The 250,531-nt window shown below is 43.6% G+C and overlaps 1 protein-coding gene and 1 long non-coding RNA gene across 4 annotated transcripts; one reads left to right on the forward strand and one right to left on the reverse strand.

Moving 5' to 3' along the window:
- Window positions 1-29,114: 29,114 nt before the first annotated feature.
- On the forward strand, window positions 29,115-212,548 carry MBP (myelin basic protein). 3 transcript variants are annotated; one of them, XM_066579476.1, is made up of 9 exons: window positions 29,115-29,295; window positions 59,616-59,691; window positions 92,653-92,740; window positions 166,007-166,425; window positions 193,628-193,789; window positions 194,001-194,036; window positions 194,567-194,596; window positions 201,064-201,195; window positions 211,142-212,548. In XM_066579476.1, exons 2-9 carry the CDS (start codon window positions 59,641-59,643, stop codon window positions 211,184-211,186), a joined length of 963 nt encoding a protein of 320 aa, XP_066435573.1. In that variant the 5' UTR covers window positions 29,115-29,295; window positions 59,616-59,640; the 3' UTR covers window positions 211,187-212,548. The 3 variants fall into 3 exon arrangements, with proteins under 3 accessions (XP_066435573.1, XP_066435572.1, XP_066435571.1); XM_066579475.1 differs by having other exon boundaries at window positions 29,116-29,286; window positions 166,004-166,425; XM_066579474.1 differs by having other exon boundaries at window positions 29,117-29,295; window positions 166,004-166,425.
- LOC136579137 (uncharacterized) lies at window positions 210,369-235,270 on the reverse strand. Its single transcript, XR_010786709.1, has 4 exons — window positions 235,201-235,270; window positions 235,101-235,130; window positions 213,752-213,805; window positions 210,369-210,594 (listed from the first exon to the last, which is right to left on the reverse strand). It is a non-coding gene; the product is annotated as an uncharacterized lncRNA (long non-coding RNA).
- Between the last annotated feature and the right edge of the window lie 15,261 nt (window positions 235,271-250,531).

The raw sequence follows: 250,531 nt of genomic DNA on the forward strand, positions 1-250,531 counted from the left end.
AAAATGCACCTCTTCAGGAAGCCTACCAAATCTCCTGACCTAGTCCCCTGCTCCTCCCTATGGCTCCCCACACCTTGCACCTTGCTTATCTCATATGACCTCTACCCCTGCACCTCTTTACCGCCTCCATCCCGTTTGCTTCGTAATAACTGATTTCCACATGTAACTCCTATACTGCCTGTGTTCCCTCATGCCTCATCTCCCTCCTACCCTTGTACCTCCTGTATCACCCCCACCCCGTTGGCTTCAAACTGATTGTATATCACATGTAATTGTTGTATTGTCTGTTCTCCCATGCCTGAAATCGCTACAGAATAAGTTGGCGCTATACAAATAAAGATTATTATTTGAACTGCTCTGCTCTACTACATTTATTCACATGTACGGCAATGACAGGAACTGATCATGATGACATACAGTATGTCCACATGGAAGTCAAAGCAGTATGTTTAAACACAGTAGCATAATGACCAATGCAGAGCGTAATCAATATAATGAGCAGGAAAAGTGCAGAAAGACAAACACTGCAGATAATACAGACCCAAGGGAATGCACCCGATACACGTTTCACTCCTATGATTTGTGTGGCCATGACAGAGCTCTAACATCCACCTCCCTTTTCATACTGCTACATAATTAATTAAATTCCTGCTGCTGTATTAACCATCTTTTCCTGAACATTCATTTTAATTGCTGCAAATTTTAATTTGTGGTACATAAATCTGTTTCCTAGATGAGCTGATTGCAAGAAAAGTAATACACAGCACACCATAGGGTAGTATATACTCAACAAGTCAAATGAATGCTCAACTCTAGAGGTTGTGCAAATGTAGGCACAAGTCTCGTGATGACATAAACCCAATTCCAAGGCCGCTGTGTTCCCCTAGGACCCAACCTGTGCTGCTGAGGGGGTGAAAGTATAAAAAGGTAAAGATTACAACTCACCCTAGACATCCACAATTGAAATGGATAGTATGGCAGTATGTACTCTATTGGACAACATACTTTATGCGGTCCAGCCATAGAACACACGTTCATATTTATACATCAAACCTTCACCCAAAAGGGGTCCAAGCAAGGTTCATATAAAATACCACATTTATGGTACCCATTTATATAGCACATTTGCATTCTGTACTATTATTCATAGATTGTTGTGACCTGCATTGGGTGATGTCCCTATTCGGGGTTCACAATCTAAGGCCCCTTTCACATGCCCATAGGCATTTTTACGTGCACCGGCTGGCGCCGTAAAATGCGTGAATGGGTGCACAAATCTAACGTTTGTGCGCCCGATCAGATGGCACAAGCCTCAGCGCATATACGCCAAGGCCACAATGCCGTTAGGCATGGTGTCTCCTTCTTTCCTCCCCCTCGCCGGCTAACCTCCTCTCTCCTTTCTCTGGCTGTTTGCAATGGGAGTGGGCGTAGCTAAGCACCCGCCCCTTGTTCGCAATGGAAGGGGATCGAGCGGGGTTAAGCTTAGCTCCGCCCATGTCCCACCCCCTTTCATTGCAAACACCCGAAGGGTAGGAGCGGAGAGGGAGGGAATTTAGCAGTCACGCTGCTAAATTTCCTCCCCCTCCTTTCTCCGGCCACTATGGCTCCCATAGGAGTCCATGCAGCGGCCAACCTATTCCGTCTGGAAAGATAGTTCCGGGACTATCTTTTCAGCTCGGCATGAAAGCACCCGGGGCTATATTGGCCCGCGGGAATACGGCCATGTGATCCGATGCATTGGAATCCAATGCATCAGAACGTAGCGTATATCGTCCGGCAGTGAAAACGACGGCCGATATACGCTCATGTGAAAGAGCCCTTAATGTACCTATTAGTATGTTTTTTGATTGTGGAAGGAAATTCACACAAACATGAGGAGAACATACAAACTCCATGCAGATATTGGTCAGTGCTAACTATTGAGCCACTGTGCTGCCCATTTGCAGAAGTACATGCAAAACAGTATAGTAGTTCCTCAACATCACCTTCTATGTAGACAGGAGCGTATTCAGGGTCTGTATAGTACACCGTGTGCCAGGAAATAACATGGAGCCAGCCTCACTGGTGTCCAAGGCAGCTCATGCTGACACAGGTAATGAGTTTACAGAACATGTAGTACTGCACTGTACTTTAGAGAGGTGTTACTAGTACAGAGTGTACCTCAGTACATACCAGGGAAGTGCCCATGCTGATTGGTTGGATTTTCCAGCAAAGTGCATGTGCTGCAGACCCAGCCTGTGTAATTGCATGTTCAAGTCTAAGTTCAAGTTACAGTGGCCTGGGAAGATAGTGGGTCGGCCGATATACGCTACGATTCAAATTCAAATACATCAGATCACATGGCCGTATTCCTGTGACGTAATAGCGCCCGGCCGGGCCAATATACCGCCGGGTACTTTTACGTCGGGCCCAAAAGTGCTGGAACTATCTTACAGGCTGGAATATGACGGCCGCTGCATCGGCTCCTATGGGAGCCAATGACAGTGGCCAAAGAAGGGAAGGTAAGAGGGAATTTAGCAGAGTGACTGCTAAACTCCCTCCCTATTCTCTCTTCCCCTCCGGCTGATTGCAATGGGAGGGGGTGGGATTGGGACGGAGCTAAGCGTCGCCCTGTCCCGCTTCCTCCCATTGCTGGCTAAGGACAAGGGGACAAGGGGTGGGGAGGAGGCAGGAGCTTAGCTCCGCCCCCGAACCTGTCACCTCCTATTGCAAACAGCCAGAGGGGAGGCGAGAGGAGGTGAGCCCTGGTTGCCCCTTCCCTCCCCCTCGGCACTATGACGGCCCTTCAGATGACCGTATATCGGTTCGGTTTTCACGCCGAGCCGATATACGGTGTCCTTGTCTGAAGGGGGGGGGATGGAAGAGCCAGGAGCAGGAACTGAGCTTCCGCCCCCTCTCCGCCCCTTGCCACTATTTGCAATAGGAGGGGGCGAGATGGGGGCAGAGCTAAATCCCACCGCTTAGCTCCACCCCTGCCCCTCCCATTGCAAATAGTGGCAAGGGGCGGGGAAGGGGTCGTCTGAATCCACCTTAAGGGCATATTCACACGTCCGTATATCAGCCGGGTTTTCACGTCTGTCCGATATACAGTGTCCCTATCTGCATGGGGAGGAGACGGGTTTGGCCGGGAGCAGTGCACTGAGCTCCCGCCTCTCTACGCCCCTCGCCACTATTTGCAATGGGAGGTGGTGGGACGAACTTAGCTCCGCCCCCTCCCATTGCAAACAGTGGCAAGGGGCAGAGAGGGGGCAGGAGCTCAGTGCACTGCTCCCGGCCAAACCTGCCTCCTCCCCTTGCAGAAAGGGACACCGTATATTGTCCGGGAGTGAAAACCTGGCTGATATACGGAGGTGTGAATAAGCCCTTAGTGTACAGCATGGAGTGTTTTACTATGTGTATGATTGCTGCAATTGTTTTAGAAATCCTAATTGCAAAAACCCCACCATTCTCACGGTATATGGAATTCTACAACCTCTCATTACAGGTTGAAGGATTTCTGCGGACAGATGGATTTAGTAATTATTATAACTCTTGATTTGGTTTGTAAATTTACTATTTACTATTTAAAATGAGCGCAGATCGCAGGTCCTGCAGTTCGCAAAAATGAAAATCGTTCGTCTTCTTAGGAAGTGTCACTTTGTCTTTAATCTTCCTAGAAGATATACTTCACCTGTGGGGTAACTTCTCCTTGTTGCTGGATAAGACCATTGTGGAAGATTTAAGGCTCTACAGCTGATGTAATACCGGAGCAATAAATCACCGATATCCTGATATTGCTGGCTATTTCTCCAAACTCTGAGATGATACATCAAAGAGAGAGCAGATGTTGACAAAACATTAGTCTTGTGTCTGCTTAGGTTCTATAAGATCTACACTTTTTAGTTCTTTTTTTTTAACAACTGAACATTTCTTGCTAGACAACGATTGCATCCTCGATAGGATACCACATACGGCTTTATTCACAGTAGCGTTTTATTGCGGCAATTTTCCCACGATAAAACGCTGGGCGAAAATCGCGACCATATGATGCATTAGATTTCAATGCATCTGTTCAGATGGGCTATTTTCCGGCGCGTAAAAACAGATGGCCAGAAAAGATAGCGCATGCAGTGCGCATACCGGCCAGCCGATTTTACGCCTATCTTCCGGCCAGAATATGCCGTCCCGTCCCATAGACTCCTATTGGAGACTACGAGAGCTGCCAGAAAAGAGAGGTGGGGGGGGGGGGGGAGTTTAGCAGCGGCTCTGCTAAACTCTCTCCCCCTCTCCGTCCCTCTGCCCCGTGCCAGCTGCCTGCAAAGGAAGGGGGCAGAAGATTAGCACACTAGCTCCCACCCCCTCCCATTCCCGTCAACCGGCAAGGAGCAGTTGACGGGAATGGGAGGGGGTAACTGTGTGTAACTGCCATGGTTGGCAATGTACATTACATGAAAATTCATAAAGATCTCTGAATGTGTATACATTATTATTAGCTAATTAGGCATTTAGCTTTTCATCTTGCTACTGTCTAGAAAAATGTAATGATATATGTTACCCCCTTAAGGATGCGGCTATTTTGGCCCAAGGACGCGACAATTTTCGGGGGATTTTCATTTCTTTAAATGCAACCCATAACTTTTTTTATTTTTTTTATACACAAAACTTTGTAAGGACTTGTTTTTTGCGTGACGAGCTGTAGTTTTTATTGATACCATTTTGGGATTCATATGGCTTTTTTGATCACTCTTATTGTGCTTTCTTGGGAGGAAAAATAAACAAAATAATAGTTTTGCCTCATTTTTTATTTATTTTGTTCAATCATGCAGGATAAATAGTGTTTTAATTTTATTGTAGAGGTCATTATGGATATAGTGATAGCAAATATGTGGGAGTTTTAAATTAAAAATAAAACTGAAAGTGCACAAAAAAGGGTTTGGGGTTTTCTTACATTTTTTATTTCCTGAGGGGGATTTGAACTATAAAAGCTATGATTGCTATGATAATGCATTGTGGAGTGCCGATTACATCACAGAGGAAGCATGCTCCCTCTGTGAACCCTTTACATGCCACAATGTACATTGATCACAGTAAGTAAGGGGTTAAGAGCTATTAATCTTAGTCAACTCTCTTGTTTAGGCAGCAAGAGTTAAATAAAAGGGAAATTTATTAATAAAGATTCTTGGACGTATGAAGGTCCCAGCCCGATATGAATTATATTTTCAGAATTGCAGAATAAAACGTACCCACACACATTTCAGTACAGGCCCCGGAGCCCCCCCCCCCCCCCCCCCCCAAATGCATATCCCCAGGCCTGGTTATAATCACGCTTGATTTTAATGAATGGATAAAATCATGACCAACTGGATACTCCCAGTCGGAGGATCTCGTGCGGAGATATGACTGAAATGGGGAATTATGATTTTTTAGAGCTCCTACAAATCCTACCCAACTCTCTACAAAGGACCTCAGAGGGGGTGGGAAGAAGGTGTGTTCGAGAGAACCCTTTAAAACTGGGGGCTCACAGAAGCTGGGTGCCAGACCACAGCAGTATGCTGCTGCATATGGTCTGTCCCTTTGTTTCAAAGAACAGAACCTTTGTTCATGTCTCCAAATTTTCCTTTATTTTCTTCTGCTTATTTTAAAATACTGTTTGTTGTGCATACCTGTATTCCTTTATACTCCCATGTAATAATATATATATATATATATATATATATATATATATATATATATATATATATATATATATATATATATATGCATTGCTAGTCTTTTTCTAGAACAAAATCCACAATTTATTAGTCCATTTTAAAACAAACTGTAATTCCGAAGATTGTGTTCATAATTCATAAGTGTGGGTTCCAGGTTACATGTAACAAGCCGGTGGTGGTAGCATGTAGGTACACAGCATTGTAGAGCACTGGAGTGCGTTAGAATGAATCAAGTGGTGATTTGAGCTTTTGCTTTGCATGCGTGCAGAAGCCTATGAAAGTTGGATACAAATTAGCCTGTATTCTACCGACTCCAATCTTGCAATCCCACTAGAGTGATTGAACAAGGCTTGGCCATGACAAATTGGTAGACTCTCACAATAGTCGATCTGTGAGGAATCTGGGACAGAGACGGGATCGATCGGTATTGTCCCCTCACTCTCTGAGACACTTGTGTCCTTTGGCGTTAAGGTGTTAAAAACTAGAGGGAGTGCTATGAAAAATAGCTCTACCTGAGATAAAGAGAGTGTAAAGAAACTTAACAAAACTATGTTGGGAAGTGTGGAACATAGCACTCACTTTACTTATTTGGGGTACATCTGTGGAATAAAACTGAGAACAACAGAACATGAAAAACACTTGAGAATTCTTGTAACAAGTAAACTAAGCAGCAATACTCAATGCCAAAGAGCAGCTGCAAAAGCAAATAAGATTTAGGGGTATTTATAAAAAGAGAGGTTAAACCCTGTGACTGCAATATAATATTAACTCTCTATAAATCCCTTGTAAGAACACATCTTGAGTTTAGGGATTCAGTTGTGGACTCCACAATCTAAAAGGGATATAGCAGAATGGGAGAAGGTTTAAAGGTGGATGACTAGATTATTAAATGGGATAGAAGGTCTATCTTCTAATAAAAAGCTAGAAAAAACAGACTTATTCAGCCTGGAAAAGAGAGCCCTTAGAAGTGATCTCATTTACATGTATAAGTGTAGGTGTGGGTGATAAGAATTGGTTCATAATTTACTTTTTCCAAGAACCAGGAGACATTCATTATGTGGGGAGGAAAGGTGATGTAGACATGTGTATAGGAAAAAGTTCTTTACAGCTAGAATAGTCAATTATAGAATGCCTTATACCCATTCAATACCCAACAGGCAGTGGTGGCAGGGACAATGACAGCAAAAAGGACTAGATTAACTAATGGTATTGAGGATTCTAATTAATCTAGCAAATAATGATTTAGAATGGATAAAAAGGTTGAACTTGATGGACCTGTGTTTTTTTCAATCTATGGACAGTATAGAAAGGAGGTGGAGCAACTTAAAACAAGGAAAAAGGGCTGCAGGGAGTGTACCCTTCGTTGGGATGTGTAGGTTTAACTCTTGAAAGGAAAGAATTTTCCATTTACCAGGTGCAGCCAACCCCATGTGACCATCACAACCTTAAGGTTGAACAACAAATACCAAATGTTAAAAAGTTGGGTATAAGGCGCCACCTGGGAACATATAATAGTACACAAGTGTATTTGCTTAAACTCCTCTACAGGCATGACGTCAGAGCACTACTATCTACCATTGACGAATGCCCTCAGCATATACTGTGGAAGAGGCATAGCAACCTCGAAACGCATATATATGCAGGTCCCCGTGTGAAAGAGGTCTAGATAGCCATTTAATTACTACTTTCTAATGGTTGTAAAATATTTTGGAAAATCGAATAAAAAAAGATTAAACATAAATAGCCATTTAAATTAGAATGGGTTTGTCTGCTGTGCAAAAATGAACATGCTCTGAGGCCAGTTTCACACAGGTGATAAAGTTGCGCGATGCGAGAGTGAGTGAAAACACAGAATTATGAAACCAATAATTTTCAATGGTTTCCTCCACATTTGCTATGCTTTCACTCACTCAATGTTGTGTGTAAAAAAATTGCAACATGTGCTATCTTTTTGCAATATCGCCCATTGCTTTCAATGGGGCCGGAGGCAGCAGCGCTGATCCCATTGAAAGCAATAAGAACTCCGCAATCCTCTGCCACACCTGTGACAGCCGCAGCTTGAGAGATCCGTTCGGCCGCAGCTTGAGAGATCCCTTCGGCCGCAGCTTGAGAGATCCCTTCGGCCGCAGCTTGAGAGATCCCTTCGGCCGCAGCTTGAGAGATCCCTTCGGCCGCAGCTTGAGAGATCCCTTCGGCCGCAGCTTGAGAGATCCCTTCGGCCGCAGCTTGAGAGATCCCTTCGGCCGCAGCTTGGCAGATCCCTTCGGCCGCAGCTTGGCAGATCCCTTCGGCCGCAGCTTGGCAGATCCCTTCGGCCGCAGCTTGGCAGATCCCTTCGGCCGCAGCTTGGCAGATCCCTTCGGCCGCAGCTTGGCAGATCCCTTCGGCCGCAGCTTGGCAGATCCCTTCGGCCGCAGCTTGGCAGATCCCTTCGGCCGCAGCTTGGCAGATCCCTTCGGCCGCAGCTTGGCAGATCCCTTCGGCCGCAGCTTGGCAGATCCCTTCGGCCGCAGCTTGGCAGATCCCTTCGGCCGCAGCTTGGCAGATCCCTTCGGCCGCAGCTTGGCAGATCCCTTCGGCCGCAGCTTGGCAGATCCCTTCGGCCGCAGCTTGGCAGATCCCTTCGGCCGCAGCTTGGGAAATCCCTTCGGCCGCAGCTTGGGAAATCCCTTCGGCCGCAGCTTGGGAAATCCCTTCGGCCGCAGCTTGGGAAATCCCTTCGGCCGCAGCTTGGGAAATCCCTTCGGCCGCAGCTTGGGAAATCCCTTCGGCCGCAGCTTGGGAAATCCCTTCGGCCGCAGCTTGGGAAATCCCTTCGGCCGCAGCTTGGGAAATCCCTTCGGCCGCAGCTTGGGAAATCCCTTCGGCCGCAGCTTGGGAAATCCCTTCGGCCGCAGCTTGGGAAATCCCTTCGGCCGCAGCTTGGGAAATCCCTTCGGCCGCAGCTTGGGAAATCCCTTCGGCCGCAGCTTGGGAAATCCCTGTAGCCACGGCCTAATATCACCCTCTGCTCTTCCCCATGTGAAACTAGCCTGACTGTGCTAAAAGTATATTACAATACACCAATACGCATTGTTCATAGCAGAAATACATTGCACTGAAGCGTGCGCATTCGCTTGTATGAAGCTGCATTAAGAAAAACATGGGTGTTCTCTTCATAAAACAGTGCCACGCCTGTCAACTGGTTGTATGCATCATTGCAGCTCATATCCAGATATAGTGACAGCAGCTCAAATCCAGGTGCAATAAAATAATTTAATTGGACCAGTCCAATGACCAGTTTAGCATGACCCATGTTTTTAGTATATGAGGGGGGTTAGTTGATAAGAATGTATGCTTGAGAAAGGCCATTGCAATGGCCGAAACGTTGCAGATTTTACTGATGGAATAAAGAAAATTCTTTTATTGCACCTGGATTTGAGCTGCTGTCACTATATCTGGATATCACGTTGCATCTAGGAAGATATTGGTCCATCTTCTGTTTGTGACTGTGCAGCCCCAAAGCCTCCCCTTGAGAGGGTATTTTTCCCATTTTAGTGCTGTTGGTTATCTACTATGTCATTGCAGCTCAGCCCCATTTACTTAAGTGAATCAGAGCTGCAATATCAGACACAATCAATGGCACCACTTATAAAAGAAAGCAGCCATGTTTTTCTAATACAGGAATCCCCTAGCAGCCATTGACTTTACTTCAGGTTGTTGGATAAGAACAGTAATTAGAGGTTCATCAATTTTAAGCCAATGAGGCATCCAATTGGTGCCAGCACTACTTGGCTGAGATACAAAGTGTAATCATTTGCTATTGATGTGATTTGCTTCTATTTTACTATAATACATTTTGTACAATTAGCATCTAAAAGTCCATTCTCTGTAAACAAATAAAAGTATCTTTGCTGCTCCCTGAATTAAGTAATATAACCTCAAAGATAATAGAAACATTAACCGGGGGCATCTAAATCATGATCCGCTTTAAGTTCCTGATAGTCACAGAAGATAAGCGGAATTCTGCCCAATTACAGCACAAGTATTTCCAGCGAGGGCAGAACTGTTGGCTTGTAAAATAACCCTTTTACATAAATCTTGTACAATTAATACCCGAGGTCTTACTCTTAGGAAAAGTAGTGCTAAATCATTCTGGAGGATCATTTATTTAAGACTTAAACAGAAGGAAAGGTTTTACTTTTAGAATGAAAATGTCCTCAAGTGTCTATAAAAGTAAGCAAAAACTATAGCTAAGTTTCAATTTACTGGTCTGCAAAAAGAAACTGCAAAATAGCAGCAAAATACGGCTCTCCAAACTTAATTAAATTTCACTATTAAAAGCATCACTTACACCAGAGATCAAATATACGATAATATAGAACTTCTACACTGGGATTTATTAAATAAAAACAAAAAGCAATAAAAGTAATAGGCACAATATTAGTGCAAAAAAAGCTGCCACCCACCATGGGGCCCTCATGGTAGATGCACTATACACAATCTATGGGTGGCTGCACACGAGCGTGTTTTTGTGCGTGCATACGCACGCACAAAAACACGCTTCTATTAGAACCAATGCAGTCCCTATAAGTGTGTGCATATGTCCGTGCTTTACAGGTATGTACCTGCAAAGATAGGACATGCGTGCACCACAGGAAATGCACGCATTGTTTTCGATGGAGCCGCGGCTTAGAATTGAATAATTGAGTTGCAACCCCTATGCTTTTCCTATTTAGGACCTAAAGAATGGTCGTGCCAAATTTCACGTTTGTGCAGTACATATGTGTGTTATTAGTTACATTATATAGGGGGTCACTTATTTTCATGCTTATAATTGAATAATCAAGTTGTGACCCCTTTAGTTTTCTTATTTAGGACCTAAAGAATGGTTGTGCCAAATTTCAAGTGTGTACGACATTGGGAAGTTAGAGAATTAGATTAGGCACATAACATAGGGGGTCACTTACTTTTGCACTTAGAATTGAATAATCAAGTTGTTCTCAAATCAGATCCGAACTGTGGATTTGTATACGACACAAACAAACAGATTTTGTGTTTTATATATATGATTGCAGTCTCCAACTTACCACTCCTTGCAGCTTCAGCTGGTGCTCTGCTCCATTCTGCAGCAGTTGCCTGCTCCCAACATCTGCTTGCTCGCTGTCTGCGGCCCAGATGGCATGCATATGCTCCCAGCCACTCTCATAAAGAGCCAATGTGCCTTCATCAAAGTCTTTCCCTACCAATAGTCTATGATCCTTGGTTATATCAGGCAGGCTTCCCCTGTGGATGGTGCCTGAGTAATGTTGTCATTTTGGTCTTGCTTAAGTTGCAATCCAATTCGCTTTGATTCTCTGGTTTCCCGACATTATCAATCCCCGACTATTGTCCTGTCTCCGCTCCTAATGTTGAAAACAGCAAAGTAGTCCAGGAGCAAGCCAAAGGTCAAGCACTAAAAGTCAGTCCGGAAAACGCAGTATCGGCAGGGGGAGACGGAGTCAGGTCAGGGGAAAAGCCCAGGTGAAATACACTATCAAACAGGAATGCAGAGTAACGCTGGTGACTGACAGGAAGCCCATTCAAACACTGGCAGTGTCAGGAAGCAACTGAGGGGTTTAAATGCTGTTAGAGCTCCCGCCCTAGCATCTGATTGGGGCGGAGCGCCTGACTGCAGCAGAATAATCACAAAGTGCTGGGAGAACCGCCCCCAGCACTAGCAGGACAGACTAAGCCAGAGGGATTGCAGCTGGCTGCCATAGGAACAGGAATGCGGCGCCGGGCAGCAGCCACCGCGTCCCTAGCACCTCTGCGGCGTATAGGAGCCGCGCAGCCAGGAGTGGTAACCAGCACCGGAGTTCCCCTGCGCCGCACACCAGCAGCAGGAGTGACCTTGATAGCCGCCAACCCTGACACCCATATTGACGCACACGTTACAATTGGTAGGGTTAAATGGTGAGGACCAGGGTGTCGTCTCAGGATGTGGCCCAAAGCCATACCAGCCTGCTATTTGGTGGATCTAAGTCCACTGATCCTAACATTATTAATTTAAATTTCTACTCATTATGAGATTAGGAGACCAATGGATAGTTCTATTCACAAACTTCCTTTATCAGTGTGCATACAGGTATAGCTGTCAGTAACTGATAGGAGGCTGTATCTATAACAAAGCACTTGAGGACACATGCCTAGGGTGTCCAGAAGGAGGGGGATGAAACTTTAATGCTAAAATTAAGTTTATTATGTCTGTGTAATCTTAGTGCTATTGACCTGTAATACCAGAAAAAAGTGGTCCTGATCTGAAAGCAGTTTAGCAGCAAAACAAATCAGCATACAGACAATGCTGATAATATCCAAAGCTGCTGTAAAGAGATCCCATCACAGAAGAGTTCATGTACAAATCTGCTCACTCTCTGGCTTTTCATGTCCCCATGAGTTAAAGGCCACACGAGACTACCAGGGATTACAGGAATTCAACCTTCAAGAAACAGACATGCATGTTGTCTAAAAGCAATATATTGTGCTGTAGTATATGTTCAGTATGTGAGGGTATGGGTGTACTATGTGTATATATGTATTTGTTCCCGTGAGTAAATCTGCATCAACATATACATTTGTGTGTATAAATACATATGTGTGCATTGCAGGTGACATTTATTAATGCAAATCTCCCAGATGTCCTGTCCTTTTTAAAATCTATGCAAGTTTCCCTTCTCCTGCATCCCTCTTCACTCCTGAATGCTGTTTTTTCACCAAGATGTTGTCTGTAGTCAACCACACCTCCCAGAAAAAAAAATCCTCCTGGGTCCTTAAGGGGTCGATCTTTTAATTTCCCTCTAGTGGAGGCTGCATACGGGTAGCATATTGTTTGTAAAGAGATTGTACAGTTGTAAGCTAGGTCACCAATAACAGATCTGAAGGGTTCACAGGGTGGGATCCCTGCTGAGTAGCAGTTTGCTGTGCAAGTGTGCTAATGTACTGAGCTGATTTCTTTAGGAAGCAGATTGCAATGGCCAGGCCTGATATTAGAGAAAAACACATGGGCATATGCACAATTACACTTGCTGCTACAGAGCAGAGTTGTACATGAAGCAGGGTCTTTTTTGAAGGGAAGGGGCATTTGGGCCATTCTACCTCTGTGCCATAGCGTGAGTTTGAAAAAAAAGAGTGGGAAGATAGGTCCTACCCTATCTTTCCCGCATGTTGTATTAACAAGTCCTAATTTTTCTCACCCGTACTATTAACGGGTTGGAATACCGCTAATGAAAACAAAACCATTGAAATCAACAGTTTTGTTTTGTTCCATTATGCGGCCATGATTATCTTGGTCACATAACAGGAGTAAATCAAGCCGAGCTGAAGAAGCCCTTACAGACAAACCTCCCATTCACTTCAATGGATGCTTTGCGTGTAATACCAAGCCTGGATACTGCGGCGGGAACAGAGCTGTCTGCTTAATGCAGAAAACCGCTCGGTGCACAAGCGCACTGGCCCAGTGAATAGATGATTACTGGGGAGACCGGGTGGTGGAATTAATGACCTAGGCCGAGAATACAACCCATTGATTTCAATGGTTTCATTTACATTTCCATATTTTGCACGCACATTTTGGTTGCGTAAGGAAAAAATAGAATGCGTTCTATTTTTTTTATACTTTACGCACCAAAGGTAAATAATCAAAAAAAGTCAATGGAAGGAGCACAGATGCGCGGGGATGCGGGAAAAAACTGTGCGATGGTGCAGGAAAAAGAGCACATCTGGACTTCAGCCATTTCAAACGGTGCATCTTTGTTTGCCACATGCAAATGAACATGCCTAGCAGGCACAAAAAGTCCAGTAAAATACACCAATGTGCGCACAAAAAAGCCTTGTTCAATCCGCAAAAACGTTACACTCATGCGCAAACAAATACGCCTGCTTTAGCATCTGTTTACACCTGTCGATTTGTCATTTGCATGAGTGAATTTTTTTTAGAGCTTGCTCAGCCTGCCTATATATACCGGCAGATACCGTATATACCTGCGTATAAGACGACTTTTGAACCCCGAAAAATCTGCTCTGAAGTCGGGGGTCGTCTTATACGCCGGTAATACAAAAAAAAGAAAGTGTCAAAAAAAAAAATCATTACTCACTTCCCCCGGCGTTCTGCGGCGCTGCTGCAGGCTGTCGCTCCCTCCTGGTCCCCGGCAGAGCATTGCTTTCTGGACGCAGGGCTTGAAATCCCCGCCTCCAGAAAGCTAATACTTTGATTGGCTAACACACGCTGTCAGCCAATCACAGCCATTCAATGACATCATTGAATGGCTGTGATTGACTGAAGGCACGTGTGTTTTAGCCAATCACAGCCATTCAATGATGTCATTGAATGGCTGTGATTGGCTGATGGCCCTGCGTACAGAAAGCAATGCTCTGCCAGGGACCAGGAGGGAGCGACAGCCTGCCGCAGCGCCACAGAACGCCGGGGGAGGTGAGTAATGATTTTTTTTTTGCTCCACTGTATTCCCGGCGTATAAGGTGACAGTTGGGGGGTTGTCTTATACGCCCCGTCGACTTATACGCCGGAATATACGGTAAATTGTTGGCTCGTTGAAACGGGAAATAGTTCAGTCGTTCACCTTAGCTGTAGAAGTGACTGATAACGACTGAACGATCAGTATTTAATAGAGATGAGCGAGTATACTCACTAAGGCACATTACTCGAGCGAGTAGTGCCTTAGCCGAGTATCTCCCAGCTCATCTCTAAAGATTTGGGGGCCGGCGGGGAGCGGGAAGCAGCGGGGGAGAGCGGGGGGAGGAACGGAGGGGAGATCTCTCTCTCCCTCTCTCCCCCCCCCCCCCCCCCCCCCGCTCACCCCTGCTCACCGCCGCAACTCACCTGTCACCCGCGGCGGCCCCCGAATCTTTAGAGACGAGCGGGGAGATGCTCGGATAAGGCACTACTCGCTCGAGTAGTGTGCCTTAGCGAGTATACTCGCTCATCTCTAGTATTTAAACCAAACGAGCTAACGATTATTTTTAGGTCTGCGAAAAATGAATGAAAAGCGAACGATTTATCAGTTGTCTTTGATCGTTGCTGCGTTTACACTGAATTGTTCGTTTTTAAAGATGAGCGAGCATACTCGTCCAAGCTTGATGCTCGTTCGAGTAGTAGCATACTCGATGGTGCTTGTTACTTAAGCGAGCACCATACGGTGCTCGAGAAGCTTTAATGTCCCCTTCCTGCATGTTTAGCACCATTGTTTAGCCACTAAACATGCAGGAAAGGCATTACTACTTCCTGCTGTGACGTGCCAACCATCTGCATGTCTACAGCAGTGAGTGGCTGGCCAGATCACGTGACTGTCAAGTACTTAAACTGGTTCCGCCCGCGGCTCGCCTCAGACGCATGCTGCATGAGATTAGGGATAGAGCTGCTGCTAGCAGTGCTAGGCAGGGAAAGCGTTAGTGTAGGGATCCTGACTGCCAGAACCTAACAGTCCTTTCTAGGACTACTACTCTCTTATTGTGTGCATCAGCATTTTGGCTGGCTGGGACCAGTAGTGCGCACAGATTTTTTTTCAAGAACACTATATACCAGTCTCTGGGGGTCTGTGAATTGGCGCTATTCAACAGCAGTATACACGTTTACATTTTTCTGCGCCTGCTGAGAGCGTACAGTATACAACAGTCTCTGGGGGTTTCTGAATTGGCGCTATTCAACAGCAGTATACAGGTTTAAATGTTTCTGTGCCTGTTCAGAGCGTACAGCATACACCAGTTTCTGGGGGTCTCTGAATTGGCGCTATTCAACAGCCAAATTCACTTGAACTTGGTGGAGGCTGGGACCGAGGATTGTGGGTCCTACCTTGGTGATATTTTCTCCGGCATATTATGCCACCTCCTCCAAACACCACCCCTTCTCCTCCTCCACCACCTCCACCTCTCAATTACCACAGGTGAGCACATTGCCTGCAGTCATGGCCAGGCTTTACGAGCAGCATAGAGCCATTGTAGAATACCAGCTGCTACATGGTCGTCAGAGTGGTAGTCAGCCTCTGCAGTTCTTCACAGAGGAGTGGGCATGGATGGCAGACATCTGTCAGGTCTTAGGAAACTTTGAGGAGTCTATACAAATGGTGAGCGGCGATGCGGCCATGATCAGCGTAACGATCCCGCTGCTTTGCTTGCTGAGAAGTTCGCTGCTAAGCATAAAGGCCAAAGCTTTGCGGTTAGAACAGGAGATGGGGGGATGATAATATGTCGCTTGATAGCCAGACCACCCTCATGCCTGTTTCTCAGCGTGTTTTGGAGGAGGAGGGGGAGGAGGAGGAGGGGAAGAGACTGCTGCCAACACTGCTGAGGGTACCCATGCTACTTCCATCACATCTGTTGAGCATGTATGGGCTGAAGAGGAGGAGGATCATGAAAGTCATCCTCCTAGTGAGGACAGCGATGTGTTGTGTACTGGGACCCTGGCACACATGGCTGACTTCATGTTAAGCTGCCTTTCCCGTGACCCTCGCATTAGACGCATTCTGGCCAACACGGATCACTGGGTGTTCACCCTTCTCGACCCACGGTATAAGAATAACCTTTCCACTCTCCTTCCCAAAGAGGAAAGGAGTACGAGAGTGATGCAATATCACAAGGCCCTGGTGGAAAAGCTAATGCTAAAGTTCCCATCTGACAACGCTAGCGGTAGAGGATGTAGTTCAGTGGGCCAATTAGCAGGGGAGGCACAGGGATCAGGCAGCATGTCCAGGGTAGGCAGGGGAACACTCTCCAAGACCTTTGCCAGTTTAATGGCTCCCCAGCCAGACTGTGTCACCACTCCCCAGTCTAGGCTGATTTGGGGGGAACACTGTAAAAAGATGGTCAGGGAGTACATAGCCCACTGTACCAACATCCTCCGTAATTCCTCTGCTCCATACAACTATTGGGTGTCAAAGCTGGACACGAACTTGCGCTGTACGCCTTGGAGGCGCTGGCCTGCCCTGTTGCTAGCGTCTTATCAGAGAGGGTGTTTAGTGCTGCTGGGGGGAATCATCATGGATAAGCGTACCCGCCTGTCAACTGACAGCGCCAACAGGCTTACACTCATTAAGATGAACAAAGGCTGGATTTCCCCAGATTTCTCTTCTCCACCGATGCAAGCAGCGGAACATAAAGATTCTTTAAGCTGGAACTGGAGAACCATGCACCCTCTATCACCCTAAAAAAGAGGAGAAGTAGCTTGGTCTATTCCTCTCTGATCCTCCTCCTCCTAAACCAGCATGCTATCACGCTGAACAGCCAATTTTTTAGAGGGCCAAAAGGCTCTGTTAAAACTAATCTTTTCGGAGGGCTGCCTCCAGGCTCTGTTAGCAAATTAAGCAACTATGAGCTCTAACTTGTTTCTGGGTCACATCTGCACTTTGGGTAAACAAATTTTTCTGGGGTACACCTGTACTCTTGGTACACAAATGTTTCAGGGGTTTACCTATACTCTTGGTACACAAATTTTTCCCGGAGTCGGCTATAATCTTGGTGCACAAATGTTTCAGCGGTTCACCTATACTCTTGGTACACAAATGTTTCAGGGGGTCGCCTATACTCTTGGTGCAGAAATGTTTCAGGGGGTCGCCTATACTCTTGGTACACAAATGTTTCACGGGTTCGCCTATACTCTTGGTACAGAAATGTTTCAGGGGGTCGCATATACTCTTGGTGCAGAAATGTTTCAGGGGGCCGCCTATACTCTTGGTACACAAATGTTTCAGGGGGTCGCCTATACTCTTAGTACACAAATGTTTCAGGGGGTCGCCTATACTCTTGGTACACAAATGTTTCAGGGGGTTGCCTATACTTTTGGTACAAAATGTTTCAGGGGGTCGCCTATACTCTTGGTAAACAAATGTTTGAGGGGTTCGCCTATACTCCGGGTACACAAATGTTTCAGGGGTTCGCCTATACTTTTGGTACAGAAATGTTTCATGGGTTCGCCTATACTCTTGGTACAGAAATATTTCAGGGGGTCGCCTATACTCTTGGTGCAGAAATGTTTCAGGGGTTCGACTATACTCTTCGTAAAGAAATGTTTCAGGGGTTCGCCTATACTCTTGGTACACAAATGTTTCAGGGGGTCGCCTATACTTTTGGTACACAAATGTTTCAGGGGGTCGTCTATACTCTTAGTACACAAATGTTTCAGGGGGTCACCTATACTCTTGGTACACAAATGTTTCAGGGGGTCGCCTATACTTTTGAGACAAAATGTTTCAGGGGGTCGCCTATACTCTTGGTACACAAATGTTTCAGGGGGTCGCCTATACTCTGGGTACACAAATGTTTCAGGGGTTCGACTATACTTTTGGTACAGAAATGTTTCAGGGGGTCGCCTATACTCTTGGTGCAGAAATGTTTTAGGGGGTCGCCTATACTCTTGGTACACAAATGTTTCAGGGGGTCGTCTATACTCTTAGTACACAAATATTTCAGGGGGTCGCCTATACTCTTGGTACACAAATGTTTCAGGGGGTCGCCTATACTCTGGGTACACAAATGTTTCAGGGGTTCGACTATACTTTTGGTACAGAAATGTTTCAGGGGGTCGCCTATACTCTTGGTGCAGAAATGTTTTAGGGGGTCGCCTATACTCTTGGTACACAAATGTTTCAGGGGGTCGTCTATACTCTTAGTACACAAATGTTTCAGGGGGTCGCCTATACTCTTGGTACACAAATGTTTCAGGGGGTCGTCTATACTTTTGAGACAAAATGTTTCAGGGGGTCACCTATACTCTGGGTACACAAATGTTTCAGGGGTTCGACTATACTCTTGGTACACAAATGTTTCAGGGGGTCGCCTATACTCTGGGTACACAAATGTTTCAGGGGTTCGACTATACTCTTGGTACAGAAATGTTTCACGGGTTCGCCTATACTCTTGGTAAAGAAATGTTTCAGGGGGTCGCCTATATTCTTGGTGCAGAAATGTTTCAGGGGTTCGCCTATACTCTTGGTACACAAATGTTTCAGGGGGTCACCTATACTCTTGGTACACAAATGTTTCAGGGGTTTGACTATACTCTGGGTACACAAATATTTTAGGGGGTCGCCTATACTCTTGCTACACAAATGTTTCAGGGGTTCGCCTATACGCTGGGTGCAGAAATATTTCAGGGGTTCGCCTATACTCTTGGTACAGAAATGTTTCAGGGGTTTCCCAGCGCAGTGTTCAGCTATCTGGCACATACACAGAATAAATTGTCCTGCTTTGCCCACTCCAATTTCTTCACAGTTCATGCTGTCCTTGTAGCAATCAAAGGAACCGTACCTGATTTAATGAGACTTTCACAGGTTCACTGTATACCTGCGGTGGCAATTTTTGCGACACCTCCAGCTTCAAGGCAATCTTTTGTTTAAGAATGGGTTGTTGAATTGTGCTGTTGGTTAGAAGTACTAGAATGCACATTATGCCCATGTTTGTGGCCCCTGACAAATTTGTGACGGAGATGGAACGGGATTGGAATAATTGTAACCCGTGGATGTGGGCGCCCGAATGAGGGTGTGGGCAGAGGCCAAGTTCCTGGGCGGGGTGCAACTCTGCCATGTTTGGCCACTCAAATTTCTTCATAGTTCATGCTGTCCTTGAAGCGGTCAAAGGAACCGTAACTGATTTAATGAGATTGGAATAATTGTACCCCAACAGTCCTTTCTAGGACTACTACTCCTCTCATTGTGTGCATCAGCGTTTTGGCTGCCGGGGACCAGTAGTGCGCACAAGGCATTCGCAAGCATCCCAGCTGTATAACAGGACAACTTATTGTACACTGCCTGCTTCTGGATGTTCGCGGATGTATAATGCCCTGAGTGGTAAACAGCCGGATTGGTTTAGGCCTGATAAACGCATGCATCCTTGGGGGTCAGCGCTGCTCGCCATGTATTATCTCTCATGTTACCACAGTTATCCAAGATACTGGATTGGAGCATTCACAGGAAGCGTGACTGATTTCATGAGACTTTCACAGGGTCACTGTATACCTGTGGTGGCTACTTTGGTGACACCTCCTGCTTCAAACAAATCTTTGGTTTAAGAATGTGTTGCTGTAGTGTGGAGATGTGTAGAAGTACTGGCATCTGAGTCCGCTTTATGCCCACGTTTGTGGCTCCTGACAATTTTGTGACGGAGGTGGCATGGGATTGGAATTATGATCATACGTTAATTTATCAGCAACTCTCATCAGCATTGTGGGCTATCGCCCACAATTTTTAAAGAGGGTCGCGGCCTCAGATGCCCCCATGCATGCTTTCCCCTGATGTTCTCTATCCGTTTTTGTGGTGTTTCCATCACTTTCTGATGTTTTCAGGTGAATCACACAACCTCACCTATGCGGAGCAGGGGTCACCTTGAAAAATGCTCGAGTCTCCCATTGACTTCAATGAGTTTCGTTACTCGAAACGAGCTCTCGAGCATTACGAAAAGTTTGACTCGAGTAACGAGCACCCGAGCATTTTGGTGCTCGCTCATCTCTATTCGTTTTCCCTCGTTTACTTTTTTTTTTTTTAAAGAATAATCTTTTTGTGTAAAAGGGCATTAAATCTATGCAAAGAAAAGGGAATTTGGGGGTTATTACAATAATGTGTTTGAATAAGCTTTTAAAAATCCATAGTTTCATGTTACAAAGTAAGACAATGTGGTTTCATAGGAGAACTTTGTATCCACTTTAAGACAAACTCTGCTAAACACAACAATTAGGAGCTATTGATGCTCTTTTCAACAGCCTTCAGTTCGGAGAAGATCACATAACAGATGAAAAATCATTCTGTTCCATTTTGAGCAGAGATATCAACAGGAGTTCTCCGGCTGGTGATGCTGAGAGGAGTAAATTAAGGGCAATTTATATAGAGGAAAGTAAGAGTATCTGTCTGATTAACGTGTAATTCTTTTACCCCACAGCCAGACATTCTCATTTCAAAACAAGTGTCTGGCACAATAACGTTACATAAATGTACCGTTTCAGTTCAGGACATTTTCCTTATTCTTCTTGGAAATTTTGCACATACATTTATGTATTTGTGTAGTAATGGGGTTCGTAAACTCCCCCTAGTGGCAGCTGCAGGAAGAGATAATTTTGTTATTTTGCTCTAAGGGCTCCTTCCCTTGGACATATATATGCAGAGAATAGAATGCACTGATTTAATTGGGCTCATTCCCATTTCCCTTTTTATGCGTTTCCTTTTTATCCATTTCTCACACGCGCAAAAAAAGGAAGGTGGTCTATTTTGTGCACATTTACACACCAAATGGCTCCAAAGAAGTCTATGGGGGGTGGTGTCAATGCATATGCAATACACAAAGGGATGCCTGAAATACAGTGTAAAATCATGGGGGAAATAACACATTTGGACCTCCTTAGCTTGTACTGTATTTGTCAGTTGCAAGGCTATTCAGATAACTCTCTTCTAACGATAGGCATGCCAGCATGCCAGCACTGAAACAGGAGGGGGAGGGCCCTTGGGAATGGGGGCTCTGTGCAGCTAACCAGTTTACCCCCACTCCCCAATGCCAACTCTGCCAGTTTGATACATTTGTTGCATTTTAAACTGGAGAAAGGGAGAACAGCAGGGCATAATTACTCAGACCGCTGTTTTACATGCCAGTCTCAGTAAACTGTCAGCTGGTGGCAGTGCAACAAATGTATTAAGAGCCGCGAGCCTCTTAATAGTTGTGGCATCTGGCGGCACCTCTGTGTGCCAGACTGAAACCTGTGCCAGCTACTAGCTGGAGTAAGATTTTGTTACAATGTATGCCAGTTTCTAGTGTACATTAAAATAGTAAAACTGAGAGGCAGCACATGGCCACACCCTCTAATGCAAGCCCCACCAATTTTTTTAAAATATCAAAATCCACAAAAAGTTGCAAATTTGATGCGTGCACCAAAATTTTTAAAAGAAGTAATGAGCTACCACTTCTCCAGGTTCTCCTAGTCCTGGCATCCCATGCCTTCCGCTACCACCAGCCCATTAGGTCCAAATCCCCCAGCCACGAGAGTGATGTTCTACCCAGCTTGACTGATGAAGGGGTTTACTCCAAAGCACAGATCTGCTGGTTTTAAATTAATTTAATAAAAGAGAAGCTGGATAAATTATTCCACTGTCTTATGCCATTTATCGCAGAGCAGTGCCTAAATACGCATTTTTTTCTTTCACTCACTCCACTTGACCACCACTGGTTCATCCATTCAAACTTATTCAATTATTTTCTTGAGCTCTTCACTGTGTTTGCTCCCCCCATTCTCTCCCTCCCTTCATACTGATTACAGTGACATGTCTGTTGTGTGCATCTGTGCAGTAGTTTTGGAGAAACTTGCATCTTATTAGTAGCAGCCGAACACAGGACATGAGCTTCAGCCTAGCCACACCCACCCCGATCTCCAACCAATGATCAACAGCTCTCTCACTATGTACGGTAATAAGCAGACAGTTGCCAGTCATTGGTTGGAGGGCAGGGTGGGTGGAGCTAGTCTGCAGCACATGAATATCCAGGACTACTTTAAGTAGTCCTGTATGCATTTACTGTAATAATAAAAGGCAAGTTTCTCAAAAACTACTGCACAGATCCACACATTAGACATATCACGGTAATCTGTGTGACTGTCGCTGCCTTGTGCTGCCCTCAGAAAGGAGTGCAAAAAGATGGTGTTAGAGTCTCTTTAAATATGTTTAGAGATGAATCATCACTTTTTACCTATGAGGCTTCTTTCACACAAGTGCATATCAGCTGGCCGTTTTCACATCAGGCTGATATACACTATGATCTGATGTATTAGATTCCAATACATCAGATCACATGGCTGTATTCCTGAGACATTAAAGTGCCCAGCCAGCCCAATATAGCGCTAGGCGTTTTTAGGTTGGCCGCTGCATGGGCCCCTATGGGAGCCCATAGCAGCGGCCGTAGGTGGGAGGGAGTTTAGCAGTGTGGCTTCCAAACTCCCTCCCTCTGCTCTCCTCCTCCCGTGCAGTCTCACCATTCTTCTCCTCCCCGCTGGATCTCTGCAATGGGAGGGGGCAGGATAGGGGCGGAGCTAAGCACTGGCCAGGCCCACCTCCTCCCATTGCTGGCTGTTGACAAGGGGTGGGGCATGGGTGGAGCTAAACTCCCGCCCTCTCCCCACCCCTTCTCCATAGCCATCAATGGGAGGAGGCGGGATGGGAAAGCGCTTAGCTCCGCCCCTTCCCATTGCAAAGAACGAGCAGGGAGGAGAGGACAGGTGAGCGCTGGGGAGCGAGGGGGAAATTTGCGACGGCAAGGTGAGTTCAGTGTATATGCACCGGGCCCCATGCCGTGTGAACGGGCGCACAAACGTTAGGTTTGTGCGCCTGTTCACAAGCTTCAACGCCCCAGATGGAAGTGTATATTGAACGGGCCGTGAAAACGCCGGCCCATATGAGCTCGTGTGAAAGAAGCCTTAGAGTAAGTTTGCAACAAATGTTGCAGCTCTAAAGTCACGAATCTTAAATTTGTCTAAAATCCTCACACCATGCAAACCATGCCACTTCTCCCCCCTTTGGAAAAGTGGAGTGAGAAGCATAAAACAGCAAAAAGTCTGAAATTTTTAGCAAAATCTCTTGTGCAAACTTCTGCAAAAACGTGGGCCTTTTTGACAACAAAAAACGTCATAAATTCCTCCCATTCAGTTGCTTTTAAATCAGACATGTTCTCATATGGAAATGCTCTACTGCCGAGCGGAGTGTCTCTACAAAGGAATACATATTGTAGACTTTAGTCCTTCCAAAACTGCTCTTAGGAGTATCAATAGAATAACAATGAACAATATGCTGAAATGTTCCTCTTACAAGCACAGCTGAGCGACCTTGAAAACAGGAGCAGCTTTCACATTTTAGAAGTTTTGCTAAATACTTGCCAAACTCAGGCTCAGTGCAAATTGCATCTGAGTGCTAGGTTTATCATATATGCCAGGAAAAGCTGCCAGGGTATATGTTAACCCTTTGCAATCCAATTTCCCTGCCGCCCGCACACTCCACAGCTCTTATTTATTTTGGGTGGGAAAGCGCGTTGTGGATTTCTTGGCATTACTCAGTAAAAACACATAAAAATTATGTTATGATGATTTTATTAGCAATTTTTTGAAAAGATCATTGATGACCTATCATCAGGATAGGTCATCAATAGTTGATCGGCCAGGGTCTGCCGCTCGGGACCACAACCGATCAGCTGTGTGAGTACATAGTCAGCGCCGCAATAACACAGAGGTCAGAGCGGAAGCCTCCGCACCGACCTACGTGTTGTGGCCGGCGTTTGTAACTGCAGGCATGGCTCTCATTAAAATCAACGGGAGCCATGCCTGCAGCTACAAGCGCCGGACACTACATGGGAGGTTGGCGCTATAACTGCAGGGTATTATTGTATCTTGACGCCACCGGAAGCTAGTGGTTCGACAGGAGGAACGCCCCTGCCACAGCCCTAGCTCCCGATAGGATCAAGGCTGGAAGGTTCTAGCAGCACAGTGTGGATTGATTTGTGCCTGCACTGTAGGGCTAGGCTGAGGTTTACTGTTTTTCTTAGCCTTAGATTAATACCTGTAACAGAACAGCATTAACATCTAATAATGTAACCCCAAGAAAAACCCCAAGAAGACACATTAAGGCCCCCTGTCCACAGGCGTTGCAGTATCCCACGGCGGATCTCTACCGCGGGAGCCGCAGCCCGAGAGCAGGAGCCGCAGATGAATCTCTGCTGGTCAGCCTAATCTAATAGATAGGCTGACCGCGGAGAATCAAGGGACAGGGGTCGGTGCTTTCCATAGCAATGCGAAATCCCACTTGTGGACAGGGGGCCTTAGAATTTCCTGTGGTTTTTCTGCTAAGTACTCTAAGGCTGCATTCACACTGGCGTGAAAATCGCACAAGATTTGTGCGTTGTGAGATGCTCAAATCTCTCACAAATATGGTTCATTCACATTAGCGATTTTATCATGCATGGCAATGCGATGCTATGCAGGAAAGATATTGCAGCATGTCCTATTTCTCTGCGAGATCAACCATTGTTTTCAATGGGGCTATTGGCAGCAGCGCTGGTTCCACTGAAAGCAATGGGGAAACTCTGCAATCTTCTGCCGCGGCGGGCATTCCCTTCATCCTTGAAGTGATGCGAAGCTGTTTTCACAGGAAAACTCCTCTCATCCATGGGGCTTTCACATGGTGGGAAGTGCGATATCGGGCCGTGAATCATGTCCTCATATAACCCTCGCCAGTGTGAAGCAGCCCTAAGTGCATGTACACAGGGCAGCACATTCCACAGCATTTCCATATCCAAAACAGAGTCCAAATCTGCTGTGTATCCGCAGCTAATTTCAGCAGATACAGCAACCCCCTCACCTTGCAATGCTTGCGCTGTCAGTGAGCCCCAAGTTGTTGGTCAGGTGATGCCACTTCCGTATTACCTGACCATCAGATCAATGCTCTATAAGTCTCTGAGCGCCAATGCGCACTGACAGTGCAAAGTGAGGGAGTTGTATCTGCTGAAATCAGCTGCAGATACATAGCGGATTTTGACTCTGTAGTGCATGCAAAAGTACTGCGGAATTCTAGCATTGTGAACATTCCACAGCATTTCTGCCCCGTGTGAACAGACCTCAGGGTGCTATCAGATGAGTCTTCATGGTCACCGCTAATGCTCACAATTTACCAGGAATCTCTAGACTGCGAGCATTAGCAGCAGTCTCTGACACTTGTAAAACAACACCTGAAGGTCTTATTCACACAGCGTATTTTTCATCAGTATTTTGGATAAGCATTTTGTGAGCCAAAACCAGAAGCGGGTCCAAAATACGGAAGAAATGCAATTCTTTCTCTCTGTGTGTTCCACTACTGGTTTTGGCTCACAAAATACGGATGAAAAATACGCCGTGTGAATAAGCCCTAACCATGTTAGCCAAATTGTGCCTAATCCGCAGTGGAAATGCGTTCGAGTTAATAAGCCCTTAGAGTTGTGGGTATTAAAAATATCACTAAGTGGCATTGAATATGTTAATGCTGCCAATGTGGTGGTCATTTTTATGCCTGCTACATCAATGAAGACAGTTATCATTCTTTTTGCACATTGACCTATTACCTATTGATGAAAGACAAATGATAATGGTGATTATCTGTAAACTGCCCTTCCAATATGACAAAGAGGTACAACGGCAAGCTCCGAGGACTGGACAGTCTAGGTGCAAACAGGCAAAACAAGTGGCTCAGGACACAAAAGGGTTAAATTATTGTCAAAAATCCAAAAACTTCTGCCAAATGCACTGATAACACTATATTGGGTGCCCTAAAATATGACTTTTATTGGAAATTAATAGAGATGAGCGGGTGTACTTGGTAAGGACAGATACTGAAGCGAGTATCGTCCTTACCGAGTACTTGCCTGCTCGTACACAAAGATTCGGGTGCCGGCAGGGGGGTGAGCGCTGTGTTGCGGGTGTGAGCAGGAGGGAGCGGGGGGAGAGAGATCTCCCCCCCCCCCCCCCGTTCTCCCCCGCCGGCACCTGAATCCAGCAGGCAGGTGCTCGGTAGGCACGATACTCGCTCGAGTATCTGTCTTTACCGCTACACCCTCTGACACCATAGGGTTAAAGGTGGTTTTAGGCGGAACGATTATCATTCAAAAAATCGTTCAAACAAGCGAAAATGAATCATTTGGTCTAAACAAGAGTCAATGACAGAACGACGAACAAGAATGTTCACTTTTCGTTTGTCGTTTATTCTCTGCAGGCATAAAACATCATGGTTGGCGCGTTCACTTATCATTCGGTTTAACCAGCGCTCGTTCATTCACTCTCAGTCACTTATACAGCGAATGTGAAAGACTGAATGATTCTTGTTTGAATGAGCCAACGATGTATCCGCCTATATAAACCGGCTGCACAAGACAAACGAGCCGGCGGTGACATCACTCACCCGATCAAACGAGAATCGGTCTAAAAGGACCCTGAGGCCTCTTTCACGCGACCGTATACGTTTTTAAGCTTAGCTGTACGTGGTTAAAAATCGCTTGAAAGAAGTAGATCTGCAATCAAGTCCCGTTCTTAATTAGCGTGTTGTTGGCCAATAACATGGGCGGCTGCCGCGTGCTGACAAGAAAATACGCTGCTGCATGGAAAACCTCGGAATGATTGCTAATGCTTAAATAGCGGCAGCTGTCTTCTTTTCCCAGCATTGTACGCAGGGTAACTCCCTCCCCAACCCTTTTTTTTTAGCTTCCATTGAAGTCTATGGGAGCTTCCAGCATATTTCAGCAAAAGATAGGGCAAGACCTATCTTTTCATGCGCCGTATAAAAAATTGGTCACCGATGTCCTATTTTTCCCAATGCAATTTTTTTACGCACCCAAAAATGGCTCATCTGAATGAATAGATTGGCATCCAATGCTGCAGATGGTCGCCATATTTGGACACAGCTACGATAGCTGCTACATACAGTTGTGTGAATAAGGTCTAAAGCATGAGCAGTCAGATAGCGCTATCTCCCTTACAGTAATGCATACTTGCGGGCATTTATATCTACTAGCCACCTTTTGCCTGACTATATGGTGCTACATACTGCGACAGTAGGTGTTATGGGCTTTTAACCCCTAATGCTATATGACAAACGTTTACGTCCTGGCAGGCTGGTATTAGCGCACCAGGACATAACACGTCATGACGATGGCGCAGGATCAGAAGCAAAGTACGTGCCATTCCACAGCGGTAGTCAGCTGTGACTGATAGTCAAGCAGGGAATACATAAGAACAGCGATCACTACTGTTAACTCCCTACATGCCCCAATCTATGCAGATGGTGACATGTAAAAGGTTCACAGAAGGAGCCGGCTCCCTCTGTGACGTCATCGGCCCTCCCCGATAACATTGTGGAGGGCCAATGGGTCGCCATGGCAACAGGACACCAGATACAGATGTACGGGCTTGCCATTTCCTATAATCGCTATTGTAAGTGATAAGGCATTGCAGTACAGAAGTCCTGCAATGCATCATCACAGCGATCTTAGCTGTTATGGTTCAAGTCTCCTATAGAGATATACAAAAATAATTAAAATTAGTATAAAAAGAAAAAAGTAAAAAAAAAATAACAGAAAACATTTTTGCGCACTTTTCCCTATTTATATTAAAAAATACAAACTTTTAAAAAATCCCACCCAACCTGTATAATAACTTAACTCACTATTAAAAAAAAGTTTGTCCTTATATGGCCATGTCGATAGAAACATAAAAAAGTTACGGTTTTTAAAAAGTGCAAATAAAAAGCCTCTAAAAAAATCGTCGCATCTTTATGGCCAGAATAGACCATGTCCTTAAGGCTTCTTTCACAGGGTGACAGCAATATCGCCACGAGAAAATCGTAGCAATATCACATCTGTGTTCTATGATATTGAGATTTTGTGGCACTACAAAGTCATGCGACTTTGAAGCGCTCTTTTGCCGAGATTTTTTGGGGGGACTTGAAATATAAGCCCCTCCCCAAAAATAAGCCCTGCCTTTAAAAACAAAAAAATCACAATACATCACCTATCAGGTGCTGTCTTCTCCACACTTCTCCTCCGCAGCTCCAGCACTTGCTTGTAGTTTTCAGCCAGCGCTTCCTAGTAAGAGGTTCAAAAACCCCGCCTCCAGGAAGCGCTGGCTCTGATTGGTTCTCGAGCACCACAGCTCAGCCAATCACCCTATTGTATTGAATGGCTGTGATTGGTTCATCAAGCGCTGCAATGATTGGCTGAGCCGTGGCGCTTGAGAATCAATCGGAGCCAGTGTTTCCTTGGGGGCGGGTTTTTTGAAGACTACAGAAAAGTGTGCTGGAGCTGCAGAGGAGACGTGAGGTGGAGCGGGCAGCGCCTGATAGGGTATTGTATTGCAGCTAGGGGTTATTTTAGGGGAAACAGTAGGATTTCCTACTGTAAAAGTTGCACCGCACAAAACCACGTTTCCGTGTGATGTGATGCGACACAATGGAAGGCTCCATAGCGACACATGGGCTGCAAAACATCGCAAATCGCGGCAATATTTAGCAGCCCGCAATTTTTTCTTCTTGCAATTTAGCAGCCTACAAAACATTGCTAATATGAAGGAACCCATTGGAAAGCATGGGCTTCACATACATGCGATTTGTAGCACTGTCGCATCACCAGAAAACTGTGCAATTTTGTCACGCGTGTGAAAGCGGCCTAAGGGGTTAATTGCTCATATGGAAAGTGTGAGATTGTATTCGTTTCCAATAAAACTTACAGTTTTAACCCCAATATAAGGTTATTATTACCTTTGGCATATGTTTTCAGATTTTAGATACAAACAGGACACCTCTGGCGGAAGGAAGTAACTTCTGTCCGCTGTTAACAAGTAACAAATGACTGCACGACGCCTGCAGTTCCGAGCAGCTCCAGCAGGTGGCGCTTCTAATCCCCCAGAAGACAGACGGAAGGAGCGCGGCGCCTCGGCCGTGCAGGAAGAGCCCGGACTAACCTGAGCACATCTGGAGGAGGAGCGGCCGGGGGCGGAGGCGGCTCCCGACGGAGGACTGTCACCTGGCGGGGGTAGAACCTGCCACCTGCACCCCTCATATAGTGCTGGCCATTCCCAAGCAGCGGAGCCCTGGAGGTACACACGGTGGGTGCATGTGCTGTGGGGACAGGGGGCTGCGGGCACTGGGTGGCATGTAGTCAGTGGCGTGCCCTATGTGTTATGGAAGGCTGTGGGTGACACATCCTGGAGCTGGGTGACATTCTGCATGTGCTGCTGCAGCAGCAGCGTTAACCCCTGGTACAGCAGCAGCGTTAACCCCTGGTACAGCAGCAGCGTTAACCCCTGGTACAGCAGCAGCGTTAACCCCTGGTACAGCAGCAGCGTTAACCCCTGGTACAGCAGCAGCGTTAACCCCTGGTACAGCAGCAGCTGCTCCCCAGCCTGCGTTGTGCGTGGCTGCTGCTCTGCTTCCGCCTTGACAGTCTGGCATGACAAGTAGTGGTGAAGAAGGGCAGAGATAACAAGCTGTCTCCCCCCGCCCGGCTGCCCGCCCTCTATACAGGAAGCAGCGCTGCTGCGTGTTGTGCTTCCATATCTGGGGGCTCCGCAATGGGATGTCAAGCGGTAACGAATGCGCCGTGGAGGGTTCTAAGAGGTGCTAGGAACCTGCGAGCATTTGGGATCGCTGATACGACATAAGCGTGTCCTTAGGCGGGACACGACGTACGGCTGATTAATGCCACACAGTGATTTTGGCGCAGATTTTAGATAAAAAGTGTAATACATTTTCAAAAATGATAATTGGCCGCTCCATTTTATTCATCAAAATAGTAAAAAAAAGGGCAAAGATGTCGGAAAAATGTGACCGTTTAATGAAGAAGGTATTACGGATTGTTCACAGAAGCCCGCCGCACACTGAACGGATCCCGCTATAGTTAGGCTACGGTCACACAAGCGCCGTTTTACAGCGTATTACGGGGATGTGTAATACGCAGCGCTGAGGCTCCATGCAGTTCCGTGGGGCCTCTCACGGTAGCGTTTTTGCGCCGCGTATTCTACGCATACAAAATCGCACACAGCAGGTCCTATTTTCAGTGTTTCAGTACGTATTTCTACGCAGTAAATACACAATTGCACGCGTAATAATGCGTTTTTGCGTAGATCACTGCAGATTTGCAGAGTGAACTATGCTTTTTTGTACGCTCACCGTGTATTTTACGGTACTTTTTGCGCTTGCAAGGTATGTTCATTTAGGTGGTGCAAATAACGACACTCCGATTGACGTGGTTACCGTATATACTCGAGTATAAGCCCCATTGAGAGCAGTGGACTGCCGACACTCCTGCAGTGATTTTCAGGGAAGGCCTTTAAATGTAAGCTGAAAATCATCCCAAGCATGTGTAAAAATTAAAAAAATATATATACTCACCGGTCCACCGCTGCCAGGTCTCAGGCGCGTCTAGCCGCTTGGGTCCCGTCACGGTAATGAAGTTCTTTCAGAAAGGGCTGTGTCTGATTGGCTGAGCGCTCAGCCAATCACAGGCAGTGCTCAGCCATTTATTGAATGACAGCTGAGCGCTGCCTGTGATTGGTCACAGCGCTCAGCCAATCACAGGCAGCGCTTGGCCATTCAATGAATTAGCATTTACAGCTAATAATTAGAGATGAGCGAGTATACTCAGTAAAGGCAATTGCTCGAGCGAGCATTGCCTTTAGCGAGTACCTGCCCGCTCGAGATGAAAGGTTCGGGTGCCGGTGGCAGGCAGGGAGCTGCGGGGGAGAGCGGAGCAGAACAGAGGGGAGATCTCTCTCTCCCCCTCTCCCCCCTCGCTCCCTCCTGCTGACAGCCGCTACTCACCGCTCCCCCGTGCCGGCACCCGAACGTTTCATCTCGAGCGGGCAGGTACTCGATAAAGGCAATGCTCGCTCGAGCAATTGCCTTTACCGAGTATACTCGCTCATCTCTACTAATAATGTAAGCCTAACACTGAAACTAACCCTAACCCTCCATCCCAGCCAAAACTCATTTCACGCTGCTAGGGCCTTGCTCCAGCCAGCCAATCAGCAGCTTGTGGGCGTACAGTGGTCGGATATAGCCCATCACTAGGTCTCCACCTATACTTGTGGTGGAGACAAGATACAGCAGTGCCAACCCAATGACCCTGGAGGTCCCTTCCAACTCTACTATTTTATGACTTCTCCAAGTCCTAATTGGTAAAAAGGGTTTCATTCAGGGGTGTAACTAAAGGGTCAGGGGTGCAAAAATTTAGCTCAGCCCCCCCCCCCCCCCCACTATACCCGTACCCATACATAAACTGCTCTGCATACAGCTGCAAAACAAGTTTACATACAATATTTAGCCTCATGGCATCAGCTTTCCAAACATGACTCATTTCCTGGACTACGTGAAGATTTGCTTGTAGCCCCTGAGGCTGTCTTCATGTTTTTTGTTGCATTTTTGAACCACAATTAAAATCACAACAAATAACCACATAGACCATTAAAAACCAGACGTGGATTTATACATTACGTCTGTTTGTTTAAAAACTGCATGTGATGTGTTTTTGTAATTGTGTGTAAAGTATGCAATCATATACAGGAAAAACCTAGGTTATACCAGCATGGTCCATATCACTATATACAGGGAGGTGTGTGTGTGCGGAGTATCACAGGGGAGTCCACCCACAGCGCCCCCCAAAACCCTTATACTTACCACTCCGGATCCACTGTACACGTCCCGCGCAGTACAATGCATGACGCACCGACAGTGTCAGATGACGCGGTGGGCGGGGACGCGTATTCCCGCGATGCTTATGCTATGCTACAGTGGAAGTATAGTGTGATGGCTGGCTTCTATTGACTACATTGGAAGCCAGCCATGCGTATTCCTGCGGCATTTAGAACATGCCACGGTTTATTTCACATTGCGGAATTCTGCGGTTTGAACATTGAGCTATTAGGCTCAATAGAACCTAATAGCTGCGGGGCACCGCCGCGGATTGCGGTGGAAATCCGACCGTTAGCATTAGTCCTAACTATGTATATGTTTATATACAACTCCTGTATACAGTGATATTGACCATACTGCTGTAAGACCCGATTTCACGTCTGTGTTGTTTCCACCTGCCGGAGATTCATCACAAATCCGGCTTAAAATCGAAAAGTGGGCGGACCCCACTGTAGTCAATGGGGTCTGCCCAGCGCTCTTCGGTTCCATCCACAAACAGAGGTGTTTGGCTGTGGGGATTTCCCTCTCCTGTTCCCGGAGCGGAGAAAAAAAACAGAATCCCGCAGTGCAGGTGTGAAAACACCCTTACCTGGGTATCTACTGTATCTATATATATATAAAGCTGAAAGCCCTCACTGACTGACTGACTCACTGACTCACTGACTGACTGACTCGCCAAAAGTTCTCCAACTTCCCGATGTCGTAGAAACATGAAATTTGGCGCAAGCATAGATTATCTCCAAAATAGGAAAAGAAATTGGGTCCCAACTCGATTGTTCAATTCTATGCGCAAAAGAATTGGCGTCAAAATTTTACGTACATAATCTAAATCTCTCACTTCCCAATGTCATAGAAACGTGAAATTTGGCACGGGCATTGATTATGTCATAAAAAGGAAAAGCTAATGGGTCCCAACTCGATTATTCAATTCTATGCGCAAAAGAATTAGCGTCCAAATTTTACGTACGGAATCTAATTTTCTCACTTTCTGGTGTCATAGAAACATGAAATTTGGCACGAGCATTGATTATGTCATAAATAGGAAAACCTAATGGGTCCTAACTCGATTATTCAATTCTAGCTCAAAAGAATTGGCGTCGAAATTTTACGTGCGGAATGTAATTTCTTTACTTTCCAGTGTCTTAGAAACAGGAAATTTGGCACAAGCATTGATTATGTCATAAATAGTAAAAGCTAATGGGTCCCAACTCCATTATTCAATTCTATGCGCAAAAGAATTAGCGTCCAAATTTTACGTACGGAATCTAATTTTCTCACATTCCGGTGTCATAGAAATGGGAAATTTGGCACGAGCATTGATTATGTCATAAATAGTAAAAGCTAATGGGTCCCAACTCGATTTTTCAATTCTAGCGCAAAAGAATTGGCGTCAAAATTGTACGTGCGGAATGTAATTTTCTCACTTTATGGTGTCATAGAAACGGGAAAATTGGCACGAGCATTGAATATGTCATAAATAGGAAACGCTAATGGGTCCCAACTCCATTATTCAATTCTATGCGCAAAAGAATTAGCGTCCACATTTTACGTGCGGAATGTAATTTTCTCACTTTCCGGTGTCATAGAAACGGGAAATTTGGCACGAGCATTGATTATGTCATAAATAGGAAAATCTAATGGGTCCCAACTCGATTATTCAATTCTAGTGCAAAAGAATTGGTGTGGAAATTTTACGTGCGGAATGTAATTTCTTTACTTTCCAGTGTCTTAGAAACAGGAAATTTGGCACGAGCATTGATTATGTCATAAATAGGAAAAGCTAATGGGTCCCAACTCGATTATTCAATTCTATGCGCAAAAGAATTAGCATCCAAATTTTACGTGCGGAATGTAATTTTATCACTTTCCGGTGTCATAGAAACGGGAAATTTGGCACGAGCATTGATTATGTCATAAATAGGAAAAGCTAATTGGTCCCAACCCGATTATTCAATTCTATGCGCAAAAGAATTAGCGTCCAAATTTTACGTGCGGAATGTAATTTTCTCACTTTCCGGTGTCATAGAAACGGGAAATTTGGCACGAGCATTGATTATGTCATAAATAGGAAAAGCGAATGGGTCCCAACTCCATTATTCAATTCTATGCGCAAAAGAATTAGCGTCCAAATTTTACGTGCGGAATGTAATTTTCTCACTTTCCGGTGTCATAGAAACGGGAAATTTGGCACGAGCATTGATTATGTCATAAATAGGAAAACCTAATGGGTCCCAACTCGATTATTCAATTCTAGTGCAAAAGAATTGGTGTGGAAATTTTACGTGCGGAATGTAATTTCTTTACTTTCCAGTGTCTTAGAAACAGGAAATTTGGCACGAGCATTGATTATGTCATAAATAGGAAAAGCTAATGGGTCCCAACTCGATTATTCAATTCTATGCGCAAAAGAATTAGCATCCAAATTTTACGTGCGGAATGTAATTTTCTCACTTTCCGGTGTCATAGAAACGGGAAATTTGGCATGAGCATTGATTATGTCATAAATAGTAAAATCTAATGGGTCCCAACTCAATTATTCAATTCTAGCGCAAAAGAATTGGCGTCGAAATTTTACGTGCGGAATGTAATTTTCTCACTTTCCGGTGTCATAGAAACGGGAAATTTGGCACGAGCATTGATTATGTCATAAATAGGAAAACCTAATGGGTCCCAACTCCATTATTCAATTCTAGCGCAAAAGAATTAGCGTCCAAATTTTACGTACGGAATCTAATTTTCTCACATTCCGGTGTCATAGAAACGGGAAATTTGGCACAAGCATTGATTATGTCATAAATAGGAAAAGCTAATGGGTCCCAACTCGATTATTCAATTCTATGCGCAAAAGAATTAGCGTCCAAATTTTACGTGCGGAATGTAATTTTCTCACTTGCTGGTGTCATAGAAACGGGAAATTTGGCATGAGCATTGATTATGTCATAAATAGTAAAATCTAATGGGTCCCAACTCAATTATTCAATTCTAGCGCAAAAGAATTGGCGTCGAAATTTCACGTGCGGAATGTAATTTTCTCACTTTCCGGTGTCATAGAAACGGGAAAATTGGCACGAGCATTGAATATGTCATAAATAGGAAACGCTAATGGGTCCCAACTCCATTATTCAATTCTATGCGCAAAAGAATTAGCGTCCAAATTTTACGTGCGGAATGTAATTTTCTCACTTTCCGGTGTCATAGAAACGGGAAATTTGGCACGAGCATTGATTATGTCATAAATAGGAAAAGCTAATTGGTCCCAACCCGATTATTCAATTCTATGCGCAAAAGAATTAGCGTCCAAATTTTACGTGCGGAATGTAATTTTATCACTTTCCGGTGTCATAGAAACGGGAAATTTGGCACGAGCATTGATTATGTCATAAATAGGAAAAGCTAATTGGTCCCAACCCGATTATTCAATTCTATGCGCAAAAGAATTAGCGTCCAAATTTTACGTGCGGAATGTAATTTTCTCACTTTCCGGTGTCATAGAAACGGGAAATTTGGCACGAGCATTGATTATGTCATAAATAGGAAAAGCGAATGGGTCCCAACTCCATTATTCAATTCTATGCGCAAAAGAATTAGCGTCCAAATTTTACGTGCGGTATGTAATTTTCTCACTTTCCAGTGTCATAGAAACGGGAAATTTGGCATGAACATTGATTATGTCATAAATAGGAAAAGCTAATGGGTCCCAACTCCATTATTCAATTCTATGCGCAAAAGAATTAGCGTCCAAATTTTACGTACATAATCCAAATGTCTCACTTCCCAATGTCATAGAAACATGAAATTTGGCACAAGCATTGATTGTGTCATAAATATGAAAAGTTAATAGGTCCCAACTCGATTATTCAATTCTAAGCGCAAAAGAATTAGTGTCCAAATTTTATGTACGTAATCTAATTCTCTCACTTCCTGATGTCATTTTATATGAAGGAAACATCGCATGGTTACCTCTACGTGGTGTTTTCTGGGTAACGCAGAGAACTATGCAAAATGGTGAACATATGTTTTTCCTCTGTATCTCTAAAGTAACCACGACTTCATAAGATTTTCCGTGTGAACACCAGATAAACACCAGTACCAAATTAACTCGGGCGAAGCCGGGTATATCAGCTAGTATAATATATATGTACAGCTGGTATAAGTTATACATCTCCTGTATATAGTGATATAGACCATGATGGTATAACCTGGGTATCTACTGTATATAATATTATATATGTACACCTGGTATAAGTTATACTTCTCCCTGTATATAGTGATATGGACCATGCTGGTATAGCCTGGGTATCTCCTGTGTGTATATATACAGCTGGTGTAAGTTATACTTCTCCCGTTATATAGTGATATGAACCATGCTGGTATAACCTGGGTGTCACCTTTATATAATTACATATGTACAGCTGGTATAAGTTATACATCTCCCATTATATAGGGATATGGACCATGCTGGTATAACTTGGGTGTCACCTTTATATAATTACATATGTACAGCTGGTATAAGTTATACATCTCCCGTTATATAGGGATATGGACCATGCTGGTATAATCTGGGTGTCACCTTTATATAATTACATATGTACAGCTGGTATAAGTTATACATCTCCCGTTATATAGGGATATGGAGCATGCTGGTATAACCTGGGTAACTCCTGTATATAATTGTATATGTACCGCTGGTATAAGTTTTGCCAGATATACATATGTGAGTACATACAGTACATACCACTGCATGTACTCCTCCTCCGCTCCCCGACACTGTCAGTGCACCGCCAGCCGGACCACGCACCCAGGGAGGCTGCAACCTGTAATTGGCTGCCAGCTCCTCTGGTAACGGCCCTCCCCTCCATGAGTGTCACCTACAGCTGGCCAGGGCAGTGAGACTGTATATAGAGGGGGCCTGCACCCCCCCCCCCCTTCCCGTTTGCTAGGGGGCCGGGTCGCAATTGGTGGTTTCATTTAAGGAGATAAGATTACAAGTGTGAGTATTTTGTCCATAAGGCCACTTTCAGGCGAGCCCGTTTTACTCCATATTTGGTCCATATTTTGAGAACCGTAATACGGAGCCGATGTAAATCAATAGGACTATTTACATGGACGGATTTTTTCACTTTAATGACCCATACATTTGCCTCTGTATTTCCATTCTATTCTATTGAGCAAGTACTGATCAGTATTTGCCCAGTGGAAAGTAAAATATACAGAGGCAAAAGCAGATCAAAATGTCGCTAAATGCTGATGACCTACGGCTGCAGCATCATCTGAAATGCGTCTCGTCTGAAACTAGCCTTAGGCCGCCTGCACACGGGCGGAAATCCCGTGGCGGGATTTTCCGCGGGATTTCCGCCACTGAAAGCCTGCATAGGAGTGCATTACAATACGCACTCCTATGCAGACGGCCGCGGTTTGGCCGTGCGAAATGTCGCGCGGCATGTCCTATTTCTGTGCGGGGCTCGCAGAGCCTCGCACAGAAACGTCACTCACCCGGCCGCCGGCTCCGGTCTGTGCATGCGCACATGAAAGAGCCGGGGCCGCCAAGCGCGGGTGAGTACGCGCTCGTTCCTGCAGGCGCAGGGGTCGGGTCCCGCCGCCGAATCCGACCTGCCCGTCTGCAGGCGGCCTTACCCTACATGCACACAAGCGAGAATCTCATGCGTTGCAAGCCGCACAAAACTCATGCAAATATGAACACCATTCTTTTGAATCACCCATTGTTTTCAATAGGACAGGAAAACACATCTCACGGCGTACGATACAAAGTTTCCCATGGGAAAAACTTGCTGTTAGGCTGTGCTGCTGGGATCTGTTGTTCTACAGGTTTCCAGCAGCTCACCTTCACAGGGGTGGTATAATTGAACTGGCTGGTGGTGGAGTTTCTCCAGCCAGCCAATCACCACAGGTCTGTTACATATAAATAACGGCCTCTCTGGCCGGAGGGAGTTGCTTTTCTCATACCCCCTGGTGTTTGAATTCATGCATGTAGTTCTATTGGTGTGAACAGTGATGTATGGTGTGGGTCGGTGCAGGGTGCCAGACATGGGACGTCATCAATCCTGTTCCATTTTGTATGCATTCTAGGATGTGTTGGTGTGAACTGTGTCCTGTATGGCTGGATCGTTTACTATCTTTGGGCTAGCTAGGTTCCAGCGTTGGCCGTCCTTATTGGGACGATCGCCCTGCTTGCAGGCAGGTGTCATGTGAAAGTTGTCTCGTTAGAGTAGGGACCTTCTAGACAACGAGGACCTGTTATGTGGGCTCGCGGGCTTAAAGGGGTGGTCTCGCGAAACAAAGTGGGGTTATACACTTCTGTATGGCCATATTAATGCACTTTGTAATATACATCGTGCATTAAATATGAGCCATACAGAAGTTATTCCACTTACCTGCTCCGTTGCTAGCGTCCTCGTCTCCATGGTTCCGTCTAAATTCGCCGGCAGCTTGCTTTTTTAGACGCGCTTGCGCAGTCCGGTCTTCTCCATTCAGCACGAGCCGCTTCAGTGTGCTCCCCGCTACAGCTCTTCTGCGCATGCGCAGACGAGCTGTCACTGCTCGGGAGCGCGCTGGAGCGGCCATTCTGTACCTTCCTCTGTTAGAGGAAGGTGCAGAGCTGCCGAGCTGTCCGGAGAAGCCGCCCAGCTGTCCCGCCGTCCAGCTGTCCCGGTAAGTGATGGGCCGGGGGGGCTGTCGCTGCGCCGGGCTGCGCCGGGGGGGGGGGCTGTCGCTGCGCCGGGGGGGGGCTGTCGGTGCGCCGGGGGGGGGGGCTGTCGGTGCGCCGGGGGGGGGGCTGTCGCTGCGCCAGGGGAACTAGCGCTGGGCCGGGGGGGGCTGCCGCTGTGATGGGGGAACTAGCGCTAGGCCGGGGGGGGCTGCCGCTGTGATGGGGGGGCTGTCGCTGCGCCGGGGGGGCTGCCGCTGTGATGGGGGAACTAGCGCTAGGCCGGGGGGGCTGCGCCGGTTACCTTCTGCCTGGCGGTGGGTGACAGGTCGGCCGTGTTCACTCCAGGGGTCCGGTCGGCGGCTGCGGGGCGTCCTGTTGTCAGGGAGACACAGCTGGTAGCGTCTCAGGAGCGCGCACGTCGGGCTACAGCAAGCGATGCGAAAAGAGCTGGCGGCCATCTTGGGAAAAAGTTTTATAAGTTGCTGAAACGCTGGAACGGTAAGTAGAAACCAGCTAGGAAAGTAATTTACAGGGGTAATTGGTAATGTATGTTTAATTAGGGGGACTGGGCAAAAAAAAAAATTCACTGCTTCCTCGAGACATCTCCTTTAAGTGACTTGGCGAATTCACAAAGTAATACCTCGTACATTTGAAAGCGTTTCCATCTGGTTTTATGTGCGGGTATGAAACGTGCGTGTTTTGTATGTTTGTCAGTCTTTGGTTATGTCTTCCCGCATGGAGGGAGTCCATTTCGCAGTTTTTGCAATTCATGTAGGAAGTGGACGTAACAGAATGCACACATCTCAGGTAGAAGGAATGCGTGGCAAATTGGACGGCCGTGTCATTTGCACCCAATGTCTGTGTGTGTGTGTGTTGTGCCTTGGTTCTGTTCCCTCTCCTTATCTGTTATACATGTGTTCTGTATTAGGCCCTTATGGATAAGTCCTGTACATCATTTGGTCAGTCGTTAGTTTATGTCTGTCCCCGAGTCCCGTTGGTAGTTCTACAGTTCGCTGTCCCTTGGTATTCCATGTGCGCTTTTCCTTGAGATCTGCGGGTGATTGATTCAACGCGTCCGTGCTGGGCCGTGGTGTGCCTGGCGGACGTAACACTTGTCGATCTTCTGCACCGAGTTCGGTCTCATGCACTCTGTACATACAGGCAGATACATCGTTGACTCATCTAAATGTCAGGTCGTTCAGAATCGATCAGTCATTCGCTGTATAAATTAACGAGAACTGAACAATTGCCATTTACACCAAACAATAAGTTAACGAACCAACAATGATTTTTATGTCTGCGTAACATTAACGAATAGTGACCAATTATTGTTCAACAATTGCTCGCTGGCTGCGTTTAGACTGAACGATTATTGTTCACTCTCACTTGCTTGAATGATTTTTGTAACAGATAAGCAGATAGGCGGCTCATAGTAACTTTAGTGCGCTGAACTCAAATATATCTGTTTTTTTTCTGCCACGTAAGGTTTTCCTGTTATGGGAAATAATGTAATCCATTTGCCATTGTACTTTATTTTTTTGGAAATCTGCCGATACAATTAACCCAGCAGGCTCGCCATTAACCACGTTTAATAAAAATAATAACAAAAGTGATTGCGCAACTATTTCAAAATCAATTACACACTGGGTGCTGACTGAACACTATAAGGGTAGGTTTATGTAACATATAGGGTATGTTTCCATAAGGCGGAAACACTGTGGATCATCCGCCAGTAAGTTGTAATTAATGAACTGTGTTTTTACAGGTCATTGGTTGGACTGGGACTATTTTTCAAAATTTAGTACGCTCAGTACGGCTGAGCGGCGTGGATGTCTGAAAAACCCAGACAATTTCTGCTATGTCTTCGGACAGTTCACAACAAAGTGAGTGGTAAAGTCGGCCTATTACAAGTATTTGGGAATAAAGCTTGGTGACCAAGATAAGAAGTGGCAGCACACATAATCTGTGTGTCATGTAAAGGCCCATTTACACTGGACGATTATCGCTAAAACTTCGCTCATTAGCGATCGTTTTAGCGATAATTCGTGCGCGTAAATGGGCGCATTTCGAGCTCTTTTTGCTGATCATTAAAATCAGGATTTCTTCATCTCTGCGGGGAGTCCCATTGTCACTGGACACTGTGACAGCACTTCATAGCAGTTCAAGAGAAGACCTGGCTAGACGCGCCTGAGCCCCGGCAGCTGCAGAGAGGTGAGTATGTATATATGTATAAGGCCGCCGGCACACGGGCGGAAATCCCGCGGCAGGATTTCCCGCGGGATTTTCGCGACTGAAAGCCTGCATAGGAGTGCATTACAATACGTACTCCTACGCAGACGGCTGCGGTTTGGCCGTGCGAAATCTCGCACGGCAAACAAACCGCGGCATGTCCTATTTCTGTGCGGGGCTCGCAGAGCCTCGCACAGAAACGTCACTCACCCGGCCGACGGCCCCGGTCTGCGCATGCGCCGGCAGCCAGCACATGAAAGAGTCGGGGGCCGCCGGGCGCGGGTGAGTACGCGCTCGTCCCTGCAGGCGCTCGGGTCGGGTCCCGCGGCGAGAATCCTTGCCGCCAGATCCGACCCGCTCGTCTGCAGGCGGCCTAATATATATATATTTATTTATATTTATTTATTTTTTTACACTTTTTAGGGATGATTTTCAGGGAAGGGCTTATATTTAAAGCCGTTCCCTTAGAATCACTGCCGAACTTGCCGGGAGCTCATTGCTGGCTATAGCACTAGCTCCTGTGAATTCATTGGGGCAACATTGCGATCCTCTGCTACAGCTGTGCCAGAGGATTGCGATCTTCACTGTATGTACTCAACGGGGTTGGTGCTGCTGCCGTAGGCCCCATTGAGAGCAGGGTGAAAACCCTGGATGCGACAGCATTTCACACGTCTCACATTTCACGTTTCACATCCAAAGAAGGCGGATGCCGCAGTTAGCTGCGTTTTAAAATCCGCTAGCCTATATTTACCGCTACGCAGGTAAATATCGGGCATGTGACCACTGCCATTGAAAATCATCGGTTCTATATAGATGCGGATCGAAATGCAGGTAACATACGGACATAAAAACGCCCGTCTGACTGAGGCCTTGGAGTGCATCCGCAGCAGAAATCTGCAGCAGAAATCCGCGCGGGCCTGAATTTCCCCATGGACAAGAGGCCTTAGGGCTTCTTTAGAAGTAGCACAACATAAAAAAAAACTACCGAAGGGTGGATTCACACGAACGTATATCGGCTGGGTTTTCACGCCGAGCTGATATACGGCATCTCTCTCTGCAGGGGGAGGAGGCTGGAAGATCCAGGAGCAGTGCTCTAAACTCCCGCCCCCTCTCTGCCTCCTCTCCACCCTCCTGCACTATTTTTAATGAGGAGAGGCGGGACGGGGCGGAGCTAATTCCCAGAACTTAGCCCCGCCCTGTTCCACCTCCTTAATTGCAAATAGTGCAGAGGGGCGGAGAGGAGGCAGAGAGGGGGCGGGAGCTCAGAGCACTGCTCCAGTCTCTTCCAGCCTCCCCCCATGCAGAGAGAGACGCCGTATATCGGCTGGGTGTGAAAACCCAGCCGATATACGGTCGTCTGAATGCACCTTAAATTTGACACTGACCCACAAAATTAAGATTACCTGTCACTGCTGCCGTGAACGCTGTAAAAAAGAAAAACTCCAGAGTAGTGAAATTGCTTGTTTTCCATTTTACCCCCACTAAAAAAGTTTTATTGAAGTTTTCCAATGCATTATATGGTACATTAAATGGTACCACTGAAACATACAACTCTTCCCGCAAGGATAGTCCCTTATGTCGCTGGAAAGCTAGAAAATAGTTCCGATTTTTTGAGAGTACGGATAGAAAAATGGAAACGAAAAAAATCCAAAAGGGCTGCAGTGGAAAGAGATTAATTTCACAATTCCAGATACTTGATTCTGAGCAGTAAATTCTGAGATATGGCGACATGATACGGATTATTAAACTACTCATTATTGGTTGTACTTGTTAACGGGCGTTGATGGAGTGTTGCTAAGCAGCCTGCTGTTCTAAGGTAATGAAGAGTTATGTAGTCATGCTGTAAGATTCACAAGAGATTGATGTTAGCGCGTGCCTGTCTTTAGTCTTCCTGAATTTACAAGCTAGCTGGCGAGCGGGCGGGCGGCACGTTTCAGAGTCTTATTCCTAAAACTTCATAGACTACCAGCAAAATGGTGAATGAAGTTTGTAAGGGTGTTTTCACACCTGTGGTGGGGAATCCGGTTTCCTGCTACATTCGGGGAGCAGGAAAGGGGAATCCCCGCAGGAAAGGGGAATCTCAGCTCCGTCTCTGGATGGAACCAAACAGTGCTGAACGAAGCTCATTGACTATAATGGGGTCCACCCGCATTCTGGCCGGCTTTTGGATGGAAGAAAAAGCTCTGCATGCAAAAGGTTCCATCACCGAAAGCCGGTTCGGTGATGGAACCTCCAGCCGGATGTTCCAACGCTGACGTAAACCCAGCCTACGAATTCCTTCTCAGTTGACTTCTACAGTACTGTATATAGTTGGCATGTTTAAGTAGTTGTGTCCTGAGATGACTTTGTCCTACGGTTTATTGACCTTGGAAAGGATTCCTATGTGAAAAGGTACTTTCCATACAGATGTGTCCACCCAACTAGCCTCATGTATAAATCACTCATAGGGTGGGTAACATTGTGGAGACCTTGGTTTGTCAGGATTGTAATAAAAGACAAATATAAAATATAGATGTTTAGCAAACAGGAAACATAGTGGCTGAGCAGGTTTTTTGGTATTTGTGCATTTGGTTTTTTGCATTTCTCACAAGTTTCATACAAGCTTGTTAACTGTGTACGGTCGCTCTGACAAGGACGTATTGTCAATATGAGTTGTGCACGCCAATAGCCCATTGATTTGTATTGGGCCACTCATAGCAGTGTGTATTACTCACAGCATGCTCTATCTTGCCAAGATACTGCATGGGGATTGGCGGGGTGCAGCAAGTACACTTGTTATTGTGGACTTGCTGGTGCATGAGATTCGTGCGCAGCTTGCCGGCGATCATGGTCGTGTGACCCCGCATACTTTAAGTATAGTGTAGACATGTAGGCATTTTCATTGATGGATAGCTGTATATCGAAATCAAGATAACCAGTGTACTGATGCAGACTGTTTTGGCCTTCTTGACCAAGCACCATTTGCCTTCTGCAGCTTCTACATATCACTGAATATAGACACTGCAGTCTGCGGACCTATTCACATCTGTGTCAGAGCCGGCAGCACAGATCTGGCAGCACAGATGTAATTATTATCAGTGCCTCAGCGTAGCGACAGCGTGGGAAATACAAAGAACAACAAAAAAAAATCCTGTACTGCGCATGACTGCCTGCGAGCCACTGCGGTCATCCGCAATACAGGTAAGTCCCGTACACAGGGTCACCGTCTGGCTTCTCACTTGTGGAATCCGACCTGCTTGTGAGAGTGTATGCGTATTAGCATGCGCACTTGTGATGCATTTTTGCGCACCGAGCATTGTGTATTTGATTACACAACCGCGTTTTTTACTGTACTTCTTGCACGCATAAATTGTGTGCATTTGTGCGCGCAAAAAAAATGCAATGATGCTCTCAGCAATGAAATGGCCAATTAGTTTCATGACTTCAAAATGTTCTTTTTCGCTGCGCAAATGTGCTGGAAAATAGAACATGTTGAGTTGGGGTTTTTTTGCGCACGCCTTTTAACAAAGTCCTATTCATTATGTATTGCCTGCGCCACTAGGGTCGTGTGAGTCCAGCCTAAAACAGTGTTTTGTACCTGGATTCTTGTTTTAAACCTCAATCTAAGAGTGGCTCCACACACTCATATTTTTGCGTGTAGTTGCGCACGCAATACGCAGGAAATAGAACTCATTGATATCAATGGGTCTGTACAGATTTTCCATTTTTGAGCTCACAATAAAATAGGACCTGCTGTATTTTTGTACACATTTGCACACCAAGGGTGCCCCTAGAAGTCTATGGGGGTTGCGTAAATGCACGCTTAATGAGCGCAGAAGCTAAATACGCCACGCAATTCCATGAAAGAAAGAACACATCTGGACCTTATGGAACTTAATAGCTATTAAAATCTGCATGTTCTTCTGCTGCGCGCAAATAAACATCCCCTGCGTGCGCAAAAGTTACAATAAAAAAATCAGCCTTGTTGATAATGCAAATATAATACGCTGAAGCTGCGCATTTTTGTGTATACGCTCATGGGAAGTTGCCATAAGGCTCTGTCATCAGTCTTGGCAAATTTGACCTTCTTCAGACGGCAGTGATTTTGTCCCGTTTTGCGGTCGTGAAAATCACGGCTACAAGACTGGACAAAACGAAGCCATTCATATTCAGTATTGGGATTCTCGTGCGTTAATCCTACGCGCGAGAAAAGATAGGACTTGCCCTATCTTTCTTGCATGTAGTTTTTCTATGTGTGAGAAGGATAGGGTAGAACCTATCATCCTGCTTTTTTTTTTTGAAACCCGCTCGCACTAGCATGGAGTTTGAATAGTCAAAAAAACCACTGGTTCATACGCTATATGCTTTGTAGCGGCTCGTGTATTTGCAAATGCGCCAGTCTGTTTTAGCCCTCAAAATGATGGAAACCACGGTGGAAGCTACCAAACCCACTGCAAGTCGGTGAGGCCTTTCCGGCGTCCATCGCGTGATGTGGTAGTGGGAACTTCGCCGGAACATTTACATTCTAAAATAAAACATTTGTAAAAAAAAAAATGGCGCTCCGAATAATTTGTAAAAAAATACGATCATTTTTCAGATGTCCTTATATAAAAACTTAGGCCGTTTGCGTGCATGATCACATTTTGTGCAGGTGGGAGGATTTATAAGAGTCTGCACAGCAGGGAAATGCCCTATAGATTTCTACTTTGAGTCATATATGGAGCGGACAGCGCGCCGTGTGGGTGGTCTTTGATGTCTTCTGGTTTCACTACTCATTTTTGTACATGCGAAAGCAGCAAAGAAAGAAAGTAAAGTTATAATGTATTTCTATTAAACGTGATCAAACTAAGTATTCACTTCCATTTGTATCTCTGTAGTAAATCAGCTTCTCCAATACTGTGAACATGGCTTGTATCCATACTTTAGTTGGCTCTGAATCTACTAAACCTTGCCCCACAAGTGACAGATGGCCAGAATCACTTGATAAAGTACTTGATAGGTTTCCTTGAACTTAGGCATTATTTATACGAGCGTATATACGCAGCTATTGTGGCTGCAACCAAAAATAGCGGGGCCCTTCTGAAGCATTGGACGCCAATGTATTCATTCAGACGAGCGATTTTTGGGCACATGGTGCCGGCAAAAATGGCACATCAGCAACAGATTTTATACGAAGCGTGAAAAGATAGGTCTTGCCCCATCTTTTGGCGAGATGCACTGGAAACTCCCATAGACTTCTATGGGAATTAAAAAAATGGGAGAGGGAGTGAGTTTAGCAGCGTCCAATGCTGGGAGAAAAAGACAGCTGGCTCTATCTAAGCATTACCAGTCATTCCAAGGATTTCTTCTGATCGAGGGTTTTCCGCGCTACAGTGTATTTTTTCACTGATACACCGCAACCGCCCGCATGAATGGACGAGAAAACGCTCCTTAGGATCGGGCCTACATCACGGCTATTCTTCATGTTTTGTTTTTTTTTTTAGCCGTGATCGGTCAAACGTAACAACGCATGCGGCCGTGTGAAAGAGGCCGTAAGGTGCTTTCAGACGGAACGTTCCAAAAATTGTTCTAACGAGCGAAATTGAACAGTAATTGTTCAGTCTAAACGCAGCCAACGATAACCTTTTGCTTTTTGCTCATCGTTCATTTTATGCAGCATGAAAATCATCGTTGGCTCGTTCACTTATCGTTCAGTCGAAACGGCGCTTGTACAGTCCTTCTTCGTCACTTATACAGCCAGTGTGAAAGACTGACCGATTCTCGTTTGAATGAGCCAACGATGAACCTGCCTGTCTATAAAGGCCGCACGAGAGCGAACAAGCCGGCGGTGACGTCACTTGCCCGTTCAAACAATAAATCAGCTTGACTAAAAGGAATCTTATGGGCAATGAAAAGAAGAGCAGAGGTAGCGAGAAACACGGCCCCGGTATCAGAGTACTCTGTTAGTTTATAGTCTATCGCCATGGAGACAGAATAGGTTTCATCGGAGCTGTATACACAATACTGTAGGGTATTTTAAGAGATTTTTTATAAAGCTTCTCTCCAGGATTCCACTTTCTAAAACTCATTTATCTACAGCATGGAACAGTTACTTTACATCCGCTTCTCACTAGTGGTGGGTTATTTGTGTGTGTTCTTAGAATCAAACCCCCATGTTGTAGTGTAAGACTGGTCTGATGTTGGACCTCTCACATCTTTTTTTTTTTTTCCATGCACATATTACTCGTGCAAAGAAAAATTGCAGCATGCAGTATCTTGGCGCATATTACACGTGCATACCCACCAAGATAGTGTATTGATATTGGTGGCAAGAGAGATATACATGCGGCACACATGAGCCCGGCCGAAGTCGGCTGGCTATGCGTTTACTTCCTTGTGACCCAGTGATAGACTTGTGTTCTATACAACAGCCAATCAGAGGAGGCAGAAGTGCAGGGAAAAGGGGAGAGAACCAATAATAAGACAGAGAGTGTGTCTCCTGGGAGACAATTGGGAGAAAAGTGGAACTAGACATAAACTGATTACCCTGAGCTCTGTTTCTGAAAAACACTGTACAATTTTGGAGGCTCGCCCTACTTCATACAGCCGTAGCTCCAGTTCTATTAGACCAAAAGTGTGTCCATAGCCCCGATAGAACGGTTGCTAGAGCCGTGTGAAGTGGGGTTGGGAATGCTGAATATACAGCTGCTACATCAGTGTGTAGAGCAGGGGGATGAGCAGGCAACAGAGAATGATCCGTAATTCTCCTGCCTTTCCCAGGGGAAGGACTTTTTCTTATGTTATTACATACACCCCACCCTTATCAATTGGATGGCATATTTGAGCTTTTTTTTTCAAGACAAGGAATGAGAAGATGAGAACTTGCTCGTCTAATCATTCATCTAAGCCTTTTAACCCCACAGATCCCGCAGTCATTGCTGACCCTGGCATCAAAGTGATTTTACAGAAAAAAAATGTAAAGGGTTTTTTTCCCTTTACACTATACTTTAAGGAAGTTATACCAAGATTGTAAGTTATCCCCTAATTGTTGGGGGTCACTACTGAGACTGTGTCACTACTCTTGTGTCCTGTTCTACCTGGCACTGAGGAGGTCGCTTCTTTACTGGCATGTGACGTTGGCATGGAGGTAGCCCTGCCCAGGCATGCGCTTCAGCGCTCTATTCATTTCAGTAGGCCGACAGAATTACTTGGGTATCTCTTCAGCCCCATTAAAAGTAAATGGAGCGCCGGTGCACTTGTGCGTCCAGCGCTGCAGTCAGTCTCCTAGTATTGTGTTGACTTTATTCTTTAGTGCGTTAGGATTATGACTGCTAGTTTGGCATTGTTTTATTAGTTTTTTTTATAGAATTCACTGGCAAAATTATGAAATATGTATTCTACAAGTTGTTACTGATGTGAAGATAACAATTAGGCCGGCTGCACACCAGCGGGTCAGATTCTGCATGCGGAATCACGCAGCGAAATCCGACCCTGTGCCCAGTTGGACTTTTTGCTGTACGGACTTTTTGCTGGAAGTCTTTTTGCTGTACTGCAGATTTTTTAAAATCGATGCTTTTCCCGCGTTATCGCCTAGCGATGACGCGGAATCCGCAACCTTTCTGCAATGTCATTGTGGAAGGGCCGTGGATTGGTCAGCTTCCATTGTCTTCAATGGAAGCCGTCCGTGCAGAGTCCGCACAGAATCGCAGCATGCCACGATTTGCTCTTCACAAGCTTAAAATCGCAATCTATTTCCGCACATGGAGTTGAAATCACAATTCGCCATAGCATGCTGTGGCCGTAGTTGCTGTGGAATCTGGAGGTGGACGCCCGCTCCGAATTCTGCATTGAAAATCCGCCCGTGTGCATGCGGCCATATGTGTAGTTTTTTGTTCTGCAATTTTCAATATTCAAAGGGGTTGTACCGTCTGAGTCTCGCTGCTGAGACCCCCATTGATCTTGAGATAGGGGGTCCCATGTCTCCCGTCTTCTTTACTGCGGGGACATGGGTTCTCTAATCTCATAGAGCTACATTGACAAAAAATAAAAAAGTTATGACTGCTGGGACACAAAAGTGGAAATGATTTAATGATTGAGGCCCCATTCACATAGGCGTATTCGCACGCATAAAATTTAAATGCACAATACGCAGAGAATAGAACCCACTGATTTTAATGTGTTTGTTCACATTTCCATACTTTTACGCGTACATTTCAGTCACACTAAAAAAGACAAAACAGCAAACTCTACTTTTCTGCGCATTCGCGCACCAAAGATCCCTATTGAAGTCAATGGGGGCGTGCGAATGCGCGTGAAATACGCAAGGAGATGCGTAATTTTCAGTGTAATTCTGCTAGAAAAATAAGACATCTGGAACTCATTAGACTAAATTAGCCGTTAAAGCGTTGTGTCTTGTATACCGTGCACAAATATACATGCCCTGCGGGTGGAAAAAGTACCTTAAGATGAGCAGATAAACGCGCAGAAAAGTTTCACTGAGGCGCACACAAATGCGTAGACGCTTATGTGAAAAAGCCGTAAGGGTCAAATTAGTTGTCACTAACAGGCTGAAAATGAACTTAATGGGTTATGCGCTAAATACATTTACGTGAGACATGAATTTAAAATGGACAGTAAGACCGGCTCACACCACCCTACTTGGATTACACGTTACACGCATGATGTACGCTTGTATAGTACGCAGGCAATTCAAGTACATTGATGTTTGCTATTACACTCACACTTGTGTATGTTCATTGCGTATCATGCGCATGTAAAAAAGAGCACAGCGTATTCCATTTTACCGCATATTTTCCACAACGGAGCCCTATTGTTTTTTATGGCTGCGTCTGAAAACGCTGTACATACACAATTCCGCATGAGGGATCACACAGTAGAATCCGACCCTGTGCCTGGCCTGCGACCCCCAGCGTACCCGTTCGCCGTCTTCAAACATGTGCCTTGGATGTGCCGGCCAGCGCACATGCGTAGTACAAATTGTGCTGCGCCATTGTTAGGCGATGATGCGGATCCCGCGACTTTTCCACAATAATGATTGCAGAAGGGTCGCGGGGCAGACGGCTTTCATTGACTTCAATGGAAGCCAACCTCACGGAAGCCGCACAGGATGCTGCGATTTCTTCTCCGCAAGCGGAAAATCGCACTCGATTTCCGCTCGTGTAGAGTGAATGGCGTTTTCCATAGTATGCTATGGGCTGCATTTGCTGCAGAATCCGGAAGCGGATGCCTGTTTTGGATTCTGCAATGCAAATCCACCCGTGTGCAGGCTTCCTAAGTCTGTAGGGGGGCACATAAGAGCCCCATAGAATGGAGCTGCAGGGTCTCAGTGTGGCGCCATATGGCCAGAATAGAAGCATTGCTCCATACTATGGCATGTGATGGAGCATTCTGCTTTTTTACACGAAATTTGAAAGAAGAACACGATTTCACCTACCTCCTTATGATGCAGACATACAGAGGTGCAGTAAGTCCTCAGGCTCCTGGTATAGTTGCCCTCTTGTCACTAAAAGAAGTAATACAGCTCTGTGCATTATACCTGAAATGTCCTTTTTTCCCCTCATTTTAAAGGCGGCATATGTTTTCTGTTAATGTCGGAAGAGAGTTTCTTTGAAAATGAAATCTATTATTATTTCTGTGATGCCTGTTTGGATACAAACCCAAGGAAGCCTTCGAGCTAGTGAAACGTTACAAACTCATCGGAACCTTCTTAAATGTTTTTCTGTTGTGACCTTACAGCATCTGTTCTCCAAAACATGCATTATAGAAGTGTACTTTGAATCAAAGCATTCTGAAATGAATGACCTAGAAAATAGAATTCTTGCTTAGATCACAGAAATGCTGGGCCGTAAGGGGAGCATGATAATCAAGCAACCAGTCGAGACTAAACTGTTCACATGGTGCAATCGAAGACCCCCGTAGCTAATTCATAACGGAAATACAGAGAAACACTGAAAAGAAGTCAAAGATCTACAACTATAAATTCCCAGAATCCTAAACTGACATCTAAACCATCTATGATATGAAGTTATCGGGCAAGAATGATCAAAGTCCACTTTTTGTGTTTTAACCCCTTACGAACCTGTAAAACCACCACATAGGGATTTTACCCATGTGATGGTTTTACAGCCCCACTTTTTTTTTCCCTCCAGCCACCAAAACTATTTTTGCTGGGTTTTTTTTTTCTGTGACATATAGGGCTATTTTTTTTATCTTTTTTTTTTTAGGGGTAAAAACCTAAAAAAAATTCTTACATTCATAGTTGTAGTTTTTTAAATTAACATATTTACGTTAAAATAAAATATGGGAATGGGTTCCTCATTGTGTTAAGGACATTTTGATATATAAATACGGTGACAATTTCGGTTGGCGATGGGTCATGTTCTTTTTTTAATGTATATATTCTTATTTTATTCTGTAATTTTTTAAAATTTATTTTGTAACAATTTTTTTACCATCTATGTCCCCCAATGACGTCATGACCTCTGAGGGTCATTCACATTGTCTTTTGTTTTTTATTTTACACTTTTTCACTGCAGCTGGGGCATCCAAAGGAGCCCAATTACAGGGGAAAGATCCCCTGTAGTGACATCAGTCACTAACGGACCTGATCAGAGTCTGCCAGGACCCTGCAGCTCAACTGTGAATGAGCAACCCGGCGATCACGTGATCGAAGGGTCGCATAGTGGAAGTAATACTTCCACTTTTTAGTACATAGCAGTCATTGAGCGCTATGTAGCCAGGCAAGAAGAAGGCGCTAGCAGTTAAAAATCGCTTCTGCCTTCTCCACCAGGTCCTCTGCTGTGTCTGACTGTATATTTATAGCGCTTGGTGCTTAAGGGGTTAAACATAATCTCCCATTTTGTAGATTAATGTAGAGCACGTTGGTAGATAGATCAAAAAATGATCATCGTTAGAGATGAGCGAGTATACTCGCTAAGGCACATTACTCGAGCGAGTAGTGCCTTAGCCGAGTATCTCCCTGCTCGTCTCTAAAGATTCAAAGGCCGGCGCCGGTGACATGTGAGTTGCGGCAGGGAGCGGGGGGGAGAGAGGGAGAGAGAGATCTCCCCTCCGTTCCTCCTCACGCTCCCCCGCCACTCCCCGCCCCACGATGGCCCCCGAATCTTTAGAGATGAGCAGAGAGATACTCGGCTAAGGCACTACTCGCTCGAGTAATGTGCCTTAGCGAGTATACTTGCTCATCTCTAATCATAGTCCATTCCGGACCCGTGCAAAGAAAATTGTTTGTGCCAGCGGGGTGCCGTGATTACTATGACAATTTGCCAGTCTGGTAGTTTTCCAGATGATGATTACGGGAAAGTTAAAAATACTTTTCTATTCTCTAACTTTTAGCCAAGTGTTCAGCTTCAGAAATGTTCCTTGCGTGTATTACAGACTTCAAAATTCCATTCACCGTGTTCTGTAGACTTGACAAGCTGTAAAATTTTTAAATTAAAATGATCAATTTTTAGTAAAAATAGACTTTGATTATTCCTCCGCCTTCATACGTGGTTTGAAACATGCAGGAAAATCACTCCGATTAAATGCTGCCGGTGCAATAAACGCAACGCATTCATGCTGATCGCAAACGGCCTTTTTAGGGCTTAAACCAATCAACGGCTTTTTGTCCCGTTTTGCGGCCATGATGATCACAATTCATCTCGACAAAAACCAACCACTGATTTCAATGAATTTAGGGATTAAAAAGTATGACTTGCCCTATCTCTCCCTAATGTAGTAATAACTTCCTGCTATTTTTTTCAAGCTCCTGCGCTGCGGCATGGAGTTGGAACGGCTGGCAAGGTTAAAAAAAAAAGGCTTTCATGCGCAACTACGCCACGTACCGGCGAGCACGGTTGCGCCTGCAGCTGTCTGAAACCATCCTAATGTTCTTTTTTTTGCCTATTGAAGCCAGAAATCCTGTCATGACTGCAGATGACCTGAATCTAAGGCTCATTCAGATATGGTCAGGTATGTCCGCGTGTAAAAAAGTTGCACATTAAAGCATGTGAAACACTGGGTTTCAGTGGCTTTGTTCCGTCGAACGTGTTTTTTCCGAGAAAAAAATAGGACCTACTCAATCTTTTTCAGATATATATTTTAGACGGTGCGTGAAGCAATAGGTATTGCCCTAGGATAGGTCATCAATAGTTGATCATCTGGAGTCCGCCGCTCAGGACCTCGACCGATCTGCTAAGCGGGTGCATGCTGTCAGCGCTGCAAATACACAGAGATTGAAGCAAAAGCCTCCACGCCGGCTTCCGTGAAGTGTCTGGCGCTTGTAACTGCAGGCACGGCTCCCATTGATTTCAATTAGAGCCATGCCTGCAGTTGAAAGCACCTGGCACTACATGGGAGGTCGGCGTGGAAACTTTCACTCTAAATACACAGAGGTCGGAGCGGAGGCTTCCACGCTGACCTCCGTATAATGGCGGGGTCATCTCTCTTCATGCAACGCAGGTGCCGGACGTTACTTACTGCCGACACCAAAGTGGCAACAGCTCCGATAAACCACGCGGGTCTTCGGAGCTGTTAACCCTTTAAATGCCGCTATCAATTCTCACAGTGGCATTTAAATCGGATGAGATAACGGGGAGCTGTGCTGGTGTCATGGCAGCTGGGGGCTTTCTGCAATAAAAAGCGATAGAAAAGTTGTATGTATTCCAAAATGCTACCAGTGCAAACTACAGGACGTCTCTCAATAAATGAGCCCTCGCACAACTATGTCTACGGAAAAAATAAAAAAGTTATTGGGGGCAGAAGACAGCAATAGAAAAAAAAAATTAAAAAAGAATTAAATAATTGGAAAAAAAAATACAAGTAGTACAGCAAAGAAATATATATATATGTTTGGTATCTTAGTAACGTACTGACTCATAGAATAAAGTCATCATGTCATTTTTGTTGCAGTTTGTGTGCCGTAGAAATTAGACGCTCCGACAGATGGCGGAAGTTATTTTTTTTCCATTTCTCTCCATCTAGAATTTTTTTAGTACATTACATGGTACATTAAATAGTACAATGGAAAAATACAACTCACCCCGCAAAAAACAAGCCCTCATACAGCAGCGGCCATGGATAAATAAAGGAGTTATGATTTTTTTAAAGGGGGGAGGAAAAAACAAAAATGTAAAAACGAAAAAAAAACTTTGTGCACTAGGGGGTTAATAAAGCTTTTTGTCCATGCATTATATTTGGAGCTTTTTTGTCTATTCTGTGCTTTTATCTGTTCACCTTCGAAGCTCTTTGGCTCCGAGCTCCTTCTATCGGCCTTGCAGCCAAGATAACTCTCCACATGTTCCCACTGTAGGATCCGGCTGCTGTTATTGGAGCGTGAGCAAATCAGGACTGACAAACCATTTGTGGTGCAAAGTGGTTTGTGCTACTTGCCCACTGGGGATGTAACCTTAATGCAGTGTCCATAGCAACAGTCAATATAGATTGATCTGACCAGGCTACTATGGCAACAGTCTGCTTTGTCCTAAGCCCCCAGAGACATGTCACTTGTGCCTTGTGAACTAGCCTTTGTACTTTCCACGTATTGTCATAGAGCCAGTGTTCCACCCGCTTGTTTATTGACTATGTCCCTTTTTTTTCCCAGTTGTGCTTTTTACACTTCGTTAGTACAAAGGATGCATCTACTAAGCTGTCATATTGCATGCTTTGCATAGCTTATTGACAGCCGTCTGGAATGTGATAGATGCCATAACGGGCTGCTTTGATGCGCAGCGTTACAGTTATTTCATGCTTATAGGCGCTGCTCCTTTATACTGCTTTCAGCCGAGTGGGCAGGAAGACCTGCCGTTCTGTTGTCGGTGACCTTAAAAAGGTGGTTGATCAAAAATGCTTTACTTAATTAACATCGTTACCCAAAATACTGTCATTTGCCAAGAAATTCCTCAGAATTCGCAGGGAACTTCAGAAGCCAGAAATCGTTTAATCCTCGGAAACGTTTTATTTTTTTTTGACAGTTTTTAAGATGGACTGTAAACTTCATTAGATCCCTGTGTAGCCGTGCATCACTGCAAAGTCAGATCTGTGCTGTTTATGGTAATTTGTACCTTTTCTTCTTGCTTTAAAATATCGTTTTGTTTGAAAAAGCCAGCATCGCTGCGCGGCGGCACGTGGTGTTTCTACACACTCTGTTTGCCGCCATAAAGCACTATATTCTCCGCTAGAAATAACTCTATAATTCTAATACTACTTTTTCATGAAATCTATGAGCAGTAATGTGTGATTGTGTGTAGTAAAAGCAGATCCTCCGAGGTACAGTATACATTCCTATGGATGATCTATTCAAAATGTGTCACATGAATCCCAGATATGGCCACGTGTATGAGGCCTTCAGAACTCCTTACTGAAATTCCATGACAATGTACAATACGTTGGGTTGGGATCTGTCCAAATATTCCAATTCTATCGGGTACGACTCTTTGATACTCTGTAGGACAGTCCTCTCAATGCTTATCTATCCTCTATAGCTGCTTTCAACTGCCCATTCAACTTCCATTGCTATGTCCTTCTTGATGGTGTCCAGCCAACGTGTCTTTTGTCTTTCCTGTTTCCTTCTACCACTGTCCATTCCAGTAGCATCTCTCTTTCCAGTGAATTCGCCTTCATCATGTGTCCAAAGTGCGTCAGTCTCTGTCTAGTGATCTTACCTCCCAGGGACACCTCTGGATTGATACGGTCCAGGGCAGCTTTGTTGGTCACCCCATCAGTCTAGTAGATTCGTAGAAGTTTTCTCCAACACCACAGCGTCATTTCTTCTTCTGCCTGCTATCCTCAATGTCCGCGTCTCACAGCCATATGTTGAAATCGGCAAGATGATGGCTGTGATTACCCTTTGTTTGACGGTGGCTGAGACAACCATGAACTTCCAAATTGGATCCATGCGCACCACGGCCTTACGCCCTAGTGCTATTCAACACCTTATCTTACCTGTTGAGCTGCCATTATGAATGATGAGTGACCCAAGGAATACGAAACTTAACCAATTTGATTTCCTTTGTAGTTGAGCAACTATATCAGAAAAAAAAATTCAGAGCAGACCATGGATTTTCAAATCCAAACTCTCCTCATTATATTGGGGGAATGCTGCAGATATTCACGGCAAATTTTAATCTTTTTTGTAATGTAAAGAGTGAAATTTGCATGTAAAATTTGCAGATTTTGCTGTGGATTTGCAGCAGAAGATATCCGTCATATATGGTCTCTGTATTTCCTTCGCCATTGCTAGGCGATGATGCGGTTACCCGTGGCCTATCATTGTGGGTTAAACAGCTTCCATTACCTTTAATGGAAGCCTTTCAAGCAGAATTCGCACAAAAATAGAACACGCTAGGATGTGAAAGCGAACATCTCCCTCCATCATTGCACTTTACCCGTGGCCACTGCTCATGCTATAGCAGATTACTGTGCAGCTACTCTATCGCTCCCGGTAGGTCCATCTTGATGTTAAAGTAATGCCCAGATACATCCTGCTTTTTAATTTAAAGCAAAGAATTTTGTAGAAATTATTTGCGAAATGTCTTTGCTTTTTTCAGCCTAAGTGCTGGTGGCAGAACAGAAGATTGGCAGTAGTAAATTGCCGGAGTCGATGTATATACAATCTGCAGAGATTACGGGGCATTCATACAGCGTCTCTGTATACACTGTGGGCTTCCCTCTTGGGGTTCTGCCTTAAATGCTGAAAACATTGAGAAAGAACCATAGGCTTTTGTATGTGAAACACAGACCACTTCGCTCTGCTCACAAGGTTTCCGCTCAACTACCATATTTTAAAGGAATAGAAGAATGTAGTTGGCTCCTTTTTTTCTATACTCCTAAAGTACAAAATCCTAATCATTTCTACTGCAATAGGAGCCTTTCAGAATGAAGTAGCTTTATCTAGAATTTCCATTAACTTAGGACTTTTCCTTATTCAATAAGCAAAATAGAACTATTATAACATAGTACCGTATGTAGGGCTGAAAAAAGACATATGTCCATCCAGTTCAGCCTTTTACCCCCTAAATGCTGACCTCATAAACCCCAATGAGGTAAAAGCCAATTTTCATGATTTAAGGGAAAAACATTTTTTGCATGCAGACTACGAGTCTGACAATCAGAATAATCCCTGGATCACGACCCTTCTGAAGTAATCAGTGACTATAACGTGTAATATTGTCACACTCAAGAAAGGCGTCCGGGCCCCTCTTAAACTTTTTTAGTAAGTTTGCCATCACCGAGTCCACAGACAAGTAGTGCTATACTCTTATTACTCTTACAGTAAAGAACTCCCTTCTAAGTTGGTGCAGAAACCTTCTTTCCTATAGACGTAGAGGGCGCCCCCTTGTTACAGTCACAGTCCTGGGTATAACTAGATGATGGGAGAGATCTCTGTATTGCCCCCTGATATATTTATACAAGGTTTACATTAGGTCGCCCCTCAACCATCTGTTTTTCTAAAATATATAACCCAAATTTTGATAACCTCTCTGGGTATTGTAGTCCATCCATTCTATTTATTAACTTAGTTGTACCCGCTCAAGCTCTAATATTTCCTTCTTGAGAACTGGTGCCCACAACTGTCCATAATATTCCATGTGTGGTCTGACCAATGACTTGTAAAGAGGAAGGATATATTGTAGTAGTGTCTGCGCTCCAATGGAAATGGAGAATACAAAATAAGAGAGATACAGGGATATATATAACCTGTAGGAGGACTCGCCCGGCGTGGGGTCTAGTGACAGGACTCCACATCTATGGTCCGGGTTGGCCTTCAGTGGGTACCATGAGCATGTATCCCATCAGATGTAAATGGCTGGGAGAGCGTCAATGGAAGTATCTGGCGTTATGCAACCTGAGTCATAGAGGATATAATAATCGTAAAGTGAAAAAAAGATTCCAGCGCTACTGAGTGCTATAAATGTGGTAAACGGAAGGACTTGCTTCACAGGGGGGACTTCGAGTCCACCAGGTTCCCCTAGTCTAGAAGATCGCTTCAATCGATGCAGGTAGTTTTCAGTCATTTATTCCAAATAGACATCAATAAAGGATATATACAGACAAATAACACAAATTTATATATATATATATATATATATATATATATATATATATATATATATATGTAGCCTGGCAACTAGTGTTTGAAAACGTTGCTAAGTATCGCGGCTTATAATTGCGGCGTTTTGCTGATGTCATGTGTGCGAGTGGCCGTAGGGTATATTCGGGTCATACATATTGCTGATCTTCCTTACAGCAGCCCCACAATGGATGGGGTTTAAACAACGCTCATCGACACGCTGTGGAGAACAGCCGTACGAAACCCACACGGAACTTGACATGTAGTGCAGATTTTAAATGTGCAGCACGTCCTTTGTTCGCTGTGGATTGTCACTTCTGCATTTCCACACTGAAATCCATAACAAAAAACGCAACGCTTGGTGCAGTTATCCTGTGGATTCCTGTACTTTATTGGGTCACTCGCACTGTATCTGGTCCAATACAACATGTTTGATCTTGAGCTGAATGTCTACAGTGTAGCGGTCAACATGTGATGCAGTAAAAGCAACACTTTATTACTGCGGACATGGGAAAACTGCTGATATCAAGAGAAATTCATACAGAGAGCTTATGAAACAAAATCCAAAGTAGAGTCATGTGAAGAATTACTGGAGCCAGCAAGCTTTTGTCCTTGAACAAGTTATCATTGAACGTCCCCAGCATCTAGAGTATAACCCGCACGCTCCTGACGGCAACGGCTCGCTTTCAGTATCTCGCATAGGTATACTGCAGTGAATATTAGTGATGACTTTAACTAAATCCATGTTTTAAAAGCAGGATCTCCAAAATTTACATGGGGTCTTAATTTATGTCTTGACTACAAATTAGGCCACCTGCACACGGGTGGATCGGACCCCGCATGCAGGATTCCCGCGGGGGGAGTTCGACCCGGTGCTCGGCTGGTGACCCCAGCTTAATTCTCTGCTGTCTTCTCTACTCTGCTGCAGATGTGCAGTTGGCGTGCCGGTGCACATGCGCAGTACAGAGGACACCACGCCGTTGTTATGGAGATGGACGCGGGAGCCGTATCATTCTGCAATAATATTGAAGAATGGCCGCGGGACGGATGGCTTCCATTGACTACAATGGAAGCTGGTCGTACTTAGCCTGCACAAAATCGCAGCATGCTGCGATTTCTCCCCTGCGAGTGGAAAATCGCAATCAATTTCCACTCGTTGGCAGGAAATCGCGTTTTGCCATTTCATGAATCAGAGTAACTTTTCTCGACTAGATTACCCTTCTTTGCTCATTAGCCTATGACAAGACATACATTTGGTTCCTAGTTGCAGAGGTACATGGGCTTATTAGGAAACGAGAGGGCGTTACAAGTGACCATTTAGTTTTTTTTATATCCCTTGCCACCCAGTGAAATTAGGGATGAGAGAATAGTAACCCGTTCCCTTTCCAGGCAGCAGCTAAAGCCTGTGGATCTGTGCTGGCCATGATGCATAATTCTGTGCTGGCCATGATCCATGATCCTGCACTTATACTTGCTCTTGGACCCTTGCGTTAGTGAGTATGACTGCTTTCAGTAATTTTTGTGCTGGTCATAAAAAATAGGTTCGTAATAGTGCTGATAAGATGAGTACTTCTTCAGCTTGTGGGAGGAAAACGGGGAGTTTCTATGGAACCGTGAAATTCCGGTAAATGAAGCTTTGGGGATGCCAAGAGCTTCATAAATCTGACCAAATCTGGATTGTCAGGAGTTAACTGAGTAAGTGTGCATAACTGGAGATGGGAAAGATAGAAAGCGGTAATACATTTATACATTTGTATACTATTCTAATATCACAATACTTCTTCCCAATTTAGGATTTGAAGCACTTGGTATTGCACCATGGGGAACCATGTTGGGAGAAGAGAGCAGACTGATGATCTTTCAGCAAAGGTAATCTAAGATGAAGTTCTTCTTCAAGATCTCTTTTCTTAATATCAGTGAACAGTTTATAGTATTTGCTTAGCTATTGTCTAAACATGTAAGAAGTTATGACCAAAACATAAACAATTCTGACTATTCTTCTCGCTGTCAGTCACAATATTTCATCAGACAATAGCTACTAACCCATAACCTTTTGAAAGCAATTAATTAAAACAATTAATTTTTGCATTTGGTTTTCTGACAGGTAATTGGTCATTGAAATTTTTAAAAGGATTGCCATATGAAAACCGCCTCTGTCCATATGCCCTATTATATATGTGGAGATCATAGAGAGGAATCCATGCTTGGGGCTCCTCTCCATGATCCAGAATGAGGAACTGCTCACCATTCTTTTAGTAAGAGGTCTCTCCTTCTGCGAAAAGCAGTCTTGAAGACTCAATGCAACAAAAGTATAATTCGCTAAGATGTAATACTACATTTACAGTGAATGGCCAATGGCTACAGGCAATCCCTTTTGTAATTTCAGTTTATTGCCAAGGCTGAAGGAGGTAAACCCACTACTTATTTTAATGGCTGCTTCATTCTAGGTTGGAGTTCTCCAGTTGGGATAGTCTCTGCAATATGCATTTTGTCTCCATAACTAAGGGCATGTTCAGACGAGCGCTGTTTTCGCGCACTATAGAAAAGATTGCGGCTATAGTGTTGTAAAGATCGTATGAATGGGCTACGTCAAGCTACTTGAAGTAGGCCATTCACACGATCCGAGGTGCGTGCTGCGTGCTTTCAAGGCTCCCATAGGAGCCTATGGAAAGCACGCAGCAAAGATAGGACATGTCCTATCTTTGTGTGTACCTCGGAGTCGACATGTGAGTTTGCACTCGCATGTCCTATCTTTGTTAGACGCGCTGATTCAGTGCGCCCAACATTTTCTCATGTGAACGCTTCCATAGGAACCTATTGGTTCCTATTAGAAGCGTGTTCTGTGCACTGCTAACAGCGCGAAAACAGCGCTCGTCTGAATGAGGCCTAATTCTTAGTCAGAAACCCTGCAGTTGGGAAGTGATGTTGAGGGTTTTGTGAAATGGCCAACTGTACACAGGTAATGTAGGGCTTGAAGGGGTTGTCCTATAATGTTTCAAGTTACATTAAGACATAATTCTAAAACAGAATTTTGTATTTACACTTATTAAAAAAATGTTTATAGCTTCAGCTATTCCAGGACTGTTATGATAGCGCCACCTGCTGTTTCTGTTGAAGAACCTTTATGTGTCCAGTCCATCTCAAGAAAAGTACCAAGGTGGTCACATCTACTTAGTGCTCTGCAGTAATGCTGCCTCACTCTCATCACTTGCTCAGCATCACTTCTGACGTCAGAGAAGGCGCAGCAACTTCAGAAGCAGCCGCTGAACACACCAGGGATCCCTCCATATACCCAGTGGAGCAGAGACAGAAGAAAGACTGAGCATGTGTGACCACTGTAGAACAATTACTGAGGTGGCGCTATTCTAACATTAGTCCTGGAATATCTGGGGGTAGAAAAATTTTTTGTAGATACATAGATGTTTGTAATTACAGGATGCATTTAGCTATAAACAATGCTTTTGTGGGACGACCCCTTTAATATAAATGTCCATTTTTTTAACAAAATGTTATTGTCAGGTTCAGCAGCCCGTGAGGCTGAATTTCAATATCTTTGCAGCAGATGAAGCTTCAGTTTCCAATTACAGAGCTCCAAATCTCCAGAATAAAGAGATTATACAATTCTGGCTTCTTGCAGCTGCTTCTATGGTGGGAGTACTGTGTTCCTTTTCATTATTTAATTCATTGTATAAAATGGTCGTAGTGGTGATTGCAGTAAGTACAGCATGTGACTACTGAGGCCAGTAATTGGCTGTGGCAGACATGTGCCTGTATTGCATATCATTGTTACTAGAATGTAAATTGGTGGGGAGTAGAGATGAGCGAGTATACTCGCTAAAGGCAATTGCTCGAGCGAGCATTGCCTTTAGCGAGTATCTCCCCGCTCGAGACAGAAGGTTCGGGTGTCGGCGCGGGGGAGCGGTGAGTAGCGGCAGTCAGCAGGAGGGAGCGGGGGGGAGAGAGGGAGAGAGAGATCTCCCCTCCGTTCTGCCCCACTCTCCCCCGCAGCTCCCTGCCCGCTGCCGGCACCCGAACCTTCCGTCTCGAGCGGGGAGATACTCGCTAAAGGCAATGCTCGCTCGAGCAATTGCCTTTAGCGAGTATACTCGCTCATCTCTAGTGGGGAGCCATTGGAACTTGGGTGCATGTTCATTACCTGATCTTTTTTTTATACAGAACATACCTAGGTGACTGACTTTTACTGGACTGGAGTTTTATGTTGTAGCCTTTAGGTTAGGGTTTTAAAGGGTTTATCCAGGCTGCGCCTGCCAGGATGCATCGGGGTTGGAGTAGAAGCACTGCTCCGAAACTTATGTAGCGTCTGGCACTCAGAATTGCAGGTGCAGCTCGCTTTAAAATCAATGGGAACTGAACTTATAATTGCAGGCTGGGATCCCATTGATTTCAATGAGACTATGCTTGCAATTACGAGCCCCGTCCACTACACAGGGTCGGAGCAGCTCTTCCACACTGACCCCCGGTGACCTTTTACATGTTCCTTTTTTTTCTAAGGATTGCTTACATATTGAACAACTCATCTAGCGAGTCGTACGTAATGTACAGCCTTTCCGTTACAGAAATATTTGTCAAATAACAAGTCATGTAATGGAATTTGGTTGCACAAAATGGAAAGACTCACAGCTTCCCTATAATCCCCCGGCCTCCACACAAGTTTCCTATCACTATGTAATTCCAGTGCTGTTGGAGAGACATTGATGTTCTAGAAAAGTTTAATTTTTTTTAATGCTTTTGAACTATTTTTATATTTTCCTTCATATCCATAGTTTATCTTTTCATGTTGAGGTGCAGAATTAAGTCTGTTACAAAGTCCAGCCCACATTCTGTACATGTCGGATGTGCTCTGGTCTTGTTCTTTACTCCAACCACAGTACGCTCTTTATTTGCTTGCACTTAAATGGGCTTAGAAGTACAATGTATGAGCCGGCTGCAGGCTGCCTGTGGCTCACTTCTGCTTTTCGTGCGGTGACACTTCTCTCTCGTTACACCTTTGTTTGCCGAGCATGTGACATTTACACTTCCTGCGTTACTCGTTGTTGACTTAATCTTAGCGTATGCACATTGTCAGACATGATTAATACTCACATCCAGTCTGTGATAAGCTGTGAGCACCGGATGAGACGCACAGTAAGAGGATGGCACCTGCTGCACGGTGCCTACATGTAACTCACGGCTTTTCTTTTTAGTTGTTATTTCAATTTACGATTTTGTGCTTCCATGGGTGCTTTATATGCTAACATGTGTCCCCAGTGGATAGGCGCTCAATGCTTTCAGCTGGAATTCCCTGCATTCAGTAAGGTAGCTTGCCACGGACACGAAGGGTAATTTCTTTTTAATTACCAGACTTTTGTTTATTCACATATGCGTATTTTCCTGCGCATTCCCATCATGCAAAAAAAATGCAGCCTATTCTATTTTCGCATATGCGCACCCAAAGTCTACATAGAAGTCAATGGGAATGCACACGCAATACGCTAGGAGATGCGTGAAACACTGCGTAATTGCGCAGGAGAAAAAAGCAACTGGAACTCACTAGAATAATTAGCTATTGTACAAAAAATACAATAAAGTACGGTAATGCACGCAGAAAAAAGCTCCGTAAATATGGAATGAACGATGCTCAGATACGCGCAAATACGCATATGCTTGTGTGAAGTGGGGCTAAAACATGCATATGCGCGTGCAAATATGCATCGCCCAATGCGCAGATGTGTGGGTGGTTTTTTTTTTCCAGTCCATTCAAACTCTGCCTGGGTTTGAAAACTAAAAAGTGGTAAGATAGGTCATGCCCTATCTTTCTCGTACGTAGTATTAACGCACGAGAATCCCAATAGTGGAAACATAACCATTGCAATCAATGGCTTCATTTCGTCCCGTTATGCAGCCTTGATTTTCACACTCATCTGTTTAAGCCTGTAGTGTTTGTTTTTTTTATTGGTGCTATTTTTTGTTCATTTCAAATCCTCATTAAACATCAAATCGAACGTAAGAAAAAACACGAATAAGTAGGGTTTTATTTGCCATCCAATGAGCAGATTTCCACAGCGGACACCCATCTATGTGCTGTCTGATCTCCGGACTCTGCACATTGCAAGCTCTATTCTCATCCGGGAGAACACCCAAAAGAGGACGGACAGCAATTGGTGTTCGCACAGAAATCTCCTGGTAGACTATGGGGCCATATGCTGTCCATCCAATATACAGACAGGACATGGCCTGATGGTACAGCCACATGCATGGGCCCTTCGAAGTAATGTCGGACAACCCAGATCCATATTATATCTATGGTAAGTTTAAAGGGGTTGTGTAACTAAACAAACTATATATTTATCTTCAGTGCTCTAGAAATCTCATGGTGCTCGTATGCATTAGACTAAAGTTGATGAAAATGGACAATTTCAGCCAAAATGATAGTAGATTGGGTGAAATACTACAATGAACTATTGTTTTAGGTGACTCATGAGACAGTCATCATCTGGAAAGAAGTCCGCGGCATTTGGAATTTTTGTCAGACTGTCGGAAAAGAAGATCTTTTGTTCTCACAAATTTCACAGAAGATCTTTCATTTCTGAGCAATCTTTCTTTGCCCGTCGCCTGGTATTATTATATTATACTGTGTATCGCCAGTTTGAACAACTGTGAAGGCCAATATGGACTAAAATGTGTGCGGCTACATCTGCAAAACAAATCTTCAACAAATGATTGTTCAACCATCTGCCCATTCTATGTAATGTGTATGCTTATTCTGATTGTCTCCAATGTTCTTCTGCTTTTTGTGAGGCTTCAACCATGAACCATGGAATGTTGTGTCGTAGCATTTCCATAAGGGCTCTCTTACACGGGTGTCTTCTCCTGCGTGCCCCAGGGAGCATGCAGCAGGGTCCTTAAGGAGAGCACCTAGAAGGTGTGCGAGGTTTTCAATTCCCAAACATTGTTATGAAGACCTGTATAAAGGGTCAGACATTGATTTGCAGAAATGCTGCCATCCAATAGGTGTCGCTGCTGAGGTATTGTTCCATCATCCATATTTGCATATATTTCCCAGAGGAGCATGGATGGCCTTATAAGTCTCCTCAGTCATCTTCTAGGTGTTAAGTCGGCTACCCGTGTCTGCTGCCCTCTTGCTGTTCCGGGCGAACTTGGGCGTCACTCTGCTCCTTCTTTATCAATGCACCTGTTTCTACTACTTTCAATCAGCACCGCACTAGTTAACCCTGCTCAGTGCTCACAGCACAGCTGCAGCCTAAACAGCAATAATCTTCCTATTTAAGGCAGCTTGGAATCCTCTCTCATTGCCTCAGTATCGATGTGTGTTTGTCTCAGACACTCAGCATATGTAGGTCGCCTGTCTGTTTAATCCTGTTCTTGTATCTGTTTATTCTGTATGTTCTTTGCCTTGTACTTTTGCCTGTGTGCATTTGTCAATTTCCTTCCAGTGTGTGGATCATTCACATCTCTGTTGTAAGTCAGTCCTGTTCTGTGTGCCCTACGTTCAGTTCTTCGATCCTGTGTTTTGACAGGGATAGTTAGCTCAGAGGTGAAGACAGTAGGGCCGTTCTTATCAGGACGCCTACCCTGCTTTTAGGCAGGGGTCTTGCCATCTTCCTTATTAGCTGAGGGCAAGATTCCCCATCTGAGTTTCCCTTGCAACTGGGGTCAGCTGCCAGCCACACCAGGTCTGGTCCAAAAGCCAGACTGGTTGGTTAGCACAGTGGGTCAACACTCAGAGTCCCTAACATTACGCACTCTCCTTAAGGAAAGATGATACCTCTCCAGACCTATGTCATAGGCCTCTCACTAGCCAAACCAGGATCTTACTGCAAACTGATGAGAGACTAAAACCTCAAAACATCTGTAAGTGTATGGATTCTGGCTTGGTTTTCAATTCCCAATCAATGTTATAAAGACCTGCCTAAAGGGTTGAACACTGATTTGCAGGAATGCTGCCATCCAATAGGGACAATAAACAGCTACAGTAGCATATTTTGTTTGACTCGATCAGCCTCCTGCAGCTCCCACCTGACCCTTTTCCTCTCTGTAGACATCTATATTCAGCATAAGACAACAGCAAGCAAAGCCCCCCTCCCAATACCTCCTGAGATCTGTTTTGGTGTCTCTGTTATGAAGGACAGGCTTCACATGATACCATATAAAAGTTGAAAGAACTGGTGTGTTGGCGCAACTCTGCAGTAAAAAGTTGTAAGGCAATGGGATAAAGCATCCAACTTCTCTTTTATTTAGCCAATTAAACCAGCAGTAGTACGCGTTTCAGGGTGACCCCCTTCATCAGTAATGCTGGGGGGTACTAACATACAAGAAAATGGGTAGAGCAATTACAAAATAAAAAGTGTGTAGTAAAACGTTAAAGGAGGGGGGGATATAAAATTAAAAAAAATACTAAAATAAAAGTGAGTATCCAGTTCAATAACAAAATAATAAATCAAAACAATAAAATCAAATTCAGCAAAAATAAGGCTGGTTTCACACCTGCGCCCAGGGTTCCGCTTTCCTGCTCCACTCAGGACGGAACATAATGAACCCCATTACCTATAATGGGGTTTGTTTGGACTTTTGTTTGGACTCTACACGGAACCTCCAACCAGGGGTTCCAACATGGATGTCAAACCGGCCTAAGTGAAACATTGTGGTGGCCTTAAATAATACAAAAGCCATTAGGAATACGTAATAAAACTAATGTGACCTGAATTGATTACAATAAATATGAGAAATAATGCAGCAGATCAAAAGGTAAAAAGCGCATAGAAGCAAAATAGCAAGTACATCAAACATTAAATATTAGGATAATACAATAAAACGGGTAATAAAATGTATAGCTCACAAAGATCTCAGAGTGGAAGGCAATGGGAAATGGAAATACAATTGAAACCGACACACACATGTCCAAAACATTAAAATAAATGGCAGTGGGGGAGATGATGGACATAGGTCTACAGGGGTGGTAGGACGTAAGACCAAGACGTAGAGCTCCAACGTGTTCACAAGATAAATCAGCTCATCTAAGAGGACGCTAAGGCTTGGTTCACACGGGGCGGAATTACCGTAAAATTTCCGTACAGACTTTCTGCACAGAAATCTTAAGTCTGAGACTAACCAGCAAAGTGGATGAGATTTGCAAAAATCTCGTCCACACACTGTGGAGAAGCTGTTGCATCCAAGCTGCCCTGAAATTTATATGATGTGCAGAATTCAAAGCCACAGCGTGTCAATTGTATCGCCATTTCCTTGGCGGCCTCTCTATAGGGAGAGATGGCCGCAACAGAATACAGGCGGCAAAGCGGAAATCTCGCTGTATTTCGTGCGGACATGATGCGGTCCTTCCACAGGATTTACGCCCCATGTGACCGCAGCCTGAGGATGTCTTTCCTACAACAAGATGTAAATTATCTTGTGGGTAAGATCTCCGTATGAAGTTTTATTTTAGGTGAAATAACTTTAAGCCGTGCTGTTTTAAATGTCATAGTGTGAAATGTGCACATTTTATCCGTATGTGATATTTCTTGTACAAAGGCTGTAATAACCTTCATGTGCAGAATTTGTATCTTGATTGTGTTATTTGCTTCAATGGATTTTTGCTTAGAAGTGTCACGTTTGTTCACAGTTTGCTAAGGAGCAGCCCTTCTTCCTTACTTGTTTTGATCTTAACATATCACAATACTAAGGCCTCCCTCACACAGGCGTTTGCAGAAACGCAGCGTTTTTCAACAGTTTCAGCAGCGCTAAAAATGCAGCCAAGGATGCTAAAAAAATAAAATCAATACTCACCTAGCTGTCCCGGTCCATGCCGCTGTGCTCCGGAGCTACGAGCACTTGTCAGCGCTGACAGAGGATCTTTTGCCAGTGACAGGCTTTGAAGAACCCGCCTCCAGCAAACTGCTCTGATTGGCTGAGCTTGCTAAGTGTCAGCGGGGTGAGCCAATCGCAGCCAGCGCCGGATGCACCAATCAGAGCCATTCATTGATTGAATGGCTTGACAAGTGCCCAACAGCCTGCATGGAGCTCCGGAGAGCAGCGGCGGGGATCCAGACAGTACCAGCTAGGTGAATATAGATATATATTTCTTTGGTAGTGCAGCTAGCGCTAGTGTTTGGCACTGCCAAAAACATGGTACCAATTTGCGCCGCGCTTTCAGCATTCATTTCAATGGGCGATGCACGGCTAAAAAAGGCCAAAGATAGAACCTGCATCGCTGTCATAGCGCAGCATTTTGACGCTAGTGTGAACAGCCCCATTGAAATGAATGAAAGAGTTGTACAGCGTTTAGTGCAGCACTAAAAAGGGGTGTAGCTGTACCAGTGCATCTGTGGGAAGGAGGCCTTAACCCCTTAGTGACGGCCCCATTGCCTTTTTACGCCCTGCCTAAGTGGGCTTTAATCCTCAGGGACGTAAAAACATGTATTCCCTGAGGATTAAAGCCACGTGGGCTCTGGATATGACAGCTACATGCTGTCAGTTACCAGAGGTAGCCGACAACATGGAGCTGTCATGGGGGGCCGCAGGGAGCCCCTCGGCAATCCAATGGATAGCGCCAATCGCAATGAACTCAATAAAAAGTTAAAGATTCAGCTGCCCTGATGGATCGGACCTATCAGGGCAGCTGAGATTACTAAACCTGGTCCTCCGTCATGTCCCGTGGTGACCGGTCCTCATGACATCTCCTGTCTGTGATTGCCGGTATCCATTATTACTTTTAGGGGACTTAGGGGACACCAAAAAGGGCGTGGAAGGGGGGGGTCAATTTTTGTTCCGCAGAAGTGAGTCATGGGGCCTGGAATTTATTCAGTTGTGCCCTAAAATCCAACGGGTGTTCCCTCCATTATAGGCTTAGCCATGTGTCTTGTAAGTAGATTAGGACCACAATGGGTATGTTTCTGAACACGGAACAAACAGTGGGATCCATTTCGATGTGAAAGTCTTCATTCATATGTGTGTTGTACAAAAAAACACTGTTTTTAAATTGACGCAATTGCCCAAAAAATAAAAATCGTAATTTTTTCCTACTGCTGTGCTTAGATTTATTCAAAAACTGTGGGAAAAAATACACAGTACACCCTTACATTATTTTGTTAAGGGGTCTAGTTTTCAAAATGGGGTCATTTGTGGGAGTTCTCTATTGTTTTGGGGCTCTACAAGTGTGCTATGGGCCCTAAAATGCCTTCAAGCAAAATTTCTGTTCTGAAAGCCACTGGCTGCTCTTTTCATTTTGGGCCCCGTTTTGCATACAGACATAATATTATGGCCACAGTGGGACAAACAGGGGTATCTATTTTGGTTGTAAATCCTCAATTTCATGCCTTTAAAATGACATGTGCAAAAATATGGCATTTTATTTTTTCTCCTCTAAATTGCATTAATTCCTGAAAAAAAAACTGTGGCGTCAAAATACTCATGAGCCCCCTCAGTGATTACATGAAGGGGTGTAGTTTTTAAAATGGGGTCATTTGAGGGGGTATCTATCATTTTGACACCTATGAGCCTTCGTAATCTTGGCTTGGTGCAGGAAAACAAAGTGTTCCTCAAAATGTTAATCAATGTTAAATTTGTACGGCTCCTAAATGGTTAAAAAAAGTTTATTAAATGTGCATCCAGAATAAAGTAAACAGATGGAAGTATATATCGTATCAAAAATGTGTACAGTATGTTTGCACATATTTCAGATATTGTAATTGAAAATGTGAAAAAATAATTTTTTTCAAAATTTCCCCATTTTGGCGCTTTAAATAAATATGCATAAATTCTATCGCTCTAGTTTTACCATCTAAATGAAGTACAATATGTGGTGAAAAAACAATGTCAGAATCACTTGGGTATGTAAAAGCTTTACGAAGTTATTCTATGTCAGATTGACACGTCAGATTTCCAAAATTTAGCTCCGTCACTAAGGCGCAAACAGGCTTTGGCACTAAGGGGTTAAAGTTAATGATTTCATCTTTGCAAAACATTAATGGGACATTGCATTTGCCTTGGTTATTTCCACTTAGTAAGGTTGTGTTGTTCATTCCAAATCTACTTGGTATTTTGTATAAATATTTATAATAGCGGACTCTATTTGCAAGGACACCTTCCATAGTTTTGCAATGTTGCAAAATCTATTTATATATTCAGATGGCATTTTCGCAAAAAGCAATGTGTTTTGTATTGCTGGAGGTCACATGAGCAATCCCATCTTTGTATGCTTAGATTTCCATATCCATCATATTTTAATCAATTGCATAAGTGAAATCTCACAAACCAGTTTTTGATGATTAGAGGCCGTCCACACCGTCTTCTGAACCATCCGTTTAGTGTATGGAGTTCGGAAGCAAGTCACGGCCTGACCGTAGGTCTTTGGACCCGAGCTCAGAGTATCATACGCACGGATGATGCTCCGATTTCTGGCCCAGAGACCTGCAGCCAGGCCGGGACATACTTCCGAACTCCATACACTAAATGGATGGTTCAGAAGACAATTTGGATGGGTCTTACATGACTTCCATGATTCATCTGGATTCGCCTGGCCAAGTGATGTTTTTCTTTAATGCACCGAGCACGGTGCTTTTCTATTTAGTGTAAAAGCCTGACAGGGATGGAAACTATGTCAGTTGGAGACCATAGAGGTCTGCATCTCACCTATTCTTCCCTATGATTCTGGCCTGGTTTCTATTCTCATGCAGTGTTGTGCATTGAGGATGGAACCAGTTTTGGATCCTAAAAATGGTATGTGAAAAGAGCCCTACGTGAGGCCTACTTAATGGACAGAGTCTAGGACACCAGGTAATCTGTACCTAAATGCTTAGATTTACAAAACTATATTTAGTCAACTCAGGAAGGGCAAACCTGGGTAAGGTGAATGGGTTTACAAAGTTCTAACATTAAATATTGTAGCCAGGATAAGCATAAATTCAGCATAATGAGTCAGTGAGATAATCAACCGCAGATATGAAGGCATACAAAGTCGTAGTGAGATGCATTAACGAACACCATTGCTTTTTTTGGAGGGGTAGGACAGAAAAATTTGGGAAGCAGAACTACAGGTGATCAATAGTTCATGGAAGAAACAATGGGGGTGTTCTATGCGGACTGAAGAAAAGAAAGTTGTAAAAAGGAGAAAGTGATCACAATAAGACAAAAGGAATGTTAGGGGCCAAGACAGAATACGAGAAAAAAAGTTTTCGATTGGAACACATAAACACCTAGTGATGGCATCATGCTGCAGATTATGTGGAAAATAGTGATAATGATATTCTCACCACTGGAATTCTTGCCAGGGCAGTCCGGTAATAGAGAATTGGTCCCAGGAGTCTTTCAGGAGGCGATGGCTTCCATGTGCATAATGTTATTGATCCTAGAGAACCAGAGGGAAGGGGTGAAGGAGTCTTTGTGCTTCCAAACGATAGGAGTGCAGGCGAGCTGCTATTATCATGTAACTTGAGAGGGATTTAGGATAAATCCTGAAGGAGAACTTGCAGTGACAGACAGGGGTCAGCGCTGGGTCTAGCTGCATTGTCAGTCCTGTATGACTGTTTTAACTAAAGACCAGAAGGGTGTACAAAGAAGACTGGACCAAAAGTGTGAGTTTCTTTTACCTACTTGCATAGCCAACAAGTCGATGATAACTTGAGCATCCAACAGCGAAATCTACTTGATACCACCAGGATAAGAGTTTATAACTAGCTTCGTGGTATCAAAAATGTCTTGTGGGACAAACAAACAATATTTTGTGGGTAAGTAGAGATCTAGTTCGTTCTTCAATTGAAATTAGTTACACGGAATAGGTTGAACTGGAGGTTGAATCAGTAGAGTTTAGATTAAAGAAAGTATGTTTTGGATAAAGCTTGTACCGACTCAAAACTGTTGGTAGAGAGACTAAAAGAGAGTGAGAACTGCTCAAATAGTGTGGTAAGGAAGTGACTCCATTGTAAAACTTGTCATTGACTGAGGGCCAAGGGTCATGTTGGTTAGAGAGGGATTCAGGGGAGAGCCATGTGTCCTCAGAACTGAAGTGTGAGTCTCTATAGAGACTAGCAGCCATCCATGAGCAGAATGAAGGTTTTTCAATCCTGGGATGAAATCTCCCAAGGTATTATAGAGAGTGTAGAGCCCTCTAAACACTAATGCCCCTTTTACATGGGCAAATAAATAGTTTGAACGGTGAACAAGAATTAATTTGCTTTCTGTTCGCCATTCGATTTATGCATGTATAAAACTGAGTGACAGATTGGCCGGTGTAAACAGGCAGTTGTTAATTTATGCAAAACTGCCTGTTTACTGTGAATGGAAATGGGCAGACTAGAGCGATTCCCAGCCCGCTCCACCTCCATTTACTAGCAATGATTGTTAACAGCATAGGAACAATTATCACTGAGATGGGATTATTGCCCGATAGGTCGTCCCATGTAAAAGGGCCATATGCCTGTGACCAAATGGACAGTGGCTGTGGAGAGTGACAATTTCGAATTTAGAGAAGTTAATTTTAAGGTTAGAGATTGATGAGCAAATGCAAAATCTTTTCATAAGGTTTGGCAGGGATGTGGAGGGACATGGGTGGCCTTCAATATTTAAGTTAAAACAGACTAATTGGAAAGTTCCAAAGTTAAGATAAAGATTAGAGAAGATAACATTTAGAGTCAGAATGCACACCATTGACCTTTACTTAGCGGTGGGTGTGGAGTGTAGGAAGGCTATCGTGATCATGTTTCATCTCCCTGTCCAGTCCTCAGAATAGTTTCCACGTGGAAAAAAAAAAAAGTTTACCCAGTTGAACACACTTTCAGCGTCTGTGGAAAAGAGAATAGTGGGATGCGTTCAAGGCAAGAATGATGTATCAGGTTGATAGCACGAGTCGTGTTATCCTGAGCTTCTCACCCTGGCATGTGCCTACATGTAAATCTGGTGCTGATGATGCCAATGCAAATGTATGGGCAACCATGTAACATTGACTGTGCTCAAGTACACGTTCATGCCGTGGCCAAACGTGGCCTTTATGGTCAGCGCAGAGCTCTCATTCAAGTTATAGCCCCCTCTAAGCTGGACTGTACAATGTAGATAGCACAGCAGTGGCCACTATATATGTAATACTCTTGACTATGCTGGAGTGGAGAAGCATTAGAGACTTTTTAAGGGAATATGTCACCAAAAATTACCTATTGTATCAAGTTTTTATATTAAACAGATTTTTTTTAAAGAATTTTGGGTGATTTTTTTTTAGTCTGAAATCTTGCCGTTTTCACACTGACCACAAAGCCTAATAATAGACTGACACTTCCTGTTCTGCAGAGAGATTTTTCAGCAATCATATCATTATCATCACAGTATTACAGTGAAAGGTCACCCCATGTAGGCAATGCATTCAGAAAGTCACCTTTCTAAATTTTTGCTATGTTGTGGCTTTGTGCAAATGAAAAAAAAATCAAATTTTTCCCCCTCATTCTACACTCTTTCCCCTATAATGACATCTTTGCCCTTCAGCCAGCAAAACCATGTAATATAAGTGACATACTTCACAGGGGTGCCTCTACAGAGTGCACCCCTAATCCAGAAAGAGAATACAATCACCCTGTTCATCAGATATATCCAACATCTCCGTATGTCAGTTTTATTAATACACGTAGCAACGCGTTTCGGCTTGTAAACAAGCTTTTTTTTTACGCATTAAAATAACAGGAATAGCGCGGATATATATAGAAATTGAAATTAAAACATACATTACCTAATGTGTTCACCATCTGATCCCGCGGCATCATGGAGTCATCTGATGGCGCAAATTGCCCGTCGTGTGTCACATGACTCCGGCGTGTATGTGCTCCACTTTAAAAACGGGATGATATAATCGTGCTGATCGTCACTAGATTATTCAAATAGAGGCCTCAATTGAATCCAAATGAACATCTTTCTGGAGAAATCTGAAAATGGCTGTCCGCAGACGGCTCCCATTCAACCTGACAGAGCTTGAGAGGATCTGCAGAAAAGACAGGAAATGCCCAAATAAAGGTGTGTGAGCCTTGTGGCATCATACCCAAGAAGACTGGAGGCTGTAATCGCTGCCAAAGATGCTTCGACTAAGTACCGAATGCAGGACCTGAACACTTATGTCAATGCAAAATGTTAGTTTTTAATTTTTGAACAATTTACAAAGATTTCTAAAATTCAGTTTTTCACTTTATCACTATGGGGTATTGAGTGCAGAATAATGGGGAGAAACCTGAAACTTTGTAAAAAATTTGTACAAAACCACAACATAATAAAATGGACAAAAAAGTGAAAAGTTCTGAAGAACTTCCGAATGCATTGCAAGTATGACCTTCTGCCATAGGTGATCATCACAGTTTGTATACTCCCCCTCCCTACACGAAGACCTCTGAACATCTCATACAGCATTCTCCCATAGACGTCTCCTGTCCATTTTGTGACTGGCCCATGAGTTCTGGTGCAATCTCTAAATGTTATTCGAGGGGTAGTCCCAAGATATGATGAGTGATATTTGTTTGATTGGTCCAGGTGTCACCCTGAGAACAAGGATCCTGCGCCCCTCTCTTTTCCTCACTGAGGAGAAACATGCATGGATCAGCGGGCAAACACGCCACTCTATTCAGAGATGGCACTCCGCTACTTCCAGATGACAACTCTCCTAGTCTCCAAATCCACAATCCAAAAATAAGAAATGAATTAGAAACTAAAAAAGTTTTTCTTAACTAACTGAATCATACTCAGTGATGCATTCCCTATAAACCTAATTACAGTAGTGAGTATATTCTTAATTACTGAACAGAAAAAGAATAAGAAATAGAATAAATAAGGAAGTCGGTCAAATAGAAGATGTAACCTTATGAAGCAACGCAGCCGTATGTAATACATGAACGCTCTTGACATCTCCAGGTGCTTGTTCAATCACCTCTTTAATGTAGTTGCATGGCTCTTGCTTTATATAGCAGCCCTGCAGCTGCTCCGCTCCCGGAACATTATATTAACCGTTTAGGCAAGAGTACTGAGTGTAACCTCTACCTACGGAAATTAGGGAGTCGTTTCTTCTGTACTTCAGCTACTGCTGTATTCGGCTTCTCTCTCACAATTGCCTGAGGAAAGAAGATGCTTTTACGGTGATGAAGTCTCTGTCCCTGCTGGAGTACTGGCACACTATAAAGCAAAACTTTCATCTTCTGTCAACCCGGGGAAAAAACGAAATGATAATTACACTAAAGATGACGCTCTATTGAACTCAAGATATAGCATCGCCGTTATAGATCTTCATTCTACACCTAGGAGAACATTTATCCTGGCACTTTAGTGGACGTAAGGCTCACAATGGAAGTGACAGAACTTTTCATTGCAAGTTGGCATGTTAGGCCTTTTCCTTCTAAAGGGCTTAAACAGATGGGCGTGTTTTAGCCCCTTTATGCGGCTGTAAAAATCATGGTCGCATAACAGGATGAAATGAAACCACTGATTTCAATGGTTTCGTCTCCACTATCAGGATTCTTGTGTGTAAAGATAGGACTTACCCTATCCTTCTCACACGTAGTTGCCCTGTTTCCCCCGAAAATAAGACCTACCCTGACTTTTCAGGTTTTGCTGAGAGGCTTGAAATATAAGGTCTAGCTGCGTTATATAGAAAATAAGAATACATAGCAGGCTCGGTCCAGTTCCCTCCTGCTGCTCTCAAGAGCTCTGACGCGCTTCTTGCAGTCCTCTGCCACCCACAGAAGATGACTTCCTGGTTACGGGATTGATAAAGTGATTGGTTCTTGAGCGCTGCTCAGCCAAGCACTACAGATCGATGAACCAATGTGATAGCTGTGATTGGTTCATCGAGCGCTGCATTGATTGGCTGAGTAGCGGTCGAAGAACCAATCACAGCCGTCGCGTTGTGGAGGCCGGGTTTATTAATTCGCTAATCAATGCCCCGGCTCAACCAATTCATAAATCCCACCTCCACAATGCGATGCCTGTGATTTAGTTCCTCAACCGCTGCTCAGTAAATCAATGCAGTGCTCGAAAGGAATCAATCACAACCATCACTTTGGTTCATCGAGCGCTGCATTGATTGGTTCTCAAACGCTGCTCAACCAATCAGAGCCATCGCTTCCAAGAGGCGAGATTTATGAATCCCGTAACCAGAAAGTGATCTTCTGTGGGCGGCTGAGGACTGCATGAAGTGCGTTGGAGCTCTGGAGAGCAGCGGGAGGGTCCTGAACTGAGCCTGCTAGGTAAGTATAATAAGACCCCCACCGAAAATAAGACCTAGCTCCTCTTTCGGGACAAAAAGAGATTTAATAGTGGAAAAAAGAAATTTGGTTAATGAACTAACACGTTCCATAGCAGCGAAGGTATTAGCACGTGCGCCCATATGTCTTTGCCCTAATACTTGATCCTCCAAAGGCTTGCATGCATAATTTACTGAGCTCATTCTGATTAGGGCCACTGTTACATGCACAATTTTCCCGCACGTGAAACGCAATGCTAATAATGCATTGATCTGTATTGGCCACTAATACCAGCACTTTTGTTTTCGCACATATTACACGGACAAAAAAAATTTGCGGCATGCTCTATATTGGCATATATATTATATTACACACCAAGTGCATTGGGATTGGTAGACCACAGCACATATGCATGTCATTGTGTGCTTGCCGTGTGCTGCCATGCGAGGGATTCGTGCACGGCACGCCAGCGTTCACCGTCATGTGAGCTCGCTAAGTGATATTTTTTTTAGTACAAATGGACCACTGCAGCACTCTGGCAGGACTATAGTAATTCTTGCCAGGTGGAAGGCACTGACCATATAGGGATTTTTTTACCCCAAAAAGCACTATTCAATTTTTTTGTAAACTGAATTTTCATTTTAAAAATCAATTTTTATTCAAAGGAAATGTGTAACCACCAGTGACAAGCGTGCTGATGGCTGTTTTATGTATCTGAGAAGTAGTCAGAAACTTCCATTTTATTAGCAGCAGTAACACATACAGTACTAAAGGAAGTAGTCTTTGATATTCATGAGCTGCAGGCTAGCCCTGCCCACCCCACCCCACCCTCCAACTACTGATTGACAGCTCTCTCCCTATGCACATAATGGCAAGACAGCTGTCAATCAGTGGCCATAGGGCAGAGTAGGCAGGGCTACTGAAAGTTCTATGAATATTGAGGACTACTTCTTCTAGCCCTTTATGTGTGGGCTGCTACTGATAAAATGTAACTTTCTGACAATCTACTTTGCAGATATGTAAAACAGACATATCATTGTAATTGGCGTGTCCATCACTACCTTAACGTGTCCTCAGAGTCGTACTGTACTATAAAGATGGTGACAGATTCTCTGTTTAAATGCGTTAGTGAATAAACTGATAATGAATATTCTAAAATATTGTATTGACACATTACGCTCCATATTTTCAACACCGCAGCTGAATGTTAGGATGCCTCCATAAGAGGAAGTAGAGGGTTACAGAGGAGCATAATGTAACTAAGCTGATTAAATTAGAGTATCTATTACATGTCCTACTTAAACAAGGCCCAACAGAGATATTGCACCCACCAATCGGCTCCCTCTTCCTTAAAGCAACCCTCCGTTTTCAGGACAAAATTCTGTCCCAAGAAAGGAGGAGGAGGAGGAGGAGGAGAGGGGTATATTACCTGCCGTTGTACTTCTCTGCTCTTCCTCTTATCCATCAGTACCAGGTCCCATTTTCAGCCAGCTAAGCTGGCCAACGCAATCTCCAAATTACCTAGTCCCCACTGTTATGCGGAAACTCAAATCTGGTATCTTGGCGCAACTTTGCAATGAAAGTCGTGAGGCAATAGGATGAAATATCCAACTACTCTTTTATTTAGTGAATTAAAAGCCAGCAAAAGATACACATTCTGAGGTGAACCCCTTCACCAGTCAAGCAAGGAAACACTTCACTCTTGGGTTTACAGAAATATGGATCAAAAAGGGCGGGTAAGACCAGGAACAAAGAGGGCTAGGGTCATAGCACCAGGAGAAGGGGAAGTAGAGAGGGATCCCAGGTAAGGGATTTAAATGGGAGCTGAGTTGGTGGGATTTTTCTCAGCATGACCGATGATGGAGTTCACCCATAGCATGTATCTTTTTGCTGGCTTTCAATTCCCTAAATAAAAGAAAAGTTGGATATTTCATCCTGTTGTCTCACGACTTCCATTGGAGAGTTGTGCCAAGATACCAGATTTTTCTTCCTGCATACTAAGTCCCTCAACTATTGGTTCGTCTACCTGGATGGCAGCACCTCCACCACATATTTTCTATAACCCTCCCCAAGGCTGTTTGAATCCTGGTCATACTCGTAGAACTCAAGCCTCTGAAACCTTTTAGGTTTACTCCACCCCCTTCCTTTTTCTAAATCCCTACAGGGTATTGATGGTCTTAGACTACCAATGCACTGTACCGACTCTCTGATCACATGATCAACAACAGTGGCCAATCGGAGAATAGTGCACAGCGTACATTAATTAGCCAGTTAGAAAATTGCTGCAACCATATTGGAATGCCGAAAAAGGGGGCCCGGAACTGGTAGATCGGAGGAGCAGTAGAGAAGAACTACAGGTAATACATCTCCTCCTTCTTCTGTCCATAATTTTGTTCAGAAACCAGTGGGTTGCTTAAGGCCTCATGTCTACGGGCTGGGCGGATTCCGTGCGGGAAACCCCCAATGGAAATCCAGCCTGCAGCCAGTGACTCATGCTTACCTGTATTTCCCCAGCAGCGGCATCTGCGCAGATCTCTCCACTTCTGGGTTCGTTGTACTGCGCATGGTCACCACGGCTTGCTGTTGGACATGCGCATTACAGTTTGTTTTTTTTTTAAACCTCCTGCTTACCCACAGGATCTGTGGCACTTCCGCAGTGTCAGCTGCAGACGGGCCGCGGATCGGACAACTTCCATTGACTTCAATGGAAGCCGTCCGTGCAAGAATCGCACTGAAATAGAGCGTGCTGCGATTTGTTTTCAGGACCAAAAGGTCCGCAAAACAAATCCACATGCTTAAATTAATTTGCGGACGCCCATGCTTCCCTATTGGCGACTTGAATTGCAGATCTCCCGCGTGGGTTCCGCAAATGAAACCCTCCTGTGAACATAAGCCCTAAAACTGCCTTTTGGTTGTCACCTAGAGGCACCTACTGAACCGCTCCTGACCTCTGGCTTGCAAGCTTTTAACAATGTGCGCGCTGCATCAGCATGTTACTATCAGCTGGTTGGCCAGAGGGACCGTGGATTTAGCATTCGCGCACTCTTCACAGGTAAGTGTTAGAATGCTAACGATGTGATGACAACCAACCAGGGGGGACATAGTGATTAGCATGCACTGCACACAATTTTAACAGATGTCAAACCGCGGTTCAGAGGCGGCTGATCAGTGAGCGTAGTAACACCTACGGCGATATTTACACAAAGCCATTTATTAAATGTATAACTTAATTAGGACTGTCCTGCGATAGATATTCTTTACTAAGAGAGTGACAGGTCTGTGATTCTGCCTGCAGCAAGATTAGCAGTACTTACCGAGTGAAAAGAGAAGAGCAAAACGAAGTTGACAGCGACCACAGTGCGGATACAAGGTTGTTTATGGATGCAGGTGATGTCACAACGACCTACCGGCTACTGGACTGCCATAAACCAAAAGCTGGTGAAAATGTTGCATACCTTAAAATCACTTAAAAGGCTTGTCCAGGGCTAGAATACTGATTACCTATGCTTAGGATAGTCATCAATATGTGATTGTTAGGGATCTCCCTTCCAACACCCATGCCGATCAGTTGTTTGAAGAGGCTGCAGTTCTTGGGCAGCCTCTTTCTTGTATACTAATCACAGCGCCGTACATTTTGTAGTGACTGTGCCTGGTATTGCACAGAAATTGGGCAGATATCTGGACAGATAAAACATGCTGCTTATAAATGAGCCTGAACATTTCTGACATTGAAGAGACTTTGTCAGCCACTCTAGTAATGATCCTGCTGCTAGATCATCCGCTCAGCAGGAACGACTAATAGCCGGGAGAAGGCGGTTGGGAATCGGCATTGGCGGATCATTCTCCATATGCTGATCATTACTCGATGGCTCGGGTGCATTCAGACAGTTGTTGCCATGTGTTTTACCGCCCATAAAAAAATAATCTGACCTTGTTCCTACTGTGTGTCCCTAAAAGATGCAAAAGCCACACATAATGAATTTCAGGCTGAGAATAGAAAGTCATTTAACCCCTATTGTAAAGTCAGCGTTTGCCTTGCAGTCATGTCTTTTCAGAGTTAGGAACGGTTTTCTTCTTCCGGACATCTTAGGTTTTGAAATGGAGTAGAAAACAAAATTCAGACATGGGGACAAAGCAAAAAACAAATTGTGCTTACTGGGCTCTCGGAAAAAAAAGGTCCTGCCCTATCTGGCACTACATGCGGGAAAGATGGGGCAAGTCCTATCTTTTCTTGGGGGTAGTATTCACGCCCAAGAAAAGAGCTGCTAAAAACGGAATCGCTGAAATTGGTGGTTTCATTTTGTTTCGTTATGCAACCGCGATTACCACGACCGCATAACGAGACTAAAACACGTTTGTCTGTTTAAGCCCTGATCTTGACTCATTCTTTGCCCAGCTGCTCTCATGTACCCGTAGGTCTATATGCTTCTTAGGCACTCGATGTGTCTATATTGTCTGTGCTCTTTGATCACTCAGTTCATTTTATAGATCCTCCGTTGCAATATGTACACAAATGAGCCATTCATCGATAGCAGACAGATGGAACAGCACCTCCTTGTGGTGGTTACACAGCTTTTACCCAGATTTTCTATAAATTGCTTATTTAATATCAGCGTAACACATTAAAATACTCTACTTCATAGATCAGTGTAACTCTTTATATTACCGTATTTTTCTGACTATAAGGCCAGTCTCACATGGCCGAAATCCACTGCGGGCTGCTAACGCGTATGCAATGACATTGTGTATTTGCTGCGTGTCGCAAATCTCCATGCACTATCTTGGCGTGTATGTGTGCGTAATATGTGTCAAGATGGAAAAGGTGCGATCTTTCTGGCATGCGTATTATGCGCAATATATGTGATCGGCAACATAGGAGCCTATGGCAGATTGGTACAGCATACTACATGTGCAAAACCCGCGTGCTTAATACGATGTCACCGCACACCTGTGTGAAGGAGTCGTAAGTGCATTACTACACCTGTATGTGGAGATTTAGTGTATTGACCCTTTCCAATCCAATTTTGGATTCAGGGTTTCTTAAAAGGCTTTCTCTTTTTGCTGTTATACAACGGTGCCATCTGCTGGCTAAAGCCAGTGTGTGTGCGCCAGAGAGGCTCCGACAGCGGAGTGGTTGGCAATAGATGTTAAGAATACCCTGTCGGACGTCTTCTGACATTGGAGCTGTACAAGCTCCAATCAGAATGTAGGAAGACGTCAGACAGTGGATTGGAAAGGGTTAAAATTACTGATAAAGGGGCTCTGTCATTAGAAAAAAAAATCTATATTTACCTATTCCTCCCCTTCTTACCACATCTTCTCCCCGACTATCTTCTCCTGGCTCCTCCAGTCCCTTGGGTCACATCCAGCCGGTCAGATCCTCTACTTCCTGTGACGTAGCATCCGATCTCTGCATTCCCCTTCCTGCAGGTCAGTGTACTTGGCCACTAGTGATCCTTGGCAGTTTAGCACGCAAACGCAGCGTCTCGCCGCTAGTGTTCATATAGTATATGAACACTCGTGGCGAAACAATGCACGTGCACAGTCGCGGCAATAGCCTACGCGCTAAGCAAGGCTGCCAAGATTCGGCATTCCCTGCTAGGCAGTGAACGCTATGTCACTAGTGACCGAGTACACTGACCTGCAGGAAGGGGAATGCCGAGAATGTACACTGCATCACAGGAAGCAGACGAATCGGGCGACTAGAGATGATGTGACCCGGCGAGCTGGAGGAGCCACGAGAAGAGCGGGAGGAGAAGATGCGGTAAGAAGGCTGCCTGGGGAGGAATAAGTAAGTATTGAATTTTTTTTTTCTAATGACAAAACCCCTTTAATAAAAATGTTAGGGATCTGCGAATTCGCCAATGGAAGAAAATGCTTTTTTTTTTAATAAAAAAGGGTGAAGTTGCAGAAAAAAAACTATATAAATTTGGTATTGACAACATTGTACTGACCTGCAGAATTAATCACACAAAAAAATCCTGTTAGAATTGCAGATTTTATTTACCTTCCTAGACTGGAGGTCATCCCACAAAAACAAGCACTTGTAGAGCTTTGTTAATGAAAAAATATCATGGTTCTTGGAATGTAGAGACACAAAAGCAAATGTTTAAAAAAGTTAGTGTGCAAAAATAGAAAAACATAAAAAACTGTACAAATTCAACATCACTGGAATCGTGCCGGCCCAGAGGTTATCATTATCACATTATTTATTCTGCATGCCGAATGCCATAAAAAAGAAATCCAAAAAAAATTTTTTATATGTAAAAGTAATACAATATATTACATGCACCCCAAAATGATGCCATAAAAATACAACTTGTTCCGCAAATAACAAGCTCTCATATCCTAAGTCGATAAAAAAATTAAATAGTTATGGCTTTAGGAATGTAATGATAGGAAAAAAAATGAAAGATTGATTGGTCATTAGGGCATAAAATGGCCCGTCACTAAGGGGTTAAGATGTCAGCTGCGATGTGTGTGTGCTTGCAGCAGAGCTGTGTGTGTGCTTGCAGAAAAGCTGTGTGTGTGTGTGTGTGTGTATATGTATGTATGTAGCAGAGCTGTGTGTGTGCACATGTAGCAAAGCTCTGTGTATATGTGAATGCTGTATAGCTGTGTGTGTATGTAGCAGAGTTCTGTATGCTGCAGAGCTATGTGTGTGTACATGTACAGCATGTGTGCAGCAGTGCTGTGTATTATGTGAACTTATACATTTGCCCCACTATTTGAATGGACACACTTGCTTTAATAGTGGTTGACCATTCACCGTTAACCCCTTTTTTATACTAGACCACCAAAGTTAATAACGGTAGCCCCTCTACTCTGTTAGGCCTCATGTACTCCGCTTGCCAAATATCGCAGAGAAGTCCACCACGGCGCCCCCTAAATCCCCCATACTCACCTCCCGGATCCGCCGCGATATTCCTGTCCCTCAAGCCGACGCATATGCACAGTAAAGCGCGTGACGCGCCAGCAATGTGGGATGATGCGGTGGGCGGGGACGCGTATTCACGCGATATTTCCGCTGTGCTACAGCGGAAGTATAGCGTGATGGCCGGCTTCCATTGACTACAATGGAAGCCGGCTGTGCGTATTCCCGCGGCAATTAGAGCATGCCGCATTTTTTTTTTTCACACTGCGGAATTCCACCGTGGAATTTGGCAGTGTGAACATTGCGCTATTACGTTCAATAGTAGTTAATAGCTGCGGCATAACGCCGCGGATTTCCGCTGCATCATACGCGGCAGAAATCCGGCCATGGGCATTAGCTCTTAGACCTCCAGAGATGTTTATGTTAGTATGAAATATTTTTTGCTGGTGTCTAAACCTGGGGTGCGTCTGATAAGCAGGTGTATCTTATAATCCGAAAAACACAGTATTTGGATGAACAGCTGCCCCCTGTGACATCTCTACAAATCCTGCCCTAAGGCTACCTTTGCACTGGCGAAATCGAGCCAAGAAACCCAGTACGATAACTTGCTTTTCAACGTGCATTTTACTTATGGATGTGAGGCGTTTTTCATGCAAGAAGGCCCTGCGTGACTTCTGTGAAATTCCAATACTCCGGCGCTTGTTTCATGTGCGTCGGAGTATCGTCAAGTGTTTCCCATTGATTTCAACGGGAAACATCGCATTCTCGTGCACATCATAAGCATGCAATGTGTTGGACTGTCTCATTGAAATCAGTGGGCGATGCGTCCCAAGGGAACGTGAAAAAATAGGACATGCAGCGATTTCTTTTTTTTTTACCTCGCAGCAATGCTGCGTATGACTCTTTTCAAAAGAATGAAGCTCATATTCTCGCAAGATTCACGCTTGTGTGAATGCGCCCTTAGGGTGCCTACCCACTACAGTTTTTTTCACTGCGAAATTCGCAGCGTTTTTTTTTCCTGCAGAGACTGTAGTGGGTAGTCACCCTAAGGGCGCATTCAGACGACCGTATATCGGCTGGGTTTTCAGCCCGGCCGATATACAGCATCCCTCTCTGCAGGGGGGAGGAGGCTGGAAGAGCCAGGAGCAGTGCACTGAGCTCCCACCCCTCACCACTATTTGCAATGGGAGGGGTGGGAGAGGGCGGAGCTATGGGGTTTGGCGTGGCTCCGCCCCCATCCCGCCCCTCCCATTGTAAATAGGGGCGAGAGAGGGGGCAGGAGCTCAGTGCACTGCTCCCAGCTCTTCCAGCCTCCTCCCCCTGCAGAGAGGGACGCCGTATATCGGCCGGGCTGAAAACCCAGCCCATATACGGTCATCTGAATGCACCCTAAGGCTGTTTGTGTTTTACTGTTCTGTTTGCAATCTCAAATCATGCACATGCACGTGCTCAAAAAAAACACGCAACCGTGCTGCTATTCATTGAAATGGACAATTAAGTTAATGATGTCAATACGTGCTATTTTCATGTGCAAATGCATAGGAAAATGGAGCATGCTGGGTATTTCTTTGCAGAAACGAAATGCGCACGCAAAATACACACATGTGAACGAGCCCATTGAAATCAGTGGGTTCTGTTCACTGCTTATTGCAAAACGCTGCGCAAATACCTTCGTGTGACACGGGCCTAACTTGTATAAGAACATGTTAAATAAACAACCTCCATTGGATGTGAGTTGTAAGAATCTCACCCGTGTGTTACAGCCCCGCGCCATGCTGCATCTTGTGATCACTCACTTATTTAGCTGTTGAAGTACACTTATTTGTTCGGCCTTTTTGGCATCCATTTACTTCTTCCGATTCTCTGAGTGCAAGATCTCTGGGGCCTCATAAAGAGTGTTAGTAGAGAAACCGCCTAGGTCAATCAGTTCATCTCATCTTAAGAGCCAGCAGAATACAAAAAAGGCATCTGCTGCTCCAAAAAGTAACAATTGCTGGCAAGTACGTTTCAGAACTGTTCTACAAAGCCACTCGAGAAGCAGATGGTTACTCTCTGTAGTATTGTCCAGGCATCTGTAGGAGGAACATTCAGAGAACTCTACAAGGCGCAGCACTCAAAAAATGCATTTCCTGTGATAGATATTAGATAGAGAGATATGAGATACGGTAGATATGAGAGAGAGATATGAGATGCATAGATAATAATATAATAATATAATAATCTTTATTTGTATAGCGCCAACATATTCCGCAGCGCTTACATAGACAGGGGAAATACAGAGACAAAAGTACAAAAAATTACAGAACCACGGTTACAATCGTAATCAGCTGATGGAAACAATAGGGGTGAGGGTCCTGCTCCAACGAGCTTACATACTACAAGTAAGGGGGTGATACAGAAGGTAAAATGGCTGGAGGTGTGCACAGTATCGCGTGCTGGAGAGTGAGGGATGCTATATACAGACAACAGTCAGACATTTAGCTATGCGACGGCAGGATCAATATGACTACAGGAGCGGTTTATGATGGCTAGCAGGGATTGCAGTCAGTAGGTCAGGAAACATGTTATCAGGCGGAGTACAGAAGGGTTTGTTTAGGGAATGCGGTATGCATCCCTGAAGAGGTGCGTCTTTAGAGCACGCCTGAAGTTTTTCGAGTCCTGGATTGCCCGGATGTTCTTTGGTAGTGCGTTCCAGAGGACCGGTGCTGCTCTGGAGAAGTCTTGGAGGCGGGAGTGAGAAGTTCGAATTAGAGGGGTGTGCAGTCTAGTTTCGTTTGCCGAGCGGAGAGCCCGGGCTGGGTGATGGATTGAGATGAGGGAGGCGATATAGGGGGGCGCTGCACTGTGGAGGGCTTTGTGGATGAAGGTAATAAGTTTAAATTGAATTCTGTATTTAACTGGCAGCCAGTGCAGTGACTGGCACAGGGCAGAGGCATCTGAGTAGCGGCTGGACAGTAATATGAGCCTGGCTGCCGCATTCAGGATGGATTGTAGAGGGTAGAGTCTGGTGCAGGGGAGGCCGACCAGCAAGGAGTTGCAATAGTCGAGCCGTGAGTGGATGAGGGCAACAACAAGCGTTTTCAGCGTGTCTATGGTGAGAAAGGAGCGGATTCTTGAGATGTTCTTTAGGTGCAGCCGACATGTTCGGGCCACTGACTGGATGTAGGGAGTAAATGAGAGATCTGAGTCGAATATGACCCCAAGGCAGCGGGCATGTTGTCTAGGAGTTATGGTGACGCCACACACTGAGATGGAGATGTCAGGAGGAGGTCGGTTTGTGGAAGGAGGAAACACCAGTAAGTCAGTTTTAGAGAGGTTTAGTTTTAGGTAGAGAGAGGACATGGTGTTAGAGACAGCAGACAGACAGTTGGTGATGTTTTGGAGGAAAGGTGCAGAGATGTCACGGGAAGAGGTGTATAACTGGGTGTCATCAGCATAGAGGTGGTAATGGAGGCCAAAGCTCCTGATGGTTTGTCCAACAGGGGCTGTGTAGATAGAGAAAAGGAGGGGGCCAAGGACCGAGCCTTGGGGGACCCCAACAGCAAGGGGAAGAGAAGGAGAGGTAGAGCCAGCAAAGGAGACATTGAAAAAGCGGTCAGATAGGTAGGAGGAGAACCAGGAGAGAGCAGTGTCCTTTAGGCCGATGGAGCGAAGCATACTGAGGAGGAGTTTGTGGTCAACTGTGTCAAATGCTGCAGAGAGATCGAGGAGGATCAGTAGGGAGTAGTCACCCCTCGATTTGGCTGACAGTAGGTCGTTTGATACCCTTGTAAGGGCAGTTTCTGTGGAGTGTTGGGGTCGGAAGCCAGACTGTAGGGGGTCGAGGAGAGAGTTCTCTGATAGATAGCTTACAAGGCGGGAGTAAACCAGCCGTTCTAGTAATTTGGAGATGAAGGGGAGGTTTGAGATGGGTCGGTAATTGGCAACGTCAGTTGCGTCAAGAGTCGGCTTCTTTAGCAATGGGGATATGATGGCATGTTTGAAAGAAGAGGGAAAGATGCCAGAGGCCAGAGAGAGGTTGAATATAGTGGTGAGATGCGAGATGACCACTGGGGAGAGGGATCGGAGGAGGTGTGAGGGGAGAGGGTCGCTAGCGCAGGTGGTGGGGCGAGCAGAGAAGAGCAGTTTGGAGACTTCTTCCTCTGTTGCTGGTCTGAGTACAGACAGTGAGCAGGAGCTAGCTGCAGTGCTGACAAGACTAAGGTCAGGGCTAGTCTGGGGTTGGGAGGTTATTTCTTGACGGATGTCATCAATTTTCTTTTTGAAGTAGGCAGCCAGTTCAACAGCACTGAGATCCGTCACCGGGGGCTGCGGTTTAGGGCTGAGAAGGGAGTGAAAAGTATAGATAAATAGAGATGTGAGTTAGGCCTTATGTCCACTGGAACACACGAATTCCCAATGCGGAATCCCGTACGGAATCCACCCATGCCCACTGCCGGTGACCCTGCGTACCTGTTTTTTTTTTTTTTTCTTCTGTACTACAGAGCATGCTACGATTTTTAATCCACTAGTGGAAACTGCAATTGGTTTCCGCTTGTGGACATGAAAAATCAGTTTTCCATAGCATGCTATGGAGGGTTATTACTGCGGAATCTGCCCGTGGACATGGGGCCTAGATAGATAGATAGATATGAGATAGATAGATATGAGATAGATAGATATGGGATAGATATGAGATAGATAGATGGATGGATAGATAGATAGATAGATAGATAGATATGGGATAGATAGATAGATAGATAGATAGATAGATAGATATGGGATAGATAGATAGATAGATAGATAGATATGGGATAGATAGATAGATAGATAGATAGATAGATAGATATGGGATAGATAGATAGATAGATAGATAGATAGATATGGGATAGATAGATAGATAGATATGAGATAGATAGATAGATAGATATGGGATAGATAGATATGGGATAGATAGATATGAGATAGATAGATATGTGATAGATAGATAGATAGATATGGGATAGATAGCAGATGGATAGATAGATAGATAGATAGAGAGATAGATAGATAGATAGATGTGTGAGGGAGAGATAGATGTGCGTGTGTGAGAGAGAGAGGGATATGAGATGCAGTCTGTCATACACCTATCTACAGATGGCATGCCATAGAAAATGGGAGGCCATAACGATAGTTTATATAGTAGGGTACACCAACTCTGGTTCACCTGACTGAACAGGTATCATATACCCCCATATAACGTTAAATTCATTACTGACTGTTAAAGCAAAGTTTGGGGAGCTGAGATTGTGAATATACATTTTTAAATGATTATAAAGGAGACAGCCTGGGAGTTCTGCTTCTCCCACAGTGATTGACACCGTTACACATTCATAGAGGTAAAGCTGTCAATCATTTTGTGTGGGTGGAAGAATCCCAGGTTTCCTCTGAGTCTTGGTAGCATTTATACAACTTTTTATATAAAAATATTGAATCCTACTGTACCTTAGAAAACTACCGTATATGTCTCCAAACTTGTTGTCTCCCGCTTACTCCTCTGTTTCACTCCGATAGGTTTTAAATATAAATATTTACCTGGCCAAGTGCCTAACTTGCATATCCGTGTAACGTGTCACATCCTCTGATCAGCAGGACAGGAGTCACACCTTTACAGCCACAGCAATGCTGACTCCACTTTTTTTTCCTCTAATCCCCCTCCCCATATACCCATACCAGCTCCCACTAGGTACAGGGCCTGGCGCTAGTCTTCTGTCAAATGGGAATCTCCACCAATCAAACGCGATGTCAGCCATTAATACTGAATGGTGGAGATTACTAACTTGACAAGAGTATTGCCAGGCTTCGTGTATAACTGGAACCAGTGTGGTCAAATGGGAAGTGGGGGTGGGAGTAAAACATAAAAGAAAAACAGCATTGAAGTCAGCAGGGATGCAGCATAAAGGTCCTGTTCCATAGAGGGCGTGATAGGTTCTGTTTAAAGATGTGATTTGACCTATATAGGTGTTCTCCTATATAATGTGGGTGTTTTTTGGATTCTTTCTGTGTTTCCGCCTGATGATGGAAGCAGCCATTTAAAAATGTATTTTGCCCAAGGATGCATGTCACTACATGGAATAGAATTGGAAGTGTCCTTCAATGATAGATAACCGCTGAGAAGTATATTAGTATCTATATACGTGTTACATATATATTTATTTTCTGTATAAAACTGTGCACTTTCATGCCATTTGTAGAAAATGTCCCTTCAGAAAGCCTTGAGCCCAAAACTGAATGCTATAAAGAAGAAGAACGTCAACTATAATCCTAGATCTAGTGAGCTACTGAGGGGACATAGTCTGGCTATGGGGGACTGAAAATGCTAGCCTGTCTAGCTCCCATTCCTGCCTGGAGAGTTTAGCCATTCTATTCCCATTCTAGGCATTACAAAACTGTCAAATGGGCAACAGAAAAAAGAGGATCACCAATCTCACATCTCCACCAGCACAGACCACAGCTTCACGTGGTATTTAGTGCTACTTAACTGGCCAGATATCCACAGACACTTTACAGGCTGCATCCAATATGACCTCTACCACCACGCCAAACCCAGTGTCAACCTCCTCAAAAGGTCACCCCACTACTCTGAATCTCTCTAACCCCATCGTGGATTCAGACTCCAGGCACCATGCACATTTAATTCTGCGTCGCCCGCTGTCCTGCCAGTACTCTCCCAACCCTCTGGCATCCATGCCGGCAGCAGCAGGTGGGATAACACTGCCTCCTTGAGGCTCTGCAATATGAGAGCCATCCACACCTGCAGCAAGTGAGCCTCTGCCTTCGCCTCTGGACACCACCCACACTGGGGATTAGGTCTCTGAAGCACAGATACTTGATACCCTCTGCCTGCTTTGTCCACCTTCCCCATTCAGTTCCTCTGCCTCCTCTCCACTCCTACAAAGATACCCTGCATCTAAAGAGGGATCTCTCCATGACAGCCCACAGCTGGTATCTCCAACAACCACTTTTGGGGTCTCCATCCCTGCTGAACCACTCAACCAAGCAGGAGCTCTTAGCTCTCACGTCCAAGCTATACCTACTAGGAAGGACATCGAGGCATACATTTCAAGACTAGGGACCTCGTACAGTTCGGAACTTCAAGGTAGTTCTAATTCTGCCCCCTTTTCCTTCTTCCACATGTTACAGATGGCCATTACTAAATTGTTTGGGGTCACAGTCACCCTTGAAAAGGGCTTAACACACTTGCTTGACCTAAAGCCAAGGGGGGGGGGCTAGTTTACCAAATTACAGGCTGTATCATACGGCTGCATTACTCGCACGTCTCCTAGATTGGCAGTACCATCATGAATCCAAGCAATGGATTGCTTTGGAGTAGGAGGACTACCCAGTTCCTCTGAAACTCCTCCATTGGATTAAGCACAGTGGAAAACCCAGACTCCCCCTTCCAACCCTCTCCTCTGGGGAATTCTTACACTTTGGAACTTAAAGGGTATTCTGTCCAGAGAAGAGTGCCCCCTTACCATGCTGTTCCTGAACCCACAGTTTTCTTCCAGCATGAATCGGAAGTGTTTCCTGAGATGACGGGTGCATGAGGACTCACATTTCCATCAGATACTCACAGGCGCTACCTAACCGCCACTTGAGAAGCTGCAGAAAGGGGATGGGAGAATCAATCTTTCCTAGTTGGAATATAATCAATTTAAATATTTCATTTCCACCCGCGGGGAACGGGGCTGTGTCCTGTCTGTCCCCACTCCCTTCAAGAATCTTTTCACTTTGACCTCACCGGACAATCTCACTTTTCTATAATCTGTTGTTTCAGAAGTCTTGATCCTCTGATCCCAGCTTCTTTCGACTTGGGAAGAGGTATTAAGGGCCACGATCTTGCCAATGGATTGTCAAAAAGCCTTTATTTTCACTCTATTTTTTCACAAACTATTTGTGACCTGTGCCGCCCAAGGAAAAAATTACAAGATCCTTGTGAGGTGATATAGGTCCCTGATTTGGCTTCACACCATGTCCCCCTCCATTTCTGAGACGTGATGGTGCTGTGGAACAGCTACAGGTATCATATTGCGTTTTTGGTGGGGATGTGACAAGATTAAACCCTTCTGGGATGGGGGTGTTCTCCACATATCACTTGATCACTCGGAAGTGCATAGCTAATTTCCCTCAGGTGGCCATGCTTCTTCATCAATCTTTCTTAGCTCCATTGGAGTATAGAAAAAGGACTTGCGCCGATTCTGCTTGACTGCTGCCAGGTCAGTCATCTTGTGGCACTAGTGCTCCACTCAGATCCCTACTATGAGAGAGTGGCGATAGGAGATGACCAACCTGTGTAATATGAAGGAACTTTGTGCAGAGCATTCCCGGGACGTCAACAAATTTCCTTGGTATGGCAGTCTTGGGTAGAGCTTACAAGCACTTGCTCAAGTTGAGAGATCTGTTCTCTTTGTGACTCCTTCCCCTACCCCCACCCCCTACGGGTGACACCCAGCTCCTCTTGATGATAAGTACAAGTCTAATGTCCTATCAAACCATCCAGTTCGGGTTGGGAAACACCATTAACTCCCCTGTTCCCTTTCCCCTCCCTTCACCCCCCATTTTGTTTCTTCCCTTTTCCAACCTCCCTCTCTTCTCTCTGCCTTTCTGCCTCATCTTTCTCTCTGTTCTTTCCTCCTCTTTAATGCTCAGGATCCCTTTTCGCCCCCTCATAACTTTGTTTTTACACCAGAAGGTCTCTGTGCCGCTTCAAGTATATCCTGGGTTCGTTTCATCTTTTACTTCTTTGTTGCTTGTCTATGTTTGGTCCCGCACTATTCTTTCAAAATTTTCAATAAACAATGAAGCATAATGAGCATCTGAGAGAAGAGACATCGGCAGTATTTTCCTAGATGATTCATCCATTTTATATTATAAGTTACTGAATGGGGAAAAGTAGCACCCAATATTTTTCCCACCGCTACAATAGACTTTCAGAAGGGTTGCATGATGGGCAGTATCATGTTAAGCAAGAAATGGCATGCAATTTACAAATTCTGATCATTGCAGGTCCTTAGTTTTATGTCATAAAGGACCAATTGGTGGCTCATACATTTTAAGCAGAATTTCTAAACATTCCATAGCCATATAGACAATATAGCCAAGTCCAGAAGCTCCTTGCATGTAACCAGAATAGGGACCAGCTACACACAAGGGTGCCGTCTTCTGAGCTGAGAGGGGTATCATTCTGCCGTGGTCATCTCTGCCCAAAGAGAGGAGAGATGGCTGCAGTGGAGACAGCGATAAAACTGACTTGCCGCGGCTTTGAATTCCGCGCAGCATGTCAGTTTCATTGCGGATGGCCCTAACGGCTTCTCCACAGTGTGTGGATGAGATTTTTGCAATTCTCGTCCACTTTGCTTCTTTATCCCAGGATAAAAATTGCTCACAGAATTTCCGTGCAGAAAGTCCGTATGGAAATTCCGCCCCGTGGGAACGCAGCCCAAGATGTTCATAAGCTTCAGTCATCGGGTGAGAATCTACTGGAGCTGGGTTGATCTTTCAAGGCCACTGTGTCCCACAGAGAGTTTTTGAGAAGTTTTGGATTCCTGTGTGTGCCATTGTATTGTTAGACTTATGTTCTTCTAATATTGTATTGACAGTTGATACAGTACATGTCTTCACTGATAACTGGAAGTCTTTTTATTAAATCCAGCTAAGCCTGTATAGAAAATTATATTATTGTTTTGGACTAAAGTGTATTCCTATGTGTTTCCATTTCAGAATACAGAAAACCGAGTAGTAGAAGAAGAAAAACCTGTAAGTGAGGTGTTGAGTCCAGCTCAGGAATGCGAGGACAATGACGTTTTTGGTATGTATCTTCCCAGACAAGAGGAAACTTGTAGACTTGGTAGAAGTGTGTCAGAGATGTATACTAATGTGACGTAAGCTATGCAAGAGGCATTTCTATGTAATTGCTGACAGATTTCCTTATGACTAAAGTAAATGAAATGTATTACCTACGAATGTATACAGTATGTGATATACAACAAGTATACAGTATATGTATTTTTATCTGTGGATTTTATAGAATAATATATTGCATTATCTTTTATCACTAAGTAACACTAGAAAAAGGAACCCGAGTACACACAATACTGATGGGTTCTCCAGCACTTTTGCTCTAGCTTCTGTACTGAATTTAAAGTGATTGAATACCTTTATACTTTTTTTCTTAAGGCCACATTCAGACAGCCGTGTAGGAGTTGGACGGTTAACGGACACCCACGCTTGTGCGCTCCGATATTCATGGACCCTACACATTACATGTGCTGGTCTTGTCCGTGAAAACCAGTGGTCCATGTGAAAAAGGTTCATGTGAATAGCCTACTTGGCTATATTGGGTCCCTGTTCTGAGTGGAATACACAGACAGCACACAGCCCGAGTATACAGCTGTCAGCATACATACTTCAAACACTCAGCTATCTCTGGCTGTTCCATTGAAATGAATGGAGCAGAGGTGTGCATGTGTCACAATCTTTGCCCACACTATAGGACGTGCCAGGGCTCAATTATTGGGAACAGATCCCCACAGATCAGCAAGCTATCTCCAGTTAGTGACCCCACATAGCAATGGTGACCACTTCTGTGGCCCCAGTAAGTAATGGCAACCATGCTAAGCAATGGTGACTCCTTCTGTGGCCCCAGTAAGTAATGGCGACCCTGCTAAGTAATGGTGACCCTCTCCGTGGTCCTACATAGTAATGGTGACTTCCCCACTGCAGAAGTTAGAACCATCACTGCATACACACAGACCTGCATGACCTTATTCCTCCCTTCTGCTCCAGCACTCAAACTATAGTGATTCAAGTTGATCAATAAATTATATGGACCCCAAAATGGGCCACAACAACAGAAAAAACAAGCCCCAACACAGCTACAGTATGTGGACAGGGAGAAAAAAAAAAAAAATATATATATATATATATATATATATATATATATATATATATATATTCACCTCATTTTATTATCATAGTTTCTATCTGCATTTTTGCTCTCTGCTTTAAAGCAATCACTATAACTATCAATGTGAACTTTCGGTGCATTCTAACCACATCAGCCCCTCCCTCTCCCATGTACAGATAACATGTAGTATTCACTTTCTTATATCACCTCAAACCATCTCATTCCACTTTGCAGCGCACAAGTCAAGCCCATGAATCACTGACCCATCGCTCACCCTCTACTAGCTGCAGGGAACTTGTCTCCTAATCCTTAATCTGTTTCTGTTAACTTCTTACCCGCCCCACGAAGAAACCCATGAAATCTGGTTAAGATTCTCCTGCCTCCTTTTATAGTCAGGTGGCCAGGATACTTACCCGATTTAGCCTGATCCAGTACTGGCACCGCCCAGCCCTGGCATTGGGTCGCGTGATTGAAAGTCTTTCTCTAACTCCCGATTATCGGTTGTGTCTTCGTAGGGAGTTGACTGTTCTTATAATTTCAATACATAAGCCAACCCCTTCCACTGTCTCTGGCAATGGGTTGCCAACCTGTTTGGGTTTTTTTTCAGGACAATTTATGTAAAATTCACAGACAGTTGACTTTTTACTGACACATTGAAAACCCATAATAAATCCTAGAGCTTATAAGTGATACATGTCTGCGGGCCAGAATACTCATATGAACACATGAATAGCATGCTGAAAATTACAATCACAAGTGCCCTAATTTTATGGACTATCCAGGAATTTAGGGCTGGTTAGTAACCCTGACTCCAACAGGACTATACACATAAGAATACATTTGCTAGAATTGACCAGCTGTCTTGACCCCTTAGTGACAGCCAATGCACCTTTTTAATGACATCACTAGGAGCTTTATACCTGCATGTATGGCTTTTTAAGGCGGTGGCTTGGCTGACTACTAATAGCCAGACTTTTGCTAACTGTCAGAAGCAGAGAAATCTCAGATCCTGGCAGTTCAACCCCTTACCTGCCACACTCAATAGCATCTGCGGTATGTAAGCAGATGACAGGGAGGGGGGGCTCCTACTGTTACCCATTGGCACTCTGCAATGTGATCGCAAGGTACCAATGGGCTCTCATGGCAGATGGGGACCTTACAGAAGCCTCCATGTCTGCCAAGTAAATAAACCTTCAGCAGAGTCTAATAGGCTGATGTCATAGGCCCCCTGCACACAGGCGGAAATTCTGCGGCGGGTTTTTCTGCAGAATTTCTGCCCTTGCCCACCTGCATAGTATTGCATTACAAAACGCAGTCCTATGCAGGCGGCCGCGATTTGTCCATGTGAAAATACACGCAGAAAACAAATCACGGCATGTTCTATTTCTGTGCAGGTCTCGCAGAGGCCCGCACAGAAATGTCACTCCCGGCTCCGGACTGCACACGCGCCAACTGGGAGGCAGCCGGCACATCACAAAACCGGAGCCACGGGAGCATGTGAGACCCGCACTGGTCACTGCAGGGGCGCAGGTCGGATCCCGCTGTGAGAATTCTCGCAGGGGATCCGACCCGGCCGTGTGCGGGTGGCCATAAGCAGATGTCATAAGCAGATCCTAGTGATGAAATAATCACATCTCCAAGTCCCCTTGAGGGGCTAAAAATGATTTTTTTAAAAGTTCAATAATTTTAAAAAAAAATCCCTTTTAAAGAAAATATATATTTTTCCCCACAAAAATGGATAAAATGAAAAAAATAAGAATAAAAAAACAACACATAATATGTATTACTAAGTTCATACTAACCCAAACAATGAAATATTTTATTTAGCTTGTGTGGTGAACACCTAAATGCCAGAACTGCTATTTTTCTTTTCTTCACCTCCCTCTTCACCCTTTTTTTTTTGCTGGAAAAATAAAAATGCTATGGGTATTAGATTTAATTTTTTTTATTGTTTTTTATTATGCTAACATAGCAAAAAGTAAATAAATAAAAAAACTATTTATTTATATAGATATTTGATAATGTATTAATCTTGCTGATCCAGATCATGTGAAAAAAAAGAAAAATATCATGTGAACGCCGTATAAATAAAACATTGATGGCATTTCTGGGAGATTAGTCCATCTCATACTCTCCCAATCCCAACCATCCCAATAACAATAAATAAAAGTTATACAAAATATTACCCTGTTTCCCTGAAAATAAGACATAGCATGATTTTCCAGAATTTTTGAGGATGCAAAATGACTTTTCAGGCTTTTTGAGGATGCTTTAAATATAAGCCCTACTCCAAAATTAGGCCCTGCTAACAGTTAATTAAAAAAGTCAATTTAAATAGTGTCCAGGCAGCGATACATGTAAAATAGTTAAACCTTTTTGAACAAAAATTAATAAAAGACACTGTCTTATTTTTGGGGAAACACGGTATTTGTACCCGAGAGCGGTGCCTTTAAAAAGTACAACCAGTCCCGCAAACAAACAAAAAAAAAACACAAGGCTATGTCATCGAGTTACTGTTCTTATAATGCGATGATGAAAATCGCTTGGTCCTTAAAGGGGTTGTTCCATTTCCAGCTGGAAGCAGACAGCTCCATACATTGCGCAGTGGCCCAGGTTGGTACTGCAGTTCCCATTTATGTGAATGAGACTCAGCCTGCAGTACCAACCCGGGCCACTGTGCATTATACAGTGCTGTGTTTTTTTTTTCCTGCAGCCGAACAGATAGAAGTGGTAAAAGCCCTTTTAAGGCACAAAATAGGCCCATCACTAAGCATACAGTCAAGTTTTTCTGAATGTCTTCTGGGCAGATTTAGTTGATCCACGGTAAAATTGTGATGAAACACGTTGTTTATGAATACAACATATTTACTGTGCCTTAATTTGTTTCTCCCAGATGAGTCATTTACCTTCATAAAAGCATTCTTCGTTTTTTGGCTACCTTCACCGTAAAAGTTTTAACATTTTGTTTGCAGGAATGAGTCATCGGATGTGTATTATTGTCAACTTTCCCTCAAGTGAATTTCCTCCGGTTGCTTTTTAGCTGGTAACCTTGAGGTTTGAGCTCAACTCGGCCGGTCGGTAATTGCTATTGTGACGCATTCTGCTCCTGTGCCACATCGAGAAAAGCTTGGCGTTTTATGTTCATGAATCTCGCTAGCAGATGTTTCCACTAGCCTCTATTTGCAGTAATCATTTGCTAGTGTGTCATTAAGCCGTATTCAGGAGAAGCAAGAATTAGAGCAACAAATGGTTCCCAACAGGAGTGTGGACGAGGTCTGTTTGGAGCAAATCAGGCAGATTTATTACGCAGACTTTTTATTTTTAGCTATATTGCAGCAGCTGTGCGAGTCCTGTTATAAGCACCGGCTACACGTGATATAAGGATTTTATAGCCCCTCCCGAGCTCTCTTTATTTATAATGTGTGTTGCTGAGGGGGAGAAGATAATTCAGGCCGTGATTAGGTGATGTCATTCATCCTAGATACAACTCCAGCGCGCTGCCTGTTCTTGTTCGCATTTCTTCTTCTTACTTCATCGCACTTCTTCTAGCACTCCGCACACCATATTAACCTACTGACATAAAAGGATTGCCTCCAGATTAATTGCGCAGAAACCTTTTTCTAATATGCACACACCCCACCTCCCTTGAAACGTGAGTTATAATTAAGAACCGTCATTTGGATGTCTACATAGATAATATAGTGGTTGATCGCGTTATTCCAAAATGACCCCCAGATAAAACACAGGGGTCAGTAGTGGCATTTTCTTCTCCTGGACTTTCGTAATGTCACAGATTGATTAATGTCTGGTAGTTTTTATAACATTCAGTAGGGGGAGTGCAAGACTAAAGCTAAGCCCATGAACTTGGGTGCATGTTATTAGGAATCCAATTGAAGGCCATTAACTTGTAAATGCTAAAACTGTGATCACAATACTTTTGTTTTACAGCAAATCGCAACAGGCAAAAAAGTTAACATTACTTATCATTTGAAAAAACGAAAGTTTGGTACGGTGTTGGCCAGTAGAGCAAAATGTGATGCTTCTCGGCAAGAGAAACATGTAATCTTGTAGATATAATACCTTTAATGGCTAACAGAAATACATGATGTTATAGCGAATAGAGTTGAGCGAACGTACTCTGCCGAGCTTGATGCTCGTTCGAGTATTAGCGTATTCGATGGTGCTTGTTACTCGAACGAGCATCACGCCGTGTTCGACCCCGCCCCAGCTTTTTGGCTCCTCCCTGCTGTGACATGCCTGTTGTGGCCCCTCCCTGCCGCGACGTATGTCAACGGCAAATTTTTGGGGGGAGAGAGAGACAGAGACCAAAAAAAAAAAGCTTGGGACCCGGCGGCCCACATACAAAAATGCTCAAGTCTCCCATTGTAGTCAATGGGGTTCGTTACTCAAGTAGAGCTCTCGAATTTTACGAAAAGCTCAACTCAAATAACGAGGACCCGAGCATTTGGGTGCTAACTCATCTCTAATAACGAACTTTCGAACCTAATCAAGGTTCTTCCTCAAGCAAGGGCAAGACCTATCTTCTCTGGCCGCGTCTAAACATCGGCTGCCGCCAATGTCCTATCTTCGCCGGCCAGACATTTTTACATGGCTAATAAACGCCTATGTGAATGAATGCATTGGAATCTAATGCTTCACATGGCCACGATTTTTTGCTAATGTTTTATTCAAACGCTCATGTGAATAAGGCTTAAGTGATTGTCAAGGACTATGCATGTAGAGCTCTTCCCTCTTGGCACTGTGGCTCTGACTACCTTGGAGATTTACCCTAGACGTTCATTTTGGGGGAAACATAGCAACAGCTGCTTTGTACATCCAAAATACAATACTGAATGATACAGCAATAAAGTTTTTTAATGTAATATTTCTAACAGCACTGTTATTAGCTGAATAGCTATATGAAGCCAGCCAGACCCTTTACCTCTATTATCATACTAGTGGCTAAAATCCATCAGTACCAGCTATTAGACTACTATTTCCTTCCAGTGGCTTCCACTGTCTCAAACTACCATATTGATTTCTGTATCCAAAATGGTATACATACAGACTGAAGAAGAAAGGCCAGTATTCCAAATTGCTGGTGAGTTTCTTAAAAAGAACCTGTCATGGGATTAGGTCAGTGAAGGTGGCTGCAGAGCTCTGCATGCAAATCCAACTTTATTCAGATCAAGAGGGGTATCGTCTCTACTTAAGGAGAGCACCCTAAAAGTGTGTGGAGATACCTAGTAAGGGGTGAGTTAATCGGGGAGCATCATCTCTCCCCAAGTAGAGCACCCAGAAGGGGTGTGAGAAGACACCTGAGAGGGGAGTGAGGAGACTTATAAGGCCATGCATGCTCCTCTGGGTAATTTGTGCAAATAAGGAAGATGGAACAATCTTTGGGAGTGAGAGGTTGGGATCACCCACTTGACACATTGAGTGATTCGGGAGCCAGACCTAAGAAGAGCCTATCCAAGCAAATGGAGATGAGTATGGTTAAAAAAAAACAGTCAGAGGGGGCCACAGCTGCAATGTATGTAGCCAGCCTTGTTGACTTTATCCCATGAGAGATTCTGTAAGATAACCAGCAAAAATTGTGTCCTACACAGTGGCGAAAACATACAGTTACTCCTGGTTGTTGACAAGCCTGACGAAGGGCATGCCCAAAATGTTGTTAGTTACTCAACACTAAATAGTTACTCACACTGATATTGTATGTGATATTGAACACATATGTCTTAAGAAGCTAACCTGCAATTTATCCTGCTTGCAGTTTCTTTTTAAGCCTCGTGTATAACTTTTGATGGATTGGAGGTTTACCACCTGGCTACTGGCACCCATAAAGCCTGACCAATCCAGTAGGGGAGTGCTGCCTGAACCTCTCTTGGAACTGTTACCAGTGCGTTCACACAGCTGGCGACGTCCCTTACCAGTGTCTGCTTACCCACTCCATTGGTGCGGGGAGAGGATAAGTAGTACATTAAGAAAAACCCAGATGAGTAATTAAGTAAATTGTAGATTTTCAACAGTGCATTGGCCTAAAATACAATGTCCCTTTTTTCCCACCGTTTCTTAAGAAAGCAGCAGGAATATAAAATTTTAAAAATCTCCAACAGATTGAACCATTCTATATAACAATGGGAAAATAAAGATGTAATTTATCCATAGTCCCACTAGAAAGCTAGCCTTACACAGGAGAACGCTGACCCCATTGTCAGTTTGAAGTTCTCCATTGACGGTGTCACGGGGCTCTGATCTTTCTGTTTCCTAAGCAACAGGAAAATCTTATAGAATGGTATTCAGTGTTGTCAGAAATATATGCGGGTTCTTCATCCATCCTCTAATCTTGGTTCACGCTTCATTGTGGGCTACAATAAGAGACTGACTTTAACATCTTTTAAGATGAATACCTTACTTTTTTTTCTGAAGTAGACCGGTTCAAAATTGGAAATGGTAGGTTTTCTTATATAAGTATGTTTCAACCATTAGAGTGGGATTACTATTAATACACTGCAGTATTAATGCAAAAATTGCCTTTCTTCCCCAAAAAGTCTTGGATATTCGATACATTTGTGTCCTTGTATAGATACTTTGTATCCAATAGAGATTTATATTTGACTAATGCAGTCAGTATTCCAAAGGCCGATCCTGTATATGCACCAGACCTTCCCACTGTTACCTAGATCTGTCCCCCCCCCCCCCTCCGTGGGCAAACTTTGTTCTCTTTTCCCTTGTTTCCACGAATGCAAATGGAACTCAATGCCATTGCTCATCAAATAAAGTTTTACAACTGTCATCTGTGTCCCATCATACTGTGTTCTGTCATCGGCTAAAGAGAAGGTTCAGCTTTTATTACTAATTCTAGGCAGCAAGAGGCCGATAGCAGTCAGTTTGCTGAATTCATAAGTGATTTCACATCTCCGTACAAGTTGTTATCTCGGCAATTAGATTGTGGTTGTAAAAGCAGTAATTAAGGGAGATAACTGCTCCTGTCTACTAATACCTTAGATGTTCTGCCACCTCGGACGTACAGCTGGAGAGTGAAATTCCAGCCACAAATATTCCTTGGCTTTGTATAATCTACATAGAACCCTCAGACATCATTGTTTTGAGCGCCTGACTTTTTTGATTCTTTTGACACCTCTGAAAATAAATCACTAATAAGAGTATGCATTAGGTAGAGTTCACCGAATGCTTCATTTCATAGGATGTGACATTTTTAAAAGTTTTTTTTTTAGTTTTTTTGCTAACAGTTATATAATGCTTATTCTGGATTGTTTCTCTCGCAATTGCATTACTTGCATACAGGAAACTATAGAATTATGTAGAAATCAATACCGTTCCATTACATATAAATATATGTTTCCTTTTCTCCTGGAATTGCAGCAGACTCCACATCTGCGCTGCAAAATTCATGGAACGAAAGGGACCAGGAATGCTTGTGAGATTTCTTATTATTCTCCTTGAATGAGGATAGTAATGATGGATGGTAAGCTCTTTAGACCCCATTTACACTGACAGTTGATCGCTCCAAAGTCGCTCAAACAATAGTTTGAGTGACAGTTTTGAGCGATCATCTTTGCATACTTTATAGTAGCTAATTAGCTATTATAGAGCTATGCAGGCAAAGAACGGGACACAGCCATGGCAGCTAATAGAACAATACAGCTGTTTTGCATAAACAAACAGCAGTATTCTTCTCCGCTCTAACTGCCAGTGTCCCTGCTGTGAATTCACAGCAGGACACAGGTACAGAGAATCTTATTAGCAAAGCCACTGATAACAGTCTGCTCCACTGATAACAGCTGATCCTCAATTCTAGCAAGCTAGAATTCAGCGATCAATGACTCGTGCACGAAAACTGCACGATGTCCCTGCATTTAGACAGAACGAGAATCGCTCAAAAGATTCTTTTGAGCGATTCTCGTTGTGTCTAAATCAGCTTTTAATAGGGCCCATAGTGCTTTGGGTCTTCTTCCTATAATCTTTTTTTGTTTATGTTGTTTTTTAATTGGGTTCTTTATGTAAACGTTATACCTTTTTGCAACTAATTTCAAACTGTCTGTTCCATTGTGTGGAAAGCAAAATTAACTTAATTCAACATTATAGAGGTTCTGTCATTAAAATTAAAAAAATGCTATACTTACCTATTCCTCCCCATGCAGTCTTCTTACCAGATCTTTACCTCACCAATCTTCTCCTGGCTCCTCCAGTCCCCTAGGTCACGTTACCTTCAGCTGGCCGGATCCTCTGCTTCCTGTGACGAAGTGTACATTGCCAGTATTCTGCTTCCTACAGGTCAGTGATGTAGCGTTCAGTGCCTAGCAGGAAATGCCGATCCTTGGCAGCCTGCTTTAGTGCACAGGCGCGGGGTCTCACCACTATACATACTATATGAACGCTAGCGGCGAGACATCGTGCATGTGCACTAAAGTGACATAGCCTACATTGACCTGCAGGAAGGAGAATGCCAGCAATGTACGCTTTATAACAGGAAGAAGAGGATCTGGGCGCCTTGGGGTGAGGTGACCTGGAGGACTGGAGGAGCCAGGTAAGAAGACTGCCTGGGGAGGAATATGTAAAGACAGAATATTTTTTTTCAATGACAGAACTCCTTTAAGTATGAGTTCTGTGGCAGTATACTTGTTCTGTCACAGACTTTCACATAAAAAACTATGAGTTTCAAAATGCAGCATTCTAAATACATTTAATATGCAGACACCTAAACCTGCATGTACGGAAATGAAGTGTTTGCAGATAATTTAATCTGCTCTTAGTTATATCTATTTGTTGTATATACTACTGGTCAAAAGTTTTAGAACTCAATTTTTCTAGTTTTTATTGATTTACACAGTTTAAAGTCTCAGATGCACTTTGAAATGAAAGCATAGAACAAATAAACAAGTTAACAGGAATAAAAATAGTAGATTAACTTTATTTCACCAAATTAATTCTAGATTTTTGACTCTTCATATTAGCCACCTCTAGCTGATATAACAGCTTTACACAATCCAGGCATTCTTTCTATAATTGCATTCAGATACTGTTCAGACGTTTCTTTACAATATTGTTACAAAAGTTCTAAAAAATGTCCTGTACTTGTAGACTGTTTTGCTTTCACTGTTCTCCCCAGTCCACCCAAAACAACCTCTATGGGGATTAAGTCTGGGAACTGTGCAGGCCATTTCATTCTTTGAAGCCTGACTGCCTCTTTTTGTCTTTTTAAATAGTTCTGACATATGTCAGAAGTATGTATTCGATCATTGTCTAGCTGTAAAATGAACCGCTGACCAACTAGGCGTACACCAGAGAGTATTGCATGGCATATCAAAATGCTGTGGTGGCCCTTTTTATCCAGTGTGACAGTCACGCTGTGTGTGTTTCTAAGCCTGGATCCAGGAAAAGAGCCTCAGACAATCATGCTTCCTCCTCCGTGTTTGACAGTTGGTGGCACACACTCAGGAACCATCCTTTCACCTACTCTATGATGCCTAAAAACCCTACATGATGTACCAAAGATATCAAATTAGGCATTCTTTCACTCTTCAGTAGTCTACTGGAAGTAACTGCTCGGCCCAGGCAAGTCTTTTTTCTATTTTGTAACCTTAGCAGTGGCTTTCTTACTGATTCTCTACCTGTCAAACCTGCAGATAGAAGTCTTCTCTTCACAATTGTAACTCCTTTATTTCTTGCTATATTAAGCTGTGCTTGAAGATTTTATTCTGTGAGGTGCCAATCACACAAAACATTCTCAAAAATATAATTTTGTAGTGGCCTTTAGTCTGCCAGACCTCTTCCTGTCAGTTTCCTCCAGTTTCCAAGTGCCTTTTGATGGTATGGGAAACTGTACTGACTGCCACCTTGGCTTTCTTGGCAGTTACTCTGTAAGACAGACCTACACTTCTAAGGGTTAGAATTGTTTGTCTGTGTTCTTTGGTTAATTGCCCTTTTCTTGCCATTATGATAGCAATGTGCTCTGCCCTGAAGAGCAAAACTCTCCAAATCCTATACGGTACTGTTGTGCCTTGTGAACACGGGAAGCTAGGGGTGTGACAGCACTTAGCAGGAGGGAACACACCTGTCACGCCCCTAGCTTCTGATTGCGTAGTACTGCGGCAGGGAGGACACTGCTCCCGTGCAGACGCTGCTGAAGCTGGGACCGCTGTCACTGAGCTCCCTGCTGTTCTCCTCAGCAGACTCCCATCTCCACTCCCGTCCCCTCGGTCGGCCGCTGTCGGCAGGGACTGCTGTCAATGTGCTCCAGGCTTTTCTCCACGCCGCACTGCCAATGTGGGCTCCCATTCCCCCTGCGCCCACTGCAGCTGGGAGCACTGTCACCAGGGTCCCCGCTGCTCTCCCCACCATACTCCTCTCCGCCACTGGTATCCCCTGCGCACGGGACTGCTGTGAGTATGCTCCTGATTTTCTCCCCGCTGAACAGACATGGACAAGAGCTGTCGCCCAACATGATGGTAGACTGCCGGGGACAGATCACCTTGTATGGAGGCTTAGGATTAGTTTCAGTGTTAGGCTTACATTATTATGTGAAAACCGCTAATAATGTAAGCCTAACACTTAAACTAACTAACCCTCCATCCAAGGCAAACCTCAGTCCCCACGCTGCTAGTACCTTGCTCCAGTCAGCCAATCACTAACCTCTGGGCGCACAGTGGGCATATACAGCCCATCACTAGGTCTCCATCCATACTTGTGGTGGAGACAAGATACACCAATACCATCGTATACTAGAAGGTGTTTTAATCCAGTCTGTTCCAACACTGGTTATATAGAATCAGAGGGTTTGAAAGTAATCTACAAAAGTTGAGACTCCTGTAGGAATAGTTTCCATCCAATTTCAAACCATAGTTTTCTTTCTGTGCTGCAGAGCAGTTGTCCAAAAGGCCCTTTTGGTTAAAATCATAAATTTAGGCTATTGTTGCATTTCAGGTTAAAATTTCATAAAATTTTTATGTTTTAAACATTTGAACCATTTCACATTATTTCCTGGACTTGAACTATGTTACTGTCAAAAATGGGGGAGTATAAAATATTTTTTGCCTATTTTCCTCTACTAAAGCCTAGGTGCTTTTTATCAAAAGGGGTGTCTTATAAAGTGAAAAATACGATAACTAAAAGCATCTGCAAAATTTAGTTTTACCAGAACACATAGCTCATGGCTTATATTTACTGTTTTCAATGGAAATTGTAGGTTGAAATTAAATTTTCGAAATATATAGAAAAACTGAATTATTTCTAAATTGGATTGTAAATGGACTTGTAGAACGCCAGCTTGTTTATAGTCAAATTGAGAGTTGCCCCTTTGGAGCACTCGGAACCTCTGTTTTGGCTCAATTGCATTCATGTTTTATACTCCTTACTGATTGCCCTGGAAAGGGTCAGAAAGCCTAGTTTTAAGCAGAAGATTTTTTAGGCACCATGACAACAAATCCACAAACTTGCTGCAATGTTCTATCCCCTTCTGCCTGCCATTTACTGCTAATAATCCTTCTGAGTCTGAATATTTTCTCCTTACTTATGATGGACATTTTCTCGGTGAGAGGAAGACAGGAGGTTGCTTCTACGCTTGAGGAAAGCTTTCAAAATGACACTTAATAAGGTTATGTTCTTTGGATAGCAAGGCATGCAAAAGGCTTCAAGACAGAACAGAAGACCTCATTTATCTATAATACATGGATGGATGCCATGTCACCTCCTAATACACCTATTCATATATAGATGGACATAGACATAAGGCTGAAGTAATCCCCCCTGTAACCCAATAAAATGCATTTCCAGCGCTTTTGGTTAAGTCGTTTGCATTTTCTTATGCTGCATTAATGATTTAAAGGGAGTTATCGTCATTTTTAAAATGTTAAACTCTTTCCTTAGGATAGACCAACAGTATTGGATCAGTGAAGTTCTGGCATTTGGCATCCCTGCCGATGATATCTCAGGAAGGGGCTGCGGTTCTCGATGAGTGTTGCAGCCTATTTATTTTTTATATTGGTTTGCAGATCAGATTGTACTGCCAAATGTTGTTCTCCCAAGCACCTTTGCCCCGGTGGTTAACACTGCTGGCCTATCCTGAAGATAGCCTGTCAATTATAAAAGCCCAGGTATCCTCTGTAAAGCCGATCTCCAGTTATTTGCCTTTTTCCACTATTAAGGCTATATATATTTTTATGTTGCTCCTTAATGCACTGTGACTTGTACATCGGTCATGAGCAAGGTTTATTTTCCTCTCTATGATGTACATATCTTGCAGATGCTGTTGCTCATTGATCAACAACTTGAATGCACCACAAAATACCAGTGTAAAAAACAGCTTGTCCCACAAAAAGAACAAGCCCTCGCACAGTTTCATTAATGCAAAAAATAAAAAAAGTTATGACTATCAGCATGCTCTGACATAGGATTAAAAGAAAAGAGTTATGCAAAAGTAGTCAAATATAAAAAATCCTACTGTGTATAAATATCTTGCTATTGCTTTAATCATAACGAACCATAAAATAAAGTTCATATGTCATTTCATGAAATCCCATTATAATGTAACTCAATAAGGCCAGGCTCACACGAACGTTTCAGATTCTGCATGCGGAGGGCCCACAGTGGATTTGAGCTGTGTGCCGGGCTGGTGACCCTGCATATGGCACTATCCTCTATTGCAGATGACTGCAGAGGCACACAGGCAGTCATGTGCAGGGGGGTACTGGTGCATCTTGTCTCCACAGGAAGAATGGTTGGAGACATGGGTTGGCCTTGTTGAGTTATAGGGGAGGGACAGGTGACACCCACAACAGCAAATTGGCTGATACCAGGCATTCTGCATTTGTGTTCCCCTGCTGGGCTGGCATCTCTGTTCATCTGCGCTTCTGGCCACCATTGTGAGTCTCCCCCCAATGGCCTGCAATGTCCACTCCCGACCCTGCTGTCACTTGGCATGCCGCTCAACCATCATCTCCCCTCAAGGCCCGTGCCACTGTCTCAGCCGTACTTCCATCATTTTCCCTCCCGCCCGCTGTCACTCACCCCGCCGCTCAACCATCATCTCCCCTCAAGGCTCGTGCCACTGTCTCAGCCGTACTTGCATCATTTTCCCTCCCGCCCGCTGTCACTCACCCTGCCTCTCTGCCTCCTCACATCCTGACTCCTCCTGCGCTGCTGAAGCCTGCCCTGCTCTGGCCTGAACCCCACACCACTGTCAAGTGCAGATCACCTCCGCTCTGGTCCCCTGCTGTCACTCTTGCCGCTGGCCTACATTCTCCGCTGTAATGTCTCCCCACTCTCTGTCTCAGCGCTGTGTAGAGCTGGCATGAGGGTAGCCAATCATCAGCTGTGGGCATACCCTATAACTCCACCAGCACATACCCATGTCTCCACCTATAGTTCCGGTGGAGACAAGATGCACCAGTACCAGGTTTTTTTTACCCTTGTTTGCATTTCGCTTAGCGATGACGCAGATATCCACAGGCTATACACAATGTTGATTGTGTACGGGCTGCGGGTTGGATGCATCCATTGACTTTAATGGAGGCCATCCGCACGGATTCCACTGTAAAATAGAGCATACTGCTATTTTTTCTTCCGCTTGTGGAATATGCAATTCATATCCGCGAATGTGAAGGAAAAATCGAAAGTACATGCCTTTCAATGCCCACGTTTTACCACGGATCGTCCATGTGGATGGAGAGTGCGGAATCTGTAATTCAAATCCGGTTGCTTGAGACCGGCAAAAATTGCATAATTTTGTTTTGTTTTTTTCATTCCTTCCAAAAAAATATTGTTGTTCGATACCTTATATGTGCCACAAAATGGCACCACTAGGAAAAGAACTCTTTATGCAAAAAATATATATATATGGCAATGTCAACAGAAGAAAACAAAAATTATGTCTCTCGGAGCTTAGTAGTGAAGCAACAAAAAGCGCTATGTCCTCAAGGCTCAAAATAGCTGTGTCCTGAATTACACTTTGTACAATATATTCTATCCCTTTCATCTTAACATTTCCTGTGATTTCCTAACAGAGAATAGCCTAAGAGAAGGTGTATGCATTAGTGCCTAGGATGCATGTGGGCATATGTAGCCTGTAATACAGACCAACACCACTAGAAGAGAAGCAATGCAAACTAAAATCTAGATGATTTCTATAAATAAAGACTGGAATATTGTTGTCCCCTGGTAAACTCGCCTTGGAAACTAATATATTTTTTTCCACAAGTGGCAGATTTACTTAGGTCAGTGCACCCAGGCCTTGACACAAAATGTGCCATAATTTGACACATAATGCTGCATCACATTTTAGACTTATCTATAAAGCAAATGAACCAATAGGATAATCTACTGCCCCTCGCTCGACGAGATGTGTGGTTTTGTAGGCAAGGATGTGGAAAACAGGGCATGCTTTAAATGTGCCAAATTGCGCAAAACACTCAGCAAACCAATAGGTGGTATAAAGTTTAACAAAGTCGGGCAAAAGTATATAAAATGTGTCAGATTAATCATCCAGCACTTGCTATTGTGGTAAATTTGGTTTCCTTTTAGACTGTATGGTCCAAGTGTTTGACAGGATTACTAAATCTGCCCCAATGAGTATATAACATAGTATGTTAGGCTGAAGGGAGACAATGTCCATCTAGTTCATTCTGTTTCCACCCCCCCCCCCCTTCTTGATCCAGAGCCCCAATGAGGCAGAAGCCAATTTAGCCTATTTGGGGGGAAAAGTTCCTTCCCGACTCCTTAATGGCAGTCAGAATAATCCCTGGAACAATGTTTGAAAGTTCCTACCTGCCTCCGAGACCCGGATCGACAACCCCACTAGTTATTTAATGTCTATATCCTGTAATATCATAGCGCTCTAGAAAGGCATCCAGTCCCCTCTTAAAGTCTTCTATTGATTTTGCCATCACCACGTTCTCAGGCAGACAGTTCAACAGTCTCACTGCTCTTACAGTAAAGAACCTCCTTCTATGTTGGTGATAAAACCTGCTTTCTTCTAACTGTAGAGGATGTCCTCTTGTTACCATCGCAGTTCTGGGTAAAAACAGATCCTGGGAGAGATCCTTGTATTGTCCCCTCATGTACTTATACATAGTTATTTGATCGCCCCTTGGTAGTCTTTTTTCCAGGGTAAATAATCCCAATTTTTATAGCCTCTCTGGGTATTCCAGTCCTCTCATTCTGTTTATTAATTTAGTTGCCCTTCTTTGAACCCCCTCAAGCATTGCAACATCCTTCCTGAGCATCGGTGTCCAGAACTGTACACAGTATTCTATGTCAGGCCTGACAAGTGCCTTATATAGTGGAAGAATAATGTTCTCGGCCCTCGCCCCTATACTTCTTTTAATGCACCCCAAGACTTTATTTGCCTTTGCAGCAGCTGACTGGCATTGACTGCTCCAGTAATGTGTAATGAGTATATGTTAGGTACATTGAACGTAGTTAGGAATATCTGTTTTTTATCACAAAAGACATGTTTTTTGCAGCTCTGAAAAGTGATTGCTAGAGCAGAGTAAATTGCTTTGCCGTATATCCCTTCTCACTAGTCTTTTGCTATGGCACGTCACATGAAATAATCTGAATGTTCTAAAACATTTTTTATTGGAGCAACAACTTTACATCATGTAAATTGGCGGGTGCATTTAGGACCTAAAAGCAGCTGTGCGTCTTCATGTAACACAAGCAGCTCTATTTGTTGTTAAGAATCTATTTCTTTCATGTAGTGTAGCTAGGGCTTATTTTTGGGGTAGAGCTTATATTTCAAGACCCCCTTCCAAAAATGAGGGTAGGGCTTATTATGGAGGTAGCTCTTATTTTTGGGGAAACACGGTAGCTCCACATCAGATATCCTGAAAATATTTTGTCAGAATGTATTTTCAAGACTTAAGATCCAAATGGCTGTTTAGTAGGACATTTCCGCTAACTAATTTTCTCTACTATGTAGGTAACGGGGACAGTTGTTCTGGTTTTCCAAAACTGGTAGCGAAGCACAGACTAAACATGGTTAAGTTCTGAGGTTCCCAATGTGAAGAGGGCTACTATTTTCTGCTTTATACTAGTGTCCTGGTAGTGACAAGACTGCTATTCTTGCAATCCTTTGAGCAGAGGCTTAAACAATGCAGCCCATTATATGAGGGGGCTGTTAAAGCAGGATGAATCCAGCGCTCTTTCTTGATTACATGCCCACCTACATCTCATCAGACTCAAGTACATGGCACTACTGTGTCACAATCTTGGGCACAAAACCATACTTTAATAATTCATGAACATTGTGCTTTCAGTCTAACTTCTCCCATTTAGTGTTTCACAAAGTGTATCATTTAAGAATGTGTTCCCTTTGTAAATCTGCAGCCAGTAGGATTTCTGTAGTCTTTATTTTAGTCGTTTGCTAAGGAAAATCAATTTTAATTTGGGCCTAAGTTTTCTTGGTTTAAAAGCATTAACCTTGATGCAATCAGTATGTCATCTGTTCGGCTTCGGATCTACTGTTCTGCGCTGATAATGGAACTCAACTTTTATTATATCAGATGGCTACTTAACGCCTATTACAAATGGTTAGCGTTACAAGTTGGATCAGACGAATACTAATAGGGCTACTGGATTATTTAATTTTCTGCCTAAAACAGTCGGTCACCCCTAGTGGTAGTATGAGGGACACTATGTTCAGCACATCCAGCAGCCACGTGTTCGTCTCATGGCAGCTTCAAAGAGGCATGTTCCAGCATACAGTAGGGCAGCGTTTTTGGCAGCTCTAAAACCGCTGCCTATTCATTTCAATGGGCGACGCAGGGCCGAAAAACGCTTGTGTGAAAAGCCCCATTGAAATGAGTGGGAGCGCTGTAGAGCGCTTAGTGCTGTGCTGAAAAAGCAGCACTAAATGCTGTACAAAAATATGGTTTGGTGTGTTTTTTTGTTTTTTGTTTTGGAATATCTAGAACAAATTAATTGGATTTACATTGATTCCTATGGAAACAATTGCCTCTAGTTTCATTGGTTTCAAGTTTAGCCGATTGCTTTCGGACAGATTACCATCCAAACTAGAGGTTTGACTGTACAGCATTACTGATAGAGACTGATGGATATTAGAAAGTTAAAGGACTTTGTTGTGAGGGATGCAATACTGAGCTACATGGTATCTGGTATTTGGTTATGGATTTTAAAAAATTATCCTTAATCTCCAAAATCTGTTTCTTCCTATTCTTTATAAACCTCTGCGTGGATAGAGGAATCTACCAAGTGGGCTTCACTTTTTCAGCAGTTTTAAATTGTTAGTGCTGAAATTACTAATTGACTTAATAAGAGCTTTTTAAAAATGATAATAGGTTAGCAAGAATCGGCACTTACATGTTGTCACCTGATAATTATTACTGCTTTGTTTAAAATAAACAATTACTCTTGGAATTCTATGAAATATATATTTTCTAGAGTCGGCATGCATTTAATGTAATTAGGTCTGTATACCAGTTGAAAAATTATATTTAATATTTTTTGTAGTTTCTCTAGTACATTCTGCGGGTTTTTCTTGTCTTTGTGACCGCTACTTGAATGTATCTAGTTTCATGTACAGAAGTTATATTTGTTAAAACCGTATACTGTACCTTTAAAAGGAATCTGTTGCCATGCTTTTGCAGGTCTCACTGAGAGTACCATAAGGCAGTGTCTATCACACTGATTACAGTGATATGTCTTCTGTGTGTATCTGTGCAATAGTTTAGGAGAAACTTTTATTAGTAGCTACCAGACACAGAACTGATCCTGCATATTCATGGACTGCAGCCTAGCCACACCCACCCTGTCCTCCAGCCAATGATTGGCTGCTCTCTCTCTCATTATAAACAGTAATAGTCAGACAGCAGTCAATCAGTGGGTGTAGCTAGTCTGCAGTTATCCAGGACTACTTTAAGAAGTTCACTGTGCATGTGCTTTTTTTTATATAATGTAATTTTCTTCAAAACTACTCCACAGATCCACACAGCAGACATATCCTTGTAATCAGTGTGACTCTCACTACCTTGTGCTGCCCTCAGAGTGGGGTGCAAAAAAGATGGTGACAGTCTTTTTAAAGTGCCTTTTTTAATAGTCCTTGTCAATGCTCTACATATGTCTTCCCTTAACTTGGGCCATAACTCAAAATATCCTGCAATATGTGGGACATATTGGGAAAAAAGTGTACATTTTGCACATGCCACCAATGGATGCCATCAATTGGCCTTCCACCATCATAGACACCTATGTTAACAAAATGTATTCATTTGAGGCCATCCATAGCACTCCAGGGTGAGAGTTTTGGGTCTCACCACCCTGTCTCCCTTTCAGACTCGAGGCCTCCACTGCTCCACACTGGACCTGGACACTGGACCTCGGGCTTGCAGCCCTTTCAGCTCTGCTGTGCTGCCAACTTCCACCTCACTGTGGTAGGAACTATACTTTTATGTTACTTCCTGCCACACCCACAGGTGTTCTCTATCATCTCTACAGCCTGAATGCCTTCCTACAGCCCTCTGCAGGCCATTCTGTGTACTTCAGCACCACATACCCTCCCCGTCTGATAAAGGCGGTAGGGCTTATCACTGCTTTTGCCCCCCAACCCCACGGTTTCAAACTCCATGCTTGTGGGTCTCACTGTTCAACTGCCACTCTCTTTTTTGCCACCTGATCTTTCTCAGGCTTAATTTCTTCATGTTCTATAACACTAAGAACCTTTTCACTTTTTTGCACATTCTCAGCTACCCTCACAACCTTTTCTTAAGTCAGTTCCTTAACTGCCCCTTTCCCTTTAACTAGCATTTCTTCAGGCCCTTGTGAGGAGTCTACCTCTACTACAGGTAACTTGGTTTTGATACTCTTTGCATCATCTTTTACATGATTTTCTTCACCTGTAACTTCTGAGGCCTCTTTTCCAGTCTCTGCTACTTTAGTGGCCTTCTCAGCTTCAGCAGCCCCAACTTCTGCCTTCTGCATGTTGTGAGAACGATCGCTTTTGTAACAAAGAAATTAGAGTCCTTAACAAGATTCAAGCCAGGGTAGGGGTGCTCATGTCTGTACATCTATCTGTTTAACCACTTGTAGTACTTTCATAGTAAAATACCAGAAGAACCAAAGACATGCTATATAGTCTAGGTTCCCAGCCCAGGCGGTGTATGACACGTCTATAAAGATGAGCGAGCATACTCGGTAAGGCGATATACTCGAGAGAGCATCGGCTTTTTCAAGAACCTTCTGGCTCGTCCCTGAAGATTTGCAGGGGTGAGCCGGGGTTGCAGAGGGGATCGGGAGGGAGAGAGAGGAATCTCTCTCACTCTCCCCCGCGCTGCCCCCGACTCCCCCGCCCCCCCCCCCCCCCCGAATCTTCAGGGACGGGCCAGTAGGTACTCGAAAAGGCGATGCTCTCTCGAGTATATCGCCTTACCGAGTATGCTCGCTCATCTCTACACGTCTACAGTAACTCTCACTGTTCTTATGCTATGCTTTTATTCAGTAGTATGGAGTATTAACAGAGTCTTGAGACTACTATGTAATTTGTTTGAGCAAAACTTCACTTAGGGCCCTTTTACACAACCTAATTGTCAGGCACAATCAAGCATTACTCCAAATTTTCAGGACCCCAATTATCAGGTCATGTAAGGCTTTATTCACATGGGCGTTGCGAAAATCGCATGAACGAGAGAAAACTGCAACCAAGTCGCAGCTAAATCTCACGTTTTCTCGCCCATTCACACGACCAGATGCAACATATATATGCCGCAGCCCAGAATTCCGTCGGCTGGGGGGAGAGAGTTAGCGATGCTGAACTCTCTTCCCCTAATTCACCTTCCCTTTGCTGGCTGATCGTGGCAATAGAAGCTCCCATAGAAGCCTATGGAGGCTGCTGGCAAACTGAGAGGGAGGGTGTTTAACAGTGTTAGTTGTGCTACAGTCCCTCTCCCTCCGTTTGCTGGCAGCTCCTGTAGGCTTCTATCGCTGCCAAAAGATAGGGCAAAACCTACCATGTTTCTACGAAAATAAGACCCTGTCTTATATTAATTTTGCCCCAAAAGAGGCACTAGATTTTATTTTACTTACCTAGCAGGCTCGGTCCACGTCTATCGCGCTGCTCTCCCGTGGTCCGCGCTGTTTTAGTTCTAGCTGCTCATACAACATCACTTCCTGGTTGTGGGATTCATAAATCCCGCCTCCAGGAAATGATGGCTCTGATTGGTTCTTGAATGCTGCTCTGCATTCATTGGCTGAGCCGTGGCGCTTGAAGAACCAATCAATAGCCATCACGATTTATGAATTAGCTAGCTGTGGCTCAGCCAATCAATGCAGCGCTGGATGAACCTATGCGATGGCCGTGATTGGTTCATTAAGCGCTACATTGATTGGCTGATTACGGAGCTCGAGAACCAATCACAGCCATCGTTTCCTGGAGGCGGGATTTATGAATCCTTTCACCAGGAAGTGAGGATATACGAGCGGCTAGGACTGCGGGAACAGCGTGTACTACCAGAGAGCGGAGTGAGAGACACAGACTGCGCCTCTTAAGCAATGTTTTTCTTTTTTTTAATGTAGTGTACTTAGAGCTTATTTTTGGGGTAGGGCTTATATTTCAAGCACCACCACTCCCCGAGGATCCCGAAAAATCAGGGTAGTTCTTATTTTCAGGGAAACACAATATCTTTTCCAGCTGTGTGCAAAAGCAGCCTGCCAGAATCGGCAGTGTATGTGCTATCTTTTCCAGGTGGCCAGTTTTACGTGCCGGAAAATCGCTGATCTGAACGAATGCATTGGAATCTAATGCTTCAGATGGCCACAATTTTCGGGCGACGCTTTATCGCAGCAAAATAGCCGCGATAAAACATTTGTGTGAATAAGACCTAAAAGAGACAGATCAGCTGCTCAAATGATCGCTCGTTCGTTGGCTGATCTGACTTCCAACAAGTGGGAAAGTGCTCACTAATCAGCTCTGTGAATGGGGAGATGTACAGCCGGCCTACAGGGAAGAACAATCGTAATGACAATAGTTTATCCCCATATGTCAATTCTCAGCCCCCGTAAAAGAAAATTAAACGAGTGCCGATTGACGTACTTATTGATTGGCGCTCGTTGCCGGTGTAAAAGTTTCAGAAGTTACTTCTATACATATACATCTCTATACTGAAATACAAGAAGAGTCATAAATAATATGTAATATGAAGAACCAGTTTCTTAGCTAGGAGTGACACGCCAGACATTGTTCACATCGCTGTTTGACAGCTCCATTGTACTGCTACATTATAGGAGAGGAATAATGGAAGAGATGGCAGTGCTAGATCCTTCATACGCTGGACATGAGCGGTGCCTGACAGACTCATTAACTAGAATACGATCCATTGGTTTTTTCTGTCATTATGCCAGCACATGCACGCTACACTGTTTTTTCCAGTAAGTTTAGCGGAATCTGTGCCAAAAAGTTTAGCGGAATCTGTGCCGAAAAGTTTAGCGGAATCTGTGACTGAGGCCCCTAAAGGAACTTTTGATGCAGATGTGAATCGGGCCTCCATACATTTTTAAAAATATTCTTAGAAATTGCCGTCATTGTTCCGCTAGTAGTAAATCAAGCCCCATTCCCCTGGTGTGACTGCACTGTAGCTTTTCTGGCTGAGATAAACTTTGTAATGTTACCGTAGTGTGATCATTTCTTGTCTGCTGCTGTAGCAAACACTGGCTGGTACAACGACTGGTGCCGCTCAGAAGAATAGCTTTTTCTGAAAAGCAGATATTGTGTGGCAAGCCATCGATCACTGCTGCTTTTATATACAGTTTGTCACCATTGTTCTTCGTGTAGGATTGGACCACATTCACAGCTAAACATTGCAAGTATTCATGGAAAAGACAACAGCGTAAAATAAGGCATTGTTCCATAGGAATGTACTTATATACTATGCTGATATCACTTTGCGTTGAGTTTTGTTCTCCGCAGTATAGCACAATGCACGAGCTGAAGGTCTACAGTGTTGCACAGTTTAGGTTCGGAGTTAAAATCTGCTATTACAGGGTTTCTTTATGACAGATAATGTCAAAATTTCATTGTGTTTGAATGGGATCATATACAATATGACTAGATGAAAAGGAAACGCTGTGCTCCCACTGATTACATGAATGGGACTTTTTCTAGAGTAAATCAGCAGCAGCTAAAATGTTCCAACGTGTTTTGTAAAAGCATACCCACACTTTCAGGTTAATCTTTCAGTATAAGCTGTTATGTGTTTTTACCTGAGGAATACGACTACTTTTGTACATTTTATGACTACTTGTATCTTGCTTTTTCACCAGTCTGCAGGCTGTTATCTGTAGTTAGTGAGTGGCCACTATGATGTCTCCCATACACTACGTACATAGCAAGATACCTTCTTCCCTATTTATCTGTTGCAAATCCTCATAAGTGACAACATCCTGGAGAACATTGCAGAGCAGTGTAGATGTAATTTCAGTAGCTGTGAAACAGTAAACAATTACTATTAACTACAGCAGCACCTGTGTCTGTCTCTGCTGTTTGCTCCCCCCTCCTCCATCTGCATAGACTTTTATGGACAGTCTGAGACAGCAGCAAGTAAAGGCACCCACCTTGAAAATGCTTGAAAGGGGCTCCACTGATAAGAGCCAAAACGCGTTGCATGTTTGGGGCCTCACCAGGAGGCCTCATTATATAGTTGTTTACTCTTGTCAGTAAAAATTGTGATATCTATCCTTTGAAGAAGACGTGGATTCCATGCATCACTACTGCTGATAGGTGATCCTGGATGTCTAGAAGGGAGTGCATATTCAACTATGCTGTCTATTCTCCCCTCTCCTGAGTGCGTTACTTCTGATCCCCTTGACTGTTAGTTTGAGCGCATTGTGGTTTTTCTGCTTTCTTATTGTTTTACCCCCACCTCTGAATGGGGGGGGGTTCTTTTTCCTATGTGTGGCTCTCTACCTTGGTGGATTAACCCTTTCCAATCCAATTTGTATCCTGGTTTTCCTAGGGGGCTTACTCTTTTTCTGCCATTATACAGCAGGGCTATATGCTGGCTAAAGCCAGTACTGCATGAGTTGACACTTTGGATAGGCTCCGGCAGCAGAGAGGCTGGCAATATACAGTAAGAGAACCCCGATGGATGTATTCCAACAATGGAGCTGTATAGCTTTAAATCATAATGTCTTCAGACGTCAGACAGTGGATTGGAAAGGGTTAAGGGAGGATTTGGAGACACCACTCTCAAGTTTTCTCGCAATCCTAAAGCGCTGTCCTCACCATTTCTCAGAGCAGTGTAGATGTAATTTCAGTAGCTGTGAAACAGTAAACAATTACTATTAACTACAGCAGCACCTGTGCGTGTCTGTGCTGTTTGCTCCCTCCTCCTCCATCTCCATAGACTTCTATGGACAGTCTGAGACAGCAGCAAGTAAAGGCACCCACCTATCTAAATACACTTCCTGTCATTTGTTTATGTGTCCCTGTTACTAGAGGCATCTATCACATGACAACAAGCTCTGGACAGCGCATTACCCATAAACATTTCTGATACATAATGCACTAAGGCCGTATTTACACAGACATTTTTTCAAGAGATGCGAGATGGCAAAATCGTAGTCTATTGTGTTTATAACCGGTTCAGCAGGAAGCTTGCTCATTATTTCGCATTGCGCTTGCATCTCACATTGTACATGCGAGTGCAATTTAATTTTTAAATTTCCTATTAAAACAACATGCGATTTTCATGCGCATTAAAAAACTTGAGTGAAAATCGTACTTACTGCAATGCACTTTTTCTCACATTTTACATCGCACTCACAGGCAAAATCACGGGTTTAAGAGTGCGATATCAGTTCCACGTTTCTCAGACACGTATCGCACTCGCCTGTGTAATTATAGCCTTAAACAAAGTATCAGTTTGATATATCTTCCAGCATTGACCTGTCGTCTTCTCCAGCTCCTGTAGTTGATCTGCTAGTGCAGAAGTTTTTAGTTATGTCATTGTTTAGTTGGATGAATTAGCTGTAAGAGTCCTTAAGTTGTCACTGTATGCCATTTGTAAGAAGTTTTCACAACTTATCAGCCATGCCTTACATAAGTCACATCAGTTCCTATTCCTTATATTACTCTGATTTATAGAAGCGGCTGTTGCAGAGACCAGCTCCGCTTGATATCTAAGAGCGCAGCCTTGAGAATAAAATAGATTGTCTCTTCCCAGCATAGAATTTACACCATGCTCCACTTGCCAGATGTATATGCCATTTAAGAAGTTTTTCAGAGTGGAGATACAACTTTTTTTTTTCTCTATTGCAAACTATGTACAACTTGGAAAATCCTTTTTTTTGCTAGAAGCATAGCGCCAAAAATAACCGATCGCAGCTTGTCATTTGGCTAGTACCCTCAACAATCGGCTAGAATCTCTATGGGAACCCAACAGCAGTGTTCGGTTCCATCTATAGCACCATCAATGGGAAAATAAAGCATTCCATGGTCCTCTTTCATACTAAGTGGCCTGACTGTAGTGCCTGGACTGCACTCTTGGCTAAGGCGCACTTTGCACAGCGTTAGTGTGCACCCAGCTTTTCCATCACACGGTTCTGTCTTGAATTGCCAAAAACAAGTCAGTCAGATGCTTTCCACCCAAAAAAAAGTCCCAGACGAGCACTTCAAGCATTTCAAAGAGTTTGCAGTCAATAGTTTTATTACATCTTTAAGCGTTGGTTCTGACAGATGGTAATCAGCTTCATCAGCGGGAACATTGATCATTTGTACATTAACCCCTTAAGGGCCAGGCTGTTTGGTACCTTAAGGACCAGTCACTTTTTAGGGATTTTACCCATGTGGTGGTTTAACGGCCCTATTTTTTTTCCTTCGGCTTCCAAAATTATTTTTGCTTCGTTTTTTTTTCCTGTGACATATAGGGCTATTTTTTAATATCCTTTTCACTGACTTTTTTTCTGTTTTTTAGTTTTATTGGGGGGTAAAAAGCTTTTAAAAAAATGATTATTTTTTTTTAACATTTATAGTTTTTTTTCAGTTTTTTTATTTGGTAAATGTAGGCTAAAATAAAGTATGAGAATGGGTCCCTCATTTTGTTTCAGACGTTTAGATATATAATATGTATGGTTTCGGATTACAGGGCGCATATAGCGACTGTTTTGGTCAGTGTCCGCTTTGGGTTATTTTCTTTTTTATGTATATATTTTTATTTTATTCTGTAATTTTGTTTTATTTATCTATGTCCTCAATTATGTCATATAACATCTCTGGGGGTCATTTACATGTTGTTTTTTTTTCATTACACACTTTTACACTGTAGCTGGGGCATCCATAGGAGCCCCAGTTACAGGGAAAACATCCCCTGTAGTAATATTAGTCACTAGCAGAGCTGATCAGGGTCTTCTAGGACCCCACAGCTCTGCTGTAGCAGGGGATCCCGGCAGTTACATGACCGCCGGCTTACGTAGTGAAAGAAACACTTTCACTTTTTAGTACATAGCACTCATTCAGCACTGTGTACTAGGAAAAGGAGGGTATTAGTGTATCTTGACGCCACCAGAAATTCCTGGTGGAGTTAAGATTGACAGGGGGTGACACCCCCTCTATTTGATTGGCTGCAGAGAGTCTTCAGCTTCAGGTCCTGCAAGCTCAGTAAAGTTCCTTAGGAAAAAATGCAACGGCCACTGACCAGCATCTGCAGCAATTAACCCCCCCGGCGGCTGCAGCGGCCATCTTCGGTCCAGCAACGGAGAAAAAGACGATACAAAAGGCATGCATCAGTGGCCGCCGATGCGCAGGCCCAGGAGCAAGTGGCTTTCTTGCCGGCAGCGGCGCCCGCGGCTGCCGGGCAGAAGGCGGAACACCCCTCTCTGTGCAGGCGCTGGCCGCTGTCATGAGCAGGGAGCGCAAACTCAAGTGTAACTGTTTTTCCGGGAGCAGCCGTCACGGAGCAGCTCACTGCCGCGGCCCACAACAGATGCGTGAGAGGAGGGCTGCGGCGGGGATCAAGGTGTCAGGCGGTGGCCGGGACGAGAGGTAAGCGGCCGGCCGCTTACCACGCCTGTGCTACATAAAAGCCGGCACAAACGTGACATGCTGCAGCCTGTACATTGCTTGTTCCCAGGGCTGCAGCTTTCGGTTCTTAGACTTGCATTATGACATGTAATAATGACAACTTTTTTACGTGTAGTAACCCTGAAGCGCTGGGAGCAATGTATGCACACTGTGCTTTTAGGACCTTTGTTGCTTGGCCCAATCGGGGGCTGGGAGTGTGACAGGGGCGTTCCTCCTGTCAAACCCCTAGCTTCCGGTGGCATCAAGGTACACTAATACCGGAAAGGAGACGGCAGGTGTTAAAAACCACTTCTCCCTTTTCCTTCGGGTTATACGCTGTAACTAACAGATGACAACCCGACCTGCTTCTGATTGATTGCAGTAGGGGCTTTAATCCTGCGCCATATTTTTTACTATCGGCTGGGATTAAAGCCCAGGACAAAGTACCGTAAATTTACAGCGCTTGGTCCTTAATGGGTTAAAGAAGAACGCCGACATGGATACATACATTATTTGATTCTGGCGGCCCACCTATCTTGTAAGAAAGTCTCACTCTGCACAGTTTAAAAAATAAATAGGCAAAATTGACGCTTCAGCTTTATGGATCAGCACTAAGTTCTGTTAAGCTGTTGAGCGCAGAAAAAAATCACAGATTTATGGGTCACCTTTGCTGATTGCTAGGCAGCTGTCTAATAATAATAATAATCATTATTTATATAGTAGCAGCATTTTCAGCAGTACTTTACAAATCATGGGGACATACGCAAATTTAGACATTACATGCGATATTAAACCAATGGACAGTTTGCACATTTGGATTGAGGGCCCTGCTCACAGGAGCTTATAAGACTACAGAGAAATAGGGGTGAACCAAGTGGTAACAAAGCTTGTTCTGTACAATGGTCCAGCAAGAAAAAACTGAACTTAAATGGACACTGCCTAGTGAGCACTGCAGTGCTTATTCATTAGGCTGCATGTAGTGGTTGTGGTTGTGTCATGGTTTAGAAGAAACCATTGCATTTTTTACGCAATTTAGCGAAAATTACTGAAAAAATTCAGTTCAATCACTATGAATGTAATATTCAAAGTTCATAGGATAGGGGATAATTTGTAGATCGGTGGGAGTCTGACTGTTGGTACCCTCTCCAATTTCAAGAACACGGCCCAGGCACATCATGAGTTGTGGACCACAGGAGATAGCGGAGAACTTGATGGTACTTGATTAACTTGATGAGAACTTGATGAAGAAGATGTAAAATCAGACAGACAAGCTATGACTTCATTTTAATAAAGAAAGCCCAGTCATACGAAAACTGTACAGAAAGTGATTAGATATAGACGGTAAGGTTTAACATGTTTTTGTGACGTTTTAATGGGTTTTATTAACTTGTAAGTTTGGTAGAAGGCTGGATGACAGAGGAGACATATGAATCATATAGAGGGATCAAATAAAAATCTACCCTTAAAGGGGTTGTCCCGCGCCGAAACGGGTTTTTTTTTTTTTTTTCAATAGCCCCCCCGTTCGGCGCAAGACAAACCCGATGTAGGGGTTTAAAAAAACAAACGGATAGTACTTACCCGAATCCCCGCGCTCCGGTGACTTCTTACTTACCTTGCGAAGATGGCCGCCGGGATCTTCACCCACGGTGGACCGCAGGTCTTCTCCCATGGTGCACCGTGGGCTCTGTGCGTTCCATTGCCGATTCCAGCCTCCTGATTGGCTGGAATCGGCACACGTGACGGGGCGGAGCTACGAGGAGCAGCTCTCCGGCACGAGCGGCCCCATTCACCAGGGAGAAGACCGAACTGCGCAAGCGCGTCTAATCGGGAGATTAGACGCTGAAATTAGACGGCACCATGGAGACGGGGACGCTAGCAATGGAACAGGTAAGTGAATAACTTCTGTATGGCTCATAATTAATGCACAATGTACATTACAAAGTGCATTAATATGGCCATACAGAAGTGTATAACCCCACTTGCTTTCGCGGGACAACCCCTTTAAGGCCCTTCCTAGTGCAAAGCAAAGAAATATGTGTAATGCTCTTTAAAAGCTACATAGATTTACTAAATATAGGGCGGATAGTGTGAATTGGCTAATGGTGTTTTTTAGGTAGACATAACACAAGGTAAAAGTTGTGTAGTCATCCTAACATGAATAGGATCTCTTTTTTTTTTTCCTGTTTCTTTTTGTCAGTTTGCATATTCAAAAAATGTGGAACTGATTTCTAGAACATTTTCATGTAAGAAATAGAACAAAAAAGAGCTTTTCAAAAGCTTTGAGATGTAAAATGTGCATCTGCTTTACAATATTACTGTTGCTTTTTGTGATTACTTTGCAAAATCCGTAAACGGTAAATGAAAGTTGTAATCTGAGAATGTCAGCAGTTTTATAGATAGAAGACAATTTTTGCCTATGTTTGTGCAAAATTCCCGCTACTTCCTTCTGTGGAAGAGTCCTTTATCTTTCTCATAGGACTGGTATTGTATACATTATTGCATGATTATAAAACTGGACAGACATAATATAGCTGAGTGTTTTACCCAAAGCTATCAGTGCTGAGTTACCACCCCCTTCCCTCATCAGGCCTGTCCCGAACTTTAGCCTGTCTGTTACAAAAGTATTCCACCTGTCCTGATCTTAGCTCTGTTCTACATCCGCATGTCTGTCTACACCCTTTGGTAGCACATTACCATAACTTTAACTAGTTTGCATCAGCAGCCTCATAGCCAAGATTACTTCTAGGGTATAGGGTAACAGTGGGATCCCCTGCAGCGAAGACCAGATCCCAATTGGTAGGGTTAAAGGGTGAGAACAGGGAAAGCCCAGCCCCAAGATCTAGCCCTAAGCCAATAGGGCAAAACCCAGGCAGTTGCTCAACATGTCTGCTGCTGCTGCTACGTTTTGTGCTATGCCTTTTGAAATTGTTTTCCCTTTTCCCTTTTAACCCTCTACAGTGTTACACTATGTTTGGTTCTGTTCTTACATATACAGTTAGTACTTTCTGAAGCTTGATATCCATTCTCTTTGGGAAACAATTTTCTTTGAAAACTGACTCTCCCCCCACCTTCCTTGCCGCTCTTTTTTACTCCCCCACTAACCCCCCCCCCCCCTTCTTCTACCCAGAGTTCTCTTCTTCTTTTAACCCTTTCACTCCCCGTTAACCCAGTCATGTCTGCCTCCCGCCTACAACTTTCAGTTTTCCAGCTCCGGCGAATCTAATATTCTAGAGACACAATATTCCTAGGAACTAAGATGACATGTTTCGGTATCACTGCTTTATTGCATGCGGTTTAAAAGTGTTTTCTAGAGATGGAGAGGAGCATCATCCTTGTATGGCATGTCTTGTATATTGGCCCCTCTAGCCTGATGTAGAGCGCTGTGGGGTTTATATTTGTTTATTCTTAGACAGGTTGGCTCTGTCTTTTTGCCTTTGCCTACTGTTCTGGCTTACTTTGGAACAGCATTGAATCAATTATTGATTACAAATTTTGGACCTTAATATCACCAATAAACTGGACAGGATATCAAAATTCTAGGTTAGGAGTCACCGAGGTACTAGTAACCACAAGATAGAATGTTTTTATTTATCCTTTAATAAAATGTTTAGAAAAGGAGCTACAAAAACTCATAACTTCAGGCTGGCCAATTTTCACCTTCCCTTAATAGCATAAACTGGGACAGTGTCCTCAAAAATAAAAGTGCAGAAATGAAACGGGACATTGTTACTAGCATCCTAAGTGGGTCCTGTGAAAGATACGTACCTTTTGGGAATAAATGTGTTAGAAAAAAGCGGTATGGTTAAATAAAACCGTAAAGAGTGGAATGAATGATAAACACAAACTGTCTCCTGGGCATCTTAACACAGCAGGACATATACACATAGGGATTTATTCCCATACCACGTCCTTTGGCCAAGGGACACAAAGACTTAATTCAAATTTTGAACAAACCCTACAAAAAGGGCCGTAGCGTGGTTTTACATTTCGGTTCAGGGAGAAAGAAACTAGAACCTCCACAGCCAAGCAGCTCTAATCTCGTGAAGGAACCAAACAGCGCAGAATAGACACCATTGACTATAATGGGGTCCTTTCCATTTCCACTCAGCTACCGGCTATTGGATAGAAGAAAAAGTGCTGCAGGCATAATTTTTGCAGGCAGAACCTCTGACCGGGGGTTCCAACACAGATGTGAATCCACCCTAAGCTCCTACCCCTATTTTTATTGTCCTCTTTCTAGTGTAGATGGTGGCTGATCCACTACTTGGGGGTTATTTTTTTTCATTCTAGTTTTGGATTTTAGTACAATTTTTTTATTGCCCTTGTATTTATGCAGGTGATATGCTCTTAAACTCTTGTGCAGCACTTGTACACACTGCACAGACACCTCAGCTGTGTGGTGTTCAGTTCTATCTCCTTGGAAGTCCCCCTGCCTTATAGACTGCAGTGTTCTTGGGTTTGATGCTACAGGTAGCGATTGTCTGGAGTATGTACTATTCGTGCAGTTACTGTAGCTTGCGGCAACTCAGAAGTAACTACTAATCAGTAAAAGAGGGTCTCAGACGAACAAATTCCTAATTGCGGAATCTGCGTTCGCCATCCGCACAGAGGCCCCACAGCAAAACGCAGGAATTCAATGGCATGAACTTTCAATTTTTCCTTTACACTCACGGATACAAACTGCATATTCTGCGAATAGAAGAAAAATCACAGCATGCTCTATTTCGCCATGGACTCCGTGAAGGCAGCCTCCATTGAAGTCAATGGAGGTGTCCAACCCACAGCCTGTACACAATTAACAGGCGCGGTAAATACAAACAATGGAAAAAAACGGTACCGTGCATGACCGACAGCGAGCCACCGTGGTCATTCGCAATACAGTTAATCAGGTACGCAGGGTGACTGGCCAGGCTCACAACCAGAATCCGCTGTGGAGGGGCGGAGCCAAGCAGGGAATGTGAGCGGCCGTGTGATACCGGAGCTCCGCTGAAATTCACCGCCAGACTATCCTGTAACCAGGCTTATCTGGATATAATAGCAGCCCTAGGACTCTTTGTGCGGCTGGACGGCGGTGAGAAGTCCTGAAACGGCTGACTGCAGGGATGACCCGCAGAAAAGACAAAAGAGGCAGCAGGGAGACGGGCGTCCGGCACCTTCAGGATGGCACCTCCACGTGTGTGGAGCGGACGCCGCAAGGAGACCGGACCCCCCCCCCCCGCGCTGAAGTGCACAGAGATACAGCGAGCAAGCTAGCCCGCTATATCAGAGGAGGCACGCTGCATGAAGAAGAACTAGGTAGCTACCGGAGGCCAGATGGGAACCCTAAACTACAGGTGAGTCCCTCTAAACATGGCACAGCATGGGAGCGGGAAGGAGAGGGCGAGGAGAGGCAAGCAAGTGGAGTAGGAATCAGCAAGAAGTGCATAGAGGGGACACTGACAGCTTATATTAATATAGCAGAGCCCACAATACAGCATACCTCTGGAGCTGCAGCCACAACACCTGGTGCAGCAGAGGTCATAATGCAAAGCTCCTCTGGAGCTGCTGATAAAACTCCCTATGTAGCAGAACCAACAATGCGCAACACCTTTTGGAGCTGCTTCTAAAGCCCATGATATGACAGGACCAGCGATACAGTACACTCCTAGAGCGGCCACCAGCACCACTGAAGTAGCAGAGCCTACGCTGCATGAAATTCTCTGAGCTGTTACAAAATGTTCCAATACAGTACAGGCACTAAATCAGCAATTTGGCACTTTACAGGAACATATGGGGCTGCTTAGACAAGATGTGCAGAAAATCTCAGAAAAGATGACGGCGACAGAGGGTAGAATAAGTGACATAGAGGATAAAGTGCTACGTATGCAACGTGAAGTGAATGGTAACACGCAAAATATGGCCTTTCTCCTCGCTAAAATTGACGATTTAGAGAACTAATAAACAGAACTAATGTACGTATTGTCGGGCTGCCAGAAAAGATGGAAGGCCATAATCCGTCTGAATATTTTGAGAATTGGCTTTTGGACTTGTTCGGTAGAGACTGCCTCTCGCCAATGTTTGCGATAGAAAGAGCCCATCGAGTCCCTACACAGCCTCCTCCCCAGGGACCCCTCCAAGACCAGTCCTCATGAAACTCTTACACTTCAAAGACCGGGACGCCATACTATGCGGTGCCAGAGAGAAGGGCGATATAAGAATTAATGGCGCCAGAATCTCCTTTTTTCCTGACTTTTTGGCAGAGATCCAGAAGAAAAGCGGAACTTTTATGGATGTGAAGAGGAGATTGCGTGACCTCCGTATACCATATGCCATGTTATATCCTGCTAGATTGCGTGTAGTAGCAGTGGGAGAGACGCAACTCTTTGACAACCCAAGATCTGCGTCAATTTGGCTAGAAAGAAACGAAGCTGCATTACGAGATGCCTCGCGCTCGCCACGACGCTCTGCAGAGTTCAAAAAAAGAGCTTGACAGAGGGGAAGCTGCCTTACAGATGCCGCTTATTACCTGAGAAAATGATCTGAGCGAAACGTCGATAACACAGGGAATAAAGAATGAAGAAGAGGATATCGGGGGAAGCAAGATTTATCTACTGCTTCTGTTGTTGGTTCTACAGCTTTATTTTTTTCAAGCTCAAAATGTTCTACATTCACAACTGTGAACAAACCGCCATTTTTCGTTGCTTGGTGGACTGATACCCCGATCTGTGCAGGTGAAAACAGATCTATAAATTTTATATGGGGAATGTTTTTGTGGGAAATGTCTAAATTTGTTGTGTTTTGACTCTCTTGTGCCACCGATAGCTGCTGTGTGGACGCACTGCCCTGCTGGGGGAAGACGCTGAACTCTGGGGTGCCGCTGGATTCTTGATTAGATTGGAGCCTTCTGCTCATGCCTACCAGATGAGAAATGGCTGATACATTTACGGGTATATCTTGGAACATCCGAGGTATGGGGGACCCTGTCAAGCATCTAGCGGTGCTTCAGACAATTAAGGAGGATCACCCTGTTATTCTTTGTCTGCAGGAGACACACCTTTCTCGAGACACGCTGTCCTCCTTTATGGTGGAGTGGGTGAGGCATGACTTCCACTCGGTATATGCCACCTGTTCTAGCGGAGTTAGTATTCTCGTCCATCAGTCCATACCATTTGTGATTTTCACACAGAGGAAGGCGCAGAGGGACGATTTGTTTGCCTTCATTGTAAAATATTTAATTACGTGTGTTTACTAATTTCCGTGTACCTTCCACCTCCCTATAGCAGTGTGGTGATGTGGCGGATCTTGGGCTTTGTAGCGGAAACACCAGATGTCCCCATCCTGATGGTAGAAGACTTCAACTCGGTAATTGACCCCTATTGGGATAGACAAAGATCGCAGGGACCACTGGATGGGGGGCTGACCCTGCTAGGTCGCCTATTGGAAGAAACACTCCTGCTGGACATATGGTGCACCAAGAATCCAAAAGTTAGATATAACTCATGCCACTCCAGTACGTACCAGACTTTGTCGCATATTGATTTGGCATTTGGCAACACATTGCTGTACAGGAGAATACAATTGATCTGATATCTCCCTAGAGTGCTGTCTGACCAATCCCTATTGCGAGTTGTGGTGCAACACTCTGGAGGTGGTGCGCTCATGTGTCCCTTGTGAAGGTTTAATGCATACTACCTAAATATAATAGGACATCGGGACCTGGGAGAAACTCTGAGAGAATACTTTAAATTAACTGCGGGCTCTGAAACCATTGGTGTACAATGGGAAGCGATGGAGGCATATTTTAGAGGTATCCTCCTCCAACGGGTGATGCAAATGAAGAGAAGACATAGAGAACGAGGGCAAAAATTGAGAGAACAGCTGACAAATAGTGAAGCTAGATTTGTAGAAACAGGTACAGTGGAGGCGATAGAACAGTGGAAGACAGCCCAGGAGAACTTGACTTTGTACACGCTAGAGACTGCGGCACATAAGTGTAGGTTTAAAAAACAGGCCTACTATGAAGAGAGCGAGAAAGCTGGACATATGCTTGCCAGACTCTTATAGACTCATTTCATTGCTTAATGTGGATGTGAAACTTTTAGCGAAAGTCCTGGCTAATAGGCTCTCACAGGTGCTCGCGACTCTTATCCATCCTGATCAGAGTGGATTTATTCCAGCCCGATCCACTGCGATCAACATACGGAGATTGTTCCTTAATCTCCAGCTACCAGCAGATAATATGGGGCGGAGGATAATATGTTCCTTAGATGCTGCTAAAGCGTTTGACAGTGTGGAATGGCCCTTTATTTGGGAAGTACTGAGCAGGATGGGATTTGGTCAGACATATGTGAGACTCATACAACTTTTGTATACTAATGTGAGGGCATGTGTCACAGTGTATGGCGGTTGTTCCGAGACTTTTATGCTGAACAGAGGAACAAGACAGGGCTGTGCGCCGCTCCTGTTTGCGCTAGTAATTGGGCCCCTGGCTAGCGTTTTAAGAGCTTGTCCAGAGGTAGTAGGGTTTAAAAGAGAACAGGTAGAAGAGAAAGTGGCATTATACGCCGATGATCTGTTGCTGTTTCTGAGAGACACTGGCGAATCCCTAGACGCGGCAATGTCACTGATCAAACGGTACAGTGTATTCTCGGGCCTCGCTATAAATTGGAGCAAATCTGATATACTGCCAATAGATGACCCTGGTCTCGCTGCAAGAGAAAATACAACTCCTATGCAGTGCAAGCCAGTAATTACATACCTGGGAGTCAGGGTCTCCAGGGATGTTTTGGAATACGGGAAGTTGAACCTAGACCCCCTATTGGTGAAATTTAAGAAAAAACATGATATCTGGTGTAAGCTTCCCCTGACGATTGGAGGAAGGGTGAACCTTATTAAAATTATCTGCATGCCGCAATTACTGTACCTACTCCATAATTCATCCCATTGGATTGCACGGGGCCTCTTTTACAGGATTAAACGACTGTTTAGAAACTTGATTTGGAGGGATAAAGGACCTAGAATTAGGTTGGAGATGCTGTGTAATTCTAAGGGGGATGGAGGACTTGCGCTGCCTAATCCCATCTCATTTTTTCTGGCATCACGAATACAAAATTTTATGAGAATCGGAGGACAAGCGAGATGGGAGTTTTCATCTTCTGATAATTCACTTTCATGGTGCGCACCTGTTTGAGGCTCTGGAGAGCTCTAGCTTCTCCTGCAACCCCCAGAGTTTCCCAACTTTAGCCCTCATGCGTAGGGTTTGGTGGAAGGTCAGAGAAATAATGGAGATTAGGAGTCTTACACGCTATACCCCTATCTGGGACAACCCAAGGCTGCGAGAGTTGGAGAAGCTGGAGGGCTTTCAAGGATGGAAGAATAGGGAGATCAGGCGTCTGTCTCAGATAGTGTCAGGAACCCATATTAAATCCTTTGAGCAATTGAGAGATGAATATGGCCTGCCACATACTCAATTCTTCAAATATTTACAACTCCGACATGCCTTTCAAGCAAAGAGAGGCCTTGAAACTATAGAGGTCGAAAGGCTTCTGCCGGCAGAGATTATAGGGGGTACAACTAAGACTATGGGGAAGATATCCTGTGTATATTCCAGTATACAGGGCCAGATAAATCTGAGCTATCCTCTGGTGGCGAGGAGTAAATGGGAGGAAGATATTGGTTTTATTGAAGAATCCTTGTGGGCAGAAGTGTTACAGATGACCACCAAACTGTCCTTGAGTGAGTCTCATAGACTACCAAAAATATATCTATTGCATAGAGTGTACCACACGCCATCGTTTCTATACAATATAGGCGTGAGGGATACCCCTTGTGTAACAGATGCAAGATCCACACAGCAGACTTTATACACATGATGCGGCGTTGTCCTAGGCTGTTGAGATATTGGACCGACGTATGCAGTTTGATCCACGCTGTATATGAAATTCGATTTGAATTTACACCACTGGTATGTGTTTTAGGGTATGTGAATGACATGCCCCTGGAAGAAAATAAGAAGCTAGCAGTAGCTAGGATACTGTACCTAGCCAGGAAACTGATAGCACAACATTGGCTGGACGAAGCCCCCCTGATCTGGTTGAGCTACAAAAAAACGCTACTCAAATCCTAATGTGGGAAAAAAGCATTTATTATAAAAGGAAAACACCACAAAAATACTACGGTATTTGGTTGAAAGGGCTGCATGCCTTCGGTCTTTTGACCTGACTAGAGGATAATGTCCAATGTGATAACCATGTTGTGGAAATGCTAACCCTTGCATTCTAATGCTGAGCTGTGTGGACTGCGATGTGCCCCTCGGTGATTGCGAAAAATTCAAGGAACCTTAATACAATGAGCTGAGCCTATTGGGTCTTGTTCACTGGGGATACTTGTTATTGTTTATGTGTTTGTGTTGTTTGTGTATCAAAAATGTCTTGAGACGCAAAAAAATGTATTCAGTAAAAAAGATCTGAAAAAAGAATCCGCTGCGGACCTCCCTCATGCAGAATCCGACCCGTTTGAGTATCTATTTATGTTCTAAGCCTGTTATAGCCCATTGCTATATATTTGTTTTGTATATGTAACAAAGGTGGTGACTTTGATATTATGATTGGGTGTGCATTGCAAACTTAAAGGGGTTGTCTCGCGGCAGCAAGTGGGGTTATACACTTCTGTATGGCCATATTAATGCACTTTGTAATATACATCGTGCATTAAATATTGGCCATACAGAAGTTATTCACTTACCTGCTCCGTTGCTAGCGTCCCCTTCGCCATGGATCCGTCTAATTCTGATGTCTTCTTGCTTTTTTAGACGCGCTTGCGCTGTGCGATCTTCTCCCCTTCTGCTCGGCCCAGGCACGAGCGTCGTTCTGGCTCCGCCCCCTTCTACGCGTCATCGTGTAGCTCCGCCCCGTCACGTGTGCCAATTCCAGCCAATCAGGAGGCTGGAATCGGCAATGGAACGCAGAGAGCCAATGGTGCACCATGGGAGAAGACCCGCGGTGCACCATGGGAGAAAACCGCAGTGCATCCCTGGGAAAGGACCGGCGGCCATCTTGGGAGAAGATTTTTTAAAGTCCTTATTTCGTCGGATCGGTAAGTAGCAAGCGGTTTAAAAACCGCTTTACTTTGCTATTTTATGCCAGGGGGGTGACGGGGAATGGGGTAAGGTAAAATTTTGAGGTTTGCTGCGAGACAACCCCTTTAATCATCACTCAGATGAATACACACTGAAGCCTTTTGGCAGCTGTGCCATCTTTCTGCACCTCTCATAATGGTCTGTCATATTTACCAAACTGCATATTATTTATGTTCTAATCTTGTTATAGCTCATTGCTGCATCTTCGCAGTTGATGTGTAACAGCTGGTGATTTTGATAATACAGGCAGCTTTGCCATCTTATAGCGGTCTCGCATGCACAGTGCTCCGTTTTCGAAAGATAGCGCTTGATACCTCCATCTCAACTGAAGAGGCCCTTGTTAGCTTTTATCAAAATAAGCTGGTATTTAGGCTCTTAGATAAGCATAGCCCTCTAACGTATGGGTTTAAGGCTTGTGGCTATCTGAAATTGTGCTCTATGGTATGTATTGAGCTCAGGACCTGACAATATTAATGTACCTTTTTTGCTTCCCACTCTTATTAGAGGGAATATTTAACCTCTGCTAAATAGGGTTTAATGTCCTGGGCAGCTTCTTCTGTATGTGGGACTAGTGGTCAGCCATTCTATTATATACTGCATTTACACTGCCTTCACTAGGATGATCTCTAGTGAGAACTCGGGTAGCTCTTAGACCAGGGGTGTCAAACTCATTTTCACCGAGGGCCACATCAGGCTTATGGGGACCTTCAAAGGGCCGATTGTAAGACAGTACAGTAAGGGTCCGTTCACACCAGCGTATTTGCGTACATAATATGCAGTGAATAGAAACCATTGATCTCAGTAATTTCATTCATATGATGCATATTTTCACACAGCAGGACCTACTACGCACCCCAATAGGCCATTGAAGTGAATACGTGGCGAATGCACAGGAAACCGATGTATTCACTGCATATTTTCGCACCATTTCAGTGGGCCATCTGCGTTCTTTTCTGCATGCCCAAATACGTAAGCATAAGCGGTTTTTGATTGCGCAAATACATAGCGTATTTGTGCGACCAAAATGCAATTACACCCGTGTGAACGAGCCCTAATAGTGACCCCTATAGTGGTCGCAGTAGTCATAGTGACCCCTATAGTGGTCGCAGTAGTCATAGTGACCCCTATAGTGGTCGCAGTAGTCATAGTGACCCCTATAGTGGTCGCAGTAGTCATAGTGACCCCTATAGTGGTCGCAGTAGTCATAGTGACCCCTATAGTGGTCGCAGTAGTCATAGTGACCCCTATAGTGGTCACAGTAGTCATAGTGACCCCTATAGTGGTCGCAGTAATAATAGTGACTCTCATAGTGGCCCCAGTAAAAATATTGCCCCCCACAGTGGTCCAATTAGTAATAGCGATCCCCACAGTGGCCCCAGTAGTAACAGGGTACCCCACAGTAATATTAACCTCCTCCCAGCAGCAATATAACCCCCCCCATCCAGCAGCAATATTAACCCCTTCCCCCCGCACCAATATTAACCCCCTCCCAGCAACAGTATTAACCCCCACCCACCCAGCAGCAATATTAACCCCCTCCCAGCAATATTAACCCCCACCAGCAATATTACCACCCCACCCCCGCAGCAATATTAACCCTCTCCCAGCAGCAATATTAACCCCCCCATCCCCTTCCCAACCCGGCAGCAATATTAACCCCCTGCCAGCAGCAATATTAACCCCCCACCGAGCAACAATATTATTCCCCCACACCCAGCAACAATATTAACCCTCCCAGCAATATTAACCCCTCCCCCCCCCCCCCGCAGAAATATTAACCCCCTCCCGGCAACAGTATTAACCCCCTGCCAGCAGCAATATTAACCCCCCCCCAACACATCAGCTATATTTACCCCCTCACTCCCCCAACACACCAGCAATATTAACCCCCTCACCCCCGGCAGCAATCAGCAATATTAACCTCATCCCAGCAACAACAATATTAACTCCCCACCCCCCAGCAGCAATATTAACTTCCCCCTTCCCCAGCCATATGCTTACCTCCTCCTTGCTGTCAGCGCTGCTCCTCCTCGGATCGTGCTGAGCCCGGGTGGCATATGAACTTTTCCCACAAGACTTCTGCACTATTGAGCAATTCCAGCAACCTGATTGGTTACTTGGTGAATCAGCGAACCCAAACAACCAATCACTGTGAATCAGCCAACCCAGACAACCAATCAGGTTGCTGGAATTGCTCAATAGTGCAAAAGCCTTGTGGAAAAAGTTCCTATGCGCCCGGGTGCAGCACGGCACGCTTCCACCCTGAGTCCTCTCCTGCGGAACTGAAGAGCAGGGGACTCAGGGGGGAAGGATTCTGATGTCAGAGTGTGCGCTGGGATCAGCGCTGTCAGTGTGATTACAAGTGGGGAGCTGCGCCACCCCAGCTGGTAATCACTACAGTGGTGAGCGGCCGTCGGCATGCCGCGGGCCACATAACATGAGGCAGCGGGCCGGATTCGGCCCGCGGGCCTTGTGTTTGACACATGTGTCTTAGACTGAGGAGTTCTGGGACAAGATCTTCTAAGTGTCCCCGTATATCTTACTGAAATGAAGATCATTTTCTGATGGATGTCATAACCAACTTTGTAGAGACTAACTTAGGTGGGAATCAGGGTTCTCAATTTCAGCCGGTTCCCTAGGGATGATCCTGGGTTTTGGACTTTGCCTGATCCATTGCAGAATTCAGGGAATACCTACAGGATTGGTGTTCCTCTCAAAACCATAGTAAGGAGAAAGTTGGATCTTTGGCTGCAGAGCATTCCTCTAGAGCAGGGGTCCCCAACCACCGGGCCGCGGACCGGGGCCGGGCCGTTAGGTGTCTAGCGCCAGTCCGCGGCACCGTCGGGAACTTTTGTTCAAAACACAAGGCCCGCGGGCCGAATCCGGCCCGCTGCCTTGTGTTATGTGGCCCACAGCGTGCCGACGCCCCTCACCACTGAAGCGATTACCAGCGGGGGCGCCGCAGCTCCCCGCTGGTAATTGCGCTGATCCCGGCGCACACTGATGTCAGTGTGCAGCCAGGATCCTCCTCCCAGAGTCCCATGCTCATTAGTTCCGCAGGAGAGGACTCAGGAAGGAAGCGTGCCGGGCTGCACACTGACGTCAGGGCAAGCAGAGAGAGAGCGACGCTGACAGCAGGAAGGAGGTAAGTATATGGGTTGGGGGGGTGCTTATTACTAGGGGGGGCTGTTTATTTCTGGGGGGGGCTGCTTATTACTGGGGGGGGTGTACTAATTACTGGGGGGGCTGCTTACAACTGGGGGGGCTGCTTACTACTGGGGGGGCTGCTTACTACTGGGGGGGGCTGCTTACTACTGGTGGGGGCTGCATACTACTGGTGGGGGCTGCATACTACTGGGGGGGCTGCTTACTACTGGTGGGGGCTGCTTATTACTGGGGGGGCTGCTTATTACTAGGGGGGCTGCTTACTACTGGGGGGGCTGCTTACTACTGGGGGGGCTGCTTATTACTGGGGGGGCTGCTAATTACTGGGGGGCTGCTTATTACTGGGGGGGGCTGCTAATTACTGGGGGGTGCTGCTTACAACTGGGGGGGGCTGCTTACTACTGGGGAGGGCTGCTTACTACTGGGGGGGCTGCTTACTACTAGGGGGGCTGCTTACTACTGGGGGGCTGCTTACTACTGGGGGGCTGCTTACTACTGGGGGGGCTGCTTACTACTGGGGGGGCTGCTTATTACTGGGGGGCTGCTAATTACTGGGGGGCTGCTAATTACTGGGGGGGCTGCCTATTACTGAGGGGGGGGCTGCCTATTACTGAGGGGCGGGCTGCCTATTACTGAGGGGGGGCTGCCTATTACTGGGGGGAGGGCTGCCTATTACTGGGGGGAGGCTGCTTATTACAGGGGGAGGGGCTGCTAATTACTGCGGGGGAGGCTGCTTATTTCGGGGGGGCTGCTTATTACTGGGGAGGGCTGTCCATATGCTGCCCTATGTGTGTGCTGGGGGGGCGATAAGTCATATGCTGCCCTATGTGTGTGCTGGGGGGGCGATAAGTCATATGCTGCCCTATGTGTGTGCTGGGGGGGGTGGGGGGGGGGAAATAGATTATACACTGCCCTATGTGTGTGCTGCCAGGCAGGGGGGGGGGGATATATTATACTGCCCTATGTGTGTACTGCCAGGACATTCTAAATGTCATAATTAAATAAGTACAGTAATTAGCAAAAAAGAACCACGGCACTCACTCGACCCCGCCAGAAAAGAAAACTTGGGGGGGGGGAAGGGACAGAGAGAAATTCAAAAAAAGTTTCCTTCTCTGTAGCGAAAAAATGTTCATGCAAAGCCAGCAACGGGGCTATGGACCTAAGCCCCTTCCACGATCCCAATACTATAGCAAAGCTGTGGCAGCATATAATGATGCAAAAAAATGGCTTCTTGATTAAAGGAGCATATTTTATTGTTTCACAGTTTTAAAAGAGGCGACGTTTCGACCTACAAACAAGGTCTTTTTCAAGCCAACAAACTAGTGAAAACACAGTTCAGACTCCATGTTCCGTTTTTGCATCATTATATGCTGCCACAGCTTTGCTATAATTAAATAAGTATGCACTAAACTCCAACCCCCTTCATAACCCCGCCCCATATAACCAAAGTCCCGCCCAACCCTGCCGGGCCTTGTAAAAATGTTCTTGCTTGAAGCCCGTCCCTGGTGCCAAAAAGGTTGGGGACCACTGCTCTAGAGCATCAAAGGACTATGTTTATGATTTTCTCTTTGAGTATCAGGCTAAGATCCCAGGAGAACCCTTGTTTTGAAAGTATAATTCTCTTCCATTTCTGGTGAAGATCACCACATAGCATTCCTCTTAAGTCACTACAGCACCTAGTACTTGGTCACTCATAACTGTATTGTTATGATGACATTTGTGTGTTTCCAAAAGATAGTCTCAATAAAAAGAATAGGAGGATTGAGGATTTCCCCCAAATGTCGATACAAAGGGCAAAATATCTTAAACAAAAGAAGATCAATCTAGCTCCTTTCCGGGGCAACTGGTACAGATGATCAAAGTGAAGAGTAGAATTATCCCAAGTTCCAAAGGCAAGCAAGTTAAATTCTGATGCCAAGATTAAGTAGCGGAGAAGACAGGTTTATCTCTATTATGCTGTCTGCTTCTCTTGCAAGAAGGCTTGCCATGCTCCAAGCCTTGTGAGAGTGTTCACAAAAATGTCAGAGAAGTTCCAGAGGAACAGGGGAGTCTGGATGTTCTCATTTTTTCCTGGTACCTGTACCAGATTGGATGTTCAGGAGGACTATAATCAACCTGAAATATTTTAACACCTTTCTTCTGAGAAGAATAGTTCAGGATGGAGATAATAAGATTAGTGGTGTCACAGACAGAAAGGGACAATTATTTGATAAGCCTGGATCTTAAAGCTGTTGTGTTGCGCCGAAACGGGTTTGTTTTTTTTTCCATAGGCCCCCCGTTCGGCGCAGGACAACCCCAATGAATGTGTTAAAAAAAAAACAACAACATATTACTTACCCGAATCCCCGCTCTGCGACGTCTTCCTTCTTCCTACTTCTTCCTTCACCAAGATGGCCGCCGGGATCTTCACCCACGATGCACCGCGGGTCCTTTCCCATGGTGCACCGTGGGCTCTGTGCGGTCCATTGCCGATTCCAGCCTCCTGATTGGCTGGAATCGGCACACGTGACGGGGCGGAGCTACGATGACCAGCTCTCCGGCACGAGCGGCCCCATTCACCAGGAAGAAGACCGCACAGCGCAAGCGCGTCTAAAAACGCCAGAAGAAAGCGAAATTAGACGGATCCATGGCGACGGGGACGCTAGCAACGGAGCAGGTAAGTGAATAACTTCTGTATGGCTCATATTTAATGCACGATGTATATTACAAAGTGCATTAATATGGCCATACAGAAGTGTATAACCCCACTTGCTTTCGTGAGACAACCCCTTTAAGGATGACTACTTGAATATCTCAGTAGCTAGGTCAACAGAAGATTCTGGAGGCTAACTATCTGATGAGATTCATGGATTCAACACATTTATTTTCAGGTGAACAACTGGCTCATTAAGGCAATCAGATTCTTGCCTAAGAAGAAACATAAACCAGATGTCATAGTTTCTATTCTTAGCTGATGGCTTCATTAATCTCTCATGATTAGAGTCTGTAGAACGTAGACCTGTTTTATGTTTCAGGTCATGTGAGTACTTGACCTCATATCTACAGCCATAGAAATAGTCCCATAAGACAAATAGCATCTCAGACCTCTTCAGTCAGAAGGGCTGGAGAGCTTCAACCAGTGGAGAAAATCCATGGATCTGACATTCAAGTAGAGTCGGCAAACCAGGAGCTCACTTCTCTGATGGACAGACCTGAAACAGGACAAGAGGAAGGCTCTCTTGCAGGGGGTTGTAATCACTACTGATGCATCCATTAGAGTATAGAGTACCCATGTCTGAATCTGGATTCTCAAAGAGGAGTCCTCCAATGGCAATGGACATCAAGTGATTTCTATGGCTTGCCTCCATTTTTCATCAGCTGCTGTCGACTGGAGATATGAGTACAATCAGACAATGCCACTGCAGTGGCTTACATAAACCAGCATGGATGAACAAGGTCCCTGGCCCTTCTAAGAGTAGTGGCAAAGGTGTTGACCTAGACAGAGGCATACAAAGAAGACATTTCAGCCAAATATGTGGTTAATAGAACATGTCGGCAGATCATCTCAGCCGTTTCCCAACAATTCTGGATGAGTGATCCCTTCATCCGCAGGTGTTTGCTTAACTTAGAGTTGGAACTTACAGAAGATATATCTCATCCTTGACTCTAACTGCCATCATAAGTAGGCTCAATCTATCGCCCCAACAGACTGTATGCCCTAAATGCCTTTTCCATTTCTTGGAATGTATGGTTGGCTTATGTATCCCATGCTGGAGAGTGCAGTTTTCCCTGTTCCTGTGAATGTATCAGGGAACCTATGGAGGCTCTACTTAGGTCGGACCTGGTGTTTCAGAACAGCCAAGCTGCCCAAGGTCCAGTCATATTCAGCCTGACGGTATGGACATTGACTGGCCCACATAAGGAACATGGACTTGTGAGATGCAGTAGCCTCCGCTTTGTTGACGGTTTAAGGAACAGCAACAAATAAAGCCTATGCCTTTATAATTTCTACAAACAGGAGGTCTCAAGAGTCTTAGCCAAGGTCAGGCACAGCTTCACTCATTTTTAACGAAACTGCCGAGATACCTGAGTGGCACCATTCACAGTGATGTCAATTGCAGTGGAAAAGCAGCCCCTGCAGTGACAGGAGAGCGGGACAAGGGAGTCTCTGGTGGGGGTCTCACCGCTGATACCCCTGCTGTTCTTTAGCATGGGTGTCAGCGGTGAGACCCCCACCAATCAGCAAGTTATCCCCTATTCTGTGGATAGGGGATAATTTGTAATTCTGGTACAACCTCTTTAATGAAAGAAATGAGACCAGCAGACGTAGCAGAGACTAAGTTTATCTGTCTTAGTACATTACCTTGTGATATATACAATATTTATACACAAGCAGTAAATTGCTAAATAGTTAATTATTAATTAGTAATAATCAACCATCTTAGATATCATATATTATCTTGATATAGAATAATATTATTGTTTAACTGTAATTTTTAAATCATTCTGCTTTCAGCTAGCACTTGTACTAAACTGCCGTATATTGTCAGCAAAGGCGGCATGCTGAGCTGAAGCCCAAAGTTCAAGTGAAAAGAACATTACGGTGCTGTGTGGAGCAGCTTCATGCACAGCACAAAGTGCAATGTCTCTTCTCTCTCCGATGACAAAGGCAACATGTCCTCTGTCTACACTATGTGACTGTGTATCAAGATGTATTTATTGGCTCAAATAGATCACACTCACAGTTTGTGCTCAGAGTGGCTGCTGGGGTAGAATATATATCTGGATCTGAGTTCTCCAAGATAATTCCCATTTTCTTGTTAACTTTCACAGTGCTTAAAGTGTGATAAGGCAGGTCAGAATGCCCGTTTACAAACTTCAAGTAATCTTCTTCTAGATTTGCATATTCGCCTGCATATCCTACTGAAAAGGATGCTACCCGAAGAGCTCTTCCCATCACATGACAATGGCAACTACTGTATATTGGACAACTATATTACATGTATTGTCATAAAAATCAAGCGCCTAGAAGGAGTTGTCAGAATCGAATAACACTTTCTATGTGTGATTGTAACGTTGATATAAGTAAGTGATTACAATATCAGAGGGAAAGGATAATTTATTGCAGAAAACTGAATATTTGAATGGAGGCTCTAGTACCCTGTTGTACCGCGTCTAGCTTAGATACAAGATGTGATACGGGCGGGCATGGAGGCTCTAGTACCCTGTTGTACCTCCTCTAGCTTGGATACAGGATGTGATATAGGAGAGCAAGGAGGCTCTAGTACCCTGTTGGACCGCCTCTAGTTTGGACGGAAGATGTGATACAGGCGGGCATGGAGGCTCTAGTGCCCTGTTGTACCACCTCTTGCTGGGATACAAGATGTGATACAGGCGGGCATGGAGACTCTAGTGCCCTGTTGGGCCGCCTCTAGCTTGGATGCAAGATGTGATACATGGGCATGGAGGCTCTAGTACCCTGTTGTACCACCTCTAGCTGGGATACAAGATGTGATACAGGCGGGCATGGAGACTCTAGTGCCCTGTTGGGCCGCCTCTAGCTTGGATGCAAGATGTGATACATGGGCATGGAGGCATACAGGTTCCATATGGTATCTTGAGGCATATTGGTCTGTAAGTGAGTCTCTAAATCATGCAAACTGGTAGGCTGTTGAAGTTGGCATCCCAGATGGGTCCTATACATGTTCTATCGGCAATCAATCTGGCGACTGGGCAGGCCACGGAAGTGTGGCAATGTTGTGGAGGCATTCCTGTGACACCTTTGCTGTGTGCAGCCGACCTTATCCTGCTGAAAAAGGCCTCTTGGAAGCCCTGTCATGAGAGATAACACATGTGAGTCCTAAACATATCGCTGCACTGCCATTGTCCATAGCACCAGTACTAGGGGTGACTGACTGCCATATGTGATAGCCCCCCAGACCATCACACCAGCTGTGAGGGCAGTGTTCAGCTTCACAGCAAAGGCAGAATTGATGTGCTTACCCCTAGGTTTACAAACATAAACATGGCCGTCGTCGATGCCCATACTAAACCTGGATTCATCGATGAAGACAGCCCAATTCCGCTGCACAATCCGCATACAAATGGAACATGCTGCAATTTTCCTCCACGAGCGGAAATCGCAATTAATTTCCGCTCGTGTGCAGGAAAAAGTGCTTTTCCATTGCATGTTACAAATGCTATTTGCTTCGGGTCCGCAGTGCGGACGCTCCCTGCGGATTCTGCAATGCCAATCCATTTGTGTGCAGGAGGCCTTACACAGTATAGGAAGAAAGCTGTCAGTCCTCCACGGAGGCAGCTAGAGCTGATAAATTAATGATAATCGAGATCGATGTTGTTCTTCAGTAATTTTAATCTTATATCATAGTATGGTAGAGTTGGAAGGGACTTCCAGGGTCATCGGGTAAAACCCCCTGCTCAGTGCAGGATCACCAAATCATCCCAGACAGATGTCTGTCCAGCCTTTGTTTGAACACTTCTATTGAAGGAGAACTCACCACCTCCCGTGGCAACCTGTTCCACTCATTGATCACCCTCACTGTCAGAAAGTTTTTTTCTAATATCTAATTTGCGTCTCCTCCCTTTCAGTTTCATCCCATTGCTTCTAGTCTTTCATTGTACAAATGCAAATAGGGCTGATCCCTCTGCACTGTGACAGCCTTTCAGATATTTGTAGACAGCTATTAAGTCTCATCTCAGCCTTTTTTTTGCAAGCTAAACATTCCCAGATCCTTTAACCGTGCCTCATAGGACATGATTTGCAGACCACTCACCATCTTGGTAACTCTTCTCTGAACTTGCTACAGTTTGTCTCTGTCTTTTTTAAAGTGGGGTGCCCAGAACTGGACACAGTATTCCAGATGAGGTCTGACTAAGGAAGAGTAGAGGGGGATAATTACCTCACATGATCTAGACTCTATGCTTCTCTTAATACATCCCAGAATTGTGTTTGCCTTTTTGGCTGCTGCATCACATTGTTGACTCATGTTCAGTCTGTGATCTATTAGTATACCCAAGTCTTTTTCACAAGTGCTGCTTAGCCCAATTCCTCCCATTTTGTATGTGCTTTTTTCATTTTTCTTGCCCAGATGTAGGACTTTGCATTTCTCCTTTTTAAATACCATTCTGTTAGTCACCGCCCACTGTGCAAACGTTTCTAGATCTTTTTATAGCTGATGGTCATATATAGTTTGTGTTTTGTGTACTATGTTTTTGTATCAATCTAGTTCTGTGGACTCCAGCCAGGGTCCTTTTGCTCCTAAGTAAGGCAACAAACAATATAAAACTACTCATTAGCAGCTTAGAGCACCTGCCTGATCCTTTTTAAAAGGGTGTTACCATTTCAGACATTTTATGGCTTATCCACAGGTTAACCAAATATTGTGAAGGTAAAAGTCTTCTGAACGCCATTCGGAAAGCTAAGGCAGCTGCGTGTATTAGTTAAGGGAACCGTGACATGGAACACGTGCCATGAGAGTTACACTAACAGCTGAGCAAACAAGTTTTTCTTCCTTTTAACAAAAGCCTTCCTTTTGTTTACCTTTGTACTAATCACTTTACATAACTGAATCCAACATCACTAAAGTGGAATTTTTACTCCACTGGATGAAGTGTTGACCTTCACGGTGTGCAATGTGGCCTACAGTACATACAAGCACTCTGTTTATCATGGCCTTAATTATCTGTAAATGTTTATAGAACCATTCTAGTGTATACAGGGCATGCACAGCGCATTGTAAAAGTGTATTCTCATAGCGGAAATTGGTATGGCAAATTCTGCCTAAAAAAGCGTCAAAATGGGTGGCTTTTTCCCACGGATTTTGGCGTGAATCCACACGCGGAATTTACCATGCCAATGAGCAAAATCTACGTGCGGAATTCTAGTATGAAAAGTTGCATTTCCATGCCTTTCCGCATCAAGAAGTGACATGTGGCAGAGAAAATTGAGCATGCAGATCTGTGCCAAAAGCCGTGGCAAAAAGCCACAGAAAATTCCACTTCAAATTGTGCCATGTGAACATACCCCGATAGTGGTGATTTTAACTGGATGCTTTCTACACTGTTCAGACCCTTCTTAGGCTGGGGTCACACGGGTCATTTTCCCGGAGGAAATAATGCCGTTTTGGAGTGGCTTGGCCGCATGCTTTTCTACTGCGGCCAGCACTCCCATAGAGAGGAGCGCAGCCGCAACGTAAAAAAAAAAAATTGACATGCTGCAGCCAGGGAATCCGCGCCACAGTGCCGTCTCTGCCGCAACGGATTGGCTGTTCCGTGTGGATGAGATTTTTGACAAATCTCGCCTACATGGCTGGCTAATCCCAGGATTAGCGTCCGCATGCGGATTTGCCGCAGTTAAATTCCGCACGGAATTTCCACTGCAAATTTGCCCATTGTTCTGATTAAAGTAAACTATTGACATACTTAATTATAGAGAAACTGACACATTGAAAATATAGACTGATCTGAAAACAACTTGTTATAGAGCAGAAGGAGAGGAGCAGATTAATATATAGTCTTGTGGGAAAAGATTGAATATAACTTGTCATTGATGGCTGTAAATCCCTTCTCATTCTGGGCTTTGGAGTCCACTGGGCGGTCTTAATAGTGATTGACAGTTGTTTCTCTATGCACATGTAGGGAGCTGCTATCTTCCTAGGGTATAACAATTGCAAATGATGAACCTTGCAACCCATGGATAGCTGATATATGGCCAATGCTTCTGCCACTGCTGGCTGGTAGCAGAGACCCCAGGGAATAGCACAGGGGTTTTGGTATATACAAGGGGGAAGACAAGGAGGTGGGTGGTTTTGGAAAAGGAGCTGCTGAAACTGTATGATTACTCAGATATCCATATATGTTGCAGGGGATCTGTTCAGCTTATACAGCTGGAGCGAGGGGATATGTATAAGGAGAGATAATAGCTGCTGGTCTCTCAGTTTTTCTACACAGAGCCACTAGACTTCTTGATTATACATATATGTCTGTCAGGTCTTGTGAGACCTCAGGTGTATGACACAAACCCGACCTGTTACTTAAAGTGGTTTTCCAGAGTTAGAAAAACATGGCTGCTTTCTTTCAAACAGAGCTCCACCGCTGTCCATAAGGTTGTGTGTGGTGTTGCAACTCAGCTCTATTGAAGTGAATGGGAGCTGAGCTGTAATACCAGATACAACCTACAGACAAGGGTGGCACTGTGTATGAAAGAAAACAGCCATATTTGCATAACCCTATACAACCCCTTTAAGTTCTAAGCTTTTAGCAGCTCCCTACGGATGATATATAGTGTGATTAGTATTAGTAGCCATAGTTAGGGATCAGTGTATAGCACAGGATAGAGACAGATTAGGCATCCGACAGCCCATAGGTAATTAGAGGTCCGGTTGCAATGCTGCTGGTTGTTTGGGATGAAGTAGTGTAGTCAGGCCTGCATCTACTTTCACCACTTGCACCCCCTGCGGAGTGTGAGCTGGAGGAATTCCCCGTCATCATGTCCTGATCTACAGTCGCCCACAGGGGCCCCTGCATCAAGATCACCAGTATATTATATGTATGTACATATATGTATATGTATTATATGTATGAATGTAAAGTTATTATTATAACCTGACTTCTGGCAGCGGAGGACCATCTCAGGGCAGCGGGAGCCGGTTAGCTATGCCCCAGGGAAGGGGGCAGGTGAGTATGATTTATTTTTTATCTTAGCTCATGCTCAGCCCTTAAACATTTTTATCTTCAAATCATACAACTTTTTTATACAATAAAGTATAAAATGAGTATAAAACTAATGAATACTGCATATTTCACAAAGCTGGGTACACATTGCTAGATTCTGCAGTTCATAGATAAGGACTGATTGTGAGATTTGCCTGAGCTCTTGTGCATGCAGCTGATTTATCTGCCTTTTACATGAAATTATAAATCTCATCCGAGTTGTGATTGCGGATTTTGAACACACATTAATACACATTAACACCTCTTATATGCACTCAGTTTTCAATCTGGGAGAAATATTGTCCATTTGACCTACTGCAGACATTAGATTTGCTGACTACAAAGCCACTTTTAGTTAAACATGGAGCACAGCAAATCGTTGGCCTCAGCAGTCACATATGTTGTCTGTGATGTCATCGCCGAAGCGCCGGTCTAGCTGCAGCGGTATTGTCACCGACTACCTATGTAGCTGCTGCAGTCAATCACTCAGTGATCTTACGGGTTTACGGGGACAACACTGTTGCAGTGCCAGAAAACAAAGAAGTGAACAGACAAGTTATTGTCTTAGAATGATTCCTGGTTTCTATTCCATTTGTTAGGGTTTCGGAAAGCCCCTTTAGGAAACCCTCAATGATCAACTAGTATCTCTGGAGGGAGCTGCGGCTGGCTACTTCAGTGTAAATTTCAGCATTATATGTTGGCCGTTAAAAGGAAGCTGATATCAGAAAATGATCTATTATGTTTATCCTATTTTTGTGTTGAACACATGTATTTTAAGACTTTTTTCACAATTTTTGTTTGCTTCTCATCTTTGGTCACAATTAGAGATGAGCGAGTATACTCGCTAAAGGCAATTGCTCGAGCGAGCATTGCCTTTAGCGAGTACCTGCCCGCTCAAGACAGAAGGTTCGGGTGCCGGCGCGGGCAGGGAGCTGCGGGGGAGAGCGGGGTGGAACGGAGGGGAGATCTCTCTCTCCCTCTCTCCTCCCCGCTCCCTCCTGCTGACAGCCGCTACTCACCGCTCCCCCGCGCCGGCACCCGAACCTTCTGTCTCGAGCGGGGAGAACCTCGCTAAAGGCAATGCTCGCTCGAGCAATTGCCTTTAGCGAGTATACTCACTCATCTCTAGTCACCATCTATATTTAAAAAAGAAACAAATCCTAAAATCCTGCATTTTTTATACTGGCCACAGAGCCTAATACTAGTCTGTCAGTTCCTGATCTGTTGAAAGAACTTTGCAGCAGTCATCTCACTAAAGGCCCATTTAGACACAAATATTGCTCAAAAGACATCAGCACCGCACTCAAATTTTCTCAGCGGGCAGCGCTGATAGTTTTCTTTCCGCTGGTATCCCACTGGCAGTTCTCAGCAGGAAAACTAGCTGAAAGCTCCAAGAACAATGCAGCGGTTTGCATTTACAAAACAGCTACTTTGTTCTCTGAGCTATCTCAGTGGTATCCTGCTCCGCCTGCATTAACTCTAATTAGCTTCTTAGAGTTATGCAAAGATGATCGTTCAAAACTGTCACTCAAACTGTCATTTGAGCGAATTTTTAGCGATCATCGTTCTGTGTAAATGGGCCTTAACATCACATGCAGGATTACAAGGACAGGTAACAATTATACGTAGATAGCACAGACTTCACTATTCACAAGAGGTGATAAGCAGTGACTATCTCCACCTTCCTCTCTGCAAAATGACCTCTGCACAGGTCACAGAACATGCCTAGAACAGTAATCCATACAAGTTGGTTGGTCAGCTCCTGTCCACTGTGTATATGGCCCATGAAGCTGCTGTAAAGCATATCTCTAAATGTAGTTCAGGAAAGGTGGCAGCCCCCATAGATGGCAGACTAAAAAGTGCTACGATCAGAAGATAAAAAACAATTAGAACAATAGAATTTGTTTCTCTATCTGGTTTTAATTAGTAAAAAAAATATAGGTGATATATTCCCTTTAAAATGGAAGGTCAGCCATGTATTACATGGACATCCTAGATCCTCTAGAATGGCAGACAACCTTTTAGTGATGGTGGTGGCTAATGGGGTGTGTATCTGAGGAAGGAATCTCCCCTCGGTGTCTATATGTTCTAAAAGGCCCCTTTCATTTTTATACATTTCAATGTTATGTTCAAAAAGATTTTATTGAACATTTGAAGATAGGACATTAGTAGAGATGAGCGAGCGTACTTGCTAAGGCAAACTACTCGAGCGAGTAGTGCCTTATGCGAGGACCTGCCCGCTCGTCTCAAAAGGTGAGTTGCAGGAGTAAGCAGGGGGGGAGCAGGAAGGGGGGGGGGGAGAGTGAGCGAGAGATCTCTCCCCGTTCCTCCCCGCTCTCCCCCGCCGGCCCCCGAATCTTTTGAGACGAGCGGGCAGGTACTTGCATAAGGCACTACTCGCTCGAGTAGTTTGCCGTAGCGATTACGCTTGCTCATCTCTAGACATTAGCTGTTGAACATTTTTCCACATACGTAATGACAATGCTAGGTTTGATGTCTTCTTCTGTCCCTTCATTTTCTTGTATATAACCTGAATAAACCTTTCAACCTTTTTCTATGTCTTGCCCAATGATTCCTCCCCTAGTGGGTCCCACCCGGTCTTCTGGCCGTGGATATACATTTCAGTTTTAAACATTTTAATTTCAAACTTGGGCTTCTTTAAAAAAAAATATACCTGTCTTGCAAGTTCTAGAAATTATTATTTTTAAATATGCAAGTACCATTGTTGAGAAGATAGTAAAAGATGTAGGTAATCATGTTAATTACTTTCAGTCATCATTTTAAAAAGCGCATATCACACCCCGAGTGTTCCTCAGTCTGTCATCCAAGCCTAACTAAATACATTGTCAAGAAATGCAGGAACATAAATTACCATCTTTTATCAAATTACACAAAATGCTGCACCTTGAAGAAAGTACTATTCCATCCATCAATACTTACCACCATTTACTGAGGTTAAAGGAAAAAAAAAATCCACACTGATTACTTTCAGTAATTGGAAATTTAGGAGCAATTTGGGTAGGGTTAAAACTGTCATGTTGGAGTGCCTACAAAAGACTAGTGGGAAAAAATGGCATTTATGTTATCCAAAATGATAGCAATTCAGACAGCCCTCATTTGTCAGGAGTTTAACGTCTCATAATGTATCACTGTCACACTGAGAAATATGGTCCCATACATTCCTTGGCCCAATTGCATGTTATTGTAAGGTTTTGCTTTTTTTTTTTTTTTTTTTATTAAAAGCTATTAACAGAAGATCTATGGGATTTATAAGAACGCTAATTTAACTCTATTAGTCAGTAACTGTATAAGGACCCTTCAAGACCTGGGTTTACTGGGAGACCACAGCTGGCCTGTAGAATGTCACATAGTATTATGCATTCTTCCGGTTGTGTCTGAATGCATATTGTCCATGGAATTAGCTGGCTTTAGAAAGTATCTTATGACCTGATTGGAGCGAACCTCTTGAAACCAGTCAATGCTGTATGTCCTCAGTGTGAACGCCAATGATAAACCCAGAGTTTGTACAAAATATCTTACTTTCCAAAACGGCCCGGATAACTCTTATGTGACAGTATCATATATTTCTTATATTGCACTACCGATGCTGCCAACAGGGCTGCGAAGACACTGTGTAGCTCTAACCTACTCAAGCCACATCTGTATAGTTGGCTCCATGTCATGTGATGACTCTACAGCCGGGCAGTGATTGGCTCATTGTAGCAGGACATACACAATGCACAATGGGGACTTCATAACAACTAGTGCAAGGGAAAAGTGGAACAGTGGCACATAGTAGCCAATCAGGTTGGTGCTTTAATTTGCTAATGAAAGAGAGCTGGAATTTGGTGAGTTGCTATTGACAACTGCTCCACTTTTCCCTCGCATAATGTTTTCATACATCTCTTCCAACATGCTTAGTATAAGGAGACAATACAAGACAGAAACTGTATCTGTGCCTGTGCCCCCTGCCGCAGACCCTATTTAGTACAAAACTTAGGAGCATTCTTATACACATGTAGAGGGGGTGAACAAAAATATGGAAACCCCCACAAAATGCGTAGGTTTTTATTCATCAGCACTGAGCTGTCCTTTTGACCCCTGCTTGCCTGAGAGCTTTCCCACCAAATTTGTGTTCACTTCACCTCTTGCTCTGCTCTGGGTGGTTTGGGGAGTCAACTGGTAACAGCAGCTTAGTGGCTCAAACCCCTGACCAATGGAACCTTGTTGCTGTAAACATCTGCATCTGTGTCATATTACCTCCACTTAAAATCGATCTCTACATGTCTTATTGAAATATGATTTATAATCCTATGTAATTTAAGGCAAGCATTTAGTATGGTGTTTCCATATTTGTGTCCACTCCCTGTACATTTGTATTGCTTAGAAGAGATGTCCTTTCACAGAAAACCTTGTATTCTTTCATTACAACGTCCTAACATTTAATCTTCATGTTCAATGTTGGAGTTGCACAACTTTTCTTATTTTATTGAGTTTAGAAAAAAAAATATTGTCTCATTTCCTCAAACAAATCTAAACTGATTATTTGATACTGCCAGACGCCTATCAGATGGCAGCAGCAATCATTCTCGAAAATGGACATTTACTCCTGCTTCCTGTCCATTTATGCCTTTCAAATGATTGAAGTTCTTTGTTTTGTGTTTTTTGAGTTTTATTTCTTTGTGAAAGACAGAGTTTCTTTATTCAGGTAATTGGGTTATATTCCTCATACAGCAAGTATCCAGAATCGAAGATTTGATCAAGACCTCCGTTCTCGTTGTACTTGGGCATCATTTCAAATTAGATTTTATGTGTCTTGATGGCTTCCAATATGTTGTTTCTATAGAGCACTGCATGAATACATAAACTTTTACATGGCATGGTGTTATAGTGGGATTAACTCTTAAAGGGGTCTTCGGGACATTTTAAGGATTGCCCTTCTTTAGGATAGGTCATCTATGTATGTCTGTGGGGGTGCAGCAAAGGGGAATCGGAAGTAGGTGTGACTGTTGATGGTTCTACAGTTCGATCCAACCAAGTGAACGGGACTGAGCAGTAGTACTAGGTAAGCCACTCCTGTATGTATGATGGGGGCCGTGTTCAAACTTTTTAACATGAGTTGAATAAAGATGAAGTTTTAATTGGATTTCTGTTCAATGCTGGACCTTTGCTTCTCCGATTCAGCTAAGAAGCCTGAGTTGCAGACAAACTATAGCACAAAGGACTTCCATGTTGAGAAGTGGTGAGCTGGTCATCGCTTATCATCTTATGTGAATAATGGGAGAGAGTGTCTGATACATGCAGCTAGAGCAGTTGTATACAGATGTGACTGGATGTTCTCCCAATGCAGATACCAAGCATACAGTGCAAAAGCCTAAGGCTAGATTGACACGGACGTAAATGTGCGCACAATAAGCCGAAAATAAAACCTCTTGATTTCAATGGCTTTGTTCACATTGGTGTATTTTTCCTGCACATTTGTACACAAAAGGTCTCTATAGAAGTCAATGGGGGGTACGCGAATGCGCAAGCAATACGCAAGGGAAAAGAACACATCTGGAACTCATTAGGCTAATTTGATATTTATATTTGTGTATCTTTGTTTGCCACACCCAAAGGAACATGCCTTGCGGGTGCAAAAGGTGCAGTAACATACGCCGATGCAAGTGTTAAGGCAGAAGAATGCAGTCCTAAGCTCTCGCTCACAACCTGAAGGTTATGGGTTCAATTCCCACATGGGTCAAATAGCCAGCTCAAGGTTGACTCATCCTTCCAGGGTTGGTAAAATGAGCACCTAAAAGTGCTGCGGAATAAGTTGGCGCTATACAAATAACAAGTCTCTTCCCCCCTCCTCCTTTTATATGTTAGTACAGGTCAGAAAGTGGGTAATGAGGATATTAGTACCTGATAGACACCATTCATCAGCGCATACCATTGAAACTCACTGAACCTGCACTAATTTTCTTCCTAGACACAAGTCAATAGGTCAGCAGTGCGTTTTAATGGGAGACCCTGGTGGACAGAGTTACATACCGCTCCATCAGCTGCCATTTGCAAGACAGGGGCGATGCGAAAAGAAGGGAGTGTGGCTATAAGGAAGTAACTCAGGACTTCTGAAGACTGTATATTACTAAGTTACCAGTATCCCCATTACCCACTTTCCCGTTTTCACTATATATAATGTCGCCAACCCCTTTAACAAAACTCTGTGCAGCGAAAGCATTTTTCAAATCCGCAGCATGCTCTGCTATGAAGTTTTTGTCAGCTTTGCCATGCATTTCACCTGTTGCTATGTACACTTTCTAAGCAGTTGTGGAGTAACAGTAATTTGGGGAAAGCATTAATGATTGACAAAGACAAAAGATACAGACTTGTATAGCGTAAATCATTTATTTCGGTAGTATACTGAGTGTAGCTTTTGCACTGCACATATTAAAACAGAAGAGTGTGCATATTCTCCAGGCTTTCTTTTTATTTGTGCCCCTGAAAATATGTATGGTTTAGGAAAACAAAGAAACATTTTGATTTGGTATGGGTGGGCTGACAGAATCCACTTATTTAACAATTGGAAAAAGAAAATCTGCAGGCAGTTTGGAGTGCCGCCACATTCCGCTCATAGCTTTAGAATTTCTGTCATAGCAAATCCCACCACTAGTAAACTATGGACCTTTTTGTTCTCTGCTAGCTCTTCTCTCGTTCTAGGCATCGCTGGTCATTGCTAGAAGTCTATAACAATAAGGAGGGTTTGCTATATGATTGGACCCACACTGTTTGAAATCTGTGGGTGGCACCCTGTACAATAGCTTAGACAGCTGATCCATTCATTGTTACGAGTAAAACATTTACAACCTTTGTGCAGCCACCATGAATTTCCTAAGGTTGATCACATATACATATATACAAAAGACTTGCAGCTTATACTTACTGACTTGATTGTAGACCCCAAAAAATTTAATTCGGACACACAGGTATTAGTTTTGGTTGCACTGAGGTTGTCTACCCAATATGGTTGGAATGCCTATTTCAATTTAACCAAGGGTCCCCAAACCTAGTTGCATCATATGTCGGGTTGCGAAAAAGGCACACATCCATCAAGTTCAACAAGGGGAAGGGGAGAGGTAAAATTTGGAACTTTGTTCCCCTAATTGATCCAAAAGATGACAAGTAAAAAAACCTTTTAAGGTCTGAGTCTGTTGGTTAGAAAAGTTTACATTTTTTCTGTCTAATCCCAAGTGGCAATTTTATACATTTACATAAGCATTAATGTCATTTTTTGTTCTAAGACATCATCTAAACCAAATGTAGTTAAAGGGCTTTTCTCGTACCGTATAGAGCAATGATGGTTTATCTCTAAACTGCCCTTGTGTGATCGGTGCGGATCTAACCCCAGGTGACCCTACTGATCAGCAAAGTAAGGAGCCACGGCAATTCAACAAGGGTAGCAGTTTCAGCCACTAGGGTGGAGCCTCAGGTGTAGCAGCCGCAGGTCTGGAGTGTAGTCAAAGAAGAGCCAGGAGTCAACAGCGAGAAGTCTCGGTTTGCAGTACACATAGATGAGGCAGGTAGTGTAGTCAGAAGGGAAGCCAGAAGTCTGTGTCAAGAGCTCTTGTAGTAATAGCAGAGGAGGAGGCAGAAGTGGAGCTGATTAATGCTGTAAAGCAGAAAAATCATGCAAAGAAGGAATGTTAGGGCCAGGCTTTTATAGGAAGCTCTAATCAGGAATGGGCGGAGCTAGAACAGGAGCTGGATAGAAGAATCTGGAAACAAGGTCAAGGTATGCAGGGGAACTGTCCAAGGCTAGATGACTCAGCAGGGAGAGCCACTGACTAGAGCACAGGAGGTTGTGGGTTTGAGCCCTGACAAGATACTTCATTCTGTGTATTGGGGTGAGACCCTTAAGATAAAACATTGATGGCCTATCCTGAATAATCTCTTTAAGGGCTTCTGCAGACAGGCGATTTTGTGCACCAAAATCGTTTGCGCAAACCGCAGACCTTGCGCCAGCACCACTTGCACAACGCAGAATGAGGGTTCCCTCACATTCTGCGTTTAAAATATATGCTACATGCTCTATTTTTGTGCACAGTTACGCATCCAAGGCACCATAGCAGGCTACACAGGAATTCGTGCACTGAACTACACGATTTTGAAATGTTAATAACATTGGGGACTAATTAGGCTGCCCAACTGGTTCAATTACTGTGCGGGTGTGTCTAGCACCGATGTGAATTGGCCCGACACCATATAAAAGTACAATAGAATCCGCAGATTTGTGTGTGATAGCCAGGCATAGCGTTCACTGCACAGCGCTATTATGTCTTCACACGTCGTGAAGAGCCAGAATTGTGGTAAAGAACGTTACACAAGCTTGATCATCTAGGACTGATCTGCAAGCCGTGTTCACTCAGTGTTCAAGGTACCGTGGTGAAATACTGCTCATGCCTTATCAGAATGGTGAGTAAAATGTCATGGTTTCTCAATTGTCATCCGCATTTTAAAACGTGTCTGATACATTTTCCAAGCAATTTCAATTAATGAATAGAGATCTGTCCCATGGTCTGTTTATACCAAGGATTGTGACTGCAACAAGGGGGCTTCCTCTTAAGTCTAGGTTTCTACACCAACATAGAAGGGGGTTCTTTACTGTTAGAGCAGTGAGACAATGAAACTCTCTGCCTGAGGACATGGTGATGGGAAATTTGCTAAAAGAGTTTAAGAGGGGGCTGAACATCTTTCTTGAGCTTTACAATATTACATGGTATAGTCACTAATTACTTCAAAGGGTTGTTGATCCAGGGAGTCATTCTGACTGCCACATTTATAGTCGGGAGGGAATTTTTTTCCTAAAATGAAGAAAATTGGCTTCTAACTCATGGGTTTTTATGCCGTCTTCTCAATCAACATTACAAAATAGTAGGCTGAACTGGATGGACATTCTGTATGTATTTTTCAGCCTTACATACATTTTTTGGTGCCCTAAAGTCACTGATTTTTCATTACAAGGTTAAACTTTGACTACATCATAGAGACTGACCAAAACTGCATTCTTCATTTTTCCGTTCCAAGTATTTGATCTTGTCTGTCCTTTATGGAAAGTCTGTATGCAAGTTTAATATGTAGGTGCTCAGAGACCTAATGTGAAAACCAAAAAAAGCTGTAATGTGCAAGGTGGCAAAAGCACATTTACTTGAATTTTTCATAGGTTTCCAAGATGTGTGCATTAAAATGTAGCAACCTTTTAGCGATGACTTTGACATTTCACGTGTGGTAACCATCCTGTTACGCTTGTGAAGATCTGGACAGTTAATATGCCGTAACTTCTCCTATCCATTATTCAGAATGTTTTTATATTCATATTGTTTTTGTGTATGCTACCACTTCACGTGCGACTTCTTCAGTTTTGCATAAGCATATACAAATAAAGCATTGTCGCCTCTCTATCTGAACCTTCCGTTGCTTCAGGGTCCCTTGAACGTTTTACTTGAATAACCATGTTTAATGTAACAATATTTAACTTTTCTTTATTTAGTTTTTCTCTTACCTTCTGAGTTTTTTGTCCCCTGATAGTAAATATTTCACATCACATTGTACTGGCGTTATGATAATGTTAGAAGTTTGTCTTCAGTGCACAGTAGAGATCTATACAATATTTATACATTAAGTATTTTGCAGGTTATAGAACAGTGGTATCAAAATAGTAGACTGTGATCTAATGGTATGCCATAAATCTCAGAGTGAGGACTCGTAGATCTCGATATTAGAAAACCAGGATGTTCAACCGCTGGCTTCACAGATCTCCTTATTAGGCCGGGCTCACCAAACTTGTTGGATTCCGCTTACGGATATCTGCAGCGGAAGATCTTCGAGTAATTGCAGAAAGTATTTGCGATTAATCGTGAACGAATGTGGGTTTGCACGTGGATGTACTCGTTTGGTGTGGTATGCATTACCTTGTGTGTTGGTGTGAACAGCGACTTGTGTTGTATGTCTGTGCAAGTGGCTTGACACAAGGTATGAACAGTCCTGTTCTGTGTTCAGTGTGTGTGAATAGTGTCGTGTCCTGTGTTTTGTGCTTCTCTCCAGGTTCCTAATCAGGGATACCCAGGTCCAGATGAAGACAGCGGGGCTGTCCTTATCGGGATAATCACCCTGCTTTTAGGCAGGGGTTCCCCCCTTTTCCTGATTAGTAGGGGACAGGCGTCCTTCCATCTTTACAAGGAGAGGTGTAATTGGTCCATGCTACATTGTGAGAGTTGTTGTGGTTTTATTACGACACGGTCTTGCGTCTGTGTTGAGGCGTGGTGCTTTAGTGTGCGGCATGGATGTAACAATGCCTGTGTATTACCATGGATCGTCTGAGAGACCGGCCTTAGACTCATGATTCCATGTGTCTTTCCCAATTCTTTTCTAGTGAAATAATGATTAGTGAATCTTTTAAAGATTTATGTCTTGACTACTACTTCTGTCTAGTGAGGGTCTCACAAACTTATACATACACTTTTGCATAGGACAATGTAGAGGGCAGAGCAGCACTGTTATGTATAAGGAAAGCAACTAATTGTGGCATTAGGACTTCCGAAAAAGTAGCTTACCAAAAATCACTTGCATATTCAAATTTCCCAGAGGAGCTTTCATGGCCTTATAAGTCTCTTCACTCACCTTCTAAGTTCTCCCCCTAAGGGGAAACCATACCCTTCCTGACCCGCATCGTAGGCCTCTCACCAAGCCAGCAACCTACTGCACACGGATGAAGGGCAAAAACCTCAAAACAGTTGGTCCATGCATGATGATCTTTTCCTTCTGCAGAAGATTTTGGCTTTGGCTTATATTTCTAGTCATTGTTACAAGGCCTGTTAAAAGGTCTAACATTAAGTTGCAGGAATGCTGCCTTCCAATAGGTTTCGTGTAGAGGTATTGTAACATCTCCCACTTGCATATTCAAATTTCTCAGAAGAGCATGGATGTCCTTAAAAGGCTTATGGCAACTAGTAGATGTTCTCCCTAAGGAGAAACTATACCCTTCCTGACCCCAAAAATATGGTGGCATGCTTTAAGCTCAACATGTTCTTATCCTTGATCTCCTGGTTGATCACCTAATTCAAACTAATACTGATTTTTTTGGCTCCTTTTAGTACAGGAGATACTAAGATACATGTCACAAAGATTGAAGGCGACGACAACATTTTTTGTAAATGCAGAAGTTCTGTTCTTTACGGAATCCGCACGAAAATAGAACGTGCTGCAATTCATTTACGCAAATGTGTAGGAAAAGGCGCTTTTACATACCGAACTGTTCTGAACGGTATTTGTTGCAGATTTGTTTGTGCGCAGCCGACCTAATATTGTAGTACTAGAGAGATTGTAATAAAACAATATTTATAGTGGGTTGGCGCTCAGCTCTTAATCCATCATTTAATGAAGATTATGTTTACTCAAGCAGTACATGTGCGCCATAGTGTGACTTCATGCATATAAAATGCATACCTGCCCTAATAAACCGTCACGTTCATTTACTTAATTGAAAGTTAAACAGTACAATTTTACATCATTCCCGTTCTAAAGCAATTACATTCATTTAGACCTCGTTGTATTTCATTAAAGAGATACAGTATAACATTTTACTTCTCCACTATATTGCATCATATACTGCAGTTTGGTATAATTTTTCCATCTCACATTATTACCTCTACCCTGCTCTCATTAGCTCTAATGAATGTGTTTGCCTTTACATTAATTTTTTATAAAGGTGATGTGCAGTATAATTTATACCACTGAGAGAAGTGCAGTCTACAGATATCAATCATAAACTACTCTACTGGGGAGAGGCAGTTCCCTGGTTTAGTGGTCAGGAGTCTACTCTGCCTAAAATCTCATTAATCTTGCCATATTAATCTGTAAGTACAGCATGCATTTTGTATGACACACTAAGGCCGTCACCAGCTGCTTAGCATCATGTTCCTTATTATAACTGTCACTGGTAATAACATGGCAAAAGGGCACAATATGATGGAGAAAGAGCAGAGAATGTCTTTGTACTTTCTGAACCATGGGGAGCTGTTCAGTCCTCCAATGGGGAGCGGAAGACAAATGACATTAATGTGAAAGCATCAGACATGGTGCTGGCTGGAGCTAAATAACTGTGCTCAATTAACATTTTCATTACTTAAAGGGGTTCTAACGTTTTTATACTGGATAAATAAAGCTATTTAGCCTAGAAATAAAAAAGGAAACTTTGCATCGTAAGTTCTTTTTCTCAACTTCCAATTCTCTGAAAGCAGGCCAGAACTGTAAAGATGTAGGTTTTCATTGTGGTTGCCATAGCTGTGTCCTTAGCACTTTATATATCTCTACATTGCTTGCTTACTAACCAATAGTGAGATGTACAGTACATGTTGTTAGAAGTGAGTTTCCGCAGGGCTTGAGACCATTGAAAACCACATTACACAACCTGGACCATACCACGATGACCAGGGGTTTCCGAAGACATTAGTGGCCTTTGACAAACAACAGAGTTCTGGGAGAAATGATATGCTATGCCTACTGCTTATGCCCTGGATGGCGAGAGTAACAAATAGAGAAGTCCTGAATCGTGTAAGACCCAATATATCATTGGAGGGTAAGATGGCCCGGCTCAGGCTCACTGATTTTGACCATGTAATGCGAGCAGAATCACTAGAAAAATCCATAATGCTTGGACAGATCAGTGGCAAAAGAAGACCTGGTGCCAAAGGACACAATGGCTGATACTGTCAGAGCTGATACTGGTATCGATATCACACAACTGAAAGAAGCAGTGCAAAACCAAAAACATGGAGGGAGCTTGCCTTTAGGGTCACCGAGGGGCTTGTTGCAACCCATTGTTCATAATATTTGGGAGTAATTATTATTTCAAGAAACTTTTTAGAGTTTAACAATTCTTTTGATGCTGATACATATTCTTAGTTTCAGTCTAATATGTTTGTATCTCTGCAATAAAAAATGTAACCATTGGATCCTTCCTTATTTTTCAATAAGTGGAGTTGGTATTATTCATTCTATACATAGACCTATAAATGTGTCCATTTTTTGTCTACCTAAGGCTGGTCTCACATGACCAGATTTGCATTACGGATTCCGTGAGTGTATCATCCGCGGTAATACACAGTTCAATCGAATACATTGAATTATGCAGTTCCGATCAGATTAGTGTGTCAGAATTGCGTAATCCGCGAGTGGAAAATAGAACGCAGCATGTTTTATTTTATTGTGGATATTCGCGACACAGAACCCATTCTTCTCTATGTTCACAGATATACCCATAATTACATTACGAATGGACTGAGAGTATCCGCGTCATCGCTAAGCGACAGTGCAGAAAATGTAAACCCAAAAAAAGGTGTACTGTGCATGACCACCTGCGTGATTATGCGGTCATGCGCAGTACAATTTTGCGTCCGTACGCAGGGTCACAGCTGGAATCAACATGTTCCTTTCCCCCCCGGTGCTGTTCTGTTCCGTCCTGAGATTAAACCTTCGGCCACAAGAATTACGCTTTCCTGCTTCCCGAACGGAGCAGGAAAGCGGAATCCCCAGTGCAGGTGTGAAAGCACCCTAAAGCCTGGTTTAGACACAACAATTATTAAAAAAAAAATCTTTTGAGTTACTTTTGAGCGATAATCGTTTTGTGCTTTTACAGCGCAAGGTGATCGCTCAAACGTTGAGCGATCACCTTGCGCTCCAAGCGGGGGATGCAGAAGACAAGCGGGGCCACTTGTCTTCTGCATCCAGCTGTTCTCCGCACGGAGCGCCTGGCTGTTATACAGCTGAGCGCTCAGAGCGGAGGATGCAGAAGACAAGCGGGCCGCTTGCCTTCTGCATCCAGCTGTTCTCTGCTTGGAGCGCCCGGCTGTCATATAGCTGAGCGCTCACAGCGGGGGATGACAAACGCAACTGGACCACTCTGTTGTTCATACCCTGCCTGTCTTCAGGGAGTGGGATACTGCTGAAACAATAGTATCAGCTGTATCCCGCTGTGAATTCCCAATAACTGATCGCTGATCCTTTAGCATGCTGAAAGATCAGCGATGGCCTAACCACCACCGCACGATGTCAGTGCAGTTAGACACATCGATTATTGCTCAAAAGACGGCTTTGAACGATTTTTTTTTTTTTAGCTTAAATCGTTGTGTCCAAATGGTGCTTTACTCTTTTGGACATTATTATCATAACATTGACACCATTTTGTCTGGGAAGCCAAGTCTAACACATTTTCTTGGTCTCCGCATGGTTCTTCAGGAGAATCTATGAGTAAAAATGTCATGGGTGTAGGGCCTCCTGCAGACGGGCAGAAATTCTGCAGCGGGATTTCCCGCGGAATTTCCGCCCTTGGAAGCTGCCATAGGATTGCGTTAGCAAACGCAATCCTAGGCAGATGGCCGCGGTTTGTCCACGCAAAATCTCGTGCGGCAAACAAACCACGGCATGCTCTATTTCTGTGCGGGGCCAGAGCCGCGTGCGCGGGTGAGTATGTGCCGCTCTCTGCAGGCGCTCGGGTCGGGTCCCGCAGCGAGAATCCTCACAGCCGGATCCGACCCGCCCGTCTGCAGGTGGCCTATGGCAGTGTTTCCTAACACATTTAATGGCTAACAAAAATGAAAGAAAAATGATGTTAAACAATTGGATCTTATTTTATTAGTAATCAAAAATGTTAATTTCCTTTTTCTTCCAATTTTATGTATTTGTTGTGCACGTGAGTGTAAAAATATATATATATATATTGTGGCAAGTTGGGGTCTGCTTGCCATAGGATCGCCCCACTTTGGGATACTGGAATGGCCACCTCACATGAATTATGCTCCAGAAACAGAAGTTTTTTTTCAAATCTGGTTCCTGCCAGCCTTTATTTTATAGCACACAAGGAAACTATGTACAGTCCACAAAAGCAAATAGGGTTCGCAACCCACAGGGTTTTGTCACTAACCCCCTCCTGGGGCATCTGGAGGGCGTTTCTTCCTCCTTCAGACCGGGTGACAGACCCAACTAGTCCACACTAGACCTCCGCTTGCAGCCTGTCCTGCACTGCTGAGCTGTAACTTCCCCCTGCTTCTGACAGGAACTGGCTTAAATGCAACCACTTCCTGCTACACCCATCAGGTGTTAACACTATCTCTTACATTCCCGGTATCCGACTGCCTGACTAGCACACTCTGCAGGTCATTCTGATACTGCATCACTACAATAAATATATGTGTATGTATATATATATATATATATATATATGTGTATATATATATCATATATAACATTATGTTGACAACAGTATTGGGACACACATGAAAGGTGTGGAAATTCAATTTTATTCACATTTTTCAGTACAGTGTTGAGCCGGCTTTGGCCTCACTGACTGCAGTAATCCTCCTAGGCATACTTTCCACTAAATTCAGATGTGTGGAGGGATTTGCCTCCATTCCTCAAGGAGAGCTTCAGATAGTGATGTGGGGGATGATGGGCACAGCATTCTAGTTTGTCCCAAAGATTCTTGATGGGATTGAGATCCGGACTTTAGGCTGACCAATGACGTTTGCAGACGTTGCACTCCTCAAAACAACTTTAACACTGTGTATTGTATGACATGGTCCTCGGTCATGTTGGTAGAGACAGAGAGTTGTACCAAAGTATTGCCACAGGATAGGTAATGCAACATTGTCCAGAATGTCTCTGTACCCATTGGCACTGAGGACTTCACAATAACCAATGGTTTACCTGTCTCAACAGGCTGCACGAGTGCAAACGAGTTAGGCCACTCTCACAAACACTGCTTTTTACCGCGATTAGCGCAGTATTTTGACCGCCGCTATATAACGCTCCCATTGATTTTAATAGGGCTTCTCAGACCTACGCGTTCATTCTCACAGGTCTAAGAAGCCCCATTAAATATTTAGCATTTTCACGATTTTTAATGCACCCCGTCACCCATCACAATGTTGGGTTGCGTTAAAAAGCGCAGTTAAACGCTGTGACATGTCTTCAAAAACATCACTCGTTATCGCCATGGTTCCGAGCAGCGTTTAACTGAACGCCCGTATGGGAGTGGCCTTAGAGGTGATGTCACTCGCTTGTGCAAACGAGAATCAGTCAAGGGTCCATACGCTCCGTCATACCTAACGCTCACAAATTCGAGATGCCTATCCCCTTCACCTGGCAGCACAGAATTGGTGGATGCCCCAATACTTCTGTCAGCATAGTGTATATATGTGTGTATATAAGGCATGTCTGTGTATGTACGGTACTTACGTTTTTAAGAGTTTTTGTTGCTTAAAATCTCTTTTTAGGAGCTGATACAGCGGTCAACTGGTTTGTGAGCCTTGGAGAATAAAAATGCTCTTGTGGCATAAATATTCTTTGTGTTAACGCATGCAGCTATTTTTAGTGGACAATAAGAGTCTGTTATACAGTATTAATATGCAGGAGGCAATGTTCCTGTTTGTAAGACCCATGTTGTTTTTCCATATTGCTCCAAGGCACTGTATAGATTTAGACATGTATGTGCTTTAGCCCTAGCATTTCCATAGTCTGGACTCCACTTTTGCTGTGTAAATGCTCTGGTTTAGAAAAGTTTGATCTAAAATATTTGGAAATTGTATAATTAGCAGTGGTTGCCCGTAAGTCAGTAATATAGGGCCTCATTTGCACACTTTTTTCTACATCTTTATGTGCATTTTTGGTGGTGTTTTTTATTGCTTTGCACCATTTGATTTAAACCTATTTTCTAACATTTCTGATGTTCTGTAGAGAAGTCTATGGAGAAACGTCCTTCTAAAACCATTATACCTAGAGCATGCTGGGTGTGTATAAAAGCGCCTCCTGAGAAATGCCTCCAGAGTGAACAAGACAATGAATGCTAACTGAATCATTCATTTTGGATACTCAGAGGCATAACTTGAAGCTTCTTGGTCCCCATGCAGGATATGTACCAGGACCCCCAGCTACTGTGTGTATTTTTAATACTGGTGTTGTCTTACCCCTACATCCCCTATTGCTCGCACCTGTATTCTTCTGTTTCTTTGCAAAGCAAATAAAAGTTGTGGTGTCACATCCACCCGAGGAAAGAGAATTTGTCGGAAACTGGGAATTGTTGTAACACTGATAAAGTGTTCAAACAGGTAGAACTTACTAGTAAAAGTTACTGTGCCACCCACTCCATTAGAGCTTAGGCCTGTTTCACACGGGCTACAAAATTGCATGATTGTGTAGCAATGCTGCATCACTACAAAACGCGTAGATGTGAAGCTCATGGTTTCCAATGGGTTCTTTCGGGCTACAAAGCATCTCTCATGTGAAAGAACCCATTGGAAACCCTGGGCTTCACATGCATGCGTCTTGTAGCGATGTCGTATTGCTACAAAATTGTGCGATTTTGTAGCCCGTGTGAAACAGGCCTTAAACAGAGGTTTTTGCATGTGTGAAACTCACGCAAAAGATGACAAATCGGACCCACTGATTTTATGCGTGAGAAAAGATAGGACTTGCCATATCTTCCTGCATTTTATGCAGAAAGCTGCCATAGAAGTCTATGGCAGGTTAAGGAAGGGAAGGGGAAGGGTGTGACGGGGAAAAGAAGACAGATGGCCCTTATTACGCACAAAATCTACATTACTATGCGCTGACACGCACAAATTAGCATGAGTATTGCCATCTGAAAACCTTGTTTATGTGCAAATACGTTCCGTTGAACGAGCTTATTTGCGAATACGTTCGTCTGTTGAAGCCCTTAATGCTCTATGAATAATTGTTTAGGTGGAGCCATTGATTGTCCTGATCTCCATGCTGCGTATTGTGTACCTCCTTCAGAGATTTACCTGTATGCTCCGTGTTTTCTGGACGACTAGTTCATTGTTTTTTAACTTAATGAACCTTTATATGCAAACACAGTCATCCCTTAAGTTACAATACCCTCAGGTTTGGCCCATTGGAACTTACATAGGCTGAGTGATAAAAGTCTTATTGTTGAGGATCTCACTATTGAGACTCCCAACAATCCCGAAAACGGGGCTCCCGTGCCTCCTCTCCTCTTCCTTTAAAGGGGAGAATGCAAAAAAATCTATATCTCTTTATCAATCTGGTGCACTGGTTTGTAGCATGTTATTTGACATAAGTATGTCTATAAGTAACAATATTCCTATTTCTTTTGTGTACATTGGCATACCGTGTATTCATGATATATGTAACTGACCGCAGCAAGGCCCTCCTACTACACTTTCACAGCCGTCACAAAAGAGCCACTTTTTTGTGTGACGGTTGAATCTGTAGTGACATCCCCGTGTTCGAGGAACGTATTATCATTGTATGCAGTATGTTGCTCTCCCATTAGGTGTCATATTGGTGGAAGTTCAGAATTATTCTTAGGGCCCTGTTACACAGAACGATTATCGTTAAAAAAAAATCCTTCAAAGGAGCGAAAATGAGCGATAATGATTAATTGTAAGCACAGCAAATGATCAAACAATAAATCGTTCACCTTTCGTTCATCGTTCATTTTATGTGGACATAGAAATCATCGTTGGCTCGTTCATTAATCATTCCGTTTAAACGGCGCTCGTTCAGTCGTTCTCATTCACTTATACAGCAAATGTGAAGAGCTGAACGATTTGTCATTTGAATGAGCTATCAACAGAGTTTGCTCATTCAAATGAGAAATCGGCAGCTCTTAACAGAACCTTAGCCACTTAATTAAATGTAAAAATCATGGAAATGGTTTAGAGTTAAGGCCTGACACTAACAGCCAATATGAATTCCTGCAGTTATATTAGTATTTTCATGTAAGGCCAACTCTTGTATATGGGTGCTAAAAATGACCCTCCCACAGCCATACTCAGACTGCACACCGATACCCAGACTGCACACCGATACCCAGACTGCACACCGATACCCAGACTGCACACCGACACCCTGATCCCATACCGACACCCTGACTCCACACCGACACCCTGAAGCTACACTGACACCAAGACCCCACACCGCTACCCTGACTCTACACGGACACCATGACTCCACACCGACACCTTGACTCCACACCGACACCTTGACTCCACAGCGACACCCTGCCTCCACAGCGACACCCTGCCTCCACAGCGACACCCTGCCTCCACAGCGACACCCTGCCTCCACAGCGACACCTTGACTCCACACCGACACCTTGACTCCACACCGACACCTTGACTCCACACCGACACCTTGACTCCACACCGACACCCTGCCTCCACAGGGACACCCTGCCTCCACAGGGACACCCTGCCTCCACAGCGACACCTTGACTCCACACCGACACCTTGACTCCACACCGACACCTTGACTCCACACCGACACCTTGACTCCACACAGATACCCTGAAAAACTGTAGAAAACTATATGCGCAGAACCACATGAAACGGTTTTTACAGGTGAAAGATTCCACAAAAATGTTCATTGTAACCTGGCCTTGTGTCCATCAACAGCAGGGTATTCACGGTTTTCAGGTAGTAACAGGAGATTTGTTTGTCTTCATTTCACAAAGGTGAAAAGAATTCACCTAAAAACGTTTATACATTTACTGATTACAGAGTCATTATAAAAGATGGTGGAGCTTCACTTAGGCTGCTTTTAGATAAGCCAATTCTTGTTTGAACAAGCAAGTGACATCACCTCTGGCTCGTTCGCTCTCATGCAGCCTATTTAGTGACATCGTTGGCTCGTTCAAACAAGAATCATTCAGTATCGGTCAGTCTTTCACATTCGCTGTTTAAGCCGAACGATAAGTGAACGAGCCAACGATGATGATTATGCTGCATAAAATGAACGACCGGGAAAAGTAGTTTAGTCGTTGGCTGACGCTCAGACCGAACGATTTTTTGAATGATAATCATTCGGTCTAAAAGTACCTTTAAAGATGTGAAAACTTCTGAATGAGACTCAAGGATGAAGCAGTCACCTGGTACTGTAGCACTAGAGTCGCATCCATTACCCTGCTGCGGTAACAGACGCCTATTATATTGGATTCAGTCATTTTCTCCCCTGAAACAATGCTGAAGCTGATAACAAAGCTGATCCTTCCAAGCAAGGGTGTAACTACAATAAACTGACAGAATGGGCCTGCTGTGATATTGAACTACCCCAAAGTTCCTGGTCTTGTGTTATGTGATATAGATGAAGTAGAAATCTTTTAACTGTTTTTATTCTTCACACTTGATAGCTTACAGAGTAGAGATGAGTGAGCATACTCGCTAAGGACGATTGCTCGAGCGAGTATTGTCCTTAGCGAGTACCTGCCCGCTCGGAAGAAAAGGTTCGGTTCCGGTGGGGGGCGGGGAGCGGCGAGAGAGAGCAGGGGGGAACGGAGGGGAGATCTCTCTCTCCCCCGCGCTACCCCTGCTCACTCCCGCAACTCACCGCTCCCCCGCGCCGGCACCCGAACCTTTTCTTCCGAGCGGGCAGGTACTCACTAAGGACAATACTCGCTCGAGCAATCGTCCTTAGCGAGTATGCTCGCTCATCTCTATTACAGAGTTACGATAAGTAAATTGTACTCGCAGTACCGTGAAAGACCGACAATAAGAGTGAGATCACCAAATGACAGCTCAACAATGTCTCTTCTAGATTTTCATAGAAAACAGAGTACTATGATAATATCTTTAATCCTTTTGTCTGTCTATATTGGTGATTACTAGAAGTCATTTCAAATATTCTGGAGTTTACCCTATTCCCATAAAACATACATAAACCCCCCTTATATTACAGCGTAGCTTCATGGTCACTGTAGTTTGTCCTGCCAATTGCTGTTGGTTGAAGGCAACAGTGCAGTAATTACGATCGATCGTATTAATGAATGTTGGAGCAGCTGAAAGGACTGTAAATGGCTTGAGGAAAATCTCAAAGACTAAATTGAAACTAAAGTGTTTCTAAGTTTTATGTAAAAAAAAAAAATGCTTAGGCCAGGTTCACATCTCTGCTAGAACCTCCATTCAAAGGTTCCATTGCAGATTCGGCACGAAATACCAGAAGCACTTTTTCTTCCGGTAAAATGCCAGGCAGCTGAGCGGAAACCGAACGGACCCCAATATAGTCAATGGGGTCCGTTCAACACTGTTCGGTACCATCATAAGGTTGCCTTTTTTGACCAGGAAACAGTGCCGAACGGGCCCCATTATAGTCAATAGGGTCCGTTTATCACTATTCAGTTTCATCATAAGAGTGACCCATTTGGCCAGGGAATTATCCCCTTTCCTGTTCCCCAAATGGAGCCGGAAAACGAAAACCCGGCCCCAGAAATGAAAGCAGCCTTATTCGTTGCATAGTGAAAAGTTATGCAACTTTCTAATGCACTTTATGGTCAGCTTGCTCACTATTTTCAAAGTTTCCGATTTGCTTTCAACAATTGGAAACATTCTTATTTACATCTAGCATGTGAAATTCTGTCCCGATGTATGTCCTTCTGACTCAGGTGCTGGCCTTGATGGAGGTTTTTTCCAAGATGTTAAAATGTCTGCATATAGGCTTAAAATGTAAAAATAAAGCGTTACCTCTCTGATTCCACTCCGGTCTTCCATCTTGTACATAGTAAAGCGTTTTGAATTGCAAATGGATTTTAGTGAATCTTCTAATCAATAAAGTACATTTCTTACGTGGTCTTGTGTACCAAGGTTGTAAAGCACCCCAAAAACCTGACCACAAGAAATGAGTAGCTTTCATGCGGTAGTCTCCTGTAACACCATAAAGGTCTTTAGTCAGGAGCTGGTGCTTTATTTCTTCATAGTTGACAATCTTCAGGGATACTTACCTGTCTGCATTTACAGAAGTGATGCTGAAAAAAGTTATCGCAGTAGGTAGTCAAAAAAGTTGGGTTTGCTACTTGAAATAGCTAATAGATGGTATTTCTTTCAGTTGCTTGCTGTAGCTCCTATTGAGATTGTACTTCTGATAAGTTCTAATCAAGCTTGTTATGTGTAAACTACATTTATTGAGCTGACATCTTGAGAAGTATTTTCCCCAGTTCACTTGTAATTCCTCCCTCTGAAATGCCATGAACATATTCTTAGAGCTTTGCGTGAAATAGCTAAATCAGGATAGTGAGAAGAAGGACTCATTGTTTTCTTTTCACAGCCCTGCATTCACATCTCCCTCTTATTATTTGCAGCAGATGTGAACCAGAACAATGGCACCTCATCCAAGAGCACGGCGGTGACTGACTCCACGAGCACAGAAGACCCCAAGAATGACTGGAAGGGTGCCAACCAAGCAGACGCTGCCTCTCGCCCACACTTGGTCCGCCTTTTTTCCCGAGATGCTCCTGGAAGGGAGGACAACACCTTCAAAGATCGGCCCTCTGAATCAGATGAGCTTCAAACCATCCCAGAGGACAGTGGAACAACTTCACCAGAAACGGATTTGATGGCATCACAGAAACTGTCTCGTGGTCACGGATCAAAACACATGGCATCAGCAAGCGCTTCTGACCACTCTAGACATGGAGCCCACGGGCGGTACAGGGACTCAGGTCTTCTTGACTCACTGGGCAGGCTCTTTGGAGGTGACAGGCATATCCCTAGGAAGGGAAAGGTGAGCACTGAGGAATAGAGAAAATTATTAGCAAGAGTCAAATGAACTGGGGGTGCAGTGGATATCTTGTGTTATGTAATACCTAAGATGTTGTCCTAAAAATTTGTGAACTATTAGCACCTCATTCACTAAACGCTGCAGCCGAGTTGTGCTCTGGCAATAGGTACTAACCAGTATTGAATGAGGTACTAGCCACTGGATGATTGCGCTGTTAATTGATTTCCTCAATGTATCTAGAACTGGCTATATTTACAATCATCCTGACATTGACGCAAGTATGAATGTGATTTACTGACTCTATGCTTTCTATATCTTCAGTGAAATGCAAAAATCATTGATCCGTGATTTAATAAGTAAGCGTCTCAGAAAATACCGATTTTAACCATCCAGTTTGATGCAGTGCCTTATACTGTCAGTTATCCAAATAATTTCTCCATTATGCTTATAACATAAAAAAAATCTACATTTCTCAGCACTAGCCGTGTCGAAAGAATATCTTCTCACCCTCTGCTAGGCTGCAAATTACAGTGCTTGTTAGTGTAAATGGAAGAAAGATTTCCCAGACCTTATTTGATGTATGACCATGTGCTATAAGGTAATCAGTCTATGTATTTTCCATATTAGTGTAGATCTGCTTTACATGAACACCAAATACAGTTCTAGTCCAGTGAAGGATCTTGAAATTCGACTTTTAGAGTGTTCTCACCTCCCTGATTTGCTGCAGATATTGTTGCAGATCTGCAGCTGATTTCACCCTTTCAATTGATTCAAATTGTAGGGGTGAAAACTGCAGCAGATCTGCACCAAAAGCCACTCGAAAATTTGCAGCAGATCAGCGAAATACGAACACACCCTGCCAGTAGGGTAAGAACCTCTCTAAATCTCCTCCACTGTCTGATTAAGATCTATTACAAACTGGCAAGTAAAAGTGTAAGTTCTATATAGATACAGTATTTCTGGTAATAATCATTTATGGACAGAACTTTTTAATACCCAAACATATTGCCGAAGAGTTATCAAGAGTTATCAAAACTGGTGTAAGTGGAGGCCTCTAAAAATGAGACCTGAACTCTGATTGGTGGCTTTGGGCGACTGTGCCGAGTTTTCTTATGACTAGTTTTGATAAATGTCACAAAGCCAGCAAAAGCCGGATGTCCTCACACAATCTTTGCTAGCAATTTGCAACATTGTAATCTTAATCATGCAACATATTCTGTAACGCCTACATAAGGAGTTTAATGGTTATGCCGCAAAAATCGGTTTTGCTATTTAATAACATTTTGGTACTCAACGCAGACTTTAAATAGGGTGAAAGAGAGTTGTTGCAATTGTAAATTAGCTCCTTGAATGGAACAAGCAATTTTGTAGATAAAGGATTAGCAGCACATGAATCAAAAGTCGGAAACTACATACTGACGTTAATATTTATATACTTTTTTATATGATATTTCTATGTGAAGCCAAATAGATAAAACTCCATAGCATTTTTTGGACTATTGAAAGCCTTGTGAAATTAGTTCTTTCTATTAGGCGAATGCATGGCTCTTTATGAGGAAAGAGTATAAAACACCTATCTTGACATGCGTTTTTAGAAATACAATAGTATAATTCCTACTTAGACCTAAAATATATGAAAGAGATCGCTACCCTTTCATCAGGCTAGGAATAAAGCAGTGAATGTCATTACCAAAGGAAAATGTGACCTTTAACTGAATAAAATGATTTTCTTTGAGCCTTTTCTGAATATAAAGTTTTTGTGAAGGAGCAATTTCATACTTTTTCTATAGAAAGGAATGACATCTGTGTAGTGTCAGGCTTAGCAAAGTCAAGATGTGCTAGGACAATGGGCTATGATGGATGGACATAAGCAATTGTGTACAGATCAAGGTGCAGGTTACAATGTGATTATTAGGCTTGGAATAAAGTGCTGTTCAATTCACTCTGAGCCAAGGTTACCACAAGGACATAGACCCGCGATACAGGCTTAGAGTCCAAAACCTTTACTCATACTGTCAAATATGTTTTTAAGTGGAGAAGAGAAAATATGTAGAATTTGGTGGCTAATAAGACAAATATTTTAATGGACTGGCAATATAAGCCTGTAAGTGATGGTTATATCTGAATACCATGTTTTCTTTGATTGATTCACAATTCTGTGCTGATAAGTTGCTAAATATATTTTTATAGTGGTCTTCTATGGAGCTATGTATCCCATGCTTAGCTGTAGAGTTAAATGATAAAAATTCTGTCTGCCTGTATTGGTCACTAGAGGGAGACGTGGAGCTCAGTGCATACTGTGTTGTTTTTGAATTCAGTCTATAAACCGTAAACACCTAAGCTCCCTCTAGTGGTAGCTGAAGGAGTCAACATTTTAAAATGATAGTCATATTTTGCAGTGGATGTGGCGCTTTGTATCAGAAACGCAGCTCAGCCCGCTATAAAGATTTATTTAGAGGTTAGTGCAGGTTGTTGGACTTAATGATGATATGGTGTTAAAAGATGGACATTTACTTTGAAGGCGTATATAGAAAACAACCCAAAAGTTTAGCCTTTAGTAGGAAATTTACAAGTAGCTGGACTCAGAAATCCAATCCTAGTTTAGCAGTTAACTAGTAGCAGTTTTAGATTATTGCCCAGGCAAACCCCACCAGTTTATAATGACATTGATTGGATTACGAAAAGTTAACTTGGGGACCTTGTACATAGTTAAATTGATACAAAGTTAGGTTATCTGTCTGTCTCGTTGGTTTGTACAGTTCAGAGGATGATATAGATTCCACTGAAATGTCGTAGTGTTTAGGACATATATACGGGTACATGCATTTACAAGCTGCCTAGTTGTCATATACTTAAGTGTTCGGATAGAGATTTTCAAGTGTTCCTCAGTTATTGCCCTAATGTATTAAATGATTCTTCTTAGTAGAGCTGTGGATTCTAGAACTAGCAATTAGTGTTTAGGAAAATAATCTCGCATATGAATGAGATGTGCTCCTTTTCATCTATGTGCGCTATTTATTATACCCTATCTACCGTTCCTTTGTGCTCGAGATGAGCTTATGTGAGCAGTACGTGTTATTTCTTGCTGTACGTTCTGTAAAGCTCGTTCTTGTCAATAAGTGTTCTCCGACCAAGATCAAATTAATGAAAGACTGGAAATGGTATTCTGGCTTTGTTTTATGCTTTAGTGTTTTCACTTCGGCTGTAAGCTATAGAAGAAAAGCAATGCATTGGCTCCGTGTAATTATTACTTGTTTGGTTAGGAGTCAGCTAGCGTATTGTGGACATGCTCAACACACGCTACAGTACTTGTTTATGCGGGTGGTCAATCTTCATTGAGCTTACTGGCAGCTAATCAGATGTGCTTTCTTTTAAAAGCTCCATTTACAATTCTGAGCTTCTGAAAAGCAAATCTGCAGGCACAAGTGTACCGTGCTATGCTAGAGTGTACTAATCATGTTATACATTATGTATTATAAACCTTTTATGCAGTTCTGTTCCAAAAGTAGGAAACACTCGACAGGATTGTTGCCAAATTTTATAAAATGACTTACATTTGTAGTGCACTCTTCCACTTTAGATTGCACACAGACGGTTATGATGTAGAATGTATGGGTCCACCACAACCTACACTGGCCCTTTTATAGACCATTGGTAGTGCTTGGGTTTGGTTAGTACTCAGGTAGTTCCACTTTGGGATCGGAATATCTTCATGCGTAGAAACTCAGGGCACAAAGTTAAAGTTTGCTAAACATTTATTAGTACACAAGTAAGCTTACACAAGTGCCTGCGGTGGATAATAGCCCACCTGTCTTAAGCCTTTACCAGCATGTTTAAGCTCTGCAGTCCTGGTTTTTGTCCTAAACCGCATAGACTTGGGATTTTAGAATTCTTTACCATACAATAAGAGTTGACCCAAGTCTAGGATTTACTTACTGCCCCTCCAGTGTGTTCTGAGATGCATCTTAGTGTTGAGAGTATTTACTGATAACATGGTACTCACCATTAATCAATTCTGCATGACTAGGGGACAAATTAGGGAAGTTCAATGGGGTTTTAGATGATACCTGATAGATCTTCTACTACATGACCAGCTGAAATTGTTTCTGAATATATCGTTAAAGTTTTTTATATTGCGATATTAACAGGCTGCTATATAAGTTAGATATACCCATCAATGCTAACCTAACTAGTTCTGACCTCCGTTTTTAAAATATCGGTTCCCATTTGGAAACCCAGTGAAATATTCACACTTGTCAAAGGAGTCATTTCAATCATAAGTTACACGGGTCGTTCCACCAAGGAACATAGTATGGTGCCAGCTGGTGTTCACAGTGTATAGCAATGTGCTATACAGTTGAGTGCTAGTGGTAGACACACATGGACAGTTACTCTCCTCATAGCCAGTTCCCTATGTACTGATCCTCTGTTCATTTCAGAATTTTGGCTTTTGTCTGGGAAAGGGTAGAGCCTCTGCAGTAGCATGACAATATATATTGTTAGCTGCCAGAGGGGTAAGGAGACTGATTTTATCTAGAGCCAGTCCCCAGGAGTAAAGATGGAGGAAACATGGATGCAAAGAATGATGAAAAGCCTGGAAACACTGTAAATTACTTTAAAGGGGGTGTCCGACATAGTTTAAAAAAATGGTTTGCCATGATAGAAAATAATAAACAAGTGTATAATCACTTCTCCCGACATCTTCTACGATGCAACTCTGCCCTCAGCGCCTGGTCTGTGTTTAGAGACTGCAGTCAACCTATGCATGGGACATCACAGGCTGCTGCAACCAATCACAGACCTCAGCACTCAAACGTTGAGGTCTGTAATTGTCTGCAACAGTCTGTGATGTCCCCTAAAAGGCTGCTGCAGCCTATAAGCATTACGTCACAGGTGAGACCCGGAGCTATCAGCACGGGAGATGTGAGGAGCCAGGGGAGGTGAGTATACACTTGTTCATTATTTTCTATCACAGAGAACCCATTTTTTATGTAAGACAAGACCTTTAACCCTTTCCAATCCACTGTCTGATGTCTGAAGACATTATGATTTAAGGCTGTGCAGCTCCGATGTTGGAAGACATCCGTCGGGGTTCTCTTACTGTATATTGCCAGCCTATCTGCTGTTGGAGCCTATCCAATGTGTCCCCTCATGCAGTACTGGCTTTAACCAGCATATAGCACCATTGTATAACAGCAGAAAAAGAGTAAGCCCCCTAGGAAAACCAGGATACAAATTGGATTGGAAAGGGTTAAAACAGCTACAAGCTGCCTTTCAGGGTATGAAAATGGTTCATCGGATAACCTATTTAAGGAGTCCCTGTTTTTCAGTTCTGCAATATGATTACAGGTTCGCTATAGGTGGACCATCACATTATCTGGTTGGTGACTTAGAGATTTTGCACCTTTCACCCCTGGAAGGTACTCAGATCCATTATCCTACTTCATTTGCTATGTTGTGCAAAATTAGAAGTAGTAACTAACTGATTGAAAGTTTTATGCAGCAACTATTGGGTGGGACCAACTAACTTTATGTTACAGCTTTTCCAATGCCTGTATGCATTATATTAAGGGGTTTATATTCGCTGTAGACGTTGATTTCTCTTTTTGTTATAGTGTATGTTACCTAATACTAATGCACAGTGAAATATTCTTGGGTACAGTGTTTTCCAAATCAAAAATGCAAATAATTATATAATCCGTATATAGTATAAATGAAGTGTTTGTATGTATCTACATTTGCAAATGTAAGATTGGTAGACACGAATAAGGACATTGTATTCATCTCTGATTATAAATCATAGCACATTGTGTATATTGTATGATGTCTTATGATTCATTATGTCTTAGCTTTAAATGTTAAGCTATAATAAACATTTATTAGAAAATAATTACTACTAATTGCCTCTTTATTTTTGTTTGTTAATTTATTAATATGTATTACTACTAGAGATGAGCGAGCATACTCGGTAAAGCGATTTACTCGAGTAACTGCCGGCTCGTCCCTGAAGATGCGGGGGGGGGTTGCGAAGGGAATTGGGAGGGAGAGAGAGATCTCTGTCACTCTCCCACCCCCCGCTCCCCCGCACCGCCCCCCTCCCCCACCCGGATCTTCAGGGACGAAGTTACTCGAAAAAGGCAATGCTCTCTCGAGTAAATCGCCTTACCGAGTATGCTCGCTTATCTCAAATTAATACTGGACTAATATCTGAAACTTCAATTCCGTTACACATAAGAGATTTAGAAGAAGGTTGGAAGAGAACCGTTCACATCAACAGTAGTTGTTTTTTTTTTTTAAGTAGTACTCTACACATACAGATAACATAAGTGTACTTCCAACTTAGGTAAATATAGTAGCAAAGGCATTAAAGCCGCCCAATGACTCTTCTCCTTGTTCCCGATTGCTTACGAAATGCTGCAGCACATTTCAGGGTGAAACCTAGTTGTCGGCAGTGTGCGTGTCTGGCAGCATTCTGTTCTGCCCTAGATTTGGGCAGCATGAAAAGTTCACCTTAATGTTCGGATAGGGCGTGATGAAAGAGAAGAGGTGCAAACAAGTGTGAAAACCTACTAATCCAAGATGTGGGTTCTTGAATTCTCAATCAAGCTACGTGTTCTGCTGGTGTAAGTCTGTACTTTAACATTAGGCAAAAATTCTGAAGTTCAAAAATAAATTTCATCAAAAGGCATATAGGTTTCTAAAATTCAAAGCAAAACCAAAAAGTAACCTTTTTGCTTCACAGTTTTATTTTACCTTTGCATCTCAGGTAACTACTAGACTTTATACTAATATCCATCATTTACATCTTAAACATTTCTGTCATCACCCGAACAAGCTAAAGCTTTTGCATATATCGACCTAAAAAGTGTGTTTTGTAAAAATACCATGGCAACAATTATCATGCAGTTTGTTTTTTTTAACTGAAACCAGAAATCGATCTGGTTGGAAGGAGAAGTAGAAGTCCTTCCTTTGTATTTCCTCTTTCTATTGAATCCACTTCTGGCTTTGGCATAAAAAAAAAAACTGCCACAAAACCTGCGCGGTTAAAAAAAAACAAAAAAAAAACTCTGCGTGAGAAACCACTCCGATGGCGGTATGAAGAGCGTTCATGAGAACGAGGTAAGTGTCTTCTGATACACTACCAGCCGTACTAACAACTGCATAATATACCTTGTTGTGCCCATTTTTATCATTCATGGAACTGGATCTAGTTGTATTATTCTGCTTGTCTTGTACAAAGGCTTGTTTGCAGCTCATTCATATTCTATTAATTACGAAAGAAACATATGTGTTGTTTTCAAGCTTGCAAACAAAGTTCAGATATATGGCCTCTAGACAAAAGATGATACACTTGCTCGAGGATTGTGAAGCACACATCCATGGGGATACATTCCAATTTATACTCTACAAAGAGATATACAGAATTGCGTTCAACACAGTCCCAAAACGATCACACTCCAATAGACATTACATTGTTGAGAGTTGAACAACTTCCCAAAAGTCCTGGGTTTGGGCAGCTGAAGAATACTTTATGTAGATTTCTAAATGCCTGCCAAGATCCAGTGCGCCAACACTATTGCAATAGCCAGTGTTAGTGCTAGGCATTAACTATGGGCAAAGTCCCAATACTATCATGCAGTGCTTGGTACCAATGATTCTATGCTGCTGTTGCTGCCAATTATGTATTACAGGCTGTTAATGAAGTAGCAGTTATACATCGTTAAACATAATGTAACATAGCAGTGATGATATCCTAATAGAAAGACCCAATCTACAGTTCAGTGTGCAGTCCTGATCATGGGGCCAAGTGACTGACGCTGTGTACTTAGTTCTTCAAAGAACGGGTGTTGATATGAGGGGTTGGAAGAGCATTTGCCATAGATATAGAGGGGACACTACTGGAGGCACTAACAAGAGTTATTAAAGAATAGCGCGTTATCCGCATCAATGACTGTATCATGACAGGGCAAGATAATGACTGAACTACCAAACTAAAGTAATACCAGAATTCGTAAGCACTACATGTATGAAGAGTAAGACTAACTGTAGACTAACTACATGACTAGACTAACTGTAGACTAACTACATGACTAGACTAACTGTAGGATGTTTGAGTGGCACATCTTGTTATTAGCAGGTTTCTGCAACCCTAGAAGCCAATGCAAGAAGGCCAAGAGCCCCAGGTTGGTAACACACCATTGGTTTGAACAGACCTTGACTTGTATTTCTTCAAAGTATGCACATTTATGAAGCATTCATCATCACAGTTCCAAGCTGGGGACTTTTTGTATTACCTAACAGAATATATGGAAAGATGTTTTTTCTTAATCAGGCAATGCATTTAGGGTGCGTTCACATTTTACGAAATTTCCGCAGCAGATCCAAAGCAAAACTGCAGGTTACAGTACAGTTGCAGAAGTAAATCTGCAGCGTTTTTTTTCCTCTACATGTGAACAGGATTTGCTTTAATCCCATTCACTTTAATAGTAAACATGTCCGCTGCGTTATTTCTGCAACGTGCGATTGCACCCTTAGGGTGGCTTCACACGAGCATGTTTTTGCGCGCACATAGGTGCGCACCCATGTACGTGCAAAAACGCGCGAATGCAGATCCGTACATTGTCCTCAATGGAGCAGTGACCGCAGCTCTTCCCGGGCAAGAGCTGCCTGTGATTGGCTGAGCACCTCAGCCAATCACATTCAGTTCTTTCAGCAGGCGGGGATTTTAAATCCCCGGCTGCTGATAGATCAGCACCACAGTGCAGGGGACAGCAGGAGAAGATAAGGCTGAGCCCCGGCAGCTGAAGGGAGGTGAGTATCTATTTTTTAAAGCATGTTTACTAGATTTTCAGAGAAGGACTTATATTTAAAGCCCTTCCCTGAAATTAATTGCCAGCAGCACAATCCTCTACCGCAGCTGACATGTGTGACAGCTGCGGTCGAGAATTGAAGAATTCCTCTGCTGCATCTGTCACAGATGTGGCAGATGTAGCAGCAGGGAAGTCTTTTAACTAGCGGGGATGAAGGAAACATCTGCCCCAGCAGGGGTGATGGCAGCGGCGGGGAGGTAAGTATATATATACACATACATTTTTTTTACACTAAAATCTTTCTTTTTCAGGAAAGGGCTTATATGTAAAGACCTTCCCTGAAAAAGAATGCAGGGGTGTGGGCAGACCGTTGCTTACAATGGAGCCATCGGCAGCAGCCGCGGCTTAATTGAAAACAATGCGTGCATTCCCAATGGTGCACGCATGCGCTATCTTTGGCACGCACTTTCAAAGTACAGACATGTGTACACACCATAGGGAATGCAATGTTGCAAATACAAGCATGTTTTTGTGCGTGCACATGCACGCACAAAAACACACTCGTGTGAAGCCACCCTTAATTGGTTAGTAAAAAGCAAGGCAATAGAATACTATATTAAGATGTAACAATAATAAACATTCATTTTAATGCCCATAAGTACATTTTCTTAACAATGACCATAATACATTGCATTGCCACCATCAGTCAAAATTTAGCTTCACTCAATAGTGTTGAATGTCATTCTTGAGTATATGAAAGCTACAAGTTGACTACCATGGTTGTACAGGAACTAAGGTTACACAGGCCAAGAATTGGCCCACTGTGAAAAAGTGCCAATTGGCAAAGCTTGTTTACTGTCCTTCACACACAGCAGGTGATCAGCTATGTAGGGATGGACAATGGTTGATACGATCATTCATCACCATAGAGCTGACATTGCTTGGATGTACATCTTCCGGTTCAGGGGTGATGTACAACCAACCAGTAAGCATTCTTATGTTTGCATAAATCTGCATTTCAGTTGACCTTTGCTCTTTCACTAGCTGATATTCTGCACATTTACATGGGCTGATTTAGGTGAAATAGGCATTCGAGCTAATCTTTGTGTTTAATTGGCCCATGTCAATGCACCATAAAAATGCCCATACACATTAGATTTAAGTTGATGAAAAGGGACAATTTCAACTAAAACATCAGGTGAAACATAATGGTGAACTATTGTTTTAGCCAACCTTTGACAGATTGTCACCATCTGAAAAGAAGTCTGCCACGTTCAAAATTTTTCCCAATAGATGGACAAAAGATCTTTCCTTGTAAGAACGTTCCCAGGAAGATTTTTTGTTTGGAAGAACATATCCAGAAAGATCATCCATCAACTGGTGTCATGAAACATGTATAGCCAGTTTGAAAAATGTAATGGCCTTAATAGACTAAGATGTCTATGACGGCACCTGCGTAAAATATAATTCACGAGGCAATTGTCCGTTCAACATTAGTTCAACCACCAACCTAGTTCTGTCTAATGTATAAGGCCACCCTAAGGTGCGTGCAGAGGAAGCTGGCTAACTGCATGTATCACATCTGCTGCTTGGCATTTCAGATGGTGCTGAGATTTCCCGCACTGAGCAAGGTAGAAAGAGCTGCTTTATTCATGTTTAGTCACGCGGGAGTAAGTTAACAGTAGTAACATGGGACTGAAATTCACATGCAAAATCTATCTAGGCTGACTTTTCCTCCAACCACGGAGGATTTATGTTGTTATTGTAGTCACTCCCCTTAGAATGTTGTGTTTGCTTCTTCATTATATTATGCAATCGCTATTTATGCAACTTACTAATATGTTATGTAAGATTTTATGTAGAAAGTTAAAAACAGTGGGACTTATTTACTAATACTGTCTAAAATTTAGACAGTGCAAACGTAGACTAGACAGTCTTAAAATGCGCCAGATTTATCACTGAACGCTAAATCTGTCGAATGTTAAGACTGTCTCGTCTAAATCTACACAACTACAAGTTGGCTTACTTAAAACCTAAATGTGCGCCAACATTTTGGCGCAATTCGTGGCAATTTGGTGCAATTTTTGGCATAATTTAGGTCACGCCCCTTTTAGGCAAGTCGGGAAAGTGTCTAAAAACACATAGTAAATGTGGCGCAAGCATGTAAGACACGTTTCTGGCATAATTTGCACCAGAAAACTTGTTTTTTGAATAGTAAATAATTTCCAGAGTATTTTCCTTTGTCCTCTTTAAAATGTCTGCATAAATGTTTAGAAACCGCGTTTTCCCAAGCGCCCTTGTCACTGTTGCAGTAACAATGCAATTAAACAGAGAGCCTCTTAACCTTGCTGAAATGACATGAATAAAATAGCATATAATTACTTTATCATCCTTGATAAAGGTTAAATAACTCCTAATACAGCAGAATTAATCACTTTATATAGTACTTAACTCATAATGAAGCACTGTCATGCTTTAGAAGGATTTCACATTTTCCGTGTTGGTTATATGCGTATCTAAAATGATGTATAAAGGAATATGTTTTATTCTACATGGCATGAACAGAAATTGGATAAGCGATTCTTTTTTACAAATAAATATTGAAGATAGATGATAAACTAGATAAGATTGAAAAAAGACATTCATCCAGTTCAGGCTATTATCCAGCACTGTTGATCCAGAAGAAGGTTAAAAAAATCATAACTCTCAACTCCAAATCTGGCAATCGGAATAACTTCCTGGATCAACATCCCATCAGAAATAATCAGGGACTATAACGTGTAATATTACACTCAAGAAAGGCATCCAGTCCCCTCTCGAACTCTCTTAGGGAGTTCGACATCACCATGTCCTCAGGCAGAGAGTTCCATAGTCTCACTGCTCTTACTGTAAAGAACTTCCTTGTATGTTGGTATAGAAACCTTCTTTCCTCTAGACGTAGAGGGCGCTCCCTTTTTACAGTCACAGTTCTGGATCAATAACACTTCTGAAAAGGAAACTAGTTACTGTAACATGTAATATTGCTACACTTAGGTCAACTGCACACAAGCGGACTTGCAAGACGGAATCCAGAGCAGGCCTCTGGATTACGCAGCAAATACTGCCGATAGCATTCTATGGAAAAGCGTTTTTTTCCTGTCCACGGGCGGAAATCAATAGCGATTTTCTACTTGAGGAACAAAAATTGTAGCGTGCTCTATTTCAGTGCAGATTCCGCACGGACGGCTTCCATTGAGTTCAAGCCCTTCCGCAGTGACATTGCGGAAAGGTTGCAGGTACCAACATCATTGCCTAGCGATGGCACGGGAAAAACAGAGTTTTGCTCTAAAATAAAGTATGTACTGCGCAGTACAGAAGAAAATGCACGTATGCCGGCTGCGGGCTCATGCATGCGGAATCCGACCCAGTCGTGTGCAGTCAAGCTTAAGAAAGGCGTTCAGGCCCTTCTTGAACTCTTTTAGGTAGGTAGATGGATGCACTAATCTTTAGTTGGAACCCTGTTATTTACATACGGGAAGCTTTTTGGGTTATCTATAGTGTTTTGTCCATTTGCCTTTTCAAATTTTCACCAAAATGCATCCTGTAAGACAAAACAAAAAGTTGGAGATAGTTTCCTTTGTTTCCTCTTCTAGGATGTCTTTATTGCATTGAAAAACATATTGCACATTTTGTGAGGTAGGACATTTGGAAATGTGGAATGAAAGAACCTGATGTGGCCATGGAAACTGTGCTGATGTTCATGGATTTGATTCAAAAACAGAAAAAAAAAATGTAATATCTTGTGCCGCGGTTCATTAAAGAACTGTAGTGTGTGTGCGTGACTGTGTGTATATATAACATACATGCACACACTGCACTTTATTGATTAAATGCACCACCCAAATTACCAATTTTTTGAGAACTGAATAAAAGAAGCTGGTCTGTGATAAATATGGATTTATACAGGCAGATAAATACTTGGATCGCAGATACTTTGAGAGAAACATTTAAGGCAATCGAGGCACAATTCATTTAGAAACAATGAACAAAGTATATTTACTTGCCTTATAAGTAGTGTATTAAAATAAATGAGCTGTAGTGCATATAGTCACATTAACCTTCTCCAATCCACTGTCTGACGTCTGAAGACATTATGATTTAAGGCTGTACAGCTCCGATGTTGAAAGACGTCCGTCGGGGTTCTCTTACTGTATATTGCCAGCCTCTCTGCTGTCGCAGCCTATCCAACGTGTCACCTCATGCAGTACTGGCTTTTGCCAGCGTATAGCGCCATTGTATAACAGCAGAAAAAGAGTAAGCCCCCTAGGAAAACCAGGATACTAATTGGATTGGAAAGTGTTAACAGTCACTGTATTTCATTGATATATAATATAGTTTCTGCTGTTAACTTGTGGCCAAGACTTTATTGCCTGTTTCAAAAAGTTGTGATCATAATAATAAAAAGCGCATATTCCTCATTACTCAGAAATGGAATCATTAATAAATAAAAAGTTTGCATGCCCAGATCTGTAATGTTCTGTTCCTACTGTTTCTAGTTTGTATTGGCACAAAGTAATTACTTTTCAGCTTCCTGTTTTTCCTCGTTCTTTGGAGGGTGGTTATGCAATGAATTGCAATTTAGTTTTCAAGAAGCAGAATAAAATCTGAAGAAACCTGAAAGTGCTGATCCCTGAATAAGATAATGAGAAGGTGGATTCAGCAATATTGTATATCTAGGCTTGAAGGATCAAACATACTGTATCTGATCCTGACTATAGCCTGACAAAAGAGCTTATAGGGATGGTTTTGCTTTCAACTTCTTGGATTCCTGCCCCAATGACCTGCTCTTATAACTGGGGAATGAAAGATGTATAAATGGGGAGTCGTCATCCGTCTACTGACACTCCTGATAGATTTCACTCCTAGTTTGTACATCAATATCTCTCTCTCTCGCACTCTTTCTATTTACTCTTATTTTTAATGAAAATGTAAATATAAGGAGAAATTTACCCAAAGTTTAAGCACTGATTTTCTAGCATCTAATGGCAAATATCATCTTTACCTAGTAATATAGTGTGTAAGGTTGAAATAAAGATATATGTCCATCTAGTTTGGCCTAATAACCCTGCTCACCCCCAATGTTGATCCAGAAGAAGACAAAAAAAAAACAATGAGGTAGAAGACAATTTTCCTAATTTTAAGGGAAAAAATTGCTTCTTGAATCCAATCCAATAGAATAACTCCCTGAATCACCGACCCTTCTGAAGTAACTAGTGATATAACATGTAATATTGTTACACTCATCATCACCACGTCCTCAGGCAGAGAGTTCCATAATCTCACTGCTCTTACAGTAAAGAACCCCTTCTATGCTGGTGTAGAAACCTTCTTTCCTCTAGACGTAAAGGGTGCCCCCTTGTTACAGTCATAGTCCTGGGAATAAATAGATGGGAGAGGTATCTGTAATGTCCCTTGCTATATTTATATGTAGTTATCAGGTCACCCCTTAGCTGTATTTTTTCTAAACTAAATTACCCCAATTTTGATAACCTCTCTGGGTATCCGAGTCCGCCCATTCCATTTATTAACTTAGTTGCCCGTCTTTGAATACACTCCAGCTCTGATCAGTCTTTCCTGAGTACTGATACCCAAAACTGTACACAATAATTTAATAAATTAAAGAGGAAAGGCAATGTTCTCGCCATGTGCCCCTATACTCTTTTTGATGCACCTTTTTGCCTAGGCAGCAGCTGCTTGACACTGGTTTACAGTAATTTAAAATCCCCAAGTCCTTTCCATGCCAGTTTTGCCCAGACTTTTAGGCCTCAGTCAGACGGGCATTTTTTCGCCCAAATTGCGCATGCACATGCGTCCGACGATTTTTTAAAACCATTGCTTTGCAATGGTATCGGACACATGAGCGCTTTTTTGCACTCGTCCGATAAATTATAGAACAGAAATCGCAGATAGCACCTATCTGCGATCTGCGATTCCTGTTCTCTTCTCTATATGCGCTCAATGGGGCCGGCGGCAGCAACGCCGACCCCATTGAGAACATATAGAAGACAAACCATTCTTCTCTGCCACAGCTGTAACAGCTGTGGCAGAGAAGAACGATGTTTGCCCATTGAATTCAATGGAGCCGGCAATACAGCCGGCTCCATTGAAAGCAATGGGCTGCCGGCGTGCGCGGGATGAATTGTCGGGAAGGGCTTAAATCTATAAGCCCTTCCCTGCAATTCATCCAGAAATGTGTTAAAATAAAAAATATATATATACTCACCTTGTCCCGGCAGCCGGGACAATATATATGAATTCATGAATGGGTGTGAGTGAGACCTGCCTCTGATTGGCTCAGCGCTGAGCCAATCAGGGGGCAGGTCTGACTCACACCCCCTTCACACCCACTGCAGGCCGGCCGCGCTGAACTCCGGCTGCCGGGACAAGGTGAGTATATATATTTTTTTATTTTTACACATTTCTGGATGAATTGCAGGGAAGGGCTTATATATTTAAGCCCTTCCCGACAATTCATCCCACACTCGCCCGCAGCGCATTGCTTTCAATGGAGCCGGCTGTATTGCCGGCTCCATTGAATGCAATGCGCTGGACAGCTCCGGCCCATTTCTAATGAAACGCGGCTAGGAGCAGATTTTCGGGCCCCGGTCACGCGATTTGCGGATGCGCATCCGTCATGCGATCCGCAAATCGCGCGAAAAAACGCCCGTCTGACTAAGGCCTTAGTGTGTAATGCTGACAAGTATTTTCCCTGCCCATGTGCATCTACATTTATCAGTGTTAAACCTCTTCTGCCATTTTTCTGCCCAAACCACCAATTTGATCTAGATCCATTTGCAACCGTATGCTGTCCTCTCTTGTGTTAATTACTTTACATAGCTTTGCCTCATCTGCAAATAGTCATATTTTACTACACAATCCCTCTACGAGATCATTAATAAATTTATTTAAAGAATAGGGCCAAATACTGACCTCTCTGATACCTCACTCGTAATGGTGACCAAGTCAGAATATGGACCATTAATAACCACTCTCCACTTTCTATCACTGAGCCAATTACTTACCCACATATTCTCACCTATACCAAGCATTCTCAATTTATATACCAACCTTCTATGCTGCACAAACGCTTTAAAGAAATCAAAATATATATGAGATCCAATGACTCCCCCTGGTTGTCTCTAAAGCTTCCCTCTGCATAGAAGTTAATCAGATTGCTTTGACAGGAGCAACCCCCCTGTCAAACCATGCTAATATGGAGTTATACAGCTATTTTCGTTGAGGTATTACAGGATAGCATTTCTTAGAAACCCTTCACCCATTTTACCCAGAATAGAAGTTAGACTTACCGATCTATAGTTTCCGGGTTCACTTTTTTTAACCCATTTTGAATATCAGCACCACATTTGCTATGCGCCAGTCCAGTGGAACAGACCCCATCAGTATTAAGTCCTGAAATATAATAATCAATGGTCTGTCTATCACGTTGATTAATTCCCTTAGAACCCAGGGATGTATGCTATCGGGACTTGGCAATTTGTCTATTTTAATCTTTTTCTTCCTGGGTTACACTAGTGATATTTAATAGAGAGTTTACTTTATCACTCTACATTTCATCTGACTTTCATTTTTCTGTGTGAATATACTGGCAAAAAACTATTTTAACAAATTTGCTTTCTCCTCCTCGCCTTCTACTATTTTTCCCTCACTATCATTTTACATTTTTTTGCTATTTATATAGTTGAGAACAGTTTAGGGTTAGTTTTACTCTCCTTGGCAATAAGTCTTTCTTTGTCAACTTTTGCTGCTTTTTATTTGCTTTTTGCATAATTTACTTTTTTCCTTATAGGTTTTTAAAGCTTCTTCACTGCCTTCTTGTTTCAGTAGTTTAAATGCTTTCCTTTTGTTGTTTATTGACCCCTTTACATCTTTACTGAGCCACATTGGTTTTGTCCTATTCCTAACCCTTTTATTCCTGTTGGCATGAACCGCTCACAGTGAGTATTTAAGATGTTTTTAAAAAATCTCCCATGTTTTGTCTGCACTCTTATTTCTGAGGACATTGTCCCAGTCAATAAGGTTAAAGACATCTCTAAGCCGACTGAACTTTGCCTTCCTAAAGTTTAGTATTCTTGTAGCTCCAGGAAAAGACTCCCTTTTAAAAAAGAAGTCCAAATTCCTTATATTATGGTCACTATTTCCCAAGTGTCCCCCAACCTGCACCACTGATAGATATCTTTCATATGAGCGTTTTTCTGCAGCTAATTTAGCCGCAATAAAAAATTGCGACCATGTAAAACTTTGGATTCCAATGCATTCTTTAACATTATTAGCCACGATTATTAGCAACATAACAACATCCAGCCAGCAAAGATAGGACATCGGGGGCCAAATGCGGTGGCAGATGTGTTGACGCGGCTGGAAAAGATATGTCTTGCCCTATCTTTCAGCTGTGATCAGCCGGCAGCTCCCATAGGCTTCTATAAGAGCTGCCAGCCAAGCAAGGGAGAGGGATGTCAGCTGGCTCTATTGAGCCAGTTGAAGTATTAATGCCGGCCGAAGGAATTCTGGGCTGGTGTGTCTATATGCCGCATCCGAGCGTGCGAATAGGCGAGAAAGTGCGAGATGTAGCCATGACTCAGTGATGGCTTTTTTCCACTCCAATTCAATTAGTTAATATTAACCTCAAATGGCCGTCCCTTTAATTGGGTCTTGCACAAGTTGGGAAAGGTAATAACTTTATTTATTGACAGAAACTCATTTCCTTTATTAGATCTGCAGGGTCAGTTGCATGAATTGCTTGCGTATACTGCCATCACATATAAAACTGTGCTCTTATTCCAAAATTTGCATACAATAACTGTTATTTATTTCATTGTACAGGTGCTTGTGCATGTACCATCGCTAAAGTCTTTAATTTTGACACCTAATAAGGGTTAGTGGCAGTGCCAAATTACCAAATAGGCAAAGTTGGCACTGGCCTATGGGCCCTGTGCCTCTTAGAAGATCAAAATAATATTGAGTTGATTTTGAAAGAAAATTACAATCAAGCTTTCTTAAATTATTTCCAAATGATAGAAAAAAGGAATCAACTCAAAGAAGTGAAAACTTTACTTTAAAGACTCTATAGAGAAAATGCTGTATTAGGCCTTGGTCAGACGGGCGTTTTTTCCCGCGATTTGCGGATCGAATGACGGATGCGCATGTGCAAATCGCATGACCGGGGGGCGAAAAATCGCGGGAAAATCAGCACCTAGCCGCGTTTATGGTCGCAGCAAAACGCCCGTCTGACCGGAGTAAAATCGCCGTGTGCATCAAAATGCGCATGAAACTTAGACTGGTCGGAACTTTGTTTTTCGGGACTTTTTCGCACCTTTTTCGCCGTGCACATCAAAATGCGCATGAAACTTAGCCTCCATATTACGACCACCTTGTCAGCCTTTGCCATTTCATTCAAGTTCTCACATCCTACAAGACTCGCCAGATGACGGTAGTACAGTGCGGTGTGCTCACCAGCGAAAAAACGCAGCTAGCTGCAGTAAATGATTTTGGTGCGCACATAAAACGCCGAACGCGGATGGGCGCGATCTGCGAATCGTTGTGTCCTATAATTTATCGCATATCCGCATAAAAAGTGGACATGTGACCGATACCATAGCGAACCATTGGTTCTATATATGCGCGAATCGCATGCGCAAATCGCGTGAAAAAACGCCCGTCTGACTAAGGCCTTAATGTAGTGTAACAACAACTTAAAGCACATAAACAATAGATGTCAGATGCACATTACAGTTTTCCTGAAAAGCTCATCTTCTGTCAGCTGTTAGTTTGTAAAAAATGTTTTTGCAACCTCCGTATATGTAATGTAGAGTATTGATGGTCATCTTCATCTAGCGCCTGACATGCACACTATACTACTAAGTTCAATGTTAGCCCACTACAGCGCATGAGAAATCTGTAGAAATAAAGTTTTCTTTGAGTTATTGTGTTGCGAGTTCCCGCCGACTCCAGATCCTAGTAGAATACTCACAAGTAGAACTATTATGTTTAATAATGTACTCTTTGTAAAAAAAATAACTAACTCAAGCACCTAGAAGGAATTGTCATTTTGCAGTACATCTCAGGCGGATATGGAAGTGATTAGATGAACGGTCTTGCCACCTGAGGCCCCAAAGTGGTGGCACTCTTGACCTACAAACAGGCTCCCAGAGGCTCCTTGTGTGTAGTGAACTTGTTTTTCCACTTGTGTAGAGCTGGTTTACAACTAGACGCCTCTACAACACAATTGAACAGATGTTTTCCCATTAACAGAATTTGAGAGGGGGCGCATTATTGGAATGCGAGAAGCTGGTTGGTTATATCAACGAACTGTCCACCACCTGGGCCTTTCTGACCAGATTTTTAAGAGGTGCATTAGGGCATACACACAAGGCAACCGGGTGCAGGATGCCCTCGACAGATCACTAATAGAGAAGATCATCTGCCTAGCACAAGCAGCTTCAACTAATTTGTTGTCTGCCATCTAAAGACAGGTGGCACAATTGTTACATGCCTCTGTATCTGTTGGAACCATTTTCAGGCACTTGACTGAAGGACATTTTGGTCTCACAGCGCCCATTGTATGTACTGCCTATGACACCCACCCACCATTGCTTCCATTTGCAGTGGTGTTGTGAATGACAAAACTGGACTGCTACAGAGTGTAACCAGGTTGTCATCAGCGACAAATCCAGACTTCATTTGGGCACTGATGATGGCTGTGCTTGTGTCTGGAGACCTAGGGGTGACAACCTCAATCCTGCCTTTGCTGCCCCACTGCTTGTGTGATGATCTGGGGGGGGGGGGAGAGGGAATACATTGCATAAGACAGTTGGTCACCTCTAGTAGTGGTATGAGGGACAATGACAGCTCAGTGATATTTGCTGCCCCATTGCTGGTGTGATGGTCTAGGGGAGGGGGGGCATTGCTTATGACAATCGGTCACCCCTAGTAGTGGTATGAGGGATGTGTTTAGGACATCCTGCCGCTATATGTGTTGCTTCTCATAGTAGGGCTTGCAAGAAGCATTTTCCAGCAGGATGATGCTCGGCCGCACACAGCAAGGGTGTCCACAGGAATGTCTCCACATTATTGGTACACTTTCATGGCCTGCTTAGTTGTCAAATTTATCGCCAGTAGAACATGTATGGGACCATCTGTGATGCCGACTTTGACAGCTTACGAGTTTGATTGCTTTAGAGGCTCAGTTACAGCAAATGTGGACCAATATACCATATGTAACCTGTATGCCTCCATGCCCGCCTGCATCACATCTTACATCCATGCTAGACGCACCAAAGCAGATACTAGAGCCTCCCTTCAAGTGTTCAGTTTTCAGCAATAAATTATCCTTTCCCTCTGATATTGTAATCACTTACTTATATCAATGTTATAATCACACATAGAAAATTCCACTCCATTCTGGCAACTCCTTCTAGGTGCTTGATTTTCTGGCAATGAGTGTATTTAATACTTTTTTAAATAATTTAATATGTTAATTTATTTAATAACAGTAAGAATTGGTAATATGTATTTTGTCAAATAAAATTGGTTTATTGTCGGGTGGTAAAATGAAAACCGTATTAGGAGATAATATGCGCAGGCGGCCTTGAGATTTCAACTGCATAGGGACCTCCAGAGGGTTTAATCCAGCACTGCCCAGTGAGGGGTCCTGTGGGGTTTTGACATGTTAGAAGTAAAAGTAAGTGAAAATAAACCTGCACTTTGCAAAAGTAGCCGCCACATCAAAGCATTGCCAATATCTGTGTAAGTTAAAGAAAACTTTTAGAGTAAGGCCTCCTTCCCACGAACGGATTTCCGCCGCGTAATACGCGGCGAAAATCCGCTGCGTTGCACGCAGCTATTAGGTTCTATTGAACCTAATAGCTCCATGCTCACGATGCGTAATTCCACCGCGGAATTACGCACCGCGATTTCTCCCGTCCTCACCCGCAGCATGCTCTATTTTCTGCGGGTGAGGACGGGCTGTACGCACTGACGGCTTCCATTGCAGTCAATGGAAGCCGTCCATTCACGCTATCTCCCGCTGTAACCAGCGGGAGATAGCGTGAAAAAACGCTTTCCCGCCCACCGCCGAGCGTCATATGACGCCAAATGACGCGGTCCGGCCGCGTCACGTGACACGGCTGGTGACGCGAGAGCGGTGGGCGGTGACGAGCGGTGACGAGCGGTGACGCGGCGGTGGTGGGCGGGGAAGCGATTTCACGCTATCTCCCGCAGGTAAGTATAGGGGCTCTGGGGGGCGCCGTGACGGGCTTCACAGCGGAATATTACGCTGCGGAGCCCGTCACGCTCGTGGGAAGGAGGCCTAAGTTTTGGTTGAATAAAATGGTAAATTTGGTTTAAAAAATGACCAAACTTTGCCAGTTTTTCTGCTTTAGGTGCCATGCACATGACATAACTGCTTGCACAGAGCCTGCACAGAGGTACATAGAGTCACTACAACATTGAGCCATGGTACCCTATATGCTACCATATGGTGCTTCTATATATCACCATATTATGAAACTATTCTCCACTATCACTATTATTCTTAGTGGAGAATACTGTAATATTGTAAATATTTAAGCATGGCACCATTTTGCTTTTTTGTCTGTCCAGAGTCTCAAAGAATCCACCAGAATCTATATGTGAAATGTATATGGAGGAACAGCAGAGCCTATAGACTTCTATATGTGTATATTACATCTCCATAAGGTCTTGTGAGTTTGCATTTACCGGTATGTAAAGGCATTGAACCAGAAATGTGAGTGGGTAGCATGTGGGTAGAGTCTATTCTTTACCTCAGTGACTTTACTGTCCCTGTCATATTTACACCTGTAGTCACTACCCTGTTCCCTGAAAATAAGACATAGCATAATTTTCCAGAATTTTTGCGGATGCAAAATGATTTTTAAGGATTTTTGAGGATGCTTCAAAAATATAAGCCCCACTCCAAAATTAAGTGCTGCTTACAGTTAATTAAAAAAGTCAATTTAAATAGTGTCCAGGCAGCTATATATGTAAAAAAGTTAAATCTTTTTGAGCAAAAATTAATATAAGACACTGTCTTATTTTCGGGGAAACACGGTATATCCAGTAAAATCATTTATTAATATCAATTAATAAATGAAGCTTTCACCATGGCTGCCTGGGGAGAAGATAAAGGTTTGTTAAAAGGAAAAAAAAAATAGAGGGGGTCTTGCTTTGTAGTTGAAAGTTGAGTTTTTTGGACCTCCCTAATAGATGCATTATACTATTCTAGATGTATCAGGATCTTGAGTGGAGTAGATGATGTAATTCATTTTTACTTGTATAAATAAAATATTCTGTCTAATTACACATCTTAATTTTCTGTTTTCAGGCTTTAATTAAACTACACTAATATAATGTGTTAATATATTATTTATTATTATATTATTGCATTATGTTAATATATTGTATCAATAAATTATATTATGGTGAATTATAGTGTCCATCTAGTTATAGATTTCACGGTAATACACAATAGTTGATCTTTAATTACAGTGCATCTCAAATCCACCCTGGTTAGGAAAATAAAATAATATTAATAATATATACCGGTATATATATATTAACTATATACATATATATATATATATACATATATATGTATGTATGCATGTATATATATATGTGTGTATATATATATGTATATATGTGTGTGTATATATATATGTATATATGTGTGTGTATATATATATATATATATATATATATATACACACATATATATATATATATATATATATATATATATATACACACACATATATATATATTTCTTCGAAAGCTCCCTCTTCTGGTAGGAACCCATCCGACCAGGTATCACTGTCATGTAACACACTTTTGATATACTGTGAATGAGACATTTCCTAGCCATACATATTGTTTCCCATTGCTCAGTAGACATGCATTCCTTCTAATGAGAGGCAATGCTGCTTTACATGCCAACTGTCTTGTCAGAGAAATTGTGTTTCAGCTATCACAATATACTTGGCAGAAGTCTAATTAATTGCTTATTCCAGATATATATCTCCTGAGGAAGTTCAACCTTCAGGTCAACCTTCTAAGTAGATAATGGTGCTTATTAGCACTGTCCCTGTTCTCTTTGAAATTCTCTGTGCTTTTAATCTCTGAAACTCACATCATGGTTACAAAAGGTGACATTATAGCGGCACTAAAAGGACAGATCTGTCACTGATACATAATTCAGCCTCTGCGGCTATAATATTATATGGTGATTGTGTAAATGTCAGTAAGCAGCACCTTTTATTTAATGCATAAGTAAAATTAAGCAAATTCACACCCTATAATTTAGCTAAAAGTCTCCTTTTACTACAAAAGTCCCCAGCGATATTTTATACTGACACCAATATGTCACTTTAAGCTGGTGATATGCAAATAAGGAGTTCCTTTAAGATGAAGTTTAAAAATTAAGCAGATTGCCCAATTAATGTTAGAAAAATACAATATTTTATCATTTTGATAATCCCCTTCAAGAATGCCCTTGTGCTCTAATCCGCACCCACCAACCAGTCAGACGGTCTCTTAGTTTAAAAACAGTATGTCAAATTATAGTCTATTGTATCTCTATTTCACCAATGCTTACTTGCTATTGACTTTATTCAGTGTTGGATGCCTGTAAGCTCAGCTTTAAGGTGCTTTTAGACGAAATGATAAGTGTTCCAAAAAATTGTTCAAACGAGCCAAAGTGAACGAGAATTGTTTGGTCTAAACCTGAGCTAACGACCCAACTATCAAGGTAATTGTTCACTTTTCGTTCTTCGTTCATTTTAAGTAGGCATAAAAATCATCATTGGCTCGTTCACTTATCGTTTGGGTTAAACAGCGCTCATTCAGTCGTTCTCATTCACTTATATAGTAAATGTGAAAGACTGAACCATTCTGAATGATTCTGGTTTGAACAAGCCAACGATGTGTCTGCCTGTATAAACCGGCTGCATGAGAGCAAACGAGAATCGTTTAGTCTTTCACATTTGCTGTATAAGTGCATTTGTACAACTGAACAATCGTGATATGTGAACGAGCCAACGATGGGTTTTATGCCTGCAGAAAATGATCGCCGAATGAAAGCTTTACAAACAACATTCGTCATTCAGTCGTTGGCTCATGTTTAGACCGAACTATTATCATTCACTTTCGATCGTTTGAACAATAATCGTTCCGTCTAAAAGCACATTTACACGCTACCTACAATTCTAACCATCAGGTCCAAATGACAGGATGACCTGAGAGATCTTACAGAATCAGAATGGCAATTAGCCCTATAGACCATTCGGAGTGTTGTCTGGTCCGTCTCAAAGTCTATCCCAAACTTTTGTTTTTCATGGAGTGTATCCTACTCTTAAATTTTGGCATAAGGAAGTGTTGAGATTTGAATAACTATGAAAAGGGATGTGTGAAAAACAGCACGACCAATAATCAAATAGGCACAACCTGGCCTCTGGTGCACGATCCTGTAGAGGATCCAGACCCAAGGATCCACAAGGCAAGTCCACAAGTGATGAAGAGATGGATCAGCACTCCAGGGTTGTCTTCATAGTAAGAACATCTTTATTCCTCAATATAAGATAAAAACTGCAATGTTTCGATCCATCCTGGATCTTTTTCAAGCATGAGTAGCAGTTTTTATCTTATATTGAGGAATAAAGATGTTCTTACTATAAAGATAACCCTGGAGTGCTGATCCATCTCTTCATCATTTGTGGACGAGATTTGAATAACTGTCCTAATTTCCAACCCTGGGGAGTTGATTTAACGCACTGCCATGGGAGGTGTCCCTAGCTACAATGCTTCTGGAGGAGAAATCTAGAATTACAGTACTGGATCTAGTGTTTACATCCCTAAAGACCTGAACATTTTCACATCTAGGGCTCTATATATAACCCAAGAGTGCATAGCATCCAAATGGCTCCAATTTTGCCACGGTTGATGATTGAATATCCTCAATGAACTGAGCTTCAAAATGTGGAAAGCTCATATAATGTACAGGGTGCGTCTATCTAAATTTGAGTTTCTGTGGAGTGCTGTAGGTGGCTATTCACTCGAGGTGTGTAGATGCCTCATTGTCTCAACAAAGTAAGTTGGGTATTCACTCTTCCATCTAGTATTTGTACGCCTGCTTCCATATATTTATAATGAACACTTAGACCATTTGAGATGCTATGTATTGTTTTATTAGATGGGGTATGGTGGTTTCATAGCTCACTATATTGCACCTCTGGTGTTTGATAACATTATTATGATTTATAGGATGTCGGTTTGCCAATATACATAAGGATGGAAAGGAAGGGTGAAGGGGGGCTCATGTGTGTCTTTTTTCTGTATTCAAAATCTTTGAAAAATCTAATAAAATTATTAGATTTTAAAAATACACATTTGTACAAATCTGTTTTTTTACGTGTCAGTGGTTGTCAGGGGGTGATGCTAAATATTCATATTATGTAGGAAAATTTATTAAAGGTATGTATACACAAAGGTAGGTTAGAACAATGTAAACCCCATTCACAATCAGTGTAAAATGACATGTTTGGGATTTTAGCTGCTGACTTTAACCATTGCACTAAGTGATACTAGCCTATTTCAAACAAGAGAAGGGTATAGTTTATGTGAGCTAGGTGTCAGGTGGTGTAGATGGCGCCCATGCGAAATCAATAGACCTGTCAGATAGTCTTGTAATAGCGGCCAGAAGTGAATGCTTGCCTAAGATAAAAGGAAACCTAGCTAGGCTTCTGGTTTCAGATATATGGACAATTAAACTGGATGAATGTGATAGGAGTTATCATTTAACAACAGCTGATCTGAAGTAAAGCACCCAGCAGCCATCCCAAAGATTATCGCTCCTGAGCTTTCACGCAGGAGTAATAGTTGAATGATGGCGGAACACATCAGAGATCTCTTCCAGCCACCGGCCTCCATTCAGAGTAAACAGGCAGTTCCTAGATGAATGACTGCCTGTTTAAATGGGCCAACAATCATTTGGTTTTTAGGTGTCTAGATATTCTGAGGAAGTCAAATATTTTCTACAATGTGATCAAAATGCTAAAGTGGATGCAGCTTCAGAAACTGTTATATTCTCTATCCTTTATATCCAAGTAATTACAACGAAAATTTTCCAAAAGTGTCAATTCCATGCCCAGTTTCCATTACATTACACATCCCAGAGATCCAGTTCTCTGCAGCTCTGTCTCTAAAATGCCAACTATCATTATCACCACAACTATCACATTTACATCGCCCATTGTGGGGTGTTATTATAAGAGGTCTGATCATCTGAATCCTATAGAGAACACTCACTCTGAATACAAATGAAAGAAATGCAAATTTCCCTCAATACATTTCAACTGCGGAGCATAATTATATGTATGTTATAATTTGGAGGAAGCTTTCATCTGTAGATACAATCCTTTTAAATTGATCTGGTTTACTGAATATTGAAGACTGTGAATAACCCATTACCTGGAAACATTCTAGAGATCCTTTAACCTTCAGTCACAATGTAAAGAATGGCGCTGACACGGTATTGAAAGAAGACATGATTGCCGAAAAAAAAGTCCATTGTTCAGTATTTCCAAGTAATTATGTCTATTATTACACTGTCACAGTGTGGAACTCCTAATGAACATAAAGTACCTTTAAAAACAGTATACTCTGTACTAACCCATGAAGCCTTTACAAAATGATTTCAGGAACATTTGGGTTGACTCTCTCTTTTTACACATATATAACATTATTTCTTTGGGGATCGGTCAAACAAGAGCCTGTCTGGCACCCTGCGTATACTTGCAAATTCTGGTTAGTTGCAACCCATGGCCTCAACACTGTGAAGCGGTAGTACTACCCCTAAACTGCCATGCTCAGCATATAACCTAACATTTATGTGCTCACTTATGGATATTCCAATTACCTGTTGAGTGTTTTTGTTTTTCTTTTAATCCAGTTTTTGTCTAGAGTTAGTTAGTATGCTCTAACATACGACCGATTAAATCCCTGTGAGATGTACAGATAAGTACTAAAAGAGGGCAATATCTTGCTCCATTTTGAAAAACACACTGGATACCAAATTGCTAAATTTATCGAATAAGCAAACCTGAGGGATAGACAGGGCCCTACTTTAGCGAGGTTTGCCTACTCCAATTAATACTGTTATATAAACATTGAAAGTGTTTTGTATGATTTTTCCATAGAGTAAAAGAGGTGAATCCCTCTATACTGATACATGTCATTGAACCTTCCGTAAATGGAATTATCCAAAATTATCTCTAACTGCAAATCTATCTGATTGGGTCTTGTATATGTCTTGTTCTCTACTGCAGGATGCCCACCTGTCCAGATCAGGCTACCTCTCTTCCTCTCCTCAGAGATCTTACTCTCAGAGATCTTACTCTTCTCCAAGATCTTACTCTCCAAGAAGATCTTACTATGCCCATGGCAGATATTATGAAGAGAACCCTGTTGTCCACTTCTTCAGGAACATTGTAAGTGCTTGCATGAAAACAAAATATTATTGTGGAGGAACCATAGCATATACTTGATAAAACACTTACTTGACAAACTTGATAAAATGTTAATCTGTGGACATGTTCGAAATAATCTTACTACCAATTACCAATAAAGTCCTCAAATTCTAATCAAACATTCATGCTGCTCTTTCTACTGGTAAAGTTAATAATCTCCTCCTTCCTCTAGGTGACTCCCAGGACACCACCCCCTTCTCAACCAAAGGTAAATATGTAGATAACATATGCATACCCTTATCATAAAATATTCACATCCGGCCATAGTGAGAGGTCCTTTGCTTTTTCGAAAAGGTCATCAACAAGAGGTCTTCTCTTTAATGAATAATGATATTTTCAACCTTCGAGTTCAAGTTCTTTTGACACTTGACAACAGATAACCGTCTGCAGGCCTTTCCAATTGTTGTGCTTTGTATTAATGGTTTCTTTCAGTTTAAGAGTTTGTATGGTACATAAAGGTAATGATACTAGATTTCTGTTGTAGTCAAAACCAACAAAAAAACTAAATGAAAAATAGGTCAATTCATAGAGAAAAAATTTAAGGAAAAAAAAAGAGAAAATAGGTAAGAGGACAAATCGATGGAACTGGTGGTGGCCATCAACAGCGCCTCTTTCATGCGCATTGTCCTTGACTTTTGGTATCTTGAATGGAGTGAAGAGATGGAATATGACATTTCATTGATTGTAGTGGTTAATTCTTGGTTATCATGTTACCATTTCTGTTTCTTTCATGTGCAGAGAGGATTGAACCTCGCCAGATTTAGCTGGGTAGGTGATCAATACACTTTCCATCTACAGAGCACCTTTTGATCACTTGGGCCAACGCTCTTTAAAGCTCCTCTTCACACTTGCTTTTATTTTGCTTATTTTCCAGAATTCTTTTCTTCCTCACAACAGTTTTGCTTACAGTAGTAATATGGCTGCTTGTAGCGCTCTCACACTGTTGCTTTCAGGCCTTGCTGGCAATTTAAAAATTCTGCTTTCGCCCACATGGTCTTCATTGACTGGATGACTGGAGATGTGGCTTGAGATGTAAAACAAAGCATTTGCTACTGCTGCTTGCATGACAAAGCTGGCTTTTCTTACTTTTATGCTTCCTGAAGTCTTGGCTACTCTTCTGCTGCTATTGAATTATACCTAGAAAATTAACTTCATAATCTTTTTTTGTGTATATGGTAAAGGCAAATTGACTTTTCTTCGCCCATTTAGGTATTTGTATTTGGGGGGGGGGGGGATTGGCAAGCTGGGTGTTGGTACCTGCAGTGGAATTAATCAACATCATTTACAGGTTTGGTTATTTATCCATCAGTGGGATGCTCACCAAGTGTATTTTGCAACTAAAGGATTTCTCATTTTGGAGAACTACTTTCTCAACAGAGGTTGATATGAATGGTCCCACTGGATTCACTAATGGCTAGTGATGAGCGAGCATACTCGCTAAGAGCAATTGCTCGAGCGAGCATTGCCCTTAACGAGTACCTGCCCGCTCGAGAGACAAGGTTCAGGTGCCGGTGGCGCGCAGGGAGCTGCGGGGGAGAGCGGGGAGGAACGGAGGGGAGATCTCTCTCTCCCTCTCTCCCCCCCGCCTCCCCCCTGCTGACTGCCGCTACTCACCGCTCCCCCGCGCCGGCAGCCGAACCTTGTCTCTCGAGCGGGCAGGTACTCGCTAAGGGCAATGCTCGCTCGAGCAATTGCCCTTAGCGAGTATGCTCGCTCATCTCTACTAATGGCCCTTTTACACGGGCCGGCAGTCATTTAAATGTTGATGTCACCGTAAGGTTGTCAGTACTTGTGCAGAGAGTTTAGACTAAAAGACATCGTTGGGTTCTTTCTGGCTTCTCGCTCAGCACCCCACCTTCTATTTGGGAAGCGTTTACATGCAACGAGAAGCCAGCGATCCACCGATAGTTTGTTAAACTACCTATACAATGACCACAATTATAGTCTATCAGGGATTTTACTACTAGAAGAATGCAACGAGCTGAAATGTAAACTTCATATGCAAAAAGAGGATAATATACCAATAACATCAAATGATGGCTATAATAGAGGTGCTAATGGCATTGAAAATTTTGGGATACTTTAGAAATTAAGGTGCTTTTAGACGGAACAATTATCGTTCAAAATGAGCGAAAGTGAACTAATCGTTCAGTCTAAACGCAGACAATGACCGAATGACGAACAATAATCATTCGCTTTTAGTACATCATTAATTTTCTGCCGGCATAAAATTACCGTTGGCTCATTCATTTATCATTCAATTTTAACAGAAATGCTTCAGTCCCTCTTATTCAGTTATACAGCGAATGTGAAAGACTAAAGGATTCTGAACGATTTCTCGTTTGAACGACCTAACGATATATCTGTCTGTAAAAGCAGGCTGCACAAGATGAATGCGCTGACTATGACTAGAGATGCGCGAACGTGCTCGTTTAGGGCAATTACTCGATCAAGCATCGCTTTTTTCGAGTAACTGCCTACTCGCGTGAGAAGATTCAGGGGGCGCTGCGGGGCGGCAGGGTGGAATGGGGGGTAGCAGGGGGAAATGGGGGGAGTTCTCACTCTTTCCCCCACACTCCCCCCCGCAAACCACCGCTCGCCCCCGGCACCCCCGAATCTTTTCACCCGATTAGGCAGTTACTCGAAAAAAGCGACGCTCGATCGAGTAATTGCTCTAAACGAGCACGTTCGCTCATCTCTAACTATGGCGTCATTTGCTCATTCTAGCTATAATTCGACTCATCTAAAAGAACCCTAAAACATCATAATACCAACTGACTGTGATACGAGGAATTGGTTCTCTAGGCAGGTGTTTTATAAAAGTCATTGCTCAACCTATATATAGTCAAGGACGGAGTTTTTGTAGACATTTGCCGTTTCTGCACTAACAAAGGCAATTTGTATTTGTGCTTTCAATTTTTTAGTGTTTCAATTGATGTCATGTTTTTTATTTAAAAGAAACTAAATATAAGATTGGAACATCAAGTATTTCTTCTTACGCACAACCTCCTGAAGAGCCTGAATATGCACCGTATTCTGAAGGCCATATTTCTTAGCGGTGAAGTAATCAGAGCAGCTTGACATTTAATCGAAAGGATAAATCCCAACACTACTTGGTACTAAATGTATAGGAAAATATATACACACCACTACAGCTGACAGCCTAAGAGATCTGAGTCATTGGTTTAAACATGTCACAATGCTGGAAATGTTGGATAGATTTTTGAGAAGCAAATGAAAACTCCTTTCTTACTATTTGGGAAATATACCACAATTCCACTTATTGAGGGCTTAGTCACACGGGTGCATCGGCACCTGTGTTACTGCAGGAAGGAGACGGACGCACTTCAGGACGGATGTCTCTCTGCAGCGCCAGAGGAAAGAACATGTGACCGGCTTCATTGCTAAACTCCCTCCCACCTCCCTTCTCCTGCCGCTGTCATTGGCTCCCATAGGAGCCCATGTAGCGGCCAATGTATTCTGGCCAGAAAGATAGTTTCAGGATTATCTTTTATGCCCGGCATGAAATCAACCAGCGCTATATTGGCCCGGCCAGATGCTTTTACGCCGCGGGAATACAGCCATATGATCTGATGCATTGGAATCCAATGTATCAGATCGTAGCGTATATCGGCCAGCCGTGAAAATGGTGCCTGATATACGCTCGTGTGAAAGAGCCCTAAGGCTTCAGGTACATGACCATATTCTACTTTGCTTTCTACATGTTCATGGAGATGCATATGGCCTTAAATTTGTTTTAGAAAATCAATTTTCAAATACTGTATTAGCTCTTTATTGATTATTAGAGGCAAAACATTCATAGCCACCTTCAATTAACCAGAGCAGAAGAGCATCTTTCATGATTGTTTCTCTGTTTGGATGACCCGAGACATCTGTTTATTACACGGAAAGCCTATTGATTCAATTACCACAATGTAATGCTTCACTGCACCTGTAGAGTTGCTGCAGGGAGCTTGCACAGGTGCCTTTGTGTTCCCCTGCAGTTTTTGCTTGGAAACACTGCAGCAGGATACCCAGTGGCCAATCCACTTAAGAGTGACCACTGCATGGTCAAAGGGTTTCCTGATGACACAATTGGAGAATGGGGACTCCCTGTCCTGAGAAGGACCTCAGAGCTGTCTGTTTACTGTATGTATGCAATATATATCCTTAAGCATAGATTATATAAAAACATACGACCTACACTTATTAGGTATCCGCACAACCATAATAACCGGAAGGTTTAATTTGGCTGTTTATTTAGTGTGAAGCATGAACAGTCTAAAAATTGAACAAAAAATGCTGAAAATGATTTTTTCTATATTTGTGCATTAAAAATTATATAAATCAACAGTAATTAAAACAGCTCTAAAAACCCATTTGCCCCACATAAAACAAGGTTTCATACAGCCACATCAATAAAAAATGTGTATGAAGTATGTAGTATCTCAGTTATATACCTAGTCATGTCTAGACTCTTGAGACCAGCATAGTCACAATATTTTATGAAACAAGATTTTTTTTTTGTGGAAAAGCTCTCAATATCCAGCAATGGACATCAAAATATATGCAAATCATATCTTATTTTTTAAGATTACCATTAAAGGGATTGTACCAAGATTGCAAGTTATCCCCTATTCACAGGATAGGGAATAACTTGCTGTTCGGTGGGGGTCTCACAGTTGAGACTCCCGCTGATCTTCAGAACGGAACTCCCATATCTCGTTCTGCCTGCCACTGTGGGGGTCACTTCTTGCCCACAGTGACGTCATCATGAAGGCAAAGCTGGTTGAGCATGCTCAGTTAGCACTCTATTAATTGGGGCTGACAGAAATATCCAAGCGTGTGCCACTTGGCTATCTCCGCAGCCCCGTTGAAAGTGAATGGAGCAATAATGCTCTTATGCAGCTAGCGCTCCATCCAGTTTCCTACTCACTGAGGAGGATGAGTGGCACAGGACCATCAATCTTGAGATCAGCAGGGAGTCTCAGCAGTGAGTACCCCACTGATCAGCAAATTGTCCTCCATCCCATGAATAGGGGATTACTTACAAACTTAGTACAACCCATTTAAATAGAGGACTTGGGTGGAACCAATGCTAGAGACTTTTTCTCTCAGTCAAAGCTTCTCTTTACAATATAAACATATGCAGTTGGGAAGATAGAACAATGCCTTTACATTTTTTGGGTCAAGAAGAGTATAGTTTCTCCTTAGTGACAGCATCTAAAAGGTGTGAGACTTATAAGGTCATGCAGGTTTCTCTGGGAAATTTGAATATACAAGTGGGAGATGTTACAATGCCTCTATAGAGTCAGTTATTAGAGGCAGCATTCCTGCAAGTCCATGTAAGACCTTTTAACAGGCCTTGTAACAATGACTTGAAATCTAACAGACAGACTGTTTTGGAGATTTTACCCCTCATCAGTGTGCAGTAGGTTTCTGTCTGGTTGAGTGAGAAGCCTATGACGTGGGTCAGGAGGGGTAAAGTTTCTCCTTAGGGAGAGCAGCTAGAAGGTGTGAGCAGTCTTATAAGGCCATGCATGCTCCTCTGGGAAATGTATGCAAATAGGAAGATGGAGCAATACCTCAGCAGCGCCACCTATAGGAAGGCAGCATTCCTGCAAGTCAATAACTGAGCTTTTAAAAGGCATAGTAACAATGACTGGGAATATAAGCCAAAGCCAGAATCTTCTCCAGAAAGAAAAGATAAAACTATGTCTGTACATGGTTATATTTTTCTTCTGGAGCGCCTGTTAAAAGGTAAGACATCAACTTGCAGAACTGTCACCTTCTAATAGGTGGCACTTTGAAGACATTGTTTAACTTCCACCTTGCATACATATACCAGAGGAGCATGTGTGACCTTACAAGTCTCTTCATACCTTCTAGGTGCTCTCTGCAAGGAGAAACTTAACCTCCTCTGATACAATGTAAATCTACATATTCAACACACACCTAGAAGAAAAGTTCAAACAACTTTATTGAGCAATACATAAAAAGCATTAAAAGTGGGCTGTACAGCGGGTACAATAACTATCAACCAATACAAGAGTATGTTGTAGAAAAAAAACTTTACAAAGGAATAAAGGGAAAGTGCAAAACGAGCCTAAGACACATTAAAATAGGAAAAGATCGAGATCATCAATGAATGAGAAGAGACACAGGGGTGTATAGGATTGTATTTACACTGATCTCCCATCAGACACCATCATGGAGCTAATGCACATTTGCACATGTTACAATGAAACACACACGTGAATATGCCGAGGTGCGGCTGTATTTTTTGGGATAATCTCATTTAACTTCTACTAGCTTCTTCATCAATATAAGTTTATTTGTAAGTGTCTGACAGATGACTTTGCACTTTATTCCTTTGTCGGTTTTCTTCCTACAGCCTGCTCTTGCATTATTTGGTAACTATTATACCTGGTGTATGGCCTTTTGTGATTGAACCTGCCATTTTTTATGTTTTTTAATGTATCTGTCAAAAACGTTTTTTCAACATTTCTTTTCGTTGTGGGTGTGGGTTAAATATGTAGGTTCAAATATAGTATGTTGGTTGATGACACGTCAACTTGCTTGTCTTGGCCTCTAATATTTTCTATAGCTTATATCCAATGGTTGAAGAAAGACGCTGTTCGAGTTGAAAATTTCAATAGTTGTACAGAATAAAGTGAAGACCCTGCTGTCCCTAACCTCTAGGAGTTTTCATACCTTATCCCAGAAGAGCGAGGGGCCGTCTAGGAAACACACAACTCTGAGAATGCAAATCGGAGATTACAACAAAGTCTGAGAGTCTATTTGCATGAATGCTGACAACCTCTTCAATATACAAAAGATTCTTTTTTGATGTCCCGTTGTTTGTCTGATGAACACATTTAATTCAGCTACCAACTAATTTACTTTGATCACAATAAAACTCTTTAAGGAAGCTTGTCACGGTCCATTTAGCCGAAGCTGCAATTGTGAATCAACTTTCTGCATGAAGATATTCTTATTAAATATGGAAGGTTTTTCCAGAAGTGTTTACGTTTCAGTGACGCCCATGTATTACAAAGATGATCTAGCCCATTGAGCTTTTTCTTATTTTTCTTCCAGGGAACCAAGTAAGCAAACCAATCATTTATTATTTCATCCTCGGATGCGCAAACTGTGCTCTACATGTCTTGTAAGAATGATCTAGTTATGTAATTCTTTGGATCAAGACCCTGTCTTAACTATTTCTTTCACTCTAGGGAGGTGAAGGGCACAAGAGCTGCTATGGATCCTCCAGTCCCAGGTTCTTTGAGCACCACAGATCATTCCATAAGGGATACAAGGATTCACACAGAGATGGCCAAGGAACCCTGTCCAGGATCTTTAAACTGGTAATATACATGTTCTGCGGTTCTCAAAAAAAATCATAGAGTAAATCAAGGTTTTAATTTTAGTCATTAAAGGGGTTGTCTTGTAAATTGAAGCTGGCCTTATGGGTTCAGCTTCTGAACACCCCTTTCCCATGATCAGGTGATTCTGCTATGGCTGGCCATGTTTTTAATCCTGCAGTGACCATGAGTATTACACACCAGCCACTGAAAGGAACGGCAAATCAAATAATACATAGATGGGCAAGATCTTCCAGATAGACACTCTTTTTAAGGAGCTCTTCACTCTAAGGTGGCAGGTTCCAAGATGCCCATATTACCTCCTTGGCATACCATGGTTTAATGTACAAATTCATGAGAAATCAACCACTTCCGTCTCAATTTCACCTGGCTTCCATTGTATTCCAGGACTTTTGCCAGAGAGAGTAGCATAGTTGACTATGCTATTCTGTTCAGGAAAAATAATGGAAAGGAACGGAAACCAGGTGAAACAGAGACCAAGGCCAGCACCCTTGGTCTCAGTTTGACAAAGAAAAGCCTATAGTTCCATTCGGGGTTCCATCTGAATGCTGTTTTTAGTGATTCAAATGGATCCCTGGGATGGAAAGGCTGGTTTTACACTGAAATATAGTGTGAATGGAGTCCTAGGCCAGTTTCACGTCCTCATTGGAACCTCTAGCCGGGGGTTCTGTCACCGATCCAACCCAAAATACCAGAAGAAAAAGTGTTGTATGCAGCACTTTTTCTTCCATCCAAAAGCTGGGTAGTTGGGCAGAAGGACTGCATTATAGTAAATGGTGTCCATCCGGCGCTATCCAGTTTCCGTCCTTTGACGGAGCCATTCAGCCATAGGGATTCCCCTTTCCTGCTCCCCGAATGGTAAATACTCAATGCAGGTGTGAAACCACCCTTACTTGGATATTTCTAAGTTACTACATTTTATCATGCTTTGTTTATCAGGAGCCAAGTCATCCTTAACCTGAATTAAAGAAAAATAGCATTTTCTTATAGCAACTTTATCACTCTTTCACTGGAAGGCTTCATTTGCCAACTGCTGATGACATTGCTATTTAATAGCTTTAAAGGATCAGCATTCAGGTATTCATTTTATAGACTGTAACAGAAATAATAGGTGTCTAAATGATGGCTTTAAGGATAGAATGGCATTGACTTCTCATCCTCCTTGGAGATTTACCTTCAAGGGTTTGGTATTTAGTGTGGCTTGACTTGGATTAGGATAAGAACAGCATGGAAATTAATAGTAAAACATTATTTATCTTGTCAGCTTTGTGTATATTTCAATTGCTCAGCTAGACACTAGGCAAATCACCATCCTTGTTCCACAAAGCTTGGCTCATTGGAATGGAACTTGTGCCACACCTTTAAATGATACATTATGTATCCGTATGTAATATTAAGACTGTTGCTGTAGACCCTCGTCTTCTAGCAAAGTTCCCTTCTTCCCACTTGTAATGTCTTCTTTGCTTTGGCATTGAGTACATGCCGTGATGATGATGGCTTTTATATTTTTATCTTGTTATTCAATGCCTTCGCAGGATGATATTTATACCTGCTGACATTTTGTAGGATTGTATGTTACTTCACTCTATCTGAGACTCCCCGCTGGAGAGTAATAGCGGCATTAGTTTTTAGAACCAAACTGCCATAAGTGAAGAAAACTGCTCATTCAGCTGTTCTCAATTTGTTGACACAGACAATTATGGAAATCTTTTAAAGTTCAGTTCAAGGGTTATTCCGAAGACTAAAAGTTTTTTCAAGTTTTCACCATACAAGTCCTTTTTCATATTAGTTTTACCCAGTGTTTTTCCCATGCAGTGGGTAATGGTGACACGTTTTTGCTCTGCCCATGTTCATAACCTTACATTTATCAGTGTTGAACCTCATTTGCCACTTTTCTGCCCAATTCCCCAAATTATCAAGAGCTATTTGCAGTTTCATTCTATCCTCTCTTGTGTTAATTACTTTGCATAATTTTATATAATCTTCAAATACAGTGCTACCTTGGGTTAAGAGTGCCTCAGCTTGCAAGCTTTTTGACTTAAGAGCAGGCTGTCTCCTGAATTTTTGCTCTGATTTAAAAGCAAAAACTTGGGTTACAAGCCTTGCTCTCAATGAGGCCGCTGCTGCTGCCGGTGGCCCAATTGAAAAATTGGCTTGCCGGCAACCCCTGCAGTGATTTTTAGGGGAAGGGCTTTAAATATAAGCCCTTCCCTGAAAATCATCCCAAGCTGTAGTAAAAAATATATACGCACCTGTCCACTGCTGCCAGGGCTCAGGTGTGTTTAGCCGCCACTTATTCTCCCTGCATTTTTAATCCCTCTTTGCCGTAAAGCCTCAGAGCAGTGCAGAGAGAACAAGTGGTGGCTAGACGCTCCTGAGCCCCAGCAGACAGGTGAGTATATATATATATTTTTTTTTTTACAACAGCTAGGGATGATTTTCAGGGTAGGGCTTATATTTAATGCCCTTTCCCAAAAATTACTGTGGGGGTGCTGGCATCCTATTGCTTTCAATGGGGCTCTCCCATTGAAATCAGTGGGAGAGCTTCGCGATCAGGAACGGGTTAATGGCTTTTCCATTTATTTCACTGGGAGAAATTGATTTGACTTACGAGTGTTTTGGGCTAAGAGCTCGGTCACAGAACGAAATAAACTCTTAACCCAAGGCACCACTGTATTGATATTTTACTGCACAATCCTTTTATCAGGTTATTAATAAATCTAATATAAAGAATAGGGCCCAATACTCACCCCTGTGGTACCCCACCCAATCAGAGTACATACCGTTATAACCACCCCCTGCTTTCTATCACTGACCCAGTTAGTTACCTACTTAAAGGAGATGTCCCGCGCCGAAACGGGTTTTTTTTTTTTTAACCCCCCCCCCCCCGTTCGGCGCGAGACAACCCCGATGCAGGGGTTAAAAAAACCACCCGCACAGCGCTTACCTGAATCCCGGCGGTCCGGTGACTTCAATACTTACCGCTGAAGATGGCCGCCGGGATCCTCCGTCTTCGTGGACCGCAGCTCTTCTGTGCGGTCCACTGCCGATTCCAGCCTCCTGATTGGCTGGAATCGGCACGTGACGGGGCGGAGCTACACGGAGCCGCTCTCTGGCACGAGCGGCTCCATAGAAGACTGCTGAAGACCCGGACTGCGCAAGCGCGGCTAATTTGGCCATCGGAGGCCAAAAATTAGTCGGCTCCATGGGAACGAGGACGCTAGCAACGGAGCAGGTAAGTAAAAAACTTTTTATAACTTCTGTATGGCTCATAATTAATGCACAATGTACATTACAAAGTGCATTATTATGGCCATACAGAAGTGTATAGACCCACTTGCTGCCTCGGGACAACCCCTTTAAGACTCATTGATCCCCCTCACTGTCAGAAAGTTTTTTCTAATATCTGATCTGTGTCTTCTCCATTTCAGTTTCATCCCATTGCTTCTAGTCTTTCCTTGTACAAATGAGAATAGGGCTGATCCCTCTGCACTGTGACAGCCCTTCAGATATTTGTAGACTGCTTTAAGTCTCCTCTCTTCCCTCTTTTTTGCAAGCTAAATATTCCCAGATCCTTTAACCGTTCCTCATAGGACATGATTTGCAGACCCCTCACCATCTTGGTAACTCTTCTCTGAACTTGCTCCAGTGAGCAAGTTTGAATACAATACTTAACCCCTTCCAATCCACTCTCTGACGTCTGAAGACATTATGATTTAAGGCTGTACAGCTCCGATGTTGCAAGACGTACTGCGGGGGTTCTCTTACTGTATATTGCCAGCCTCTCTACTGTCAGAGCCTATCCAACGTGTCACCTCATGCAGTACTGGCTTTAGCCAGCATATAGCGCCGTTGTATAACAGCAAAAAAAGAGTAAGCCCCCCTAGGAAAACCAGGATACAAATTGGATTGGAAAGGGTTAAACTTCATTTCTCAAACCAGTGACATTGTCAAAGCCTCATAGGTAGATAACCCAAGAAATGAAAGAAGGGAGAGTTAAAGTTCAGCTTTCTCATGATGTTGGTAAATATGGAAGTCTCATGGTCTGATCATAACCAATAAAAGGGGAGTAGCCATAGGGAGTTCTAAGATAGCAGTCGCACCTGAGGGTGGTCTAAAGCTCTTCCGACACATAGAAGACACTAGTATTATAAATGGCACATGATTGTTGGGGGTCTTGTTCAGACCTTGTATTGGGGTCCCTGGAGCTGCTCTTACTTACCTATAGGATCCTAATTTATATATACATCAGATCGTTATTATCAACCACCCCAAGTGACGTTGTACAAATATCATTTATGTAACAACTAAACAGCAATATTGTCAGAGTTAATTGCTATTAAGTCGTTAAATATCTGTGTGTATCAATATAAAAGGATTCTCTTATAGACTGGGATGTGTGCAGATGGTGCTTGATTATCATCCAGATCTGCCAAGCTTTGTTTGGCAGTGAGTTTAAAGTACACTCGGCCGGTGTAATCTGTTGTCCGGGAGTCCTTTGTATGGCTTGGATTTAGCACACAGACATCAATGCTCTGGGAATATAAAACCTCAAAAATAATATTTGGAGACCGGTCTCAGGGAAGGGTCTTATTCTGTCTGCATTAATTATATGTCAGTGCAAAAACAAATATAGATGTTGGGTGTAATTGCAGGTTGTATACAAGTTACATTCCCTTATGTTCTTTGATTTCAGCCTTTTCCATCTTTCTTGGCATTAAAGCTAAAGACATCATGTAATGTTCTAATTATTGCAGTCATTAAATTCTACCAAAGCAAACAACTGTGAAACATATCATATATACAGTAGTATATGATACTTATATCCTTCAGTCCTGTATTTATTATGGTAGAGGTATAACAGCAAAACAATTAGTTGAAGATTAAAGGAAATGTCTTGATGGGACAATCCCTATCCATATATCCTACTAGGCATGTGGACATCTTAAAGGGGCCTCTTGTCTAAAGGCCTGAGTGAAGATATCAGTGGATATGCCTCTGGAGGACTTGGTGCCACAGTTGTCACCAATTCATTTCAGTGGGTGCCATTGCAATTGAAATATAAGGATGCTTGGATTTCCCAAGTGATAACATCTGATGGATAAGGGTTTCAGAGCCCTGACAACTTCCTTTACAGAGGAGTTGTCTAATTTTGACACCCCTTTAAAGAACAATACACTCAAAAAAACAAAGTCATTTGAGAACATATAGATCAGTTTTCTCTGACACCAACCACTGCAGTGCATGATGGGTAAGACAACTTTTTATTTATTCTTATGAAAATATAATTAATTAATAGCTTAGGTTAGTGAAATATAAAGCTAGATAGGATAGAACAGTAGCAGACAAAATAAGAGAGGGACGATATCGGTTTAGTTTCCTAATGAACTGTCAAATAAATGTAGAGTATCAGTTCTATAAGTCCCGCAAATGGCTTATCTCTATCCTACAGTAATATTGGATTCACCCTATAAAGGTACCTTTACATGGGATGACTGTCGGGTTCATTAGCATCCAACAGCCATCCCACAGACTACTACTTCGGTGCTTTCACACAGGAGCAATGGTCGTTCAGGGAATGGGGGCAGAGCGGCCGGGGATCTCTTCTATCCACCCACAGTTGTTCATAGGTGGTGAGCTAAAAAACAAGCGACTTCGAGAGGTAAGTGATTTCTCACTCAGTGGCCTGTTGGTGACTACATGAACACTGGACGACTATTGCCCGCTGTTTCCAAGGATGATTCAGGCAATAATCACCCCGTGCAAAGGTACCTTTAGTTGCAAAACTGGTCTTTACTTGTGTAAAGAGATAGCAGTTGTGTGCAGACACAAACACATACAAATCTCCGATACCTGGCCAGGGTGGGTCAGTCAACAGCTCTAACTGGAGAAAATGCTAAATGGAGTTATCAACAACTTAATAGAGGAGGAAAACTCAAAGACATATAATATCTGGTAATTCTGAAGGAGCTTTTAAAAATATATGCCCCCCCCCCCCCCCCGTCCCCAACCCTTTGCCCAAAAAATGGTTAAACATAATTATCATCCTTTGTACGCCAGTTTTCTGGCATTCAAAAGTCACAATTTTGGTACATGCACCAAAATTGTGGCCTTTCGAACTTTTATACCAGGCCACACCAACTTTTCAAAAATGTTGTGGGAGTCTAGCATTTGGAGGTGTGGCCCATCATATTTACTGCAATGAACAATAGAAAATAGCATTTATTATAGCAGAAGTCTATTACAGCTATTTTCTGTGCCAGCTCAGAGCGTAGGTTTTCATTCTCCGCACAGAGGTGCCACCTGATGTGACTAGTACATTAATACAAACCTCTTAATACATTTGGTGGAATTAGTTAAGCTGCGGCAAAGTTTACTTAGACCGGCGTATGAAAATCCATTTTATGTATTTAGGCCCCAGTGTTCTTTCCTGGAATTTTTAAACACTTTTGATGGCATTTTTAAATTAGTAACATTTTGTTTGTGTTTTTTCTGTCGTGTTTCAAGTTGTATGCAAAAGCACGTGAAAAATGTCATACTCAAAGCATGTGACCCATAAAACACCATAAGCGAGAATACATTGTATGTAGAGCTGCCCTTTTTACCCCTACTTAGCTGAGAGCTTTCCCGCCAAATTGGTGTTTACTTCACCTCTTGCCCTGCTCTGCGTGGTTTTGGGAGCCAGCTGATAACAACAGCAGAGTGGTTCAAACCCCTGACCAATGGAACCTTGTTGCTGTAAACATCTACATCTGTGTCATATTACCTCCACTTAAGTTACATGGGATTATAAATCATATTTCAGTAAGAGATGTAGAAACTGATTTTAAGACATGCATTTCATACGGTGTTTCCATATTTTTGTCCACCCCCCGTGTGTTGTTTGCATGAAGCCTAAAAGCAAGAAACTTCACAGAAAACCTACTATATTATTCAAATACATATCCATCCTGCGACAGGCCATGGTATATAAATTATTCTATAATATGCTATTATTACTATTCAAGAACCCATTCTAAGGGTTTATTATGTTACATTATGCTTTGCCATAGAATGTGAACCAGCCTCCACTATATATGCTTCTAATTAATTACACTTTACATTTAGTAAAAATAAACGTTCTCTGTAACATAAATGAGTCAAAATATGTGCCATTAGCTAGATGAGATATAAGATGAAGCGTAAAAAGGCTCATTATTCAAGTGCAACATTCGCAGCGCTCGGACAAATTGCTACACTATCTATGGCTCAGTAGGAGCTCAGATGAAAGACGGGAAAAGTGAAATAAATAAGTTTTGTAATTACAGATATTATGACAGCTATGAATTAAAAGCTTTAATTTAGTTTTCTTAGCATTAAAGTACAATGATCTACAAAATGCAAAATGAGCAACTGAAACTTAAATACTGCAAAAACCATGAATTATGTTAGTAATGCCTGAGCAACACAACATAATACATGAAGAAAATGTAGAAAATGTGTTAATATATCCTGCAAGGAACTCAGCGATAGATAGATATAAGATAGATAGATAGATATGAGATAGATAGATAGATATGAGATAGATAGATATGAGATAGATAGATATGAGATAGATATGAGATAGATAGATAGATAGATAGATATGAGATAGATAGATATGAGATAGATAGATATGAGATAGATAGATGGATATGAGATAGATAGATATGCGATAGATAGATAGATAGATAGATAGATAGGAGATAGATAGATATGCGATAGATAGATAGATAGATAGATAGATAGATAGATAGATAGATAGATAGAGAGATAGATATGAGATAGATATGAGATCGATAGATAGATAGATAGATATGAGATAGATAGATAGATATGAGAGATAGATAGATATGAGAGAGATAGATAGATAGATAGATATGAGATAGATAGATAGATAGATAGATAGATAGATAGATAGATATAAGATAGATAGATAGATATGAGATAGATAGATATGGGCTAGATAGATAGATATGAGATAGATAGATATGAGATAGATAGATAGAGAGATAGATAGATAGATAGATAGAGAGATAGATAGATAGATAGATAGATAGATAGATAGATAGATAGATAGATAGATAGATAGATAGATAGAGAGATAGATAGTCACCTGGGACACTTTTCTGACCTCCCAGGAGTCCCCTCTTTCCAGGAGCCTCCTGGAATTTCTGAAAGAGTTGGTAAGTGTGGTTTTAAAGTGGTTGTCTTACCAGGGCAACCGCATTCTATCGCCCATGGTCATAGTTAATCAGAGGGGAAGACTAAGAAAGGACCCCACTCATAGTCCATCCATGTATGACAGCCCCGGCCATACACGTGAGCGGCCGGTATGTAAAGCTATATTTCTATTTTCTGGAGATTTTAATATGATAGTAGTCAACATGACTTATGTGATATAAAAACCCCTAATGTTTGGTACATTTAGATCACAGCCAAATTTCTACTATTATTCATAAGCTCAGATTAGTCTAAAAATTGATTGCATAAGGCATTGCACTTACAGCCCTATGCTGTAGCTGTGTTTAATGCAATACTTTATTGTATTATGTGGACTGCTAATGTTCATGGAGCACAAATAGAGAGGGAATTAGATGGAATATCACTCAAAATCATGTTGTGAAGATTGTTAAGCAAATGTGAGCTGTGACCTAAAAATATATTCAGAGACATCAAAGTTTAGCCCACTTTTTAACATTATTACTTTATATGTTTGGCCTCTTTTTAAAATCCCATGTGAGAACCAGAAAACTCGTGTCATAGAAATTCAATTATGAATTCAAAATATGTAATATACTAATGAAGGAATATTGCCCAGGACATGAAAAGGTTACCTAAGACACAACCTTACTTCAATAGACCCCATAAATGAAATGGAAAAAGGGTTCCTCAAATATCCATAAAAGGTCATATTTTTGGGGATTCCCTTAACATTGCACAGGTGAAGTACTTATAGTCAGTGTGTCAAAAATTGTCACCGGCTATGGGATAGCCTCCAATCATGATGCTCTGAAGTCACCTGAGGAGTTGGACTGGTGTTGAGAACAATACAGCACCTTTATAGAAAATGATTCCTAATATTCTATTAAATATTATGGATGTAGCAAAAAAAAAAGAGGGTTTGGTGTGAAAATGTGAAAAAAACCCTTTTCATCTACATAAACAATTGCCATCGATTAGAAAGGGTAGTTTTATATTGATACTTGATTAACAGTAGTGAACCAAACAGTTGAACCCGGTTTTGGGTCGAACTCTGCTAGAAGTTTGGTTTAACACAAACTGAACCTCAGGTAACTTGTTCTAGCCGAACCCGCTAGAACTCTTCTATTTCCTTCTTTGTCTTTCTTCTTTTACTTTTTCCTGGAAGGAAAATAAGAAGGAAAGAGTTGATAAATATGGTTTTAAAACGTATACCTTCTTATTTTTCTGTTTTTCCTTCTTTTTTATCCTTCTTTTTCCTTCTTTCCCTTCTCTTTTGTTTCTTCATTATCTTTGCCTTAAAAATAGCTCAAAGTACTTAGATACATTCCTAGGTGATCTAAGAGTTTTATACAAGGTTTCTATGGCTCTTAGACAATGTTATACATCAGTTTTCGAGGTATTGGTAAACTTCCGCTTTGGTTCAAAATAATTTGGACCAAGCCAAACTTTTTGCCCGAATTTGGTGAACTTTTAAAAAGTTCACTAATCCGCAGCTTTATGAAAAGGGTCTATCCTATTCTTCAATCCAGTCACTGCTGTGGTATAGAGATGTCAGAGGCTTCTTCCTGGTGTCTCATATACAATATATCTGCATTGATTCTTCTGTGCTAAACCTAAATAAAATATTTCCATATAAGTGAACGGTCTTATTAATGCCGCCAACATGTCTCATTCTCACTTGGTGCTATGTCTCTTTTTCTTGCAGGGAGGAAGAGACAGCCGATCATCTTCCCCCATGGCTAGGCGCTGAAGCCTCCAAGACGTCTTCTCCAAATGATACACCTGCCACTGTAACCTGAAGTGCCATTACCAATAACATTACTACTCTGTATAACGCTTATAGACATATAAACAATCTGTCAGGTAGAGACCGAGAGCTGTGACTGCAGTAAAGTTGTGTTGCCAGTACCTGATAAACATATAGTTGATTAATAGGACGATGGAAACACAGTGATGGACTCTGCTGTCTATGTTCTAATCAACCATTAACACCGTCGCTAGGCCACTTAGGGCTTAGAAGACCCCAGATTTATTTTTGTTAGATTTCCTTTAGCATTGCACTGTTGATTGATATGAGATGCAATGCGTTGCCTGGCCAGACAACATAAGAGATAAATGAGAAGTTAACCAAAACTTATATCTTATGAGGATTTGTTCCGCTTTTTGCTGCTTTGGGTTTATTATATAATGGTGCTTTTTTTATTATTTTACTTTTTAATAACATCCATTCTCTCTCACATGCATGTTTTTCTTTCATACTAGGTAGAGACAGTAGTTCTTGAGGGTTGTTGGATTAAGGGCAATTCTAGCACGTGAGAAGGGTGCATGGTACAGACTCGAGGTGGAGGACAATAGATAAACCATTGGGAGTTTAGCTTTAAAGCTCTGTCCTTTGCCGTATTATGGGAGGAGAGAAATAGTGAGAGAGACTGGGTATTTCGGAAAGTCTAGGAATATCCTGGGTACTGTGCACACATACAGGTTAAACTGCTTCCTCTTGTCTCAACTCTGGCTTATATCCTTATCTATAGCCTAGAACAATTATGCAAGCATGGCAAAAAAAAGAGCAATTGATTCGTAACCTTCTGCAAATGTTACACTGGTGTATTAGTGCTGCCTTGCAGAATGATATTTAGTCTAACGAAAGTACTTAAAATTAGACAGTTAATAAATTATCATTAATGACCTTCCTATACCGAGGGCACTGGGAACCACAGATGCACCAAGCGGCTCTTCTGAATTGCACTGTTTTATTTTTCTCTTTATTAAGTAAAATGTACATTATATTGACCTTTATTTAATGAACTTTTCTCTTTTCCAGCATACATTTAATGGGGGAAGTTACACGATTCCCATGTTGCTATTTAAATGTAGCTTGTTCATTAGCGTCACAACTTAATATGTTTCAGTACTGTGTACTAATGTACTGCACCGTAGGTCATGGGGGACTTCAATATATACTAGAATATGTCTGGCAAAATCTAGACATCTCACCATGATCTTAGCCAGGACTTCTTTTATAGGTTTACACAGCAAAACAAATGAAAGTGAACATTATCCTTTTATGGTGTTATTAAAGTTATTGAAATAAAATAATCATATTAGAAATGAATGGATTTGTATGATCGTTATTGAAAGTAGGGGTGGGATTTAGGAAAAGACACTCAGACATGGGTCTTACATGTGACATATGTTAAATATCAAGATTTCTTTGTGGGATTCTTGACTTGTCTACTACACTGTTTAGGAGACTTAAAGAACCACTTTTTCTAGTACCTCTTCTTAAGTGCACTATAATATTGCATTTTGGACTGGTTGCTCATTGTCAGCACATCCACAGGTTACAGGTGCCCTTCCTAGACTTAGGGTACTTTCACATGGGACACATGTTGGGCTAAATCCCGACAGTCGTAATAGTGATTAGCACTCACTGAATGGAGGTGGGGCGCGACAGGATCTCTTCCACCCACCCGCCTCCATTCAGAGTAAACAGGCAGTTGTTCATAGATGAATGACTGCCTGTTTACATAGGCCAACAGTTGCTTGGTTTTTAGGTGAGCTGAAAACCGGACGACTCTGACAAGTGAGCGGTTTTTCCTAACTTGTCCTGTTGGGTCCTGTGTTTGCATGGGTCGATAGTTACCCATAATCGCTTGTTCTAGAAATTAATTCAATTAATTCAAGCAACGGTCGGTTTAGGTAAAAGTACAAATAGCTGCCCTGGAATGAGCATAGAATAAATCATAATTGGCTTATTCCCATTTGTATATATTTTATTCATTATTCCTAAATGTGCAGTGTCCGACTGGGGTGCCTGCGGCACAAGTAAAATTCATTTTGGTGGCCCACATCAAAATATTAACAGGCTGCCAATGCACAAATTCCCAACTACTGCATTCTCCATACACTTCAATAGAAAAGTGGCTGTGTTTGTGTGCAACCCTGTCTCTACTGAAGTATATGTGGAATGCAACAGGAGGAAACTGCTAAGCACCCCCTAGGTCAGCATCCCAGAGATGTAGTTTATGGCATATCCCATAAATGTGAGAGTACACATGGCCGCCACATCATGACCAGAAAGTGCGCTAATATGCAGTATTGATCACAAAATGGCACAGTATTCAAGTTGATTTCTAACAGCTGTGTGGTTTTGCAGGTGAGCAGCAATATTATCCACAAAACTGGGTGGACACTAGCAATCAATTTGAAAACTGTACCAAATTGCTGAAAAATTGCATGTCAGTATAGTTTTCATGTGTCCTCACCCTTAAGAAAGCGCCTCGTGAAATGTAATCTGTGGGGAAAATTACATTACCTAACAGGTCCTCAAGGTCTGCAGCTATCAGGGCATGCTGGGAGTTCTAGTTCCCTGTAGAGGAGAAAGGGATGACAGGAATTATAAATAAATGCATTCAATTACCTAGTAGGACATGCACACACTTTTTTTCAGTAGTTTGCTGTCTGGCTCTTGCCTTGGACTGTTTCTGTTCTGGACGCCTTCTCAATAGCCTGCTGCCTGACTCTTGCCTTGGACTAGAGGCCTTCTTAGCTCTCTAAGTCAGGCATATGTCCTTATCCAGCTCCAGGCCGCAGGGAGCAGCAAGAAGCTGCAAGATGATTGGTAATTAGGTCCTCTGCAGCATCGTCAAGAAGGCAGGCCCTGGAAGGAAGGATACCCTCCAGCTTCCTGATGCACCATGTCAGCGAGCCAAAGTATCTATACAAGCAGACAAACTATCCGGTTAATCATATGGACGTATGCTGCCCATCTGTGCCACTTGTGCAGGAGTTGGCAAGCTTGGAGCTTTTTACTAGCTCAGGGCCAACCAGGGAATTTACCAGTTCCACTGTAAGCCAGTCTGAGTCTGCCAATGTCTATATATTTACCCGTAGACAGTGATGTAGACCTCAAAGACATATGTACCATATAGAGGGCACATAAGTCAGCTATTGGCCCATAAAAAAGGGAGCTTAGGTTGACCTCAAGCCCATTAGGTGGTGTGGACCTGTGGACCTCTCTAGACACTGCAACATTAAAGAGGTATTCCTATCTTAGAATCTTATGGCTTATCAACAGGATGTATGATAACATTTTGGTCATGGGGGTCCGCCACTGAGATCCAACTGCTCATCCTAAGAACTAAAGGCCTGAGGTGAATATGGGTGTTTTATAGTTCCCAGCCCAGGAATTGGATGGGTAGCACTGCTTGGAGGGAAAAACTATAAACAAGCTGCAATGCCTTAGGGTACTTTTACACAGGCTGACTACGGACCCCAAAAAAGCTCAAACGATTTTGACCAAAAGTCATTCCATGTAAAAGTGAGACCCAACAGGATGCTGAGCGAGAAATTGCTCATTAGTCGCTCTGTCTCAGCTCACTAAAACAAAGAAACTAATGAGTGACTTTCTATTGTGCAAACAGGCCTGTTCACAATGAATGGAGGTGGGCGGCTAAAAGAATTCTCTGGTGCGCTCTGCCTTCATTCACTGAATGACTATGTGAAAGCACAGAAGTGATAAATGTCGGGTCGGCTGTCAAAAGCTTAAGTGCCCTACAGTCATCCTGTGTAAAGGCACCCTAACTAGCTCTGTGGCTCCTCCATTCTGAAGGCAATTAGACCACCACTAATCAAGAAGTACTGAGGTAACAATATACCATCATTTCTTATTGTAAACAGGAATGGGGAATGGTAATTTGTCCTACTGGACACATTCCCCGTGGGCCAGTAGGCAGTGGGTCACTGACCCCTGCTAAGATGCTGGGCCACAAGAAAAATCGCCATTCCATGCTGCGGCACATCTCACTCATTCTCTGCTCTTCTGCTACGTGGTGCTTTCCATCTTTATTCAGAGCAGCAGGTACGATCGGCACAATTGAGTCCATACTCCCTCCATTGGCTGCAGTGCATCAGGGGCCAGTAGACAAAGTGATGGTTCTGCATGGGGATGAAGTTTCCATGAGTGCAGATAGAAATTTGGGAAGCACTCTGCCCCCCCATATACCAGTGCTGCCACCTCGTTGAGCATGGAGCCACATTGTCCTCAAATAAATTTGTGACCCTTGTCTCACAACCCCTTTACAACCAAGGATGTCCATGTGTGCCTTTGGTCACTGAGGTTTATGAAGTGGGCTGAGCAGGTGTGGGCTGTGTAAAATAGCTGACACCCGCAGCAGCAGTGATCAGAGCTGATTGTGGCCATTTAATCATCAAAAAGTGGTATGTACCCCTATAATGGTAAACTACAGCTTTCTTCCCCCAAAAAACAAACCCTCACAGAGCCCCCTCAATGCAAAACTAAAAATATGAGTTCCAGATTATGCCAACAGAGAATAATTTTATTTTTTTGAAAAAAAATATTTATTGAAAGTAGTAAAACATTATAAAAACTATCTACATATCTAATCACCATAATCGTACTGAACCACTAAATAAAGTTAACAAGTTGTTTTTCTGCACAGTAAAAACTAAACCCAAAGAACAATGACACAATTCTATTTTTTTCATTTCGCTGCACCTAAAAACTTTGAAAAGTTGTTCAGTACATTATATAGTAACAAGCATACATAACATAGTATGCTAGGCTGAAAATATGGCACATTAGATGGTACCATTAAAAAATACAACTTGTCCCACAAAAAATATGCCCCCCATATAATTATGTCTGTGGGAGGCAAGGCAAATAAACAACAACGAATGAGAAGAGAAGTCGTTAATCATATTCTGTGCTGGGTCAGACATTGCACAGTTATAAACTCACTGTACTGTACATATATGCTCTCCTATAAGGGTCCGGTCAAAGGTCTACATTTTCTTTATGGACTTGAGTCTCAATTTAGGGGTCTGAATTTATTTGTGTTGCTTTAGAGGCTGGGGATAGCTGAAGAAACGAATGACCAAAGATATTCAAGCAGCAAATTTTGCAGCTGACAAGAAAAGTCATCATAGTGGTCAGTAAGGCTCCGTCTCACAGGCCCACACTCAGTAATAATTCCCCATATAGGCCTCTCTCAGTAATAATCCCCATATGGGCCCTTTTCAGTAATAATGCCCTATATACGTAGGCCCTTCTCAGTAATAATGCCCCATATAGGCCCTTCTCAGTAATAATGCCCATTATAGGCCCTTCTCAGTAATAATGCCCATTATAGGCCCTTCTCAGTAATAATGCCCATTATAGGCCCTTCTCAGTAATAATGCCAATTATAGCCCCTTCTCAGTAATAATTCCCCATATAGGCCTTCTCAGTAATAATGCCCCATATAGATCTTTCTCAGTAATAATTCCCCATATAGTCCCTTCTCAGTAATAATGCCCCATATACGTCGTTCTCATTAATAATGCCCCATATAGGCCCCTCTCAGTAATAATGCCCCATATAGGCCCCTCTCAGTAATAATCCCCATATAGGCCCTTCTCAGTAATAATTCCCCATATAGTCCCTTCTCAGTAATAATGCCCCATATACGTCGTTCTCAGTAATAATGCCCCATATAGGCCCCTCTCAGTAATAATTCCCCATATAGGCCCCTCTCAGTAATAATCCCCATATAGGCCCTTCTCAGTAATAATGCCCCATATAGGCCCCTCTCAGTAATAATGCCCCATATAGGCCCTTCTCAGTAATAATGCCCCATATAGGCCCCTCTCAGTAATAATCCCCATATAGGCCCTTTTCAGTAATAATGCCCCATATAGGCCCCTCTCAGTAATAATCCCCATATAGGCCCTTCTCAGTAATAATGCCCCATATCAGCCCCAGCACCCACTCAGTAACAGTACCGCACAGCATTGCCCTTTATAGGCTCCGCCCCCCCTCCATTCAGTGCCTGTTATATATACTAAAAAAAAAAATAAGTTCTATTCACCTGCTGTGCCTCTCCTCCTGCTCCCGACTATATAGGAGTAGTGACACAGCAGGTGAGTATAACTTTTTTTTTTACATTTTACCAGAAACTTAAAAAATTCCTCCCCTCTACCGGCCTCCAGGACCGGCCCACTGAGAAATTTCCCGGTGAGTTGTATGGCCAATCTGCCCCTAATCAACAGGTATTCAATAAGTCTGGAGCGGAGTCCAAGCTGGTCATACAAATGACAATAAAATCATTTGATCAGAATGTTCCTCTTTGTGTCTAGTACATCTTAAAATTCAAATAAAAAATAAGAAAAAAAAGTTACTTAGAACCAAATCAGAATGTACTTGTACCAAGTAAACACAAGGACCTACAACCCTTGAAGTAATAGATAGTGAATGTGCACATGTAGAGGCACACACAGCATTAGTCATGCAGGGAACAAATGAATCATCATGACTACAAACAGAAGCAATCAAGTAAGCCGTCACCAGTAACAAAATGTGGATGGAAAACACAACAAATGAGAAATGATATCACTGTAAGCAGAACACAAAGGTAAGTAAATCAGAAGGAGAATGACGCAACGAATGCAAATAAAGCAGAACTAGGTTGTCAAAGTAATCCATCATATTAACAAACTGTATCAATCAGGCAGATCGTGGCACTGATTGTCCATGAACGGAAAATCCCCAAATCTACCAAGCATTGAGGACAAGAAATACGATAATGCTCAGATTTCTTTCACAATACCTAATGCAAACTGCTATGATGTACTGAATATGTCATACGGAGACTCTGCGCCAAACCTGTGCTGGGGACATATGCAATTATTGTATGCCGTACAGTTTCATACTGCAAATCCTTAAAAAGAGTTTATTAAACTTATTTTTACTTTTCTGTCCCACTAGGGGACTTGAGGAAATAAATGCTAAACAGCCAGGATCAGAGTTAATTCTAATCCCAGCATCTACAGCTGGGTGTCAGCTGTGTTTTATGGTTGGTACCCACAATGTAGGGAAGTGTGCTGCTCATATTCATTGGGCAGGTGATAAAATAATCCTGAATATCACAAAATTCAATTGAGTTAGTCAGAACCGATTTTTGGTGAAAATCACGGTAAAATTAAATTTGCCTGTTGCAGAGGTCAGCGTGCAGCCAATCAGCAGCCGGGGTACCTTGCGGATGTCACCAAATGTGTCCTCCATCTTGAATATGGGCAGCAGTTTCATTGGACGCCTGCATTACATGACGTAGCCATATATAGCATCCAGCAGCCACTTTACAATGCAACACAGGACAGAGAAGCTGCATTACATTTATATGCCTATATAACACGTGTCTATTGCTAATAGTGACTGATATTCTATAGAGGATATATTGCTTGTATACCAGCAGCGAACATAAACAGGATTCTGTTGGAGGGAGCAAAGAAAGAAGCTGCATCATGTTTATATACCTATATGAAAAGTGGTACCGTGATTCCTTGAAAATAAGACACTGTCTTATATTAATTTTTGCCTCAAAAGAGGCACAGTGTCTTATTGTCAGGGGATGTCTTATAATACTTAGTACTCATAGCAGCCGGCGTTTGGGTCCCTTGCGCTGGCCTCTGTCGCTGCTGCAGGCTTCTCTGTCCACCGGCACGCCAACAGAGCAGTTCTTCCTGGTGGTTGGGCTTGAATACCCCGCCTCCAGCAAGCCAATACTCTGATTGATTAATTGAGCGCCACGTCAACCAATGAGAGCTGACGCTCAATTAACCAATCACAGCCATTCATTGAATGACATGATTGAATGGCTGTAATTAATTAATTAGGCGCCAGCTTTCATTGGCTGACATAGTGCTTGATTAACTAATCAGAGCATTAGCTTGCTGGAGCCAGGGTATTCAAGCCCTGCTACTAGGAACAGCTGCTATGTCAAAGTGCAGGAGTACACGGAAGCCTGCAGCAACGCTGCAGCCCAGTGCGAGGGACGCGCATGCTGGCTGCTAGGTGAATATTGTTTGTTTTTTTACATGTAGTATAGCTAGGGCTTATTTTCAGGGGGGGCTTATATTTTAAGAACCCCGCCCCGAAAATTAGGGTAGCGCTTATTATCGGGAAAACATATGTGAACGAAGAGAGCTCATCCAAAACTACTGGAGGGGTTAAAGAGGAACTGTTAGCTCTCTTGACATGTCTGGGTTGATCATTACTTATATTCCCCATGAAATGACAATTCTGAGTTTTTTTTCTTAGGGTCCTTTTTTTTTTACAAAATGGTTATCGTTTAAATAATCATTGAATCGTGCAAAGATGAATGATGATTGTACAGTGTCATCACGGCCAACGATTGAATGATGAACGTAATTCATTCAAAGGGGGAAATTTGCAAAATCACAGAACAGGACGGCCAAATTTACCAAACATATAAAAAGGACAAAGATCGGGAGACTGGACACTCACCTCCCAGTACAGGCAGAAGCCTCAAATACTCATTGGAGGAGCTTTAAATGGGTATATAGTGCTAACGAGCCAACCCAAGGAAGGAGCGGCTGAACAGTGCTACACCTGCATATAGATGGAAAATATATGCAAGGATGCCAGGCCAAACATGCACCGCCCAATGTATATTCAAAGCCTACGGATAAAGATGAAGAAGGCTGAGGAATGACAGAGAGCAAACCATGCTGGCACCGACACCCTGGGCTCCCCCAGTGCAAAAGGTCAGACCGCTTGTTGCAAAAGATGTTGATACAAAACCAGCATGCAATCAGCCCAAGCACAAATATGAGGGAGAGTTGCAAAACACTGACATAAAAGCCACTCATAAATATTCGTCAGTCGTTCCATGAAAGGCGATCTTCAGTAGTTTTCAAACCATTCCCAGAAATTCGCAGACTCCCCTGATAGACCGACGGTGTACTAAACGAGCTATGATGAAAAATGCTGAACAAGTGTAAATGCTTATCTGCGCGTGTAAACGGATGTCGCTTGAAAGCAAATGACTCATCCGCTTGTTCCAAAGATTAATTCCTCTGCATAAAAGGACCCTTAGGCCCAATGTTCCCCGGCGTATTATGAGCTGCAGTTCAAGCCACCCATATGGGCCTCTGCAGCTGAATTTAAGCATGCTGATTTGATTTGCAGACCTTTTGGTCCAGAAAACTAATCGCAGCATGCTCCGTTTTGCTGCGGTTCCTGAACGGACGGCTTCCATTGAAGTCAATGGAAGCCGTCCGATGCACGGCCCTCCTGCACCTGACACTGCGGACGGGCCACGGATTCAGCGGGAAAGCAGGAGATTTGAAAAAAAAAAACTCCACTGTGCACGTGTGGCGGTGCGCCGGCCGGCACATCCGCAGTGGAGAAGATAGAAGACCCGCACAGCCATGCAGAGGATCCAGATAGGTAAGTAGTGTCCTCGGCCATGGGCTGGGTGGGATTCCGCTGCGGACTCCCACCCATGGACATGAGGCCTAAGTGCTTGGAATTGTGTTAGTGTTCTGTTATTCCTCATAGAAATCTATGAACATATTGATAACTGGGTGTTACCATTCCTCTTGTCTAATGGGGGTCACCATTGATTGGACAATGACAGACTGTACAGGACCCCGCCCCCCCCCCCCCCTCAAGTGGTAATACTTAGTTTTCCATTTATTCATACATTTTTAAGAAGAATAACAGAGGAACCTCACACCAAGAGATGCTCCAGAATTGTTATTTCATGTGAAATACAAGTATTTACTCATACAGACAAATCATGAGAGGTGACCAATAGAGATGAGCTAGTATACTCGCTAAGGCAATTGCTCGAGCGAGCATTGTCCTCAGCGAGTACCTGTCAGCTCGAGAGAAAAGGTTCGGGTGCCGGTGCGGGGGAGCGGTGAGTAGCGGCAGTCAGCAGGGGGGGGCGGGGGGGAGAGAGGGAGAGAGAGATCCCCCCTCCGTTCCTTCCCGCTCTCCCCCGCAGCTCCCTGCGCACCACCGGCATCCGAACCTTGACTCTTGAGCGGGCAGGTACTCGCTAAGGGCAATACTCGCTCATCACTAGTGACGAACCCTCTTTTTAAGCATTACCAAAAGTAATAGAAGGGTCCTAATATAACAGCAGGTTTTATAGTGATATAGTATAATAACTCTTAGCACCAGTCCAACATACCTCTCCATGAAGGTAGAAGTCCACAAACGGATGTATCCATTTTGCCTTCTTTTAATGGAATTCATGTGCAAAAACTCAATAATTCTAGCATGTCTACTGTAGGGTGCACTCAAACGGGGCGGTTTGGATGTAGCAAAAAAAACACACCAAAAACAGCATTGGCAATACCTTGTGTGTTTTTGCTGATTCGGTTTGCCACATTTGCAGTAAACTACGGCAAAAACACTTGTTGGTTTGCCAATGCTGTTTTGGGTGCAGTTTGTACAGCATCCAAACCACCCAGTGTGAGTATAACCTAATTGTGCCAAGAATGTTCTTGTTCTAACCCAAGCTTTGGGTTTTCTGTTGTTTAACAACTATATTCTTGGGCCATTGTAACAATGCCGAAAAAGTACCAGAAATTTACAATGGGCATTTTTTTTACCAATTTGGAGATCCAGCCTCAATAAAGTCCTCGCTCGGTCTCTCCCCACCACTCTCTATAAGCTTTTTAGGCAATGAAAACGCTAAAACTTTTATTCCAGCATTTCTAGGGGATTATTTCGAATGAAGTGGCAATAACTGAAGGTTTGCTCTAATGTTATGCGTAGAATATATTTTCGGTACTTTCCAATAACAGCCATGATTTTCAGTCACGGCTGGATAACAAAGTACAATTTTTCATTTTCTGTTAGGAACTTCTTACTTTTCAGCTTTTATTTAATATAGTAACTTCTACATTTGAAATAATCCTTCTGGCAATAAAAGAAATTCATCATTCTTGGCAGCACATCCCAAAAAGTTAATGCTATGATAGAAATGTGTTAGAGCACCCAGTAGATCACAGCTGGCTGTGTATTGGTGAGCCTTGGTCTTCTTTTCTGCAAGTACTCTGCGGGTATACACATATACCACCATGTCTATAGTTGGGTTTCATGGCCTCAGCAATTCAATTAAAGTCTTATTATCTTCAGATCTGAACCAATACCAGTAACAAACTCGGCTGCCTGTCATATTACACACATGATAAGGCTAATCTTTCTGTACTTTTCAAGGATGCCTACTACGCTTGGGTAATCAAGGGATTTAATCACTGGTTGGAATACATAGGGAAACTGAAATCTTTTTTTAAGATTGGAATAGACAAAAGGAGGGGAAGCTCATCTCAACAGAAATTTTGATATCGTACTACTCTCCACACAATAAAGCCTCCCAGGACAGCTAAGTGACTAATTATTTTGTTTATTTTACTTATTTTCATTGCATTTTTTCTTGGAGACAGGGTGACCAAAAAAGTGCATTTCCAGTGTTCTTTATTTTTTTCTGACAATGTCCATCGTGCAGGGTAAGTAATGCGTTATTCTCATAGGTCGGACCTTTATGGACACGGTGATACCAAATATGTATTTTTGTTTTAGGATTTGGATTCTTTTATTATAAATATGGCAAAATCGGGGGGCAGTGATTTAAATTTTTATTCCTTTTTTTTCACAATTAGTAAAACTTTATCGATCCTGTTTTTACTTTTTTTTAGTGCCCCTAGGGGACCACAACTTGCAACGCTTTGATCTCTTCTGCAGTATGATGTAATGCCAAAGCATTACATCATACTGCAATCGGGCAGGCAGTCTTTCAAGCTACCACTCTTGGATGGCTTGGTAGGCATTCTTCCGTGACAGCCCTGGGGCCTTTCAGATGGCCCCTTCGACTGCCATGACACCCGCACAGCTCCCTGCGATCTCATTGCGGGAGGTCGTATAGGACCCCCAAACATTATTTGGAGGATTTAAATGCCGCTGTCAGAATTGACGGTGGCATTTAAAGGGTTAACTGCCCTGATGAGCCGCGCAGCTCATTGCAGCCCCGGGATCTCCCTTCATACACATCCTGCATCTGCAGGACGTAAAAGCATTATAGGGCCGTCATAAAGGGGTTAATTTTCTCCTGCCTCTCTGATCGCTCATTGAGTGTCTCATTCGTTGGCTGTTTTTCCTCTCCTCTTTCCATTGTTGTTGGTGTTCCTCAGGATTCAGTCCTTGGCTCTCTCATCTTCTCCATCTCCATGGCCTCTATTGAACAAACTATAAGTAGATTTGGGTTTTATTATCATCCCTATGCTGACAATACCCACTTTTATACTTCCTCCTATGACATCACACCTTCGATACTACAACACGCCAGTGATTGTCTGTCCGCTGTTTCCAACAATATGTTATCTTTCTTTCTAAAATTTAACCTCTCAAAAACTGAACTTCTTGTGTTTCCACCATAAACTGACCCAACCTGATGTCTTATCCCAGTTTATGGTACCACCATAACTCCTTGGCAGCACACTCACTGTCTTGGGGTCATAACCTTTCCGTCACTCCCCATATTCAGTCACTTGCTCGCTGATATCACCCACGGCTCAGAAACATTTCCCGAATTGGCCCTTTCTTCACTATGGAGAAATCAAAAACTCTTAGTATTGCCCTTATCCATTCTCAGCTTGATTACTGCAACTCTCTACTTCAGGCTTCCCCTCGCTAAACTCTCTCCAATTTATCCTGAAACCAGCAGCCAAGCTTTTTTCTTGTCATGCCGCTACATTGATGCCTCCATCTTGTGCCACTCACTGCACTGGCTGCCCGTCAAATATAGAATACAATCTCATTAGAGATGAGCGAGCACCAAAATGCTCGGGTGCTCGTTACTCGAGACGAACTTTTCGCGATGCTCGAGGGTTCATTTCGAGTAACGAACCCCATTGAAGTCAATGGGCGACCCGAGCATTTTTGTATATCGCCAATGCTCGCTAAGGTTTTCATTTGTGAAAATCTGGGCAATTCAAGAAAGTGATGGGAACGACACAGAAATGGATAGGGCAGGCGAGGGGCTACATGTTGGGCTGCATCTCAAGTTCCCAGGTCCCACTATTAAGCCACAATAGCGGCAAGAGTGCCCCTCCTCCCAACAATTTTTACTTCTGAAAAACCCGCATTAGCAAGGCATACCTTAGCTAAGCACTACACTACCTCCAACAAAGCACAATCACTGCCTGCATGACACTCCGCTGCCACTTCTCCTGGGTAACATGCTGCCCAACCCCCCCCCCCCCCGCACGACCCAGTGTCCACAGCGCACACCAAAGTGTCCCTGCGCAGCCTTCAGCTGCCCTCATGCCACACGCTGGCCTCATAGCCACACCACCCTCATGTCTATTTATAAGTGTGTCTGCCATGAGGAGGAACCGGAGGCACACACTGCAGAGGGTTGGCACGGCCAGGCAGTGACCCTCTTTAAAAGGGACAGGGCGATAGCCCACAATGCTGTACAGAAGCAATGAGAAATCCAATCCTGTGCCACCTCCATCAGGAGCTGCACACGTGGGCATAGCAATGGGGAACCCATGTGCCACACACTATTCATTCTGTCAAGGGGTCTGCATGCCCCAGTCAGACCGGGGTTTTTTATAAATAGTCACAGGCAGGTACAACTCCGCAATGGGAATTCCGTGTGCACTCACAGCATGGGTGGCTCCCTGGAACCCACCGGCTGTACATAAATGTATCCCATTGCAGTGCCCTGGACAGCAGAGCTAACGTCAGATTAAATGCAGGTGGGCTTCGGCCCACACTGCATGCCCCAGTCACGCTGGGGTTTTTTATAAGTAGACACAGGCAGGTACAACTCCCTATTGTGAAGTCCCTGTGGACCCACAGCATGGGTGGCTCCCTGGAACCCACCGGCAGTACATAAATATATCCCATTGCATTGCCCATCACAGCTGAGGTAACGTCAGGTTTAATGCAGGTGGGCTTCGGCCCACACTGCATGCCCCAGTCAGACTGGGGTTCTTTAGAAGTGGACACATGCAGTTACAACTCCGTGTGGACCGACAGCATGGGTGGGTCCCAGGAAGCCACCGGCGGTACATAAATATATCCCATTGCATTGCCCATCACAGCTGAGGTAACGTCCGATTAAATGCAGGTGGTCTTCGGCCCACACTGCATGCCCCAGTCTGACCGGGGTTTTTAATACATAGACACTGGCAGGTACAAATCCCTAATGTGAAGTCCCTGTGGACCCACAGCATGGGTGGCTCCCTGGAACCCATCGGCGGTACATAAATGTATCCCATTGCAGTGCCCTGCTCAGGAGAGCTAACGTCACATACAATATAGGTGTGCTTCGGCCCACAGTGCATGCCCCAGTCAGACTGGTAATATGTACCTTAACAGTAATCGCGTTGGTGGGAATGTGGTGGCGACTGCGGACCTAGTGGTGCGGTTTTATTTAGTTGGTTTTCGGAATGTGGCCAGGATTAAGTGGACCGTGGCGGGGGGATGGTGGGGGGGCTCTCTTGTGTCGGTAAAGGTGAAATTCTTGGACTGCCACCAGACGGACCAATGCAAAGGTATTTGCCAAGAATGTTTTCATTGTTGGAGGAGGAGGGGGATGTTTTTGAGGCACTACGTGTCCTCTCCACGTGTCTGTGGTTATATGCACCTTAACAGTAACCGCGTTGGTGGGAAATGGCCTGGCCACCATCATATCTTTGGGAAGCCTCCGTTTCCACACCCCAGTGATATAGCATTAGCAGCGGTATAGGCAGAGCCCAGAATTAGTAACATTTCAGCGGTAGCATTAGGGACAGGCCCCAGTAACATATCACTAGCAGCATTATAGGGGGAGCACAGTATTAGTTCCATTTCAGTAGTAGTAGCAGTCCAGACAGGCCCCAGTAACAATTCTGAAGCAGCAGTATAGGGGGAGCACAGTATTAGTTCCATTTCAGTAGTAGTAGCAGTCAAGACAGGCCACAGTAACATTCCCGTTGCAGCAGTTTAGGGAGATAACAGTCTCTTTCACATTTCAGTAGTTGCAGTATAGACAAGGCCCCAGTTACATTTATGTTTATGTAGCAAAAGTGTAGGCCAACCCCACACACCTTGCTGTACCATGAGTGCAGGCGGAGCCCATAAGAATTACTAGGATTACACTGTAGGCGAGGGCCCCAAAAAATTGGTGTACCAACAGTACTAATGTACCTCAGAAAAATTGCCCATGCCCAATCAAGAGGGCAGGTGAAACCCATTAATCGCTTTGGTTAATGTGGCTTAATTTGTAACTAGGCCTGTAGGCAGCCCAGTTAAAATAAAAATTGGTTCAGGTGCAAGTTTCAACGCTTTAATGAGCATTGAAACGTATAAACATTGTTTACAAAAGTCATATGACTGAGCCTTGTGGGCCTAAGAAAAATTGCCCGTTCGGCGTGATTATGTGAGGTTTCAGGAGGAGGAGCAGGAGGAGGAGGATGAATATAATACACAGATTGATGAAGCTAAAAGGTCCCCGTTTTTGATTGTGATAGAGAACGATGCTTCCATCCGCGGGTGCAGCCTACGTATTGTTTGGGTATCGCTGCTTTCCGCTGGTGGAGAAGAGAAGTCTGGGGAAATCCAGGCTTTGTTCATCTTTATGAGTGTAAGCCTGTCGGCACTGTCGGTTGACAGGCGGGTACGCTTATCCGTGATGATTCCCCCAGCCGCACTAAACACCCTCTCTGACAAGATGCTAGCCGCAGGACAAGCAAGCACCTCAAGGGCATACAGCGCAAGTTTAGGCCACGTGTCCAGCTTCGACACTCAGTAGTTGTAGGGGGCAGAGGCGTCACGGAGGACGGTCGTGCGATCGGCTACGTACTCCCTCGCCATCCTTTTACAGTGCACCCGCTGACTCAGCCTTGACTGGGGAGCGGTGACACAGTCTTGCTGGGAAGCCATAAAGCTGGCAAAGGCCTTGAAGAGTGTTCCCCTGCCTGCGCTGTACATGCTGCCTGATCTCCGCGCCTCCCCTGCTACCTGGCCCTCGGAACTGCGCCTTCTGCCACTAGCGCTGTCAGATGGGAATTTTACCATCAGTTTGTCCGCCAGGGTCCTGTGGTATAGCATCACTCTCGAACCCCTTTCCTCTTCGGGTATGAGGGTGGAAAGGTTCTCCTTATACCGTGGGTCGAGCAGTGTGTACACCCAGTAATCCATAGTGGCCAGAATGCGTGTAACGCGAGGGTCACGAGAAAGGCATCCTAACATGAAGTCCGCCATGTGTGCCAGGGTACCTGTATGCAACACATGGCTGTCCTCACTAGGAAGATCACTTTCAGGATCCTCCTCCTCCTCCTCAGGCCATACACGCTGAAAGGATGACAGGCAAGCAGCATGGGTACCCTCCGCAGTGGGCCAAGCTATCTCTTCCCCCTCCTCCTCCTCCTCCTCAACGCGCTGAGATTTAGACATGAGGGTGCTCTGACTATCCAGCGACATACTGTCTTCCCCTGCCTCCGTTTCCGAGCGCAAAGCGTCTGCCTTTATGCTTTGCAGGGAACTTCTCAAGATGCATAGCAGAGGAATGGTGACGCTAATGATTGCAGCATCGCTGCTCACCATCTGGGTAGACTCCTCAAAGTTTCCAAGGACCTGGCAGATGTCTGCCAACCAGGCCCACTCTTCTGTAAAGAATTGAGGAGGCTGACTCCCACTACGCCGCCCATGTTGGAGTTGGTATTCCACTATAGCTCTACGCTGCTCATAGAGCCTGGCCAACATGTAGAGTGTAGAGTTCCACCATGTGGGCACGTCGCACAGCAGTCGGTGCACTGGCAGATTAAACCGATGTTGCAGGGTCCGCAGGGTGGCAGCGTCCGTCTTGGACTTGCAGAAATGTGCGCTGAGCCGGCGCACCTTTCCGAGCAGGTCTGACAAGCGTGGGTAGCTTTTCAGAAAGCGCTGAACCACCAAATTAAAGATGTGGGCCAGGCATGGCACGTGCGTGAGGCTGCCGAGCTGCAGAGCCGCCACCAGGTTACGGCCGTTGTCACACACGACCATGCCCAGTTGGAGGCTGAGTGGCGAAAGCCAGCGGTCGGTCTGCTCTGTCAGACCCTGCAGCAGTTCGTGGGCCGTGTGCCTCTTCTCTCTTAAGCTGAGTAGTTTCAGCACGGCCTACTGGCGCTTGCCCACCGCTGTGCTGCCACGCCGCGCGACACCGACTGATGGCGACGTGCTGCTGCTGACACATCTTGATTGTGAGATAGAGGTTGCGTAGGAGGAGGAGGAGGGTGGTTTAGTGGAGGAAGCATACACCACCGCAGATACCAGCACCGAGCTGGGGCCCGAAATTCTGGGGGTGGGTAGGACGTGAGCGGTCCCAGGCTCTGACTCGGTCCCAGCCTCCACTAAATTCACCCAATGTGCCGTCAGGGAGATATAGTGGCCCTGCCCGCCTGTGCTTGTCCACGTGTCCATTGTTAAGTGGACCTTGGCAGTAACCGCGTTGGTGAGGGCGCGTACAATGTTGCGGGAGACGTGGTCGTGCAGGGCTGGGACGGCACATCGGGAAAAGTAGTGGCGACTGGGAGCCGAGTAGCACGGGGCTGCCGCCGCCATCATGTTTTTGAAAGCCTCCGTTTCCACAAGCCTATACGGCAGCATCTCCAGGCTGATCAATTTGGCTATGTGCACGTTTAACGCTTTAGCGTGCGGGTGCGTGGCGGCGTACTTGCGCACAAACAGTTGCGCTAGCGACGGCTGGACGCTGCGCTGAGAGACATTGCTGGATGGGGCCGAGGACAGCGGAGGTGAGGGTGTGGGTGCAGGCCGGGAGACGGTCATGCCTGTGTCCTGAGAGGGGGAGTTGGATCTCAGTGGCAGGTTGGGGCACAGGGGGAGAGGCAGTGGTGCAAACCGGAGGTGGTGAACGGCCTTCGTCCCACCTTGTGGGGTGCTTGGCCATCAGATGACTGCGCATGCTGGTGGTGGTGAGGCTGGTACTGGTGGCTCCCCGGCTGATCTTGGTGCGACAAACCTTGCACACCACAGTTCGTCAGTCGTCTGGACTCTCAGTGAAAAACTGCCAGACCTTTGAGCACCTCGGCGTCTGCAGGGTGGCATGATGCGAGGGGGCACTTTGGGAAACAGTTGGTGGATTATTCGTTCTGGCCCTGCCTCTACCCCTGGCCACCGCACTGCCTCTTCCAACCTGCCCTGCTGCTGCACTTGCCTCCCCCTCTGAAGACCTGTCCTCAGTAGGCTTAGCAAACCAGGTGGGGTCAGTCACCTCATCGTCCAGCTGCTCTTCCTCTGAATCCTCTGTGCACTCCTCCCTCGGACTTACTGCAATTACTACTACCTGAGTGATAGACAACTGTGTCTCATCGTCATCGTCCTCCTCACCCACTGAAAGCTCTTGAGACAGTTGCCGGAAGTCCCCAGCCTCATCCCCCGGACCGCAGGAACTTTCCAAAGGTTGGGCATTGGTCACGACAAACTCCTCCGGTGGGGGAGGAACCATTGCTGCCCAATCTCGGCAGTGGCCCGAGAACAGTTCCTGGGAGCTTGCCTGCTCCTCAGAATGTGTCATTGTAATGGAGAGAGGAGGCTGGGAGGAAGGAGGAGCAGCAGCCAGAGGATTCAGAATTGCAGCAGTGGACGGCGTAGAAGTCTGGGTGGTCGATAGATTGCTGGATGCACTTTCTGCCATCCACGACAGGACCTGCTCACACTGCTCATTTTCTAATAAAGGTCTACCGCGTGGACCCATTAATTGCGAGATGAATCTGGGAACCCCTGAAACTTGCCTCTCTCCTAATCCCGCAGCAGTTGGCTGCGATACACCTGGATCAGGAGCTCGGCCTGTGCCCACACCCTGACTTGGGCCTCCGTGTCCTCGCCCGCGTCCACGTCCTCTAGGCCTACCCCTACCCCTCAGCATGGTGTATTACGAGTAGAGCAGAAACAGAACGCTGTAATTAAATGTGCCGCTTATTGGCCTGTGGTTGGAGGCTGACTTCGCTTACGGAACGCACAGCAGAGCCAGGAAACAATTTTGTGCACGACTGTAGTGAGACGTAGGTGCGTATCACTCAGCTAGTGGAATTCACAGCGCAGAAGCAGTCAAGTCGCCAAAAGGCAGTGGTACGCCTTAAGTATTTGGCTTCCCTTTTTTTAAATGGTGAGCTAAAGCAGCAGACAGATACTGTATGCAGCGTATATTATGTTTACTGTTTCCCTCTAGCGCTATCACGGCGGTGATGTAACGGGCACAGCAGAGCCAGGAAACAATTTTGCGCAAGCCTGCTGTAACGCTTAGCTGCGTATTAATTAGGACTACTACCCCCAGCAGACACGCAGTACACTGAAGACGATCACAGGCAGCCCAAATATAGTATTTTTCCCCAATTTTTTGAAAAAGCCCACTGCCTATATAGATAGTATATCTCTTTCACCTTTCCCACTGTCCCTGCCTCACCAGTACTGCCCCTATACTGAGTAAAATGACTGCAGACTGAGGACACAATGGTCTGCACGCCCGATATACCAAAAAAAAATTGTGCAACACTGCTAAAAGCAGCCTCAACAGTACTGCACATGGTCAGATGTGGCCCTAAGAAGGAACGTTAGGGTTCTTCAAGCCTAAAATAACACCTAACACTGTCCCTATAGCAGCAGCAGCACTGTCCCTGATCTCTGTCAGAATGCATGTGTGGTGAGCCGCGGGCGGGGCAGATTTTAATACTCGGGTGACACCTGATCTCCCCAGCCACTCACTGCAGGGGGGTGGTATAGGGCTGGAACATCACAGGAGGAAGTTGTAATGCCTTCCATGTCTTTCTATTGGCCTTTCTATTGGCCGCTAATGTCTCAGAGATGAAAGTGAAAGTAACTCGAACATCACGTGGTGCTCGTCTCGAGTAACGAGCATCTTGAACACCCTAATACTCGAACGAGCATCAAGCTCGAATGAGTACGCTCGCTCATCTCTAAATCTCATCACTCTCACCCAATAAGGCCTTCCACAATGTTGCACCACCCTATACTGACTCCCTCCTCTCTGTCTACCACCCTAACCGTTGCCTCCGCTCTGCTAATGAACTTAGATTAAATTCCTCTAATCTGGACCACCCACTCCTGCCTCCGAGATCATTCCCAAGCTGCACCAGCTTCCTAGAATGTGCTACCCCAGGATATCAGGTTAATTCTGAACACACAGTTTTAAGCATACTCTAAAAGCAGTTTCTAAGGGAGGTTTATAAAATTCCCTAATCTAAACCCTTCTCTTTCTACCCTGGCTCTACACCTCCACTTGGAAACCTGATCCTCTTCTTCCCACTGCATCCCCCACACACCGCATTGCACTTCTCAACACGGCGGGTGATCGACTTCCACAGCTTTATGTAGGTATATATGTATAGTATCCTATGTGTGAATTTCCTTATAGTCTGTAAGCTCTTGTGAGCAGGGCCCTAACCACTATTGTTCCGATTTGAATCAGTTTAAGGGCTCATTCACAGGGGCGTATAAGTATAGAAATATACATAGTGACAAATTAAAAACAAATTACGAAAGAATTAAAAAAAATGTTTAATATAAAAATTAGGGCTCATGCCCACGGGCATATGCGAAAACACTGTTAGTCTCCCCACAGCATTTTACCCATTTTGTGACCATACACTCTGCCGGCAGAGACCGCGTGTAGCTGCGTATGGCACTGCACATGAACCACATATCATGCACATATGGACATGCGCAGTGTGACTTTTTTGAAAAAATGTTTTCTGTATGGACAGTGTATCATTCGCAGTGCATACAAGTGTAAGAGCTCATGAGCATACGTACACAGAGAAATAGCGCATGCTATGATTGATTTATTTTGTGTATCGTTGCACACACACATATTCACGCACACATACAACGCACACACATATACGCACATACACACACACTACACAGCCAGTGTATGGAGTGTCCGGGAAGCCCCTGCATAACTTCTGGGCCGGAGCACAGCCGGGAGGGACAGGGTTGTATATACTGTACTGCCGGTACATACTGGCCTCAATTGTGACAGCTCCTCCACCGAGAGAGAGTTAGATATAAAGATATAGATAGAGGATATAAAGATATAGATAGAGAGATAGATATAGACAGAGAGACTATCTCTTTCTTTCGGCATTGATAGAGAGAGTGAAGCCTTGCTCAGATAGAGAGAGATGAACAAAAAGAGAGACAAACAAACAGAGAGAGACAAGCAGAGAGACAGAGACTGACAGAAAGAGACAGACAGAGAGAGACAAACAGAGAGACAGAGAGAGAGAGACAGACGGACAGAGAGAGACAGACAGAGAGACACCTGTAGGCTTTTTTTATATTAGATATCTGCTTCAAATACAAAGTGACACTCTAAATAATCACCTAACCCAGCGGATTTACAGCCATTTTTCCAAACATTTTATGTTCGGGTAGAGAACATCAGGTCAAGCTAGTAAATTTAAACAATGGGTCCTTTTCAGATGACACATTCCCTTTACAACCTGTCTGCTATTCACCATAGTAAATGAAGCTTAGATAAGCACTTTCAATAAAAGCTCTATAAATAGAAAGTACAAGAAAATAAGAAAATTTCCAACATCTATTAAGAAAAAAAAACAACTCTCCACTTCTGAGCCACTTCTTCTCCTCTTCCTGCACTGATCATTTAGCCTGAATTTACTGCAAAATTCCTCTTAAAGGGGTTGTCCCACGCCGAAACGGGTTTTTTTTTTTTCAATAGCCCCCCCGTTCGGCGCGAGACAACCCCGATGCAGGGATAAAAAAAAAAAACGGGTAGTACTTACCCGAATCCCCGTGCTCCGGTGACTTCTTACTTACCTTGTGAAGATGGCCACCGGGATCTTCACCCTCGGTGGACCGCAGGTCTTCTGTGCGTTCCATTGCCGATTCCAGCCTCCTGATTGGCTGGAATCGGCACACGTGACGGGGCGAAGCTACGAGGAGCAGCTCTCCAGCACGAGCGCCCCATTCAACACAGAGAAGACCGGACTGCGCAAGCGCGTCTAATCGGGAGATTAGACGCTGAAAATTAGACGGCACCATGGAGACGAGGATGCTAGCAACGGAACAGGTAAGTGAATAACTTCTGTATGGCTCATAATTAATGCACAATGTACATTACAAAGTGCATTAATATGGCCATACAGAAGTGTATACCCCAACTGTGTTTCGCGGGACAACCCCTTTAAGGGATGAGATGTATTATTAGCTCACTGATGGCTCCAGTTACATGCCGCCCATATGTAATGGCGCCAATGGGTGGTGTGGTATCGGTGCAACATTGCAGCAGACTATCTAAGGACATGGTGTTGGTAGTGGGATTGTTTCTGGGACAACAACAGATAGGGCTTACATATTTTGACTCTTTTAGTTTATAAGTTTGCCAAAACTGACTATTGTGTGCCTTCTGCGGGAAAAAGGGTAAGATGAGGTTGTGGGAAAGGGGAATGGTTTCTGTTCTTCCCATGAAAGTTAGGAAAGTTATGGAAACAGCTCACTAAGCTATTACACTTATGGAAGTCATGGAAGTTAGGGAGAGCTGCTTAGCTGTTTTCATTACTCCCATGGAAGTTAGGAAAGTTCCAAAAACAGCCCACTAGTCTGTTTTGCTGTTTCCGTAACTCCCATAGAAGTTAGGGGAACAGCTTATTGGTATGTTACACAGTTTCCATGACTGTCATAGAACTTATGACCTTTCTGTGGGTTTTTAGTGGGTTGGGACAAAAGTGGCATAATTTGTCCTTTTTCTGTTTTTTTTTTGCATGCGAGAAAAATGGATGACACATGGAAGGAAAAACGTGACACATGCAATGCATGCCTGAATAGCCCTATTGATATGGACAGCCCATGGACAACATAATCACCTATGTGAAGAAAGAAAAAGTGGCCGTTGTTTCAGATGTGATACTGAAATGTGAGTTTATCTATTGTTTATTTATTACATAACTAGATACCAGGAAGGAGAGAATTGGAGATTTCTGGTGAAGATGAGTGTCAGGCTGAGGCTGAAGGTTTTGAGACTTTAATTGGAAGCACATAGTCAGCTGCGTGGTTTACTATGCTTAAAGAGGCATTCACTTTTCAGGCAACTTCTACTCATCTACTACTCTGCATGTCTCATCAATCTTGTAATATACTTTTTATTAACACTTTTTTTTACCACTGTAAATCAAAGCTGAAGTGGCTGCCACTAGGGGTCTCCCTTCCAGCCCCTCTGCAATCCATTGCCTGTTGCTAGCTGTTGAGCTTCTCTAGTTACTGGAACACTGGGATGCTCTGTTAGCTGTGGGGGAGGGACTAATTTACATACTACTCCCTGCACTCACAGGCTGACAGGTCTGCAGTCTGTACAATCTCTGCCCCTCCTGCTGTGTGTGCACATTATGTTGGGTTTACTAACCATTTGACAAGAATGTCTCTGAATGCCAGAATTCTCCTGGTAAAGCTGAGGGGAGGGCATTTACATACTGTCTCCCTGTCAATTGGACAAGAGACAGAGAGATTCATCATGGGAAGTAAAGGAAAGGAAGTACAAGACAGTGAACTACTAGCATAATAGTAGGCTTGCTACACCTATCTTGCATGAAAGTAGATTGCAAACAGCGGGACAACAGAAAAATGGGGAAGAGCACGTGAAAATCAGAACCTACAGACATGAAACATGGAGCAGACAGCAGCAAATGAGAGGGTGAGGAGTACTGTTATATTTTAGGCAACTTGTTGAAACCTCAGGTACATTTTAAACATTAAAATGCCAGTGTGGTTTGCTTTGTATTGTAATAGTATAAGTTATACATTAGATATGATAAAAGCTTACCCCATAAAGGCTTTTCTCATTTTTCCTCTCCTAAAAATGATAAAACATCTATAAAACCTTAATAAACATAAATTTGAAAAAAAAAAGGGCTAAAACTTACATTTGGGATTTGGAACAGGCCGCAGCTCTTTCTTGGTCCATGCAGAACAAGACACATCTGTATAACTGAGCTGTTGAAGACAATAGGAAAGGGAGAAGAAAAAAAGAAACCTATATCTGAGCATGACACAAAACAGATCAAAAACTAATCCCAGACTTCCCATAAGACGTTGTGATAAACAAACAATAAGAAATCTGAGGCTGTGGATCAATCAAGAGCTCGCAGTAGTTCTCTTGGAATCACAGCACAGAAAATAATTGTCAGGAGATCAGACAAACAAGCAGACCCTGGCGAGCAACACATAACTATTTGTATCTTCCAAGAATACAGCAATGATATAGAAAGACTGAGCCAAATCCTCAAAGGAACCAAGCTGAAAAACAAAGCAATATTACTTATCCTGCACCTTAACCATTTAGAGACTTAAGGCCCTTTTACACGCAACAATTAACATTAAAGAAAAATCATTGGATCATGCAAATGTGAACGATGATTGTTAAGGGTAAACAAGGCCAACGATTGAATGAAAATTCATTCACTTCTCGTTCGTCATTTTCTTTTATGCAGGCATAAAACTAATCGCTCCCTTTTCCGCATGTCATTGACTGAATGTTTAGTCATTCACAGCTACTGTGAATGTGGACAACCGACCGATATACGGATGCCATTCCGAATGAAATTGGGAATGATTTATCTGCCTGTATAAACAGGTTGCATGAGCGAACTCTGTCATCGTTCGCTCGTGCGAATACTTTATTGCTCTGTGTAACAGGAGTTTCGCGCACCATATAGTGTATAAATTCACAGCTCATCAGATAACCTATGAGGTTTTTCACACTTTACACAAGATACATGGAAAAACATGGGCTGCCGAAGCAATGGTAAATGATGCAGTGGAATATTCCTGCACATAATATCCCAAGACAAGTAAAGAAGGCAACTTGCCCACTGGCTCACATTGCCTGGGCCTCAGGGCCCTTTTACATGGAACCATTATTGTTCAATTTATTGCTGGATCACGTGAAACTGAACGCTAATCATTCAGTGCAAACACTGCCAGCAACCAGGGGTGTAGCTAAAGGCTCATGGGCCCGGGTGCAAAAGTTTATCTTGGGGCCCAACTTCTCCTAATCCCTTCATGCAGAGGCTTAACTTTAAGCTCCTGGGCCCCAATGCAAAACCTGTAACAGGGCTCCTAACTATAATGCTTTACTCATAGTACTGGGCTCCCTATATGGAGAAGAGAGGCCTTATGGGTCCCCTAAGGCTCCTGGGCCCGGGTGCAACCGCATCCCCCATGGTTACGCCAGTGCCAGCAACTGAACGATGAAAGATAATTAATCAGCCAGTGTAAATAGGCAGTCGCTCATCTATGATTATCGTTCCTTTGTGAAAGCACACAGGAGCAATAATTGTTAGGACTCTAAGGACCCTTGGGCTGAATTCACACGGCACCTGCATCAAAAACAGCAACAAAAGCACCTGCAAAAACACCAAGAAAAATGTTCTTTTTAAGAACTTATTAAAGTCTATACAGAAAAAAAACACAATAAAACATGCCCTGCATAAAGCATTTTGAAGAAATAGCAAAACTGACCACAAAAAAGCGGCATATGTTTCTATAGACTAACATCAAACATCCGGCCACAGAGTTTTTGGCTTTGAAAAACCACCTAGACAACTAAAGATGTTGTGGCAAAACACACCTAAACACTTTGTGTGAAACCAGAATTACAATAACTACCGTATATATTACTATAAAATGGTTACAGGAGAATTTGGAAATGCTTTCTTCCTCACATTATAAAGAGGAAGGTTCAAAGTTTTTTATGGAATACCAGTAAGTTCCAGTTCCTGCCACACCGCAGTACTTTTTCTTGTTGTTTATAGTCTATAGGAAAATGGCGACGCCGCGGGAGAAATCGTTTAGTGTGCCTGAGTTTTCTAAGTATGGATCCATTGTTCAAGTGCGACATGAATTCTGGCGTCAATTCCAAAATCAGTCGCCTCGTCACAAGCAAATTTACGAGTGGCACAGATAATTCGCTGAACTTAGTTTTATATGCACCTCAGGGACCATGAAACTGTAAGGCCGCCTGCACACGGGCGGAAATCCCGCGGCGGTATTTCCCGCAGGATTTCCGCCACTGAAAGCCTGCATAGGAGTGCATTACAATACGCACTCCTATGCAGACGGCCGCGGTTTGGCCGCGCGAAATGTCGCGCGGCAAACAAACCGCGGCATGTCCTATTTCTGTGCGGAGCTCGCAGAGCCTCGCACAGAAACGTCACTCACCCGGCCGCCGGCTCCGGTCTGCGCATGCTTCGGCTGCCCGGCAGCCGGCACATGAAAGAGCCGGGGCCGCCAGGCGCGGGTGAGTACGCTCTCGTCCCTGCAGGCTCTCGAGTCGGGTCCCGCGGCGAGAATTCTCGCCGCCGGATTCGACCCGCTCGTCTGCAGGCGGCCTAAATGAGACAGATAGGGCTGCCTCCTCCCTCTCTGCTCTGCACACCCACTGAAATGTGACAGCTGTAAATCCAGTATTCCTGACCCCACTTTAAATGGCTGTAACTCCAGTTCTTTAGGTGCTACCAACATACTTATTAAAGCCAAGAATCTTGTTGGTATCATGAATCTGAAGCTTAAACAGAAATGGAGCTACAGCCGTTTGAGATAGAATGAACTCTATTCCTCCAAAGCTGTAATGTCCTTGTTCCTTCAGAACAAACAGAACTCGTCTTTTTATTTATTTGTGTTTTATATCAAGCCACGGTGGTTTTATAGCTTAGACAGTATAGCTATATTTGTCTTTCCTAGAGGTTAATACATTGTGCTGAAGGGGTATAATGGGGAATTACATTGTTATATTTAACCCCTTAAGGACCAGGCTGTTTTGTACCTTAAAGGGGTTTTCCAGTCAAAAATACTATTGATGACCTATCATCAGGATAGGTCATCAATAGTTGATCGTCTGGGGTCTGCTGCTCAGGAACCTGACTGATCAGCTATGCAGGCACAAGCTGTCAGCGCCACAATAACAGAGGTCTGAGTGGAAGCCTCCGTGTTGACCTCAGTTTAGTGGCCGGCGCTGGTAACGGCAGGCACTGCTCTCATTAAAATCAATGAGAGCCGTGCCTGCAGTTACAAGCGCCGGCTGCTCCAAATTCACAGAGGTCGGAGCAGAAGCCCCTGTGCCAACCTCCTATGTAGTGGCCGGCGCTTGTAACTGCAGGCATGGCTCTCATTGATTTCAGGGTGCATACAGCGATAGCTTTGGTCGGCGTTGGCTTTTGGTTGTTTTTAGAGATGAGCGAGCACCCAAGTGCTCGGGTCCGCGTTATTCGAGTCGAGCTTTTCATAAAATTCGAGAGCTCTACTCGAGTAACAAACCCCATTGACTACAATGGGAGACTCGAGCATTTTTGTATGTGGGACGCCGGGTCCTGAGCTTTTTTTTTTTTTTTAAATTTTATTCTGTGATTTTGTTTTACTTATTTATGTAATTATTTGTTTTTACTATCTATGACCTCCATGACGTCATATAAGACCTCTGGGGGACATTGGCATGGTCTTTGTTTTTTTTTTATTAGACACTTTTCTACTGCAGCTGTGCCATCCATAGGGGCAGCATCCATAGGAGACCCAGTTGCAGGGAAAATATCCCCCCGTAGTGACAATAGTCACTCGCAGAGCTGATCCCCTTGCTGTAACAGGGGATCCCGGTGGTCACGTGACCATCATCTTGCGCAGTGTAAGAAACACTTCCACTTTCACTTTTTAGTACATAGCGCTCATTGAGCGCTGTGTACTTGGGAAAGAAGAAGGCAGAACTGGTTAAAAAACACTTCTCCCTTCTTCTTCGGGTTCTCAGCTGTGACTAACAGCTGAAACCCCTGACCTGCTCATGCTTTAAAGCCCCTGCTTGATTGCAGAAGCAGGGTTTTAATCCTGAGTGGATACAAAGCGGGCAGCTAAAGTAATAAATGGAAGGGATGGACTACAATACCCAGATAGGTTATCAAAATGGGCAACATTTAATTTAGAAAATAAGACTAAGGGGCGACCTAATAATGACATAGATATATCAGGGAAAAATACAGAGATCTCTCCCATCATCTGTTTATACCCAGTACTGTAACAGTGACAAGGGGGCGCCCTCTACGTCTAGAGCAGGGGTGTTGAACTCTATTTCACGGAGGGCCAAATCAGCCTTATGCTTGATTTCAAAGAGGCGATTGTAATTGTTTAGTAATGGCTCATTCACATAAACATATTTGCGCACGCAATTTTTGGATGCTTTTCTTCAGTGTAATAATACTACATGTTATAGTCACTGATTACTACAGGAGGGTTGTTGATCCAGGGAGTCATTTTGATTGCCAGATTGGAGTCAGGAAGGAATTTTGGCTTCTACCTGATTGTTTTTTTTTGTTTTTTTTTACTTTCCTCTGGATTAACATTGGGGGGTAATATAAGTCTGCAGTGGACATTTTAGCTCCACTGGTTTATAGTCTGGCTTGCTGCATATTGTTAGGTTCTACGGCCATTGTTCCTACCCTACGGCCATTGTGCCTGCTCTGCACCTTATCAGGTATTGCATTTTTGGCTCTTTTTCAGTTTTACTAAATTGGGCCCATGTTTTCTTCCCTTGAAATAAAAGCTAAATCTGATAATATCTTGTTAGTTCTACATACAGATACAAAGTTCCTGCTGTAATATAGTCTATGATTATTAATTAAATGCTAATTTTAATTGCTTCCTATTTTAGAGTCAATGATCTGTTTAGGGCACTAATGGAATGCACATTTGTGGAGCCAAAATTCACAACCTTACCTTATCTGCTATTGTAATGCTCATTCAACCAATTTATTCAGGTCTCGGTAGAGTTTATTTTTATGCAATAATGAAGTTACATAATTCAAAACAGAAATAAGGAAAAAAAAAGTGATTTGCTCTTGTGTTGCGACACTATTGAACTGCGTTTGGTGGTGACCATCAGTCTGTTACACTTTCTTGCTGAGAATGACTGCAAGGCATCTAAGTCCAAACTTAAGTTTTGTCTACCCACAGTCATGTTCCTAGGCCATTGCGTTTCCCACAGGACTAGGTACATTACCACTGACAAAATCCAGGCATTTTGGGGTATTCCAATCCCCAGAAACTCCCGAAACTGCACACTTTCCTGAGATTGGTAGGATATTGCAGAAAATAGATATCCCAAGCCTCCAGACTCCTGCAACCCCTCAATGACTGCCTATCCCTCCCAAAATAGCACACTCACATATCACTATTAGGAGATGTACAGTCATGCCAAAACCTAGGGGCCTGGCTCACCATAGATGGTAAAGGGCATACAAGCAGAACAGGGCACAGTTCACACCAACAGGTGATGGATTTCCACCCGGAACCTCATGAGTGCAACAATACCAAGCAAAACATGCAAGACTCCAAACAACAGGGTTCGAAGAGGTAATGAGGAAAAAGATAAATGACCAGCTCCTTCTAGCAAGAAGAGCTGGTATTTCTGTGCAGCAGACCATTGGTGATTGGCTGGCTGGAAAAACCCATCCCAAGCAAGCTCAATCATCTCTAACCTGTGGAAGAGAATCCCATAGAACTAAATAGAGCTGTTGACAAAGGCCAGTTGGCCGAAACACGTTCAACGTTCGAGTGTACCTTTTCTGTGAGCTTCATGCTCTTTTAACCAATAAATAATGAAGACTAAAAGTGGTTGAAGCCTTCCTCCCATTATTCTCTTTTGGACATAGAACTACAGGTCTTAGAACACAACCTGACACATGGACAATCCTCAGTATAAAGCGACTCTGTGATGTGCTAAATGAAGAATTGGGACAATAAGTTGTTAAGCATTGCGAGATTATCGTTAAGACTTTCAATAAATCAGAGAAACTTAAACATTGCTAGAGATGTACACATAGTCCCATAGCTGCAAAACCATGCCATATATAGCCATTCCCCTTAATATATTTGAATTGAAAGACTTGGTCAACATCCCATACATGCCAGTGAGCTCCAGCAAATCACTCCCAGTAGCCGGATGGTATAAGAACGCTTGGTTGATCCTTAACCAACCATCCTCAACCAAGAAAATTAGAAATGCTTACTCTCACATCAATTAAGCCCTTTAGAAAATGACCACAGCTACATGCTTTCATTCGGGGATAAATTGTACTTGCGTCCACATCACAAGCAGCAGTGCAGTAGATCCACTCTTTCCACACGAGCCAAAAAAAAATTGTGTGGGAAACTCATCACGCAACACTAAGTGTATAGGCGGAGAACCATAATTAAAAGTGTTTACACATGTAATTACCATAGGTCCATGGATCTGTCTTGCAGTTATTACACTGATAAGACATCCAAATAAAAGATAGTAGATATCATTTTGGCCTCAACCATACTGTCCTAGCACTTCCTCTAAGTATCTACATTGTATGAGACATGAGCCCTATAAATGGTTTCTGTTGCACAAGACAGGGCTATGTATCCTTGCTCAGCTTACACCTGCCACAGGTATTATTGTATCTTGATGCCACCAGAAGCTAGGGGTTTGACAGAGGAAAACACCCCTCTCACTCTCACACCCCTTGCTCCCAATTGGGTCAAGGCTGGAAGGTCCTAGCAGCAGACTGTGCATTGATTAGTGCCTACCCTGCAGCCTTAAACTGATGGTTAGTTCACTTCTTAGGCTAACATTAAGAGCTATAAGTGCTGCCATGTTACTGCTGTAACATTACAGCATTAACATCTAATAATGTAAGTCTAAGAAGAGAGCTAACCGTCAGCTTAAAGGGGTTGTCCCGCGCCAAAACGGGGTTTTTTTTTTTCAATAGGATTGAACATGGAGAATGTGTCGCTGCACTTGTTTCTGCTTTTGTCCTTTGGGGCCTATATAGTGGCAACAGGCGCGAGACAAACCCAATGCATGTGTTAAAAAAAAAAAAACGTTTAGTACTTACCCGAATCCCCGTGCTGCAGCGACTTCTTCCTTACCTTAGCAAGATGGCCACCGGGATCTTCACCCACGATGCACCGCGGGTCTTCTCCCATGGTGCACCATGGGCTCTGTGCGGTCCATTGCCGATTCCAGCCTCCTGATTGGCTGGAATCGGCACACGTGACGGGGCGGAGCTATGAGAACCAGCTCTCGGGCACGAGCGGCCCCATTCACCAGGGAGAAGACCGGACTGCGCAAGCGCATCTGATCGGGCGATTAGACGCTGAAATTAGACGGCACCATGGAGACGAGGACGCTAGCAATGGAGCAGGTAAGTGAATAACTTCTGTATGGCTCATAATTAATGCACGATGTACATTACAAAGTGCATTAATATGGCCATACAGAAGTGTATAACCCCACTTGCTTTCGCGGGACAACCCCTTTAAGGCTGCAGGGAAGGCACTAATCAATGCCCACGCTGCAGCGATCACTGTGAGCGGACCAGCCGTCCCTGGCTCCCGGCCGGCCATCACCTCAGTGCTGCATCCTGGCAGCCGCTGTAGCCCCCGTGCTCCCTAACTGCCACTCCCCCGATTACTGCGATGTTGCCGCTACCCGTGCGTGTGGTCCGTCGGCGGGACAGCCGGCCGGCCGCCGCCTCAGTGCTGTGTCCTGGCAGCCGCTGCAGCCTCTCTGCTACCTGACAGGTACTCCCCCGTGCACCACTCCCAATCTTGCATCTTGCAGCTAGGCATGCATGTGCTCCGCCACTGGGACAGCAAGCCACCTGCTGCATCCTTCCTGCTATGTCCCAGCTGTCAGGTGCCTTCCAACCTCCGTCTCTGCAATGATGATGGCTGCTCACCTCTCCCAATGCTGTGACACTCCACACTTGTGATCCGGAGCTGGGAATCCTTAGTGGCCTTCCAGGATCTACAGGCCAACCAGATGTGCAGCCAATCACGTTCAGGGGGCGTCACCCCCTGTCAATCTTGGCTCCACAAAGACTTCCTGGTGGCGCCAAAGTACAATAATACCCCTGCCACCTTTGTACTTCCAATATGAGTATCCCTAAACACACCCTTCTTAGGAGATCGCCAGATAATGTCCTAAGGCCCACTGACTGGTAAGTGGTATTTATCTTCATTATCTTTTAGTTTTTTATTAATCTATCCCATATTTATGCAAATATGGGAGAAGTTAGTAGTGCAAACAGATTATTTTTAGATGATCAGATATTTGCTCTGTTAGGACTGGTAAATCAAATAAATGCAGTACAGTCTCAGATAATTGTAGTCCCTAACCAACATACAGTAGTACTTGATTACCTTACAGCTGCCCTGGGTGGAATGTGTCAAATATTTGGACCCACCTGTTGCCACTATATAGGCCCCAAAGGACAAAAGCAGAAACAAGTGCAGCGACACATTCTCCATGTTCAATCCTGCCAATTGGTTTAACTCTATTGGGGAAAGACCATGGGACTCATACAAGCCATATTTCAAACATTGCATGTAGTTGCTTACGTGATATTTAGGCTGTCAATTTGATGCATACCGTATATGTTTAAAGCTTGCAAAACAGGAACTAAGACAGTTAACTTGGTAGTGAGTCATAGACAACGCCCATACAACGATGCTTATCTAATGACCAACCAATCACTTGTACCCCACACCTCCGAAAGCTTTCCACAGTTTTAAGGATTACTGAACTGGGGAATGGGGTGAAGATAAGAGTCCGGACTACAGATTAGCCCTTTTATGGTGAAGAAATAAAGTCCCCCTCTCCAGGAGTAGCTTAGAGGGATATACCTGGATCAGTAATGATGTGTATAAACAAAAGAGGTGGAAATGTGAGAGTAATTTAAGTATTATAATTAGAGATGAGCGAACGTACTCGTCCGAGCTTGATGCTCGCCTGAGTATTAGGGTACTCGAGATGCTCGTTACTCGAGACAAGCACCACGCGGTACTCGAGTCAATTTCATTTCCTTCCCTGCATGTTTAGCGCCATTTTCTAGCCAACAGACATGCAGGGAGGGCATTACAACTTCCTCCTGTGACGTTCCAGCCCTATCCCACCCCCCTGCAGTGAGTGGCTGGTGAGATCAAGTGACCACAGAGTACTTAAAGCGGTCCCGCCTGCGGCTCACCTCAGACACATGCTGGCAGAGATTAGGGAGAGTGCTGTTCCTGCTGTTCCTGCTATAGGGAGAGTGTTAGGCTACTGTTAGCATCTTCAAGAACCCCAACGGTCCTTAATAGGGCCACATCTGACCATGTGCATTACTGTTGTGGCTGCTGGGAGCAGTTTTGCACAAATTTTTTTTTCATCTTGGGCTGTGCGGGCTATAGTGTTCTCAGTCTGCAGTCAATTATACAGAGTATAGGGGCAGTACTGGTCAGGCAGGGACAGTGGTAGTGTAGAATCCTGTCAACAAGTACCCCAAAAAAGCTCCTTCTTAGGGCTACCTGTGACCGTGTGCGTTTTACTGCGTGGCTGCTGGGAGTTGTAGTGCCTCACTATTACCCAGCTAGGCCTTTTTGCAGCCTTGCATATAATTTTTTTCGGACTGCAGTGTGCGTTACATAACCGCTGTGAGCCTCCAACTGCAGGCCAATAATTGCATTTTTATACACCGCTCTGTGTGTGCCGTCAACTTCACGCACAGCGTGCGGCGACAGCCCCTGATAAGAGGGAAAGATATATACACGCTTTCTAGGCTGTTTGCTTTTTCAAAAAAATTTGAAAAAAAGCTCCTTCTTAGGGCTACCTGTGACCACGTGCATTATACTGCGTGCCTGCTGGGAGTTGCCTCACTATTACCCAGCTAGGACTTTTTGCAGCCTAGCGTATAATTTTTTTCAGACTATAGTGTGCGTTACATAACCGCTGTGAGCCTCCAACTGCAGGCCAATAATTGCTTAATTTTTTACTTCGCTCTGTGTGTCCCGTCAACTTCATGCACAGCGTGCGGCGACAGCCCCTGATAGAGGGAAAGACATATACGCTCTCTCTAGGCTGTTTGCTTTTTCAAACAAATTTGAAAAAAAGCTCCTTCTTAGGGCTACCTGTGACCATGTGCATTATACTGCGTGGCTGCTGGGAGTTGTAGTGGCTCACTATTACCCAGCTAGGCCTTTTTGGAGCCTAGCGTATAATTTTTTTCGGACTGCAGTGTGCGTTACATAACCGCTGTCAGCCTCCAACTGCACGCCAATAATTGCATAATTATTCAGACTGCTCTGTGTCTGCTCTATTCGTAATACACCAGGTGGGCCTAGAGGACGTGGACACAGGCGAGGACGTGGAGGTCCAAGTGAGGGCGTGGGCACAGGGTGAGTTCCTGGTCCAGGAGAATCGCAGCCAGCTGCTGCGGGATTAGGAGAGAGGCATGTTTCTGGGGTCCCCAACTTCATATCACAATTTTTGGGTCCACGTGGTAGACCTTTATTACAAACAGAGCAATGTGAGCAGGTCCTGTCGATGATGGCAGACAATGCATCCAGCAATGTATCGACCACCGAGTCTTCTACGCCGTCCACTGCTGCAACTCTGAATCCTCTGGCTGCTGCTCCTCCTTCCTCCCAGCCTCCTCGCTCCATGAAAATGACACATTCTGATGAGCAGACAGACTCCCAGGAACTGTTCTCAGGCCCCTGCCTTGATTGGGAAAAAATGGTTCCTCTCTCAGCTGAGAAGTTTGTCGTGACCAATGCCCAACATTTGGAAAGTTCCCGGGGTCCGGGTGATGATGCTGGGGACTTCCGGCAACTGTCTCAAGAGCTTTCAGTGGGTGAGGAGGTCGATGATGATGAGACACAGTTGTCTATCTGTGAGGTAGTAGTAAGGGCAGTAAGTCCCAGGGAGGAGCGTACAGAGGATTCAGAGGAAGAGCCGCTGGACGATGAGGTGACTGACCCCACCTGGTTCGCTAAGCCAACTGAGGAGAGGTCTTCAGAGGGGGAGGCAAGTGCAGCAGCAGGACAGGTTGGAAGAGGCAGTGGGGTGGCCAGGGGTGGAGGCAGGGCCAGAGCGAAGAATCCCCCAACTGTTTCCCAAAGCACCCCCTCACGCCAAGCCACCCTGCAGAGGCCTAGGTCTTCAAAGGTGTGGATGTTTTTCAGTGAGAGCGCGGATGACCGATGAACAGTAGTGTGCAACCTGTGTCGCGCCAAACTCAGCCGGGGAGCCACCAGTACCAGCCTCACCACCACCAGCATGCGCAGGCATATGATGGCCAAGCACCCCACAAGGTGGGATGAAGGCCGTTCACTGCCTCCGGGTCGCACCACTGCCTCCCCCCTGTGCCCCAACCTGCCACTCAGATCCAACTCCCCTCTCAGGACACAAGCACGAGCGCCTCCCAGCCTGCACCCACACCCTCACCTCCGCTGTCCTCGGCCCCATCCAGCAATGTCTAACAGCGCAGCGTCCAGCTGTCGCTAGCGCAAGCGCAAATACCCAGCCACGCACCCGCACGCTCAAGCATTAAATGTGCACATTGCCAAATTGTATTTCCTCTCACGTAACCTCAACTATCCGGGGCACTGCAATGGGATTTCTTTATGTACCGTCTGTGTGTTCCTGCTAGCCACCTATGCTGTGGGTGCACACAGACTTCCCATAGCGGAGTTGTACCTGCCTGTCCCCAAAACACTGACAGACTTGTGTAGGGTGCAGAGTGCAGATGGTTTACCCCTTGCGTTGTCGATGAGGTATCCGACACCCAAACAGAATGAGTAGTGTGTGGACACATGGATTCCCCATTGCTATGTCACTCGCAGCACCTTGGGCCACACATGGTGTTTGCTGTGACAGAGACTGACCCAGGGCCTGCTCACATACTTCCCACACAGAGTATTGCTGCATTGTGGAAATGTGTAGAAGTGCTGGGCTGGCAGCGGAGTCCCCTTTATGCCCACGTTTGCAGCTCCTGCCGGAGGTGGCACAGGATTAGAATAAAGATCGATCAATCAATTATCAATTCTCAACAGCATTGTGGGCTATCGCCCCCCCCCCTTTCAAAGAAGGTCGCTGCCTGGCCCTGCCAACCCTCTGCAGTGTGTGCCTCTGGTTCCTCCTCATGGCAGACGCACTTATAAATAGACATGAGAGTGGTGTGGCTAAGAGGCCAGCGTGTGGCATGATGGCAGCTGAAGGCTGCGCAGGGACACTTTTGTGTGCGCTGCGGACATAGGGTCGTGTGGGGGGGGGGGGGGGGTTGAGCAGCATGTAACCCAGGAGAAGTGGCAGCGGTGTGTCCTGCAGGCAGTGATTGTGCTTGGTTGGAGGTAGTGTGGTGCTTAGCTAAGGTGTGCTTTGCTAATGAGGGTTCGTCCGAAGTAAAAATTGTTAGGGGGGCGGGGGGCCCACTCTTGCCGCTATTGTGGCTTAATAGTGAGACCTGGGAGCCAGAGATGCACCCCAACATGTAGCCCCTCGCCTGCCCTATCCGTTTCTGTGTAGTTTCCATCACTTTCGTAGGTTTGCCAGATTTTCACAAATGAAAACCTTAGCGAGCATTGGCGATATAAAAAAATGCTCGAGTCGCCCATTGACTTCAATGAGGTTCGTTACTCGAAACGAACTCTCAAGCATCGCGGAAAGCTTGAGTCGAGCAACGAGCACCCGAGCATTTTGGTACTCACTCATCTCTAATTATAATGTTTTAAAAACACATGATTCCTGTAGCCATTTTGTCTCACTTTACAAATCAAAGGTCAGCAGTAGAAAAATACAACTTATAAGAAAAATGAATTCTTCTTCTAAGCAGATATCCTTGTGTTTGTGCTTCTAGATATTTTTACATACTTCCTATTGTTTATGTACTGGACTCGTCCTTCTTCAAGGATTGTATTTCTTTACAAAATCTTTATGAAGTGGAGACGTTTCTTCTCAAGGATTATTTTAGAACAATTTGTGAAGCAATACAAGCTATAAGATACATGAATACGCCATATGGATACATTAATGTGATGGAGATGTAAATTTACTATGATTTACTATGAAATGCTTGCCGTATATACTCGAGAATTAGCCAACCCAAGTATAAGCCAAGTCAATAAGTTTTACCACAAAAAACTGGTAAAACTTATTGACTCGAGTATAAGTTGAGCTATACACGAGTTTATGCTGGGTGAAAAGAAAAAAAAACTCCATGCTCACCTCCCAGCCGGCGTTTGCGTCCCCGGTGGCGGTGCAGCAAGCTGCTAGAATCCTCCCCGTTGTCCTCTCTGCTCGGCTCAGTCATTCCCCGCCATCAGCGCTGTGATTGGCTGTGAATGATCGAGCGCAGGCTGTAATTGGCCGGCGCTTGCTCCAATCACAGCGCTTCCTTTCACATCGCTGATAGCGGGGGATTTGAGAGCTGAGCAGGGAGATGACAGTGGGGAGAATTCTAAAGCTTTTGAATCCCCCACCGTCAGGGCTGTGGAAGGAAGCGCTGTGATTGTATTGAGCGCCGGCAAATCACAGCCGGCACTCGATCATTTACAGCGCGGACGACAGGGGATTTGAAAGCCGAGGAGAGAGATGAAAGCAGGGAGAATTCTAAAGCAGTTGCCACTGCTTTACAATGCTCCCTGCTGTCATCTTCCTGCTCGGCTTTCAAATCCTCCGTCGTCAGCGCTGTGGAAGGAAGCACTGTGATTGGATCGAGCGCCAGCCAATCATAGCTGGCGCTCGATCATCCACAGCCAATCACAGCACTGACGGCAGGGAATGACAGAGCCGAGCAGAGAAGACAACGGGGAGGATTCTAGCAATTATGTGTAAACAATTATCATAGAAGAAAGAGTTATATTACCCAATCTCGACTGACAAGTGCTAAAACATGCTTTGAGAAATACCACTGTCCCAAATTTTTCAATGGGTATAAAAAATGCAAGATAATTAAAACCTAATTCAATGTATGTGGAAAAAAAGGAAAGGGGTAAAAAAGCAGGAAAAAGCAGGACCGGGCATTGGTCCCAGAACATTAATGAGTTCAGTCTATCATGGGAAAAATCAATATACAACTACTCAAGCCTAGACCTCCAATTATCAAATCTCAAAGACAACCATATAGAAATCCAAGGTTACCAGGTAGCACAGAAGCATGGGTGCGTTGACCTCATTTGCTCTCATCTACACAAACCTCATGAGGGCATTCATGGCATCAACCCACATCACTCCAGAGGGGGGGAGTGGAGGAATGCAACATCCTGGGAATAATTTGTCTAGTGGCAAGGACAAAGAACCGGAAGTGATTTTATTTTAATTCTAATATCTAAATATGGTTATGGAGTAGCCATATTGTCTCAATGGCTTCTCTCATCTGTTAGCAGCAGTCCAGAAAAATACTTTCCAGCAGGCACATGGGCAGCTATTGCCCATGCTCCAACCCTGTGTCGTTTTCCTTAAGCTTTACAGTAAAGGTGCTACTTTTCTTTGTAATCCTGCCTGTGATCATAATTAGACGACTACTGAGAACTTATCTGTACAGAACAGGAAGTTTGTTTAATACAGAAACCTGACTTAAACAATGTAAGTTGGATAATACATTCTCTTTAATAGCTTTGCTAAAGAAAATTTTGCTTAAATCTTTAATATATCTACACCACAAGGCGTAGTTCGCTGAGTACATATTTATACAGAAAACTCCATGCGGAAAACTCTTAAGGACGTCCTAAGGTTTGGCTTGGTCACTGAAAAACACAAAAAACCATTTTTTACTAGGAATTATAGAACTTTATTACTTGCTCAGACATATACTGTATAGTGCTGACTTTATTTTTTACGTTGACCCATTTTTACTAGATTGTACCAATAGACTACTCTTAAACATGATGTGAAACCAATAAAGCAAGATTAAGTGAAGTAACTAAGGATTCACTCTAAAAACAGTGAGAAAACAAAGAGATTTGGTGTTTTTATGAAGGAAGAAACCTTCTGTTCAGTAAGCAGTTACAAAGCATAAAACCTAGAAGGTTGACTAAAAATGAATAGATATTTCTTAAGCCTTAAGATGGAATAATACAGTATAGGAATAATAAAACCATCTCCAATACTTAGGATATTATTCTCAAACAGCATGCAATGCAATTTGAGTACCATGCTAATACACTTACTATTAGGGCAACGCAGTGGAATACCAGCTGATAGCTCTAAGAACAAAGCAGCTGTATGCAGGTGACAGCGCTCCCGCTGTCTTCTGCATACAGTGGCCGCCTTCATTTATTCGCTAATAAACTCTTAAGTTGCTGATTAGCTACTTGAGAGCTTATGCAAAGTCATCGCTCAAAACTGTCACTTAAACTGCTGTTTGAGCAATTTCTGAGCAATCATCTTTCTGTGTAAATGGGCCCTTAGTCTATCAGCCATTTACA

Source organism: Eleutherodactylus coqui, chromosome 9 (genome assembly GCF_035609145.1).
Source record: "Eleutherodactylus coqui strain aEleCoq1 chromosome 9, aEleCoq1.hap1, whole genome shotgun sequence".
NCBI lineage: Eukaryota > Metazoa > Chordata > Amphibia > Anura > Eleutherodactylidae > Eleutherodactylus > Eleutherodactylus coqui.

What these genes read in the sequence shown, in the direction of transcription:
- MBP (XM_066579475.1), top strand. Translation starts at nt 59,641, where the DNA reads ATGGGGAACCATGTTGGGAGAAGAGAGCAGACTGATGATCTTTCAGCA. An exon ending in CTGATGATCTTTCAGCAAAG is followed by an intron (nt 59,692 to 92,652) that starts GTAATCTAAGAT and finishes TTTCCATTTCAG; the next exon opens with AATACAGAAAACCGAGTAGT. An exon ending in CGAGGACAATGACGTTTTTG is followed by an intron (nt 92,741 to 166,003) that starts GTATGTATCTTC and finishes TATTATTTGCAG; the next exon opens with CAGATGTGAACCAGAACAAT.